General features: G+C 45.1%; 7 protein-coding genes, 6 non-coding genes and 1 pseudogene across 26 annotated transcripts; 4 read left to right on the top strand and 10 right to left on the bottom strand.

Moving 5' to 3' along the window:
* Window positions 1-20929: 20929 nt before the first annotated feature.
* DIS3L (DIS3 like exosome 3'-5' exoribonuclease) lies at window positions 20930-55160 on the top strand. 3 transcript variants are annotated; one of them, XM_078448750.2, is made up of 17 exons: window positions 20930-21256; window positions 22549-22702; window positions 34059-34187; window positions 35970-36105; window positions 39439-39615; window positions 40604-40682; window positions 41827-42006; window positions 44290-44459; window positions 45808-45969; window positions 47659-47906; window positions 48468-48560; window positions 50940-51470; window positions 52979-53133; window positions 53233-53411; window positions 53789-53934; window positions 54309-54483; window positions 54572-55160. In XM_078448750.2, exons 1-17 carry the CDS (start codon window positions 21118-21120, stop codon window positions 54878-54880), a joined length of 3162 nt encoding a protein of 1053 aa, XP_078304876.1. In that variant the 5' UTR covers window positions 20930-21117; the 3' UTR covers window positions 54881-55160. The 3 variants fall into 3 exon arrangements, with proteins under 3 accessions (XP_078304876.1, XP_078304877.1, XP_078304878.1); XM_078448751.2 differs by lacking the exon at window positions 20930-21256 and adding an exon at window positions 21417-21647; XM_078448752.2 differs by lacking the exons at window positions 20930-21256; window positions 22549-22702; window positions 34059-34187; ... (2 more) ...; window positions 40604-40682; window positions 44290-44459 and having other exon boundaries at window positions 41836-42006.
* TIPIN (TIMELESS interacting protein) lies at window positions 53996-75932 on the bottom strand. 3 transcript variants are annotated; one of them, XM_060618224.3, is made up of 8 exons: window positions 75833-75932; window positions 72453-72590; window positions 72250-72328; window positions 71752-71827; window positions 66001-66123; window positions 65703-65766; window positions 58882-59088; window positions 53996-56823 (listed from the first exon to the last, which is right to left on the bottom strand). In XM_060618224.3, exons 2-8 carry the CDS (start codon window positions 72580-72582, stop codon window positions 56633-56635), a joined length of 870 nt encoding a protein of 289 aa, XP_060474207.1. In that variant the 5' UTR covers window positions 72583-72590; window positions 75833-75932; the 3' UTR covers window positions 53996-56632. The 3 variants fall into 3 exon arrangements, with proteins under 3 accessions (XP_060474207.1, XP_060474208.1, XP_060474209.1); XM_060618225.3 differs by lacking the exon at window positions 75833-75932 and adding an exon at window positions 73520-73684; XM_060618226.3 differs by lacking the exon at window positions 75833-75932 and adding an exon at window positions 73191-73377.
* Window positions 64691-64826, bottom strand: LOC132670652 (small Cajal body-specific RNA 14). Its single transcript, XR_009606872.2, has one exon.
* A 27350-nt stretch (window positions 75933-103282) lies between the features above and the next one.
* MAP2K1 (mitogen-activated protein kinase kinase 1) lies at window positions 103283-182269 on the top strand. Of its 4 annotated transcripts, none has more exons than XM_078448754.2 (11): window positions 103283-103824; window positions 141361-141571; window positions 142863-143009; window positions 150744-150821; window positions 151706-151757; window positions 173864-173988; window positions 176014-176215; window positions 177523-177587; window positions 180161-180222; window positions 180572-180617; window positions 181238-182269. In XM_078448754.2, the coding sequence occupies exons 1-11, from the start codon at window positions 103745-103747 to the stop codon at window positions 181349-181351; spliced, it is 1182 nt and encodes a 393-aa protein (XP_078304880.1). In that variant the 5' UTR covers window positions 103283-103744; the 3' UTR covers window positions 181352-182269. The 4 variants fall into 4 exon arrangements, with proteins under 4 accessions (XP_078304880.1, XP_060474193.1, XP_060474194.1 ...); XM_060618210.3 differs by lacking the exon at window positions 103283-103824 and adding an exon at window positions 115171-115199; XM_060618211.3 differs by lacking the exon at window positions 103283-103824 and adding an exon at window positions 122602-122619.
* On the bottom strand, window positions 180602-187166 carry SNAPC5 (small nuclear RNA activating complex polypeptide 5). 2 transcript variants are annotated; one of them, XM_060618213.3, is made up of 4 exons: window positions 187018-187166; window positions 185718-185807; window positions 184357-184491; window positions 180602-181454 (listed from the first exon to the last, which is right to left on the bottom strand). In XM_060618213.3, the coding sequence occupies exons 1-3, from the start codon at window positions 187105-187107 to the stop codon at window positions 184375-184377; spliced, it is 297 nt and encodes a 98-aa protein (XP_060474196.2). In that variant the 5' UTR covers window positions 187108-187166; the 3' UTR covers window positions 180602-181454; window positions 184357-184374. The 2 variants fall into 2 exon arrangements, with proteins under 2 accessions (XP_060474196.2, XP_078304882.1); XM_078448756.2 differs by having other exon boundaries at window positions 184357-184488; window positions 187018-187160.
* Window positions 187167-189130: 1964 nt separating this feature from the next.
* Window positions 189131-193875, bottom strand: RPL4 (ribosomal protein L4). Its single transcript, XM_078448757.2, has 10 exons — window positions 193776-193875; window positions 192259-192430; window positions 191966-192072; window positions 191506-191644; window positions 190946-191070; window positions 190525-190654; window positions 190094-190250; window positions 189756-189839; window positions 189530-189650; window positions 189131-189447 (listed from the first exon to the last, which is right to left on the bottom strand). The coding sequence occupies exons 1-10, from the start codon at window positions 193776-193778 to the stop codon at window positions 189220-189222; spliced, it is 1266 nt and encodes a 421-aa protein (XP_078304883.1). The 5' UTR covers window positions 193779-193875; the 3' UTR covers window positions 189131-189219.
* Window positions 190397-190466, bottom strand: LOC132670543 (small nucleolar RNA SNORD18). Its single transcript, XR_009606774.1, has one exon. It is a non-coding gene; the product is annotated as a small nucleolar RNA SNORD18 (small nucleolar RNA).
* LOC132670542 (small nucleolar RNA SNORD18) lies at window positions 191171-191242 on the bottom strand. The gene has a single exon (XR_009606773.1). It is a non-coding gene; the product is annotated as a small nucleolar RNA SNORD18 (small nucleolar RNA).
* On the bottom strand, window positions 191710-191808 carry LOC132670573 (small nucleolar RNA SNORD16). Its single transcript, XR_009606804.2, has one exon. It is a non-coding gene; the product is annotated as a small nucleolar RNA SNORD16 (small nucleolar RNA).
* Window positions 192146-192216, bottom strand: LOC132670544 (small nucleolar RNA SNORD18). Its single transcript, XR_009606775.1, has one exon. It is a non-coding gene; the product is annotated as a small nucleolar RNA SNORD18 (small nucleolar RNA).
* A 261-nt stretch (window positions 193876-194136) lies between the features above and the next one.
* ZWILCH (zwilch kinetochore protein) lies at window positions 194137-232978 on the top strand. Of its 4 annotated transcripts, none has more exons than XM_060618203.3 (19): window positions 194137-194409; window positions 197171-197222; window positions 201044-201139; window positions 204609-204727; window positions 209302-209501; window positions 210957-211027; window positions 211374-211529; window positions 212809-212880; window positions 216792-216885; window positions 217412-217461; window positions 218262-218367; window positions 218887-218966; window positions 220537-220693; window positions 221209-221237; window positions 223868-224004; window positions 225162-225257; window positions 226467-226579; window positions 229364-229422; window positions 230295-230404. In XM_060618203.3, exons 1-18 carry the CDS (start codon window positions 194357-194359, stop codon window positions 229405-229407), a joined length of 1725 nt encoding a protein of 574 aa, XP_060474186.1. In that variant the 5' UTR covers window positions 194137-194356; the 3' UTR covers window positions 229408-229422; window positions 230295-230404. The 4 variants fall into 4 exon arrangements, with proteins under 4 accessions (XP_060474186.1, XP_060474184.1, XP_060474187.1 ...); XM_060618201.3 differs by lacking the exon at window positions 229364-229422 and adding an exon at window positions 231486-232978 and having other exon boundaries at window positions 194139-194409; window positions 230295-230409; XM_060618204.2 differs by lacking the exons at window positions 201044-201139; window positions 229364-229422 and adding an exon at window positions 231486-232978 and having other exon boundaries at window positions 194139-194409; window positions 230295-230409.
* Window positions 197731-198480, bottom strand: LOC132668973 (peptidyl-prolyl cis-trans isomerase A pseudogene; annotated as a pseudogene).
* Window positions 230003-230143, top strand: LOC132670694 (U4 spliceosomal RNA). Its single transcript, XR_013556502.1, has one exon. It is a non-coding gene; the product is annotated as a U4 spliceosomal RNA (small nuclear RNA).
* Window positions 231637-245885, bottom strand: LCTL (lactase like). Of its 3 annotated transcripts, none has more exons than XM_060618207.2 (14): window positions 245787-245871; window positions 245109-245266; window positions 244315-244478; window positions 243612-243699; window positions 243232-243341; window positions 241704-241832; window positions 241506-241601; window positions 240109-240163; window positions 239636-239797; window positions 235741-236015; window positions 235078-235204; window positions 234695-234894; window positions 233192-233255; window positions 231637-231752 (listed from the first exon to the last, which is right to left on the bottom strand). In XM_060618207.2, the coding sequence occupies exons 2-14, from the start codon at window positions 245224-245226 to the stop codon at window positions 231637-231639; spliced, it is 1704 nt and encodes a 567-aa protein (XP_060474190.2). In that variant the 5' UTR covers window positions 245227-245266; window positions 245787-245871. The 3 variants fall into 3 exon arrangements, with proteins under 3 accessions (XP_060474190.2, XP_060474191.2, XP_060474189.2); XM_060618208.2 differs by having other exon boundaries at window positions 245109-245248; XM_060618206.2 differs by lacking the exon at window positions 245109-245266 and having other exon boundaries at window positions 245787-245885.
* Window positions 245886-283415: the final 37530 nt, after the last annotated feature.

Below are 283415 nucleotides of genomic sequence, written 5' to 3'. Positions count from 1 at the left end.
TCACCTCAATGGCTCAATTCAAATTAAAAATTCAGAATCTTCGAAGGGGTGCCTGGGTGGCTCAGTAGGTTAAGTGCAACTTCAGCTCAGGTCATGACCTCACAGTTCATGAGTTCGAGCCCTGTGTCGGGCTCGATGCTGACAACTCAGAGCCCAAACCCTGCTTCTGAGTCTATGTCTCCCTCTCTGTTCCTCCCCCACCCTCATTCTGTCTCTCTCTCTCTCAAAAGTAAATAAAGATTAATTTTTTTGTTTTAATTCAGAAGCTTTGGGACACTTGGGTGGCTCAGTCAGTTGAGTGACCGACTCTTGGTTTCAGCTCACGTGGTTTGTGAGTTCAAGCCCTGGGTTGGGCTGTGTACTGACAGTGTGGAGCCTGCTTGGGATTCTCTCTCTTCTACTCTCTCTGCCCCTCCCCCGCTCTCACTCTCAAAATAAATAAATAAACTTTAAACACATAAATAAAAGAAAAATTCAGAAGCTTCACTGGAAGCACCTGCCACAAGTCAACGCAGAACCCAGCAAGGAGATTCTGTAGAGGTCCCAGGTTCTAACCCAAAAATAACGAGGCTAGTTTGGGCTCGTGACTTAGTAACCCCCACAGTTGGGGTTGGGACAGGCTCTCGCCAAGTGCAGGGAAAGCACGTCCATGCTCCCACGGATGCACACACGTACACCCCTGTATGCGGACCCAGAAGACATAATCATTCTCTGCAGAATTTTGAAACTTCGTTCCCAAATAGCCCGTGGAATTGAATTTCTGATATCTGAGCGCATATATGGATATGCATTTTCCATTACTTGTTTAGGCAGACTATAAAACATCACAGTAGAGGAGTCGCCAATTTATGAACAGGTTGTGTGCTTCAACTTCATTTGTTGGCTATTTGGAACTTAGAACACGTTTCTCCCTAGAAGCAAGAGGGTGTACCAGCCCACTTAACCCATGATGTACTGCACTACAAAACAGTTTTTATTCCATCCGTCAGGGGTTTGCAAACTCACATGCCTGTAGTGGACCACGGAGACGAAGAGAGTCAGGAAAATATAGAATGATAGAGACTGGGTTGTGCACGTCCCACCTAAAAGGACCGGCCACTCCCCGGCTCCAGCGGGGATGCCTGCCATGGAGGAATACTTACTCCACACAGCAGATAAGGAGAAGCCAAAACCCAAAAGTTTATGTGAACATAGTTGGCCACTAACTTGAAAAAATTGTATACACAGGGCACATGAAACAAGACATTAGTGTGGGGGCGCGTGGGTGGCTCAATCGGTTATACATCTGACTCTCGATTCCTGCTCGGGTCACGATCCCAGGGTCGTGGGATCGAGCCCCGCATTGTACTCTGCGTGGGGTGTGGAGTCTGCTTAAGATTCCCTCTCTCTCTCCCTCTGCCCCTCTCCCCCACTCGCATGCTCTCTCTCTCTCTCTCAAATAGAAGTTACGTATTTAAAAAAACCAAAGACATACCAGTGAGCTGAAACCGGTCCATATGACCTCCACTCAATAACCTTGCTTCTTTGGGAAAAAATATATATTTTTTTATTTGTACAAGCCAACACCGGGAAAGTAGTTCCCCTCTTCTGGCGAGGTGGGTGGTGGCTCCTCGTGGACAGCATTCCCAGGTTAAGTCTCTACCCTGCATGAGAGAAGGCTAATAATGTCTCTGGGGATCTAAGTACCCATGGCTGATGTAGGACCCCTGGCCCTCAATCTAAGCCCCCCAGTGGGCTCCATCACTGAGTTGAAGGATATGACCTTTCTACTCCTCTCTGATGTTACCAGGGTCATTTGTCAACAGGGTCTGTGCAAGTTAGGACCATGTTTTGCTTTTGTTGCAATGGTGGTTGCTAGTATTGCTCTATCATTTTGACTGTTTTTCTTTTTTTCTGACTATACACGTTATAGAAGTTCACTCTAGAAAACTTGGAAGTTTTTCCTTCTAGAAGTAATCACTGCGAATAATGATTTCTTTTTTTTCAATCTTTTCCCTTTAATTTTTTTCACGTTATAAAAGCATAGTGGATTGAAGGATGCTCTCTACCCTCCCCTCCAAAATAAGATGTCTACGTCCTGATCTCTGGAACCAGTGAATGTGACCCTGTTTGGAAACACGATCTTGAGATGAGATCATTCGGGGCAGGTGGCTTCTCAATCTAATGACAAACATCCTTATGAGAGACACACAGAGGAGACACACAGAGGAGGAGGAAGCAATGAGACCGTGGAGGCAAAGACTAGAGCGACGGCAACCACCGGTCAAGGAATGCCAATAGCCATCAGCAGCTGGACGGATTCTCCTGACAGCCTTCAGAGGGAGTATGGTTTTGACAGATTTCGGACTGCTGGCCTCCAAGAGTACGTTTCTGTTTTGCCAAGTGTGTGGTAATTTGTTAAGACAGCCCTAGGAAACTAATACAACAAGTAATACATGAATAAATGGATGTAATTAATGCAGACAATGCAGGATTATGTAAAGCGAAAAGGGTGATGGCCCCCTACACGCCACACAAATCCCTCTGTATTCCCTGTGAATAGTAACTGTTTAGTAACAACCCTTCTAGGCTTTTTTCTATGCACTTAACACACACACACACACACACACACACACACACACACACACACACACTTATGTATTTTGTGTCTTTTAAAATAAATGAGATCATAGTATTCAGCTTCTCGCTCTTTTGTAAATTCGGTATTTCTTAAGGATATTTGCATGTCTGTACAGAAAGATCTGACTTATCCTTCTCATTGACTGCAATATATTCTCTGATCATAGCCTATGTCATTGTTCTCACTGATTCTAAACTTATTGAGGTAACTATATTACAATGATGAATCAAAGCTGACTCTCTTCACTTGGCTACCATAGAAGTTATCCGCCACCCCTCTCCCCAACTTACGACCTCCCTTAAAATGCATCTGCCTGGGGGCACCTGGGTGGCTCAGTCAGTTAAGCGTCCGACTTCAGCTCAGGTCACGATCTCGCAGTCTGTGAGTTCGAGCCCCGCGTTGGGCTCTGGGCTGATGGCTCGGAGCCTGGAGCCTGCTTCCGATTCTGTGTCTCCCTCTCTCTCTGCCCCTCTCCCGTTCATGCTCTGTCTCTCTCTGTCTCAAAAATAAATAAACGTTAAAAAAAAATTTTTTTTTTAATTAAAAAAAAAATGCATCTGCCTGTCTGTCTGTCTGTCTGTCTGTCATGAGCTCCATTCTGGCTCTATATCTCTTGCCATTGGAATTGACCAAGCAACCAAGTGGCTTGCTTTGGCTAGTGATGTGTTAGCAGAAGTCACCTGAATCGTTTTCAACTGGAAGCTTTAAGCGCCAAGCTCTTGCAGAAGCACTACAGGCAGCCTCCTTCAGCCTGGGTCTCCTGGTGAGGACAACACAGAGCAGAGGGTCATATTGGTGTGAACAAAAAATAAACCTCTGTCATTCAAACCGCTGAGATGTGAGGGCTATTTGTCACTGCAGCAGAACCCAGACCATCATAACTGATTACACATAGATGTGATATACACATCGTATGTGGGATGTATTTATCCTACATATTTGTATATATATCCTACGCTAAAATTGAAGAAAACTTAAAACCAGTAGCTTGAAAGAGAGTGTGGTTCATTACAGCCTCCTCAGTAGCAATCAACAATATTGACTAACAATATGCTTCTACTTCCCGTTTAGTTATTTATCCTTTTTCTATTTTCACGAAGATGATGAATTTAATGCCAGTGGAAGTGAAACATCGTGTTTTCAATATCATGAATATCGCACCAGCCATAAATTAACAAATCTGTTTGGTGGATATGTGGGTCCGTGGCCTTGCTTTTAGGTCTATAAATGTCACTATGCCCGGCGTCCACTTAGGAGGCAATGGGCTTCAGGTTATTTTCTATGGTTTCACGGACATTTGAAATAACAGTGCTCTGTGGGCTCAAAGAACAGCCCTTCTCTCTTGCCTCTGGAAAGGGGGATTGGCAGGTGCTGCCTGGCTTCAGGGAGGGAGGAAGTGCTTTTCTCTGATCAACAGTGATGCCTCAAGCTGATTAAAGAACATTGTTTGTAGAACTGGAAGAGGATCAAAACGCCTTCAGTTCTCCAAGCCAGAAAAGATAAGGCCTTGAAGGCTGAAATGGTAAACATAACAAGAGCCTTATAGTTTCACTGAAAGATATTGAAGATCCAAGCCTCTTCTCTCCTGGGCAGAAGAATATTTTTTAATGATATCTCTTAAAACATCAGATTTAACAGAAAAGAAAAAAAGAAAACCCTCTTGCTTTCCCCCACCCAAACACTGCAATCAGAGAAGCTTCCTTAATCATGGTTCTGACCCCATCACAATTCTGTGAGGACGAAGGCAGCAAATACCGGCAGCCCGTCTCCCAGGTTTGATGATGGCAGCGGAGGGCACCCATGATGACGACATATTACATTTAAAATCCAAATCTTCAAAAAATGCCAGAGCATCCTATCACCTGTCACAGTGGGGTTTTAAGAGAGGATCCTAATCTGGGGGAGACAGCATCACTTCTCTTAGGAACCAAGGGGGAAATAAAAGAAGATGGTTCTTACCCACATGAACCCCTCCCCCCCCCCCAGACACACCACCCTCTGCAAACTGGCCCTGTGTTAGCAGAAGGGGCTGGACTCCATGCAGTGATTCCTGAGGGGATTCTGGGCCCATTGTAAATAGGTGCTACTTAAGATTAATAGAATGTGGGTTTGTACTGGTGGAGTTTTCTCCTCCTCAGACTGCATTAACCAAGGCGGCATTGCATTATCCATATCATTCATTAACTTCTATATAGCCTCTGGATTACCATCTTAGTTCTCATATTTCTTTTTTAAGAACATCATCTATGCTGCTCTCAGATACTTAATACCACAGTTTTAAATATAATTTGTTGAGCTCAAGTGTTTATTATAAATCGTTATGATAAAGCTAGGGTCTGAATGTTCGTGTCCTTCCAAAAGGCATATGCTGAAATCCTGATCCCCAAGGGTGACGATACCGGTAGGTGGGGCCTTTGGGAGATGCTTCAACCATGAGGGTGGACCCTTCATGAATGGGATTAATGCCTTATAAAAGAGACTCCAGAGAGTTCCCTAGCCCCTTCTGCCCTATGAGGATACAAGGAGAAGTCTGCAATCCAGAAGAGGGGCCTCACGGGACCATGCTGGCTCCCTGATCTCGGACTTCCAGCCTCCAGAACCGGGAGAAATAAATTCCTATTGCTTATAAGCCATTCAGTCTGTAGTATTTTGCTATATAACAGCCTAAATGGACTAAGACGAGCAGGCAGGATTCCATGATGGCTCCCATGATTCCCGTGCCCTGATGTACTCACACCTTCTCCAGGTTATTCAAATACTAATCTAGATGCTGCTATTAAGGGGTTTTGCAGAGGCCATTAAGTTCCTGAATCAACTGACCTGAAAATAAAAGCCTATCCTCAGGTTGGACCTGACAGAATCAGGTGAGCCCTAAAAGGAACTGGGTTCTTTTGGTGAGAAGGTTCAAAGTGTGAGAGGGCATGTGGAGAGACCACGTGGCAAGGAGCTGCGTGGGCCTCTGGATGCTGACAGCAGTCTCCGCCTAACAGCCAGCAAGAGAGCATGGCCTCAGCCCTCCAATGGCAAGCAACTGAATTCTGCCAACAACTCTGTGAGCTGGAAAGAAGACCCCGGCTCCAGAAAGGAATCAGCCTGGCTGGCACCTTCTTGTCAGTCTGGTGAGACCCTGAGCGGAGAACCTAACTCAGCTGTGCCCAGGCTTCTGACCTGCAGAAACTGTGAGACAAGAAATGAGTGTTTTTTTCAGTTGCTGAGTTTGTGGTAATTTGTTAGGTGGCAATAGAAATCGATTACAAGCAGACAGAGAGAGCTGGCTCTGACCTAAAACGTAAAGGAAATTAAGCATAATAAATGTAACTTTAAATTTTAGCCCTCGTTCTTCTTCCTTTAGAACCAGATGTGAACATGTAGCTTTTTTATTAAGTAATAACGGTTAAATTGAAATACTTAACACTTTATTTATATGTATCCCCAACCTGAAAGGTTTCCTGGAGGTTAGGGTCATTGCTAAGTACTTCTTATTTTCTTCTCCGTGTTTTCACAATGTTTCTATTGAAATGAGAAGGCTTTAGAGGGGTACCTGGGTGGTTCAGTTAAGCGACTGACTCCTGATTTTTGGCTCAGGCCATGACCTCACAGTTGGTGAGTTTGAGCCCTGCAGCAGGCTCCACAATGACAGTGCGGTGCCCGCTTGGGATTCTCTCCCTCCCTCCTTCTCTCAAAATAAATAAATAAACTTAAAAATTAAAAGAAAAAAAAAGGGCTTTAGAATTCATAGCCCATCCTTGTAAGACAGAAAATGGAGTTCACTTTGCCAAACTCAAATATATGCAGTAACAAAATAGTAAAATAAATAGTAAAAGTCCTTGTAATACATTCACCCAGTGAAATAACTATATACCATGACTGGTATTCCACTAGTAATAATAATCTTACAAGATGGAGGAAAATTTAATTTCATCAAGTAACATCAATACAAAACAAAAATAAATGACAAATAGTAATGTTTCTATTTTTGAATTATAAATGGTTATTCATATAACTGAATTTTTTTTTCTAGTCTGCTTCAAGACATAATGGATTTTCTTTTTCTTTTCTGTATTAATCAATGAAGCTTAGTTTGTAATTAATTTTGTAGCATCCAGACTTTTGAGCTCCTTGGATAAAGATATTAATACTCAGGTTTCTTGTTTATGTGTTTTTCTGTCGCAACTAATAGGATGCATTTTAGTGGTTGTATGTAAAAGGCCAAATTTCAATTACTCAGGTACCAGCACAGAAGGGACTTCAGCTGATGCCCCCTCCACCCCCACCCCCCTCAAAAAAAAAAAAAAAAAAAAAAAAAAAATCAATGAAACAGCGCCCCTTAGTGGTAGAAGGACTAAATTGTCAGTAGGTTAACAGTACAGTAAAAATCTTGCTGCAATATAAATTGCTAAGTACAAAATAATTTTCTCTTTAAAAAATTAGAGTTAAAAAAATTAGAGTTAAACAGGGAGCAATCATTGCAAAGTGGATTATGGGGAGTCATAGGGTGTTTTGAAAGCCAAAGGGGAGCCATTGTATCTGCTGGGAAAAGTGAAAATCAAAGATTAACAGCCTTTAACATACAGGGAATTAAATTATCCCGAATACAAGCAGGAATGTTATCCCACCAGCCGTTTGTCCTCCAACGACTCTTCCACTGAGATGGAACACAAATGAAAGTAAGCTGATTCTTCAGATAAATGGGATAATTTTAGACACCTACATGACCCTTTAGAATGGTCGACTCAATAATACCAATACCCAGAAACATCTGTCCTGCTAGCCACATTTTATAGCTGAAGTCACTAAGGTCCAGGGAAGACAGGAAAGCAGCAGGGTCAATATTTGAATGTCCTTGTTTCCAATTTCCTAAACCTAAAATAATTGGGTTCACCCATGCTCCATTATGTAGAATGTACCCCATTCTGTAACTCTCCCCACTTACTAGCTGAAAGGTGGCGTGGCTGAGCCATTACTGCGTGGGTTCCAAATCTGGTTTACCATTCACCCAGTGTGTAGCCTGGGGCAATTACTCATCGCGTCTGTACCTCAGTTTCCTTGCTTATAAAATGTAGTTGGTAACAGTATCACAGTCAAGGCCTTTCCTTTTTTATTTTTTGGGGGGGATTAAATGAGAAGACAGGAAAAGTGGTTTGAGCGTTGCCTGGCACCTAGTAAAACCTTGAGAAACATTAGCTGTAATTAGCTGATACTGCATAGATTGACAAGCTCTTCAAGAAGTTGCAAACTTAGGGTAAAATTTAAAGACTTCAAGGGCTTCCTGGCTGGCTCCATCGGTGGAGCGTGCAATTCTTGATCTCAGGATTCTAAGTTTGAGCCCCACCTTGGGTGTAGAAATTAAAAATAAAATCCTTTTTTTTTTTTTTTTTTAGTGTTTATTTTTAAGACAGAAAGAGTGAGAGAGAGCGCATGTGTGAGTGGGGGAAGGGCAGAGACAGAGGGGGAGACACAGAACCCAAAGCGGGCTCCAGGCGCTGAGCTGTCAGCGCAGAGTCCTATGCAGGGCTCGAACTCACAAACTGCGAGATGACGACCCAAGCCGGAGTTGGACGCCCAACCGACGGAGCCACCAGGCATCCCAAAAATAAAATCTTTAAATCAATAAATATAGACAGACAGACAGACAGACTTCTAAGATGCGTACCAGCTACCACCAATGGCAATTACTTGGGAGGAGTAGACTTGGCGTGCTTTAGTATTGTTGGACTGACGATGTTGCAACAAACGTGTTGTACTATTGTCATTTCAAATAAATCAAGACAGAATATTTCAAAGCCTGCTTCACAGACCGACTGAGCCCTTGGAGTTCACCTTCCAGACTTTTTTTTTTTTTTTACATTTAACCTCCCTATTCCCTTGGCCCTTTGTAAAGATGCCCCATCCTCTCCAGGCTAACCTTTTGATGAGACCTTTTGATTATAATCCAGTGGTTGCTGATGTCTGCACTCCCGGACTGCATCTGCAAAGAGGCTTGCCGATACTGCAAAGCTTCTGCAGTGCAAGCACCCTGGGCTCAGCTCGACGAAGACCGCAGTCATGCGCCAGGGAAACGGAGCCATAAGCCGGGATTTCCATCAGCGACCCGGTGCTGAAAGCTGTCACAGCGTTCTGCTATCTGGGCACCAGGCTGTCCATCAGCACTTGGCCTGACAAGGAAAGGGAAAATGGAAAAAAGAAGCAAGCCGCCAAGCATCCTTCCCGGTGTGGCACTGCTTGGCATCACCATAGCCCACACCCAAACACGGCCCCGAAGACCACTGCTGCTCATGCACCTCCTAGAGGAGTGTGCAATTCAGAACTGCTGTGGAATTCTTGAGCAGCTTCACCAGGACGTTCCATGTCCAGTGAGAGGTGCTGTAACAAATAGGCAGCTCTTCAGCAAACTTCTTAATATCCTTTGTAAAGCTGGAGGGTGTTAGGGTAACGCTAGCCGCTGTAACAAAAGTTTGTTGCTCCCTGACAAGAGTCCCCTGTGGATGCTCCTGGATTGGAGAAGCAGGACTCTGCTCTGTACAGCCCTTATAGGACCCAAGTTGATGGGGGAGGGAGAGGGTCTCCTGTCCTCAGTGATGGCTTCCAAGATCCCCTGGGCTTCGGCATCCAGCTGATGGAACAGGAAGGAGGTGTGTTCATGGAAGGTTTTCCCGGACTAGGCCTGGAAAATGGTGTCATTACATTCTGTGGCCACAGCTATCTATGTGCAAAGGAGGTTGGGAATGTGGCTCATGTGTGTGCCTAGAGGAAAAGAGTATATGGATTCAGTGAACAGAGAGCCAGTCTCTAAGAAATCACTTATTTTGGGGCATGTGGGTGGCTCAGTGGGTTAAGGGTCCGCCTTCTGCCCAGATCATGATCTCATGGGTCGTGAGTTCGAGCCCCACATCAGGCCTCTCTGCTTTCAGCACAGAGCCCACTTTGGATCCTCTGCCCCCCATTCTCTCTGCCTCTCTCTCGCCCTCTCCCTCAAAAATAAATAAGCATTAAAAAAAAAAAAAGTTAAAAAAATCACATATTTAGGTTCAGTCGGTTAAGGGTCCGACCTCGGCTCGTGTCATGATCTCGCAGTTCGTGAGTTGGAGTCCCGTGTCAGGCTCTGTGCTGACAGAGTGAAGTCTGGAGCCTACTTCAAATTCTGTCTCCCTCTCTGCCCCTCCCCCACTCACACTCTGTCTCTCTCGCGGTCTCAAAAAATAAATAAACATTAAAAAAAAATTTTTAAATCACATATTTCCTTTGAGGGGTTGTGATCATGATTAAAGAAGACGTGGGGGTGGGTGCTTGGCTCATTAGCTACTGGGGAAGAGAGTAAGGATATAAAAAGAGGTGAGCAGTAGAATGTCCAAGCAGGGACTAGACAGCGGGCTGAGCACTGAAAAGCTATTAAAGCACTTGCCGGCTAACCCAAAGACTCTATGCTAAGTTGGTCATTAATAATAATAATAATAATAATAATAATAATAATAAATTAATTAATAAAAAGATAAATTGGTCATGGAATGAGTTAGATTGACACTAGGTTACCAGCCAACCTCAAGAAAATCTCTGTGCAGTGAAAATACATTGTAAAACACCACACAATCTCCAAACCTGTGGCATATCCCTCTTAGATACTGGCTTGGTTCTGAGAGACCCAAAAACTTAGCAAGAAGAAGGAGGAGGGGGCAACGGTGGGGAAGGGAGGGGGAGGAGGAGGAGGAAAAGGAGAAGGAGAACTTTAAATTCTAAAAAATTGAACGCACCACCTTCCGGCACACCTGTTGATTTTATGTCTGAGAACTACAGTTCCAGAAGCTGTGGATACCTACAAAAATGGCAAAAAATCTTACTAAAAACAAACTAGAATTACTTAGCCATTATGAGGAATGTTCCAATTAGACAAGACTGCTCATTTAAGAAGTGCACTTGAAAACAAGGGTCCCTGAATTAAATAACGAATGGGATACCGATTTTAAATCTTGAAGTTTCCATTACACCACACACGAAAATAAACTCAAAATGGATGAAACACCTAAACGTAAGACAGGAATCCATCAAAATCCTAGAGCAGAAAGTAGGCAAAAACCTCTCTTTGACCTCAGCGGCAGCAACTTCTCACTCAACATGTCTCCGGAGGCAAGGGAAACAAAAGCAAAAATCAACTATTGGGACCTCATCAAGATAAAAAGCTTCTGCACGGCAAAGGAAACAATCAGCAAAATTAAAAGGCAACCGACAGAATGGGAGAAGATATTTGCAAATGACATATCAGATAAAGGGTTAATATCCAAAATCTATAAAGAACTTCTCAAACTCAACACCCAAAAAACAAATCATCCAGTGAAGAAATGGGCAAAAGACATGAATAGCCACTTTTCCAAAGAAAATATCCAGATGGCCAACCGACACATGAAAAAATCCTCAATATCACTCATCATCAGGGAAATACAAATCAAAACCACAATGAGATACCACCTCAAACCTGTCACAATGGCTAACATTAACAACTCAGGCAACAAGAGATGTTGGTGAGGATGCGGAGAGAGAGGATCTCTTTTGCGTTGCTGGTGGGAATGCAAGCTGGTGCAGCCACTCTGGAAAACGGTATGGAGGTTCCTCAAAAAATTAAAAATAGAACTACCCTACAACCCAGCAACTGCACTACTAGGTATTTATCCAAAGGATACAGTTGTGCTGTTTTGAAGGGGCACACGCACCCCTTTATGTTTATAGCATAAAGGGTTTATAGCAGCACTATCGGCAATAGCTAACGTGTGGAAAGAGCCCAAATGCCCATCGGTGGATGAATGGATAAAGATGTGGCATATATATATAATGGAATATTACTCAGTAATCAAAAAGAATGAAATCTTGCCATTTGCAGCTACGTGGATGGAACTAGAGGGTATTCTGATCAGCGAAATTAGTCAGAGAAACACAAATATCACATGACTTCACTCATATGTGGAATTAAGATACACAACAGATGAACAGAAGGGAAGCAAAAATAATATAAACACAGGGAGGGGTTCAAACCATAAGAGGCTCTTAAATACAGAGAAAAAACATGGTTGCTGGAGGGGTGATGGGTGAGGAGATGGCTAAATGGGCAAGGGGCATTAAGGAGGGCCCTTGTTGGGATGAGCACTGGGTGTTATATGCAGGGGATGAATCCCTGGATTCTACTCCTGAAATCATTATTGCACTATATGCTAACTAACTTGGATGTAAATTAAAATTAATTAATTAATTAAAATCTTGAAGCCTCCAAAGGCTTCAAGATTTCAAAACCACTTCATTAAAAAATTCATCGCAAAAGGATAATGAAAAATTAAAGACACAGAGGTACCTTAAACAAAAGACAATAAGACTGACATGCCTCCTACTGTCCCCTTCCGTTCTCCTTTACCTGAGTACTAATGTTCTACTGATTTTCTATCTGAATTGCCTGTCCACTCTGAAGACAGTATTAACCAGGTCCCTTTAAAGGGCGCCTGGGTGGCTCAGTTGGTTGGGCGTCCCACTTCCGCTCAGGTCATGATCTCCCGGGTCATGAGTTTGAGCCCCACATCGGGCTCTGTGCTGACAGGTCGGAGCCTGGAGCCCGCTTCGGATTCTGGGTCTCCCTCTCTCTCTGCCCCTCCCCCGCTCACGCTCTGTCTCTCTCTCAAAATAAGTCCACATAATAAAAAAAAAAAATCACACAGTTCCCTTTTAAGACAAAGCCACTCAAGATGGCAGCAGGCCTCCTTAGGTATCTCTCACTCCTTGGTCAAAGGCCAAACTAAGGGCCATAGTTAAAGACATTTCCTAACCGCAGGGAGGATCCCCAAAAGGCTTTTGGAAAATCTGGAGTCATCGCTGGGGCCTATGATCCAGGCTGCCAGATCTTTGTGAGCTTCTACACATGTTGGCAGGACCTGGTGAAGGCCCAAAAATAGATGCAGGAAGCAAAATGGCAAAAACCCCTGAGAATGGCATCAGAGATCCCCAATCTTTAGTATGTTCCCCTCATGGACCAGTAAAAGCTTGCAGTGCTTCTGCAATGTAGCAACTGACCTTTTATAAGCCATTCCTTGGGGCACACGGCTGGTTCGGTGGGTGGAGCGTGCGACTCCTGATCTCAGAGTTGTAAGTTTCAGACCCACGTTGGATACAGAGATTACTTAAACGTATTAAAAAATCTGAACGAAAAACCAAAAAGCCATTCCTAGCGTCATCTCGGGCCATTGACTGGTGTGTCATTCAAACAGGCAAACAAAAGAAAGATGAACCTATGGCAGACTTTTTAATTTTATTTATTTATTTTTGAGAGAGAGACAGAGTGCAAATGGGGGAGGGGCAGAGAGAGAGGGAGACGTGGAATCCGAAGCAGGCTCCAGGCTCTGAGCTGTCCGCGCAGAGCCTGATGCGGGGCTCGAACCCACAAACCGCGAGATCGTGACCTGAGCGGAAGTCGGGTGCTTAACCGACCGAGCCACCCAGGCACCCCAGCTACGGCAGACGTTAAAGTCCATGTGGCAGCTCTCTTCCTACAGCTTCCAGCTTCCCAACAATAAACTAGGTCACACAACCCGCTCTAGCTGCCCTATTTACAAATGGATTATCTCTTGAGATCGGTAGATTGATAAAAAACACAGGAAATAGGATGGGAAGCCACCAGTTTGACTGACAGTCATGACCACAGCTGAGCACTTTGAAAGGACTTTGAAGTGAGACCATAAACAAAAGTTCACCAAACCATGGGCCTTACAGCCACAACAGCTCCAAGGGCAGAGACCTAAAACACGGGCCTCCAGCATTACACCCTCCTAGGGGTCCGTTACCAAAACACGGGGCCGGAAATCAATGTCTCAATTGTAACCAACTGGGACTCCAAGGCCTGATACAGATTCTTCCACATCAGCTCAAATGCCCCCATATCTGCCCCCAAAGAAGGCCCCCATATGGTCCCTTCCCAGAGTTGATGGGACTCCAAGGGCCCCTCCGATAAACTGCTCCCAGTAATCCCTTTAAGCAGCCTATGGGAAACTAAAATGAAAACTGATGGGAAGTCTTGCCAAATTCTGGTAGCTACTGGTGCTACACTTTCTATTTTAAACCCCACTCTCCTAGGACAATAAATCCCTCCGAGTGAAAAGAAGGTTTCCATAGTAAGGGTATCTAATAAAATTCAGAGAGAGTTTCTATCTCAAGCAGTACAAATGACTCTGTGACCTTTCGCTGAAAACATCCCTTTTTTCTATGTGATTCAGGCCCAGTTAATCTATGAGGTAGAGATCTCCTTTCTAAATTAAAAGGGATAAGACATTTTGCCTCCATTGGAGACCTCACCTTAGCATTTCCTGACCAACTTGAACCTGATCTTTTATGTTCCCTACAAGGTCCTTGACACTGACGAGGAAGAATTTCAACAAAGTCCCCTGATGTAATCAAGGTGCCCCAAAATCTGCGGGCTGCTTCTAATACTGACATTAGGAGAATAAAAAGTTCAGAGCCTATAAAAATTCAGATATAACTAAACCTCTGCCCCAATTGCCTCAATATCCACTAAAATTTGAGGCCATCCAAGGCCTCACACTCACTTCTTGGACCAACCCCTGTAATGTGCCAATCTTGTCAGTCCAGAAACCTGAGAGGGAAGATGGCAATTTGTCCGGGACTTGAGAAGTATTAGCAAGGTAGTTATTCAGGGCCCCTGGCTGGCTCAATCCGTGGAGCATGCGACTCTTGATCTCAAGGTCGTGAGTTTGAGAACCGCGGTGGGCGTAGACATCACTCAAAAAATAGAATCTTTAAAACAAACAAACAAGACAGTTATTCCCTGTTTCCCAGCGTTCCCAAACCCAAACACCCTTTTGTCGCGAGTTCCAGCTGCCTCAGGGTGGTTCTCTGCTGTAGACTTTTGTTCAGCCCTGCAGACGCTAAGAGCCAATATCTATTGCCTCCTACTCTTACTCTTTACAGTTCTTGGATCTCAGGCCTGGCTGGCTATCGTAGAGTACGGGTGCCTAATTTCCCTCTCTTGGCTTCCCCACACCGGGAACTTACTGAAGTGTCAGTCCCTGAACCCCTGCCTTGGGAGGATAAACACGAGCAGGCCTTGATAGGACTAAAACAAGCACTACGAGAATCATGTGTCTTAGATCTCTGTGTCTATTCAAAACCCTTCACCTTATTTTGTGCCTGAAAGAGAAAACCAAGCCCTGGAAATGCTTATGCGGGAACATGGCAATAAACAGACCCGCTTCCTGGGATAGCAGACAGCTGGACTCCATGGCTCTCCACCCATCCCGACTGCCTTAAGGCTATAGCCTCAGCTACAAAGTTCACAGAAGCCTTAGGACATGCCATTTATTTACATACTTGACAGGCTGCCCTAAATCTTCTTAACTCTGGATTGACTGAACATTGCTGTGCAAGCGGGCTCCTCCTCCGAGAGCCTTCCGCTTTCACGACCTAATTTACATCTTAAATGTTGCAATGTCCTTAATCTACAACCTCTCTGCCTGATGAAGGTGAGCCCCGTGACTGTGAGGTAGGGACATCCCATCTCGTGACACCGCATCCCGCTTCGCAAGACACCACTTTGACTAATCCTGATCTCATTTCGTTTGCTGCTGAGTCATACTATCAAAATGAGAAAGGGATTTTCCAAGCTGGATATGCTGTTACTATCCAATGTGAGCTCCTTGAAAGAGAGAATTTGCCACAAGCTAAATCCATCCAGCAGGGCTCCAGGCCCTTACCGGAGCAAGCCAGTTATCAAAAGGACGAATTGTTAACATTTATACTGATAGCCGGTATGCCTTTGGGGGTCATCCATGACTTGGAGATGTTATGGAAACAAAGGGGTTTTCCTACATCTTCCGGGGGCCCCAGTCAAAAATGTACAAGAAGGAGGGGTGCCTGGGTGGCTCAGTAGGTTAAGTGTCTGACTCTTGGTTTCGGCTCAGGTCATGATCTCACAGTTCACGGGATCAAGTCTCAGGTCAGGTTCTGCACTGACAGCGCACAGCCTGCTTGGGATTCTCTCTCTCCCTTTCTCTTCTCCTCCCCCCGCACACGCTTCCTCCCAAAATAAATAAATATTGTTTTTTAAAAAGTGTACAACAAGTAAATGACTTCTGACTGCTATTCTCTTATCCTCCGAAATCGCTGCCATCAAAACTGAGGCATGAAAAGACGGAACCTGGGCATCTGGAAATGCCCTGGCTGATTTCCATGCGAGGGCAGTAGCAACAGACTCCATAGAGGTTGTGGCATGTGTGTGTAAAATCCATTCTGCTCCCGACCCCTCATTGCCAGACTTCTGCCATCTTGATTTCTTAAGTACAACGTGGCTACCGTCTGCCTCCTGAATCAGAGACCAGAATGGGTAAACAATGGTTGTAGATTAAATGCACCGTTGGGGCTACGGGGCACCCCAAGACAGCCACTTCGTTCTTCCTTGCTCCCTGGCAAATCCCGTTTTTCTGATTTTGCACTCCTTCACCCACCAAGGAGCAACTAAAGGGATTTATATTACAAATTACAAGTAAACATGTGTGGCGAGACTTCTACAAAATTGCAAAAATGGTTCACCACCAATGCCTGATCCTGGAAAAACTATTTTCATTCCCAGAGGCCTCAAAACTCCTTTGTTGAGACCCTTTAAGCATCCACAGCTGGACTTCATTCAACTGCCACCTAGTATAGGTTATCAATGCGTCATTGTTATTGTCTGTGCGTTTTCTGGATGGGTTGAAGCCTTACCCTGCCGCAAGGCAGATCCCCTCACAGTGGCAAAGAAATTAGAAAACATGTTTCCCACTTGGGGTATAACTTCCACAATCTCCAGTGATCAAGGCACCCATTTCGGTGGGCAACACTACAAGCTTTAACAAAAACCTTAGCAACCTCTTGGAATTATCACGGTTCCTATCACGCTCAATCATCAGGCAAGGTCGAGAGAATGAATGGGATCTTCAAACTTAAAAATCTCTAAACTTGCTGAAACTCCTGGATTCTGTTGGCCTCAGTATTGCCTCTGGTCTTGCTGAGTACTTGCAGACCGCCTTTGGGAAACATAAACTCACCGCACATAAGACAGTCACCGGTCAACCAACGTTTATTGGTATACAACCTTCTGCTGATCCCTTACCTCATGCTAGTATGACCAGTTACTGTAAATCTTTCAAGCCTTAGGCTAAAGCCTGTCATCAACAGGTTAAAGAAGCTTTCCAAGATCCCAGTTCAAAGGGTCCTGCTCGTCACAGTCTGGAGCTTGCTGTCTAGGTATTCTGGAAATGTCATTAGAAGACAGTTCTTGAATTCTGAGAAGGGACCTTACCGGGGTGCCTGGGTGGCTCAGTCAGTCAAGCATCCAACACTTGGTTTCGGCTCAGGTCATGATCTCACGGGTGGTGAGTTCAAGCCCATTGAACCCCACATCGAGCCCCACATCAAGCCCTGCATCAGGTTCCACACTGACAGTGCAGAAACTGCTTGGGATTCTCTCTCCCCCTCTCTGCCCTGTGTGCACTCTCTCTCTCAAAAATAAATAAACTTAAAATAAAAAAGAAGGGACCTTACCAAGTGCTCTTGACACTGATGTGAAACCAGAAGGCATTGAGGGTTGGGTGTACATCTCACAGGTAAAGAAGGCTCCATGTGACATCTGATCCTAGGCAGATACTGGAAACTTCCAAATCAAACTGGTGAGAAAGACAAGTAGCTTCCATTGAGTAGACTGCTTTCACCCAAGATGCCAGATAAAGACTTTATTTTATTTTATTTTATTTTTAACGTTTATTTATTTTTGAGACAGAGAGAGACAGAGCATGAACGGGGGAGGGGCAGAGAGAGAGGCAGACACAGAATCTGAAACAGGCTCCAGGCTCTGAGCAGTCAGCACAGAGCCCGACGCGGGGCTCGAACTCACATACCGCGAGATCGTGACCTGAGCCGAAGTTGGACGCTTAACCGACTGAGCCACCCAGGCACCCCAAAGACTTCATATTTTAAATAAACATGAAATCCTTTCTTTTTATTTCCATTACTCTGGCATTGCCTGTGCCATCATCTGTATCTCCCAGACCATTCCTAAGGAGGGTAACCTTTCAAATTGTTGAACTTCTCATCAAAAACTCCAATCTGTCCATGATGCTAGAAACCCCCATGGTCGTTCCTATGACCAATTTCTCTTCTATTCCCAATGTCACTACAACGATAGACGCCACCCCCCACTCCCTGCCTTAGAAGTCTCTTATCAAGTTCCACTCAAATGGCCAGAAATCTAGTGCCTTGTTTTTACTTTTCACCAATGATAACTGTTTTACCCAAGTAGACACAAGTACCTATGTAAATCTCAATACATTTGCACACCCACAGTCCCATGATTACCTAACTCAGATCTGTCCCCAATCACAAAAAGACCTCACCGGCAGCACCCATCTTTGCGAGGTATTTAGAACAACTGCTTTGTGCTAGGAGATTTACTTCCTAAATACACTGAAAACCCAACCGAGTCCTGGCTTGAACAGGCAAATGCAACAATCCCTGTGGGTGAATCCATTGATGGTATCACCTTAACAAGAATGCTTTGTGCCCCAACATGGTTTATCTTTGTCTGTGGTGGTTCTTATCCTCCTTGGGGCTCTGAATTCCTAGATGGCTGACACAGAGTTGGGTAATAGCTCTTAGGGTACCTAACTGTGCCTCTAACCATTTACATTCAAACTAAGTCACCCCACTCCCCTGAATTTACATTGTCAACTTAGAAAGGACCTTTTTTTTTTTTTTTTTTAACGTTTATTTATTTTTGAGACAGAGAGAGACAGAGCATGAACGGGGGAGGGTCTGAGAGAGGGAGACACAGAATCTGAAACAGGCTCCAGGCTCTGAGCTGTCAGCACAGAGCCCGACGTGGGGCTCGAACACACGGACCGTGAAATCATGACCTGAGCCGAAGTTGGCCGCTTAACCGACTGAGCCACCTAGGCGCCCCTAGAAAGGACCTTCTAAGAAACTTTCAAGATTCAGGATTTGCTTCCTTTCACAGGGCCCTACTTCCTTGACTAGGAATAAATGGGAATAAGTATGATCAGGGACCTCTCCTTAACTCTTGAAAATATTGCAGCATGTGCTAAGACAAAAGCTGCCCAACAAAAATCCCTAGACTCTGTGGGCAAGGTTATTTTTGATAATAAGATAGACCTCAGTACTCTTTCAGCTGAGCAAGAAGTCATCTGTGCTGTGGCCACCAGGACCACCTGCTGTACTGGATTAAGGCTTGAGGAGAAGTTGAAACAGTTACATAAGTAACAGTTACATAAATTGGGGCACCTGGGAGGCTCAGTTAAGCCTCTGACTTGCAGCTCAGGTCATGATCTCAGGGTTCCTGAGTTCAAGCCCCACATTGGGCTCTGTGTTGACAGCTCAGAGCCTGGAGCCTGCTTCGAATTCTGTGTCTCCCTCTCTGTCTGCCCACCCCCCACCCCTGCTCATACTCTGTCTCTCTCTCTCTCTCTCTTTCAAAAATAAATAAAACATTAATTTTTTTTTTTTTAAAGATCACTATACATGCCATTTGGCTTTAAAAGGTGCCTGCTTCAATGCGATCGGTTTTTCTTTGACTTACTTGATTTTGACCGGGTTGGGTCTTGGGGACCATGGCTCCAAAGTGCACTCCAAACACTGGGAATTATTCTGCTCATAATAATCACAGTGGTCTCCCTAGTACACTATGTTCCCTCCAAAGCTTTAAACGCAGGTGTAACAGCGACTAACCACCAAGCAAATGATCTCCCTAAGACCAGAACGCCAGAAAAGGAGTGAAGGAAACGACCATCTAGAAAACTGTGAACCTGGAGTCATGACCTGTGACTACCACGGAGATCCAGCAAAAAAAACCATCCCAACCTGTGAAAATCACACAGAGGATCAGCAAAAGCTGTGAGAAGCACAGAGCATGCGCTAATGGCTTCAATTTTGATCACATGTTTCACTTGAGAGGGAAGAGGGGGGGAAAAAAAAGAAAGGAACAATAGGCCCCAAACTGCCCCCAGGACAACAAACCAAGACTTAATTGGTCTCTGCCTCTCCCAGGAATGTGCCCTTAGCCAGTCTTTCTGGAATTATTTGATCCACTCTAGTGAGGTGTTCCGCATGATTGATCCCCCAACTCTTCCTCCAAGGGAAGGTAACCTTGCCGGAGACAATCCACTCTTTGTTCAGAACTTCCTTTTCCACTTCCCTTTGTCCTAAAAACCCTTCCATTTTGTACAGCTCCTCAGAGCTCCTTTTCTGTTTGCTAGATGGGATGCTGTGTGATTCATAAATCCTTAAATACAGCCAATTTGATCTTTACATTTACTTGAATTTTTTTTTAACAATAGGAAGCGCTAATGTTCCCAGCCGGCTGGTTAAACCGCCTTAACTAGAGCTCAAGAAGGAGACTGTAAAGTCCTTAGATACAAGAGCTATATTTTATTCATCTGTGAATAACACAGTAATGAGTTAAGAGCCTGCTTTGGATTCAGCCAGTTCTTGGCTTGAGTATTGATTCTACCACTTAATAACTGGGTAAACTTGGCCACTTAACCTTCCTACTCCTGTCTCATCATCTGTAAAATGGGAGTAATAATGCCTGACTCCGTTGACTTGTGGAAATTACATGGGACGCTTGTATGTCATGCTTTTGGTACAGTTCATAAGTCTTCGCTGAGTGCGTGGAAGAACAGTGGCTTCTACCCAACGAAGAGTGTGCGATCCCAGAACAAACTGTGCATCTCCAAGTTTAAAGGAGAATTCCTTTGCCAGAGGCTGCAAATGCCCTAAAGCTGGGATTGAATAGATAAGTGTTTACCTCAAGGAAATGGATTGGTTTTCATTTTATCTGCATTATTTGAATTTTTATAGGGATTAAAAATACATGAAATTAAAAATACTTTTTAAGGGGGGAAAAATGCTGGGCTGGCAGGGTTGCTGGCTTATTCGCTCAATCTTTTAGCTCTTTTTGGAAAGCAAGACCAACCAAGAGAAAACACTAATAATTACCCCCTCCGCAGCTCCCATTCCTGTATGGCCCCGGGGGTCTGATAACCCTTCAGAGTTGCACCAAATCTTTCTTCACCAGGCTTTAAACTAGCTTCCAGATATTCCACAGATCTTATATCTAAGTGTTTTGGGCGGTTTCCACCTTTCCCAGCCCCCAGGCAACGGTAGGCAGGGGAGAAACTGAGGCGGGGCTGCTGTAGCCTGCCGGGGCTGGAGCACGCCTGCCGCGGGGCTCCTCCAGCTCTCAGCCCCGGACGTGGCCGTTAGGGCGGTTCCTGCGCCCCTCGGGGCGCTCCGGCGGCTACCAAGGGGTGCCCGGGAGCCCGCGTAGACCAGGCCGCCCGGCCGAGGGGGCGGGCCCCGAGCCGCGGCCTCGCTTCCGCCCGCGCCGCGCCTCGCCCGCCGCCTCCCGGCCGCTCGCTCGGGGCGGCCTCGCAGGGCCCGGAGCCGTGCCCCCGCCGAGCACCGCCGGCATGCTGCAGAAGCGGGAGAAGGTGCTGCTCCTGAGGACCTTCCAGGGCCGGACGCTGCGGATCGTGAGAGAGCACTACCTGCGGCCCAGCGTGCCCTGCAACAGCCCGCTCTGCCCGCAGCCCGCCACCTGCCGCAACGGTCAGAGTCCCGGCCGGGCCGCAGCGCGGAGAGCCCCGGGCGGCGGGAGCGAGGGTGGCGGGGCCGTCCGTCCGCCGGGAGGCGCCGGGCCGCGGCAGGAGGCGGAGCGCGAGGCCGCCGGGTCTCCGCCCGCCCAGGCAGCAGCACTCGGGCCCGGCGGGCGGCGGGGCTGCGGGTGCGGAGCGAGAGGCCCGGCGGCCCCGGAGCCGCCCCGACGGCCGCGGCGCGCTGCTTCTGGGGCTCTCCACTTCCGGGCCCAGAGCCCGGCGGCCCGGCGATCGGCGCTTTCCGAGGGGCCCGTGGGCGCCGGAACCGGCCTCTTGTGCGCCCCCAGGATCGCGAGATCGTGAAATGGGGCGAGGGTGCTGAGCTGCGGGGCCCACGGCGCGAGGTGGGGCGCCATCCCGCGGCGCGGGCGCCCAGAGCTCCTGCTGCCGCTCATTTGACACTTTTTACTCCCCACAAATTTTCTGACCTGCCAGCCCAGATGCCTCAGACTTTCGGCCAGTGGAGAGTCCTCTGCACTAGGGTTTGCGAATTGTCTGGGCCCTCGTTGTACAGGAAGGTCACGGGAAAGCTGGATTTGGAGCTGCCGTGCGCTACACCTTCCCCCACTTGTTTTCTCAGCTGCAAGGGTGGCCGATTTAACGAGGGAGATTACTGGTTCTCTTCCCTCTGGTGGGAGGGGGGCGTGAGGGTCCTTCCCAGCGAGTATTTGGAATCCTCAGTTTATGGTTAAGGTGAACATTTCGTTTACACCTTGGCGAACCAGGTCCCTGAGATGCGGGCCGGGTGGAGAGCCTAACCACTGCCCTTGCTGGCACTGAGCATCTTTTCCAGTCGATTCCGGCTTTGTGGCCCCTGGAGGCTTCCGAGCATGTTCACAAGCTTGATTCAGAACCCGCTTGAAATTGCCAGGCATAAACAAGTGGTTTACTTGTATATTTGGAAGGACCCCACTTGAATGCCATTCGAGTATGTCCGTGAGTTAACATAAATAAATATTTAGGTTGTGCTGAGGATTTGCTGGTTTTTAAAAAATTAGTCATCTTCTGCACCCCTGGCAACGCCACACAGCACGCTGAGTCTCATCGCAGCTTCAGAAAAATGAAGATGCTGAATTTACCTGAACTTGGGGCCTCTACCAAAGTAGATTTGTCATATCCTTCAAAAACTTTAGGGTGTAGTTAAGACTGGAAGTTATCTTGCAAACTGGAGCACCGTGACCTTGAAATAGTAATAAGCCAGGCTTGCAAACGTCTAATCGCTTACGTTTTGAATTATGTTTTCAGATGGGAAACTCTTGTCTAGTGATGTGACTCATTACATGATCCCAGATTGGAAAGTTGTTCAAGATTACCTCGAGATCCTTGAGTTTCCGGAGTTGAAGGGAATTATTTTCATGCAAACGGCTTGTCAAACTGTGCAGCATCAAAGGGGCCGGAGGTATCTATGTCACATTATTTATTTATTTATTTATTTTTATATGGCGTATTTTTCTTTTCCCCTTTAGAAAAGGTCCCTTTGTTGGAGGAATTCATTATTTTGTCTGAAGGGACTTTTTGAACTAATTTGGTATTCTCTTTGCTGGTGAGGAAGGCAGTAACGTTATTTTATATTTCGGCTTCAACACCTGGCCAGGAGCTCTGACTGTAGATCAATAAACTGCAGTGTCCCCAGCATATGGGTATTTAAGATTCTTGGCTTTTGGTTTACATTTAATTGCTCAATACAGTGTTTTTCAGAAGCCTACACTTTGGGGGGAAGGGGAAAGAGTACTGCTGTATTTTTAAATTTTAAACTGTTTGTGATACAAATTGCACTTAATGAAACCAGAAGTAACTTGGTTTATATTTACATTACTAGTAAAACTACCAACCATACTAATTGTATTTGCTAAACAAAGGATCTCTGATTGAAATCCGTCCACAAGGCTTGCCTTGTACCTAAATGAAGAAGAATTGTTTGTTCACCTTTTAAACAATTATCTGAAAAATGGTTTTGCTTCGTTTAACATTGGGAAAGGATTTATGATTTCCACGTGAAGACTGGTTAGAACCACCATATTAGAATTATGCATCCAACCTCTTAACACCCCTCGTTATTTAGAAAGCAGACACTGTGTGTTTATCCTTTTTTAAGTGTTGTGGCTTCTTCAGACGTTGATGGTAAAAGATAAAGTGTGTTTATTTGTATATGAAAATGATAGGTTGTCATTATATGCTCTGTTCAAAAAAAAGCGCATTGACTGGATTGCAGATTTTTCAGGTTGAATATTTTTAAATGAGCCTGAACTTGATTTTGTTCAGACACACAGATAGAGACGTTTATACACATCCAGGTTTGAACGCTGCTCCAGGTGTCGTATTTCAATTTCTGCTACTAAAATCAATTTGTGGCTATCATTCAGATTGCGCGCACTCTGCTGAGGCTTTTCAGCTTCTGTTTTCAAAAATATTTTTAATGTTAAGTGTTGTTTTAAAAACCAATTCCTGGGACACGCAAAAGCAAAGCATTGGAATTTAAATGTCTTTTCTCCTGGACATTTCAAAAGTCGTTAAATTGATGAAAAACTATTGTTTTTCCACCATGTCTCTAAATATACTAAATGTGAAAACAAAGGATGAGGAGTTGTGAAATAGGCCCATACGACAACATCTTGGTTTTCCCATTTGGTAAGCACATTTTGAGCTCATAGTTCCAGGCCTTATAGAGTACAAAAAGAAGTACGGTTGACTCTTGAACAACATGGGGATTAGAGGCATGGACCCCTACACAGGCAAAAATCCATATATATATATGTATGTATATATATATATATATATATATATATATATATATATATATATATATATATAATTTCTGATTCCCTCAAAACTTAATAGCCTACTGTGGACCAGAATCCTTACTGGTAACATAAATAGCCGATTAACGTATGTTTGGTATGTTATATTCTATATCGTATACGGTATTCTTTTTCTTTTTTTTTTTTAATTTTTTTTAACGTTTATTTTTGAGACAGAGACAGAGCATGAACAGGGGAGGGGCAGAGAGAGAGGGAGACACAGAATCTGAAACGGGCTCCAGGCTCTGAGCTGTCAGCACAGAGCCCAACGCGGGGCTCGAACCCACAGACCGTGAGATCGTGACCTGAGCCGAAGTCGGACGCTTAACCGACTGAGCCACCCAGGCGCCCCTGTATACGGTATTCTTGCAAATGAAGTAAGCTAGAGAAAAGAAAACATTAAGAAAACTGTAAGGACGGGGTGCCTGGGTGGCTCAGGCAGTTAAGCCTCCAACTCTTGATATCGGCTCAGGTCATGATCTCATGGTTCGTGAGTTCAAGCCCTGCATTGGGCTCTGCACTGACAGCATGGAGCCTGCTTGGGATTCTCTCTCTCCCCCCCACCCCGCCCCTGCCCCTCCCCTGCTCCTGCTTGCTCTCTTTCTCAAAATAAATACCTTTACAGTGCTGTATCATATTTACTGAAAAAATAAAACCTCACATAGAAGTGGACCCCCACAATTCAAACCCAGGTTGTTCAAAGGTCAACTGTATTAGTCCCTCTCTCAACAGACCTGTTGTCTTGTTGGGTTAGATGCAAGAAGGTAATGGTGGCACACCTGAGACCCAGGCAGTATTATTTAATGTAGACTGTACAAAGTGCAGAGGTAAATACAGGGTGTGAGGGTTCAGCCCGAAAGCTCTCCGAAGGAAATAGGTTTGAGCTTGGTCCTAAAGCAAGAGTGCTGGACGTAACTGATGAAGAGAAAGAGGAGGCAGGACAAGGAATCAGCAGGTTTGGGTCTTGGTGCTTTGTGTCCCTGGTAAGCAACCAGCAGGTTGAAACCTCTAAAGGACCAAAATTACCTGAGCCCTAGAGAGTGTCATATATTGAAAGCTAACTTTATAATTGATCCCAACCGTTGACTATGGAAGAGCCAGGGAATTTGCTTTATTAATTTAGACTTCAAAAGCGTTAGGTAGAAGTAATTGGACTTTTTATTTTTTATATTAAAAAAAAGTTTTTTTTAACGTTTATTCATTTTTGAGACAGAGATAGAGCTTGAGTGGGGGAGGAGGAGCAGAGAGAGAGGGAGACACGGAATCCAAAGCAGGGTCCAGGCTTCGAGCTGTCAGCACAGAGCCCGACGTGGGGCTTGAACTCACAGACCACGATTTCATGACCTGAGCCGAAGTCGGACACTTAAACGACTGAGCTACCCAGGTGCCCTGTCCTTGGACTTTTTATATTTAATCGCAAGTGGCCTAGCAGAGGCTCTCTGGTGTTTTGCTTCATTTAATGTTGGAAAATGTTTTGTTCTGTTTTTCAGTTCTTCCTTGGAGATTTTTGAGATGCTAGTAAATAATTCATTCTATTTGATACACTTTTAGGAACATTATTGCTTAGAAAAGCTTTGTCAATTAAAAATACCTGGTTGGTCTAGTGTCTGGTGTAAGGATGCCTTGCTTTCTCTCCTTTGGGCCCCTTCCTGAATTCCTTCATTATAGCTTCAGAGTCTCAACAGTTTCTCAGTATATGACATAAGACTGGAATTACAGGGGTGCCTGGGTGGCTCAGTTGGTTTCAGCTCAGCTGGTGATCTCACAGTTCTGTGAGTTCAAGCCCCACGTCGGGCTCTGTGCTGTCAGCCCTGAACCTGCTTGGGATTCTCTCTCTCTCCTTCTCTCTCTGCCCCTACCTCCTGTGTACCCTCATGCATTCTCTCCCTGCCTCTCTCTTTCTCTCTCTCTCTCTCTCAAAAAATAAACTTAGGGGCGCCTGGGTGGTTCAGTCAGTTAAACGTTCAACTCTTGATTTCAGCTCAGGTCATGATCTCACAGTTTGTGAAATCAAGCCTCACATCGGGCTCTGTGCTTACAGAGTGGAACCTGCTTGTAATTCTCTCTCTCTCTCGACTCCTCCCCTGCTCACACACTCTCAACATAAATAAGTAATTAAACATTAAAAAAAATAAACTTAAAAAATTTTTAAATACTGAAATTATAGAATATTATAATTGGAAAAGATCTAAGAGGTCAAATGATCTAATTCACCATTCAATATAAGTATTACTCAACATGAGTAATGTTACTGAGTTTGTTTCTAAAAGGCTTTTTATAGGCTTTTTTCTCATGGACACCCAGTGTTAATTTATTCGATTGCATTATTACTTAAACGTGTTTAAACATAAATCTAGATGTAAAGTCCTCACGCTTAAGTACTTGCTACAGCCCTAAACCCAAACCAGACCTTCATATTAAATAAACAAATTTACAAAATAAAAAGATTGCAAATGAACTTTAATTTAATGCAACAGATGACATTGTTTTACTGAGATGAAATCACCAGAGTTGAGTGTAACCATAAAAAGACATAGCGTCTTACCTGGTTCTTTAATGTGATCTTGTATTTTGATTTCAGTAATATCAATGCAGAAAATGGCCATTCTCAGAAGCATAATACATAAAGCATTATCAAAAAGTGTTGAGTTTTTGATTGTTGAGGATAATCACATGTTCTACCATCCAGCAATCCTCAAATGCTTATTCAGTGATGGATTTCTCTTTTTTTTTTTAAGCTTATTTATTTATTTTGAGAGAGAGAGAGAGGGAGTGTGTGTGTGTGTGTGTGTGTGTGTGCACACGCGCGTGCATGCGTGCACGCAGGAGGGGCAGAGAGAGAGGGAGGGGGAGAGAGAATCCCAACCTGGCTAGGCACCATGAGCCCGGAGCCTGCCGTGGGGCTCGAACCCACGAACCATGAGATCATGACCCGAGCCAAAATCAAGAGTTGGTTGTTCAATGGACTGAACCACCCAGGCGTCCCAGTGAGGGATCATTTGATGACTCTGTGAGGCTGTCTTGTCCACAGCATTCATCCATCCGTTTATTCAACAAATACTGAGAGACCGTGTGTGCCAGAAACTTGTGCTAGCGCTGAGGATGCAGTGATGAACAAAAGCAGACACAGCCTTGAGGGGGAGACAGGTGCTACTCAGATAATCATGCAGATGGGGGACTACAGCTGTGACAGATGCCCTGAGAGACAGGTGCGTGGTTCCAGGAGAGCCTAAGTTAGGGAGGAGAGGAAAGGCTCCTGAGGGAGATGCCTACCCTGGGCTCTAGGGGATGGGTAGGAGTAAACCAGAGAGAGAAAGGAGAAAAGCTTTCCAGGTGAGGGGGCTGCTGTGCAGGGTGTGGGGAGGGGGGGTTTGGCCCACTCAAGGAACAGAAAAAGGCCCCGGCTTGGATGAGTCTCCGGATGTTGGTGAAGGGTTGTAAGCAGGGTGGGACGATATATATGATCAGATTCCTACTTTGAAAAAGTGACTGGGGGCGCCTGGGTGTCTCAGCATCCGACTCTTGATTTTGGCTCAGGTCACTAGCTTCATGGGTTTGGGCCCCACTTGGGGGGCCTGCTCTGACAGCAGGGATTCCCTCCCTCTCACCCTCTGTCTCTGCCCCCGACCTGCTCATGGGCACGCTCTCTCTCTCTCTCTCTCTCTCTCTCTCTCTCTCTCTGTGTGTGTCTCTCTCTCAAAGATAATTTTTTTTTAAACTTAAAAAAAGGGAAAGAGGGACGCCTGGGTAGCTCAGTCGGTTAAGCAGCCGACTTCGGCTCAGGTCATGATCTCACAGTCCGTGGGTTCGAGCCCCGCGTCGGCTCTGTGCTGACAGCTCAGAGCCTGGAGCTTGTTTCAGATTCTGTGTCTCCCTCTCTCTGACCCTCCCCCGTTCATGCTCTGTCTCTCTCTGTCTCAAAAATAAATAAACGTTAAAAAAAAAAAAGGGAAAGAAACGATGACTGGGCCAGTGGAGAAGCTATTACTTTAGTTCACATGAGAGGTGTTGGTAGCTTAGAGATGGACAGAAATAGAAATATCCAACAGCATCTTAGTAGGTAAAAGTCTGTAGAAGTCTCTAAGTATGTAACCAAGAGAACCGAAACTCTATCCACACAAAATTTGTGCACAAATGTTCATAGCAACTGTGTTCATAACAGCCCCCAAAGTGGAAACAGCTCAAATGTCCATCAACTGATAATGGTTACACAAAGCATGGTTTATCCATATGAGGGCATACTGTTCAGCCATAAAAGGAATGAAGAACCAACACAGGCTACAAGCATCGATGAACCTTGAAAATATTGTACTAAGTAAAAGAAGCCAGCCACATGAAAGGTCATTTTTCTATGATTCCATTTATGTGAAATGCCTGGAATCGGTAAATCCAAGAGACAGAAAATAGACTAGTCGTTGCCAGGGGCAGGGGGATGGGGAATGATTGCTTAATGGCTCTCAGTTTCTTTTTGGGGCGATAAAATGTCTGGACCTCGTGGTGATGGTTGCCTAACTCTGTGACTGTACTAAATTGAATTGTATGTTTTAAAAGGGTTAATTTTAGGGGTGCCTGGGTGGCTCTGTCGGTTGAGCGTCTGACGTCGGCTCAGGTCGTGATCTCACAGCTCGTGGGTTCGAGCCCCGCATCGGGCTCTGTGCTGGCAGCTCGGAGCCTGGAGCCTGCTTCGGATTCTGTGTCTCCCTCTCTCTCTGCCCCTAACCCACTTGCATTCTGTCTCTGTCTCTCTCAAAAATAAATAAACATTAAAAAAAAAAAAAAAGAAAAGGGTTAATTTTATGGTATATGAATTGTATCTCAGGAAAGCTGAAGAAAACCTACAAAACTTAGTGGAGTTGGATATGTGAGGTCAGAGAGAAGATGGTGTTAAGGCCGACACCGAATTTCTGGTTTACATAACTAGATAGAAAGAGGGAGTGCTGGGGGAGGTCCAAAGGGGTGTGACTGGGGCTCATTCCTTTGAGGTTGTCTTTGAGGCTTCCAAATGGCAGTGCGGTTTAGAGGACATCAGATGGTCCAAAATATACTCCGTTGAAAATGTTTTAATACTACCACCTAGGGGCATCTGACTGGCTCAGTCCGTGGAACATGTGACTCTTGATCTCGGGGTTGTGAGTTCAAGCCCCACACTGGGCATAGAGCTTACTTGTAAAAACTCTGGGGCGCCTGGCTGACTCAATCAGAAGAGCATTGATCTCTCTCTCTCTCTCTCTCTCTCTCTCTCTCGATCTTGGGGTTGTGAGTTTGAGCCCCACGTTGGGTATAGAGTTTACTTAAATAAATAAAACTTAAAAAACTCAAGGACCTCTGAAAGTAAGCCTCTGAGACCCTAGCAGGATTCTGCAAAAACTGCTTGAAGAAACACAACATTGTACATCCCTGGACTGGTTGTGGGACGCCCACTCCTAACCCCCAGAGAATATAGTCTGGGGGAGGGGATGTTGCATCTGTACAAAAATCCATCTTAAGAAGGCAAGTGTAGCCATATCCCTAAGAAATTGTTTGAGATGTTTAAATAATAGAGATTTGGGGGAATGTTTAAGCCAGTCTAGGGAAACTAGGGTTCTTCTGTGAGACTGGAATTTTTGAAACTTCAGATCATTTTACTGTACGTGACTCTCTGAAACTGCTGTTCTCCTGTCATTCAGGCTAAACTTGTTCAAGGCGCTGTGATCTGCTGGCTCCGTGCAGGGTCCTCATATATCTAATCCCATCGTATGCACCACCAGCCCTGACTAGCAAAAAAATATGACTATATTGTGTGTATGCACTATTAAATTACAACCATAAGCCCACATGCCTATAAGAAAACTTGACTGTCACACTCAGAGTGATTCACTATTTCCTGCTTTCCCCATTAATATTCTTGGGCCATTTGTTCATTTGTCTTACCCTGCTGATAGGTAGCTGACAAATGGAAGCATGCCCTACAAGTCTAAGGAAAATATATGGGAGTGAAACTTTACATTGAGAAAATTCTTTTTTGCGAAGTTACATATTCTGCTAAACATGGGGAAGGATTGTCATTCCTCTAATTTGTTGGTAAACGACCTGGATCTGGCTTGTGGGACACCAGTTTTTGAGGAGGACAGGGTTGTAGAATCCCCGGGCCTAAGTGCACGTGTCAGGGGCGCCTGGGTGGCTCAGTCAGTTAAGCGTCCAACTCTTGATCTCCGCCCGGGTGACGATCTCACGGTTCGTGAGTTCAAGACCCAAGACCCATGTCGGGGGTGCTGTCAGCACAGAGTCTGCTTGGGATTCTCTCTCTCTCTCTCTCTCTCTCTCTCTCTCTATCCCCCCTCCCTCTTTCCCTCTCTCCGTCTCCCTGCCCCTCCCCTGCACATGTACTCTCTTTCTCAAAATAAATAAACATTTAAAAAATATATATATATACGTATAAAGTGTGATAGCAAATCAGGGGATGTGTGCAGAGCCTAGCAAAACTGTAACTGAGTTCTGAAAATGTCAGGGTTTGTTCTGACACACTGTTGTTTTGTATTTGGACCACTGTTGTCACAAAGAGATGTGAGTTCATTTATGCATTTGGAAAACATTTCTTGGGCATGTGAACCACTGTCTGCTATCCTGAACTTTCTGTCTCCTCTCTCCTCCCTTGGCCCTTTGTCTGGCTAACTCTCACTCACCTTTCTCATCTCAGATGTCATCTCCCCCGTCCCTCCCATGTTCTTGTCACACTCTGCACCTCTCCCCGTCATGGCACTTCTCCCACTGAAATGGGTGGTTCCGATTTTTGTTTTTATTTTGTTTTTCCAGTTAGCCTAGCTGTTTTTTTAAAATTGTGGTAGATGTATTTGGCATAAGATTTACCATTTTAAACACTTTTTTAAAGTTTATTTATTTTGAGAGAGAGAAAATTCCAAGCATCTCCGCATTGTCAGTGTGCAGCCCAATGTGGGACTTGAACCCACAAACTTTGAGATCATGACCTGAGCCACAGTCAGGAGTCAGATGTTTAGCCAACTGAGCCATCCAGTCTCCCACCGCTTTTCAGTGTATAGGTCAGTGGCCTTGAATACATTCACATTTCGTGCAGCTATCACCACCGTCCTCTCCAGAACTTTTTTCCATCTCCCTAAACTGAAACTCTGCACCCATTAAATACTAACTCCCTACCTCCCTCTCCCGCTAGCCCCCTGGCAACAACCATTCTACGTCCTGCATCTATAAACGAGACTAAGTACCTTACCTCATATAAGTGGAATCTTACAGTGTCCGTCCTTTTGCGACCGGCTTATTTCGCTTAGCATCACGTCTTCACGGTTCATCCATGTTGTAGCCTGCGTCAGAACTTCCTTTCTTAAGACTGAAAAATATTCCCGTGCGTGTAACATGCCGCATTTTGTTTACGCATCCATCTGTCGTTGGACCCTTGGGTTGCTTCCTTGGTTCCTTTTGGCTATCGTGAATGATACTGCCACGAACATTGATACAGGAATGTGTCCTTGACACCCTGTCTTCAGTCCTTTGGGGCATACACCCAGCAGTGCAGTTGCTGGGTCATAGGGTAGTTCTTGGTTTAATTTTCTCGAGGAATGGTAATTTTGCCATGGCCACCGCAGGCAAAGGACAGAAAGGAGATGCTTAGATGGTGTCCCCTGAGGGCGCTCAGTGGCACAAAAGGGAAGGAATGCAGCCAATATTTGCTAAATGAAGGACCTTCAATATAGAAGGTAATTGGTAAACGAAAAAGTGCACTAAGTCCAGGTGCTTTATTAGGGGTAGATAAAGGGCGCCAATACTGTGGACGATAAGATCAGGAAAAATAGGCAGTATTTTTTCAGTGTCGTCTCTGAAATAATAAATTACAGTTGTTTATGAAGTCTCCTCTAAAATCCTTAATTGCGTAAGAAATAAGCGCTCCTTTAGAAGAATTCGTGCATTACAGAAAAGGGTCCAGCAGAAAGTAAAAAGTTTTCACCTTCCTACTGTGCAGGGACGGGCACTGGGAACAGGGTGGTGTAGACTCCTCTGTGCATATCCTAAGAGGTTTTAAAAATGACTTCAAATATATCTTTGTGAAGGTGGGAAGACTACCAGGTAGTGACGTTCCAGGCATTTCTGAGATGGGGTGGGGGGCAGCTTTTCTTTGCACAAGTGGGATCCTGTCAAGGACAGCTGCCATTCACAGCGACGACACCGAATCCTTTTGTTGATTATGAAATTGTGTAAGTGCTATTACTTGATGATTCTTTTTAAAATAGCTCAAAATTAGAATTACTAAGAAAATAAAATCACTGTGTCTTGTTTTCTAATTAAGTGTTAAGACGATACAGATATTGGTGATTAGCATTTACTTAAAGAAGAGAAGTTGGAGAGTTTTGCCTTTGCTTAAATATAAAGACTCATTTAAAAAAAATTTTAATGTTCATTATTTATTTTTGAGAGAAGGAGAGAGACAGAGTGTGAGTGGGGGGGAGGGGCAGAGAGAGAGGGAGACACAGAATCCGAAGCAGGCTCCAGGCTCTGAGCTGTCAGCACAGAGCCTGACATCGGGCCCGAACCCACGAACCACGAAATCATGACCTGAGCCGAAGTCGGATGCTTAACCGACTGAGCCACCCAGGCGCCCAAAGACTCATTTTTTTAAAAAAACATGGCAGCGGGCTGTGGGTAGGAATGGGAAAGCATAAATTTTATTATGTTAAAACACATCTTGGGGTGCCTGGGTGGCTCAGTCGGTTAAGCGTCCGACTTCGTCTTCAGGTTATGATCTCGTACCTCGTGAATATGAGCCCCATGTTGGGCCCCATGCTGACAGCTCAGAACCTGGAGCCTGCTATGGATTCTGTGTCTCCCTCTCTGTCTGCACCTCCCCCACTTGCACTCTGTCCCTCCCGAAAATAAACAAACATTTAACATAGAACACATGTTAAATGCCAATCATCTCCCTTGGGTGATTTATATGTTAATTTAACATCTAGTTTAATATCAGTCCATTTTTTTTTTTAAATTTTTTTTTTCAACGTTTTTTTTATTTATTTTTGGGACAGAGAGTGACAGAGCATGAATGGGGGAGGGGCAGAGAGAGAGGGAGACACAGAATCGGAAACAGGCTCCAGGCTCCGAGCCATCAGCCCAGAGCCTGACGCGGGGCTCGAACTCACGGACCGCGAGATCGTGACCTGGCTGAAGTCGGACGCTTAACCGACTGCGCCACCCAGGTGCCCCAGTATCAGTCCATTTTTAAGTAAACAATTGGCTTCCTTTAAGATAACTGTGAACATTTTCTGTATTTCATATCACCTCGACTATTGAAAAGCACCTTCTGAAAAAGAAGAGAAAAACATCATCTTAGATCCTGACCCATATGAGGTGCAGATTTGACGAGAGACTTTGGCTAGCACTATCGGAAGGATCTCCGTTTGGAAGAAACCTGAAAACTTTGTTAGTTGTCTGACAGATGGCAGCTAGCCATCATTCGTGTAAATGAGGTGGCTGCGTAAATAAAATTCACAGATAAATCCCCAGACTTCTTCCCGTTACCTGAACTTTTCTGGGGCTGCCAGCACAAAGTAAAATGTACCAGTGCCTACTGCCGTTTCTAGAACAAAGCGAGGTACCAGAGTAAAGTGACAAACTCTGCTTTGCCTGCTCTCCTCCGCGAGCCTCTGAAGAGGGGGCCGTGCGGGGCAGGGTCTTGTAATCACTGAATAAATGGCCACACGTCTAGAAGGGGAAAGGGCAGAGTGATTGATCCACAGGCTAATTAATGTGATCGAGCACATTCCGGCAGGCAAAATTGAGAAACAACAGCCCCATAGTACTACCCACGCTGAGGCCAATAGAAATAAACGTCTCTTGGGTTTGAAATAATCAATCTTTTGTCCTGAAATGCCTCATCTTCTTTGATCCTTAGCAAGAGCTGGCAGTCGATGAGTACCTGCTGTGTCAGATTTCTCTTTCTCTTCTGTGTCCCAGACAGTATAACAAATTGCGAAACCTCCTGAGGGATGCCCGTCATGATTGCATTCTCTTTGCTAACGAATTCCAACAGTTCTGCTACCTCCCTCGGGAGAGAGGAGAATCCATGGAAAAGTGGCAGACCAGGTATGGCACCCCCCAATGGCTGTGAATGGTCAGGACTGTCTTTAATTTCTTTATCTGGGAGTTGACCTAAATAGCGTGCTAGAATAAACCAGTAGTTATTCTGGAACTGTGATTAATACTGAAATGCTTAACTTGCCACTGTTGTAGATATGTCGTTCGAATACATACATATTTTAGAAATTGTCATTAGGGAGCTGTAGATACTCAGAGTGTGTTTGCCCCAGATCTCAGCAGCTGGTAGGAACCTTCCAGGGATCCAGAAGTCATAACTTGAATGTGGGGGTGTGGAGGGGGGAGGGATCTACTTTTAAGCTAAGATTATCCAATTTTCCCGGTAGAAGTTGCTCTCCTATCCCAACCGGTCTTATTAAACTGGAACTGGTAGGTTAACTCTGGTCAGGCTGTTTTAGCCGTTTAGATCCACCTAAAAGCAGAGCCTAAAGCAAGGGGTTGGGTGTGGGTGGTTGATGCGGGAGGCAGTTCCCTGAAACAGCAGTGAGGAAGTGCGGGGAGTGAGACAGAAGGGAAGGAGGGAGAGCAGTTAAGGATGCGTTACTGCTGTGGGAAACTGAGGCTCAGTCCTACTGGGAGCCTCTGAGAAGCCGCATAGTATTTGCCTCAGAAGTCATCTAGAAGAGCGGAGGCCAGGGTGTCAGGGTGTCGTGTAAAGGAGACTTCCGCCTTTAGCTGAGGGTCATTCTGCAGGGGTGTTAACTCCGCCCAGTGGGTCTGGGGGGGGGGGGGCGGCGGAACTGCCGCCCACCTGCAGCTGAGTCAGAGGTGGGCCTTTTGCACAGGCGCTGGGCACCCACAGCCCCTGCTCTGCTCTTCTGCAGAGGGCCGAGGACCTTATTTGTCTTATCCATACAAAACATTTCAATCGTCTTTTTCCTTGTAATTCTTTATCTGTGTAGCCACTAAATATTTAAATTCTCTAAAGTAAAATAAACACTGATACATACTGAGTCCTTAATTATAGTCCTAAGTTCCCACAGGGCTCAGTACCAGAAAGGAAAGCCAGTCTTTCTCTAGAGCAGGTCACATGTGAGCAGTTAGAAGGATCTTACTTACTAACCACACAGGCTTGCACATAGGAGAGACTCAGTATATGTCCGCTGAATTTTTTTTTTTTTTTTTAATCTAAAACTAAAGGAACCTTAGGTAGCATTGTGATTTCCAGAAAGGGAAACAGATGCCTACGAAACCAACTGTCCCAAGTTTACACACTTCATTGGAAACAAGGTCCAGCCCTGAACACACGTCTCCAGCCCCAGGCTGTGTTTTCCAATTCCGATTCTTTTCAGGAAGATTTCCAGACATTTTGTGTTGACTCCATCGCAGACCTTATTGGATTGTGACCTTGAGCTGGACGCAGCCTAGTTTTTCTCTTAGCCAGACTTGTCTCTCCAGCTTTGAAACCTCACGTAGCCTCGCTTGTCATCCGTGTGGTGCTATGGTAATGGCTTTCCAGCCAAAAGGTGTTAAAAGACGGCAGAGCCTTGTGGTTTCTAGGCCATATCAAGAAATGAAAGAGGTTGCCGTGCTGGTTGGATGTCTTAGGGAAGAAGAGGCTTGTCGGGTGCTCTCTGATTCGTGTTTTATCCCCCAGACTGCCCAACCCAGGGCATATTTATGACCAGTGTTTGGGAAATAACTTGTTGAATGAGTGGGTGGTCGTCCTCATAAACCGAAGGATAGCAGATCAAAAGGCCGGTGTGAAGCTTTGGACCGTAGCTTGTGTTTGTCTGCCTTGGGAGGGCTCATGTGCCCTTGCTTTTCTAGGAGCATATACAATGCAGCCGTTTGGTATTATCACCACTGCCAGGATAGGATGCCAATCGTTATGGTGACAGAAGACGAAGAGGCTATTCAGCAGTATGGAAGCGAAACCGAAGGAGTGTTTGTGATTTCTTTCAAGGTACCTGCATCTGGTGTGTCCGTAAGTGTGTCTGTGTGTGTTCATTTCTTCAGTGGCGCCCACAATGCTCTCGATCCAGAAGAGGGATGCTCCAGCTCCAGCTCTCCAGAAGAGAGAGCCTCCAATGCTCTCGAGGCAGAAGAGGGAAAACAAAGAGTGAAGGAAGACTCCAGCCAACGAGTTCCATGTCTGTGTCTCTCCCCAACCATGGAATCTTGGCTTTAGCAAATTTGGGCAACCCCCCTGTGACTGTAAGACCCGTAGCATCTGAGAGTTCAGCCCAGGAAGCCCCTGTTGACAGTAAACCCATTGCACAGTTACAGCAATAACAATAGTGGTGTTGATGATGGCAAGAATAGGTTGGATGTTATAAAATTGCCAATACTATTATTTTTTTTTTAAATGTTTATTTATTTCTGAGAGAGAGAGTGAGACAAAGCGTGAGTGGGGGAGGGCCAGAGAGAGGGAGACACAGAATTGGAAGCAGGCTCCAGGCTTCGAGCTGTCAGCACAGAGCCTGACGCGGGGCTCGAACTCACGGACCGCGAGATCGTGACCTGAGCCGAAGTCGGACGCCCAACCGACTGAGCCACCCAGGCGCCCCATATTATTTTTGACCTCCAAAATGGCACTTTTATATGGTCCCACCTAATAGTAATAGCCATCATTTATCTATGTCAGGCAGTATTCTAAGTGGATTGTTTCATTGAATTCTTACCCCATGAGGTAGGTGCCATTGTCCATGTTTTGCGGGTGAGGAAACTAAAGCCCAGAGAGACTAAGTAACTCAGCCAAGGTCACACAGGTAGAAAGTGGAGGAACCCTCGGCACTCTGACTCCAAAGCTCTTAACCACCGTGCTCGGCTGCCCCCCACATTGTTTTTCTGCGTGCACACACGACACGGTTTTAATCTTTTTTCGTTTTTAAGTTTACTTCTTTATTTTGAGAGAGAGAGAGTACAAGTCGGGGAGGGCCAGAGAGAGACAGCAAGAGAGAGAATCCCGAGCAGGCTCCATGCTGTCAACACAGAGCCCGTTACAGGGCTCGAACCCACGAACCGCGAGATCGTGACCTGAGCCAAAACCGAGAGTCAGACACTTAACCGACTGAGCCACCCAGGCGCCCCTACGCACACCGCACAGTTTTAAGGGCCAGTCTTGTTTTGGCACTGTGCCTCCCTCTTCCCCACTTGTGAATGTACGTGGGGGTTAGCAGGGATACAGGAAGGGGCGAGATGCGGTATCATTTATGTGAAGGCCGTCCCATCGGCTGAGTGTACAGATCACAGGTGGGAGCAGCGTTATTGGTGGCCGTTTTGGGGGGCTGTGTTGGCAACCCGGTTCTCCTATTTCTGGGGTACCCCTTGGGGAAAGTGGGATGGCTGTTGATCTCTCAACAGATTACTGGGCTCTTCTGTCTGCCCAGCTGGCCAATCAAGTGCCAGTGGTTCATGCCGGGTTTTGATTCAGAACCTCAAATGAGGCCCTCCATTGCCCCTGTCAGTTGACGGAAAGTCAAGTTGGACTTCGAATCGTACATTCTATAAGAGTTCCCAGGTGCACGTATTGCTAAAGATTTGCCAATAGAATTTTCTTGGCCCTACTCTAAAAAAGTGTGCCGGCGTGCCAGAGAGTTCCGGGGGCGCTGGATATTAATGGCGGTGTCACTTGTTTTTTCTGTTGCAATACATCATGTCTTGTTCTCGCAGAGGACAGTTGCCTAAAATTACATTTTTCTGCTTTTTGTTCAAATTACTTTTCTTCACAGTCCGGTACTGTGGTACCGTTCATTGTGTATAGTGTCTCCTAAGCAAACTGTGTGACCGAGGGCTTCATAGAGGCGAATGATAGATAGCGGGAAAAAAAAGAGATACTGCGGAGTTCAGACGAGAAGGCCAGAAGTTTCTGTGGGGACATGAAGTTAGCTGGGAAGAGCGAAGACAGTAAATCCTCATGAAGGGGCGGTTCATAGTGGCAGGAACTGGGTGGTGAGAAGCGATAAGTGACCATAGAATTGGGGTACTGACGTTAGCACAGACAGAACTTCTTGAAGGACTGGGGAAAGAAAGGAGGTGATTCAAACAGGACCCTGAGGTCCATGGGAGAAATATTAGCCTTGACAATAAATATAATGTATTTTCTTTTTTTTTTTTTTTATTTTTAAATGTTTATTTTTGAGAGAGACAGAGACAGAGCACGAGTGGGGGAGGGGCAGAGAGCGAGAAAGAGAGAGAGGGAGACAGACAGACTCTGAAGCAGGCTCCAGGCTCTGAGCCGTCAGCCCAGAGCCCAGTGTGGGGCTTGAACTCACGAACCGTGAGGTATGACCTGAGGCAAAGTCAGACACTCACCCGACTGAGCCACCCAGGCACCCCTGCATTTTCTTTTTTATGCGAGAAAAGCGAATGTGCTAGACTCTACCTTAGACTTAAAGTTGAGTTAAAAACATGTAAATTTGGTTTTATTTAGTGAGAGCCAACCATTCGAGGGAGTGTGCTGAAGACGTAGCACAGCCAGCATCAACACACCGTCCTCTTGCGGGTGGTGTCCTCTCTGATAGACTTACACCAAGAGGTGTGGTAACACTCAGTCTACATGGGGGGGGAGGGACCCTGACCATTTGTGTCAAAGTGAAGTCTCGTACCGAGTCATCACACTAATAGCGATGTCTCTGTGAAGCGTTACAGCATCTCCGGATGGTCACCAAGGAAGACTCCATCGTCTGGGAGCTCATGACGGGGAAGCCCCAGAAGAATAGAAACGTCTCGGCTTTGCCCCCTCTGCTCACTTGGTGTAGCCAGTGGGTTGGGGGAAAAGGGGACGTTTCCGTATGCGCTTTACGCCTTGCCATTTTTACCTGCTTGTTTAAGTTTCTTATAAGTTTCAAATGTTTCAGAATGGGAAAAAGAAAAAAGACAAGAATGCACACATGAGAGTTTTTTTCTCTGCATTTACTGCAGGCCATTGTCTGTGGCAATGAGATATGCGTAAAGATAGGCAGAAGGCCGCGCGCGCGTGTGTTTGCGTGTGTGTGTGTGTGTGTGTGTGTGTGTGTGTGTGTACACTCGCACAGAGAGAGGAGGAGATTCGAAAGTGCAAAGCAAGCATTCCGTGGTAGGAAGGGCCTCCCTAGGGTTCGTTTGGCGAGGCTTCAGGGATTAGTGAGATGGTAGAAAACTAGCCCGTAACGTGAGACTCGGGAAGGTAATGTTCATTCACCACCTCTTCAAAACCACACGCCAGTGGTTCCCGCCCGGGACTGCTTGTAATACTGCCGGAAGGGAGAACCGTTACCTTCTGACCACGTTTCTCTTTTGCCTTTATTGAACGCAGAATTACCTGGACAATTTCTGGCCTGATTTAAAGGCCGCCCGCGAGCTTTGTGACTCCATCCTTCAGTCTCGACGGGAAAGAGAGAATGAGAGTCAGGAGAGCCACGGGAAGGAGTACGCAGAACATCTTCCCCTGGAAGTGTTGGAAGCCGGCATTAAATCGGGACGCTACATCCAGGTGAGGGTGGTCATGCGACGTCGGCGTCGGGACGGGCCAGTCTGTTTTCTTCTCGCCTTTACTGGCCTTGCCACAGGCCTTTAATTTCAAAGGCTATAAATAAAAGGGCATGAGTAAGCCAGGGCTGTCATTGTTGAAGATGGTTTTGGAGTCGTTCTTCCTGGGGACACCTTGCCATCTGGTTTGGTGCTACTCTGTAATCTTCTTAATTGGGTTACGTATTGAGCATCACACAAGTAGCCTTGTAAGTGCCTCCAGTCTCTGGGAAAGAGCATATATTTTGCAATCAAGGTCTGGAAATTGGGAAAAATGGTGAAATTGGTGAAATTTGGCTTCTTCGCCCCTTTGCAGTATTCCTGCCTCTTTCAAGGGCCCTTTTGTGGTCCCCCAGGACCCAGACCCCAGAAGCTGTTAAGCTGTCTTGAGAAGGAATCAGATAAAATTATTATTCAGATTTCAACAGTTTTACGTGTGTGTGTGTGTATGCGGTGTTATGACATGGGTAAATTTGTGTATCTGCCACCACTGTCAAGATACAAAATTGTTCCGTCATGAATTTTACATTTTTAACAAGCAGCTCAGGTTTTATGCAGGCCGAAGTTTGAGAATGCCATGCTGAAGTCCCGCCCTAAAGTTGTGGGTTTCTTTTTTTTTTCCTTTTGAGAGAGTGTGTGTGCTTGAGCAGGGAAGGGGTGGGGGTGGGGGGGGCTGTGGAGAGAGAGAAAGGAGAGAGAGAGAGAGAGAGAGAGAGAGACAGAATGAATCCCAAGCAGACTCCGCACTGTCAGCATGGAGCCCAGTGTGCGGGCTTGAACTCACAAAACGTGAGACCATGACCTGAGCCGAAGCCAAGAGTCGGACACTTAACTAACCGACTGAACCACCCCATATTTTGGGGATATTTTCATATACTTTTTGAAAACTGTACCTTAGGGGGTAAAGCGAGCAGAAAAGAAATTTTTCAGTTGATTTTTTATTGTGATTTTAGGGAATCCTGAATGTCAACAAACACAGGGCCCAGATAGAAGCTTTCGTTCGACTTCAAGGAGCCAGCTGCAAAGATTCAGGTTCGGTACACGCCTTACGTAAACTTCCGCACTCTGCCTCTATTCTGATATTGCGCAACGAAGAAAGTGAGGTTGAAACTGTCGTACCCTACCTGCCATGTTAGATATTCCTGCTCTGGGTGTGTTTTACCTGTCCTCTCGTGTTTTATCTATAGTTTGTGATTTTATTGTAGTCTGTTTTAAAAAATGAGAATAGCTGAGTTTTATTCAGTGCTCAGTCTACATCAGGTACTGTTCTAAGCTCTTAACGGAGACACCTGTTACTGGCAAGGATCCCCAAAGCTGCAAGTGAGGAAACTGTAATACAGAGAAGCAAAGTAACTTGCCCAAGATCACACACCCGGGAAGTGATGGGGCTGAATCTGCTGCTGAGGCAGTTTGACTGGGATGTTAAGACACTGTCCTGTGCTGCCTTATTGGAATCGTTTTATTTTGTTTTTAAAATTATTTATTTATCTTGAGAGAAACAGAATGAGCGGGGGAGGGGCAGAGAGAAAGGGAGAGGGAATCTCAAGCAGGCTCTGCACGGTCAGCGCAGAGCCCGACGTGGGGCTTGAACTCACGAACTGTGACATCATGGCCTGAGCTGAAGTTAAGAGTCGGATGCTCAACCGACTGAGCCACCCAGGCGCCCCTGGAGTAATTTTTTAAAAGTGACGAAAATGAAGAAGGCGTGTAAATACGTTGTATCGTAACAGAGTATAGTTCCTAGGTCTTCAGGGACAGGGTAGAAAGCACCCTGGTAGTCAAGGGAGCGGGGCTGGGTTGAAGAAGAATGAGAAGCAGTGCCTTTCTCTGGCTTAGGCTCGAGAGGTTGACAGTAGCCGTGGTTCCTCGGCCGCCTGACCCCTCCCTGGCTGCGTGGCCCCTGTGGCTGTGTGACAGAGTTCCAGACCAGGCTTATGTAGTCTCATGCAGGGCACCGTCACCCACCTGAAAAGATGGTCAGACCTTAGAAAAGCATGTGACATAAAATGGCACAGTGGCAGTGTTTCTTCATTCCTAACTTGTGGAACAAGGTTTGACTGCACCTTTGAGAGGAGAAAGCTTGGATTTGCAGGGAACGCTTCCTTGTTTGGAAGGCGTCACGGGCGTGGCCTCCCCTGTGGCTTCATGGGGTTTCTGTGTCCCCGCCCAATCACAGGTTTGGCCAGTGACATCCTAATCCACGGCATGAAGGCTCGAAACCGCTCAATTCATGGAGACGTGGTAGTCGTAGAACTGCTCCCTAAAAGTGAATGGAAAGGAAGAACCACGGCCCTGTGTGAGAATGACAGTGATGACAAGGCCTCGGGAGACCCCCCGAGCGAGCCCATGCCCACAGGTGAGCCCACCGGCTGGTCTCCCAATTATCCATTCTTTCTGCGGAACATTTATCGTTCCAGAGATAGTGCAGTTACTATGGTACAATATAGTTTCTTCCCCCCCCCCCCCCCCCCCCCCCCCCAGTACCAGTTTCCCCTCTCTGCAGATTTATTTCTCTTCGGCATCCAAATATGCTGTACTGTCTCTTAGAACAGAACAAAACCAAAAATCCTCTCAAGTCCGGATCCCCTCCAGCTACTGCCCTTTTCTCTGCTTCAGTTTATGGCAAGACTCAGTGAAACCCTTAGTCCTGCGTTCTCTCTGCTTCCTCTTCACCCGTTCTCTCCCGAAGCCGCTACGTTCAGGGGCCCCCACCCCCCAAAAAACCTTGACCTCTGGTCAAGGACACCAGTGACCTCATTGCCAACAGCCCTCGGCACCCGTAACCGTCAGCAGCATTTGGCCAACAGATCACTGCCTCATCCTTGGCTTCTAGGTTCTTCTCCTCTCCTGCTGGCCACTCCTCCTTGGTCCTTTTGCTGGAGCTTTTCCGTCTTACGACCTCTGGGCTCCTCGCTGAATCTCCATCCGCCCCCTCTCCCTGGGGATCTCCTTCACTCCTCTGGCTTTATTTTTCCAGCCTAGAGACCAGACCCCCTTCTCAGCCTCCAGTGTTGTCTGTTTGGCATCTTCCCCTGGTGTCCGATGGGCATCTCACATGTAACGCGCCTAGTAACAGACTCCTGATTTCTGCCCCCAAACCTGCTCCTCCCCGAGTGTTCCAGTCTCCGCAAATGGACGTTTCATTTTACACTTGGTCAACCCAGAGGTCCTGGGATTACCCTCGAGTTTTTCTTTCACACGTCAGCAAGTCCTGGCAGCTCTACTCCCAGACTCCACCTCTTCTCCCCTAACTGGGCTGCCGGAACCGCTTGACGCGATTTTCCCGGCCACCTCCTCACTGGTCTCCCTGCCCCCACCCTGGCGCTCAAATGGCCTTTTCTCCATACGGGAGCCAGCCACAGGGATCCTTTTACATAAATAATTATTTATTATTATTATTTTTTTTAACGTTTAATTTTGAGAGAGCGAGTGAGAGAGAGTACGAGAGGGGAAGGGGCAGAGAGAGAGGGAGACACAGAATCCGAAGCAGGCTCCAGGCTCTGAGCTGTCAGCACAGAGCCCGACGCGGGGTTTGAACCCATGAACCATGAGATCATGAGCTGAAGTCGGATGCTTAAACAACTGAGCCACCCAGGCACCCCCACAAAGATCCTTTTAAAAGTCTTTGGGGCCTGTGTGTCTCTGCTCAAAGCTCTCCAGTGGCCATTTCCTGTTTCACTCAAAATGAAATCCAAAGGCCATACCGTGGCCTACAGGGTCCTGCCAAGCTTGGGCTGCCTTGTGTCACTGTCCCCGTCATCACTCTGTTCCAGCCACATTGACCAGCTTCGTACCACTGGAAATGAGCTTTCCCCAAACCTCCTCAGGCCAACCTCCCTCACTTCAAGTCTCTGCCCAGATGTCACTTTATTTAAAATAGCGGCCACTGCTGACCCTGTATTACTGTTGGTCACCTTACCCTACTTGATATCTTTCTGAGCAAACATCATTCCCTTCCCTGTATTTACTTCTTCTTGTCTGTTTCCCACCCCCACAGACACCCAGACTAGAGTGTCCACTGCAGAAAATCAAGGACTTTGTCTGTTCTGATGCTGCTACATTCCCTGCACCTAGAACAGGGCCTCATACCTGGTAGGGGCTCAATAAATATTTGTGGAAAGATAGCACTTTTGACTATTAAAATTTGTTTTTTTCTTGACCGTAGTCCATGATGATTGAAAGTGCTGTACATCAATCAGGCTTATGATTAGAATACTTTTCTGTATATAAGGTTGGCCCAAATGATGTTGGCTGGTGGGAAAATGCAAGAAAGGGAAAACGCACAGGAGAGGGCGTGAGTTGAAAAAAGTGAAGATTACTGGCTTTTCCCAACATACCTAAACCTGAGGTTGATAAGGGAAGGGCAAAGGAGAAAGTGGGACCAATGGATTCTAAATGTCACATTGGACCCCACAGTAGGGAGGGCATCCTGACAATGTTATAAAAAAAAGTGATCTTTCAAAAAAATTAGCAGGCATCTTAAGGCGAACGTTTAAGCATTTCTCGACTTGTGTGGGTGTGTGCTTGATACGAACGGGTCGTTGTGTTTTCTGTTTTCTTCCTCACTGCCGAGCTAGTCAGCGCCTAGATAGGTGACATCTCACCAGTTAAGGCCTTCTTTTGTTTTGTTTTCCCAAAGGCAGAGTGGTGGGCATCCTTCAGAAGAACTGGCGGGATTACGTGGTGACATTTCCATCCAAAGAAGAGGTCCAATCTCAGGGCAAAAATGCTCAGAAAATCCTAGTTACGCCTTGGGATTACAGAATCCCCAAGATCCGAATTAGCACTCAGCAAGCAGAAACCCTCCAGGTAGCTGACATTGTACTTCTCCTGTTCCCCAGCTTTTGTGTTTGCCAGCTTTTGAGCTATCCCAGGAAACCCTGTTAATTCCTTTGCATAAGAAGGGATAAATTATGGGCGGCGTCTGGCATTTCGAGATCCTGGTGTTTTTTTTTTTTAATTCTAAATATATAGAACCATCTATTAAATAGTCCTTGGTTAATAAATGAAGGCCAGAGAGAAACTGCCCTAGAAAGAGCTGTGTAGGACAGCTACAGAGTGCATACATTATCCAGCTGTCCAACACAGAAACTTTCAATAGATGCGCTTTGCCAACACTAACAAGCTTTCTTCCAGCAAGGGATATAGAAATACGATCACTCTGCCCTGGAGGGATGATATAGTGATACTTCACCGAATCGATTATCCATAAATGAATATAGCACTGGGGAGAAGACATACACGAGACAGTTAGAAATTAACCTGTACTGTGGTGAAGCGTGTAGGCATCGTCCAATTTGATATCTGCAATTTGATATGTGCAGTTTGTAAAATGAGACACCGAAGCAGGACGTCCCCAGCCAGTAACTGGGTCGTCGTGTACCTTTTGCATCTCTTGAAGCCTTCCGCGGGCTCTCTGAGGCCAAGTGTAACCACTGCTTTCCAGACCCGTGGGTTTGCTGAAATTTGAGAGCTTGTGGGGTTCAGCTCACGCTGACACCTCCTTCCCCACCAACAGATGTCTTTAAAAATTAGAGAGTAACTTCAAAGAAAGTAGGATGTATCTCCCATGCTCCCAAAATTGAGATTTTGTTTTGAAATTGAATTTGCACTATGCACACTGAGGTTTTCCTCTGTGTTGTGAATGTTGACTAGAACGTGTTACAGTTGGCTTTCTTTTTTTTTTTTTTTTTAAGTTTATTTATTATATTTTGAGAGAGCCTGCATGAGAGCAGGGGAGGGGCAGAGAGAGAGAATCCCAAGCAGGCTCCTCACTGCCAGTGCAGAGCCCAACGTGGGGCTCGACCCGATGAACTGTGAGATCATGACCTAAGCCAAAACCAAGAGTCAGACTGGTGTCTGAGCCACCCAGGCACCCCACAATTGGCTTTCTTTAACAGAATAAAATTTCCAGCCTACTTATTTGATGGAGAGAGGTATTGCCTCCCTCCAAAGCATCGGGCCAGGCATTTACATAACCATCTGGCAATTTAGTAAAACAGCAAGAACGAAAAACAAAACACAAAACCCACTGTTACATCGGCCACTCTTATTGGAGCTGGGTGCTGTTTATCTCTTGTTTGTTTGGTGCTTCTCATTGACCTACTTAATTCCCGGTGCTGGGCTAGTGGATTTTTTTTCTCTCTCTTTCGTGCAGGACTTCAGGGTAGTTGTGCGCATCGACTCCTGGGAGTCAACATCCGTGTATCCAAATGGACATTTTGTGCGTGTGTTAGGAAGAATCGGGGATCTGGAAGGGGAAATTGCAACCATCTTGGTGGAAAACAGTATTTCGGTGGTCCCTTTCTCCGAAGCTCAGGTCAGGTTTCCCCGAGTCCTTTGGTCTGGTGAAAGACATTCCGTACAGTTTCTTTTTGCATTTGTTCGTTGTTTGGTCATTAAGAAGAAAAATCGCTGTACTGGGTAACCACTCACTAAAGCCACAGATAATAATCTCACTCTTCTGTATTCTGTGTTTGGACCAGACTGAAGTCAGTTTCAGGCGCATAGTTCATTTCCTAGGGCCTCACAGCTCTCAAAGTTTTACATTTTCCAACTGTGCTTAAAAATGGTCTGTCAGTATCATATTGTCAGTACATATCTATCCCCAGCAGTCACGAGGGTCCCCAGTTACAGATCCTACTGGGCTCCACTCCCTGTCCTAATCATTCAACCAGAGCCCTGCACAGAGCTGCGGGAGGCGGCTTCTTGAGTTCTATACATTTCTGACCCGTGGGTCAAAAAAGCATGCTCCTGAAACCGTTTCTGTAACCTTGGCAGAAAACACAAATTCAATAAACATTAAACATTAGCTATTTCCATCACTTTATGATCTCATAAAATCCTCATAAATCTTGTTTATTATTTTTGCATAACTATATTCATAGTGCGTCCATGCTATTTTCTGTTCTGTGTCTTTTGCTTAAAATTATTTCTGTGTATTGCCATAGCTACTTCTTAGTAAAGGTTACGGCACTTGATTGTGTATTGATGTACTCTGGTTTGTTTAAGTCTTCCTCAATTGCTGGGCCTTGGGCTGTTTAATTTTTCAGTAGTATAAAAAAAAAAATCTACTTCAAACAATTTTACAAACGTTGCTCTTTTTTTTTTCTTTTTCATCATTTTTCTTGAGACCTAATCCTTAAAGTAAGATTATCAAGTCAAAGGGCATTAAAAATTTAAGTGACTTTTCTTATGTATCAGTAGATCGTTCTCGAGAAAAATTGGACCAGTTTGCATTGCCATCAAGAGTGGATGGGTGTTCTTATTTTCATTACAGTTTTTGACAGAACAGTAGCTATAATAGTAAAATATCTTGGAATATTTTACATTATTAAATTTTTATGTTTAACATTAGTTTCTTGAAATTATTTGTTGACTTGCTTTGACAGCTCTTAGTGAAAATGTTAGAATAAAATAAAGCATGGGTTAGACTTCATGGGACTAGAATTTTCTCTTCTCATTTAGCCTACTTAACTGCAAATTGATGGCCTGAACAAGTAATAATGGAGAGACAATGCCCTAGATTGGTCCTGCTTAAATTATCTTTAAGGAATAGGCTTTTAGTATTTGGGACACGTTGATTCTTTTTTTTCAGGGCTTGAATTGAATTGAAAGCTCAACTGCATTTAAACAAATGAATCATTTGAAAATGGGTAGAGGTTGTGCTCTTGATAAGCCTCTGTTTATCCTCGATCTGACCTCCATAACTAAAGAAGCTGCCGGAAACAGGCACATTTCCTGACAGACTGTAAGGGTCCGCAGGGGCAGGAGACTGTGTCTTTCTTCTTGGCTCCTGCCCTTTCCAGAGCCTCGCACAGTTCCTGACACACATGAGGCACCTGATAAATAATTCTTGATCCAAAGAGGCGAATGCAGGTTAATTGCAAAAGGTAATGGGGAATGAATGGGACTTCTAGGAGGTGGCAGTGAGACTCTTCGAGAGCCCAGAATCTCCTAGGAAACTCGGAGTGTGTGAACTGCCGAATATCTGACTCTTGTTGGACAGATGTGTGAGATGCCAGTAAACACACCAGGAAATCCCTGGAAGGTGAGTCCTGAAGAGGAACGAGAACGTCAAGACTTGAGGAAAACCCATCTTGTATTCAGCATCGACCCGAAAGGCTGTGAAGATGTGGATGACGCACTCTCCGTCAGAACCTTAGATAACGGCCACTTGGAACTTGGGGTCCACATTGCAGATGTGACACACTTTGTGGCACCAAATTCGTATATTGACATCGAAGCCAGAACAAGGTAATGCTGTTTGAAATGAACACTATGATTATGTGTGTGTGGCTGTAACACATTCGTACCTCTCCACTCCTAGATTTTCAAAACGAACATTGCACAATTCTGTGCAATTCTGCAGATCCCTCCTAGGGGGAGAAAAATTGAGGTCCACTCCCCTTTCCCTTTAGAGAAATAGTACCTTGATCCATTTACCTTTCCTTTTTTTCAACAGAACCTTTCACACACTTTCCTCCTAAATTGCAATGAGCTAAATGTTTCAGGTAGGAATACCCTTTCATACGAATACTGGATCATTACACTCCAATTCTTCCTAGATAAGGAAGATTCATGCCACTTTTTCCTTTTCCTATCAGCGGAAGAACATTCAGCCCGAGGCAGTACCCCTTAGAAAAGTGGGGGCATGGGAATAGTTTTATTACCCAGTCGGCTGCACTTTATGAAAAAGCAACAGCCTTGGGGGATTTGCACTGAGGATTTGACCATTTCCGTCCCCGCGGCCCCTGCAGTCAGCACTTCTGCCTCTCGCTGCTGAAGGTCACGCACCCGCACGTGTGTCGTTCACAGGGCCACCACTTATTATTTAGCAGACCGGCGCTATGACATGCTGCCCTCCACGCTCAGCGCCGATTTGTGCTCTCTTCTGGGAGGCATTGATAGGTGAGTTTGTTCATAGTTTGTTGTGTTTTTTTAATCTCCAGAGTTTGTCCTGGCTCTTCTGTGATGCCCGGTGCTCTTGCTTCTGGCCTTTCTCTTCTTTCTACTGTGCTCCACCCCCTGCTCCCCACCCCTGTTGTCCCCCTGTACCCTCCCGCACCCGCTTAGTTTTAGGCAGATTTATTCTCTAGCCTTCCCTTCCCTTCCTCTCATCTTTTCCGTTTATCTAGCTGTGAGGCGGCTTCTACCTCTGTTGTTGGCTTTTTCAACTCAGCTAAAGTCTGGGAAGAAACGCATACGACTGGGGAACCTGGGTGGCTCAGTCGGTTAAGAGTCCAACTTCGGCTCAGGTCATGATCTCGCAGTTTGTGAGTTTGAACCCCGTGTCGGGCTCTGTGCTGACAGCTCAGAGCCTGGAGCCTGCTTTGGAATCTGTGACTCCCTCTCTCTGTCCCCTCCCCGCTCATGCTCTGTCTCTCAAAAAATAAATGTTAAAAAAAAAAAGAAACGCATACGACTTTGCGCATACCTATTCCCTGGTTGAGGCTATTTTGCATGACGATCATGAACTGTAGGGAGTTGTTTGTCTGTTATAGTTAATGTTTATAGTTAATATAATGTTTTTGAATATGTAATAAAACCAAAATCCGTAGGTTCCAAAAGATATTTAATGAAAGGCTCCCTTCTACCATTTTCCCCCAGCTGCCAATTTCTTCTGTGGTTTTCTAGATATAATGCACATACATGCAAATGTGGACGTGTGGTCTCTCTTCTATGCACAAAGGGTGACATTGTGTGTGTATGTGTGATATATATACACTGTTCAGCACCTTGCTTTTTCTTCTCTTAAAAATGTATCTTGGAGATCATTCCATATTAATAACAGTTGCTTATCTATGGACATTTGGATTGTTTTCAGTCTTGCTATTACAAACTGTACTGAATTACATGAAACATAAGTCATTTCACATTTTTAAAATTACAGTATCTGGAAGATAAATTTCTACAAGTGGAATTTCTGTGTCAAAGGGTATATGCATGTGTGTTTAGAGAGATGTAATCAAATTGCCCTCCATAAAGGTTAAACCAATTATATTCCCACCATGACCGTGTGAGAATGCTTGTTTCCCTAAAGCCTTGCCAACACAATATGTTGTATTTTTTTAATCTTTGCCAATCTTAATAGATGAAAATGGTATCTTAGGGGCGCATGGTGGCTCAGTTGGTTAAGCATCTGACTTCAGGTCATGACCTCATGGTTTGTGAGTTCGAGCCCCGCATTGGACTCTCTGGGCCCACTTTGGATCCTCTGTCCCTTTCTCTCTGCCCCTCCAGTGCTGCTTCTTTCTCTCAAAATAGGTAAATAAACTTTTAAGAAAAAGAAAGAAAATGCTAGGTGGTTTTAATTTGCATTTTTCCTATTATGAGTACAGTTAAACATATTTGTGTATGTTTAACAGTCATTTATGTATTTTTTTCTGTGAACTATTTAATGTTCCTTTCCCATTTTTTTTGAGTTCTTTATCTATTAGTAATTGATTTATAAGAATTCTTCACAGGGGCCCCCAGGTGGCTCAGTCGGTTAAGTGTCCGACTTCAGCTCAGGTCATGATCTCACAGTTCGTGAGTTCAAGCCCCACATTGGGCTCTATGCTGACAGCTCAGAACCTGCTTCAGATTCTGCGTCTCCCTCTCTCTCTGCCCCTACCCCTGTCACACTCTGTCTCTCTCTCTCAAAAATAAACATCAAAAAAAATTAAAAAATTCTTTATATATTAGGAAATTTAGCCTTTTGTTTTTTATATGTTGCATGAGTTTTTTTTTAAGTTTATTTTGAGAGAGACAGCAGGAGTGGGGGAGGGGCAAAGAGAGAAAGACCAAGAATCCCAAGCAGGCTCCACACTGTCAGCACAGACCCCCAAGTGGGGCTTGAACTCAAGAAACCATGAGATTACGACCTAAGTGGAAACCAAGAGTCGGACACTTAACTGATTGAGCCACCCAGGTGCCCCTATTGCATAGGTTTTTAAGTAGTGATTTGGTGGCAAAGCGGTTCTTTACTAAACCTGTCAAGGTACATTTAGAGTCTAGTTCTACTTACCCCAAAAATGGAAGAATTGAGGGTACCTGGGTGGCTCCGTCGGTTAACCCTCTGACTTCCACTCAGATCATGATCTCACAGTTCATAGGTTCGAGCCCCGCGTCTGGCTCTGTGCTGACAGGTCCGAGCCTGGAGCCTGCTTCGGATTACGCGTCTCCCTCCCTCTGCCCCTCCCCCACCCACGCCCTGTCTCTCAAAAAATAAACATTAAACACATTTTTTTATTAAAAAAAAAAAACCGGAAGAATTGAATAATGATGTCAGCATTACTGGTTTTGTAGGTATGCTGTAAGTGTCATGTGGGAATTGGATAAAACCTATGAAATTAAGAAAGTGTGGTATGGCAGAACCATTATCCGATCAGCATACAAACTGTTCTATGAAGCAGCCCAGGAACTGCTGGACGGAAACTTCAACATTGTCCATGATATTCCAGAATTCAGAGACCTGGATGAGAAGACCAGACAAGCCAGGCTAGAGGAGCTAGCGTGGGCCATTGGAAAGTTGACCGACATTGCACGCCACGTCCGAGCTAAACGAGACGGTTGTGGCGCCCTGGAACTGGAAGGGGTAGAGGTTCGTGTTCAGCTGGATGAGAAAAAGAACATTCATGACCTCATCCCCAAGCAGCCCCTGGAGGTCCATGAGACGGTGGCTGAATGCATGATCCTGGCCAACCACTGGGTAGCCAAGAAGATCTGGGAGAGCTTCCCGCATCAGGCCTTGTTACGCCAACACCCTCCTCCACACCAGGAGTTTTTTTCTGAACTGCGAGAATGTGCTAAAGCAAAAGGCTTCTTCATAGATACACGGTAATTCCTCTTTTGAGGGGGCAGAGGGAAGGGAGTACCGTGCACCGGTTTTACTGTCGTTCTTAAAATGCGACAGCCAGCTCTTTGCCCCAAGATAGAAAACTTGTTAGCTTTTTTTCATTTACTATACAACGTAGGTATAGAGATTAAAATTAAAACAAGTTTATTTAGGCATAATGTTGATCCACTACAATTCATGATGCAGAAGTAAGGAGCCTGGTTTAATTTCATCTGCCCCTTAGGCAAATACTACGAAGTAATCCCATGTATTTCAGTACTTTAAAAATGCACCAGATCTTTGAGGCAATATCCTAAAACACCACACCAATGGTAAATTTATATCATCACTTCATAGAATGAGATATTTTTACCGCCCCCCTCCAGGATAAGATTTTCCCTTTTGAAAATGATGTATCGGGGCGCCTGCCAGGCCCAGTCAGTAGAGCATGCAACTCTCGATCTCAAGGTCACGAGTTTAAGCCCGATGCTGGGTTTACTTCAAAACAAAAATAGCTAACGGCTACATTAAAAAAAAAAAAGATGTAAGATGTATAGAGGATTTTTTTTTCAATATTTTGTTTCAAGTAATAGATTAGTGCTAATTAAAATAGCATTTATTTATCAAAATGATTTTTTTTTTTTTTTTGCACCCATGTCTGTGACAGTATCTTCTGTTGGTTTGTTTGGTGGATGGGTGAGCTGTGTGTGGGGGCCAGGCATACTTGGTGTAAGTGCTTTCGGACATCTTGTGTCATTTGTAGTTTACTGATAGGGAATTACAGCTGCTGAGGGTAACTGACTTACCTGTAGATCACCAGTTACTTAAGGAAGAATCTGGCTTTAAATCCACATCTGTCATACTTGAAGGCTCTCACTAGCCTGTACTCTCTTGATGCTCCTGCTTCTCATTTTCCGCCTTTCTTCCCTCCGTTTCTTGGTGGGCTACACTACAGAAGTGAAATTATGTGCTACATTGTGAATTTCATTTTTTAATATAATTCTTTATTTCCTGGGCTTTAAAAATTATTTGGGTAAATAGAGTATTTCCTGTCTCTTTTTCTCTTTGTAAAAAAAGGAAAATAATTTAGGTTTCTTTTACTTGTACACCTCAGGTTTAGTTTAGTTTTGTTTTCTAACTCCCTCTGGCTCCATAATTCTTGATTTTCAAAAAGTCCACCCTTTGATCTGTAAGGGATGTTTAAGGTTAAGGGTCTTAGGAATTCATTTCAAGAAGTATTTGATCACCTCCAATGTGCTGGGCATTAACTTAACCACATAGGTATCAGTACATTACTCTTAAAAAGTGTATTTAAATTGATATACTTGGTGTGTTTAAACCTTAAAAGCAAACTAGATTTCTATAATTTCTATAATTGAAACTAGAGTTGCTTCTAAAACGTATCCAAAATAAACTTAGTTTCTTTTGAGTGACAAGGATGTCCCACAGAGTATTGACTTGGTAAATTATCGCTTCAGACTAAATAAAAGTTTTTCCGTTTTTTTGTCAGGTCCAATAAAACACTGGCTGATTCTCTGGATAACGCGAATGACCCCAACGATCCCATTGTAAACAGGTTGCTGCGATCGATGGCCACGCAGGCGATGTCTAATGCACTGTATTTCTCCACTGGGTCGTGTGCAGAGGAAGAGTTCCATCATTATGGTGAATGATAGCATTTTCTTTTGTGTCGCCATAACCTTGAGCGAGTCATTTAAAAGTATGTCTTTTTGTTGATTTCCATCTTTTGGTTTCCTTTTGAAGGCCTTGCATTGGATAAATATACTCACTTTACTTCTCCAATAAGAAGATACTCAGATATCATAGTACACCGATTGTTGATGGCGGCCATCTCAAAAGATAAGAAAATGGAAATGAAGGACAATTTGTTCAGCAACAAAGATCTTGAGGAATTATGCAGACATATCAACAACAGAAACCGAGTAAGAGAGGATTTTAAGTTCTCTTACCCATCATCTTTTTCACTAAGGGAATATCAGCTTTATTTTGTAGTGGAATGAAGTACCATATATTCTAGCAAGTTAAATGCTAGCATTATTCTAACCAATGAAATAACATGAAAAATCGTAAAGTTTCTTACATAGCTCTCAATACATTTATAAACGAACGCCCTGAAGTAACGATGTGTGTTTAGGAGATTTAATGATAGGTTAGATATTTTCCCCAAATATCTGAAAAATATTTGTATTAATAATTTTCTAGAATATAGCCTTTTTAGAGACATCTTTGCTGTGGGAGTATAAATTCCATGTTTCACCCGGGAATGTCAACATGCTTTGGGTTATGCTTCTTCTTCCAGGCAGCACAGCATTCTCAGAAACAGTCCACTGAGCTCTTCCAGTGCATGTATTTTAAAGACAAAGATCCAGAAAATGAGGAGCGTTGCATATCTGATGGGGTCATATATTCAATTAGAACAAATGGCGTGCTTCTATTTATACCAAGGTATGTTACATCTAACACAATAGTTGTTAAGAAATCATGTAGGACGCAAACAGTCCATCAGTTATGATTAAAATAGCTATATGAACTATTTATAGGTACATGATATAATAGATGTACATGATATAATAGAATAATGCACTACATAAGTATAAAGATTAGAATCTAGTACATCTGTTATTAGTGTGCAGATAGGATTTTACTTTCTTATTGAGCAAAATACTGCTCCACCTGCTCAGTGAAATATTTGGGGGTAAATGAGAGAAAAAGTTGTTTTTAATCTAGAAGAGAAACTAACATTCTAGATTAAGTATGTAAGACTTGTATGCTAAGAATACTTTATCTCTGGATTTTTACTCTGGCCGTGATTCATTCAGGTTTGGGATTAAAGGTGCTGCTTATCTAAAAAATAAAGATGGTTTGGTGATCTCCTGCGGCCCAGATGGCCGTTCCGAGTGGAAACCAGGATCCCTGCAGCGATTCCAAAACAAAATCACCTCTACCACAACAGGAGGGGAATCTGTTACGTTCCATTTGTTTGACCACGTAACAGTAAGTCCGTATCTACATTAAGCCTCGCTTTGAATGTAAAGTATAAAGAATGTGATCTGGTAATAAGCATCTTTCTCCTCTGTGATAGGTGAGAATATCTGTACAGGCCTCCCGCTGCCATTCTGATACAATCAGGCTCGAAATAATAAGCAACAAACCGTACATGTCACCAGATACAGAACTATTTCATCAGAGCTCCCTCTTGCTAAAGAGTGATTTAGTGAAAGAAGTAACCAGATCTGTGGAGGAAGCTCAGCTTGCCCAAGAAGTCAAAGTAAACGTCATCCAGGAAGATTATCAAAAATACTGCCAAACAAAGGGAAGAAGCCTGTACATGCTTCTAGAAGAGATAAGGGACCTAGCTCTTCTGGATGTTTCAAACAGTTATGGAATGTGAGATATTCTTCTTACTTCATTAAAAGAGCTGTTTTGTGAATGTTTTACCTTCTTTTTAACATTAACATCCAAGGTTCTGTGTCACCTAATGGACTAGTCGACTGGAAATGGGTAGATCACAAATGCACAAAACGTTTTCTCATCCTTATTAATTACAGCTTCGTTAAAGTGCAATTAGGTCACTGTGGAAACGGATTTTTCAGAAATGAACACATCGTGAATGGTGGCTCTGTAAGTCCAATTGCCAGTCTCTTTTTAATAAACCCAGCATTGATTTTTGATTAGCTTGTCTCAAATCCATTCTTTAAAAATAAGTTAATTTTCCTAGTAACTGCCACACTGGGCCATTTGGGTCATAGACCCCTCTGACATCTGTCAGGTTAACTTCCCGGTTGCCTTCAGATAAGACCTAGTTTAAATTAATGTTAAAAAAAAAAACATTTAAAAATATAAATACATAAGGGCACCTGGGTGGCTCAGTCGGTTAAGCGTCTGACTTCAGTTTGGGTCATGATCTCAGTTCAGGAGCCGCGTACCGGGCTCTGTGCTGACAGCTCAGAGCCTGGAGCCTGCTTTGAATTCTATGTCTCCCTTTCTCTCTGCCCCTTCCCCGCTTGAACTCTCTCTCTCCCTCAAAAAATAAACATTAAAAAAAATTTTTTTAGGGGTACCTGGGTGGCTCAGTTAGTTAAGTGGCCGACTCTTGGTTTCAGCTCAGGTCATGATCTCAGTTTGTGATACGGAAGAGCCCTGCATGGGGCTCTGCCCTTACAGCATGGGGCCTGCTTGGGATTCTCTCCCACACCTCTCTGTGCCCCTCCCCAGCTCATGCTCTCTCAAAATAAATAAACTTAAAAAAAATAATCATAAACTTGGTTATCAACATGGTACCTTATCTGTAACTTACCCCTCTATCAAGCTGATAAACTCAGGCAGGAAAAACTCCAATTGGGTCTACCTACCATCAGGTCCTAACACTTGTAGCCTCATATTTGCCATGCCTCAGTCTTCCTTATTTTCTAGATTTTCATTTCTGTATCATTATTGGACATGTTCTTCTCAATCCTTGGACTCTCATCCACCAACTCAAAGGTGTCCTGTGAGTCCTCCCTAGGTGCTATGTGTTCCCCATGATACTTTGCAAGTTTCTCTCCCACCAGTTGTTATGGTACCAAGGAGCACTGGAACTTCCCTAGCACCCACGCAGGCCAGACAATATGTCAGCCTTTCATGTGATGCTTTAAGTATTAAAGTGACTCCTCAAAATATACATAAGCACATATAAAACTTTAAACATTTTACCAGAAGTGTACATTGAAGAACTAAACAGCAATGAGAAACTTTCATAAAGCCTTTAGAGACAATTTGTAAGACTTCTATTTCTTTTTTAAAAAGACATTAATATTCATTATATATTTACATCTTAAAAACACCCAATTGTGTGAAAAGGAAACATTCAATGGCACACTAGCAGCAGAAGGTGCTTATTAACTCCTAGTCATTTTCATGTCATATCTATAAAAACACTAAAGGGAATAAATCAACTCAAATAAGAAACGAGTATAATTATAATACCAGATTTTAAACAGGAATCTGTGAAAGTCTTACTACATGAGGATTTTCACACCGAGTAGACAAAATACATAGTAATCTAAAACTTAGAGGATAGCAAGTTAACAGCTTTTCTCTTAGTTGAGGCCTGTCCAACCTCAGTGACATTCCCAGATAAAGCATAAAGTTACCACTATACATTTTAAAAGGATTGGTCCAGTTGTGTTTTCTCTATTTTTAATTCCTCCTCTTCATTTACAGGATTGGCAGCAGCATCATTGTGTGGACTCTCGAGAATGTCTTTGTCAAATCTGTTTGATGACTCCTCCTCTTGATCTTCCCCTGTATTAACCTCTTCAATGGTCTCTGCCCTGGGTATGCTCGCTAATGAGTCTGAAAGAGAAATTACTCCTTCTAAGCACCTGATCCAATCTTACCTGATAAATACAAATCTCTCCACAAACTTACATCAGTGGAAATGAAATCTATGATCATTTTTCTAAAAACAGCCATTTTTATACATGTACAAAGTCCACTCAAAAATGCAAGTCTTGAACTCAAACCTTGAATCACAGCCAAATGCAACTATTTTCATTCAAAAATCATAACTACTAGACAATCGTTTTTAAAAATCAAATGCTCCTTGCAACTCTTGATCTTGGGGTTGAGTTCAAGCCTCAGGCTGGGTGTAGACATTACTTAAAAATAAATAAAAATAAAAACCAAATGCTCTAAACAGCTAAATGTCAAAGTGACCTCTAGCAAAGAAAATTTAGGATCCTTGTATCTATTTGGCCAAATTTTAAAGTCATATATTATAAATAGAAGATAAACCTTAAAATGCTTATTGCCAGGTATCTTTGATAATGACAGCAAGGAACTGCCATCAGTGAGAGTTGTATCTTCATGTAATTTTTCACCTGGTAGTAATAAAATATCCATTTGTAAAGCTGAAGATTAAATTCATTTTAATTGGAAAGAATGATAATGTAGTGACACAAATTTTCACTTGAGAGTTTTATTATCTTAGGTGAAACTTGTTTTATAACATGATGCCTTCAACACTTAACTGTAATTCTTATTTTCCCATTTCAAAAGGAAAACTACATTGGAAACTGAGAAAGATATATGTGATTCTCCTTCGTGCATTCAAAACCAATTTTCATTATTTTTAAATATAGTTTTGACAAACTTGGTTGTCTAAGTTTCCAAACCCACAGTATATTTTAAAAACAGCAAATTTTGGGGCGCTTGGGTGGCTCAGTCAATAAGCGTCCAACTCTTGGTTTTGGCTCAGGTCATGATCTCACATTTCGTGAGTTCAAGCCCCGCATCGGGGTCCACACTGACAGTGCGGAGCCTGCTTGGGATTCTTTCTCTCCCTCTCTGCCCCTCCCCCACTAACTCCGTCTCTCAAAATAAACTTTTTTTTTTTTTTTTTTTTTAACGTTTATTTATTTTTGAGACAGAGAGAGACAGAGCATGAACAGGGGAGGGTCACAGAGAGGGGGACACAGAATCTGAAACAGGCTCCAGGCTCTGAGCTGTCAGCACAGAGCCCGACGCGGGGCTCAAACCCACGGACCGCGAGATCATGACCTGAGCTGAAGTCGGCCGCTCAACCGACTGAGCCACCCAGGCGCCCCATAAACTTTTTTTTTTAAACACTTATTTATTATTGAGAGGCAGAGAGAGACAGAGCAAGAGTATGGGATGGGCAGAGAGAGGGGGAGACACAGAATCTGAAGCAGGCTCCAGGCTCTGAGCTGTCAGCGCAGAGCCGGACGCGGGGCTTGAACCCACAAACCGCAAGATCATGACCTGAGCCAAAGTCAGACGCTTAACCAATTGAGCCACCCAGGCACCCTGAAAAATGAATAAACTTAAAAAAATAAATTAAATAAAAATAAAAAATAACAACAGCAAAATTTAAGACAGTTTTAAAAAAGGGAATGCATCTGATAAGCAAACCGACAGCTAAGTGACAAAATGCAATAAAAAGCAATTAAGGACCTATTTACGTCATAGCAAATGGCTCTGAATCCTCAAAGGGTACAGAAGGCATTTTGTATGTTTAGGAAGGTACCATAATAATTAACGTTCGTAATTATGACCCTACAGATAAAATATGTGTCACATGCCTTAAGGAGTCAGGGAAGAATATATTTTTGAAAGATTCAGAATCAAGTTTAAGTGATTAAAATAATTTTTCAAGAGGTACTCAGCTATCCAGAAAACCATCCTGGACTCCATTTATTCTTTGAAGATTCCAAATAGCTCTCACATACATACACGCATTGCCTCTCTCTCAGATATACATAAACTTAATATACTGTATCAGATTTTTCTATTCCTAGAGGTATTTTATTTTGGAGGTAGTAGAGAAGTCAAAATTTCTAACATGTCCCTGATATATTAATGGTAGCACATAAAACCCAGCATAAAATTTACCATTTCCGAGGGACCGACTATTACTCAGTAGCTTTGCCTGCCTTCTTTCCAAGGCCAGTTGTTTATTTCTCTCAATTCTCTGTTGTTCTTCTTCTGTTAGGCTTCTACTCGACTCAGAAGCAAACTTCTCACTTTCCAATGAGCTTGTCAAAAAGGGATCTGATTCAGTAGCAGTTACATCATGTACATTATTTTCTCTTACTTCATCTAGAGTAGAAATCAAAGTTAGTACATCCATAGTTAGAAAAAGAGCTTATGCAGCTATTAGTTGAAAACCAGTTTAAAGTAACAAGACTCCAGATCTGAAGAAACAAATTTGTTTCTTCAAATTGTTCTGAGGTGTGAGAATGTTACAAATACAGATTACCCTTCAACAATATAGTAGTTAGGGGCGCCAATAGACAGCACAGTCAAAAATCCACATATAACTTTTGCCTTCCCCAAAACTTATCTGCTAATAGCCTACTGTTGAATACCAATAACATAAACAATTAACACATCTTGTCTATGTTATATGTATTACTCAATTTTTAAAGTAAGCTAGAGAAAAGACAATGTTATTAAAGGAAAGCATAAACAAGAGAAAATACATGTACAGTACTGAACCACAAAAAATCTGTAAGAGGAGGGAGCACCCGGGTGGCTCAGTCGTTACATGTCTTCTTGGTTTCGGCTCAGGTCCTGATCTCACGATTCGTGGGTTTGAGCCCCGCATTGGACTCTGCACTGACAATGAGGAGCCTGCTTGGGATTTTCTCTCTCACTGCCCCTCCCCTGCTCGTGCTCAGTCTCCCTCTCTCAACATAAATAAACTTAAAAAAAAAAAAAAAAAAAAAAAAGGAAATATAAATCTTTACAACAAAAGAACAATAAATTTTAAAAAAAGAGACCTTTCAAATCAAATGGTAATACTAGTTTAAAAATATGCAAGAAGACAAAGCAAAAGTTCTTAGTTATGATGAGAAAATATTTTCTGCTTGGGCCAATAAAAGAACTTAAAAGAATCCAAAGGATATTCTTGTTTTACATCCGACAAAAACAATTTAATAGCTTACTATAATGTCTGTATGATACACAGTAGTAATTTTATGTTGGCTAATTTTTTTTAAATATTTATTTATTTTGAGAGTGAGAGAGAGAGAGAGAGCATGTGTGTGAGGGAGGGGCAGATAGAGGGAGAGAGAGAATCCCAAGCAGGCTCCTCACTGTCCATGCAGAGCCCAACCTGGGACTGGATCCCACAAACCATGAAATCATGATCTGAATAGAAGTCAAGAGCCGGGCACTTAACCAACTGAGCCACCCAGGTGCCCTGCCCCTAAGCTAATTTTTAATAGGGTAAATAAAACTCAGACACAAAGTGAAAAGGGAGGGGTGCCTGGCTGGCTTAGTAAGTGGAGTGTGTAACTCTTGATCTCAGGGTTGTGAGTTTGAGACCCACACCGGGTGTAGAGATTACTTAAAAATAAAATCTTTCAGGGGCACCTGGGTGGCTCACTCAGTTGGGCATCTGACTCCGGCTCAGGTCATGATCTCACAGCTCATGGGTTCAAGCCCCATGTCGGGCTCTGTGCTGACAGCTCAGAGCCTGGAGCCTGCTTCGGATTCTGTGTCTCCCCCGCTCTCTCTGCCTCTCCCCTGCTTGCGCTCTGTCCCTCTCTCTCCCTAAAATAAATAAATATTAAAAAAAAAATTTTTTTTAATAAAATAAAATCTTCCAAGGGCGCCTAGGTGACTCAGTCAGTTAAGTGTCTGGCTCTTCATTTCAGCTCAGGTCATGATCTCATGGTTGTGGGACTGAGCCCCACACTGGGCTCAGCATGGAATGTGGAATCTGCTTGGGATTCTTTCTCCCTCTCCCTCTGCCCCTCCCCTACTTGTACTTGTTTGCTTTCTCTCTCTCAAAATAAATAAACTTTGAAAAAAAAATAAAATCTTTAAAAAAAAAAAAATGAAAAGGAATAGAAATTTAGAGATCTATGAACATATTTCCACGTGAATTTAAAAAATAACTCGGGTGCCTGGGTGGCTCAGTCTGTTAAGCACCCGACTAATAATTCAGTGCTCTCTATATTAGTGTCAATAAATTCTTTTTTTTTTTTTTTAAGTTTACCTATTTATTTGGAAAGGGGGAAGGAGGAAGGGAGAGGGGCAGAGAAAGAAAGAGACAGAGGGAGGGATAGAGAGAGAGGGAGGGAGAGAGAGAATCCCAAGCAGGCTCCAAGCTGTCAGTGCAAAGTCTGATGTGGGGCTCAAACTCACAAACTATGAGATCATGACCTGAGCTGAAATCAAGAGTCGGGCACTTAACCAACTGAGCCACCCAGGTGCCCCTAGTCTTAATAAAGCTTTAAAGCCCTGTACACCAATAATCCTCAAAGTAGGATGCCCCTGAAATGATCCACAGTGGGATGGAAAGTAAATATTGTATCTTCCATTTATATTTCATTTAAGAATTAAGAAAAATTGTCGTACTGAATTCAAGACAGGCAGTGACAAATTATCATTTATCCATATGACAAGCAGTTAGTTCCACCTGTAGAAGGGTAGGAGAGCTGGGCCCTTGCTCATGTTTTGAATTTCAGCATATTGTGACACAGAGTTGATTCTGATTGCCCAGTTAAATAAACTGTCTAGTTTTAATACAAAATGCGTAAGTGATAGCTTAAAAATATTTCTGCAAAATAATATGTAGAAGAGAAGGTAGACAGAGATAACAGAGATACAAGCAAGAACTAAGAAAACGGCAAAGCTGACATTTCACCTTCTCCCTACATCATTCACATCACAGGGTTAAAAAAAATAACGTCCTCTGATCTGACAAGTAGACAAAAAAAATTTCCATCAAGAAGACCATTTGAAATATGAATTTACATACATTGTGCCTTGAGGTATTAGCTAATGTAGTAAAAACCATCACAACTAGCACAACATTTTAGGACAAAGATAAACCTGTACAACTATTCCAGTGGTTTAAAATCATATGATATTTAATTTTACAATCCAAATCCCTTTTGAGGTTTCTTCCTTGACAGTGAAAGACAAAAAGCAACACACTTGACCTTCCAGACATGGAAAAAAAAAATGCGGCCAGAAACCAAAATCCATTCCTTTGTCAGGAAATATTGATGGAAGACAGACAGAAAACATTGCTAGAGAAGTTAAGAAACAAGTATTAGAACCAACTATGCAATTTTGGGATATCTAATATGCTTCACCATCCATGGCTTACAGGATTCCAAATTAATGATAATGAAATACATATCGAACTACTGTGTTGTGGGTCATGAAAGGAAAGATCTCTTCAACAGTAAATGGCCTCTTTAATACAATGTTATGTGGAAAAACAATGGGAACAGAATCACTGATGGAGCTTCAACTGATAAAAATGGGAGTAAAAATATTAGACCCCCACATGAAATTCACTCACTGCAACATTCACAGGCAAGCCACTGTGGCAAAGAAGCTAAAGACAAATATTCAATGTGCTACAGGATGCCATCGTTTCGGCACACATCAACTGCCAGATAAGCAAATATGCAACAATTATTAAAGGGAAGTAGTGCTATGGGAAAAAAAGGATAGAGGAATCAGGACTGGGGGTGGGAGTACGATTTTAATAATGTGGCTGCAGAGACTTCACTGAGTTGACATCTGAGCACAGTCTGAAGGAGGTAAGAGAGCCATGCAGACTTGGGGGCAGGAAAGACAGGACGTGTTCAAGGCAGAGTGTAAGAGTGCAAAAGCCTTAAGACAAAAATGCGCCTAGCAGGTTGGAGGAACAGCTAGGAGGCAAGTGTTGTGGAAGCAGTGTGAGTGGGAAACTGTAAATGATACAGTCAGAGAGGCAAAAGAGGCAGGGTAAGGAATAGATACTGTAGGGCCAAGTAGGACATTATAAGGATTTTGGCTTTTGCTTTGGATGAAATAAGGAGCCACTATAGGGCTTTGAGCAGAGGAGTGATAGGACTGTATGTCTCCCAAAAATATAAAAATATAACCCCTGATTTAAAACAAATTTTTTTTTAACTTTTTATTTATTATTGAGAGACAGAGAGAGACAGAGCATGAGCATGGGAGGGGCAGAGAGAGGTGGAGACACAGAATCCGAAGCAGGCTCCAGGCTCTGAGCTGTCAGCACAGAGCCCGACGCGGGGCTCAAACTCAATAAACGTGAGATCATGACCTGGGCCGAAGTTGGTCACCCAACCGACTAAGCCACACAGGCGCCCCAACCCCTGGTTAATTTTTAAGAAAAATGATTGATAAAAGGTAGATGACAATTTACTTGTAAACTTCGACCAAAAATCCTTGCATTAGTGAATGGGATTGGAAAAGGGATACCAAGAGTTGTGAAGTGCGGTGTGTGATACTCTATTTCCGTTTGGATGCATCTTAATAAGGTAAAACCAAGATTGGGTGGGAAAATACTGTATCTACACCCCACCTTCAAATCATCGATCAAGTATCAGCACAAGATTTTTGGAAAAAAAAAAAAAAAAAAAAACAAAACAGTAGAATATTCAATCATATTGTTCTCACTTTAAAACCTCATAATAATGTTTTGGTGAAAATAAAAATGTGCACTATTTACCATATCCATTTAACATGTATTATAAAAACAAATAAAATGCTCAAAACATGTACTGTTACAGTCCCTTATCCAAAAGATTTGGAATCTATCCTCTTAGGATACAAAGAAAACAGATACAACAAGGCTGTGTGATATAGGCCTCTTCTATGTACCCAGGATTTCAGCACTCCTGTAATTCCATGACTAGTCCTGTGTTAATTTATGCCTCTGCATGAGTCCCTCTCTCCAAAATCACCTTTGCCTGGACTCTACTCCGTATCATTCAAAGGACTTGTGATACGTCCTCTGTGAATCTTTCCCCTCCCCTAGGTAAAATCAACTATGCTCTCCTTTGCACCCTACCCTGTGCCCTATTCATATTTCTAATTCTAGCACCTATCAGAACAGAGGTAGTGTTATATCTCACTCGTTCACTAGTCTGTCAGCCCATGAGCCAAGGGGTCTGAACTTATTCATCTTTATCCCTGAAACTTTAGCACACACTACGCAACTCAAAAAGTGCTGAACAATCTAACCCAGTGGTATGTGCTGTGGAATAGACTGTCGTTACTAATTCCTTTTTATTTACCAAATCCCATGCCACTGACACATACCGTATGTTACCAACATATTTACAAAAAATTTTAATAGTTTTTATTTATTTTTGAAGGAGAGAGAGAGCATGAGCAGGGGAGGAGCAGAGAGAGGGAGACATAGAATTTGAAGCAGGCTCCAGGCTCTAAGCTGTCAGCACGGAGCCCGGTGTGGAGCTCAAACTCACCAACTGTGAGATCATGACCTGAGCCGAAATTGGACGCTTAACCGCCTGAGCCACCCAGGCGCCCCGTTTTCCAAAATATTTAAATCTTGGATTATTTAAATCACAATCCTTCACATTTTTAAAAGCAGTTTATAAATAACTTCGCGGGATTCTAAACGCAGCCTGTATTTTCTACATCTATTAAAAGTTTAAAAGACAGGGGCGCCTGGGTGGCTCAGTCGGTTGAGCGCCGACTTCGGCTCAGGTCACGATCTCGCGGTCCGTGAGTTCGAGCCCCGCATCGGGCCCCTGTGCTGACAGCTGAGAGCCCGGAGCCTGTTTCAGATTCTGTGTCTCCCTCTCTCTGACCCTCCCCCATTCATGCTCTGTCTTTCTCTGTCTCAAAAATAAATAAACGTTAAAAAAAAAAAAAAAAAAAAAAAAAAAAAAAAGTTTAAAAGACAAAAATAAACAAACATGTATGGAGCCATCGCACAGAAAATCTGATAACTATACAGACCCTGTCGGCAGGAACCATATGTTTTGATGTGTGTGACTGCCTATGGTTGCATTGGACAACTAACAAATGCAATCGATACCAGGAACAGTCACATAGGTCTTACTAAAATCCTATAGACATCGTCCTTAGCTTACAATGGGGTTACATCCTGATGAGCCCACTGTAAGTTGATAATATTTAAAGTCAAAACGGATTTAATGTACCTACCCTACCTTAAACATGCTCAGAACATGCACACCAGCTTACAGTTAGGCAAAATCGTGTAACACAAAGTCTATTTTATAATAAAGTGCTGAATATATCATGTAATTTATTGAATACTGTACTAAAGTAGAAAACAGAATGCCTGTCAGTGTATCGGTTGTTTACCCTCATGATCATGTGACTGACCGGGCAGTGTGGCCACCGTTGCTCAGCATCACGAGAGAGTGTCCTAGCACACACCCCTAGCCCAGGAAAAAAATCAAAATCTGAAATTCTAAGTACGGCTTCTACTGAATGCCTATCACTTCTGTACCACCATACAGCTGAAAAATCATTTCAATCAAACCATTGTTAAGGACCACCTATGTACAGCATCTGTACTCTTAAGAGAAAAGTAAACTATTTCACCATCAAATTATTCTAATTCCACAAAGCCCCTTCTTAGTTGTGTATATGTATATGAACACTCTATTTTGTCATTTATTCTCATTAACAAGCACCACAAAGGATCGACGGGTCACCACCTGACTTCTCAAAACCTCAAGTTCTGTGGCGAAATATATTTTTACAACATCTCTTAATGGCACTGCAGTCATGTCTTTAAGAAACAAGTATTAAACAACACATACCAAGGCATCTTAATTCATTCCTATTTACTGTAATTATATACACAATATAGACGAAGAACTCAGTGCTTAATCTACCCATACCCCAACTAAATCTATTTCTAAAGCAGTATTATATTAATAAACCTATATTCTTACCATTATTATTAATAAAATCTTCATGTAAAATAGGGAGGTCAAGTCGAATTCGTTTTAAACAAGTCTGAAAATAAAAGATATTTTTATACTTTCACCAGTAACATTTGGGGGAAAATGATAATTTATTCAATTCTTAGTTTCAAAAAGGTTGTTCTTCAAATAAGTACTATTAATTTCCTTTCTCTCTACCAAGAGAGATTTGAAAATGAAAATGCAAACAGCTACTTAGCCTCAACTGAATCCATACTTGGCAGGATTTAGCATTGTGAATGATATTCATAATCATCTCAACACCTACCTGAACTTCCTTTTTACTTCCCAGGTATTCAACTCTGTCAATAAAATCCTCAAATTGCAGTTTAGGGAATAGCCTATGTGCCCAATGCTCCATGTGTCTGATTAGCGTTTTCAAGTCTTCAGCCTGGCACATAAAAATAAAAATGCTAAATAGAAGATCCATTCTCACAACTGACCTTGTCAGCAGATTTTAGAATTGAATAGTAATGCCAAAGTCACTGGTGTCATTTTATATTTATATGGTTAAGAAACTTTTGAAGAAACTTTAAGAGAAATATTTATTGAGCTTAGAGAACTGCAGTCTGAAAGAGCACTAGATACATATTTTTAAAAAAAACCAGTACGAAAACTTAATAAAAGTTAAAAGATAATCATGTGTCTTTTCAGAACTGTAAAGTAACATATGAAAATAAGCTTTAATAAAATATGTCAAGGTATCTTTTAGGAATAACTAAACAAAATGACAGGTCCCTAAATCATATATAGAAAACAAAGTATTGAGAATTCAGCACTGTGAAAATATATTCAGAAATCCCAAGGGCAAAGTACAAAGACTAGCAACAACAGTTTAAATGTTCTCAGAGCACACTACCTGTATATGAAATTTCAATTTAACATTAAAAATTTTAAATGAAAATGAAAAACAAAGTTTAATAAACCGAACTAATGAATGACAAAATTCTAAATTCCTGGTTTTACTATAAAATATTTACTTCTTCTCAACGTATTTTTTTTTTTTTTTTAACATTTATTTATTTTTGAGAGACAGAGAGAGACAGGCAGACAGAATCCGAAGCAGGCTCCAGGCTCTGAGCTGTCAGCACACAGCCCAACGCAGGGCTCGAACTCACAAAACCATGACCCAAGCTGGAGTCAGATGCTTAACCAACTGAGCCACCCAGGTGCCCCAATAATATTTTTTTTTAATTTTTTTTTAACATTTATTTACTATTGAGAGACAGAGAGACACAGAGCATGAGCAGGGAAGGGGCCGAGAGATGGAGAGACAAAGAATCTGAAGTAGGCTCCAGGCTCTGAGCTGTCAGCACAGAGCCCGATGCGGGGCTCGAACTCACAAACCCAGGTGCCCCATCCAACAGTATTTTAAAATAGAGTAGTCAGGGGTGCCCGGGTGGCTCAGTCGGTTAGGCATCTGACTTCAGCTCAGGTCATGATCTCACAGTTCCTGGGTTCGAGCCCCGCATCGGGCTCTGTTTTTTTTTTTTAATGTTTACTTATTTTTATTATATTGTTCATTATGTCTGATTTATTATCATTATGTATACATTTATATAATTATATTATATATTATACATTATATATAATTGCATTATATATTCACATATACTATGTATATATTTCTTATTATTAATATTTATTATAATTTATTTATGATTATATTAATAATTATTATTATTGTAAATAATTTGTTTATATTTATTTTTGAGAGAGAGAGAGACAGAGCATGAACGGGGAAAGCAGCAGAGAGAGAGGGAAGACACAGGATCTGAAGTAGGCTCCAGGCTCTGGGCTGTCAGCACAGAGCCCGACGCGGGGCTTGAACTCACAAACCGTGAGATCATGACCCAAGCTGAAGTCGGTCGCTTAACCAACTGAGCCACCCAGGCGCCCCCCCCACAAAAAATGTTTTTAATAAAAATAAAAAAATAAATAAAAAAAAAAAAAGAGTAGTCAAAACCACAGGCTCCGGGTCAGACTGCATAGATTCAAATCTCAATTCTACCACCCCTAGGTAAAATCAACAATGCTCTCCTCTGCACCCTACCCTGTGTGACTTTAAACAAATCACTTTACCTCTATGCCTTCTTCTTCATGTATAAAATAAGAATAATATTATACACACTTTGTAGGGTTATGAGGAATAAGTGATACAAGTAAAGTGTCTGACAAAGTATGCACTCAGATACTGGCTATTATTGTTGTTATCTGATCTTGTCTAAGAAGCCAGTGGTCAAGCCTACCAATAACTAAACATGTAATACTAAGAGCATGTGTTATCCTTCTCATTCTGATAATAAATATAAAAGGTTTCTTTTAATCCAATCACCTAAGATTATTTTCCAATTGTTGGGTGTAGCTGGTCAGTCACCTCACAATGTCATGTTAGACGGAAGGGTCACAAGAAGAGAAACACCCAAATACAGTAGGATGTCCTAAGTCATACACGGAGAAAAAAGCAGTAAGAACTCAACTTTGTGAGAAAATAAGAATTTCCAATGGCAAAGTACAGAAGACTAAATAGCATAAACTCTCAGAGCCTACCCTCACTCAGTGAAAAAACACAAAATTTTTATCCTTCAGATACTCATTTGTGCTAAAAAAGTACTTATTATGAAAATGATGAAGACTTCATTAAATTCAAAGCACCAATTCATCATTACAACCTAAAAATTTCAACAAGGGCAATGATAGGTATGGTTTTAAGGTTTTGGTGGGATTCTTTTTGGTTTCTTTTAAATTTTTTTAACGTTTTTTTATTTATTTTTGAGACAGAGAGAGACAGAGCATGAACAGGGGAGGAGCAGAGAGAGAGGGAGACACAGAATCGGAAGCAGGTTCCAGGCTCTGAGCCATCAGCCCAGAGCCCGACGCGGGGCTCAAACCCACGGACCGTGAGATCGTGACCTGAGCTGAAGTCGGACGCTTAACCGACTGAGCCACCCAGGCGCCCCTCTTTTTTTTTTAAGTAAACGTGAGACTTTAACTCACAACCCCAAGATCGCGTCCCATGCTTCACTGACTGAGCCAGCCAGGTGTCCTTCTCTTTTTTTTTTTTTGAGATGGGTATGGTTTTATTATTATTTTTTTGAGAGTGCACGCACATTCATGAGGGTGAGGGAGGGGCGGAGAGGGAGGGAGGGAGGGAGGGAGGGAGGGGGTGTGAGAGAGAGACAGAATCCTAAGCAGGCCCCAAGCCCAGCACAGAGCCCTATGCAGGACTCAATACCCCAACCATGAGATTATGACCTGAGCCGAAATCAAGAACTGGAAGCTTAACCAACTGAGACACCCAGGCACCCCCATCCTTTTTTTGAGATGGGTATGTTTTAAAATATCCTGATTTAGGGGCGCCTGGGTGGCTCAGTCGGTTAAGCGGCTGACTTCGGCTCAGGTCATGATCTCGCGGTCCGTGAGTTCGAGCCCCGCGTCGGGCTCTGTGCTGACTGACCGCTCAGAGCCTGGAGCCTGTTTCGGATTCTGTGTCTCCCTCTCTCTGACCCTCCCCCGTTCATGCTCTGTCTCTCTCTGTCTCAAAAATAAATAAACATTAAAAAAAAAAAAAATTAAAAAAAAAAAAAATATCCTGATTTAGGGGAGCCTGGGTGGCTCAGTCAGTTAAGCGTGTGACTTGGGCTCACATCACGACCATACATCTTGTGAGTTAGAGCCCCACACTGGATTCTCCACTGTCGGTGCAGAGCCAGCTCTGGATCCTGTCTCCCTCTCTCTCTGCCCCTCCCTCACTGGCACTCCCTCTCTCAGAAATAAACATTTTAAAAAGATAAAATATCCTGATTTACATTTAGTTTTGTGCCAAAATAGGACACAGACTTCTACTCTCTCTTCCTATCCACTGAAGCTGAGCAAAGATACAATTTTTCAGCCTCCCAGGTTTGAAATCTTGGGATTTTTAATTGACTTTATTTTTCATTGTTTATTTATTTTGAGAGAGAGAGCAAGAGAGTACAAGAGCAGGAGAGGGGGAGAGAGACTCCCAAGCGCGTTCCATGCTGTCAGCGCAGAGCCAGAAGTGGGGCTTGATCTCATGAACAGAGAGATCATGACCCAAGTGGAAATCAAGAGTCGGATACTTGACTGATTGAGACACCCAGGTGCCCTGTTTTTAACTGAATTTAATTTTATTTTTCAAAGTAAGCCCTATGCTCAAGGTGGAATTTGAACTCATGACCCCAAGATCAAAAGTCACACTCTCTACAGTCCGAACCAGTCAGACACCCTTCTTGGGATTTTTTTTAAGTTTTTTTAAATGTTTATTTACTTTGGGGGGGGGGGGGGGAGAGGAGCAGAGAGAGAGGGAGACACAGAATCCAAAGCAGTCTTCAGGCTCTGAGCTGTCAGCACAGAGCCCGACGAGGGCCTCGAACTCATGGACCACGAGATCATGGCCTGAGCTGAAGTCACTTATTCAACCAACTGAGCCACCTAGGCACCCCGAGACTATTTTTGACTCCTTTTTTTTTTTTTTTTTTTATCTCCTTCTATCCAATTGTCTAAGGACCATATGTTGTTTCTCTCTCTACTATTGCCCTATCAGGCTATCTTTACCTTATTCATCATCAACCTGGTAGTGCAACAGCTGCCTCCTTCCAGCCTCTTCCTCTTTCCGATTATCCTGCATACCACACCAAGATGGTGCTCACTGTTGTATTAACATTACTCTAGCTGGGCTATGAAAGGGGAAGTCTAAGCTCTGCCTTTAACTATTGGCAATTGGGGCGCCTGGGTGGCGCAGTCGGTTAAGCGTCCGACTTCAGCCAGGTCACGATCTCGCGGTCCGTGAGTTCGAGCCCCGCGTCAGGCTCTGGGCTGATGGACGGCTCGGAGCCTGGAGCCTGTTTCCGATTCTGTGTCTCCCTCTCTCTGCCCCTCCCCCGTTCATGCTATGTCTCTCTCTGTCCCAAAAATAAATAAAAAAACGTTGAAAAAAAAAAATTAACTATTGGCAATGGACACTAACTCTAATAAAACTCCATTTCCTTAATAACTAGATAATAGAACCAATACCTACCGAACAGGTTGAGAATTAAAGAATATATTTGAAAATACTTCATAAACTACAAAGCTTTACAAAGATATCTGCAAAAAATCGTATCTATACTGTACATGATTCAGAGAGAAGAGACTTTTGGGGCACCTGGGTGGCTCAGTCAGTTAAGCATCCAACTTTGGCTCAGGTCATGATCTCATGGTTTGTGGATTCAAGCCCCACACTGGGCTCTGTGCTGGCAGTGCAGAGCCTGCTTGGGATTCTCTCAAAATAAATAAACTTAAAAAAAAAGATAAGAGACTTTTTTCTAATTTTTTAATATTTTATTTATTTTTGAGAGAGAGGGAGAGCATGCACAAGTGTAAGAGGGACGGCAGGGAGGGGGCGCAGACACAGAATCTGAAGCAGGCCCCAGGCTCTGATCTGTCAGTACAGAGCCCAGTGTGGGGTTTGAATCCACAAACCATGAGATCATGACTTGAGCTAAAGTCAGACCCTTAACCAACCAAGCCACTCAGGCGCCCCAGGAGACTTTTTAAACATACATTTGGACAGTGATCGACAGTTCTTAAATGTCTTCATTTTTCAACAACTTAACTGATGCCTACTATGAATCAGACACATATGACAAGATAAGTATCATATCTTAGGGACACGTAAGTGATTGATACAGGTAAAGTCCTTGCTCTCCTGAAACCTAAAATTGCTCTTTAATGTAGACTAAGTAAATTATATTCCTAGAAATTATAAAGTATAAAATCAGAGCTTACAGACTTAGAGCTGATTTTCCTAAAGCCATACAAGGGCACAAATTAGACTGTAAGACAGGTTTCTGATTCTTTAAGCAGTGCCCTTTCCACTACATCTTAGTTTCCCAAGAGATACAATGAATGATAGTATCTGTGGCACATTCTAAGACTCCTCAGAACATGGTAACAGGCCCACAGTTTTACCAATATTTGAAAAAACAAAGGTCTAAAACAAAAATCAGACATTTCTTACCTCATAGCCTTTACCTTTGAATTTTGCCTTATCAAACACATGCCGTAATGCCGGAAGCCCTCTCTCTGAAATTAATCTGTAGAGAGAAATAGGTTTTGAATTTCCAGTTTGCTAGAGCCATCAAGGAGAAAGCAAAACCGTAAGAAGAAAAAATATTATCTGCTGAACTGAAAAAATAGGTCTTTAGAAAGAACTGATCCCCCCATCAGCCCAACTAAAAGTTGGTGCTTTTTTCCAAATGTTTATTTGTTTTTGAGAGAGAGCGTGAGCCAGGGAGGGGCAGAGAGAGAGGGGGACAGAGGATCAGAAGCAGGCTCTGGGCTGACAGCAGCGAGCCTGATGTAGGGCTTGAACCCATAAACTGTGAGATCACGACCTGAGCCGAAGTCAGACGGTCAACTGACTGAGCCACCCAGGTGCCCCCTAAAAGTTTTTAATATAAGGAAAAAAAAAAATGTAAAGAAAAAGTACAAATGTTTAAGGAAATAGTAAATGTACCTCTGAGCATCCAGCCTGGGTATATTCCGTTTAACTGTTCTCTTTGGAGGTACAGGAACAGGTGCTCCTCTCTCTAACTCTGGTGAAATATATTAAGATTTAATACTACTTAAATAATTTAAGTCTCATTTACAAAATGTCTCATTTCTATGCTGATAGATGGATAACAGAACATGGGCACTCTTTTGGAACTCCATACAGACCTTCATCAGGTTCAGCTCCCTCACCATCTTCTCTCTGTGGAGACGCTGGAGGTGGGAAAGGAGGAAAAGTTTCATCGTCCACATGCTCATCATCTGGTAGGTCAATCACGCCATTCTGTGGTTCCAGCATCTTTTCTTCTACAAGAAAAAATAAACATGTTTATTCATCCAAGTAATCTATTATACAGTTAAGTCCTACCTGCAGCAAAATGCACGTGTTTCAGTCATTTAAACCACATTTCAAACTCGTATCATGAAAAGAGTAGAAAGTGGTTATAGGAAAAATAGAACTGGGTTAGAAATCAAAACCGGGGCACCTGGGTGGCTCAGTCGGTTAAATGTCTGACTTCCACTCAGGTCATGATCTCATGGTTCATGAGTTCAAGCCCCACATCGAGCTCTGTGCTGAGGACCCAGAGCCTAGAGCCTGCTTCAGATTCTGTCTCCCTCTCTCTGTGCCCCTCCCCCACTCCATCTCTCTCTGTCTCTCAAAAATGAATAAACATTAAAAAATAAATAAATAAAAACTAAGGTTTAAAAAAAAATTATTTTTAACGTTCATTTTTGAAAGAGACAGAGTACAAGCCTGATGCGGGACTCAAACTCACGAACTGCGAGATCATGACCTGAGCCAAAGTCGGACGCTTAACCAACTGAGGCACCCAGGAGCCCCAAAACTGAGTTCTAATGTAGACCCTGCCGCTCAATAAGTGCATGGTTTCCAGCAAATCATTTTACCTCAACTGTTGAGTCTCCCTTATCATAAAAAGATGATTTTGACTTTTCAGAGGGTTTCAAACTGTGGTCCAAATGGATGTGAAATCGGCAGGGTTCAGATACCTCACCCCCACTTCAACCAGAGCAGCTTTTTAAAAAACCTGTTTACATACTGGTCTTCTAGGTAAGGTTTCCTTTGAAAGAAGAGAAATAAATAATCCTCAGGTTGGTAACTTGAAAGAATGTTTTTCAGTACCATCTAACTTGACCCCTCAGCAACATCTCACACTTTTGATCAGTTCCTTTTTCTGGAAAAGTGTTTTCATTGACTTCTGAAACACAGTACTCACCTGGTTTTCCTCCCTCTCTGGACAGTCCTCCTGGATCTTCTGTGCAGATTCATCTTCCCCTAACCTGGTCAGTAAGCATTCAAGGCTCCATCCAAGCCTCTTCACTCATTTATGCACATTGCTTTAATAATCATTTGTAGATGGCTAATTTTTCTTTAATTTTTTTTAACATTTATTTTTGAGAGAGAGAGGATGAGCGAGCACGAGTGGGGGGGGGGGGGGGGGAGAGGGAGACACAGAATCTGAAGCAGGCTCCAGGCTCTGAGCTGTCAGCATAGAGCCCGACGCGGGGCTTGAACTCAAGGACTGAGAGATCATGACCTGAGCTGAAGTCCGACGCTTAACCAACTGAGCCACCCAGGGGCCCTAGATGGCTAATTTCTTATCTCTCTACCCTAGGCATCAAATCTGAGCTCCAGATCCCTATTTCTCATTTTACAGCTCTTAAATTTCTCAAAAGCACCTACAACTTACCATGTACAAACCAAACTTCTAAATTTTCCCAGTTCAGTGAATGACATCTATTCAGGTATGCAAATAAGAAACTTGTAAGTCACCTTTGATACTTCCTTCCCCCATCCTACATATCCTGTCCATTTTTCTTCCTAAACATCCGTTCAGTCTTCCCATTTCTCCCTACCTCCACAACTGCTTCCCACATTTCTTGCTTGGGTTATTCGATTACTCATAACCGCTTTGGCCTTTTTCTTTTTTTCTTTTATTTTTTGTAATTTTTTTTATTTATTTATTTTTTTTTAATGTTTATTTACTTTTGAGACAGAGAGAGACAGAGGATGAACGGGGGAGGGTCAGAGAGAGGGAGACACAGAATCTGAAACAGGCTCCAGGCTCTGAGCTGTCAGCACAGAGCCCGACGCGGGGCTCGAACTCACGGACCGTGAGATCATGACCTGAGCCGAAGTCGGTTGCTCAACCGACTGAGCCACCCAGGCGCCCCCGCTTTGGCCTTTTTCAAACCATTCTCCCTATTACACCTAGGTTGAAGCTCTGAAAACGTAAACCCAGTCACATGATCGCTTGGCTTAAATACTTAAATAGCTTCCTGCTGCGCTGAAGCTAATGATAAAACTCCAAGCCCCTGGGTTGGCACCTTCCTACGTCTCCAGCCTCACTTCATACCGCTCTGCATGCTCTTTTCTTTCAGTCCCCTGAAAGAGCCATATCCCTCAGGTCACAAGTCCTTTCCTAAAGCTGCTTCCTATCCAGAAGGCTCTTCCCAGACTCCTTATCTCTTTCAGATCTCAATTATCACCTCCTCAGATAAATCTACCCCAATTTCCCGGAATTAAATCCTCCTATAATAAGCATTCAAAATGTCACATGCCACGTGCTGCACCATTGTATCCCCAAAGCTGGTATACAGCAGGTGCTCCATATTTACTGAATGAAGGAATAAAGTTTCCAAAGCTTCCCTCAAACCGTAAAACCAGTGGAGCTACAGGATCCCTAAAGTCTCTCCAATTCTAAATTTCAATGACCACAAACACATAAACACAAAACAACGTATAAGGTTCAATAACCACAGATTTTCAAAACTGGAAAGGCAGTTAGAGGTCATGTAATCTAAAGTAGCTTCCTACCTACAATAAATATATTCAAGTTAAGTTCAATTCTAGTTAATTTTCTCTAGGAAGAAATGGGGTTCACACCTTGGAGATCAACAGGGAAGTCTGAGTTTGATGGCAGGGCACAAACTATATTAAGTGTAGCAAGAAGCAATGTTAATTGCTTGTTCATTAATATCCAAACTACAATCGTTCCCAGGCCCTTAGGGCTCCAATGTCTAACTTCATCCAAGTTATCAAAACAGTAGAACGTGACGAAAAGGGAGTCCCACCAGACTGACTCAATGTCCTCCTTTGCTAACCACCCTAAAAACACTAAACTTTCCATCCCACCCCTCTTCTCCATCCTTCCCATCCCCGCTCCGCTAGTCTCACTTCAGTTTCATTCATGCATTCATTGCGCATTCATTCCACATTTCACAGGACGCATCCTACGTTTAGAAACCCCTGGACAGCAAGTAGCTGGCGGCGTAAAGATCGATCTGATGCACGTTCCCTCCCGCCAGAAAACGGGGTTTAACCACAAGCCGACCCGAAACGGAAACAAGTAAATGCGCCCGCCCTCCTCACCACCAGGTCGTGGGCTCTCAGTCCCGCTCAGCCCAGGTCCGTATCACAGCCTCCACACTCCCTCCCCGCGACCCCCCAAGCACCCCAGCTCCTCCACCTGCCTCGCTAGGCCGCCGCTTCCCCCAAACCCTTCCCACGCCTTTAAGCCCGCTCTCACCTCAAACGCACGGCTGTGGCTACGGCGCGGTACTTAGCACAGCTGCCAAACCGCGTTGATCGCGAGACTCTGAAGATTTTTTTTTTTTTTTTTTTTCCCCCCGCGAGAAGAGGCCTTGGCGTTTGGCGCCAAATCTGCGCAGGGTTCGGGCGGAGCCTAAGGGACCCACCTCCTCCAGGCCCCGCCCACCCATGTCCGTCCCCGCCTTTCCTGGGTCCCGCCCTTCCACCGCTTCCGCCCCTCCTTAATTCCTCACGGGAAATGAAATTTATTTGCATAAAGCTCATTGTGTTATGCTCTAAGCACTTTAGACTTTGGAGAAAGGCCTCAGTTTTCTAGAAAACTGGCTTGTGGATGGAGTAGAAAAAAATAGAGGCAAAAGAATTTAATGAAAAACTTCTGATTGTTCAGAGTTAGTAACAATTGCTTGAACACTGAGTTTTACTGTTTATTGAATAATGAGCTGAGAAAAGAGGTGATAGAGTGTTAGAGTCATGTAGGCACAAAAATGTCAAAAATATGTCACTTTATATATGTAATTTTTTTTTTTTTTTAAGACAGTTCAGGGATGTCTGGCTGGCTCAGTGGATAGAACTGGCGACGTCTTGATCTCAGGGTTGTGAGTTCCAGCCACACTTGGGTGTAGAGATTACTTAGGAAAAAAAAAAAAGTGAATCCAAATGTCTTCAAATTTGCTTATAATACTTGTGGGGATGGTAACTGGGAATATAGGAGGAAGTGGGATGGGGACTCACCTCTATACCTTTTTTTTTTTTAAGAAAGTTTTACCCCATGGCGGGGTTTGAACTCATGACTCTCAGAATCAGAGTCACTTGCTCTACCAACTGAGCCCGCTGGGTAACCCTATACCTTTTTATTTTTTTTATTTTTTTTAGTTTATTTATTTTTGAGAGAGAGAGAAAGAGGGAGACATTGTGTGAGCTGAGAAGGGACAGAGAGAGAGAGAGACAGACAGAGAGAGACAGAGAGAGAGACACAGAATCCGAAGCAGGCTCCAGGCCAGAGCTGTCAGCACAGAACCCCTTCTGGGGCTCCAGCCAACCAACCGTTGAGATCATGACCTGAGCCGAAGTCCGGTGCTCAACCGCGCTCTGCCCCATACCATTTTTCAACATATAAATACATTAACTACGCAAAAAAAAAAAAAAAAAAAAAAAACAAAAAACCCTAAAAGAAGTTATCTGTGGCAAATATGGCATTAAGATTTGACAAACCACAAAGATGGGTAGCATTTGCAACATTATTCTACTTTGCTATAACTTGAAATATTTTGTTAAAATTATAAAAGGATAGAGACGCCTGGCTGGCTCAGTTGGTGGAACATACAACTCTTGATCTCCGAGCTGTAAGTTTGAGCCCCACGTTGGGTGTAGAGATTACTTAAAAATAAACTCTTTTTAAAAAATTATACAAGAGGGGCGCCTGGGTGGCTCAGTCGGTTGAGCGTCGGACTTCAGCTCAGGTCACGATCTCACGGACCGTGAGTTCGAGCCCCGCGTCAGGCTCTGGGCTGATGGCTCAGAGCCTGGAGCCTGCTTCCAGTTCTGTGTCTCCCTCTCTCTCTGCCCCTCTCCCGTTCATGCTCTGTCTCTCTCTGTCTCAAAAATAAATAAACGTTAAAAAAAAAAAATTATACAAGAATAAATCAAGTGTGTGAGAATAAGATAAACTAAATTGCAAGCAAGCTGTATTATCTAAAATTGTGTATGCAAATATGTATATGTACCATTTTCCTTGATTTTATGATTTTATTTCTATACATAAATATTTTACATAAAAAATATGTATAAAATACATTTATCTATAGCTATACATGCAAGATAACATTTATTAATATTAAGCAATTGAGAAAATTAATGTTAGGGCCCCTAGCTGGCTCAGTGAGTAGAGCATGTGACTCTTGATCTCAGGGGTTGTAAGTTTGAGCCCCATGTTGGGAGTAGAAATTACTTAAAAATAAAACCTTTAGGTGTGCCTATATGGCTCAGTCAGTTAAATGTCTGAGTTCGACTTAGGTCATGATCTCACGGTTTATGAGTTCAAGCCCCACATCCAGCTTGCACTGACAGTGGAGAGCCTGATTGGGATTCTCTCTCTCTCTCTCTCTCTCTCTCTCTCTCTCGGTCTCGCTCTTGCTCTCTCTGCTCTTCCCTGACTTGTGTGAGTGCATGCACTCTTTCTCTCTCTCAAACTAAATGAATAAACTTTAAAAAATAAAATAAAACCTTTTTGAAAAGAAAGAAAATTAACATTAATTTGAATGGGAAATATGTCGACTTCAATAGTCTGAAAAACTGAGGCAAGGAGCATTCTTCCAATTATCCAGGTAACAGCCTATATTCTCCACTAATAAAGTAAATGTAAAAGCACTTTGAGAAATTGAAAAGTCATACTGCTCCCCTCACCCACACCCACACAGAAAAACCCAGCCCAGAGGCTCTGAGGGTTTGAATCTCAGTTCCATTATTTACTACTTGGTGACCTTTTGTGCTTCAGTTTTCTCATTATTAATAACAGTACCTCCTGGATAGGGTTATGGGGAGCATTAAATTATAGTACTTAATGTTACCTGTTATTATCCATATAATTTTTAGAATGTTTGACCTTTTGAGAAAATGTAAAGACTTTGGTAAGTAATTGTGGGCCCATGTGAATATAACTACCACAGTTATAAAGCACTGGCATACTATTATCAAAGGTAATCGTCTCTTTTGTTCATATGTGAGGAATAGTAGAAATATATTTTTCAGGGGCGCCTGGGTGGCTCAGTAGGTTAAACGTCTGATGTCAGCTCAGGTCACGATGTCACCGTTCGTGGGTTTGAGCCCCAGGTCAGGCTCTGTGCTGACAGCTCAGAGCCTGGAGCCTGCTTCAGATTCTGTGTCTCCCTCTCTCTCTGCCCCTCCCCTCCTTGCACTCTCTCTCTCTGTCTCTCTCTCTCTCTTAAAAATAAATAAACATTAGAAATATTTTTTCCATAGCAGTTTCACCAGGGATATAAAGATAGCTTTCCCATGCACTATGTCAATAACCCTCTCTTAAAACAATTTAATTGTTTTTAGAAGTGAATAGTATTAAAGAAAAAATAGACTGTGAAAGGCCAGAGATTGAGTATAGAGTGTAAAAGTTTTTTTGGCAAGCAGAGAACACACTCAGCCCAGAGATGAGGTTTGGAAAAAAGAGAAATGGAGTATATCTTTTACAACCAAAAGACCATGAACTATTTTTTTCTCACAGTAAAAAAAAAAAAAAAAAAAAAAAAATGAAGTCTCTGATTCTTGTTGATTGGTTGGTGTTATTTGGGCTTATCAGTTAGGTGAGTGGTGGGCTGGCTGCTGTGGTCTGCTGTGTATTTGAGGACTACATCTCAAGACTGTGGCATCTATTTGACTCTGTCTTGTACATGACATGTCCGAGTTGGGATCCTATCACCCAACCAGGTCTATAACAGCATTAGCAATCGAGGTGGCCAGGCCAGGAATAATACATTCAGATCTGATTCAGCTACAAATAACAGGAAAAAATCCTAAAATACACTAAAATACCAATAAACAAAATAGAAAGCTTGTTTGTTTCTCATGTATAAGAAATCTTGAAGTGATGAGTCCACAGTTGGTATGGTGCACCTTGGTGTTAAGAATCCAGACTCCTGGGGCGCCTGGGTGGCTCAGTCGGTTAAACGTCTGACTTCGGCTCAGGTCACGATCTCGCGGTCCACGAGTTCGAGCCCCGCATCGGGCTCTGGGCTGATGGCTCAGAGCCTGGAGCCTGCTCGGATTCTGTGTCTCCCTCTCTCTCTGCCCCTCCCCCGTTCATGCTCTGTCTCTCTCTGTCTCAAAAATAAATAAAAACGTTAAAAAAAAAATTAAAAAAAAAAAAAAAAAAAAAAAGAATCCAGACTCCTGTCTTCTTGCTTTACCATGGAACCGTCTCATTCTCAAGTTCACCTCATTGTCCAAGATGGCTTTTAGAGCTCCAACTGCATTTCGATCAGCAGGAAAGAGGGAAAAACAGCCCATTTTTAGAAAAATTCCCAGAAGTTGCATACAATTCTGGTTACATTCCATTAGGCAGAGTGCACTCACATGGCCACACACAGCTGCAAAGAAGACTGGGAATAAAGTCTTTATTCTTGGTGGTCATGGCTCAGTAAAAACATCAGGGTTTCTATTACTGTGGGAGAAGGGGTGAAAAGATGTCGGGGGACATAGCAGACTGCTTCAAATAACCAAAGAGAAATAAGAAACCAATAATTAATTTTTCACATCTACAATTATGGAGTGTTCTGCAAAATATTCAGAGTGTGAATAACTTGTACTTTCACAATAATGCACGCAAGCAGCTTTTAGCACAAGAAGAATATTACATCACTGTACATTGTGTTATGCCTTTTTGGGATCTTTCCTAGACTACACTCTGAAACCACATTATCAGCTCTACTAAGAACCCAAAGCCTAACATAATCAAATCGCTTCATTGCACAGTTGCCCTTTTGTGATACAAAAGGCAGGGATTAGATGATCCCCGAAGTACTATTTTAACGGAGGATCCTGAATAGTAATAAATCAACAGGTACCTATTGAATGCTCTGTGTTTTAGGTAATAAATCAAACTAGTTAATATAAGAAAATCGGGGACTCCCATTGTTTTATGAGTTTATCCCTAAGATAAAAGTTGAAAATTCACCTGCAAGGCTCTGTACACTAGGTATACACTGGCTGCCCCATTTTTCCAAATGAGTGAGATTTTGGGTCAGAAGAGGGTGAAAATAGAGGAACTGCTTGCAACCTATTCTGTCCCCCCACCATAATGATAATAACTAGCTTCCAAGGGAAGCAGGGCAAAGGTGCTGGTGGTCGTGTTCAGCATCCAGCATCAGTGGTGAGAGTGGAAGTCCGTTTTTGCCCAGTGGTAGAGGCACTTGTGTCCAACTTTGAATTTTCTACTTCCAGACTTTCAGGGTCTCCAATGGAGGAGCAAAACAACAAAATTTTAGCATTCGTACTGTATAGCTCCCAAGACTTACTTTCTGCCCACTCAGATTCTGGGAGCCATGTGTATTCTTTCATACATTTCTTTCTGTTTAAACTAGTAATGAGATGGGGTGCCTAGGTGGCTCAGTTGGTTAAGCATCCAACTTAGGCTCAGGTCATGATCTCATGGTCGTATGTTCGAGCCCCACATCAGGCTCTGTGCTGACACCTCAGAGCCTGGAGCCTGCTTCTGTCTCTGTCTCTTTCTCTCTGCCTCTCCCCCCCCCCCCCCGCCTCAAAAATATATAAACATTAAAAAATTTTTAATAAAAAGAAAGGATGAAGGCAATATACAGTTAAATGCTCATTTACTTGGAACCCGAAAGTTGATAAGTGCTAGAAGAAAGTTGAACAAGAGCTGGAGTAGTCAGGAAGGACTTCTGGAAAGATTTAGAGCTTGAGGAAAATCTTGGAATTAAGTAGGATTTGAATAGATGTATGGGAAGTTTCCTTGAGATAAGGGAAATAATAGAAGCATAAAAAATGGTTAACCTTTTTTAACCATTTTTGGTTAAATGGCTCAGTCTGTAGACCATGCAACTCTTGATCTCAGGGTCTTGAGTTCTAGTCTAGCCCCATTTGGGTGTGAAGCCAACTTAAAAAAAAAAAAATGATTAAGTTTCAGTAAAGAAACTGATCTACTTGACTCAGATTGTGTTGTTGGAAAGAATGAGAAACAAGTTAGGATAGCTGTTTTGAACAGAGGGGTCTCATTATAGATTCTTTTTTTTCATAGCCCCTAAAAGTTTTAAATATTATTTTATATATTTTTGATACCTACAAAATAAAATATATGTATAACATTTATGTATGTTACAAAGCATAACAGAATGCACACACCTGTGAACACAAGGTCCAATCTAAGAACTAGCCAATATCTTACACCTAGCTATGCGTTATCCTTCTCCCATCCCACTGAGATCACCACTATCCTGAATTTTTTATTTATCATTCCTTTAAAAAATAGTTTCAGTGTGTATTTGTAGGTCTAAAAATATAAGCAATATGTTTCATATTGCTTGTGTCTGAGCTTTATACAAATGGTGCTGGGACGCCTGGGTGGCTCAGTCAGTTGAGCGTCCACCTTGGGCTCACGTCACGATCTCACGCTGTCAGCACAGAGCCTGCTTCAGTTTCCCTGTCCCCCTCTCTCCCTGTACCTCCCCCACTTGCGTGCTCTCTCTCAAAAATAAATAAAACATTTAAAAGTATATAAAATAAAATAAAAGCAAATGGTGTCAAAACTTAAGTTGTCTGCGTAGGCTTGCTTTTCTCACTCCATATTTTATTCTGTGATTTTTCCATGTTATTTCATACAGTTGTAGTTGAGAAATTTTTCACTGCTATATATTATTCTAGTATCGGATGCATCATACTTTAACCATTCTCTTGTCGATAAACATTTGGAATGGTTTAAGAGTTTTCCAACTACGAACAGTGCTGCTATTGACATTCTTATATTGTGTTTTACATATACATTCTTAGATGTGTGTTGTTACACATGTGTTGATTGTTATGCATATACTGATTAATACGTATATAAGTCAAAGGAGCAAAGGCCTTGAGAAGACAGAAGGAACTGGATCCAGACTACGGAGGGAAGAGATAGCCTTTGATGGGGGACACAGCACTTCTCTCCGTTCTAAGATGAAGGATGAAAAGTTTCGATGTAGGTGTGTTATGGGGTTTATGGTAGGAAGTAAGGATCAGAGAAGATGACTGGATCACTCTGTGGTTGTAGTTTTCCCAGGTAAGGTAAGTGCAATGGAAAGAGAAAGGGACAAGGGACTTGAAGTATTTGCAGGAAGTGATGGACCTTAGAATCTGCCCTGAATGGAATAATGACAGGAGGGGGCTGAGTGAGGATGGGGACTCAAAGGAAGTTGAGCTCTGGCTGGTGCCTCAGGTTTGTTTCCAGGAGAGCTCTTGAGCAAGTCAGCCTATTGTGGTCACAAGATAGCATGTGATCTTGATTGATCTAAATTTGTCATCTTGAAGGTTGTATCATGCAGACGCCCAGAATATCAACTGGGGTATCCCTACTCCTCCAAGGTTAAGTACAACTGACTCTACTCCCTATTACCTCTGCTGCCTTTGGAAGTTGAAGGCCCTCCCAAGATTTTTGGGAACACCTACTGAGACTTAGGTCCTCAGGATCATCTCGGCCTCTGCATTCCTGAATCTCACATATTATTTCTATTCAAAACCACTTCAACCTAGCCCTTTCTCCAGTTTCAACAATAAAAGTCACTCATTTAGTAGATGTAGAGAGGTTGACAGTCAACCTAGCAAAACCCTCATCTCTATGCCACCTTCCCCCCTTTTCTCTCTCCTTCCCGTCTCCTCTGTTGTAGATGCCATCTGTGTTCTGTCTTTTCCAGCTTGAGACCAATTGACACCTTCAGGGTAAGTGTGGGAGGCGGTATATGTGGGTGTTCACAAGTTCAAGCACTTATTAAAATACAGGATTTCCCACTGGACAGCAACATGCAAAAGAATGAAACTGAACCACTTTCTTACACCATATAAAAAAATAAATTCAAAATGGATGAAAGACCTAAGTGTGAAACAGGAAACCATTGAAACCTTAGAAGAGAACACAGGCAGTAACCTCTTTGACATCAGATGTAGCAACTTCTTACTACATATGTCTCCTGAGACAAGGGAAACAGAAGTATAGAAACGATTGGAACTTCATCCAAATAAAACCTTCTGCACAGCGAAGGCAATAATCACCAAAACTAAGAGGCGACATATCGAATGGGAGAAGATATTTGCAATGATATATCTGATAAAAGGTTAGTAATCCAAAACATATAAAGTAGTTGTAAAACTCAATACCTCAAAAACAAATAGTCCAGTTAAAAAGTGGGCAGAAGTGGGGCATCTGGGTGGCTTAGTTGATTAAGCATTTGACTCTTGATTTCGGCTCAGGTCATGATCTCAAGGCTCATGAGTTCGAGCCCCACACTGGGCTCTGTGCTGATGGCGCGGAGCCTGCCTGGGATTCTCTCTCTCCTTCTCTCTCTGCTCCTCCCTCACCTGTGCTCTCTGTCCTTCAAAATAAACACATAAAAATTAAAGATATATATATATTTAAAAATAAATAAAAATAAAAAATGGGAAGAAGACACGAATAGACATTTTTTTCAAAGAAGACATACAGATGGCCAACAGGTACATGAAAAGATGTTCAACGGGGGTGCCTGGGTGGCTCAGTCAGTTAAGCGTCTATTTCTTTTTCTTTTTTTTTTGCAGTGTTTATTTATTTTTGGGAAAGAGAGACAGAGCACGAGCAGGGGAGGAGCAGAGGAGGGGCAGAGAGAGAGAGAGAGGCAGACACAGAATCTGAAGCAGGCTCTAGGTCCTGAGCTGTCAGCACAGAACCTGATATGGGGCTCGAACCCACAAACCACAAGATCATGACCTGAGCTGAAGCTGGAACCTCAAGCAACTGAGCCACCCAGGCTCCCCTAAGGGTCTGACTCTTGATTTCAGCTCAGGTCATGATCTCACAGTTCATGGGATCGAGCCCCATGTCAGGCTCTGCGCTGACAGCACAGGGGCCTGCCTGGGACTCTCTTTCTCCCTCTCTCTGTGCCCGTACCTAGCTTGTGCCTGTGTGCACACATGTTCTCTCTCTCTCTCTCTCTCTCTCTCTCAAAATAAATAAATAGACCTAAAAAAATAAAATTCAAGTTAAAAAAAGAAAAGATGCTCAACATCACTCATCATCAGGCAAATGCAGATCAAAACCACAATGAGCTATCGCTTCACACCTGTCAGAATGGCTAAAAATAACATCACGGGAAACAACAGGTGTTGGTGAGGATGCAGAGAAAAGGGAACCCTCTTACACCACTGGTGGGAATGCAGACTGGTGCAGCCACCCTGGAAAACAGTATAAAGGTTCCTCAAAAAGTTCAAAATACCCTAAAATCCAGCAATGGCACTACTAGGTATTTACTCAAAGGATGCAAAAATACTGATGCGAAGGGATATATGCATTATCAACAATAACCAAATTATGGAAAGAGCCTAAATGCCTATCTACTGATAAATGGATAAAGACGATGTGTATATATGTTTCTCAGCCATTGAAAAGAAAGAAATCTTGCCGTTTGCAATGACATGGATGGAGCTAGAGAGTATTATGATAAGTGAAATAAGTCAGAGAAAGAGAAATACCATACGAATTCATTCATATGTGGAATATAAGAAATAGACCAAATGGCCACAGGGAGAGAGAGAGGCAAACCAAGAAACAGACTCTTTTTTAAGAAGTGTTTATTTTATTTTTGAGAGAGAGAGAGAAAGAGAGAGAGAGAGAGAGAAAAAGCGTGCGACCTGGAGAGGGGCAGAGAGAGAAGGAGACACAGAATCTGAGGCAGGATCCAGGCTCTGAGTTGTCAGCCCAGAGCCCGATGCGGGGCTTGAACTCATGACCTGTGAGATTCCCCAAGATCAGACACTTAGCCAGCTGAGCCACCCTGGCGCCCCAGAGACGGGCTCAACTATAGTGAACAAACCGATGGTTACCAGAGGAGAGGTGGGGGTGGGTAGGTTAACTAGGTGATGGGGCTTAAGGCGTGCACTTGTGATGAGCACCAGGTGTTGTATATAAATGTCGAATCACTAAATTGACACCTGAAACTATCATTACACTGGATGTTAAATAACTGGAATTCAAATTAGAACTTCGAGGAAAAAAGTACAGGATTTCCCAGCAAGAAGACTTCTCTCCCTAGGAGGTCATTAGCACTATCCATTAAGGCAGTAAAATGTTCTTCGCCTCCATCCAAAAGAAGAGTGATGAGAAAGTATTCCCAAGGCGGGGTAGAGTGGAAGCAAGCACGTAGCCACCTGACATACTGAGACCAGCCCTGTTTGAACTTTCATGTCTCATGTTTTCTAATTATTTCTTCTGTGTTGCCAATAGTAAGGTATGTTACAATTCTGAAAAATATTTGAAAAAAGAAAAACACTTAGGTTATTTTTGACCCCTTCATAATTTAAAAATGTTTGACGTTCAAACGCTCTACAGGAGCACTTTCACCAGGTGAGGGAGCCGGGGAGCTGCTCCTTATGTGTTTTCATGAGCGAGGAGCATATTTTAAAGATTCCAGGTTGAAGAGGTGTTATTCAAAACATGGAAGAAAATTTCCCTGAGTGCATTCAAATAGCAAAGGTGTCTTAGATAGAACACAATGCGAACTACAAAAAGAAAGATCAATAAACCTGACTTCATCAAAGTTGAAAACGTTTGCTCTTTAAAGAAAATGAAAACACAAACCACAGGCAGGGGGAAATTAGCTGCAAATCATATATTTGACAAAGGACTTGTATACCGTATAGTGTATATAAAGAACTCTTACAAGTCAGTAATAAGACACACAATGCAATCAAAACGTGCAAAAGATTTAAACATCCACTTCTCCAAAGAAGATACATGGAGATTAAATAAGCACGTAATTAAGATGCTGGGTAGCACTAGTCAGTAAGGAAACGCAATTAAAACCACAATGGGGGGCGCCTGGGGGGCTCTGTCGGTTGAGCATCCAACTTCTGCTCAGGTCATGATCTCTCGGTCCGTGAGCTTGAGCCCTGCATTGGGCTGTGTGCTGACAGCTCAGAGCCTGGAGCCTGTTTCAAATTCTGTGTCTCCCTCTCTCTCTGACCCTCCCCCGTTCATGCTCTGTCTCTCTCTGTCTCAAAAATAAATAAACGTTAAAAAAAATTTTTTTTAAACCACAATGGGATGAGACAATGCATCCACTAGAATGGCTCAAACTTGAAAAGACTGATCATATAGTATGTATGTGTTCTACACATACAAAGGTGTAGAACAAATGGAACTCTCCTCCACTGTTGATGAGAAGGGAAAAGAGTTTAAATACTTTGGAAAATAGTTGGACATTTTTTAAAAAGTTAAACATACACCTACTGCATGACCTAGCCATTTTGCTCTTGGGTATCTACCCAAGAGAAATTATAACATATCTTCGTAAAGACTTGCACACAGATGTTCCTAGCAGCTTTACTTGTAAGAGCTAAAAAACTTGAAACAACACAAATGTCCATCAAAAAGTGAGTAGAGGGGCTCCTGGCTGGCTCAGTCTCTGGAGCATGTGACTCTTGATCTCTGGCTAGATCCACATTGGGTGCAAAGATTACTTTAAAAAAAAAAGGTGAATAGAAAAACAAATTGTGGGGGCACCTGGTTGGCTCATTTGGAAGAGTATGCAAGTCTCAGTGTGGTGAGTTCGAGCCCACATAGGTAGAGATTTCTAAAAAAAAAATTAACTTTAAAGAAAAAAAAACAAATTGTGGTGTACCCATAAAATGGCACACTACTGAGCAGTCAATGAACTATTGACACACACGAGAACATGAGTGAAACTCAGCAATCATGCTGTATGAAAGAAGGCAGACATACAATTCTATTTACATAAAATTCTAGAAAATGCAGGGGTGCCTGGGTGGCTCAGTCGCTTGAGCCTCTGACTTCGGCTCAGGTCACGATCTCATGGCTCGTGAGTTTGAATTCCCGGGCTGGGCTCTGTGCTGACAGCTCAGCAGCCTGGAGTCTGCTTTGGATTCTGTGTCTCCCTCTCTCTCTCTGCCCTCCTCCAACTCATACTCTGTCTCTCTCTCTCTCTCTCTCAAAATATAAATAAACATTAAAAAAATATATAGAAAATGCAAACTATACTGTGGCAATGGGCAGATGAGGGAAGGATTCTACAGGGGCACAAAGCAAGTATTGGGGGACGATGGATGTGTTCACTATCTTGATTGTGTTGATGGTTTCTCCACATATGTCAAAACTGTTCAAATTTTATACTTTCAACGTGTGCTATCTATCTTACATGATCATGGGTCTGTAAAAAAGAAAAAAGATTTAAAGTATAAGAGATATTTTTAAAACACAGAAGAGGGGCGCCTGGGTGGCTCAGTCAGTTGAGCATCCGACTTCGGCTCAGGTCATGATCTCGCGGTCCGTGGGTTCAAGCCCCACGTCGGGCTCTGTGCTGACAGCTCAGAGCCTGGAGCCTGTTTCAGATCCTGCATCTCTCTCTTTCTCTGACCCTCCCCTGTTTGTGCTCTCTCTCTCTCTGTCTCAAAAATAAATAAATGTTAAAAAAAATTTTTTTAAATAAAAAAAAATTTAAAAAAACACAGAAGAAAATACCCTCAATAGTATTTAAACTAATTTGATTTTATTTACTGAGTTCCCAGTTTTCAAGAGTATATGGCACTGAATTCATCCTACCTTACAGGAATTGAATGAGTGATTGCTTTTTTCTCATTATTATTTTTAATTTGTTTGTATTGAAAAACAAACAAGGGGTGCCTAGCTGGGTTAGTCCATAGAGCATATGACTCTTTATCTCGGGGTCGAAGTTCCAAGCCCCACATCGAGTGGAGAGATTACTTAAAAATTTAAAAATTTAAAAATCTGCCTGGGTGGCTCAGTCAGTTAAGCGTCCAACTTCGGCTCAGGTCATGATCTCCTGGTTCACAAGTTCAACACCATGTTGGACTCTGTGCTGACAGCTCAGAGCCTGGAGCCGGCTTCGTGAAATACGTCTCTCTGTCTCTCTGTCCCTCCTCTGCTGGTACTGTCTCTCTCTCTCTCTCTCTCTCAAAAATAAATAAAGACATTAAAAAATTTTTTTAATTTAAAAATCTGAAGAAATTCCCCCCAAAAAACAAATTAAACAGAATAGGAACACATGGGTGACTCAATAGGCGAGGCATCTGACTCTTGGTCTCTGCTCAGGTCATGGCCTCATGGTGAGATCGAGCCCTGTATTGGGCTCTGTGCTGACAGCTTAGAGTCTGCTTGGGATTCCCTCTCTCCCTCTCTCTGCCCCTCCCTGCCTCAAAATAAAAAAATAAACGTTAAAAAAAAAACAAAAACAAATAGAAGAGGTACCACAATTGTTAGGAGAGGAATGAAAAAAAGCCACGTGATTTAGCTGATTATTTCATTTTATAATTGTTCTCTCCTGTCGTCTTAACCCTTGAACGTGAGAACGCTTCTTTTCATGTTTACGCTGCAAGCTGGTTAAGTGGCTTGAAATAAAACAAAATACTCCCATGTGAAAAGAAACCATACAGTTTTCATTGCTGATAAGGGCAGAAAAGTTATGACAAAAAGTTTTGAGTAAAAGTCTACGAATATTTCTTTTTTTTGTTTTTTAATAAAAGGGCACTGCAGCACATCACAGTTGGGTTTTTTAGAAGCTTGCTAAGAATTTTTTCTTCACTTGGAACGCCTGGGTGGCTCAGTCGGTTGAGCGTCCGACTTCGGCTCAGGTCATGATCTCACAGCTCGTGGGTTCGAGCCCCGCGTCGGGCTCTGTGCTGACAGCTCGGAGCCTGGAGCCTGCTTCCGATTCTGTGTCTCCCTCTCTCTCTGCCCCTCCCCCGCTCATGCTCTGTCTCTGTCTCTCTCAAAAATAAATAAACATTTAAAAAAAAGAATTTTTTCTTCACTAGAATAGTACGACTCAGTTATTTTCACAAAGACTATACAAAGACACATGGAGAGGATAGATTCTTCAGTTTCAGTGAGCTCTCGGGTAGGTAACTCATTGCTATGGAAAGAGCCTGGGGTTATTGAGAAGGTAGAGCTGGACCCTGACTAATTTTTGCTACTGATTTACAGTGTAACCCAAACTTTCCTGGCTACCAGTCTCTTTTATAAAACAGAGATCACATTGGGTCGTATACTTCATTGATGCGCTTCAAGGTATCGTTTACAGGATCTGGTCAGCAAGAGAAGGGAGAGATTTATTCATTCAACACACATTTAGTGATTGGCTGTATGCCAGGTATGGTTCTCGGAGCCAGTGATGAAATGGTGAACAAGACAGAGGAGTCCCTCTCTTCCAGCAGGGAACCAGAAAATAGTGGAGTGCCTGGGTGGCTCAGTCAGTTAAGCGTCCGACTCTTGGCTTCTGCTCAGGTCACGATCTCATGGCTTCGTGGGTTTGAGCCCCACATTGGTCTCTGCGCTGGCATTGTGGAGCCTGCTTGGGATTCTCTCTTCATGTCTCTGCCCCTCCCCACTTGTGCTGTCTCTCCCTCTCTCTCTCTCTCTCTCTCTCAAAAAAACCCCAGAAAACACAAAACTAGAAGATAAGTAAAAAACAAGGAAGATAACAAAGAAGAAAACAGAAAGGTAATGTGATCGGGAGCGACTGGAGAGAGGGTGTAGTAAGAATTAGGAAGTGACATTTGCCAGAGTCGTATGGCAGGAAGTACAGGAAGTCCAAAGGCCCCAAGGTAGCAACCAGCAGGTGTGTTCAGAAGGAGGAAAGGTCACAGTGGCCAGAGTTTGGTGACTAAGGGGAAAGTAGGAGGAGGTGAGGCGTGGAGGTGGCAGGCCTGGAACGTTCTGACAAACATTTTGGAGATGGATCCACTGGGGGGCCTTAAGCAGAAAACACATTTTTGTTTGTTTGTTTTTTAAGCTCCTCGAACTGCTCTACGAAGAATGGACCATCAGGAGGTCAGAGGAGGGCCAGTTAGGAATCTCATATGTACGGGAGCTAGAACTTCTAGGCAGCCCCACTCCTGATGTTTGCAAAGCCCAGGGCCAGGGACTAAGTGGAGGCCCGACACCAAATGCTTACAGAGGTAAAAGTTACAAATTGCAGGCAGGCCATTAAATAAAATGTGTTCTATCCTCCTATCTTGAAAAATATTCAGAACAAGGTAGAAGGCCAAGTTGGAATTTAGCGATCTCACATTCCTTGGAATGGCATGATGAACTATGGGGAGAGCTGGCTGCTGGACTTCCTTCCTCTGTCTCCTCCCCCTTCTCTTCCCACCTCCAGTTGCACCCCCACACTTCAAAGACCTTCACCCATAGGTACGTGAATGAACATCGATCCCACCAACCTAGCTCTGTCTACTCCTTCTTTTTTTTTTTTTTTAATTTTTTTTTTTTAACGTTTATTTTATTTTTGAGACAGAGAGAGGCAGAGCATGAACAGGGGAGGGGCCGAGAGAGAGGGAGACAGAATCTGAAACAGGCTCCAGGCTCCGAGCTGTCAGCACAGAGCCCGACGTGGGGCTCGAACTCACGGACTGTGAGATCATGACCTGAGCCGAAGTCGGACGCTTAACCGACCGAGCCACCCAGGCGCCCCTGTCTACTCCTTCTTTAAATAGGTTGTTGGCCACCCCTCGGGCCTAGGGGAGTCTACACCTGGATGCGGTGCATCTGGGAGCAAGCTCTGCACTATTTGGACATGGAATTCGGGAGTCTTGGCTGACCAGAGAATGGTCTAGAAGGTGGTGGGGCACAGGCGTGTGCCATGCACAGGCATGACCCCTTGGCCCTGTGGTCTCCTCACAATGAGAGAAAGGGTATGGCCAGACAAGGGGCCAGAGTGGAGCCTCTGAAGCTCAGGGCCAGAGCAGGACTTAGTTCTTGTGACATTTTGGATGTGGGTGGTGCTGGAAAGGGAGGAGTCAAGATGGTTACAGTGGAGGGAGGGAGTGGCATCAAGTGCTTCAGTTTAGATGCTTTCAGTTTGAGATGCACCTTGATACATCCACCTAGAAATCCCAAGGAGGCAGTTGGCTCTGTCTGAAAGGCAGGAGGAGAAGTCTGGTCTAGCAGTAAGAAAATTGGGGCTCATCGGGGCACCTGGGTGGCTCAGTCGGTTGGGCGGCCGACTTCGGCTCAGGTCATGATCTCGCGGCCAGTGAGTTTGAGCCCCGCGTCGGGCTCTGTGCTGACAGCTCAGAGCCTGGAGCCTGTTTCAGATTGTGTGTCTCCCTCTCGCTGACCCTCCCCTGTTCATGCTCTGTCTCTCTCTGTCTCAAAAATAAATTAAAAAAACGTTAAAAAAAAATTAAAAAAAAAAAAAGAAAATTGGGGCTCATCAACATATAGATGGTAGAGGTTACATACAAAAAAGAGACTGCATCTGGGGCGCTATCAACTAATAGATGCTCACCAACAAGATCTGGAAATACCGAAAAAGATAAAATAACAAATAAAATAATACAACCATACGTTTACCTCCTAAAAATAAACACCGTGAACATGTTAAGATACTTCCTTTATCTTTGCTCTCTCAATCTCTCTTTGTGTCATACGTGATCATACTATGTTTTATTTTATCTCTAAGTTGATTGATTTTTGAGGAAGAGAGCCTCGGTGTGTGCATGTGAGCAGGGGAGGGGCAGAGAGAAGAGGAGAGAAAGAATCCCAAGCAGCCTCCACGCTGTCAGCATGGAGCCTGACTTGGGGCTGTACCTCAGGAACCATGAGATCATTACCTGAGCTGAAATCAACAGGTGGATGCTTAACTGACTGAGCCATCCAGGCACCCTGATAGTGTATTTTAATAATAAACTGGTGATAGGGCGCCCGAGTGGCTCAGTCTGTTAGGTCCGACGTTGGCTCCGGTCATGATCTCACAAGTTCTCGAGTTAGAGCCCTCCGTTGCGCACTGTGCTGACAGAGTAGAGTCCCCTTGAGATGCTCTGTCCCCCTCTCTCTGTCCCTCCCCTGCACTTTCTCTCCCTCTCTCTCAAAAACGAATTTTACTTATTTATTTACTTACTTATGTTTTTAAAGTTTTTTTAAGCTTATATTTTTGTTTATTTGTTTGTTTATTTATTTATTTATTTATTTATTTATGTTTTTTGAGAGAGAGAGCGAGAGAGAAAGAGAGAGAGAGAGAGAGAGAGAGAGAGAGAGAGAGAATCTCTCTGCACTGATCGTACAGAGCCTGATGTGAGACTTAATCTTAACAACCGCGAGATCAGGACCTGAGCTGAAGTCAGACACTTAACCTACTAAGCCACCTAGGTGCCCCATGAATAAGCACTTTAAAAAAAAAATAAGTAAACTAATGTAATGAATTTCATCATGCAGATACATCATAAAATTCCCTAGTTTTGGAGGTTAATTTTAAAGATAATACAATTTAATACTTTTTAACACAGGGAAATCCAAAGAAGGATACCAAAAATTGTCCATAAGCTTCCCCTCTGGGAAATACCTGTGGATGTTTTTGAAGAAAAGAAAGTAGTATATTTACATGGACAGACAAATCAAACAATACAAAAAAGGTACAAAATAAAAGGGAAAGTTTTTCTTCCCATTCAGCAAATCTTTGGGGTTTTTTTGTTTTTTAATTTTTTTGTTTTTTTTTAACGTTTATTTATTTTTGAGACAGGGAGAGACAGAGCATGAACAGGGGAGGGTCAGAGAGAGGGAGACACAGAATATGAAGCAGGCTCCAGGCTCTGAGCTCTCAGCACAGAGCCCGACGCAGGGCTCGAACTCACGGACCGCAAGATCATGACCTGAGCCAAAGTTGGCCGCCCAACCGACTGAGCCACCCAGGCGCCCCTGCAAGTCTTTGTTTTTAAAGGTAATTCCTATTGAAGTACCTGGCTGGCTCAGCTGGTAGAGCCTGTGACTCTTGATCTCAAGGTTGTGAGGTTAAGCCCCATGTTGGGGGTAGAGATTACTTAAAAATAAAATCTTAAAAAAATAATAAAGGTAATTACTCTTAAAATTTTTTTATAGTTTTGGGGAGCCTGGGTGGCTCAGTTGGTTGAGTGTCTGACTTTGGCTCAGGTCGTGAATTGAGCATCTGACTTTGGCTCAAGTCATAATCTCACGGTTCACAAGTTCAAGCCCTGCATGGGGCTCGCTGCTGTCAGCGCAGAGACCACTACAGATCTTCTGTTCATCCCCCTGCTTGCGTTCTCTCTCTCAAAAATAAATATGTTTTTTTCCAAGAAAAAAAATTGAATTCAATAAAAGAGAGCAAACGAGTTGAGTATAAAAGAATAATTAATTTCTGTCTACATTCTGTTATTATAAGTAATGGTGAAACAAACATCCCTTTGAATATAAATCTTTGTGCACATCTCTGCTAACTTCCATCAAATAAATTCCTAAATTTGCACTGTATGCATTATGGACTTTATGTGAAATTGCTTCTTCTTCTTCTTTTTTTTTTTTTAACTGTTATAGGAGTGCCTGGGTGACTCAGTCAGTTGATTGTCGACTCTTTTTTTTTTTTAATTTTTAAAAAAAAATTTTTTTTTTTAACGTTTATTTATTTTTGAGACAGAGAGAGACAGAGCATGAACGGGCGAGGGGCAGAGAGAGAGGGAGACACCGAATCGGAAGCAGGCTCCAGGCTCTGAGCCATCAGCCCAGAGCCCGACGCGGGGCTCAAACTCACGGACCATGAGATCGTGACCTGAGCCGAAGTCGGACTCTTAACCGACTGAGCCACCCAGGTGCCCCTGTCGACTCTTGATTTTGGCTCAGGTCATGGTCCCAGGGTCAGGGGGTTGAGCCCCATGTGGGGCAACTCAGTCTGCTTAAGATTCTCCTCTCTTCTGCTCTGCCTGTCTCCCCTGCTCTCATGTTCTTTCTCTCTACAAAAAAAAAAAAAAAAAAAAAAAGGTTTGAAAATGGGGTGCCCAGGTGGCTCAGTTGGTTAAGCATCCGACTCTTGATTTTGGCTCAGGTCATGGTCCCAGGGTTGTGGGATCAAGCCCTACATTGAGCCATGCTGAGTGTGGGGCCTGCTTGAGATTCTCTCTCTCTGTCTTTCTCTCCCTCTGCTCCTCTCCCCCACTCTTGCATGCTCTCTCTCTCTCTCTCTCAAATTAAAAAAAGAAAACAGTTATAAACTAAGTTTAAATGATATCCAGATTTGTCAGTTTCTAAGTTTGGCCCCAAATTCACAGAACTTAGAAAAAGTGTAGTTCTATCCAAATATACTGAACTTATGCCAAATATGATTTGGCATCACTTAAAACTGAAGATAAATATCAAAATTAGAGAAAAAAGTAGAGAAATGAAAAATAATCGCAAGTTATTGTTTATGGCACCACCAAGATCTTTAATGCCATTTTCACTGGAGATGCTTGCAAATATCACAGCCAGGAGCACCTGGCTGGCTCAGTCTGCAAAGCATGTGACACTCTTGATCTTGGGGTCATGGTTTCAAGCCTCATGTTGGGTGTGGAGCCTACATTAAAGAAAGAAAGAAAGAAAGAAAGAAAGAAAGAAAGAAAGAAAGAAAGAAAAGAAAATACCACAGCTAAACAAACTTACCTGATGACTTTTTTTAAGGCTTTTATTTATAAGTGATCTCTACACCCAACGTGGGGCTCGAACTCACAACCCCGAGATCAAGAGTTACACACTCCATTGACTGAGCTAGTCAAGCACCCCATCCTCATTACTGTTTTTTTTTTTTTAACGTTTTATTTACTTTTGAGAGTGAGAGAGCGAGGGTGGGAGGGAGAGAGAGAGGGGAACAGAAGATCTGAAGCAGGCTCTGCACTGACAGAGGAGCAGAGAGAGAGTGAGGGACAGGACTCGAATTCACAAACTCTGAGATCATGACCTGAGCTGATGTCTGACGTTCAACTGACCGAGCTACCCAGGCGCTCCCCCATCCTGATTAAACCAAGCTAATTTGGGGGTGTCTGGTTGGCTCAGTGGGTAGAGCATACATTCTGGATCTCAGGATCTTGAGTTCAAGCCCCATAGTGGGCTTAGAGCTTACTTAAAAACAAAAACAAAAGAAAAAACTAATTTTACTTGTCTGCTATTTGGGAAGATATCAAGACAGACTGATTGACCAACTGATTGACTGTCTGACTGACTGACTGACTGATTTGTGTATGTATGTATGTATGTATGTATGTAATCTCTATACCCAAACTGGGGCTCTAACTCAGGATCTTGAGATCAAGGGTCACATGCTCCTCTGACTGAACAGCCAGGCACTCAAGATACCGACTCTTTAAAAGATCATTGACCTGGGAATCAGGAGGTATGTCCCTGTTCTACCACTAACGAGGTATGCGGTGTTGTAGGATGCCACTGAACATTTTGAGGCTGCGTTCCCATTTATAGTATGGGGTGATTGAACACCTTGACTATTATAGTGCAGCCCTAAAATTCTAAAATAACTCCGTATCCCATTCTCTATATGCAGAATCCCCATATCACAGGCCAATCTGGGATCCCATGCTGCACCAATAGATAAAGGCCTATCTGTTCAGAGGAAGCCCACAAAGGAGCAAGGATAAACAGCCATTTGGTTTAGTGGTAATTATGATGACACTACAATGCTATCATTATAACGACAATACTTTATATTTTATGAGACTGTACAATTAAAACAATCTGGCACATTGCAGAGATTCCTTGCTCCTTGGGAATACACAAAACTGCAGAACACGTTGATGTATCAATAATTATAGCTTACAATATCGTAAAATATACATAAACCCAGGACTATGTGTCATGCACAGTTCGTTGTTGGAGATGAAACTCTTTCCAGGCAAATTCTCAGCTCTCTATAAGCTGACCTGGCCTTCGAGAAAGAGTGTGAATTATAAAAAGATTGCCAGTCAGCTGTTAGGGTGGGTCGGCCTGTGGAGGCCCTATATGCTCTTGTCATAGCTCTCAGATCACTGTAGATCAAATGGTTACTCTCATTTTAAATTTCCTGCTTCTAATCTTTGCAAAGCACTTGGCGGGAACAGGGTGATACAGGGGTTTTCAGCTGAGTAGAAGAAAGCATGAAAAAAAAGGAAAAAAAAAAAGATCAACGATGACAAGCATTCTTTTTTTTTTTTTTTTAGAATTTTATTTTATTATTATTTTTTTTAATATATGAAATTTATTGTCAAATTGGTTTCCATACAACACCCAGTGCTCATCCCAAAAGGTGCCCTCCTCAATACCCATCACCCACCCTCTCCTCCCTCCCACCCCCCATCAACCCTCAGTAACGATGACAAGCATTCAAATGAATGTCCTAGGGGAGAGATTTGTTTACTCTCAGACCAGATTTGAGAACAAGAATATCCGGGATCCTGGATTGTGATTCTAAAGGAAGTCAAGACTTCCTTTTCCACAGCTGCACTGTAGGAAGCTGGTGTGTCCCAAGTATATCTTCTTTCACTATGCTACCCAAAGGTGAAAAGCCAAGTACCCCGTCTCTCTCAGATGCCAAGCTGGGGTGAGGTCCCTACCCCCACCCCCCTCCAAAAAAAAGGTGCCAGATCTGACATCCTGTCTGGCTGAAGTCACATCCTTAGAGAGCAATTGCATTACATCATTCCTCACCTTGTTGAGGCCTCTTTTCCTTTAAAATGAAGGGCAAGTGACCATTAAAAGTGGTTCCCAAAATAACCCAGTGGTTTCATTGCATTTGGAATGTTTGACAACCAGCATTGAGGAAGCGGATGTACCTCCTCTGAAGGGGGTGGGGAGGGTAGTGTTACCCTTCACACTGTGACCCTTCCCTCAGTTACTCGTTGGGAACAGCTGCCAAACTCACAGGAGCTTAAAAATCTAGACAATGGATTATATTTCTTAGCTATTTAAACCACTTAAAAATTAGCCCCACCTTAGACAAGTGAATTACAGGCCAACAAAGTTAATGCTAGTGAAAGCATTTAATAAAGAACCAGAGTTCTCTTGACTAGAGAGTAGGAAACTGTAGCATTAAAAAGAGAAAATAAAATAAAATAAAATAAAATAAAATAAAATAAAATAAGTAAGAAAAAAAGTGTAGCCTGGAGTTTGTTCATATAGAATAACTTCTATGTGCAATACCTTGGCATTTTTTTATTTTGAATCTCCCAACTGACTTTTTCCTATAAGAGAATAAAAAATCTTAATTTGTGAGAAGCAAATATGGACTTGCCTCTAAAATATAGCTCATAAATTGATAAAGTTCATTGATCCTATAATATCAACCTAATGTGAGTATGGCTAAGATAAATACAAGCCCCCATAATGTAAACAGAAGCTATCATTGGGTAGTGTATCATCAATGGTTTTTAATTTCCTTTTTATACTTTCTTAGCTTTTTTCCCCACATACTGAACTGTAATTAGTTATATAGTTTTTTATTTAAAAATTTTTTTTAGTTGTACCTTTTTAAACCCACACAATTTGAGGGGCACCTGGGTGGCTCAGTCAGTTAAGTGTCTGGCTCTTGTCTTCAGCTGAGGTCATGATCTCACCGTTTGTGAGTTCAAGCCCCGCATTGGGCTCTATGCTGATGGTGCAGAGCCTGCTTGGGATTCTCTGTCTCCCTTGCTCCCCGTCCCTCCCCAGCCTGCTCTACCGCTCTTTCAAAAGAAATAAAAATAAACTAAAAGAAATTAAAATGAAAAAATAAAAACCCACACAATTTGAAACAAAAAACAAAATGCTCAGGAGACATAGTATTTTATTGTGAGAAAGCCCTTATTACTCTTTCAATCTAAAAAGCAAAACAGAACAAATAAAAACACATTTTGGTCAGTCTGACCTATTTTCTAAGAAAAAATGTTTTCTTTTTTCAATCCCAGCTTTATTGATATATAATTGACACGGAATATTGTATAATTTAAGGTGTACAACTGTCGAGTTGATACATTTATATATTGCAAAATGATTACCACCATAACATTATATAACACCTTCATTCTGTCACATAATTACCATTTCTTTTCTGTTAGAGAATATTTAAGATTTACTGTCTTAGCAACATTCAAGTATATAATACAGTATTATTAGCTATAATCACCATGCTCTACATTATATCCCCAGAACTCGTTATTCTTTTTTTTTTTTTTTAACGTTTATTTATTTTTGAGACAGAGAGAGACAGAGCATGAATAGGGGAGGGGCAGAGAGAGAGGGAGACACAGAATCTGAAACGGGCTCCAGGCTCTGAGCTGTCAGCACAGAGCCCGACACGGGGCTCAAACTCACGGACCGTGAGATCATGACCTGAGCCGAAGTCGGACGCTTAACCGACCAAGCCACCCAGGCGCCCCCAGAACTTGTTATTCTTATAACTGGTAGTTTATACCTTTCACCAGTATGTCCCCATTTCACCCCCACCCCCACCCCAGTCTCTAGTAACCACCTTTTCACTCTCTTTTTCCCTGAGTTTGGCTTTTTTAAGATTCCACTTAAGAGGTATCATCTCTCACTTAGCATAATGCCCTCACAGTCCTTCCATGTTGTTGTAAAAATCAGGATTTCTTTCTTCTTGTAGCTGAATAATATTCTGTGTAAAAATACCACATCTTCTTTATCCATTCATCCATTGACAAACACTTAGGTTATTTCCATATCTTGGCTATTGTGAATAATACTGCAGTGAACATGGGAGTGCAGATATCTCCTTGAGATCCTGATCTCAATTCCTTTGGATAAATACCCAGAAGTGAGATTGCTGGACTGTATGGTAATGTTATTTTTATGTATGTACGTATGTATGTATGTATGTATCTATTTTTTTTTCAACGTTTTTTATTTATTTTTGGGACAGAGAGAGACAGAGCATGAACGGTGGAGGGGCAGAGAGAGAGGGAGACACAGAATTGGAAACAGGCTCCAGGCTCCGAGCCATCAGCCCAGAGCCTGACGCGGGGCTCGAACTCACGGACCGCGAGATCGTGACCTGGCTGAAGTCAGACGCTCAACCGACTGCGCCACCCAGGCGCCCCTGTATGTATCTATTTTTTAGGAACCTTCATACTGTTTTCCATTCTGGCTATATCAATTTGCATTCCCACCAACAGTGAACAAGGGTTCCTTTTTCTCCACACCCTGCCAACACTTGTTATCACTTTTCTTTTTGATGATAGCCTTCTAACAATATCGCATTGTAGTTTTGATTTGCATTTCCCAGATGATTCATAATGTTGAGGGAATTTCTTTAAAAAAAAATTTTTTTTTTAATGTTTATTTATTTTTGAGACAGAGAGAGACAGAGCATGAACAGGGGAGGGTCAGAGAGAGAGGGAGACACAGAATCTGAAGCAGGCTCCAGGCTCTGAGCCGTCAGCACAGAGCCCGACGCGGGGCTCAAACTCACAGACTGTGAGATCATGACCTGAGCCAAAGTTGGAGGCTCAACCGACTGAGCCACCCAGGCACTCATGTTGAGTGAATTTCTTTTTCTTTTCTCTTGTAATTGTTTTATTGAAGGGTAACATACATCCAGAAAAGTACATAAATCATAAATGGAATACACCTGTACAACCTATACCTGGATCAAGAAAGCAAACATTACTAGCACCTAAAAAGCCCCCTTTAACTTACCAGCATATTATTCCACTCCTCAGGGATAATCACTGTCTCAGCTTCTAACACCATAGATTAGGTTTGCCCGTATATATATGTATTAGTATTACATTTTATGTCTAGCTTCTTCTACTCAACAGGGTATTTTTGAGATCATTCATATTGTTGCAAGTAATTGTAGTCAATTTTCACCAAACTATAGAACATTTCATTGTAGGAATTTACCACAATTTATTTATTTATGGCTGATGAACATTTGGGTTGTTCCGTGATAACTGTTACAAATAGTGTTGTTATGAACATTCCTGTAAATACTTTCTTTTTTTTTTAAGCTAATTTATTTGTCTTGAGAGAGAGAGAGAGAGAGAGAGAACAGGGGAGGGGCAAAGAGAGAGGGAGAGAGAGAATCCCAAGCAGTCCCCATGCTGTTAGCACAGAGTCCGACGAGGAAGTGAATTCCACAAACTGTGAGATCATGACCTGAGCCAAAATCAGGAGTCAGACCCTTAACTGACTGAGCCACCCAGGTGCCCCAAATTTGTGTTGCATTGTACATAGGCAGTATAATTGTCTTTTCTCTTTTAATCCTTCTTGAAGGCCAAAAGTAATTCACTCTAACAGAGTCCAATTTATCATATTTTCCCTTTATGATTGTTTTTTTTGTGCCTTATTTAAGAAATCTTTGCCTAGGAGCACCTGGCTGGCTCAGTTGGTAGAATATGTGACTCTTGATCTCAGGGTCATGAGTTCAAGCCCCACATTGGGCTCCATGAGCATGGAGGCTACTTAAAAGCAAGGAAACAAACAAACAAAAACAAAATTAAAGTGTACAACTCAGGGGGCACCAGGGTGGTTCAGTCAGTTGAGCTTCTGACTCTTGATTTCCTCTCACGTCATGATCTCAGAATCATGAGATTGAGCCCTGTGTTGGGCTCTGTGCTGAATGTGGAGCCTGCTTAAAATTCTCTCTCTCTATCTGTCTCTCTCTCTCTCTCCTTCTGTCCCTCTCCCCCAACTCTAAAATTAAAAAAGTGTACAATTCAATGGTTTAAATAAAGTCACAGAGATGCGTAACCATCACCACTGTCAGTTTTAGGACATTGTCATCACCTCAGAAAGAAGCCTTACGTCTTTATCATTCTGCAGTCCCCAGTTCACCTGCCCCACCAAGCCCTAAACAAACACTAATCTACTTATTGTCTCTATAGATTTACCTATTCTGGACATTTCATATAAATGGGATCATACAATATGTAGTCTTTCATGACTGACTTCTTTCACTTAGCATAGTGTTTTCGAAGTCATTCACGCTGTAGCATGGATCGGCACTTCATTCTTCTTCATGGCTGAGTACGATTCCATTGTATGGGTATGTCACATTTTGTTTATCCATTCATGAGTTCACGGACATCTGGGTTGCTTCCGCTCTTCGGCTGTTATGAGTAATGCTTCCATAAGCATCTGTGTGTATGCTTTTGCACGGATATACATTTTTCATTTCTCTTGAGTATATAGTTAGGGGTGGAATTTCTGGGTCATATGGTAATTGTATTGAAGTGTTTGAGGGAACTGCCAGACTATTTCCCAAAGTGTCTGCACTAGTTTACGTTCTCATTTTAATGTTAAAAAATTTTAAATGTTCGGGGTGCCTGGGTGGCTCAGTCAGTTGAGCGTTGGATTTTGGCTCAGGTCATGGTCTCACAGTTCATGGGTTCGAGCCCCGCGTTGGGCTCTGTGCTGACAGCTCAGAGCCTGGAGCCTGCTTCGGATTCTGTCTCTCTCTGTCTCTCTCTCTCCTCTGCTCACTGTCTCTGTCTCTCTCTCAAAAATAAAAACATTAAAAAATAAAAAAAAATTTAAATATTCTTAATTAAGTTATAGCCATAATAAAAACTCAAACACTATCAAGGGCTACAAAATGAAAGGAAACCTTACTGCAGACAGCTGGGTGGCTGACACGCTTCTCTTGGAGCACTGGGTGCGGACGTTTACTTTGTTCTGCACACCAAATTCCTTTAGGGTGGAATAGGAAGGGTGAAGGGGGAAGAGAAGGACTGAATTTACATTTTGATTATTTATTTATTTTTATTTTTTCCCCACTCTCTGCCTCCCTGAATCCACATTTTTAAGAATAGGTATTTTGCCTCCTAAAAAAAAAAAAAAAAGGTATTGTGCCTCCTTTATTAAGTTTCATAGAACTGGTTTACAGGATTTAATTGATTTAAAGGATTAAAATTTTTTTTAATGTTTATTTTTGAGACAGAGAGAGAAAGAGAGAGGGAGAGTGTGCAAGCGATGGAGGGACAGAGAGAGAGAGAGAGAGAGGGAGACACAGAGTATGAAGCAGGCTCCAGGCTCTGAGCTGCCAGCACAGATTCCTAGGCAGGACTGGAACTGACAGACGGGGAGATCATGACCTGGGCTGAAGTCAGATGCTTAACCGACTGAGCCACCCAGGTGCCCCTAAAGGATTTTTTTTTTAATTTTTTTTTTTTTTTTTTTACGTTTATTTTTGAGACAGAGAGAGACAGAGCATGAACGGGGGAGGGGCAGAGAGAGAGGGAGACACAGAATCGGAAGCAGGCTCCAGGCTCTGAGCCATCAGCCCAGAGCCTGACGCAGGGCTCGAACTCATGGTCTGTGAGATCATGACCTGAGCTGAAGTCAGACGCTTAACCAACCGAGCCACCCAGGCGCCCCAAGGATTTTTTTTAAAGGGAGGGGCGTTCAAGACTTCAAAAAACTACCAATCTGCTCCAAAAACCGTTGCCCCTATTACAATCTCATCAGTATTGAGTACCCACCTCTCTGCACCCTCATAAGTAGTTGAGTAGTGCGTATTACAATTTTATATAAATCTATGTATCTGTCAGTTTGTTTGACGCAAGGAGTCTCCTGGCAAGTTTTCTATTCCCCCACGCTTTCTCTCCTGTAGAAATGAGAAGATATCTTTTTCCATATTCATGTTATTATTTCAACTCCTTCAATGTGACCCGGCCCCAGGGGGGCGCTCCAGTCGAGGAGACCGCCTCGAACAGGGCCTGGTGAAGCCCATCTGGCTGTTCGCTGCAGGAGCCGGGACCCACGACCTCCTTTCCCGGTGGTTCTACCTAAGTGCCGCGGGGCAGCAGAGGGCGCTGTGGAGCCAGAGCCGGACTCCGCCCCCAGGGCAGCGTGCCGCGCCCCCGTGACGTATTTCCGCGTCATCTGCCGCCGAGGCGTGCTTCCATTGGCTGTCGGCGCGGCAATAGGGGCGGAGCCGAGTGGGTGTGTGGGAAACGCAGCAGTTCGGGTGGAGGGGCGAGGCTTCCCCCTTCCCCGCCCCTCCTCCGCCCTCCATTCCCTCCCTGGGACGGCTGCGCGGAGCGGCGGGGAGGGCGCCGGCGGCGGCTGTACTTTCCAGGCTGAAGCTGGAGCAGGGCTTTGGCGGTGTCTATCGAACCCGAGGGACCGGTTGACTGAGGAAAAGAGGGAGGGAATCCCGCGCTGCCGAGCTGCGCCGCCTGGGAAGTCCTTCGATTCCTTGCGCGCCAAGCCGAGCCCCGGGCGAGTGGGGCGGGGGTCCCCAGAGACCGCCAGCGGCCCCTCGGCGCTGAAGGGACCACGCGGGGCGCGCCCCCCGAAGGCTGCCCCCGGGCCCGTGGCCCCGACTTGGCCCTGCGCGGCGGGCGTGGGGCAGCTCAGAGGGAGGAAGCAAGAGAGGGGCCGTCCTCCCCTCGGAGTTAGAAGCGCCTTCCCGGGTCCAGAATGCCCAAGAAGAAGCCGACGCCCATCCAGCTGAACCCGGCCCCCGACGGCTCCGCGGTTAACGGGACCAGCTCGGCGGAGTAAGTCTGGGGTGGGCGGCGAGCGCCGGGCCTGGCTGCGGAGGCCCCTGCTGGGGTATAGGAGCCGAGTCGGGTGTGCGCGGCGCGCGGGGCTCAGCTCGGGTTCGTCACGTACGTCTCGGGCTGGCAGGGGCGCGGAACTCCTGGCTGCCGAGGTATCGGTGACTAAGCAGAGATTGTGCTCCTGACTCAGACCAGTCGGTGGACCCAAGGTGTCCCGATTTTCCTCCTCTGTCGAGCCTTGCAGTCATCCTTGATCCCTGGCCATTCACTTTCTCCCCCCCCCCCCCCAAGATGAAAACTGCCTGCTCTCCCGCCCCTCCCCGGCTGTTTTCCCCAGATCCTAGTCTGTACAGGGGAGAAGGGAGTAGATGTCCTGGAAAGAATTAAGATCGCTTCTGTGTCTTTGAGGCCGGCTTAGGGTATGAAGTGTGGAGTTGGGACTGGTGAGCAGTGTCCTCACCTTTGTGCGTGACACCTGTGGGCCTGGAGTGCCTCGTTGCGGCTGCTCGCTGGCTAGCAGGGGCGTGGGTACACCAATATCCCCGTGGCTTTCCCCTGGCCGACTTCAGGGGCTGAGGGTCCTTGGCTTTCTTCCTGGAAACTATTTTGTCTCCAAGGGTGCTGCTTTCTTCTTCTTCAACTGCTTCATTCATTCATTCATTCATTCATTCATTCAGAAATGCTCCCCACTAGTGTCTCTTCTAGCTTTCCATACTTTACCATGAGCCCTAAACTCCTGACCTGAGACAGGAACTCAAAGCCAGGAAAACCATACACAAGGTGCTCCATCCTGCGGGTTCCAGTATGTTCGCAAGCCAGCGCTTTATCTCATTAAACAATGATGAGGTTGTGCCATTGGGTGTTTCTGAATTGCCACAACTCGTGTTGCGTCCTGAGTGAGGGACAAGACTGAGGGAGAGAGATCGGACTAGCTGGAGAATTAACCGGAAAATATTTGGTTCTTAATCTTTTATTTGCACACTGGAGATGCATGGAAGCTAGCTGATGAAATGGTGGAGTAGGCCTGAGCCTTCTGCCCTTTGGTGATTTCTATAACCTTCCTTTCTCTCTTTAGATTTTAATAGCCTGGGGACCTTCTGGGTTCGTGGCTCTGTCCATCTCTTTCATGATCACAAGGCCAGTGGTGGACCTGTCATGTGAACTGAGCCAGGTTCCTCAGACCTGCTCCCAGCAGACCCCCTTCAGTACATTACTGTAATGTTGGGGCGCCTGGGTGGCTTAGTCGGTTAAGCATCCTACTCTTGATTTTAGCTCAGGTCATGATCCCAGGGTCATGGGATGGAGCCCCGCCCTGGGCTCCACACTGAGCATGGAGCCTGCTTAAGATATTCTGTTTCCCTCTCTCTCTCCCTGCACCCCCCCCCCCCCCCCCGCCTCCACGTATGCCCCTCCCCCACTGGTGCTTTCTCAAAAAAAAAAAAAAAAACCAAAAAACCTGAAGTGTCTCTTTTGCATAATATTGACTTGTAGAGGTCAGATTCTTTGTAGGCATTTATTCAGACTTCCTGCACAGGATTTTATCCCCTTAAAACAAACTAAAAGTGCCCCAGCACAGGGCAGGGCAAGTTTTGACCACAGTGGCTGGTTGAATGTTGTGGCCTGACCATCCTGCTCCTATTTGATTTGGAGGTGGGTACTGAGTGGAAGTACCTGTTGTCATTCTGTTGTTAATTGTGACACCACAACTGTATTTTTGCCAAGCGGAGGAATCTCATTAAAAGAAAATACAAGGAGGAAAAGAATAAACTACCCTGGAGTTGGTGGCAGAAAAATTTGGTGGGACTGGGAGATTCTCAGCAGCGGTTAAGAGGTTGGACTCTGGGGTCAGGCTAAGGTTGAAGCCTTGGCCCTGTTATTCTGTGGTTTTGTGACCTGGGGCTGGTCTCTCAGTCTCCCGAAGGCTTAGTTTTAGTTTTCTCACCTGCAGAAAATGGAGCTAATTGATAGAACCCACCTATGGTCTTTGTGAAGATCCAGGGAGCTAATAATACATAGTAAACCTTCCATAAATGTTAGCTGCTGCTGGTGTCTTCCTTACTGGGTAATGTTGAGAAAGCTGAAGGAAACTAGAAGGTAATTTCCGTTTGTGGTGGTGGGTATGTATGTTAAGGTGCCTTTGCTTCTGGATAAAGGGCTCTCCCAGCGATCGCTTAGGTTTTTGTATCATCTGCATGTACCTCCATGACTCATTGCTGTGTTACAATAGGAGGCATCTCTGTGTAGGCTGCCTGAGACAAACAGGGACTGTTGCCCTACACTTCCTGGCACGAATGGGAGGAAAGCTGTACGCACCTTCAGCTTTCACCTTTAAGAGTATTTCTCAAGCAAGGCTGCTGTTCTCGTGATTTCTGTGATTAGACCGGGGCACAGTTCGGAACGCGGTCCCGTCCAGTGACATTAAGGATCTCTTGGTAACTGGCAAGGTTGCTTCTCCTCTGTGGTTGCTTGGCACTTTGGGCTTTACCTCTAACTTAGCACTTAAAGCATTCAGACAGAGCTGGGTTACATGGGACCTGAAGTTTATGCAAGTTGTGGGGGTCCTTGAAGAAAAAGAGGGCACAAATACCTCTTTTGCGAGTTTTGCAGAAATGTCTGAGCATATTGCAAGGGAGCTAAGTGTTAGCATGAAATGAATTGGAAATAAGATCATATTATTCCCGTTTAAAATGGTTTCCTGGTTCCATTGCAGTTAGAATGAAATCCAGACTCCTATCAGGCTGTGAGACCAAGTGATTTGCCCACTGGGGCCCCCCACCCCCATCTCTTCGACCACATTTCCTGCCGCTCCTTTCTTCCATTCTGCTAGTCTTCTTTCACTTCCTCCTTGGGATGGTCTGTGTTCCCTCCAGGCCCTTGCACATGCTGCTCCCTTTGCCTAGAATGAATCATCGCTTCCTCTGCCCATGCTAGGAAGGAAGCAATCATCATCTCTGCCTCAGTGTCATTTCCTCAGAGGTGTTCACAGACCACCTAATCTCTAAAGGAGGTCACTTTCCCATGTTCGCCAGATTTTTTTTTTTTAAGACAGGGCACTTAAAAGAGTGCCTGTCTTTTTTTTCTTTTCTTTTCTTTTCTTTTCTTTTCTTTTCTTTTCTTTTCTTTCTCCTCCTCCTCCTCCTCCTCCTTCTCCTTCTCCTTCTCCTTCTCCTTCTCCTTCTCCTTCTCCTTCTTTTTTTTTTTTTTAAGTAGCCTCCATGCCCAGTGTGGGCCTCGAACTCACGCCGGACCTCGAGAATAAGAGTTGCATGCTCCACTGACTGAGCCCGCTAGTGCCCATCACCTGATTTTTTTTTTTTCTTTAAATGACATTTGTTCACTGTCTCTAACTTTTTTTTACTAGGATGTTTGAAAGATCCCTCTCTTCTGTACACCATAAACTATAAGGTTAGGGCAGCCTTTTCCTGATTCATTGCTCTGTAAGTAGTACATGGAATACGGTAGCTGGCACATATGAAGTGCCAAAATGTTTGAGTAAATCAGTGGGTGACTTAAATTTCTAATATTTGTACAATGTATTTAGCAAACCTTTTTATACTTTTCCGTTTTTTCTTTTGTTTTCCCCTTTGCAGTCATTTCCCCCTCTCCATTTCCTTTTCTTTCACAGGCACCCACTCACCCACTCTACGGTATTGAATGCATGGTCTTATAGTTCCATGTTTTGTTGGGTATGTGTACCTTTGGGAGGTAGATGGCGTTGTTTTGTGTGTTTCTGTGCGTAGAGTGCTGAATGTGACTGTGTTGTTATTCAGCCTTAAAAAAAGGAGATCCTACAATTTGTGACAACGTGGATGTACCTGGAAGATGTTATATTAAATGAAGTAAGCCGGGGCACCTGGGTGGCTCAGTCGGCTGGGCATCCGACTTCAGCTCAGGTCATGATCTCACGGTTTGTGAGTTCGAGCCCCGCGTCTGGCTCTGTACTGACAGCTCGGAGCCTGGAGCCTGCTTCGGATTCTGTGTCTCTCTCTCTCTGCCCCTCCCCAACTTGTGCTCTGTCTCTCTGTGTCTCTCAAAAAATAAATAAATGTAAAAAAAAAAAAAAATTTAAATGAAATAAGCCGGACACAGAAAAAAAAATTACTGCATGATCTCACTTACGTGTGGGATCTAAAAAAAAATAGAAGCAGAGCAGAGAGATCAGGGATGGGGAGGTGGGGGTGTTGGTCAGAGGGTACGACGTTGCAGTTAAGGGGCGCCTGGGTGGCTGTCAGTTGAGCATCCGACTTGACGCTTGATTTGGGCTGGGGTCATGAGCCCAGGGTCTTGGGATGGAGCCTCAAGTTAGAGATTGTCTCTGTCTTTCCTTGGCTCGTGTACTCACACTCTTTCTCTCTCTCTCTCAAAAAAAAAAAAAAAAAAAAAAAAAGGGGAAAAAGTTGCAGTTAACGTAGTATGAATAAGTCTAAAGATCTAGTGTACAGCATGGTGACTATAGTTAATAATACTGTATTGAATACCGGAAATTTGCTAGGATAGTAGATTTCAAGTGCTGTCCTGCGCACAAAAAATGGTAACTGTATAAGGAATATATTTGTTAATTAGCTTGACTGTAATCATCATTTGTCTATGTGTATCAAATCATCATGTTGTTTACTCTAAGTATATTCAGATTTTATAAAAATTACTATTGTGCTGTAAATGTGCCTCAGTTGGGATAGATTAGGTTACGCCGAGCTAACACACAACCAAAAAATCTTACAGTTTAACACACTTGCAGGTCAGTGGGAGTCTCTGTTCACTGGCTTCCATTAGGGATCCAGGCTTATGGAGGCACCGTCTCTGAAATACGTTCACATGAGAAGGGCATTTTGTAAACCACGTTGTCTCCTAAAGTTTTTGTCCAGAAGTGACACATGTCACTTCTTCCATTTCCTTGGCCAAAGCAAGTCACATGGCCACGCTGGCCTTCAAAGGAAGGGGGGCTTCTGGGAAGGAGGAGAACCAGGAATATTTGAACAGAGTGACCACCCCCAACTTTTGTTCCGGTTTGTCTTTACTTTTTTTTAACCAGATACCGTGTTTCTGACCTCTATTCATGATGCTACGTGATACTATTAACCGTTCCTGTGCACATACCACATTTTACTTCCCCTCCTCTGTTGATTCCTCTAGATTTAGACAACTTTGTTTTCAACCTCCGGCTGCATCAAACAGCGCGGTCACGACCATCCTTGTGCACGTCTCCTTTTGGACTCTCGTGAGAGTTTCCTGTGGAATGTACTCAGAAATGGCATTGCTCGGGGTACGTTGGGTCTCCTTCCATGATGAGGCACATCCTTAATCTCTTTCTTTGTTTCTTAAAGAACACTTTTCATTCATGACGAGAACACTGAGCCCCGAGAAGAAATCGCGGCACAGGGCATTTCCCCCAAACCTCACATTTTCACACAAACCTTGATTTCACATGAGTCCTTTGTACTTCCCGACTTTTTTTTATTTTTTATTTTTTAATTTTTTTAAATTTACATCCAAATTAGTTAGAATATAGTGCAACAGTGATTTCAGGAGTAGATTCCTTAGTGCCCCTCATTTATCCCATCCCCCCTCCCACAACCCTTCCCGTAACCCTCGGTTTATTCTCCATATTTATGAGTCTCTTCTGTTTTGTCCCCCTCCCTGTTTTTATATTATTGTTTGCCTTCCCTTATGTTCATCTGTTTTGTCTCTCAAAGTCCTCATATGAGTGAAGTCATATGATTTTTGTCCCTCTCTGACTAACTTCATTTAGCATAATACCCTCCAGTTCCATCCACGTAGTTGCAAATGGCAAGATTTCATTCTTTTTGATTGCCGAGTAATACTCCGTTGTGTATATATACCACATCTTCTTTATCCATTCATCCATCGATGGACATTTGGGCTCTTTCCATACTTTGGCTATTGTGGATAGTGCTGCTATAAACATGGGGTGCATGTGTCCCTTCAAAACAGCACACCTGTATTCCTTGGATAAATAATAGTGCAATTCTTGGGTCATAGGGTAGTTCTATTTTAATTTTTTGAGGAACCTCCATAGTGTTTTCCAGAGTGGCTGCACCAGCTTGCATTCCCAGTGACTTTTTTTTTTTAAGTCTATTTATTTATTTTGAGAGAGAGAGAGAGCGCGTGCGAGCATGTGTAGGGGAGGGGCAGAGAGAGGAGAGAATCCCAAGCAGGCTTGGCACAGAGCCAGATGAGGGACTCAAACTCACGAACCGAACTGTGGGATCATGACCTGAGCCGAAATCAAGAGATGACTCTTAACTGACCAAGTCACCCCGGTGCTCCTGTACTCCCTGACTTTTAGTTTCCTTACCTGTCCAGTGGAGATGATAATGGCTTACAGAATCTTTACCTTAATGGCCTACAAAGGCCCCACCCAGTCAGGTCCTTGGTTTTCTTCCAGTGCCCCCTCTACTCGTGCGCTCCAGCCCACTGTTCTCTGTGCTGTCCCACAGCGGGTTGGGCATAGTCTCAGGTCAGAGCTTTTACATTTGCCATTCCATCTAACCTGGGATGCTCCTCTCCCCAAAATGTGCACTGGACGCTTCTTCTCATTTCCTTCAGATCTCTGTACAAATGTCTCTTCACAGAGGTCATCCGTGATCGCTCTGTCTAGAATACAGCACTCCCTTTCCTTCTCTACCCCGTTATGTTGCCTGGTTTTTCTTCAGAGCACTTCCGACTAATATCACCCTGTGTGTCAAGTGTTTTTGCGCTCCCCTGCCTCGCTAATACGTAAGCTTCACGAAGGTGGGGGCTTGGCTGTGTTCCTTGCCCAGTGAGGAGAGCGTCGTCCGGTGTTCAGTAGCGACCTGGTGATGACACAGAGCATGCCTACCTCCCTTGAGGGAGTGTCGTGAAGATTACACAAGGTCGCACGGGTAATAGTGCTCTGAAGGCCATGAGGTGCTGAGCAAACAGGAGGCTGCATTGCTTGGCCTTGGTGGCATCCACAGATTTTGGCCTTTGAACTCTTTCACCGTAACTCTAAAACACTCAGACGTACTTAATTATTACTTATTGTTGCATTCAGGGCATAACTCATGGCATCAGCACTTCTGCCAGGTTTGTAAGGGACACACGTCCGTTAGAATGTGAAGGCCCTTGAGGGTGGGGCGAAGACAGGCTGATGTGCTTTTCGGGGGTCTCTTAGGGCCTTTTCTGGGACTCATTTTGTAGTTGTGAACTTGGATGTGTCTACCGCTCTTAGGCCTCAATAACTGATAACTGGTGCTGTCGTTTGAGAACTTCAGGTGAAGGGTAAGGCCAGCCAAAGCCTGTGTTCTTGGGAAGAACGCCCTCTGCTGTTGTTGCAGCAGATACAGAAAGGGCAAAAAGGTTCATAAAGATGACTTCACCCATGGCCAGGAGATATGTGGGGCCCTTGTTTGGTCATGAACATTTAGAATATTCTCCTTTCGGGGCACCTGGGTGGCTCAGTCAGTTAGACGTCTGACTTCGGCTCAGGTCGTGATCTCATGGTCTGCGGGTTCGAGCTCCGCGTCGGTTTCTGTGCCGACAGCTCGGAGCTTGGAGCCTGCTGCTTCAGATTCATGTCTCCCTCTCTCTCTATCCCTCCCCTGCTTGTACTCTGTCTCTCTCTCAAAAATAAGTAAACATTAAAAAAATCTATTAAAAAAAAGAATATCCTTACTTTCACTTCTGCATCTTTGCAAGAAAGGCAGAGGATACTTTAGTAGAGTAGCTGTTGGCCTTGCCTTACCCATCTGGTTTGATTTTTCTCTTTCCCAGTTGCACCTGTTGTGATCCACACTGACCCCTTTACTGGCCTCCCTTTGCTCCAGCATACTGCTTCCTACCTCTGTCTGTTCTTCCTCGCATGGTTTCCTTTGTCTGGAATGCCTTCCTCCGCTTTCCTACATGATTTTATTTTATTTTTTTTTTCTCTGTGTCACCACGCTTTAGCTTCTGTGAGGGCAGGGACCGTGACTTTCTTGTGTACCGCTGTTTCCCTGGCATATAGCAGACTGTCTGGAATGAATGAATCCTGCCCATCTTTCAAGACCTGGCATAAATCTCATCTCCCACATAGTGTTTTCTGAGTAACTCCATGCTACTTTAGGACTTGGCTTCGAGACTTAGTTATATCACTTCTTAATTGTTGATCTCGGCCATGTCATTTAACTTCCCTGAGCTTCCGTTTTCCTTATGAGTAAAGCGAGGATGATAATATAACAAACCTGTGAGGGAAGGAGAGCAGGTGAGCATCATTTGAAATAACGCATGTGAAAGCACTTCGCATGCTGTTCAAAGGGGAAGTGTTGTTAATGATGCCACTTTGATTTCTTCCTCCTCAAAAAGCTGTTCTCTTTTGCTCTTAATACCAGATTACAAATGTTGATAAATCATGTTGATTTGGACATTTTATATGCTGCCTGTCTTAAAATCTAAGCCAAACCACAGGGCGCCTGGGTGGCCCAGTCGGTTGAATGTCCAACTTTGCCTCAGGTCATGATCTCTCAGTTTGTGGGTTCGAGTCCTGCATCGAGCCCTGTGCTGATGGCTCAGAGCCTAGAGCCTGCTCCGGATTCTGTGTCTCCCTCGCTCGCTGCCCCTCCCCCATTTGTGCTCTGTCTCTGTCTCTCAAAAATAAACATTAAAAAAATTTTTTTTAAATCTGAGCCAAACCTGTATCTAATCAAGCCTGAAACCCAACTTCCTGTTTACAGTAAATGCAGGGACAGAGGAACAAGTTAAATGACACCAGGAGGAAACAATCAGACAAATCCAGGATGTGGAACATTCTCTATGACAACTGACCCAGTTTCTTTAGAAAGTCAGTGTCACAGGCAAAAGTCAGGGGGGGGGGGAGTGGTGTGGTTTTAGAATAACGGACTTAAGGGGACATGCTAACCAAATGTAATGCATGAACCTTGGGTGGATACTGCTTCAAAAATGAAATAGCTATAAAATGTATTCTTGGGACAATCTGGGAAATTTGAATAGAGAATTATTAATTTTTTAGATGTATTATGATTATGTAGGAGAAAGTTGTTATTCATAGGTGATGCATGAAACTTACTTGAAATGATTCAGGAAAGGGGTGCCTGAGTGGATCAGTCGGTTAAGAGTCTGATGTCAGCTCAGGTCATGATCTCACGATTCGTGGGTTTGAGCCTTGCGTAGGGCTCTGGGTTGACAGCTCAGAGCCTGGAGCCTGCTTTGGATTCTGTATCTCTTTCTCTCTCTCTCTCTCTTTTTCTGCCCCTCCCTCACTTGTGCTCTCTGTCTCTCTCAAAAATAAATAAATAAACATTTAAAAAAAAGGGTTCAGGAAAAAAGATACACATGCACACATAGTAGATGAGGCAAATGAGGCAAAATGTTCTCAGTTGGTTAGTTGGTTAGTTTATGAGTTTCCCTTTTATTCTTTCCATCTTTCTGTATGTTTCGAAAAATTCCTAATACATAATTTAAAAGTACCCAAAGAGCAAAATTCATCCTGAGTCTTAATGCCCTTTTTAATGTTAATTCACATTTTCTCTTTCCTCTTTTGTACTTCTGGTCTATATTGTGTAATAAACATCGCGTTAAATGCAATATCATTTTAAAACCATAATGTTTTCTTATTCACTAACTTTTTTCTATGTCTCTTTTCCTTCAACTTGATTAGGGACCATACCTTTTTAGACCCCTGGGTCTGTAACACTGTTGATACAGCAAATCATTGGTAGATTGGACAAAACCAAAATAATGTTTAAACAAAGAAATCAACAACAACAAAAAACCATCTTGCTAGCTTTCCTTTGTATGTATGAGTTGGTAGTATTTCCACAGCCTCCCCAGGAAGCACAGGTTAAGCCGTGGTGAATGTTTCTGACATGTTGAGAAAACAAACCCAGAGAACCCACAGGCTGGGCAGAAAGGAAGGTTGAGCCTGAAAAGAAAGCTGAAGGTCCCAATTTTGTCTATGTTGTTTCCTTCCAGAAGCTGCTGGTTTTGGAACATCATGTTATTGTCTTACTGCCTCTTGTGTCTTCACTTCATGTCCTGTGCCCTGGTTCTGTTACCTGAAATCCCATGCGAGCCATTCGTTTGGAGGCTCCTGTACCTGTTTGCTAAGTTAACTCCTCCGAGGATGAATGGTGTTTTGTTTTGAAATAGCAGGTGTTCGTTCTCTGGATCCTGGTGCAGGGCAGACTGTGGAAAATGTTGATCCTGCCTCGAATTTCTCATTGTAGCTCCCAGGGGCATCCTGCTTTGATGTCAGCAGGGGAGTCAGGTTAAGAAGAGGTTACACAGGGGTTAAGAAAAAGTGGACAAGGGTGGTGTGGCCTCTTCCCCCCAAACCCTCCTTTTTTTTGAATATTTGCCTGTTTTAGTAGAACTTTAAAAAAATTTTTGAATGTAAGAACACCTTTTGAAAAAGGGAACTACAGACACTAAGTTTTCTAGTGTAGCTTTTTGGTGATTCGATTATTTACATGGTTGTGATCAGTGGATGTGTCCTCTCCACCCCCCTCGGTTTTACACATAGACATAATTCTCCTGCTTGTCATTTTTTGGCCGAAGGGTAGAATTTGATTGGGTCTGGCTTTATAAATGATACTTTCATTGATTATTTAGGTGGCTTCCAGATTTTTATTAGGTACTGATGGTCTTGTGTTTTGAACCAATTTATTCTGCTTTTAGATTAATTTTCACACCAAATCAGAGGCGACGAACCATGTTACTGCTGTTACGTGTTTAGAGAATATGTTCCAAAAAAAGATGCAACCAATTATATTTCAACTTTCTTAAACCTCAGGAAGGTTTTTTTTGTTGCTGTTGTTGTTTTGTAAAATTTAGTGATTTTTGATAGTTTAATAGGCACTAAAGGGCTCCTTTGAAGGTCAGTCTGCTTTATCTTAGAAGCTAGGGGGGCTGTATTTTTGAAATGGGATTATTTTCTGTATTTCATCAATTCCATTTAAGCTGTCTTTATTGAATGCTTAATGTAACTCACTGTCCTCGAAGCTGTAGGTAGTTGAGTAAGATTGCCTTTGCCTCCAGGGATTCGAAAATCTCCTAGGAGGAGAGGGAGAGGTAGCAGGGGCCCAAGAGGAAGGACACAAATGGTTGCAGAGTAAGAAAAGTGCCCTGATGTGCAAAGAAAGTACTGTCAGAGCTCACTGAGAAGAGGAAGATGGCACATCCAGTGGGGGAGATTAGGAGAGCCTTCACGGAAGAGATGACATTTGAGCTGGGTCTTGAAGGATGGCTAGGATTTCCATGGGAATGGGGGGGCAGGGCATGGCAGGAAGAGCCGCTCCACATAAGTGGGAAAGCCTGGGATGCCTGGAGGAGCCGGCAAGGAGTTGAGCGTGCTGGGTGCATAGGCGCGGGTCGTGGGAGATGAAGCTGGAGAGGTAGGGGGGCCGCTTTGGTGGCACCAGCTAGACATTTTGAAAGGCTGCATGCAAACTTTTCTTCTCTGGTGATTTCTTGATAGATTCATCTAAATAGTTATTATGTTGCTTTGTATTTTATTTGTTCATTCATGTCTTCCATTAACCTCTGCACAGTTACTTGTCTTGTGGTTTGTTGGGGTCAGTGTGCTTTTTGTATTTTAAAGTTTTATCAGTTATGTGGCTACTACATTGTCCCACTGGGATGTTTTCCTTTTATGTTGCGTTCAGAAAACATTTTTGGTTTTTTTTGGTCTTTGGAAACATGTCTTTTGTATGGGATAGCCTACTTTCTTTTAGTATTTGGACATATCTCGTCACAACTTCGCAGGAACGTGTGGCTTCTTTTTCTTACAGCCTTTTTTCTCTTTTATATGGCTAATTCCGTCCCGTCTGGGATTTATTAATGTGTTTGATTGGAGGAATGGGCCTAATTGTTGAGTTCCAGTATCTTACTAGAGTTTGTTAAGTTTATCTACCTATCTGTTGTATTTTCCGGTTTACTTTTATTTGGTCTTTATGGTATTTTGGTGTATTTCTAAAATTTCCTGGTAACTCTTATGTAGTTTTGATAGTCTTTTTTTTTTTTTTTTTTTAAATTTTGTAGGGTTAATGGAAACTTAAGATTTTTTTAAAAGATTTTTAAGTAATCTCTATGCCCAGTGTGTGGCTTGAACTCACAACCTTGAGATCAAGAGGCACATGCTCTACTGACTGAGCTAGCCAGGCATCCTTAATGAAAACTTGAGAAACTTTCATGGTGTACCTCTCCATTTATTAATGTCTCCTCTTTCTTCTGTTGTGGTGTTAGTTCCTTCTGAATAATTCTGTTGTGTCCTGAGTTAATATTTCAAAGAGTTAACATTTTGTTGCCGTTATGGTTGAACATTTTTAAATTTGTATTTGCTATCTTGACCATGGTTTGAGTTGTATGAATTGTTTATATCCTGCGGCTTTGTTAAATTCAATTATATCTAGTAACTTAAAAAAATTTTTTTTTTACTGTTCATTCATTTTTTTGAGAGAGTGTGTGCAAGCAAGCAGAGGAGGGGCATAGAGAGCGGGAGACATAGAATCTGAGACAGGCTCCAGGCTCTGAGCTGTCAGCACAGAGCCCAATACGGGACTTGAACTCACAGACTGTGAAATCATGACCTGAGCTGAAGTCGGCTGCTTAAGCGACTGAGCCACCTAGGTGCCCCCTATATCTAGTGACTTTTGGATTGAATATAAATGCATTTCTGGATTTACTAGTGTCATCTTCAAAACATAACTTATTTTTTCCTCTGAACACCGCTGTATTTTATATCCATCTTTCATCGCTCTCAAAAGCAGTTTTTATGTCCCAGGGGAATACCATTAACTATAATGACGCTTCCCAAGGACCTTCTGGGCAAGGAACATTTCTGCTCTTTCCAAGGAGCCATGAAAATAGGAAGCAGCTGCCTAGCTTTATAGAAGCAGAGCCTGTTTGGGGTGGATGGGACCTTGCATATCCTCTAGCCTCCTCCCTGCATTTGGGAGATGAAACCAGACCCAGAGGGGAGAAGGAACTTGCTGGGAGTTCACACAGCTGGAGTGGAGGAGGTGGTTTTCAGGCTTAGATTTTCTTATGGTGTATATATTACATGTTTTCATTTGGGATACTTGGTTGGAAAATTTTCTAGGTTTATCCAGCACCAGATTTTGGTAACTTTATCCAGTATCCTAAATAAATTTTTTTAAACTAATAATCTGCATTTTTTTCAAGTAATCTGAAGTTCTTGAACAGGCGGCCCTCTATATCACCACTCTCTTAGGTGTTTGAGTGAAAAGGGAATAAGGAAATGAGGAGAGGAAAGGGTATTTTAGTCCAGGATCCTTAGTAGGAGGGCCTATTTTTAAGCTTCATAATGTCAGTTTTAAAAGCAGTGGTTTTCAAAATAACCACAGACAAAAGTCCCCTTGAAATGAATGCCTTTCTGGAATTGACCTATTTTGAGTTTAACTGTTACCACGAAAGGTTCAGTGTCTTGAATGCTCTTAAATGCATTTACTTTTCAGACAAAGTCGAACAGTGAGTTGAGTGAACGATCTACATGGGTTCCAGATTCAGGTTAAGTATAGAAGTATGGGAAGGAGGAAGAAGACTGGACTAGCTGGTTATAATGTACTTATAGGTTTGTCTGGATCCAGGTTAATTGTATTCCTTCATTGAGTTTTAACTTCCATTTCCAGGTTAGTTTTAAAAAACTAGACCTTCACCACATTTGAGAGTCCAAAGTCATTTGCCCCATTTGATTTCAGACTGTCCTTGAGTAAACAGTCCTTCAAGACTGTTGGGCCTGTCGGGGCAGGGGTGGGGTTGGGGGGAGGCGCTCAGAAGTTAGCAGGAATTCCAAGCTAACTGGAAACCTTTTGTCTAATGGCTTACTCAAATCCAGAGTGAAATCCTACCAGAATGTCAGTCTGTATTTCAGCTTCTTCCCCCCCCCCCCCCCAGCCCCCAACAGGAAGAAGACAGCAGCTTAACATTCCAGTAATTATTATTAATAGAAAATTTAGGGCCCCCTGGGTGGCTCAGTTGATTAAGCACCTGATTCTCGATTTTGGCTCAGGTCATGATCTCGCGATTTAAGAGTTCTAACCCTGTGTTGGGCTCTGTGCTGAGTGCGGAGCCTGCTTGGGATTCTCTCTCGCCCTCTCGCTCTGTGCATCTTCCGCTTGTGCTCGCTCACTCTCTCTCAAAATAAATAAAGTTAAAAGAAGAAGAAAAGTTATCCTACTTCTCTTAGCCATTCATTTACGTCCACTTTAAGACTTGGTCACTGGAGCTGTGGACAGGTTCCATTTACCAGAGGATGGACCAGTGGAACACTTGGAACAGGCTTTTAACACATTGTATTAATTTTTAGAGACTGGGTGCCTGGCTGGCTCAGTCGGTAGAGCATGTGACTCTCGATCTTGAGGTTGTAGGCTCGAGTCCCACTTTGGGTGTAGAAATTACTTAAAATCTTAAATCTAGATAGGGACTGCAACAGTTTTTATTGTTTTATTGGAACATTCCTTCTAAAACATAGTCTCTTTTGCCTTGTTTTATTTTGGTAACTAAACTAATGCTGGGTTAGCCATAAGTGTAGCTTGTTGCATTTCTATTTCTGCATATTCTGAATCACTGAGCAATTACAAAATGAAAGGTTATCTGCAAGCATTTCCAAATAAAGAAGCCATAAAATATTAGGGGAAGTCAAGGGGAGAATTCAGGAGGGAAGTACCAGAAACCACCAACAGGTGTTCGGGTGGCACTGGACAGAGTGTCAGCTTGGTATGCGATCATGGGGACGAGTTTTGTGAATTCCTGAATGCTCGTGTGAGGTGGAGGGGACACAGGGTAAGAGGAAGTCAGCAGTTCCGGAGGCACAGAGGACTTGGCTTCCTGGCTCGCCCACAGCTGAGGACCCGAATCAATTCCGGAGCAGGTTGCATTCTCGACAGACAGGGGCTGCATCTGTAGGAGCACGGCTGTTGATGCGTGGGGTAATAATTAAGTCCCGGCCCTTGATCAGGACGGGACAGGTGAAGTCAGAAGACCTGTGAAATTGTATCCCTGAAGGACACGATAACTGGGAAAATAACTACCGTTTGTTGAGAGCCTCTCTGTTCTATTTACGTGCATTATCTTGAATTTGCACTAAAATTCTGCAAGAAAGGTCCTAATATTCTGTTGTCCAAATAAGGAGAATGAAGTTCAGGGAAATGAAGTAATTTGCAGAAGGTTGCACAGCTAGCAAGTGGTGGGATTAAGTGTAGAACCCAGGTCTGGCCTCCTCTGACATCCATGTTTTTCCCCACACAGCTGTTCAAAGATTATGTAAAATGCTAGAGGTCTATGAAAAAAATTTTTCTAAAGTAAATTCTCTGCCCAACGTGGGGCTTGAACTCAAAACTCTGAGATCGAGTTGCATGCTCTACTGACTGAGCCAGCCAGGCGCCCATCTAGGGGCCTTTTTAGAGTTTCACTCTGCAGAACTGTAGCCACTAGCCACATATAACTATTTAAATTTCAATTTACCAAAATTCAGTAAAGTTTAAAAATAAAAATTAGCTCGTAAGCTGCACAAGCCACACTTCAAGGGCCTGAGGCTGCATGTGACTAATGGCTGCTGTATCGGAGAGCACAGATGAAAACATTTCCATCATTGCAGAAAATTCTCTTAGTGCCTAGAGGTCATCCAATTTTACCCTTGTATTAATTTATTTTTGCCCCTTACTTTGTGAAGGAGAAAATGAGGGACAAAGGAAGGAAGTAACCTGTTCAGTGTCCTAGGTCTGGTTAATCCAGTCCTTTGGACTGGTTGCCTGGTGGCTTTCCCCTGGTCCACACTCTTCTTTGAAAACAATTAACAGGGGTGCCTGGCTGGCTCAGTGGGTTGAGCATCAGACTTTGGCTCAGGTCGTAGTCTCGGGGTTCATGAGTTCGAGCCCTGCCTCTGGCCTGCCGCTGTCAGCGTGGAGCTGGCTTCAGATCCTCTGTCCCCCTCCCTTCCTCTCTCCTGCTCATGTTCTCTTTCTCAAAAATAAACGAACATGAAAAAAAACCGAACAATTAACAGACTGGAAATGGGTGCCTGTTCTACTCTCCTAGCCTTGCCTGGCCTTGTAAACTAGATTCTTCTCCCAGAGTGCAGCCCTGTGTCGTCCCAAGTTCAAAGGGCATGTTCGGATTGGTTGCCCGTAAGAAAACGAGAGACCTTTGTTGGAAAGGAATTCCATGCTTGATGTATGAAACAGCACTTTGATTCCCCCTGGTTGGTTGTCTGCCTTCCTACCACTTTGTAATTGAACTTGCAGCTGCTAGCCATTTGTCTTCCAATCAAGGCCAACTTCAAAACAGTTCAAATGACAGAGGTATGTATACTTTGAATAGAAGCAGCTGCTTGTTATTTGCTGTTGATTCGAATGGCTTTTGTGTTAGGGTCAGATAGTTTAGATTATGACTCAAATTACAATAGGTTTCAAACTTGGGTGTTAAGATTCAAATGTGTTAACGTTCATTTAACTGATATATATTATATACCTAATATATAGCAGCACTGAGCTGAGGGATGGATGAAATGGACTTGTGCTAAAAATTGACAAAGATGCCAACATTATGGGTGAATCTAATACATTTTAAATTCTTGTCTGAATTTTATTATTGGCACTTGCCGCCCATGTATTAACCTATTTGGTCCTGCACTTCACTAAAAGCTCCAGTTTGGATCATTGCTTTGAAGTAAAGTGAAGAATCATGTGCAAATGTCCTTTTAGTGGATGTTATTAAAGACATTTAAATTATACACTCCAGTGTCTAAATGACAGTCTAAAGTGCATGTGTGTGTGTTTGGAGGGTGGGCACGTGGGAGCAAAAAGGAGGCATTGTACCAGGGTAATATTTTTAGGAAGCCTAAATGCGATATTTGATTTCAGTATGACATAGTCATTGGTTTAGAAAGTTATCTTTTGGAAACAAATAAGTTTGGTTTTTTTTTCCCCTAAAGAAATGGAAAAGTCACATGCATGAGTATGGTCAGAGATTAAAAACAGAAGTTGAAATGATGGCAGCGTACCCAGAAAAGTGCCTGTCTTTTCTGAGAGGGCAAAGGCAAAGGTAGTCAGGACATTGAAGATGGTGGAGACAGCTGGAAGGGGTCCCCGGGAGCCCTGATCTCTGGTCTTTCTTTAACTGCCTGAGGTGGTGTGGTGGTGGTGGTGTTGGGGGAGGGTGTGGGCAGAGCACCCAGTCGACTCCTTGTATTGTTTTATTGAGTTGGGTCTAATTTCCAAAAGATTGGGGATGGGTTTATATGAGGGTTTTGGAGTCAACAGGCCCAGAGGCAGGGTGGTCTGAGGAGGACCTACTGTTTCACCCTGGGAGTTTTGGATTCTAACAGCACAGCGAAGAGCCCAGCTTCCCAATCAGGTTTTAAGTAATTGTTTCTGCCTCTACAAGTGTTTCATTTGAATCCAGAAATTAACCCATCTTCCAGAGGGGTCTGAAAGGCTGCAGGCTTCAGAATCCTCAGGCTGCAGTGCTTTTGAATAACTGCCTTGTGTAGAGGGAAAGTGTGAGATCTCAGCTCCTTCCCTGGTACAGCTGTTAACTCACCATGTGACCACCCTGTGCCTGCTTCTCTGCAAAGCGGGGTGATGGTATTGCCTTCCTACCTTTCAGGGTTTATATAATGAGCTCCGTATAATCGTATAGGTTACCACTTGGGCACACTTGCAAACTCACGGTAGGTATTAAGTAGATGCCATTTTATTATTGAAAGGAATTTGTTGCAATCTCCCTTTTGGCAGATAAAGAATCCAGGACTGCAAAGAAGGGTTAAAAGGTTGTCACACAGTAGGTTCTGCTATGAATGTGACTTAAAAAAAATTTTTTTTCATGTTTATTTTATAATTTTTTTTTTTAACGTTTATTTATTTTTGAGACAGAGACAGAGCATGAACGGGGGAGGGTCAGAGAGAGAGGGAGACACAGAATCCGAAACAGGCTCCAGGCTCTGAGCGGTCAGCACAGAGCCCGACGTGGGGCTCGAAGTCATGGACCGTGAGATCATGACCTGAGCCGAAGTCAGATGCTTAACCGACTGAGCCACCCAGGCGCCCCTCATGTTTATTTTAGAGAGAAAGAGAGAGACAGAGACAGTGTGTGAGTGGGGGAGGGGCAGAGACAGAGGGAGACACAGAATCCCAAATAGGCTCCAGGCTCTGAGCTATCAGCACCGAGCCCGACAAAGGGCTCGAACTCACGAACTGCGAGTTCATGACCTGGGCCGAAGTTGGACACTTAATTGACTGAGTCACCCATGAGCCCCAAATGTGACTTTTGAGTAAGCATGGCCTGGAGAACATGTGATACGGGGGAAAGGTTTTGTTGGAGCCGACATATGTGGATTTGAATCTTGACCCCGCCTGTTACTCCTTTGAATGATCTTGTGCAACTTCTTTCACATTCTTGAGTCTGTTTGCACATCTGTAAAATGGGCATAGTAACACCCACCCAGCAGAAAGGATTCATAGACACTTTGTGTGTAAACTGCTTTTTATGATTAACAAGACTCCTGATAAGGGCTAGGGCTAGATTCCCTGCCAGGGTGCCTTATTCTCTATCAGGTGAGAAGGAGAGAAAGTTCTCACCTCCCGAAACACTTCCCATAATGGGATTCTTCAGCTATTCTTTATCTAGGCAGATAGAATAGAGGCAATGCTGGCATATTTGCAATTTGGGGGATGTGCAGGAAGTATTTTCAGTGAAACAGGAAGCTGCAAAAGGTGCGTAGGAAGCAACTGCCACTCAGTACATCCCAGTGCAGACTCCTCCCAGCTTCTCCAAGGACCACCATCTATATGACAGGTACCACCCTGGAAGTTGGCTTTCTTCTCCCAAGAGTTTAAAGAGGATTTCCTGGGCCGAATGTGCTCGTGTGTGTGTGTGTGTGTGTGTGTGTGTGTAGTAATAGGGAGGGGTAGGCCCTGACCTAAAGGGAAGGTAACACTTTGTTCTTCAAGCCAGATGTTTGCAGGGGGGGTTCTGCTCTAGGTGACGTTTGGGTTTCACTTTTTCATGGTTCATCCAGATGTCTTCCCCAATGGGTCCTGGCCTTTGCTCACTCAGACTGTCTTCTGGGGATTCCCTTCTCTACCTTTCAATCCATGTTGGAATCCTAATCTTGTGTTAAAGCTCAATTTGCAGGTTGCCTTTTGTGTAAATCTATCACAGACCTGGCCTCCACCCCACTCTAAGCAGTGGTCGTCTTTCCACCTTCCAGGGCCCTCTGCCTGGCCCATCATGCTTTGGTTGTTTGTGTACTCCTGTCCAGTTGGACTGAAATTGGGGAAACCTGGGACTGGGTCTTTTCATCTTTATCTCCAGCGTATAGCGTATTTCTTAGCATCTGGTTTGGTGAAATTTTGCTGAATGACTAAGCCCTGACATGGCAGTAAAGGAAGAGGGCAGAAGATACACCTCTCCAAAGGTCAAGGCTCCGCTAATCCCTGCAGAGTCCGACTTTGACTTATTTTGATTATTTTCAGTTTAATATTTTGACACAAGAGGGTCACAGTGTTGGTGGTAATCATAGCATTTGTTCTGTGAGGCTTTGTATACTCTTCATTGGTGGTTTTTTTTTTTTTTTTTTTTTTTAAAGTAATCTCTGTGTCCAGCGTGGGGCTTAATTCACGACCCCAGGATCAAGAGTCGTATGCTCTACTGAGCCAGCCAGGTGCCCCTACTCCTCATTGTTTTTAGATCTGTTTGTTTCCTTATTCAACCACATGAGGCATGTGGGTTGTGTGTTATCTTTACTCAAGAGATAGGAAACTGATCTTGGTTAAGGGTCTTGTCTATGTCACACCAGCACCTAAGAGTGCTTATAGTCCTCTGTACTGCCTTTTTAGCCAATGTCCGTCCGCTTCCTTGCTCAGAGGAGAAACATTTGGGAAGCATATGCTGTTGGTGACATCTTTCCTAATGCTTTATTATTTTTTTTAAGTTTATTATTTTTGAGAGAGAGAGGGAGGAAGACAGAGAATCCCAAGTAGGTTCCACACTTTCAGCACAGAGCCTGATGGTGGGGCTCGAACTCAAACCGTGAGATTATGACCTGAGCCAAAATCAAGAATCAGAGGCTTAACTGACTGAGCCACCCAGACACCCCAACGTCTACCCTGTTCTGTGATGTTCCTTCAGCCCCATGCCTGGTGTAGAGAAGGGCTCAGGGAATGTTTGGGGCTGGATGGATCCGTGAGCCTCCCTTGCTGGCGGAGCTGAACACTTATCCCCAACAAATGTTGGGCTCCTTGATGGACACATGACATTGGTGGCTGAATATACATGCACCTGTGGCTTTTCACACTCTCCCCCCACGCCTCTCCAGGGACTGGGATAGGACAGATGGTCGTAGACACAGGCTTCTCAGCTCTGCATCCTCTCTGCAAATCACATTTGGGGAAAAGTTAAGTTTGTGCAGTAATACAATTTCGGTAACACAGTTTCATACTGCCGGTGAGTTGTTTAACACTCCCTGGATAAATCACACTTCAGCAGAACTCATTTGGGAGCAGAAACAGAGTTTAATTTCACTGTAGGTGGCTGTGATTCCAGCCCACCAGGCCCTCCCACCCCCCTAATAAATCTAGGCTGATAAGGTGAATGCAGCACTAAGCCAGGCTATTTCTGAACCCGGATAGCCTTACTCTATATTAATCGTCCTTTTCATCCCCAACACCTTGCATTCTTTGTCCCCTGAGGATAGACACCCACTTGTCTATCCTTAAATGTTAGAGATGGAAAAGACCTTTATAGTTCAGCCTCACGGATGATGATGATGAAGGGATTGGGGTCCAGAGAGGCCAGGTGGCTTATGGCTAGTGAGTGACAGCCTGAATCCAGATCCAGGACCCTCGATTTGTCTCTAGTGCAGGGCTCTTGTTTTCTGCCCACCCCAGTGCACAACCTTTGATTCTGTTTTATAGCCAGGGGAGAGTCTATATGTTCAGTTTAAATTGAATACAGGTGACCACTTTACTGTTAAATGCCCTCAGCATAGAGTGAATTCATTTCCTGTTAACCCTCACAGCCTCTCTTGCCATATCTTTGGCAAGGGCCATTAAAGTCTTGGCAGATTTCTGTATAGTTAACTGCAGCCTAGGGGTAACCCTGTGTGGGTTTGACTGATAGGATTTAACTTTTAGGAAGAAAATGAAAAGCACGGGTGATAAGAGTATGTAGAGAGAGAGAGGAAAAACGATATTGTTAAATTCTCTCTTAACAGTATACCTTTTGGCCCTTTGGCTCCAAAAATCACCATATTTTGGTTTCCAAAATGGCAGATAAGACATAGAATCCCAAAACTGCTGAAGATTATTAAAATGTATTAAAGATGCAAGCCTGGAGCTTGAAAAAACACTTGTCATTTGTCATGGAAGCTTCAGTGTTCTACGTTCTCCTGCTGATGGACTTGGGGAGTCTCGGGAGCTCAGCAGCTGGTGTGCCATGGACTGTTCTGTGGTCCCCCCCTGTCTGGGGTGTGCATACTCTTGTCTATGGGGGCACTTTTAGGAGAGACACATAGGCTGGCCAGCCAGCGGGGTCCGTTCAGCCTGTACTAGGGTGATGTATGTAGCAGGAAGCCAGTTGTAGCACAGCAGGAGATAATTTTTCTCTGTACAGGGTCTTCATGTAGTAGGTCATTAGCGTTGATTTCTTGGCTTAAAAAACTGTGTATCTTCCTCTTCTTTCTTGACTGTAAAGGGCAAGGGGAAAAGAGGAGCTCATTATGCCCTTTTCTCTTCTTCTATGACCAGCTTCCCCACAGTTACGAATTCTGTTCTGGCCCTTACTGGGCAGTCTTGCTCTGTGTTGGAGGAGTGATCCCTAGAGGCAGACCGCTGAGGTTGGAGTCCTTCACCCCTAAACACTTAACATCAGTTGGGATTCGTAACGTCTGTTATCCCTGGCTTCCTCATTAGTAAGTTAAGTATGGGGGTGATAATACTACCTAACTTGTAGGGTTGTTGTGAGAGTTAAATGTAAGGTGGTAGGATAACACCTAACTCAGTAGGCAGTCAGTAAAATGTTACGCATGGCTTTGTACGTTTCCTTTGGGGTTTCTCTGTCAAGTTTATTGCCAGCATTTGGGAGTTCACCCTCTCCTTTAAGGCTGAAGTCCGATATTGTCTTGTCCTTGAAATTTTGCCTGGTCTCCCTCAGGAAAGTTTTGGCAAGGCTGTCCATGAACTGTTTGGGAGGCAAAGCACTTTGTGTGTGTGTGTGCGTGCGTGTGATCTTCATATATTTTCTGTGGTTTCATGATCTACACTATGAGCTTCTGGAGATTTAATAGTTCTGTCTCCATGCTCCATTTCTAGCCAGGCCTGGCATGCAGTCAGCGGTCTGTAAATGTGGAATGAATGAATGTTGGTGTTAGCTTACAGAGCCCGTGTGGGACAGGAGATTTGCTTCATTGGGTTTTCACTGATATCAAGGGCAATATTATGTGCACGGAGTTTCTTGATCGCTCGTCTTGAATCATTTCTTCTTTTTGTCCTTTTTGGGTGATGAAGCAAAGCTGGACTAGTTGGAGCCCCCAAGTGGGACCAAGAGATGTGGCTCTTACTGGACTCCATTATAGGTCAAATGCTAACTTAATGCAGTGCATGGCACGAAGGATGCCGGTGTATTATATGATTAAATGGATTCTAGTTACTAGACTGGAAATGACTGTGGTGGGTGGGGAGGTCATAAATATACTAGTGGTTTGGGGGCCTGAAGGAGTTAAAGCTCCTCTCAGAATAGCCAGAGCAGCTCCTAGGAAGTAGCTTCCGAGGCAGGATGTGGCAAGCCGGTGGGTAAATGAGCGCGTTCTCCTTTGGAAGAAAAGGAAGTGGGTGGGGAGAAGTGAAGAGGAAGAGCTTGGTGGACGTATCTTTTTATCTTCTGCTGTAAGAACATGCTTCTCTTTGAATGCCAGACAGAGCCTGCAGAGTTTTTAACCCAAAGTGACCAGGGTCCAAAGAATGCTTAATGATACTGGTTTTGCAGTTTTCTTGTTTTTTTTTTTTTTTTTGCCCCACAGTATCTCAAATTTAGTATGCACTGGAGTGTTGTCCTAGTAGGTTTTATTTTCTAATAGTGATCTTTGGTGTATTATTGAATGCTCTTTGAGGATTCACAATTAGTGTAAAGTGTCAACCACAATCACACTCTTCTGACCAAGAATTAACTAAGTAGTTAATTCTTTGTTTTTGTTTTTACTTTTAAATAAGCTACACCCACTGTGGGGCTCAAACTTACAACCCTGTGATCAAGAGTCGTATGTTCCACCATCTGAGACAGCCAGGTGCCCCTAACCAAGAATAATTTAGAAAAAAGTTTTTTGTTTTAGAAAAGCCTCTTTGATGTGTTTACTTATTTATCTGTTTCAGAACACATTCTTACCCATTGTTTGTCCAGGTGCTCATAACAGCTTCTTGTGATACAGGACAAGAGTGTGCTTCCATTTCGAGGTTCAAAGTTACATGGCCCGTTACCGGCAGGGTTGACAGAGGGCTCCAAATTTTCTGACTTCCAAGTTCAGGGTTGTTTCCATACTCTTTGGTGCCTTCTGTTAGAAGCATGGTTTATACATTGGAGGCAAATTATTGATGATGCAATTTTGCAAATAAAAAGAGCCCTCTGGGATTCGGTAATTGAAATAGGTGAGCCTCAAGCATCGCTGGAAAAGCAGCCATCACTTCTGTATGTAAATAGGTAGCAATAATGCAAATGAGTGTTGGGCTTGGGAATTGAATCCAGGACTGTGTGTTGGTGTGTGAGAAATACTGTCAAAGCCCTTTTTGAGCCAGTCTTTGGACCAGGGTAATGAGAGTTTAATTATCTGGAAGAGAAGTCCCCTGTGGGCTTCCAAGGATTTGGAAAGCTGAGCTCAGCAGCTTTTAGACTTCAGATTTTTATATCTTCTTTGTCTCAAGGAAGCTAGTATATCTCCTGAGGTGTGTAGCTCGTGATTCCATTTCTGTGAAGGTTCCAAACTAGAATTTTTGCACTTATTCATATATCTATTTTGCATATGCACATTTTGGGTGATTTGATCCCAGAACCACATACTTAAATTGTGATTATTTTGCATGTATTTTAGATATTTAAATATAAGAAAGCATTCTTATGGCATTTTTAATTTATTTTTTAAATTAAAAAATTAAAATCTTGTGACATTGTTTGGAAACTAAGATGTCAGATGGCTCTTTGCTGAACCCTAAACGTCCTGAGGCGTTCCAGACTGGTGTGATGGGACCATCTTTTTTTTTTTTTTTTTTTAACTTAAGATTTAAAATTTTTCTCTTGAGGTATAATTGACGTATAAGTGTGCTGATTTGATACGTTTATGTATTGCACTATGATTACCACCATAGCTTTAGCTAACATCTCTAGGGTGTCACCTAATTATCATTTCTTTTTTGTGGTGGGAACATTTAAGATCTAATCTCTTAGCAGCTTTGTCGTATATGATACAGTATTGTTGACTCTAATCTCCGTACTGTGCATTAGGTCTCCAGGCTATTCATCTTCTACTGCAAGTTTGTACCCTGTGACCAACATTTCCCTAATAGTCCTTCCTCAAACCTAATTCTTTAGCATGGTGTGCTGTGTCCTTCATGGTCTAGCTCCAGCTTACCTTCCGGCCTCTGTGCGCTCTCCTGGATGCACCTACCTTCTGGCCCCTTGGAACTGCTTGTAACTTTCAGTGCCTTTTTATTCATGCTGATGCCCAAGCCTGGGGTGCTCTTTCCCCTGCTGCAAATTGAGTTATCCTTCAGGACTGAACCTGGGCATTATGTTTTCTTTCCTTTCCTAATCTTGGAATTGGAAGTTTTATCTCTGTTCTCATAGCCCCCTGTGCCCACCTCAGCGTTACCATCTCCCTTACCTTACTCACTGCTCTGCTTGTTAGTATCCTTCCCTGTGTTTGGCTTGCACTGTGATACCTGTCTCTTTCTTTCTTTCATCTCTACATTTTTGTCTCCTTGTCTCTTTCTTACACACACACATACACACACACACACACACACACACACACACACACGAAGCCTGGTGAGGGCAGGGACCCAGTCTTCCTCATCTGCACCTTCTTAGCCTTTAGCACAGATTGTGCCTGTCACACAGTGGGTGCTCTATGAATAATCTGCATTGCATTTTCACAGCTGTGGGCTGTGAAATGGGTATCAGCCAGATGTCTACCCAACTTCCCCGTCCCCTGCCCTCCTCTAGATTGAAGTGGTCCTGCAGGTTTCCATTCTCATGGTCACTTGTGCTTCTGTAGGACCCATGTTTCCCTTTCTGTGTTTTTTTTTTTTTTTTCTCTTTTTCTTGCTCTGTGTTGAATCAGCTTGGAATTCGGCCCCTTTTTTCCTGATTTTCACCAAACAACAAGAATGAAACATACAAAAAGCTATTTTCGTGCAATGCAGATTGGATTGAAGGTCTGGGGTAGGGAGGGTGTGTTACATTATAGCAATAAAGACAGCTTAAAATCTTATGGCGTTAGATATCTTTGGTTTTAAATGATCTTTGCCCCAGTGCCTTCTTTCCTCCTTTGCTACTTTACAGACACTCTTCAAACAGGCTTCTCCCAGCTTATTCTGCAGCCTAAATCATTTCTCCAGCTCCACCCCTATGTGCTGTTCAGATCTGCTCCTGCCTATGCCATGGCTGAGGATCAGGCCCTTTTAAACTGTCGGCAAGCCTTCTGGTCCTCTGGTAGCCCTTGCTGTGAAGGGGGTTTGTTAACACAAACACTTAACCAACCCCCCGCCCCCGTCCCTCCTTTCAGAAGACAGAAACAAGCACTGTGGGTTTTGGTTTTAATTAAGTTTTCCCTCTGGTCTGTGATTTTACTTCTGCCAGGTACATTTTGACCCTACCAGGCCAACTGCTATTAATTTGAGGACCTAACTAGTAGTTTTCTACAAGGTGAGCACTTGTATGGACTTCTAGTCATGGTCCTGCAGGGTTCCCTGAGCATTGCCAGATGGTGATGTGGGGAGTATGATTTTTCTCGGAGATGATGTATGCCAAGAGGTGAGGTTTGCTGACCCCTCTAGTGTGTACTTGGATCAAAGAGAGGGGCCAAGCTGTAATAGACATGTTGTTCATGTGCTTAAGGAAAGAACAGGTTTGGAGAATTGATGATTTCTCCATGTGGACTAGAATTGGAGATGCATTTTGAATGCTGTTTCTTCTGAATTTATCTTCCTGCCTTAGCTGTGCTTCTGAGCATTGGCTCTCTTCCTTTTTTGCCTTGGGGACTCGAGTTTCCTCATGGCTCTGGGTTATGAGGTCTAGGATGATGGCCGCATCGGGTCCTGTACCTTTTCTCTCGTTCAAGAACAACTCACACTGCTGATTCCCAGAGCAGCATTGGCCATTACTACACAGGCAGTTTCTGAAAGGTCTTTCTCTATATCAGCGTCTCAAAATCTGGGGTCAGATACATCGTCTTTACAAGGTCACGATCAACCAACTTGTCCTTTCAGGAACACACCCATTGTGTGGCCACCACCAGGCCCAGGGCTCCCTTTGATTTTTCTGAGGGTGACCACACACTTATTGGATGTTCTGCTTGGGTTGTCTATGGTATTTTCTCGCTTTCAGTACTCTCTGCTGCCTCCTCTCCACCCTGCCTCCCTCAGTAGGCCCCTGGGTCTCTTATGGCCACCCAAATTTTTACTGCCTCTACCAGTGTGCTTCACCTGGGCCGTGTCCTTTCTCTTCCCTTCCTGTCCCATTCAAAATATATCGGCCTTGGATGGTCCCTCTGAAAGGAATTCCTCGTTGGGTAGATTTGTTGTCTTTCCCGGGACCTTTTAGTACAGCACAGTTCTTTGCTTCAAAGGAATCGGTCACTAAAGGGTACACACCTGTGTTAGGGTTGATCGGGTGGGCGATTTGTTGGAAGGACATGTGATCTTTGGCTTGTGGTATGGAGAGAAGGTAAGTTTTGGAGTTCCAGCCCTAGTCTTAATTGCTGCTGGCCTCCGTCTCCATTTCTGTAACATGGGAACAAAATACCTAGTTTTTAATGTTGTTGTGAGGACTAAGTTAGTGGGTATAACATGGCCAGCATTTAAGAAGCTCATCTCAACTACATTTACATTTCATTCTTTATCAGACAGTTCTTACGTACCTCTTTCCCCCTCAGGTAAAGGTGATACTCCTTTCTGTCCTTCATTTTCTCTTTTTTCTTTCCCATCTGCCTCCAGATTTCATCACTTTCTCTCTCTCTATTTTTTTTTTTTAATTTTTTTGGTACTTCTCTGGAAGACTGATCCTTTAGGAATTAATTCATATATGGCTAATATGAAACAAATTTTGTCCACTGGAGCAGAAGAAAGCATAGTCTGTCAGTTGTTTCAAGCAACAATATGACACCCCCTCTCCGATCCAGGATGTTGTTCAATATTTAAGAAGAGTCTGCCTGAGTGGGTGGTCCTGCCACTCCAGAGGTTCCTCTGTGTGGGTGTGTGCCTGCGTGTGTTTTTCAGCGTGACTCTCTACAGAAACATGCCAGGGGAAGGCAGTTTGTATAATTTCGGAAGCCTGTTTGATTCCAGGGGCAGGGGGGTATTGCCTGTTGTTGTTGTTATTATTATTTTGCTTATGTTTTTGTTTTTTAAGGATAGGAATATGTGATTTTTTTTTTTAAGTATGATTCCTATCCGTTTTGGGGCCCGAACTTATGCCACGATCAAGAGTCACATGATCTATTGACTGAGCCAGCCAGGCTCCCATATTTATCTTTTTTTAAAAATTATTTAAACCTGTTTTCTTGACTTTGAGAAACATTTGTTGATTGGCCTGGAAGCCACTTGATTTAAGGTGACGTTGAAGAGAAACACTTGTCCTGACTCTCGTTTTAAGTTCTATTCCTCTAACATTGTTTGCTTATAATATTTTTAATCCCTATTCTATATCATTTTCTACAGAGTAGACCATGTTAGAATGCCCTTTCTCCTTTTTTTGCTATCTAAATCTTACGTATCATTCTAGCCCATCTCTGGTCTCCCGCCCCTACAAAACTCAGTGTGGTTAGGCCGGCATCTCCTGAACTACGGAGCTGTCAGTGTCTGAGAAAATCAGGGGAACTGCAAGACAGTTTTTGCCCCACAGTCTTTGTTGGGAGTGGCCGCGAAACCAGTGAAAGGCCACAAAGGCGGTATTTAACTACATTGTACATTTTTGCCAGGCTATTGATTTATTGCATGAAAACATACGGATACAGGAGTTTCATCAGAATGGGGCTGGCAGTGGTGATCACATCATGGTGTTGTTAGGAGACCAAAGGGGCTCCTCTACATTGCTCAGAATGCCTGTCATACTACGGGTCCTTAGTAAATCAGTAGTGAGCACTATCAAATCAAATGTTACCCTTGCTAACCAGTAATTAGCTGCCGACAGCATAACAGTATTAACTACTTGTTAAGCCCTTCAGATGATTCCAACATTTTTTTGCATTACACGCTTATGTAATCTCCACTACAACCTTTTTTTTTTTTTATAATTTTTTTAATGTTTATTTTTGAGAGAGAGGGAGGTAGGGGGGAGTGAGGGAGGGGCAGAGAGAGAGGGAGACACAGAATCCGAAGCAGCCTTCAGGCTCTGAGCTGTCAGCACAGAGCCCGACATGGGGCTCCAACCCATGAATCATGAGATTGTGACCTGAGCTGAAGTCGGACGGTTAACCGGCTGAGCCACCCAGAAACCCCATTTTTTATTTTTATTTTTTTGTAAGTAAGCTCTACACTCACTGTGGTGCTTGAACTCACAACCCTGAGATCAGGAGTTGCCTGCTCTTTTGACTGAACCAGTTAGGCACCCCATCCACAACAGCCTTTTATTTAGCATCACATAATTGGCTTAAAGAGCCCTTAGCTGTCTGTATGCCTCTTGCTGCCACACTTAGGGCCTTCTGGTGTCAAAATGCATGTATTCTCAGAAAAGGCCTGGGAAGATAGAGCAGTATAGTCTCAAAGGAGAAAGCAGTGATGGGACGACTGGGTGGCTCAGTTGGTTAAGTGTCCGACTCTTGATTTCAGCTCAGGTTATGATCTCATGGTTCGTGAGATGGAGCCCCATGTGGATTCAGCGCCTATGGCACAGAGCCTGCTTGGGATTCTGTCTCTCCCCCTCTGGCATGTGCTCTCTTTCTTTCTCTTTCTCTCTCAAAATAAATAAATAAACTTAAAAAAAAGGCAGTGAGGGACACCTGGGTGGCTCAGTTGGTTAAGCCTTCAACTTCGGCTCAGGTCATGATCTCACGGTTCATGAGTTTGAGTCCCACATCAGGCTCTGTGCTGACAGCTCACAGGCTGGGGCCTGCTTCAGATTATCTGTCTCCCTCTCTCTGCAACCCCCCTCCCCACAGACTCAACTCACTCTCTCTCTCTCTCTCTCTCTCTCTCTCAAAAATAAAGAAACGTTAAAAAAAATTTTAAAAAGCAGAATGGGAAAATGGCCAGTGTTTGTGGAGATGCCTGGCCCTGGGACTTAGCTGCAGAGTTCAGTCCTTGGAATACTACAGGACGAATCTGATGTTAGGATTAGAGACTTCTAGCATTGAAAAGGACTTTAAAGACCGCGTAGTTTAACTTGCCTATTTTACCTATGAGAAAAATTGAGGGGAAGTGAGTGAATAGTTCACAGACCAAGTAACTTTCAGAGTTGAACCCATGTCTGACTCCCAAAGCCCTCGCGCTTATTAAGCATGGAGTATATTATATGGCAGCCACATGCGTGGTTTGTTTGTCTGTTTGTTTTTCTTTCTGGTAGTTTTATGTCCCTTTATGAAAGACCAGCCTTGTGCTGACCCAGAAGCCGCTGATTTCCTGCCTGTGTCACTGGCCCTGGGTCTGGGGGCTGCTTTCAAGAGCAACGGCTGTGAGGCTTTGCTCACCTATACATCTGTCAGCAAGCAGAGAAGAGTAGGTGGCCAAGAATTGATTTACATTAGCAGCCAGCCTCAAGGAAAAGGGAAAAAAATACTTGTGCTAAATTCAGTGAAGCACATTACGAACCGGGCGAGAGAATGGCTGTACTGAAGCGCGTCTTCCCACAGCTGCCTAAGAATCTAAGCCCAAAGCTGGGTTCAACACCAACATGAAGCAGAGGTCTAAGCCGGAGGAGGAATAGGAAACTTTCCCCTGCCCAAGAACTGCCACAGATGCAAGGCAGAGTTTTGGTTGCCATGGAGAGGAGGGGAAGTCCACGTTCACAGGGCCTGTTCAAGACCAGGACAAGAGAGAACCTTCCTATGGCTACCACAGGCACAGTGTCTGGCTTGTGCCATGTACAGTTTGAGGCCCTGGTCGTTACTTCGCGTCGTTACTTCGTGTCCAGCAGTACGTGTGGACTGCTTTTTCCTTTAAGACTATACTGACTGTTTTATCTTCCCAGGCCTTCTCTGGGGATGCATGCATTTTGACACCTAGAAGGCCCTTAGGAAAGCAGCAGGAGGAATACACAGTTAAGGGTACCTTCAGCCAGTGATGTGATGGTAAATCAAAGGTGGTCATAGAGATCCCATGAGACTATTATGTACGAGTGATAGCAGTCCACCCCTAGGGGAGGAGCAAGAGCATGGAGAAGGACCCCACTCTGTGGCCAGGCATCATGGGACGGTTCAAAGCTGAGGGAGGCGTGGGAACACTGAAGGGGAAAAAAAAAAAACCTCTGCAGCTCAGGCTCCACTCTCAGCACAAGACAAAACCCATTGCTCGAGAAACTTGCAGCCTGTGGTGCACTGAAATTACCAGCATTCACAAGAAAACCCAAACCTAGCTCCATTCCTGACTAACACAGCATGACCGAAGAATGCACCCATTTCTAAGCATAAAGACCATTTCCCTCAGTCCTTAGTCTTCTATTATGATGCACCACTCAATGCAATATTAAAATGCACAAACAATCACGAGAGAAAAAACAACCTGCAAGAGATAAGGCCGATAACAGAACTAGACTCCGGTGAATCGGAGCTTTAAAATAACCATCATTTATGGACGACCTGCAAGAACAAATGAGGAGTTTCAGAAGAGATGGAAACTAAAAATGGAATCGAGTGGAAATGCTAGAAAAATTTAAAAACACGGTATCAAAGGTCAACAGGTGTATCAGCAGACCAGAGGGAACTGAGGAAAGAATCAGTGACCCTGAAGATAGGTTGAAAGAAATTATCCACACTGGAAAAAAAAAGAAAGAAAGAAATTTAAACTGAGATGCAAGGAGGAAAAGGATAAAAAGAAATCTGATCACAGTATCTAAGATACACGTATATAGACAGAGGAAGAGATGGGCATTGAGAGAGAGAGGAGCCAGACAGACACTGACCTGACCGGAACTTGTAAAGGGATTGGCTTATGTGATTGTGGAAGCCTAGGCTGGAGGTCCGTGGAAGACTTGAAGTTGGGAGTCCAGAGGCAGCCTGCTGACAGAATTCCTTCTCTGGGGAGGTCAGTCTTTGTTCTTAAGGCCTTAAACTGACTGAGTGAGGCCCATTCACATTATGGAGAGTAATCTGCTGCTTTACTCAAAGTTCACCAGTTTACTCAAAGTTCACCAATTTCCAACTCCCCCCGCCCCCAAAACCCCACTTTAGTAGAAACATTCCAAATCAAGTTTGACCACATACCTTAGCACTGTGGCCCTGCCACCTAAAATTAGTCATCACGTGTCTCTTAGTTACTGCTCCCCACTCCAAAGGGTGTTCACTTTTCTACTTTATAACTGCATAGACGAGTTTTGCCCCATTTTTTTGTTTCTGTTTTTGTTTTTGTTTTTGTTTTACCTAGATGCAGAACAACACATTTTTTTTAATGACCTAGAGTTTTATTGCCTAGTTAGTTGAGCAGCCCTTCCCAGCATGGCCTGCAGGGTTGAGGTGTAAGGGTATAGAGCCTCTTCTCCACCTTGTTGTTTGGGGCTGGCCTAAACTGCACTCCCTACCACAGATGGGCTGGCCGAGGCTGGAGTCTGGAAAGTGGTTAGCTGTGCCTTTGGCCCCTCTGCCTTCCTCTGTCAGGCCCATTCTTCTTTCTTCCTCTCTTCCGCTCTTTGTAACCCCCACATCCCCGCTGTCCAGGGTTTGACTGTATAGAGAACCTAAGACCAGTTCTCTTTTTTCCCTCCCATCTCCCTTCTTTTGAAGATCCTCAGCTTTTCAACCTGAACGCACCCTCAGTCTTTGTACTTCCTCAGCTGGCTGTCACGTGCCCAGGCTTGGATCTCAGAGATAACCAGACAACCACACTGCCCCCCCCCCCCTTTTTTTTAATGGGTGTGGAAACTGAGGACCAGAAGGGTGGTAGCTTGCCCAAGACCTCATAGATGGGAGTGATATAGGGTGAGAATTGAGGGATTGCAGTGTTTGTCTCTTGGTGCTGTTCCCCCTCAGCTTAGGTCTCCTGTCTTCCCTATTCTTTCCCTGCCCCGGTAGTGTTCCTATCTGCCAGATGCCACAGGGGACAGAGAACTTCCCAACGCCCTGGGCTCTCTGAGGACACCCGCCTGCTGGTACCGGGACCCTTTCTTTCCTCCAGCTCAGTGATTGATGGTCACCCTCTGCTCTTCTCTCCGTGCTCCTTCCTGGCCAAGGCAGGGCCTGCCACCCAGGGCTAGAGCAAGGCTCAGGTTGGTGACAGGCCAGCATTTGTGTGCTACTTGGCTCATTTCTGTTTGGTGTGTGGCCATTTGAAGACCCCATTCCTTTGTCTAGACGTCACCTCCTCCCCCCTTCCCATTTCAGTGACCATCAGGGTCGGGGAAGGCAGTGTGAGGTCTTGAACGAAGCTCTGTTCTAGGAGCTGAGAGACCTGGGCCTCCGTTTACTCACCTTTGAAATGGGTTGGATCAGGAGGTCTTTACCTTTCCCTCCTTGTGCTACATTGTCCTGCTACCTGATTTAAACCACTGAGCCACAAATGCAAGATTACAGTTGTGGCGGTGCAGTTAGGCGCAGCAGATGGGTGGGATGAGAGAGAAGGCGATGTTCCGGCCCATAGGATCATCCCTCTCCACCCACTGCATTGTGCCTCCCTGGAGTTTTCAGAGCACAAATGACAGCCCTTGTTTTTTTCCACATTCCTTGCTCTTCTCTGCATTCCCATTTCAAACCTATAATCTTGTATCTCGACAGACTTGTGTTTACTGTAAGACAGCCGTGGTGTGGAATGCACGTGACCGTGTGTCATTTTCTCTCTGCTGTGGTCAACAGGGTGATGGGGGTCAGATGTCACTGCTGGTCCCGTGTGTGTCAGATAGTTCTTGTTCTGGGCTCCAGGTTCCTTTCTCAATCTGTAGCTCTCAATTTGCTGATTTCAGTTAAAACCAAAGATTGTGAAGGAGACAGGTCTTGCCCTCTGAGATTTGGAGATTTGTGGCCCCTCTCTTCCTATTTCCTTTGCTTGAAACATTTTGCCTTGGGGTGGGGCGGGGCAGAAATGAGCCTTGTTGAACACCATTGAGTCCCTGTGCAGGAGGAAGCAATACTAAAGAATGTTACATTATTGATGGATTTCTTTTTAATGAGTACTGAAAGCCATTTTGATGCCAGGATTTTCCTTTCACCTTCAGATAAAATCCTTGGTCTTTCATCCTCGGCAACAGTTCTTTTTTTTTTTTTTTTTTTTTTTTTTTTTTAATTTTTTTTAACGTTTTATATATTTTTGAGACAGAGAGAGACAGAGCATGAACGGGGCAGGGGCAGAGAGAGAGGGAGACACAGAATCGGAAGCAGGCTCCACGCTCTGAGCCATCAGCCCAGAGCCCGACGCGGGGCTCGAACTCACGGACCGCGAGATCATGCCCTGAGCTGAAGTCAGAGGCTCAACCGATTGAGCCACCCAGGCGCCCCATAATTTTTTTTTTTTTTTAACGTTTATTTATTTTTGAGACAGAGAGACAGAGCATGAATGGGGCAGGGGCAGAGAGAGAGGGAGACACAGAATCTGAAACAGGCTCCAGGCTCTGAGCTGTCAACACAGAGCCCGACGCAGGGCTCGAACTCACGGACCGTGAGATCATGACCTGAGCCGAAGTCGGCCGCTTAACCGACTGAGCCACCCAGGCGCCCCTCGGCAACAGTTCTTTAAAAAAACTTTTCAAGGGATTTAAGAGTTGTTAAAGGAAAGGCAGTCATTTCTGGATTCCACGGTGGCTGCCTTGGCGGTGGCTCCTCATCTTCCAGCCTACCGGCACTTGCCTAACATTAGTTTACAAGTGTGTGAAAATTCCATTGTTCCTTCCCATTCGTTTTCTGTTTCGATTCTCCCCTGGTTAAGGAAGCATGGAGTTGTTACTCCATTTTACAGACGAGAAAACTTGAGATGTGTCAAAGTTAAATGACGGGTCCATGGTCACACAGCTAGTTGTTGACTACTAGGGGATAAGAGTCCGGGATTGCTGATTACTAATGGCTTGGTAGCTTGGCAACACCATTCCCTACCCCCCCCCCCCCCCCCCCCAAGTCATCAGGAAAGTCTTGCCACCACAGCGCACAGCCTTTGGTGTGGCATAGCCTTCTGAAAGCATGAATCAGGAGCCAGTTCCTTAGCTGGTAGGGTAGGTGGTTAGGCAGGAGAGCATAGAAGGTCGAAGAAGGAGGAAGCCAAGATTTAGTTTTTCTTCCTGAAGGTGGGAGAATTACTTAATTCTACAGAGAGTCAGGAAAATGAGCAGAGTCAACATTTCCTCTTTTTCTTTGCCAGATGGATGGGGTTTCTTGTGGCCACTGTTACTTGCAAGGCAGTGTTCAGCTTGATGTGCGGGGAGGATTGCATCTGGCGTGAAGGACTCTTTGCATAGGTATACTGTCTTCATGTATGAGCGAGCGCTGGTATGGCACATGTCCCACACTGGGACCCTACCCACGTCTGCAAGTGCCCTCCCTTGCAGGTGTTGAACTTTTTGAAGAGGTAGTGCAGCATAAGATTAGAGATTCTCTCTGCCCAGGTTTCAGTCCTTGCTCACTAGCTGTGTGACCTTGGACAAATCACTTCACCTGCCTGTGCTTGAGTTTGCTATCTGTTGTAATTGTAGGGTTGTGGCTGAAATGTATTAGCAAGTGCAAAACAGAGTACGGGCAGTGTTGTGACGAGAGTGGTTTCCTTCCATTCGGTCCTTCCCTCTTCCTCATCCTGCTCAGCGTTCCTGCCTCACAGAAGCCTTTGGAGGCTGCATTTCCAGCCTGACTCCTGAGCCCTACAGGCAGCTGTAACCTCATCGAAGTTTTAGCTGTGACGGTCTGTCTGTGTTTGACATGTGTCTCTAAATGTTGTCTTTGATGGGTTCCTCTGTGGACAGACCTCAGAGAAAGGAAACCTGAAGGTGGCACTGTGCCCTTGCAGCCATGCTTGTTCTGGGTCCCTACCCCGACAGACAGGGCAGCTTAGTTGAGCCTTTAAGCAGGATGAGAAAATTGCCAGCTGTTTTAGTCTGTTTGGGCTGCATAACAAAATGTCATAGACTGGTTGGCTTAAACAACAGAAATTTATTTTTTCATGGTTCTGGAGGCTGGAAGACCAAGGTGAGGGTGCCAGCACGGTCGGGCTCTGGCGAGGTCCCTCTTCCGGACTTGCGGACAGCCATCTTCTCTTGGTGTCCTCACACGGCCTTTCCTTGGCGTGTGCACGGAGGCAAGGAGGTCACCTCTCTTCTTCTGGTCACCAGTCCTATCTGATTAGGGCTCCACCCATATGACCTTACTTAACCTTAATTACCTCCTAAATGTCCTGTCTCTAAACATGATTACATTGGGGGTTAGTGCTTCAGCAGGAATTTTAGGGAGATGCAGTTCAGTCCATGGCACCATCCATTCTTCCCTGAGAGCTGCCCAGGGAGGAAACTTGGTGAAATCAGCCTTGTGTGCTCTGTGGCCCCATGTACAGTTACTTGTAAGGCAGTATTGGATCTTTCCATAGACTGGGGAGGCAGTAGGTCTCAACCTCCCTGCCTTCTTGAGAGTTGGAACAGAGGGTGAGCGAAGAGTAGAAGATGATGCTTACTCCTGCCCTTGAAGCTCAGAAACAGTGTGTATGTTGGGGGTTGGGCACCAACCTTCTGATGTGTAATGATGCCCTATCTTGTCGCCATGTTGTTTGTTTAGACTGGGACTAATCAAATGAACCACCGTGGACGCTCTCTTTACCACCCTGTTTTTATAAACCCCCCCAGGAATAATGAATGTTTTTTCATTCTCTGTAAAACAACCCATACTGCCCACCAGCCTGCTGAATGCACAGCTAAGCAGGCTGCTCTCTGCCTTGCCCACTCGCCTCGGCACCCACTGGCTGAATTATGTGCTTACCCAGAACCAGAGTGTTCCCAGCATCTGTTCCCAGCATCGTTTGTTTGGTTGTGGCTGGCATTGCAATTAAGTAACATACTTCAGTATCAGATAAACTGGTGAAATATGACTGCAAATGAAGTGGAACCCCCCCCCCCCCCCTTGCTTTGAACACTAATTACAAGCCATGGAAAGACTAAATAAGTCCAACTCACTAAAACACATTACTGTCAAATTAGATGAGCATTAAAATTGAGGGAAATCATAAAACTCTTACAATTTTATTTTGATATTACTAAGTGGCTACATTTTTACTCTGAGGACTCAGGAATTGGAAGTGATCGACGATGTATTGTTTGCTGGTTCATGTGAGGAAGATGCCACCGGGCTCTTACTAGCGGACTCTTACTCAAAGAGAGGGCCTTGCCCCGCCTACATTAGAAGATGGGTGAATAAATGCACCTTTATATGTATATTATATGCAAAAATAAAAATTTTAGGTAGGTATTTTTATGATTCTTTGCTTTGTTTTGATTAACCTGGTTCCGGACCTGATCACATTAGAGAGGAGGGTTTTTGCTGTTACCATATAGAGTCTGTTGTGATAGTTTGGTTTGATTTCAGTTTAGTGCTTTTAGGAAATAGATTTTATTTTGTTTGTGGTGCTAACTTAATAATCCAACCCTAGTGGGGCTTTGGGAATTGGGGTTTTCATTTTTTTTTTTTTTTTTTTAATATTTATTTATTTTTGAGAGGCCGAGCACGAGCATGGGATGGGTAGAGAGAGAGGGAGACAGAATCCAAAGCAGGCTCTGGGCTCTCAGCTGTCAGCACAGAACCCGAGGCAGGGCTCGAACCCACCAAATGTGAGATCATGACCTGAGCCAAAGTCAGACGCTCAATCAGCTGAGCCTCCCAGGCGCCCCGGAACTGGGATTTTAAAGCAAATGAAGGTGGCTCGTTTTGGATATTAGCAGATTCTTCGGTTCCTTCTGTAGACTTGCAGCATAGTGAGCGAGGCCTCGTTTTACAAATGAGGAAACAGAGGCCTTGAGAGGTGAAAGGTGTCGGTGAGGAGTAGTGACAGGGAGTGGTGGCTGGTGGCATAGTGAAGGGAGCGGGGCCGCAGCACCTGGAACCCTCCCGTGGAGTCCCTCCATTCGTTCTCCAGTCCGGCCCCAGAGCTAGTGCTCGCCATAGCACAGGTGCTCCTCTGGGGGGCCTCTCTGATGCCGGTTCTGACTCATGTTCCCTCTTTGGGACAGGACCAACCTGGAGGCCTTGCAGAAGAAGCTGGAGGAGCTGGAGCTCGATGAGCAGCAACGGAAGCGCCTGGAGGCCTTTCTTACCCAGAAGCAGAAGGTCGGGGAATTGAAGGATGACGACTTCGAGAAGATCAGCGAGCTGGGCGCCGGCAACGGTGGTGTGGTGTTCAAGGTCTCCCATAAGCCGTCTGGCCTGGTCATGGCCAGAAAGGTGAGGCCACTCAAAAAATAAAAAGAAAGAAAAAAGTACTGAATCAGGTTGGTGATTAGGTGAATTCACTTGGTGAATAGGTGATTGCATTCTCTCTTGGAAGATCGGGGGTCTGGGGACAAGGGTGGAAGGAAGATGGATTTTTCACTCAGTACCTTGTTGTGCTGTTTGAATTTTGAGCTCCTGTCATCTATCAGATTATAGGATAAACACACTGATGGTGTGTTAGGGTATTTATCCCCATCCCCAGACTGGAAAATAACAGCAAGTGACCTTTGCGAGCTTTCTGCGTGCTTTGGAAAGAATGCAAGGGTGCCTGTTTGCCATTATCTGGTGCAGCAGAAGCTGCTTGCATTTAGGCAGCCCCGGCGATGCACCAGACCCTGCTTTCAAGTTGTTTGCCTGGCCCCGGCCCTACCGCTGCTTCCCCCTCACCGTCCTGCAGGGAGCATCTCTGCTCCCCTCCGTGGCAGGCAGTGTCCGAGCTGGACTCCCCTTTCTGCACACAGCCCCTGCTCCAGCGAGGCCCGGCCCTTCTGTGTTCTCCGGCACACCACGCTTACTTCCGTCCACGTATTTTTGCTCAGGCTGCTCCTTCCATCTTTTCAAACAGCGCCCGTCTTCATGGCCCGCCTCTTGTCTAGCTTTCACCGGTCACTCCAGCCCATGCTGATAACCCCTGGTTTCCATGTCCTCTGACACTCACTCCTTGTCGGCGGCCCTTTCTGGAAGCTTCATCTCATTCAGCAACCATTTCCTATGTTTGTTGTGTCTGTCCCCTGTCTGCCCGGAGGAAACAAGGGGCAACATGAGAGGGACATGGGTGGCACCTGAGGCCCTGGCCAAATCTCAACCACATCAGGCTCCTGAAGTCAAGGGAAGCTCCCCGGGCAGCTTGGGTCCGCACTCTCAGTCCTTCCTACCCCTCCACTTCTACAGCCCCCGAGTGCCAGCCGGCTCCTCAGGCTGCTTTGTCTTCCTCTCTCGGCTTCCCGGCTCCTTTTAGAGGAAATGCTCCTTTCAGCTTTGTGCTTGGGAGGGGTGAGCCCCCCCTTCCTCACTCTTGGCTCCTAGGAGCGGAGGCACAGCCGTCTTCCCCTCATTATGGCTCCTCCCGTACCATTACCTGCCATGGCAGGTTGGCACTGAGTGCTTTGGTCGGGCAGAGACTTGTTAAAACGTGCCTGTGTCCTCTCCTCCCACCTGTAAGAGCTTAAGCATTTAAGAAGGCTTTCATTCATCCATCCGTATGTTTTTAAAACATCTCTTCCTCCCACTTTTCTTTCCCCAGCTAATTCACCTGGAGATCAAACCTGCAATCCGGAACCAGATCATACGGGAGCTGCAGGTTCTACATGAGTGCAACTCCCCATACATCGTGGGCTTCTATGGCGCGTTCTACAGCGACGGCGAGATCAGTATCTGTATGGAGCACATGGTATGTGGTAACCCATCAGCCTCTGGAGCAACAGCCTAGGAGCTGGATGGCTGAATGGCTCTGGTCTTGTCTTTGGTTTGGGACCAGCTGCCTCCCTTTTCCTCCCTGGATCCACATCACCGTCTTGGGCATCTGGGCTTTGAAGCTGAAACATCCCTGTCCTCAGAGTCTATAATCTGCTTTAAGGACAGTCTGGAGGGGTTCTTTGGGTGTGCAGAGAAGTAATGTCACTTGATGCACATCAGAGAAGGCAAGTGAGAGGGAATTTAGGGGCTAATTGTGTGGATGTGAGCTGCCAATCTTGGTACCATTAGCTGCCTGGAGTCCCTTCTCTTTCTGGTGACTGACTAATAACAGCATCTACAACAATAATCTAGCAATACTCATACTAGTAAACTAATATTTATCGGGTTTTATAGCCTGGACTACCCTACGCATATTAATATTTTATTGCATTTTTGCAACAGCCTTATTGGATGGGTAGATCATCTGCATTTTACAAATGAGGAAACTGAGGCTCAGAGAAGTTAATAACTTGACCGAGGTCATGCAGCTAGTAAGTGGAATTGGCAGAATTTAAACCAAGGCTGTTGGGCCCCAGTGCCTGTACTTTGTTGAATCCACTGGATAGTGATTGGGGCTCTGTTTCCATTCTTGATGCCCAGAATTTCAGAGAGACAGGCTGGCTTCGTGATGGCTATTTTTTCCTGTCCCCATTAGGCACCAGGGGACTTTGGAATCTGAGATGTTTATTCATATCTCCCTTCTCCACAAAAATCCGAGTAGACACTGTCTTGTTTGCCACTGTGTCTCCAAAGCCCAGAATAGCCCTGGCACCCAGCAGGCGCTCAATAATGATTTGTTTACAGATGTCACCTTCTCGTCAGGACCTTGGGCAGGTTTCTTTATCTTTCTCATTCTCCCTTTCCTCATTTGCAAAATGGCCATTACCATACGGACCTCGGACCTCGTTGCGGTGAGGATTGGTGAAAATAGCAGAGTAAGCCTTCCGGCACACCGACCCCAAGCTTGTCTCGTGCGAATGGTAGACGTTGCCTTATTCTCACTGTCGCTGACACCTCAGGGATGAGGGCTGACATGACTGAGTCGGCGAGCTTAGGGCTGCTGAACTTTGAGCCCTCGGTCTGGCAGAGTGTCCCTCAGCTTCTCCACTTCCTTCCAGACCCTGGCTCTGCTCTGACCTCTGGAGAGAGCCCCCAGGCATGGTCTTCATGAACTCCAGGAGAACCCTCCCCAGGAGGTTTGTCCGTTGCTGGCGCCCCATTATGTTGAACTTCTGTTCATGTTAATCGTCAGGAAGTGCCATACGTATGGTGGCCGGCGTCTGCCCAACTTTTGTGGTGCCATATGGAACATAGAACCTGGAACGTCTCCTGCGCTCCTGAAGGTTCCCAAGAAAGCTCTCGTTCCTCTTGCTTGAATGGGAGGGAAGCAGCCTCTGTGCGAAGCACATGAACATTTCTGGTTTGGTCCTCACCCAGACCTGGGGTACTGATATTTTCCCTTTGGGTCTTAGCCTCCCTTTGGTGGGGTGCAGGCCAAGGGAGGGGAGGGTGTTCCTTAAGCTTTGGGTTTCTTGGGCTTTTTGTGCTGATGATGGTTGGTTTTCTAGCTCTAGCCCAGAGTTTTGGATGAAGATGTGTAATTGGCAATGGAGGTTCCTTGAAAACCAGAAGAGGGTGGAGGGTGGAGGGTGGAGGCAATGGTGATAAACCAGTGACCGGAAAGGCCTTTTTTCTCTTAGGTGTTGCCAAAATAATGGGAGGTGAGTGCAGCATGGGTAGACATGGTAGTAACTAGCTTTCCCATTTTCTACCGCTTGGTGAGTCCTTGCCATGTTATGTAAGTTATTAATCACATCAGCCCTGTCATGTGATGCAATGTTGACCACCCTCCTTGAGGTGGGCGAGGGAACAAGGCCTCTAGAGGCTTAGTAATTAGCTTAGGTTATATAACCAGTAAGTGTCAGAGCTAAATTCTGACCATCTCCCCCCCCACCCCCCGACAACCCCTCCAGCAACCCTCAGTTTGTTCTCCATATTAATGAGTCTCTTACGTTTTGTCCCCCTCCCTGTTTTTATACTATTTTTGTTTCCCTTCCCTTATGTTCATCTGTTTTGTCTCTTAAAGTCCTCATAGGAGTGAAGCCATATGATTTTTGTCTTTCTCTGACAGACTAATTTCACTTAGCATAATACCCTCCAGTTCCATCTGCGTAGTTGCAAATGGCAAGATTTCATTCTTTTTGATTGCCGAGTAATACTCCATCATATATATATATATATATATATACCACATCTTCTTTATCCATTCATCCATCGATGGACATTTGGGCTCTTTCCATACTTTGGCTATTGTTGATAGTACTGCTATAAACATGGGGGTGCACGTGTCCCTTTGAAACAGCACACCTGTATCCCATGGAGAAATGCCTAGGAGTGCCATTGCTGGGTCGTAGGGTAGTTCTATTTTTAGTTTTTTGAGGAACCTCCATACTGTTTTCCGGAGTGGCTGCACCAGCTTGCATTCCCACAAAGCTAAATTCTAACCAATGTCTCTAACTAGGTCTGTTGTCTTTAAATTTGATACTCTCTCAGGGTTTTCTCTGCAGAGCAGTGTTTGGACCAGATCTTCTCTGGGGACCCCTCCCTACCCTAACATCCTGTGTTTCTGTGGTTTTTGGCACTTGTAGCCAGTCAGGGTTTACGTTAGTTCATCAACATGGGTTCAGCTTCACCAACTCTTACTTTTGTGCCTGTTATGTGCAGGGTGCCACATGAGCGGCTGGGGGAATGGAGACATTGAGAGTAGTCTCTCTGTTCCCCAGAGCTGTTTATATGCTGGATGGCTGTGTTCTTGGGCCTTCGTAAGTGAGTTGTCAGTGTGGATGGAAGGGCTTCTGAGCCCCAAGTGTGTGTCGTCTCACGCCTGCGGTCTTTGGCACAATCAGATTCTTTCCTGAGTTACCTCCAAGTTTCGTGCAACTCGGAATTCTCCCTTTGTTAGAGGAACCAGGGCGCTGTCTGTAGGATGAGCATGATTGAACTCCATGGTGCTTGCTTCAGACGTTAGGATTAGGCCCCAAACATGGATAGGCAGTGGCCTTTTCATTTATTCACAACTTGCTGGAACCTGTTTTATTAGCCTTATTTCACCTCTTGCTATGTGCAGTTCAGTTTTTTTTTTTTTTTTTTAATTTGTCTTAAATTGATCTGTGGTGAGGCTTGCTCATTGTGAAATCCTTCATCCACTTTGGATTCATAGATACTGATCACAACCTTTGTACCTCTTGGTCTGTCCTTGCCACCCAACCCTTCCCTCCAAGAGGACAAGATGACTCAGGACATGACAAGGGTTGGCTTCCCGTTCTCTTGGCCCAGTTTCAGTATCTGCAGGTCAGCGTTCCTCCAGTGGATTTGGCTCTGTGGGTAGGGTAGGATCCTCCCTCATAAGTCTCTGAAGCAGGAGATATCTCTGGAGTTACCCAGGGAGGGGCCTGAGCCTAGAAAACTGGCTTTCAGAAGGTGGGAGGGTCAAAACCTTTTGAAGGCCAAGCACGGTGTTTGGCATCTATTAGGTGATAGGTGTTGAGCGGTCGAATGAAGGAGGCCAGGATGGCGGAGGGCATGGACAGGCCTGGGACCCAGTGGGAGAGAGTTAGGCCTTGGAGTCCACAATAGAGTCTTCTGTTCCTAGATATCCATAGGCCCAGAGAGCAGCTGGAACAGTCTGTTAATTTTAGTGGAGAGGCTCAGAGCTACCAGAGGTGGAACCCTGTAGTGAAGCTGTTGTGGCCTGAAATCCAGGCAGCCATGCTCCAGAGTAGCTCTCTGGTCTAACCCTGGACCCTCTCACCCCTTCTTGGTCCCGGAGTAGGCCTTTCTGCAGGAGAGCTCCCATCCTGGCCTCCTCTGACAGGAAAATTCTGACTGCTGGTGGCTACTTCTCTTTGGGTATTTCTGCTTTGTCTCAGCTTCCACCTCTCAAAGGTGTCACGTAGAGCTCTGTTCATTAACCACATCCCACCTTCAGAGGTTCTTTGTTTCTGTGTATGTCACAGTCCTTGTGTGTTCTAGGTCATTAACATTTCCCCCAGCTTTTTATCATGACAGTTTCAAACACAAAGCAAGGTGAAGGAACTGTATAATGTACACTGTAAACCCCCCACCTAGATTCTGCAATTACTGTTCTGCTATGTTTGCTTTACCACATGTTGCCCATCTATCTGTCCATCGCTCACATCATTTCTTAGACGCATTTTAAAGTGAATTTGTGTCACTGGCATCCATTGGGCCCCATCTTCTAAAGCACTCAGCCAGGGGCTGACTTTTGTAGAAGTAAACTGTGCTTGTGCTGCCCAGTCTGAATTTTTGAGACTCAAGGAGTAAATGGATGGCCCCCGGTCAGAACAGGAATGCTCTTGCCTTTGGGGAGGTAGATTCCTGCTCAGGTGGTAGCTGAGCACCCAGAGAACTGAGGACTCAGGGCTGGTGGTTCTCATGCAGGAGGAAAAGCTTTTGATTCCCCCCCCCCCCCCCCAAAGCATTTGTCTCTTCTATAGAAAACCTTCACAAAAGCGCCATTGACTTAGTTAATAATTACCTTCTAAAAATAAGCACAGTTTCAGCAGCTTTAGTCAGGGAAGGCAAGTTCTTGGCAACAGTGAAGTGGAATTAAAAGGTTGTAAGGTGAGTTGGAGGCAGCCCTGGGTAATTCTGACGGTGGTTCATGCTTCTTGAATCTTGCTAATCCCATTGTTCACACTGTAACTCTGCTTATAGCTCTGAAGGAGGTGAAAGGAAAGAGAGCCGAGTTTTTTTCCTTTTTAACAGGAATATGTACCACAACCCCAGGGAAAAGTGTGAGCTGGGCTGCCCGCTGTCCTAGGCTGTGGAACCTGAGAACCACGGGGTTAGCATTTCTACCTCATTTGAATCAGATTTTGACAGAGTTGCTTTGTTACCTAGTTTTCAGTGCATAGTCCTCCTCCCTGATAATCAGGCAGCCGATCAAACAAAGGATCTGAAACCACATTCAACTGGAAGCAAAAGAGAAATGGCTTGGAAACTTTGTGCGCTGGAGTTCCTCTTCCCATTGGCGAAGGAAACTGAGAGGTGCTATTATGTTTCTGGGAGACTTGGGTGTGGTTACCTGGGCTCTGATGTCCTGACTCGGCCACCAGGGATCTGCAGCATCGTGAAGGCAGCCAGGCTCACAGGGTGACTCACACCTCAGCCTGGGTCACAGCTCGGGCAGGGCTCTTCCAAGGACTCTTGGAAAAATAAATGTGTTCCCAGGGGAGTTCTGTTGGGTTCTAGGTCAGTGATTCCTCCTGTCTGGGTGGAAAGTATGGCACATAGGAAATTTTAGGTTGAAATTTAGGATCTTCCATCGTGCTCCTGGGTCAACTGACCCGCCCACCGTTAATAGAAGACAAACATGTTTGGGGGTATTCAGGTGCACCTGAGAATTCACACCTGACCTGCTTTCTTTTCCCTCAACATCTGTGATCCAGAGTTGACTGTGACAGAAAGTGATTAGTCCAACGCTCCTTTGCGTAAGCTTAGAATCTTTCAGTGGATAATCTATTTTTTTAGCATTATTTTAGTAGACATTTCCTGAGGAGTCTGTACCCCTGAATGAATCTTAGTTTCTCACTGTCTCAAAAGAAAGCAGTGTTGTATCTATCTTACAGTGCCTTTGCACAAAATGGATGCTCAGTAAGTGCTCTGAATCGATTGTAGATTTTAATTCTCCACTCTCTTAAAGGAATTCAGTAATTTAAAAGGGCAAAACATTTGTTCATTGTAGAAAATTTATAAACCCTAGAAAAGCCCGGAGAAGAAACTATCATGCAACCAAAATCCCTGATTGTCTTCCTACATAGACTAGAAATAGCTATTGATGACACTTTGGATGTTCTGGTTTTGTGTGAGTTACACAATTTTTTATGTCTATAAGAGTAGGATTATGTTCTGTCCTTCTTTTTAATCGTGTTGTGCCTTGTTCTGTGACCTTATGCTCCCGGATATGTCATCGCGGCTGGGTGACTTTGGAGGCAGGAAGCTTACAGGGATGTCTTTCTGCTTGGCCATGTCTCGTCCGCTTCTGAGGGGTGGTTTCCGTGTCCCTCCTGTTTCCAGTCCTTCCTTTGCCACTTTGTCTAGGAATTGCTTCCTCCTCCGAGCACCTGTAGTGATGTCTCTTCTCCTCATTCCACTGTTCGGTTCCTGCCTTGTTTCAGAAGAGAATTTAAGGTGCCTTGCCCTGTTGAGTGTTTTGTCTCCCCAGGCAGAGTGTGAGTGTGTGTGTGTGTGTGTGTGTGTGTGTGTGTGTATGTGTTTCTTCCTGTGTCTAGTTTTTTCTATCCCTAGTTTCTCACATATCCCTAAACCTTTCACAGAGGTGGTTAATAAATGATAGATGATACTGGTAACTGCTCAGTGTAGATGAGATACTCTAAAAATCAGTCTGAATTTGCACGAATTGTCTCTACTTCTGAGGATGATTTTAAATTGCGACTGATAATTGGCAGCTGGAAGCCATGGCCTATGAATGTAGCCGTGCCTCCCTACGTCAGGGTTCCTTGAGTGAAGCTTTTCTTCACGATCTCAGGTTACAGTGTAGAATCCACGAATGAGAAGGCCGTGGTGCGTGAGCCCCACAGAGGCTGGCTTCATATCCCACCTGTGTCGTGTGTTGCATTCTCCCTTTCTGCCGTGTACCTCCCCCTTTCCAGGTATAGAAGTCATACTCCTTCTTTGAGTAAGACATAAACTCAAATGCCATCTTTTAAGTGAAGTCAGAATTTCTTCTCTCTTCTGCATGTGTAACGTTTTCTTAAACCTGTATCCTGTTTCATTATATTCAGAGTCTGTATATTCACCCTACTAGTTTGTACATTTAACAAGGACAAGAAGTAGTTCTTTGTTTGTATCTTTATCTTCCATAGAACCTAACACTGTTCACGGCACTTGGTAGGATTTGTGGAAGGAATTGTTGCTTTCTATGACGTTTTTCTTTCGATTAGCTGTGAGTTTTTAGGACAATCTCCAATACAAGTTGTGACATACGCTGATGATCAAATGGCTAACATTTATCGAGCACTTACTGTGGGCTAGATGTTGTTCTGAGACCTTTATATGTACCAGCTTGTTTAATACTTATAATAGCCCTATAATTATTTTAATAGCTTTAAGATATCATCCCCATTTTACAAGTTGTGAGTAACCTGGTCAGAGTTCTCCTGATAGGAAGCAACAGAGTTGGTGAATTTAGACAGTTTGCCTCTAGAGCCTCTGGTCCCAACCATACATTGTTCTGTCAGTTCAGTGCAAACCTTTTTAAGATTTTATTTTTAAGTAATCTCTACACCCAGTATGGGGCTTGAACTCACAACCCTGAGATCAGGAATCACATATTCCACTGACTGAGCCAGCCAAGTGCCCCAGTGCAAGTCTTTTTTTTTTTTTTTTTTTTTTTTTTGATCCCTGAATTAGTCCTTTGTTTGATGATTATTCACGATTTGAGTTTCTAGTTATTTGATAGCTCCCACAATGCTGTACATTTCTGTCTTTGAGGTCTGGAACAAACCAAAGGGTACCCTTCCAGGAGGATTTGCCACATGTGGCATTCACTTTCCTGCCGAAGTTTAACACTTGAAAGAATAGTTAAAAACACTGTCACTAAATGGGTTGGTGTTCTTGTTCTTAGGATGGGGGTTCCTTGGATCAAGTCCTGAAGAAAGCTGGAAGAATTCCTGAACAAATTTTAGGAAAAGTTAGCATTGCTGTGAGTATATTGTATAATTTTTCTTCCAAATTCCCTCATTGATAAGTTAATGAGTTGGCAGGAAATGGACAAGGGAGGAAGATAGTAAGTTAGCTAAGGGAAGTTTGTAAGGAAAGTGGGGTTTTCTCACTAGAATTTTCTCTGTCTAAATCCTAGATACAACATACTCTCTCCCTCTGTCTGTCTCTGTCTCCAGAACTAGAAAAGCGACTTCCTTTATCTTAAAATCTGTATCTGGAGAAATAGATGGGATATCCAAAAGAATTCCCATTTGTGGCAGGAGAAGGCCTCTTTTTATATTTGTAGCTTTAGAAAAAAAACGAATCCAAGCACAAGTTTTCTTTTTTCTTTTTCTTTTCTCTTTTTCTTTCCTCTTTTTCTTTTCCTTTTTCTTCTTTCTTTGTTTCTCTTCCTTCCTTCCTTCCTTCCTTCCTATATAAGTTTATTTACTTTGAGAGTATGCACGTGAGCGAGAGGGACAGGGGCAGAGAGAGAGAGAGAGAGAGAGAGAATCCCAAGCAGTCTGTGTGCACTGTCAGCACAGTCTGACACGGGCTCAATCTCATGAACCGTGAGATCATGACCTGAGCCAAAATCAAGAGTCAGATGCTCAGTCGACTGAACCATCCAGGAGCCCCAAGCACAGGGGTTTGTAAAGTTGTATAAACTTGCAATAATCAACATTGCTTAAAAATAACTATATATCATCTAAAAAGATGCTTTCTTGATATGACAGGCTGGAAATCAAATAAAAAATAAGGGAAGAGGGCAATTTTGCGATGTTAGTTGAAATATTTTCTATATCATTTTAAAATAGAGAGGCCGACTGTATTTTAACCACCCCCACTTCAGTTTCCCATCTTGTTACATTGTCTTTCCTCCAGGTAATAAAAGGTCTGACATACCTGAGGGAGAAGCACAAGATTATGCACAGAGGTAAGAAATTACTTGCTAGTTAGTATGCTTTGAATTTGAGCTGAAATCAAAAGTTGTTGCATCCTCTTTTGTGTTTGTTTTGGTGTAAAAGCCATTGAATAGTATTTTTAATTTTTATTAACAAGTCTTTGACTATTTATTTATTTTTAATTTTTTTTTTTAACGTTTATTTATTTTTGAGACAGAGAGAGACAGAGCATGAACGGGGGAGGGGCAGAGAGAGAGGGAGACACAGAATCCGAAACAGGCTCCAGGCTCTGAGCTGTCAGCACAGAGCCCAATGCGGGGCTCGAACTCACGGACTGCGAGATCATGACCTGAGCCCAAGTCGGTCGCCCAACCGACTGAGCCACCCAGGCGCCCCGACTATTAGATATTTTTGAAGTAATCTTTACATCTAAGGTGGGGCTTGAACTCGTGACCCTGAGATCAAGAGTCCCATACTGTACTAACTGAGCCAGTCAGGCGCACCAGGTCTTTGACTAGTGAGTTTGATGGCTAGGGCAGCAAGTTCCCCCTCTTGTTTTGGCCTGGCCTGTTACAGGTTACACCTGTTAGCTGAGGCTGTGACAGCCATGGTCACCCAGTAAGCCCAGGCCGGAGCCCCAATGGGAGCTTAGTTACCCAATCGCCAGTGTCACCATCCTCCCACTGGACTAGACAGTGCATAGACCCAAAGCCATGACTGACTGGATGTGAGCTTGACTATAAAAGAAACTGATTTTTTTTTTTTAAAGAAAGGTACATACACACTTACTGTATGATAATACACTCTTAGATATGTATCCAAGATAAATGAAACACGTATGTCCATACAGATTCCTGTACACATGTTGAAAGCAGCTGTATACATGGTAGAAAAAACCAAAATGTTCTTCAATCAGCAAAGAGAGAAATTACAGTATATTCCTGTAACAGTATACTATTCACCGGTGAAAAGGAACAGGCTTCTGATGCTAAATCTCAAAATAACATTTATGCTGCATGAAAGAAGCCTGATACACAACAGTACAAACTGTTTCCGTTTATATAAAATTATGGAGAAAACAACAACGGATCTATAGTGACAGAAAGTCCAGGGAGAAATGAACATCAAAAGCATGAGGGTACTTTTGGGGGGTGGTTGGAAACGTTCTATCTTGAGGTGGTAGATGGCTGGATTTATCCAACATCAAACCTTCGGCTACAGTGGCTGTGACCACTTGCACCACTTCGCATATAAATTACATATAAATTATACCTCAATAAAGCTTGTTAGGAAAAAGAAAAAGATGAAGAAGCCAGAGGACAGAAGAATGGAAGGCACAGTGCTGTGGATCGCGTTGCAGTGTGTTAAGGGTGTCAAGTTCAAGGAGGGGGAGGGCTGAGGAGGAGCGGGGTGGGCTGGTGGAATCAGCCCGCCGGCTTAGGAGCAATGGTAGATTAGGTGAAAAATCCTGAGATTGGAATTGCTTTTAAAAAAAAAACTGTAAAATATACGTAACATAAAATTTACTGTCTTAATGATTTTTAAGCATACACTTCCGGCAGTAAATACGTTCATATTGTTACGCAACCACCCCCACTGTCAGGATTGGTAAGGCATCAGTTTTGCTTTAATTGATGTGTAGATAGAAGGCCATCCCATTGAAAATCTCAGTAACCTATTTGTAGAATTGACCAATTGTGTCTGAAATGTGTGTGCAAATGCAAAGGACCTAGAATAGCCAAAACAGCTCTGAAGAACAACAACAAAGTTGGGGCACTTAGACTACCTGATTTCCAGATTTATTATAAAGCTGTGATAATCAATAGTGTTCTGTTGGTGTGAAGCTAAGCAGATCAAATAGAACAGAAGGACGAATTCAGAAATAGACACGTACATGTAGTCAGTTGGGTTTTGACAAAGATTCCAAGGTAGTTCAGTAGTGGAAGGATAATCTTGTCGACAAATGACTCTGGAACAGCTGTATATCCGTTTGCACAAAAATGAACCCCCTCTATTACCTCACACCGTAAACAAAGATGAACTCTCAGTGGATCTTAGATCTAACTGTACGAGTTAAAACTATAAGACTTTCGAAAGAAAACAAACTATCTTAGTGACCTCTGTTTGAACATGAGTTTTTAAGTAGGTCACAAAAGGCACAAACTGTAAAGGAAAAGTCAAGAAATTGAAGTTCATCTAAATGAAAACATTTGCTGTTCAAAAGATACTGACAAAAATGAAAAGTCAAGCCACATGAAGAGAAGATATTGACAAAACCTTTGTCTGTCAAGTGACATTGTCTAAAATACATAAAGACCTCTCACAGTGTGAAAATAAAAACATCACCCGGTTGGAAAAAACGGGTAAACGTTTGAACAGACACTTTACTAATGAAGATAGATGAGTGGCTTATAAGCACATGAAAAGATAATTGAATATCATTAGTCATGAGGGAGATGTAAATTCAGATCACAGTGAGCTCTGCTTCCACACCCACTGGAATGTCTGGAACGTCTGCAGAGTCTGCCCATGTGTTACTGTGGATGCACAGCAACTGGAACTCGCAGACATTGCAGGCCGAAATGTGAAATGGTGCAAAGCATGTTGAAAAGCAGCTTATCCGTTTCCTAAAATATTAAGCATGTGCCTACTCTGCGTGCAGCCATTTCACTCTTAGGATTTTCCCTGAAGAAATGAAGGCATATGTCCGTTCGAGCCCATGAATGTTCAGAGCAGTTTTATTTGTATAAGCCCAAAACTAGAAATAACCCAAACGTCCATCAGTAGTTGAATGGATAAACAAATTGTGGTACATCCAAACGCTAGGATATTACTCAGCAATAAAAAGAAGAAACCATTGATACGTGAAAAAGTAAAACAGACAAAAAAAGAGCACATACTGTGTGATTCCATTTATATAATTCTAGAAATTGCAAACTGATCTGCAGTGATGAAATGCAAATCTGTGGTTGCCTGGGGAGTGAGGGAAGGGGAGGAAGGGAAGAATTACAAAGGAGCACAAGGAGACTTGTGGGGGCGATACATTTATAATCTTAATTGTGGTGACGATCACATATATAGATTCATCAAATGATTCACTTTAAGTGTTGGGGTTTATTATATGAAAATTATATACCAATAACGCTGTAAAAAAAAAAAAAAAACCAAAGCAAACAAAAACAGTGATGTTGCTGAAAACTAGTGATAAAGCAAGTTTCTTAAAAGCAGCCAGGAAAAGGGACAACCACTTTGAAAGAGAGTTTGGTGGTTTCTTTTAAAATTAAACCATACAATCAATCCATCAACCCTACTTCTCCATATTAAGAGAAATGAATACGTTTGTCCACACAAAGACTTGTGAACAAATGTTCATGCCATCTTCATTTACAATAGTCCCATACTAGAAACAGCCAAAATACTCATCACCAGACGATTGAAATAAACACATTTTGATATATTCAAACAACGGAATGCAGCTCAACAATAAAAACGAACAAACGGTTGATAACAGTTTGGATGAATCTCAAAAACACCATGCTGAGTAAAAATAAGCTCTACACAATAGAATATATACTGTATGATTCCATTTATATGAGTATCTACAACAGACGTAATGAGTCCACAGTAACTTTGTATTTAGGTTAGTGGTTGCCTGAGGGTTATGGGGGCTGGAGTGGGGATTGCCTTCAAAGGAATACGAGGGAACTTTCTGGAGTAATCACAATAGTAAATCTTGATTTTGGTGGTGGGTTCACAGGTGTATATGCGTCAAACTCTAATCTTCAAATGGAAAACTGTAGAAAGCCTTCTACTTTCTAACTGCACTAGCTACCATGTCCTTTTTCTAATGGCCATTAAGAAACATATCAATAAGGAGGTGTGGTATGACTTGTGTGGGGAACGCTTTTCCGGCGGTATGTGGACCTTATTCTTTTTTTTTTAAGACCTCTGAGTTCCAGGATAGAATATTTTTGTTTGTATATTAATTTCTAGGAAATAGGAGTAACTGAAAGGAGAGGAGAAACGAACATGTTTTGAGCATGGGGCTGGGTTCGAGGGCTGCGAATGACCTCTCAATCTCACTCGGAGGGGCCATTTGTGTTGTAAAGAGCTCTGGTGGCGTAAAGCCATCGTATCATGTATAAAATTGAATCCTCCTGCCCACTCCTAGGTTATCGTGAGGATTAAGGAAATGACATACGGAAAGCAACTTGCAACAGGGTTTGCGTAAAGAAGGGCCTGACAAAGGCTAATTGCCTCCCTTATGCCTTCGTGTAGTTTGTGAAGAACTTGAGAGCCAGTGACATTTCATTCCTTTTTCGAGCTGTACCTTGTGTGTTCTCACCGTGCTCATATTATTACTTGCCTTTCCTGGGAACCTTACTTCCCTAGCCCGCCCCATCCCTCACACTCCTATCTTTTCTAGACTAAGTCTGCTCAACTTTTTAAGTATAGCACCAAGGCTTGGGGATCTGCCAGTTCAAGTTCAAATCTTAAGTCTTTTACATACAGGATATGTAAACTCTTGAGTTATTTATTCATCTGTAAAATGAGGATCCTTCATGCCAAAGAGCAGTAATTGCAAATTACACACTTATTTCCTATGCTTGTGAGAATTAAAAGGGCTTCGTCAGTAAGCTATTAATAAATAACGTTACTGTTTAGCTTAGTTATATTGTTACCATGGTAATAATGTTACCGTTTAGCTCAGACATGTCTTTCAAGAAGCGTTCCGGGAACCAGCCTCTTCCCAAAGTGGATTAAGTGCTCCTTCTCTGTATTCCTTTGGTGCAGTGTCCATCCCTTTCTCACTATAATAAATAATGAGTTTATTGAGGATCTGTTATGTACCAGGTGCTGTATTATGTGCCTTAGTGACTTTTCTCATTTACTGTTGACAGCAGCCTTGTCTCTTGCCCATTTTTCAGTTGTGGAAACCGCAGCTCAGAGTTTGTTTTTCTCTGTCTAGTCTGAGTTTCCTCAAGTCAGGGGACATGTCTCCCTCATCTCCGTATCCCCAGTCTCTAACGTAACAGCAGAGGATAGCTTGCCCTTGAAGGGTTGTTAAATGGGTGGATGTGTGATTAACCTGTGCCAGAAACACACAGGAATCAACAGGGAAACTGGGCCAAGAACTCGTGTCTTCTACTTTTAACGCAGTCCTTAATCTAGTCCTGTGTTTCTCTCTTCCCACCGCCTTCCATGTACCATGCTCTGGGTCCTTGATGGAGAGTTCTAACTTGATGTCTGTTCCGAAGACAGGAAAGTTTCAGCCCATTCCTGGAATAAGCGACTTGCTTTTCCCCTTCTGCCCAGTACTGCCCCCACTTTCTCAGGAATTTCTTTTCCGGCTCCACCAATTACTGTTCTTTGGCATGAAGAGTGGCTTTGTGAGCCAGACGACTCTCTGGACAGATATCTGTGCTGGAGAGTTCATTACTTGCCCAGCTAAGGAGGGGAAGTCACTAGGACTTCTGCTCCAATGAGCAGTGTGTACAGGCAGCCTGGCCTGACTGCTCTACTCTTCAGACTCCTGCTGTTGGCGTCTTCTCCAGAAGTCCTGTAAGAATTCCCTGTAAGGCCTGGGCTGTGGAATGGTATTCTTACACAACATGATTGCTGGGCGAGAACAGTGAGTGGAGGATTCCTGGAAACCTGAGTGAGGGTGACACTGAGACAGTGAATCTCCCTGCCTCTGTCTTTAGGCTTCCTTGCTGCCAGGAAGTTCTTCCTCTGGTCTAAATATGTTCTTTCCTGATGAAATTTAAAGTCGGTTACTTCTCATTATGTCCTTGAGGGAAAACGGGGAAGAATGAAGAGGCTTTTTCTCTGCTTCGCATTTTTATTTGTTCCTACTTGTTGATAGTGGTTTACTGGTGATAACTTCGAGATTATTTCGGGTAGCTTTCGCTGGGTAATAAACCAGCCCAACACTTAGTAGTTTAAAAACAACAGTTTATTACTTCCTCTGAGTTTGTGAGCTGGTTGGTTGGACCTCTCCTCGTGTTTTCGCTCATCCTCCGAGAGGCTAACGCCCTGGCTTCTTCCTATGATGGTCTTGGGGTTTCAGTGATAAGAGTGGGGTAACCCACAGTGCTCAACACCATTGAAACCTGTGAGTACATCAGGTGTGTTCATGTCCTGTTGGTGAAAGCGAGTCATGTGATCAAGTCAGGACTAAGAAAGTAGAGGGATGGACTCTTACCTCGTCGGAAGGAGCTACAAAGGATTACGGCCAGTTTTTCCACTCGATCACCGTGACAAAACGCAGGGTTTGCATTCTGATGGGGCTACTTAAAATGTGTAACCTTGGGCACGTCATTTAACTTCTCCAAACCTCAGGGAAATGGAGAAAATAGTCTACCTGCAAGCTTGTGAGGACTGAGATAATGCCTACAACAAAGCCTTTAACATTTTTTTTTTTTTTAACGTTTTATTTATTTTTGAGACAGGGAGAGACAGAGCATGAATGGGGGAGGGTCAGAGAGAGAGGGAGACACAGAATCGGAAGCAGGCTCCAGGCTCCGAGCCGTCAGCCCAGAGCCCGACGCGGGGCTCGAACTCACGGACCGCGAGATCGTGACCTGAGCCGAAGTCGGCCGCCCAACCGACTGAGCCACCCAGGCGCCCCCTACAAAGCCTTTAAAATCGTGCTGACCAACATGGTGGGCCATGTGTGCACGCTGCTTAGCCAGCTGGATGAGAAGTTTTTTATGATGGCCAGCAACGGAAAAACCAATCTGCTTTGGTTTAAGCATCTCGAAACTTCCTCATTAGAAGGATCCTGGGAAAGGTCAGAGAACGTTTTGAAAAGTGGAACCCACACACTTGAGTCGGGCAGAGACCAGGGCTCCTCTGGTTGGGAGCCTGGGTGGTGGAAGCAGAAAAGCAGCTGCCCAGAGTCCACAGCGAGCAGCCGCGGGGTTGCGTCTGCCGGGCCAGTTAGGCCTTTTTAGCCTCACGTGTGGGAATGTGTCGGTGATCTAGAGCCAGGCACACCTGTGCTTAGACATTTTTCCGTGCGAGGAAGTGAAGTAATGGTAGTTGGGGAGAGACGGGCTGTTTTCAGGTGCCATTTAGGTACTGTTTTTTCAGCCACTTAGTAGTCCCTTGAAAGTGTTTCATTTATTTCGAGTCGACTGGTGAGTTGAAGGACCTTTGGTCCTAGTGAGATACCCTGCCTTGTGTGTGCATGTGGCCAGCCGAGAGGAATTTCAGTGAGGCCAACACCAGAAAGACCGCAGACTAGCGTCCCTAAGGTGCTGAAAATACTTGCAGGTTTATATAAGGAAACCGGGGGACAAAGGCCGCTGGGTACGGGCAGGTGGGCCGTACAGGTCAGGTCCGTCATTGTCCTGGGGTCTGTCACGCTGGCTTGGGGCAGTCCCTATTGCTTGAGGGGGTGGTTTCGGTTCCCATCACAGGATGCTTTGCCCTCCAGGCCTTTTGCCTGAGTTAGAAGATGCGCTGGAAAGAAGCAACTTAGAGAGACCAGACTGAATCACTGTGCCGTCACAAGAGAGAAGAAGAAAAAAAAGAACGACCAGGGAGTGGGTGTTAGGTCAGTGAGCCCCCTGGGGGTGGAAGTCTTCTCTAGAATCTCTGGGTAACATTCTGGTGGATGGTCATGGGTGGGTACGTGCACATGTTCCTCCATGTTTATTTGCCCTTCTCGCAGTAGCTCCCCCCATCCGAGTAAAGTAATACCTGTATTAATATTCACAGAATACCTACCAAGTGCAGGGTACTGAGTAAATCACTACAGGCATAAAGATGGCTCGGAAATGAATTGTGTTCTCTGGGAGCTTAGAGTCCAACAGGGGAAAAGTGACTAAATACATGGCAGGACACAGCCAGTGTCATTTTTTTTTTAATGCACAAATCGCTGTCCTGCCAGCTTGCAAATAGAATTTGATGTGATCTCATTCATCCAGATTCTTTGGTTGTGTCAGAAATCCAGTGCGAGATTACTTAATCCAAAGAGGGACTGTATTGCCGTGGGTTACCTGTTGGAAAGCTCGGATGAATACGGGGTTGAAATGACAGTGTCAGGAGCCTGCTCCCTCTCGGTTTGGTTTTTCTCGTCCTGGTGTGGGCTTCCTTTCCAGTCTGAGTCTTCTCACTGGGGGCAGCATGGACCTCACTAGCCCCAGTCCTTAGTGCTATCTTCCAGAGAAAGAATTCGGCCCGTTCTCCTCTAGGCTAGAATCACTGATTGGAGTGCCTGCCCACTTCTGGGCCAATCATAGGTTCCAGGATGGTCTGATCGACCCTCCCTGGTGATAAGCCCACCCCCGGGGCAGGATAGATGGGGCTTTCTGGTTGACACCGTCTCAGAAACACTTGCTGTTGGGAGGAGCATATCCCAGATGAAAAGAGGGGTTTTATTACTAGAAGGGGGGGAGGCGGAACACATGCTGAAAGCTAGCAAGTTAGGAAAAAAATGACTTGTCACTACAAATAGGAGTAAGCCCTGGGTCAGCAAGACAAAAGACTGCTAGCAGATCAAAACCATAATTAAACATTAAAGCAGGGTTGGACATACTGGTGGCCCACAGGCTACATATGGTCTCCTGCCTATTTTTGTAGGGCTTGCAAGCTAAGAATCGTTTTTCAGAATTTTGTGACACGTGATAATTGTGTGAAGTTCAGATTTCACTGTCTATAATGAAGTTTTGTTGGAACACGGCTTGCTTATTTAAGTGTTTTCTGTGACTGCTTTTGTGCTATAATGGCAAAGGTGAGTAGTTGCTTGTGAAAGAGACCGTATGGCTTTCAAAGCCTAAAATATTTGTTCTGTAGTCCCTTTGCAGAAAAAGCTTCCTGACTACTGAGTTTTTGTTGTTGTTGTTGTTGTTTGTTTTGTTTTTTTTGTTTTTGTTTAGAGAGTGCAAGCAGGGGAGAGGGGCAGAGGGAGAGAGAGAAAGAGAAAGCCTTACGCAGGTTCCGTGCCGAGCGAGGAGCCCCGGCAGGGCTCAGTCTCACGACCCTGGGATCACGACCTGAGCTGAAATCAAGAGTCGGATGGATGCTCAACTGACTGAGCGAGCCAGGTGCCCCTCCTCCGAGGGAACTTTAGAATTTAAGCACAAGGCCCAGCTCTGACGTTTTCAGCTTTCAGATCTTGATGAAAACGTGGTGGGTGGCACAGGTAGGGGAGGGTTTTTTTTCCCTGATCCTGAAGCTCTGAAAGGAATTAACCACAAAGGTTTTGAGGCGATCTGTGGCAGGGGGTCCTAGGTCTGGTGCGTCCAGAGCTGACCAAGTGGCGGGGTGGGAGGGGGGTCCTAGCAAGCGGCTGTGCTACATGATTATAGCCGGGATTTGCACTCTGCCAGCTCATCCTTCTTCACCCACTGTAGTTATCAAGGGCTGATTTTGATCCAGACCCTGAAGAAACATTATATAAGTTAATGATCAGGAGTTCGTACAACTTGGCCCATCAATTATTTCTGCCTTGGAGTTGCTGGCCGATGAAATCAATAAATGCCAAGAGTAGTTTTAAGTTATGCCTCGGGTCGTTTTTCTCTTCCGTCAGCTGGGGCGGTGTGTAACCTGCCTGATGCTTATGTGTGGTGTTGGACTGGTAGTCCAGGCCTGCAGTGCACCGGAAAGCTGGCCTAGATTTCTGAGGGGCCGCACGGCCGATGGCTATCTTCGGAGCTCGAGTAGCTTGTACGCGGGCCATCCTGCTAGGAGTCTGCTCCAGGGCGGCCTTATTGCCCAGGGAGCCGTTGGTTGGAATGAGAGTTAGGGCTTCTGCCTAGATTCTGGAAGTGTTCTGGGATCTCGGTCCTGGGGGACATCTGGGGGTCTCCATAGCACCTCTGGGGTGTGCTGGCAACAGCCACCACAGGAACTGGGTCCTCAGCCACGGTCAGGGTCTAGGCTCCTGAGGGCTTCCTCTCTTCAGTCTGACTTACTGTTGGCACCGATAGACAAGATTGGAAGTGGCCCAAGTGTGTTTTTGTGTTGTTGTTTTATAAGCTGTTTGTGGCAGACTCAGATGTGATGAGTTTTTTTTTAATTATTATTTTTTAAAACGTCTATTCATTTTTGAAAGAGACAGAGTGTGAGCCGGGATGGAGAGAGAGAGGGAAACAGAATCTGAAACAGGCTCCAGGCTCCAGGCTCTGAGCTGTCAGCACAGAGCCCGATGTGGGGCTTGAACCCGTGAACTGTGAGATCATGACCTGAGCCGAAGTTGGACGCTTAACAGACTGAGCCACCCAGGCACCCCAACTGATGAGTTTCTGAGTGGCTTCTTCTGTGCACTGGCCTACCTGCCATGCCTTTTCTGGTGTCCTGCCAGGCTTCCTTGAGCAGAAAGTCAGGGTGGCCTCTGAGGCTGCACGCAGGGTTCTGTCCTGACTACAGTCCCTGTCTGGGTGGCAAGGGAGTGTCCCCTGTGCTTCCATCTGTGGGCTGCCCACGGTGTCCAGGAGGTGGCCCAGCTGCACCCCTGCTTCCTTTGCCCACCGGTCTCAGCTGCCAACCAATGGTGATCATCTCAAGGGGGCAGTGAATTTACAGGGAAAAACCAATTCCTTTGAACTGTGTCCAGACTGTTCCACCTTACAGATGGAGAGAAACAGAGAGTGGCTAATTAGTAGCTAGAATCCAGTATGCTGATCTCTTGGTGAGAACTGTGAGTCACGTTCTCTCTAGAATTACCTCAGCTGCTAGACCCACGGCGATGGATTATGGTTCCAGATGAGTGTGCCTCTTAGCTCTTCAGGCGAGGCAGATGGGCCACTGGAGGAGGGAGAGTGCTTCCTCAATCCCATCAGGGAAGCATCGTGGAGGAGGTGGTGTTTGCGCTGAGCTGTGCAGCACAGGCAGAAGTTACACAGGTGGCAGCACCAGGAAAGGCGTCTCGGGTAGAGGCGAACACCTGAATCATGGCACAGAGTCGGAAGACACAGGTACGTCCTTCCAGGAAAGAACAAGTCGTTTGGGTGGGCGGTCTGGGTTCCCGATGGCGAGTGGTGGAGTTCGGTAAGGACTGCTTGAGGCCCTGGGTGGGGGGGTCTTCACTGTCCTGCTCAGGGGCTGGATGTTATCACAGGCAGCAGGGAGCAAAGGAGGGCTCCTGTACATGGAAGTAAGGTGAGCTGTCCTTTGAGGACGAGGGCTCTGGCTGCTGTGGTAAGAGGAGCTGGAAGGGGGGAGAGGTCGGTTAGGAGGCTGTTGCCCTGGTCCAGTAAGAGCTGACGGGGGTCCGAGTCAGGATAGTAGCTGAGTTGGGGGAGGGGAGGCAGGTGGGAGAGAGGTGGTCAGGGTTTCTTCTGGTCAGCCCCTGGAGAGCAAAGGGCAGGTGCCGGCCAGATGGGGAGGGGAAGGGAGTCGGAAGGCTTGCGCTGTGACCCTTCCCAAGGCGGCTTGTACAAGTGGTACAAGGGAGTGTGAGGCCCAAGCTTGTGCCTCCAGGCCGTACCGGCTCCCTTTAGGAAAGGCCTGTTAGCCCAGGCTGAGCGGTGATCCTGGGAGATGTGTATCCTGTTCCCTCTCACATCACACAGCCTGCTTGCTTCTTTCTTTTTCTTTTTCTTTCTTTCTTTCTTTCTTTCTTTCTTTCTTTCTTTCTTTCTCTCTCTCTCTCTCTGTCTCTGTCTCTCTTTCTTTCTAAGTTTATTTTTGAGAGAGAGAGAGAGACAGCATGAGCAGGGGAGGGGCAGAGAGAGAGGGGACAGAATTTCCATATCTGGCTCTGCTGCTGACAGCAGAGAGCCTGATGCAGGGCTTATACTCACGAACCACGAGATCATGACCTGAGCTGAAGTCAGACACTTAACCGACTGAGCCTCCCAGGAGCCCGCACAGCTTCATTTCTTTTTTCTTTTTTTTTTTTTTAATTAAAAAAAAATTTTTTTTTTAACGTTTATTTATTTTTGGGACAGAGAGAGACAGAGCATGAACGGGGGAGGGGCAGAGAGAGAGGAAGACACAGAATCGGAAGCAGGCTCCAGGCTCTGAGACATCAGCCCAGAGCCTGACGCAGGGCTCGAACTCACGGACCGCGAGATCATGACCTGAGCCGAAGTCGGACGCTTAACCGACTGAGCCACCCAGGCGCCCCCCTTTTTTTTTTTTTTTTTTTAATTTTTTTTTTTAACGTTTATTTATTTTTGGGACAGAGACAGCTTCATTTCTAAGGGAAACGTGGGGTTGGGACTGCCACTGTCCTCAGTTACTGGTAACTTCCCGAGGAGGACCATGGACCCAGGAGAGCATGTCTGGTGAGCGAGCAAAGAGAAGATGTCATTAACCATCACCTGAGACAGCCCAGCTTTGGATGCGCATCGCCACAGAGTGACAGTGTAATCTAGCGGGTGCATCTCAGTGTGAGGATGGGAAACAGTGTTCAGCTTGGTAGCACCAGATTCATGAGAAACTGATGTGGTGGGGTTTTCTGTTTCCACGTGGAAACCACACATTTCAAAGTTTATAGTTAGAAGTAAGTGTCTCCTGCCTGTGAAGTGTGTGCAGTGCTGTCATTGGGTGGCAGTGCCAGGCGCTCAGTCCCCAGAAAGCTGCCACCCACCGGGTGGCCTCAGAGCCCCCTGCCTCCCTATGTCATCCTGGCTGCCCACAGAACCTTATAGAAAGTTCTGTCCAACTCAGCCATTGGCTCCCTGATTGATCAGCTCCCTGACCGATCCTATCAGAGTCATCGTCTCTGAGCCTCATCTTCCTCCTTCCTTTAGGGGTAATCTCTTCTCCATCTTCTGGAACTGTCCACAGGTTCGGATGAAACTGTAGGGGCATGTGTGTATAACAGCCTCAAGGTCGTGGCATTTAAAGTTTTTTTTTTTTTTTTTTTTTTTTAAGTTTATTTTGAGAGAGATAGAGCAAGAGGGGGAGAGAGAGCACAAGCACTGGAGAGGGACAGAGAGAGGAGGAGAGAGAGAGAGGGTCTCAATTTCACGAACCGGGAGATCATGGCCTGAGCTGAAATCAAGAGTCAGACACTTAACTGACTGAGCCACCCAGGTGCCCTAATGTTGTGGCATTTAAAAGCCCACTGAACATATAATATTCAATAAACTAGAAACTCCTAAGAAGCTTCTAGGCCTGCTTGGAGCTAGCTAGTGAGTAGTAGAGCTAGAATTCAAACCCAGATCTGCCTGACTGCAAAGTTGGGGACGCCATTTCCATACAACACTATATGCCTACTTAAAATGTAATTTTCGATGTCGCTTAATAAAAACCAATGGATATTAGGATTCCTGGCTGTTTGTGCACACTAATTAGCTCAAACAAAGGGACCAAACCCCAGGAAGCTAAGAATGCAGCCGTCCTGAGCATAACGGTGTCCGGGGCCTCAACCGCCATTAGGTGTTAGACTTCACTTAAAATGTACGTATAAAAAGACTCTCTTAGAGTGCTCTCATTTGTTGCTCTTTGTAAATTTTTCTTTTTCTTTCTTTTTTTTTTTTTAATGTTTATTTTTGAGAGAGAGAGCACAAGCGGGGCAGGGGCAGAGAGGAGAGGGAGACACAGAATCTGAAGCAGGCTCCAGGCTCTGAGCTGTCAGCACAGATCCCAACGTGGGGCTCGAACCCACACACCATGAAATCATGACCTGAGCTGAAGTCGGATGCTTAACCAGCTGAGCCACCCGGGCGCACCCCTCATTTGTTTCTCTTTGATCGTGGCGTTATCCTGTCTGGCTGGCCGACTCTGCGTTGTGAAAGCATCGTCTCTGGCTTTAGTCTGATTAGGGAGGGAAGAGCCCCCCACCTTCTGTTATAAAATCCTGGGGAAGGACTGATTGGACTGATATGGATCATGTGCCCAGACCTGCTGGGATCACCGTAATGGGGATAGGGGGCAGTGAGTGGCCTGGCGTGTTAGGGCCCGGGGTCATCGTTCTCTGCGGTGTTCACCCAGAGCGGTGATAGCTCAGAGGGGGGAGCATTTCTCCCAAAGAGGAGTGTGTGGTGTGGGGAGGGCCCTGCTCAGTACACTCCATGAGGACCGTCCGGTCCATCTGGCTCACATTTGTCCTTAGATCGGTAAACACACTCGGCTAAGTGCTTTTGTTTGGAGGCCTGTCCCAAGCTAAGCTAGAAATGACTGATGAGTGGCCTCTTGACCTCCTTTTCCAAACTTCTCTGCTGCGTGATGCAGACTGTGACCCAGGCACAAGCGGTCATGCCTTACTTGCTTTGGTGGAGCTTGGACCACCATAAATTCAGTGGTGTTATTAGAAATTCTCACTTTATGTTTAAAAATGAGCAGATCTCTGGCTATCACTATGTGTCTTTTTTCCATCGTCTTTTTTCCCCAGTCTCCTGTGGAGCAAAATTAGCCTTCAGTGGGCCAAAAGAGTTTTTGTTTTTGTTTTTGTTTTTAGTTAATTGCCCTTTCTTGAATTGTGGCTGAGAAGTATCCAAGTTAGCCAGCATTGTCTTCCTGCCTGCGGGTGGGTGATTGGCTTTGAGATAGATGGCCGATCTGTCCTCTGAATTAGCTGGGAGCCTGCAGGGGGAAATGTGTGCTTTAAGGCAGTTTCTTTTAATGGAAAAGCTACTTTGTGATCTTTGGCAAGGGGCATCTATCTCCTTAAGCCTTGATTTCCACGTCTGTAAAATGGGGCTGCTCTGCCAAATATTAGGGGGTCATTGAAAATGAGAGACCACAACTCCGGGACCCGTGTTTCCCTTGAATACCCCTTTTCCTTGCTCTTTCTTTCTCTCCCTCCCTCCCTCCCTCCCTCGCTCCCTCCCTCTCCCTTTCCCCTCTCTTTTTGGTATAACCTCTATACCTTTTGCCATGGCTTTTGTTAACATCCTGTTTTAAAAATGTTGACCATTTCTTGGAATGGAGTGTACTAATGAAAACCAAATTCTGAAAAAGAAAAGAAAAATGGATTCTGAACGCCTCCAGTATTACCTAGCTTAATTGTCAGCCTTTGTGTGCCTTTTGGGTCAGGAAGGAAGTGGGAAGCAGCCTGTCCTTCCCTCTGTCAGCTCGTCCTGCAAGCGGGACAGGGGGCTGGCTGCAGTTGAGAGGGAAGCATGCATTCACTCCCAGCAGAGAAAGTTTTTCTCTCACAAGCAGACCCAAGTCAGATCCTGTTCCCAGATGAAGCTTGTTATGTCTGTAACGTGGGTGGCCCTCTTCCCTAACCACAACTTATATTTTTATTTTTTATTATTTTAAAAAATATTTAGTTTGAGAGAGAGCGTGTGCTGGGGGTGGGGGCACGGAGAGAGAGGGAGAGAGAAAACTCCCAAGCACGCTCCACACTCAGCACAGAGTCCAACACAGGGCTCAATCCCACAACCCTGGGATCATGACCCGAGCCGAAATGAGGAGCCCCCCCAGCATAACTTTAAAAAAAAACTGAGATAAGATTGACACATCACATTGTGTTAGTTGCAGGTGTACAACGTGCTGATTTGCCAGATGTAGCTATTGGGAAATGATCACCACAGTAAGTTTCGTTAACATCCATCACCACACAACATTTTTTTTCTTGGGATGAGAATTTTTAAGATGTACTCCTAGGGGTGCCTGGCTAGCTTGGTTGGTAGAGCATACGGCTCTTGATCTCCGGGTCGTGAGTTCAAGCACCATGTTGGGTATAGAGATTACTTCAAAAAAAAAAAAAAAAAAAAAAGGAAAGAAATATATATATATATATATGTATATATATTTAAAGTAATCTCTGTATATACATATATATACGTATAAATACATATATACGTATATATATGTATGTATATATGTGTGTGTGTATACACACACACACACTCTTCTAGCAACTTTCAAATGTATGATTCAGTATTGTTAACTGTAGTCACCACATTGTATGTCACATACCGGGAATCTTAAAACTGGAAATTTGTACCTTTTGACCCGCTGTTGCCCGCAACTGAATAACGGCTTTTCTGAAACTTCAGAGTACAGCTCAGCATTTGCCGTGTCATCTAGAGCCCAATTATCTAGGCTCTGGGTAATCTGTTGTAGCATCAAGTAGCCATTAGCTCCCTATGCAGTCTTGCCAGACGTCTCCCTGACTCTCAGCCTCCGTGTCTCCCATCTGTACACAGGAGCGTATAGCTTGCTTCTCATTGGTGCTCTGAGTGTTCGAGAAGACTCGGTATTTAAAAGGCCTGGCATAGTAAGGCCTCGGTGACCCCGAGCTCGTGTGGTGTCTTCCCGGGTCGGCTGGGCTCCCCTGCCCCCCCACCCCAACCTTGTCTTTCAGCTGTGTCCGTTCTCCACAGGTGGGGGCTAGGCAGCTAGGGGAGAAAGCTGTGCTTCTGGGGAAGGTTGGGTGGGAAAAAGAGCTTAGGGTTCATGGCTAATTGAAGTGTTTGGCATTTTCTCTGAATGTTACTATCTTTGCTATTTAATTAGCTCCCTGAGGTCATGGATGAGTTAACCCGGAGGTGGCTCTGTGGAGACTGTTATTTGACCTACCAGGGTCAGCCACCTTTCCCTTCTGACTCTTCACCTTTAAGAAGGGTTATTAAGGATCTACTGGGGTTGCTAAGAAGAGGTCCTTTGAGGCCTGAAGTCACCATTTAAAAATCTCACTTGTCTTTGTCTCTTTAACCTTTAACTCACTATCCAAAGTCATCCCACTTTGGGTTTAGCCTTTGTCACAGATGAGCCAGAGTCTGGTTTGCTTGCTGCTCTGGGGCCCTCATTTCTTTTCTTCTTGTTTCTCTTGTGCCTCTGCTTCCCTCCCCTGCTCCCCTGCCCTTCTGTTCCTTCGTGCCCATTTTCTTCCATCTTGTCCCCCCCCCGCCCCACCCCGTAGTGAATGCAACTTCCTGTAAGATGTTCTGCCAAACAAAATGAGATTATAGTACCCTTTGGGAGGCTGACACCTCGCTTCCTCTGCCTGAGAGGGACCTTGCCCCACTCGTCAGCCTAGCACGGAGCCTGGCCGATTGGAAGAATTCAGAATATCTGTGCACAGTGCCCTGACCATCTCTCTGTCTTTGCCGTTAGCATCATACACATGCACACATGTTCTTGTATTTTATGTTCTGTCTCCCCTAGTGGTGATGGCCTTCAGGACAGGGAGAGGAACTGTGTTCTTTTTACTCATAGCTCAGTTGTAACTGTTCATAGAATAAACAAATGACCCACTGAATTATTTAATCCAAACCTCTTGTTTTAGAGTGGTAGGAAACACTGAGAAATTAAGTTGAAATCATGCACTCTTGGGGGAAAAAAATCAAAAGGCTTTGAACACTGGTTATTTCTGGGGCAGAAAATATGAGAGAAGAAAATATTTCTTCCACTTAGTTTTTGCATAAAATCCCCTTATTTGTTTTTGAAGAAAGAGGGCTTACCCACCCTCACTGTTGCGGGGGGCTGAGCAGAATGGGGGTAACAAACCTTAGCCTCTCATCTGTTTCCTGAAGAAGCTCGTCAGCCTGGGGGTCTCATGGGTGCTGGATGCTTCCTCAAGAAGGCAGCCTGGCCCACCAGGTCCTGGGTCTCCCCGCAGCCTTGCCTTCTTGATATTGGAGGGTGAGAAAGGGAACCCAAGGCCTGGAGAAGGCCGTGAGTAGAGAGGGCCTGGGCCCCTGATTTGAACAGCGGTCGAGGTTGCTGCTAGGAAGGATGTGAGAAGAAGCCCGATGAAATCTCCCCGGTTTCAGCCCTCCCAGGAGCAGGGCGGTTTCCCAAGTGGCAGAGGGGACCCAGAAGAACTTGCGCCTCGAAATCGCTGTGAGGGTGAGTGGGAAAGAAGCATGTTTCACATGCAGAGGCCAGCACAGAGTGGCAGGCCTGAGCCTGGGCAGGGGGACATGGGGCTGTGTCACAGCGCAAAGCTGGGTAGAGGTGAGGCGGGAGCAGTGGCGGGTTTGGAAAGCCAGGCTGAGAGACCTGCACCTGACTGCGAGGCTCGGTGCAGGGGCTGTCCCACCGGAGCAAGCGGTGCTCTGCTCTGCAGGACCAAGTGAGGACGCAGATGCTGGGGGCAGGGGCAGAGGAGGGAGGGCAGCAATCGTGGAGACCAAAGAGGGGGTGCTGCCAGTTGGAGGAAACCGTCTCTCCGGCCTTGTCTGACGCGTACCTCTTTCGCCCCCAGAGGAGAGCCCCATTTGGCCGGGGCTGCCAAGGAGAGGCACGTCCCGGCATGGTGGCTCAGCCACGTGTTTTGGACTTGAGTGATGGAGAGTGATTTGCAGGTCTGCAAGCTGCTTCGTGTCCCACCTCCCGGGTCACCGGGAGGGGCTGTGTGCCGTGCGTGTGGCCCCTCAGGGTTTCCCTCCGCTCCTCTGACTCCATCCCCCATGGTCTCTGCAGCCTCCCAGCCGGTGTTGTTCCCTGGCGTGGGGGAAGCCAGAGCTGACAGCCAGGGATTGGGGAGAGTGGTGTTACATAAGTTCGGAGGAAAAGAGGCTTGCTTGCCATGTGAATGGAAATCAGGTCCAAGTGGTTACAGAGGCCGTGCAGCCACTCCTCAGCAGCCTGGAGAGAAGCAGAGCGAGGGAGGAAGCCAGCAGAGGAAGGAAAACCCGGGTGGCCGGGGGGGGGGCGGGGGGGGGGCGGGGGGCGGGGGCGCTCTCTGTTGGGGAGGGCGGAAGCAGAGCTCTGGTGCCGTAGGCTGCTCATCTTGCAGGGCGGCCTGTGGAAGAATCCTCTGTCCCTGTGGTGTGGCGTGCCGTGTAAATGCCCACACTGCATTAGGTTGGTCCTGGTCGCCACCTGGCAGGGTCACAAGAGCTCTGATTGTCATCACTGCATCGCTGACAGGTGGCCGGTGCTAGAGAAGCAGGGGGATTGGCTCAAGGCTCCTGTTGGAGTGGGCGGCAGGGCGGGGATTTGAACACAGGTCTCTTGAGTCATGGCCGCCCTTTTGCTTGAAAATTGGGCCTAACCTGCCTTGGGCACATTTGGGAGGTGAGGGAGCCCTGGCTTGGTGGCCCAGGTACCGGGGTGAAGGGCTGGGGCATTTAGTGGCAAGTGTGAGGAGAGGCTCCTGTTGGAGGGCCTCCTGCGCGTTCTCCCCATGGCACCCCCAGGAGTGCTATTTCCTCGCGGCCCTCCCCAGCTCTGGCTGGCCGCTCAGCGTCCCTGCTGTACCCCCACACTAACCTCTGGGGTCAGGCATCTGTCCTCTGTTCGAGGAGGGCCACAATCCTGTGTAAGTGAGGACCAGAGGCTCCTTGGCTGGCAGTGTTTGTCGGAGCCTGCCCTAATACTAGGTGTGGGCAAGAAACAGAAGAAAAGTTAGTCCCTGTGCTTGAAGTCGTTCCCCAGGAGGATGTATGACTCCACCTGGGTCATTGCTCAAGGGTCATTCCTGCACAGAGGTGCCCACCCCCCCACCCCCCCGCCAAGGTGTGTGTTCTTACCTGGTTTTATCATTTTTATTCTCTTCATGGCACTTGAGACCACCTGACGTTGTGCATTTGTCGGGTTTTGTCTGTGCTCACACTACAACGTAAGCTTCATGACAGTAGGAGCTCGATCGGTTCTCTCGCCGTTGTCTCCCCGTGTCTGCATGGGCCCTGGCACAGCGTAGGGCTCGGCGAACATAAGTGGGTGGGTGGAACAGAGTTGCGTCATATGGCGGTGGGCTGGGTGGGAAGAGGACAAGCTAGGTGTCAGAGAAGGTCCGAGTTCTGGGTCCAGCTTCACCCAGTTTTTGCAGTGTGACCTTGGACAAGTTCCTAGACCGTTTTGGGCCTTCAGCTGAAGGGGAGGAACCAGACTCCCTCTAAGGCTACTTCTGATGCCTGCATTCTAGAGGTCTGTATGTAGGAGACACAAGGAGCGTGACAAGGAGTTTGGAAAGATCTCGTGTCCTGTGCCATGATGAAGGCTAGGTCTTGGGAAGACACACCAGTGGCTCGGAGTGTTTGCGTATGTACCCGGTGAGTTCAGAGCCGGTCATTCACGAGTATTTAGGAGCACCTACTGTGTGCCAGTTACTGTCCTGGCTTGGGGGTTACGGTGGTGGGGCAGGCAGCCAGCAGCCCTCCCCTGGTGGAGCTGGTGATGGGTACAGAGAAGCTTGAGCTGGCTGAACACAGTTTATGACCTGATCCAGCCTTGGAAATGCGGGGGGGTGGGAGGCAAGGGAAGGACTTACTGGGATGCGAGAGGGTGAGTTTTTTTTTCACTTTACCCTTGGAAAGATACTTACATAGACTGTTCGAGTCTGTTTAAGGATAAATACAGGCATATATCATCTTATTATGCTTTGCAGGTGCTGCATTGTTTACATATTGACAGTTTGTGTCAGTCCTGCGTCAAGCAAGACTATGCCATTTTCCAACAGCATTTGTGCACTTTATATCTCTGGGTCATGTTTGGTAGTTCTTTTTTTTTTTAAATTTTTTTTTAACGTTTATTTTATTTTTGAGACAGAGAGAGACAGAGCATGAACAGGGGAGGGTCAGAGAGAGGGAGACACAGAATCTGAAACAGGCTCCAGGCTCTGAGCTGTCAGCACAGAGCCCGACGTGGGGCTCGAACTCACGGACCGCGAGATCATGACCTGAGCCGAAGTCGGCCGCTTAACCGACTGAGCCACCCAGGCGCCCCCATGTTTGGTAGTTCTTAAATTGCTCAAATTTTCATTATTTGTTATGGTGATCTGTGATTATGACCAGCTAAAATGGTTAGCAGTTTTAAAAAAAAAAAGATGTTTATTTTATTTTGAGAGAGAGGGCATGAGTAGGGGAAAGACAGAGAAAGAGAGGGACTCCCAAGCAGGTTCTGCACTGCAGAGCCTGATGTGGGGCTCGAACTCACAAGCCACGAGATCGTGACCTGAGGCACAATCAAGAGTTGGACACTTAATAACCGACTGAGCCACCCAGGCGCCCACAGTTAGCATTTTTTAGCAATAAAGTATTTTTAAATTCAGGTGTGTACATCATTTTTTTAGACACGATGCTGTATATTTAACAGACTATAGCCTAATGTAAACATAACTTTTGTATGTACCTGGAAAGCAAAACATTCATTCGACTCTCTTCATTGCGATATTCACTTTATTGCAGAGGCAGAGAGCCAAAGCTGCCACATCTCCGAGATGTGCACGTAAATGCATTCATCTGAGGGTACCGAGGGAAAAAATAATAAAGTGGGAATAGTAGTTCTAATAGGTTTGAATTATGGGGACTTGGTTTGTTCCTCTAATTCTCCAGGTGCTCTATATGGTGTCTCTGTTACTTCGTCAGAGATCGATTGCCTGTCCCGGTTTATGTTTTTGCCCCGGGGTATGGACTGCTCTTGATGGGTCTCATTGCTGATGTTGTGCCCACAAAACCCTGGCCTGGGGACTTTTACCAAGTTCCAGCGTCGTTTTCTCACCTGTAAGTGAGAACACTTGACCCCGCTCTGCCCACTCTGTAGGGCAGTTGTTTGAATCAGGGAAGGTGGCGGAAGAAGAACATTGGGAAGTTTACCTCCCTCTGCAAAGGGAAGGGTCAGTGGACTAGTAGTGATGTGGCAGCTGGGTGGGAAGTGGGTAGGGCCCGAGTGCGGGGAAGGGGTTGGGGCTGGTTCCGTGGCACTGCCCTGACTGGACCCCACAGGGCAGCGAGGGACTGTCCTTGACTGACAGCTGGCTGCAGCTGTGGAGGCTGTTTGGGAAATGACGTCACTGAAAATGATTAAGTCAGCTTCCAACCCCTGCCACAGCTGTATGCTTGGTATCTAGGTCAAATAGAGGAATTCCTGTCCCCATCCCACCTCTAGTCTTTGGTCTGAGCCTCAGCAGGCAAATAGGTCTTATTATTTGTTTTTTTTCTTCCTGCCTTATGATCCAACCACAGATACTGTATCTTGCCAAGAAGGGTGATTGAAACAACAAACTTGGAAATCTTGATTATTCCTGATAATGGAGTCTTTCCTGTGGGTCATGTGTTTAGGTCTGGATTCTGAAAGAGTGAAAATCCACTGACTTTCTGTCCTACTTGTACAACAGGTTGTTATTTCCTCTCCTGACAGTCTTTTCTCGAACCCTGAACTAGGGGGAATGAGGGACCTTGGTGTCCAGTGTTTGCGAGCCAAGGGCTGGTTTAGTGATGGCAGCCGTCGTTGGACTCACGGTTGGGGCTGGTCTGTCTATAGAGTGCTGACCCTCCTCCCTCTCCCTGATCTACCTGTGTCAACTCCCTCCTTTTCTTTGTTCCCTCCCCTGCAGATGTCAAGCCTTCCAACATCCTAGTGAACTCCCGTGGGGAGATCAAGCTCTGTGACTTTGGGGTCAGCGGGCAGCTCATCGACTCCATGGCCAACTCCTTCGTGGGCACAAGGTCCTACATGTCGGTATGAGCAGTGGGTTCCATTTCTCACACGTCTTGCATGGTCAGGGATAGGAGCCAAGTGGGTGGCTTCCCCTGTAGAGCCAGAACCTGTCCTGGGTGGTAGAGGTGGGGGAGAAAGAATGAAGGATGAGGCATCATGGTCCCTCCCCAAGGAGGTGGCAGCCATGTTCTCTTCTCTCCCCGATGCCATGAGCTCCGGGAGGACAAGAATAGGGCCATAGGTGTCTCAGTTGTCCCTAGGGTCTGGCTCGGGGCCTGGCATGTGGTAGATGCCCAGGGAGCGCTTGGTGAGTAAATGGCTAGTGTGCTCCAGAGAACGATTCAGAAAGGGGGGAGTGTGACACTGGGTGAGTGCTGGCGTGGGGCAGATAGAGGAGTGTTAGGGTGAGTGGGGATCTGCACGGAGGGGGCAGTGAGTGTAGGCATGGGTTAATCGGAGGGGCAGGCACAGAGGCTGGGGCATCCCGGCACATCGTGTTTTCTGTGTTCTCGTCTGTCTGGTGGCCCTGTGAAAGTGAAGATATCGCTCCCATTTTAGAGATGAGGAAATCCAGATGCAGAGCCTGGACCGAAAGCCAGGTCTCCTCGCCAGTTAGTCCTCACTCAGTCTAAGAACTGAGCAGCTAGCATTCTGGACCACTCAACTGCCAACCGCAAAGTTCGAAATCAGTCAACACACTGCGGGACCTATTGATCCAGGGTTAGTGGTTTGGGTCTTTGTGGTTACATGGTCAGTTCCAAAATAGTCCAGTATTCGAGTTAGTGAAAAAATCCCTTGGGAGACATTAATGATGTCTAAAAAAAAGTATAATTGTCAGAATAAAGATTTTTTGTAGAGTTCTTGAAATATATGTGCTATTTCAATTAACACTGAATAAAAATAATGCTTTGTATAGCACCATATATTTTTTTCCTGACTCTTCCGACTCAACCCATACTTGGGTAGCATTTTGCAGCATCGAACATACATTTTCGTTTGGTTTGACCTTCTTGGTAACCCTAGTAAGGAGAGCAGGTATTTTGTTATGTCGTTATGGATGTTAACACCGGGTTCATCAGCTCCACTTTATAGATGAGGGAACTGAGGCTCAGGATCACACAGTTCACAAGTTGCAGAGTTGGAGCGTGAACTCGAGTCTCCTGACCCCAGATCCTTTGCCTTTTCTCCCGCTCCATGTTGTTTAGGAACAGTCAGTGAGTCAGTGGTGGAGCTGGTCTTAGAGCTCAGCTCTCCTGACTCTCAAGGCTGGTGTTTTGTTTTTGTTTTTGTTTTTTTAATGTTTATTATTTTGAGGGAAAGACAGGATGTGGGTGGGGGAGGGGCAGAGAGCTAGAGGGAGACACAGAAGCCCAAGCAGGCTCCAGGCTCTGAGCTCTTGGCACAGGGCCTGATGCAGGGCTCGAACCCATGAGCCGCGAGATCGTGACCTCAGCTGAAGCTGGATGCTTAACTGACTGAGCCACCCTGGCGCTCCTCAAGGCCGGTGTTCTTTCTACCCTGTGCACACTTCATTCGTGACCCATGTTCCAGAAGCCTCATGTTTCAGATGAAGGTGACAAGATGAACCTCGCAGCTGGGCTTTGGACAAGCTGTGCTGCACATGCAAGACAGTGACCAGACTGGGCAAAGCTGGAGCCCCAGCTGAAGTGGCAGCCAGGGTCCAGCCAGGCCAGGGGCTGTTAGCTGAGGGCAGGTTACGGGGAGATGGCAGTGAGGAGGCGTGGGTCAGAGCCACAGGAACCACCGAGGGTTTGAACGCAGTAGCTGGGGGCGGGTCAGAAACCAAGTGAAAGCAGTTAGTGGAAGTTCCAAAGAAGACAAAACGCATCAGCAGATTTAGGGCCGGGGCCAGGACCGGGACTCGGACCGAGCAGGACAGGCCACTCCCTGTGGTGCAGGCAAGCCTCAGAGGGGCAGGGAGTCTTGAGATCTCCCTGGAGCCTCCGTGGAGACTCGCCTGTCCCTCTTCTGTGTGGGCCTGGATGAGCTCACAGGTGATCATAACTGTGTCCACTTCTCCTGCAGCCAGAAAGACTCCAGGGGACTCATTACTCCGTGCAGTCGGACATCTGGAGCATGGGGCTATCTCTGGTTGAGATGGCAGTCGGGAGGTATCCCATCCCTCCTCCCGATGCCAAGGAGCTGGAGCTGATGTTTGGGTGCCAAGTGGAGGGAGATGCGGCTGAGACGCCACCCAGGCCGAGGACCCCTGGAAGGCCCCTCAGCTGTGAGTGGCCCCAGCTTGGACTGCCCTTGCTGCTGTGGTTTCTGGGGGGCTGATTCTCCGAACACTGTCCCAAGACTGATTGCCTGTCTCTGGATGCCAGGCTGGGGGAAGGGGGGGAGAAGCAGAGCAGGGGTCTCCAGGTGGGTGTTAAATTGTTTCCGTGGACAGCTTGCCACGCTTTGTTGAGTGCCTACTGTGTTCCCGGCACTGCATTTAGTACTTTTATATGCGTTACCTAATTTTTAAAAATCCTGACTGGTTTTTAGGTAGATTTTCTTTGAGATAAAGTTCACATAACATAAAATGCACATTTTAAAGTGGACGGTTCAGTGGTTTTTAGTATATTCTCCCATGTTGTGTAATCATCACCACTGTGTAATTGCAGAATATTTCTGTCACCCCAAAAAGAAACCTCACCTCTGTGAGCAATCACTCCCAACTCCTCCCACCCCCACCCCCTGGCAACCACTCATCTACTTTCTGTCTCCATGGATTTGTCCAGTATTGTCTAATTTTAATAGCAATCATGTGTGAGCACTGTTATACTCTCTTAAATGTGAGGAAACTGAGGCACCAAGTGCCTGACTTGTCGAGACTACATATGTCATTGTCCACGCCTGAGTCCTAGGTGCCGAGTGCTGTGCTGCACCGCTTGCCTCTCTGATCACGAATACTGGGAAGTAAACCTGGTGCTGGGAAGGTGCTGGCCGAGCCACCATCTTCTGATGTAATTCCTGCCGGGACATTGCTTTGTGACCAGGAAGGCCTGTCCCTGAGGCCCTCATGGAAGAGGGTGTATGTGAAGGGAGAAACAGAGGGCAGGGGTCGCTGATGGTGGGTCCCGGGAGGGGCTCGTGGCTGTGGCCCCTGAGGCTGGCTGGGGACTCTGGAGTTTAGTAAAAGGAAGAAACCCAAGTTCAGGGAGAATGAACAGTTAAGTCCTCAAGCTCCTGAGTTATCGCCTCATTTGCTCCTCTCTCAGTACAAGGAAGGGAAGAAGGGCGAACATAGTGACCCATCTCCCCTTCACCAAACTCCAAACTAAGCTCAGCAGCCCATGGATTTGCCTGAGGTTGCAAACCTTGCAGGTGGCAGAGCCCAGACTCCTACCCGGCTGGCCGACTCTGTGGCCTTTGCTGTCCCCTCTGTCCTCGGCCTTATCTGAGGCTCGTGTCTCTGCTTGTTGTCCACCACCCTGTTCTGGTCCCCAGGACCCATGCCCCCGGTCCCTAGCCTCAGACTGGCAAATAACCTCCTGTCTGTTTTTCTGAGAAGCATTTTCTTTTTTCTCGTTATAAAATCTGTAGCATATGGAATGGACAGCCGACCTCCCATGGCAATTTTTGAGTTGTTGGATTACATAGTCAACGAGGTAAGTACCGCGCAGCTTCCTTGACCTCGTATCTGCTTCTATTAAGAAAAGACTCCGTTGATTTGGGAAGCCTGTGCATTGTTCCCACAGTGGGGCTGCTTGTAGGGCATCACGCTCTTGGAACTGAGCGGCTGGTTTAGAGGCCGCGGGTGCCCCTTCCCCAGGGAGCATATTTGGGTAGCTCTGAGTTTCTCGTCCTTTCTCAGATTCAGGAGCCTCCAGTGTGGCCATTACACTCCTTCATTCACCACGTATTTCTTGTGCACTTACTGTGGGCTACGTGTGCACTGTGGGGTCGTGCTACACACGAGGTGGGGGGGCCACAGACGGGAAAACAAAAGTCCCTCGTCGTGAAGACCATTAGGTTATTAATATGGGAGGCAAGGCAAGTCCACACATACCTGCAAATTAGGGTTTCCGATTGTAAGTGCCATTAAAAGCAATAGATGTAAAAAAATGACAATGTAGAAACAGGTATGGAAAATATTCCCTGTAAATTGTGTGGAAAACATTACAAAGTAGTATGTGTACTGTGATCAGTTCTTTAACAAATCTGTATGCACATACGTACATACAAAATCTGAAAAGCAGTAGGAAATGGTGGTTCTCTCTGGATGGTGGAAATTTCTTTTGGCTTATTGCTGCTGGCTGGCTTTAATGCAGAGAACACACATTATTTGTGTAACGCACCTATACCAGTATGTCTAAATGAAAAAAGGATCAAGGAAGGGAGAGACTGCCCAGCATTCATCAAATCCTGGCTTGAGGGGGCAGGGAGCGGTGGCACAGAGGGGCTGGGGGAGGGCTCCCAGAGGAGCGGGGCTTTGCTGCGGCAGGATTTCCAGAGGTAAGGCCAGCACCCCCGGCCTCAGGTGTGGCGTGGGGAGTGGAGGAGGGGCGAGGTCTGTTAGCTTGGGGAGGCAGCTGGAGGCCCCACTCAGCTGGGGAACATGGTAAGAGGCATGGCTCTGTTCTCTTCAAGAGACTAGCGGGGTAACTTTTCATACTTCCTTACTGCTCTCTAAAACCAGACCCCAAAAGGCTCAAAATGGTCCCCGTGTCCATTACGAGCCAAACAGGGAAAATCCTGCTTCACCCCATTAGTTATGAAATCCCTAGGGAGGTTCACTTGCCCGTCCTTGCTGTCTGCACAGCTTTATGCTAAGCAATGAGACATGGGACGAAGTGCAGCATGTGATCTCGGCTGCTTACGGACTGAAGGAAGGCACAGCGCCTTGCATTTGTGGTAGTGCGGAGAGCCATCCTCTGTTGCTGGGACCTGAGCTGGGTGGTGCTGGGTGGGAACCGCAGGGAAGAGAGAGCCTGAGTAAATCAGCAGCCACCGGTCTGGTCTCCTAGTGTGCCCGCTGCCAGCCTCTGGCGGCCCGGCTGGTTTCATCCTCCTCTTCATACAGGTAAGGAAACTCAGGCTCTGAGATGAAAAGTAGCTAAGTTCCTTCCCCCCTAGTGTACTTCCTTACCACCCACTCCTCCCAGCTCCCCTCCCTACCCTCCCAGGAGGCTGGGCCGCTAGGTCAGGTGTGGGCACCTCACAGCCCCTCTTTTGCCCGGCCCCCATCCTACTTGGGACTCTGGAGGCCAGGCAGTCAGTCCCTTCTTTGAATGTTCCCTTCATCCCCCTCAGCAGCAGCGACCATCTGCAGGGTGGGCCTGAGAGCTGGGTTTTTAGTCCCTGGCCCCCAGATCAGTCTCATTTGCCTGGTGTCATGGTAAGTCCTTCAGGGCAAGAGGGTGAGGCAAGGCTTTGTTGGTAGTGTGTTTAATTGTCAGTCTCTGATCACCTGTTGGTCGGGGCTACACATCAAGGCAGTGACATCCGGGCACTGTGGGAGTCCACTCACAGGGAGGCTAACACTCCACCCCGGCACAGGTCACAGGAGGGTGGGTCCCATTTCCTGGGTCTGCGTGGAACACACGAGCCAGGTGCTCCAGGAGCCCTGTCCTGTGTCGCCCTGCGTGACCTCCACTGTGTGCCCTGGGAACACGAGAGCTGTTGCCAGTATCCTAGCATCGATGCCCGCAAACAGCCTCCTTCCTGAAGTGTGCAGGGAACATTCTTCCAGACCCAGCCCTCTCAGCTGATGTTATGTTAATCTTTCTCTGCTGCTTCTTCGGGGTATAGCGGAAAAGGTATATACATTTTACGATTCAGCCTTCCGTGTCTTCCACGGGTGCTGTCTGGGCTGGGTTATGCCTGGTGGTTAGCACCCCCCCCCCCCCCTCCCGCCCCAGCTCCTAGTTCCAGGACACACTGCAGGGTTTACAGTCGGATCAGCTAGAAGGGGTCCCAGAGAGAACGAGGTCCTCCTCACGTCACAGAAGGATAAACTAAGAGAGAGAAACTGATTTGTCACTGGCTCCAATTCCAGCTGTGGCTTGAGACAGTGGTTCCACCTGGGTGGCCCAGCAAGCAGCCACTGGCTTCTAACCCTGGTCTTCCCTTGGTTGGTTAAGGGCAGCACTGTCCTGAGGCCTGGGAGAGGGGGGGTTTGTGGGGAATATGGCTGGAGAAGGAAGCCAGGCATTTCTTAGGTCTTAACCTGTATTTACAGCCTCCTCCAAAGCTGCCCAGTGGAGTATTCAGTCTGGAATTTCAAGATTTTGTGAATAGATGGTAAGTCAGCTCCTCGCTCTCTGGAGATATGCTGGTTTTGTCGGCCTCCCCACCTGGTCTTGGGGAACGGAACTTTGCCCTTTCCCCCACGCCTCCAGAATGCTAGGACTTCAGTCACTGGGCTGACCACAGCACTGGGTAAAAGCTGCCCCTCACCTGCCCTACAGGGATTGGCACATTGCCTTCTGATCTCAGGTTAATTCAGCACTTATGAACCTGCAGGCATGCCACAGTGCTAGAACGGGAAGGTGAATACAGGGTGTGGGGAGGATGGGCATGTAAACGTGAAGTAACTTGAGTTGGAGCCAGTGCCAGGAAATCTCTCCGACATTATCTTTGTTTCTTTCAGCCTCATAAAAAACCCAGCAGAGAGAGCAGATCTGAAACAACTCATGGTAAGTCCATTTATTTCCAATTTGTACACGACCCGCTTATTCGTTTGTTCTCGGTCGGTCATCCGTCCAGTCCTCCTACAGCCCATTCCCCGCTGCCTTGACCAGTATGGTCCCATTGACCCCGGGGCTGCAGGATCCCAAACAAAAGGCTCCCGTGTCCACCCGTGAGCGTAAAGGACGAGCTGAGGGAAGGAGCGGGCCAGCCCACTCCTTCGTGGGGACGGGGCCTTTTCCACCACTGACGGGCTCACCTTGTGTTCAGTATCCTCCGCAGCCCCTTGGAAGAGTGGGGCAGTAATACCGGAGGACATCTGAACTTGCAGAGCCCATGCAGTATCACACACACTCTGAAGTCCACCCGTTCATTATTTTGTTGCTTCACCCTGTGGGGCGCTGAGGGCAGAGCTACTACCCCCAGTTCGCAGTGGAAGAGCGCAGGCCCAGGGAAGTGAGCAGCTGAGGCCTCCTGGCAGAGAGTGGGCTCTTGGGGCGGGGCGGCAGCCGGCCCCCTTCCTGGCCCCCTACTGCCGCCCAATGGCAGGCAGGCTCCGGGATTGCAAGACTGGTCCCAAGTCTAGACTCTTGAACTTTCCTTTTACTCTCTGTTTCCTCGCACACAGGTTCATGCCTTTATCAAGAGATCTGATGGTGAGGAAGTGGATTTTGCAGGTTGGCTCTGCTCCACCATCGGCCTTAACCAGCCCAGTACACCGACCCACGCGGCCGGCGTCTAAGTATCTGGGAAGCAGCAACGAGCGAGTCCCCTGCCCAGTGGTGTGCCATTGTCGCTTTCAGGCCTCTTTGCCATGCCTGTCTCCGTTCAGACGTGCATTTCGCCTACGACAAAGGATGAAGAACACAGCATGTGCCAAAATTCTATTTGTGTCTTTTTTAACATTACTGTCATTTATTCTGTTATTTCCCTAAGTGGATTGGCTTTGTGCTTGGGGCTATTTTTGTGTATGTTGATCCAAACATGCGCAGCGTTCAGTTCCAGTGAAACCTTGGTGACTGTGGGTAGTCATTCTTACTGAAAATTGCACTGCTCTTCCCCCACCGTGACTGGCTAGCTGCCTGTAGTTTTGGGATTCTTTTGACACTTGGTGGTACTGCATTCTTGCCGGGCGCACCTTCCTTCTGTTGGGGTAGGAGCCTTGTAAGATCCTTCACAGGCACTGCATGTGAAGCATGCTTTGCTGCTATGAAAAAGAACATCAGAAAGTATAGATCTTGTTATTTTATTATATTTTTGCTTTTGGTGTAGAATGAAGCAATTTCTGTCAAAATCTAGCCAGAGCCCTTCACTGCCACGATAGCTGGGGCTTCACCAGTCTGTCTACTGTGATGATTTGTAGACTTCTGGTTGTATTTCTATATTTATTTTAAGATATATTATGTGGGATATTTAGTGGTATGTGTCTCTTTAAGTTTGAATTAGTGTTCCTAAAATGATGGTTACTTTGAATGTTACAAATGGATCAAGGCATTAAAATGTATGAGATTTATCTTTCCCCAAATCCAAGTACCGATGCTATCGTAAACAACAGTGTGTATAGTGCCTAAGAATTGTATGAAAATCCTTTTAACCATTTCAACCCAGATGTTTAACAAATCTAATCTCTTATTCTAATAAATATACTATCAAGTTAAAAGGATGAAAAAACAGGTCTACTTTTGTGGTAGGATTTGAGAAATCAAATGGTGTCGTCAAGCCTTCCTGTGAGGGCAAAGGGTAAAGACAAGGAGGAGGCTGCAAGGCAGAAATGCCACACTGGGGACGAGTCCAGTGCTCTGGACCAATGGGCCTTCCTGTAATTCCAAGTTGGACTTTGTCCAAGTCTTCTCAGCCATCAAACACTTAGGTGTGAGCCTTCCAACTACCCTTCCGTGCACCTGGGAGCAACAGATCCCCTCTCTTCCTGCCGTTTCTACCCAGGGAAAAGCAGGCAGGGTGGGGTCAGGGGGTAACCAGCCTGCTCACGGGAGCACGCTGCTCTTGGCCGTGCCCAGCTGGTGTGGGAGCCTCTACCCAGGACACCCAGCCCCGTGCTGTTTGGCTCCACTGAGCAATGGTTTCCTCTCTTCATTCCACTTTCCTGGAGGGGAATGGGCCTGCGCTGCCTTTGTCCTGCCTGTGAGGTAGCAGTGAAGTCACAGAAAACAAACTGACCACCGATGCCTTTTTTTGACCAGTGACTTTCAGAACTTGAGGTTCGTGTGGTGACGCCTGGTCAGCACCTCTTCCCCCGTTTTCTTCCAGAGGGCAGGTTACAGAAAACCAATAAATACGTATTTAAAAACACAAGGCCTATTTTGTTTTCAAACTAAAAACAACGTGGTTCAATCTCCTGAGTAGGTAGTTCCACTCTAGATGGACAGGAGCTTAGAATACAGCCAGGGTTTAAAAAACTGCTTCGTGTTACGTATACTGCCTAGGCCGGTCCAGCATTTTTTCTCGCTGTAAGGCTAACATCTGTTCTGAGTGTCCTAAATTCTCTATTCTATACAAAAGTGTTACATTTTTGGGACTCCAAGGGTTTTTCCCTAGTAGTTTTTACCAGGAATGATCTTGTTTTCAAGAATAGTGTTCCCTGCATCGGTCTTGCTGTTTTGAGTTCCCCATGTCCAATTCCTTCCTTAGACTCCCTCTCGCTGAGACACCAACAGTAGCTAGAGTTTTACATGATGCCTCACGAGCACCCCATAACCCCATGCCAGAGTGCTGGAGCAGGTGCGCACCCTGTCATTTTACACGCGGGAAACCGAGAGCTGCCAAGAGTTAAATAAGGCAAGTGCCCAGTTAGTGGTAGAGCTAGAATTCAGAGCCAACTTTTCTAGCTCTCGAAAACCCACACTCATAAATTAGATTCCCCAAACGTAAAGTTTGGTTGCTTTTGTTGCAAAACAATTTTCACACTGTGTTTTCCAAGAAATACGCTCATTTAAACTTTTGGCTATTTCCTGTAAGAGTAGCTGAAAATCACTGGAATGAAATGTTGATTAATACATACACCCATCCATGTTCTTTGCTGGAGCAGTTACAGCAGAAGTTCTGCTTGAGGAGGTTCTGTATGTTTGGTTTGGCTTTTCTATTGCTTGGGCAGGGTAAGTTACTTTAATAAAATTCAGGACTTAACTGTATTTCACTGAAAAAGGGGCAGTATACAAATTTTAGCAACTGTTATTTTGTAACAGTCATTATTACAAAAGCCTAATCTCCCAAGCATGTTGTCGGCAGCGTGCTGTGATGTCACCCGAGAGGTGGCAGCAGCCTGTGTTCCCAAGTGGCTCTCTGTACTCCTCACTTGTCATCTTTCTCCCCTAGACTGTGGCCTTGCTGCTCACAATGGTTCAATGGCATGCAGATGGCCTTTAATTGGCTTTCTTAAAAGAGGCATTGTTGACTGGAAAGGCTGGCTTGTATTTAAACTCTGCCCTTTTGGCAAATGCCAGACTTTCTCAATAGCACTGGAGAGGAAGCGTTCTGTTTCGAGCATAATTACTGAATCTGACCAGAATACAGACGCAGCACCGCCCACAATGCTCAAGGCTAAGATACCACATCTGTGCTTTTCCAGGTCACTGAAACGTCAGTTATGGATGGAACTGTGTTTAGAACTACACATCATCCTAAAGTTCTTGCTTCCTTTTAAAGCGGGCCAGAGGGCCCACTTTGAAAGAATATTTGTTTGAGGAGACAAAGTTCCTGAGATGTAGGAACTTAATTCATAGGACAAACCTTGGCTCTTTCCCGCCTTCAAGAATCTGATTCCTCCTCCTCCTCCTCCTCCTCCTCCGGCACATGGCTCCTTGTGCTCAACTCCAGTGCAGTTTGGTTGATTGATGCTTCATTGTCTACGTGTACCAACATCTGCTTTAGGCAAGGACATTATGGATTAGTAGGAAAGACATGGTCACCAAACCAGCAAATTCTGAAATGTGTTTTAAAATCAAATCTCGGGGCGCCTGGGTGGCTCAGTCTGGTAAGTGTCTGACTTTGGTACAGGTCATGGTCTCGCGGTTCGTGAGGTCGAGCCCTGTGCTGGACTCTGCTGACAGCTCAGAGCCTGGAGCCTGCTTTGGATGCTGTGTCTCCCTCTCTCTCTGCCCCTCCCCCACTTGTGCTCTTTCTCTAATGTTTAATTTAAACATTACATTTTTTTTAAATTGCAACCGCACATTCATCCCCAATATTTAATCACCAGGAGGTAAGGCCACTTCCTATTCCGATCCTCCTACCCTCTATTGCCACAATGGGAGGGAGTAAACCCCCTAGTATTTGATAGAATGTTACCTGATTTACAAACATGGTTCATGCCTAAAAATTATGCTGGCCTAGATGTGCTGCTCTCATATGGTTTTACATGGTTTGACACGCATCTGGGAGAAAAAAATGCTCAAATATGGTGTATTTAGAAAGAAGAACATTGCACTGTTTTACCTAAGGGCATTGGTAAGAGAAGGATACGATGAGGACTGGAACCCACTTTTTAGCACTATGTTTTTGTTTTTTTTTAACGTTTATTTTTGAGACAGAGAGAGACAGAGCATGAACAGGGGAGGGGCAGAGAGAGAAGGAGACAAAATCGGAAGCAGGCTCCAGGCTCTGGGCCATCAGCCCAGAGCCCGACGCGGGGCTCGAACTCACGGACCGCGAGATTGTGACCTGGGCTGAAGTTGGACGCTCAACCGACTGAGCCACCCAGGCGCCCCTAGCACTATGTTTTGTAGTCAAAGCTACACTCTTGTTCTCACATCCCAGGCTTACTTATAAAGCAGCATAAGTTTTGACATATGCCTGCAAAGATCTCCAATTCTCCCTCGGCTCGCTGGAGTAACTAGAGGGGACGGATAACTAGGATGCTGCAGGCAATATAACGACACATGAATAATAAAGAGTACCTAGCTGCTAGAGAGGCAGGCTGTTCCTTGCCTAACAAGAGTCTTATGTAGTAGCCAGCGTATTAAATCAGAATAACTTAATTCCCTGAGTTCTTTGGGCTTGATCATGTAATTTACAAAAACTTTTGGCCTCCAAGCAGCCTGAGAGCAGGATGGACTTTGCATTCTTTCCCCAGGCCCACACTTGATTAAACTTACATCATGTGGCTGTTCAGATGCAGGCTGAGAAGGGAGCACTTCATCCCCTCTTCTAGAACTAATCATTGATTGGAGGGCTAGTTCTTCAACCTAGAAAAGAGGAGTCGAGGACACTCTGCTTACTATTTCACCGGGCTACTGACCTGGGTAAAATTTACGGATCACTCTGTCAAAGGCTCAAAGGCTGGCGTACTGAGAAGTGAAAACAGTGCAGCTCTGTGCAGCTCTAGAGCAAAAGATGGGGCCCTTAATATTTCCCCATATTTTACCAAAGGAGCCCAAAACCCTCCAGCCCCTTGCCCCCTGGGGTGTACAGGTGTTTTCAGTTGAGCCAAGACTTTCATTCCCCTAGGTACAGCAGATCTGGGTAGAAAACACAAGTGTGCTATTTAAAAAAAAAGCCAGATGTCTTCTGATTCCACAGGGGGCCGATTCGCTAGCCTGTAGCTTTCTACCCAGGATTGAGAAAGGGAAGGCAGGAAGGATGGGAAGTGGAAGTATTTCCTGGAGCATAAAGGAACCTAGGCTTAGAGGTCATCATCCTCATACACAACACCGACCTACTGGATACTTGTATAGGTACTAGTGATAGGAGAACATAAATGAGCACTGGCCAGCAACCGTCCCGAGGAAAAGCGTATTATTGTAATGTCACAGGTGTACAATGCTTTTCAGTTCACAAAAGGCTTTCATAACCCGCATCTCGTCTGGACGTAAAGATCCTGAAGAAGGGTGCAAAGCAGCGCTTATCAGGATCAATCTCACTGGGGCTAACGAGGATGGATTGGTGGGAAATGTGGGAAATGGCCCTGGTGCGCCTAAATCTCGTCCAGGCTGTGGAGTCACTAAGAGCTGCCAGAAGAAAAGCTACTGGGAACTCTGGGACAAGTCTCTTCTCTCCGGGCCTCGCTCTCTTTCTTTGCACAACGGATCCACCCATCTCTTCTAGCTTAACGATACCAGCGCTGTTTAGAGCGTCAACAGAAACTAGTAAATGGTGGCTAGCACAGCTGTAGGGGGTCGGGGGGAAGGGGTCCGGGGGCAGGGAGAACCTAGGCGAGCCTTAGGGAGGTCTCACTTCCTCAGCGCGTGTGCGGTCCACCTGCGTTTACGGGTGCGGCGGTGGTCTTGCCGCACGTACAGATCTCTGGGCCTCAGCGTAGACTCGCAGGACCTAGATTCTAAGAGGAGTGGGCCTGCAACCTCAGTCCCGCCCCCCGGGTACTTGTCAACCAAAGTGGGCGCCGCCCACGCCTGGGGTTCGCGGGGCGGCCCGGCTCGAGGGGCGTCGCGGGGTCACCTTGAGCCGGTTCAGCTGGTCGTGCAGGGCCGCCTTCAACCGGAGCAGCGTCTCCTCCTCCTTGCGCAGCTCCTGGAGCCGGCTCAGCATGGCGCCTCCTCCCGCCGGCCGACAGGCCCGGCGCCCGGTAATGACGTCAGCGACCTCGTTCCCGGAAACCAAACAGCAGGCTGGGCGGGGCTGGCAGCACGCGGGCAGCGACGCTTCCGGCCCGTCTCTGAACTCTCGCTGGCTCCTCGGCGGGAGCGTGCTTTTCCTGGGAGAGACCCCTTTTGTCTTTCCTTTTATTATATATATATATTAATATTTATTTATTCTGAGATAGCGACAGCGAGCAAGCAAGGTAGAGGCAGAGAGAGAAAAGAACCCCAGGCAGGCTCCGTGTGGGGCTGGAACCCACAAACTGAGTTGACGACCGGAGTTGAAACCAAGAGACGCTCAACCGACTTGAGCCACCCAGGCGTCCCCCTGCATCGCACTTTCAATGTGCTGCAGCAAGTGGCTATTTTAGCGCCACAAGACCTGCAGACGCATTTGAGGGCAGAGACCAAAACCACAGTATCTAGCACACAGGTGCACAAGCCCTGTTATTTTTGCAGGCAAGGATTCCTCCTCATGTGAAAGTGGTTCCTAGGAGGGTGTGCAAATTGGAACAGGAAGATAGAGCAGGGCTATCATTCTGTTGGGACGTGGTGCCTTTGTATGCTAAGGGCTAGATTGCCCTGAATCTGCCAAGTGGAAGATCCATCACCTTGATGTGGATTTTTAAGTAGGTTGCCAATGGAAACAAACCTGTTGCAAACAAGATCCCGACAGGAGACAAAAATAGAACAATTTAACTCTTAAGGTGGGAAGTCATGCTGGGACAGAACAGGGTAGGAAAACAACCAACGTTCTTTGGCGCAGACTTCTCTGCGTTTTTTTTTTTTTTTTTTAGAGCAGAGCATGTGAGCAGGAAAGGGGCAGAGTTAAAACGCTAAGCAGGGTGCAAGCTCGGCGTGGAACACAACACAGGGCTTCATTCCGCGACCCTGGGATCATGACCGCAGCTTGAAACAAGCCAGATGCTCTGGGTTTAAGGATGGGACTTTGGGGGCGCCTGGGTGGCTCAGTCGGTTGAGCGCCGACTTCGGCTCAGGTCACGATCTTGCGATCGGTGAGTTCCAGCCCCGCATCGGGCCCCTGTGCTGACAGCTCAGAGCCCGGAGCCTGTTTCGGATTCTTTGTCTCCCTCTCTCTGACCCTCCCCCATTCATGCTCTGTCTCTGTCTCAAAAATAAATAAACGTTAAAAAAATAAAAATAAAAAAAAAAGGATGGGACTTTGGCTCTGGCCATGAACTCATGCTTCAGGAGTTGGGAGCACCAACACAAGGTTCTGCATTGACAGTGCAGAACCTGCGTGTTTGTTTTTTTTACTTATTTTTGATAGAGACCGAGCACAAGTGCAGAGGGGCACAGAGACACAGAATCCGAAGCAGGCTCCAGGTTCCGAGCTGTCAACACAGAGCCCGATGTAGGGCCCGAACCCACAAACCGCAAAACCATAACCTGAGCGCATAACCAACTGAGCCACCCAGGCGCCCCTCTATTAAAGTCAGTTTCAACTAAGCCACCCAGGTGCTCCTCTGTTCATCCCTTAGTAAAACTGCAAGTATCAAGTAGTTCTGAGAAACGCTTTGGACACCTTCATAACATAGGTCAATTTATTGGGGGTAGCATCTCCTGCAATAACTATACTCTAACGCAGCAGGTTCTAACAGGAACCTCTGGAAGAACCATCAATTTCTTAACGCAGTACCCCTAAATGTATATATATTCTGCCCTCTTGTGGTACTGTAAAAGCCAAACCTTTATGGAATTTTACCTATTTTTGAAGGTGTAGTTTTTTTTTTGAGGAAGGATTGCTAAATCCTAATAGCTTCATATCTGAGACCAGTCTTTTAGCTATCTGCTTATGCAGCGTTGTTTCCATTCACCTGCATGGATTTACAATGCAAAGTCCAGTTTTATACCAGACCCAAAAAAAAAAAAAAAAAAAAAGGAAGCAAAAGACAGGAATTATGGGCAACAAAATAAAATTCTAACCAAGATTCACAAACACATCCAACAAGTCAGGTTTCTCACGGTCTTTGATTAGGCCTTTATTCATAATTAGCTGTCCAAAATGATTTAACTTTTATGGAATAAACAAATCTAAGTTTTATGCAGGTTTCTTTTCTTCCGTGGTGGGTTTCTTCTCTGCAGGCTTCTTCTCAGCTACTGGTTTCTTGGTCGCTGCAGGCTTTTTTCCTGCCAAGGGTTTTTTCTGCTTCTTAACACCAACAGCCTTCTTTCCTTTCTTCCCTACCACAGGCTTCTTGCCTGGAACACCCTTCTCCTCGGATTTGGCTTCTAAGGCTGCTGCGGCCTTATCCATCCGGAGTTTGTGCTGCAACAAATTAAGAAGAAAACCTAAGAATCAAACCTTTCTAAAAACTTAACATGTCAGCAAAAACCAAATTATCACTTACATTCTTGGCCTGGCGAAGAATGGTGTTCCGGCGCATTGTCTTTGCATACGGGTTCAGCTTCAACATGATTCTCAGGTTTTTCAGTGGATTCTTCTTGAGGACTCTGCGATGAATCTTCTTGCTGTAGAATAGACGTTACAATATTAAGAACTTCATTCACATTATTCATGTTTCTCAAATAACGAATAGTAAGAGATTGGAATGAGACGAAGTATCACAAGTTTACCGTGGTGCTCGGAGGGCTCTCTGGATCTCAGGGCTCTTCAAGATTCTGCTAAGGTCTGTATTAAGCATCTTATGCATGGGAAGGCTGAGAAAAAAAAAAATGCTGACAATAAGATGCTCAATTCCCAATTCTCACTGACAATCGAAGCTCTCCTGAGTTAATTTCAACTACACTATCAACTTCTCAGAGTATCTCACCATTTTGGCATATCCTATCTGTACATGAGGGCGCATGGCAAAACCACATTCATTATTCACAAAACATGCAAACCAATAGCAAATGTAAGTATGCACAGCATCAACACCTGTGTTTGATACATGAAGGCCAACAATACTCACTTGTAGTTACTCTTGAGGGAGGCAGCCTTACGCCAAGTGCCATACAGATCATCCAACTTGCGGAAAGCACTTTCAGTCCAGATGCAGAAACGTCCCACATGCCCACCAGGAGCAAGTTTCAAAATGTTCAGTTTGCTTACATTAAGCAAAGTAATTCCTTTTAAAGGAAAAAGAAAATTAGGGAGCCTGTATCTCAACACAAAAACACAAATCTCCTGTACTACTTTTGTGCTATGTAAGGTACCTGAGATCTATGTTACTAATCAGGCAGTTCCAACTTTCACTGGCGTACTCATTCAGCTGAGAATCAGAAGTTCCACCAAATCATGTGTTTCAGAAACACGGACCATACAGTGGAATCTCATCATAGCAAAAGCTGAGTAAACTTGCATAGTACGGACAAGCAAAACATGCGTAAGCAGTACAATTACCGGGGATGTTTCTGAAGGCCTTGATGATACCATTGTCCTCATTATAGATGATGCAGGGTCCCCTGCGCTGGATACGACGACGGTTTCTCATTTTGCCCTTGCCAGCTCTCATTCGTTGAGAGGCATAGACCTAAAAAGCGAGAACATTTATTACTCTCATTAAAATATGACCTTAGTAATTCATCTTCAAACGTGATTTCAAGTAATTAGTCTCCACTGTAAAGAAAGGAGCCACGATGAATTGCCCAACATTCACACGCAACCGTAAATGCCAGGCAAGATTCAAACCTAAGTTTTATAAGGTTTTAGAGTCCTCGTTCTCATAGCCCCTCAAGTTACACTGTCCTCCAGTCATCTTTTGAAATTTAAAATCTGATGAAGTTAAGGACCACCAAACGGGAAATTTGTTCATTAAACCTACCTTTTTGATATCATTCCAGGCTTTAAGTTTCTTAAGAAGCAAAACAGCCTCCTTGGTCTTCTTGTAGCCTTCAACTTTATCTTCAACCACCAAAGGAAGTTCCGGAACTTCCTCAATACGATGACCTGACAGAGCCAATTAACAAAAGCCTAGTTACCCCGAACCTTTTGAAAAATTGAGAAACATTTCATATAATCCACAAAAGCAAAATGGAACACAATGTGCCAAGTCAGAATATCCACAAATATCATGTGTTTCAGAAACACGGACCAATTAAGTGGAATCTCATCATTTTGACAGTTAGAGTAGGGAACGTGATGAACTGAGTGGAAAAGTTTGCCAATATATGAAATCCCTGTATTTCTATTAGTTTCCCAGTTACATAGTCTTCACAGATGACTTACTATCGACCTAAGTGGTCAGAACTATTATTTAGAAGAGAGAAATCTAGTCAGGCTCTCTGGGATGAACAGAATTGACACAGATCATTAGCATGATTGAAATGGTTGGGGGGGGGGGAGGGTACTTTGTACCAGTCCTGTAAAACAAAATCTACAAACCTTTAGACATGACCAGTGCTGGTAAGGCTGAGGCAGCCAGGGCAGAGCAGATGGCATATCGCTTCTGTGTTGTGTTCACTCTGCGGTGCCAACGGCGCCAGGTTTTGGTTGGTGCGAACATGCGGCCCCCACGACACATCTATTTTCCCAGTTAAGAATCTCATTTCTCAAAATTTTGGCAATTAAAAAAAAAAGATCATGTCTTGCTCAGTAAGAATTTTCGTCACCCTTCTGAACCAGCTTACTGACAGCAGGCAACTGTCGCCGAGAACAGAGTAAGATGCAAATTACGACATCATTGCAAGCAAAATTTCCTAATGCCAAGCCCCTGTCTGCCTAGAACAATATTTAACCTGGACACTATCAGTATGTTTGAAATATTTTCAACTATGTACAAGCCAGGTTCAATTTGATAAATTCCCGAAGAGCTGACCCATCTACATAGTGGAACAAAGGATACATTTCCAAAAGCACCCTGGCCAGAACGATGAGTTCCACCACCTCGAACTCTGGGAATTCGAGCCACAGCTCTGCCAGTACCCCAAGACTCAGCACTGGTTTGATGACCTGAAATTAGGAAGAAATACAAGTTTTAGCTACCCAATCATACTAATATAGGACTATTATGCATGGTAACAACAGCATCAGAACATCCAGGAAAATCATGTGCTTCAGAAACACGGACCAATGGAGTGTTATTTCATCACTGCTGTTAAGCAGGTCTTAAAACATCAATCCTCGAAAAATCCATACCTGCTAATTCACTGACAGCATATGGCTGTCTATTGTTTTTGCGCAAGTTGGTGTGAACAAAGTTCACGATATCTGGTCGAATGGGAGCCTTGAATACAGCAGGCAGGGTAACATTTTTGCCAGATGACTCCCCCTTTTCGGAGTACACGGATATCAATGGACGAGCACACGCCTGGGAAAAAGGAAAAGATACTCATATTGACAAAGCCAAAGGCACTATGGTCACGCATCAACAATACCATTAAAACCTCAATTACAGGAGACTGGAGTTTGGGGAGGTAGACAACACTCAGAGCTGAAACAGAGGCTATTACCAACACATTACGTTTATTAATTTCAAAACATTCTTACACTGTAACATTTAGAATCTCAAGTTCAAGCACAAAATTGATCATTAACTTTTCAAACCAGGCCTTACACAGCAAAAACGATTCAAGGCATACTGTGAGATTCGAAAATGCTATTTAATACTACCATCTAGATAAACTCTTCAACCCCAAATGTCAGCGTAACTTGTCTCCTACAGTTGTCCTTCCAATTTCTGCCCTTGGCCCCCTTCATCTCAAACACGTTATCACACAACTTACCAGTACAAGCCATGTTTCTTTTTGCTCAACCTTCTCCAAAGGCTTACACCTGAAAGCAAAACTAAATTTCTGAGGATAGCCTACAGAATCTGTTGGATTTCATCTCCCACACTTTTCCAGATGCTACTGTCTGTACCTACACCCAGGGGCATACCCCTTCTCCCTCAGAGGTAAGTCTTCATCTTAAAAACAATCTGCATGCTTCCTCACCCTCCTTCAGATCACCTTCTCTGAAATTTCTCTTATTACTTTAAAGCCCAACTACTGCCTCGTCTTCCATTCCCCATGTCCACAACACTACCATCGAACATTCTAGTGCTATTTTGTCCAAATTATCATCCAAGCATCACAAGTATAGGGTCTTTTTTTTTTCCACTTAACTACACCTGGCTAAAAAATTCACAGATTTAGAGAACACCAAATAGAGCAACTTTTAAGTTAAGGAGATGACGAAGTTTTTGTAGAGGCACGTGTTAAGATGAACACCTAGGAGTATTCAGAAAAATGTGGATATGCGGGTCTTTAATAAAATCTGCCTCGGCAAAAATGAAAATGTTCCTTCCTGAACAACACCTGAAAATACAAAGCCCAAAACTGAGTATGGCCCCGATTCAGTCTTAGGCCCCAAGAGCTTCCCTATTTTCGGTAGAACTCACGCCTTCTACGATGCAAGGAAACTAGAATCCCAAAGATTCCTCCGCACCTGAGAGCGATCGTGTCGCCCATTGCTGGGACGCCCACGTTGCCTCTAAAATGGCTGCCGTAAATTAGCCGCACTACCCAGCTCCAACCCCCAAACAGATAATGCCTCTGATCTCATCCCCTTTATCCTCGCTTTCTCCCCTACAGCTCTTGGGTCCTAAACCCCTAATACATTTCTGCCGGTACCCGAGCGCAAGAAAGAGTTCGCCAGAAAGGACCTCCACTCACCATCGCGGGGAGAGGAGAGGGCCACGCTCCTCTCAACCCGGTGGCTCCTATAGGAAAAGGAAGTGCCTAGCACTTCCGCTCTATTTGTAGCGTTCAACTCGTCCGCCAACCTTCCCCGCCTCGGAACCAATCCAGAAACATAAAATATCTCTCTACCACTCTATAAAAATAACAAATAGCGTATTATTTTTTCACATGCGTCAAATTATGGTATCTACCCACTTTCAAAGCCAACAATATCGCTTAGAAATAAGGGACTCCTTTCCGCGGAATAATCCATAAAGAGGCGTGGCAACTCTCGCGAGACGAAGTGTCTTTTTTTTTTTTTTTTTTTTTTTTTTTTTCCCCTCTCAGCCGCTGCAACTTATTTTAACTTTTTCTTTCAGGAATGGAAAATTGTTGGTAGAGGAAAAACTGCGGTGTGCTCGAAAACAAAAGATTAACTTGGTGGACAAACGGGGCCTGTCGGGAGTGGGTGGGGTGTAAAAGTAGTCCCGGCGATGGGGTCATGACCCAGGACGTCAGCGTCCGGCGCGCAGTTCAGTTTGGCGGTTTCGGATCAGCAGTCGAATTGGGGCGTGATGTGGTCCCGAATGAACCGAGCCGCTGAGGAGTTTTACTCTCGTCTACTGCAGTGAGTTGTAGCCTTTGCTGTTGCCTTGGGTGCGAGGACAGCACTTGTCCCTGGGCGTCATTTTCGACTCCTCCCCAATTCTCTTGCCCCTGCTTTAGGATAAGCGCTCTGTCGCTTCTCAGTGGCGCCTACGTTACAGACTAAGGCAGCTTTCCTGGGATCTTGGAGTTGGGGAATGGCCGGTTGGTTATCTGCTCGAGTGTGGGGTTGACCCTGTGGGGGCTTGCTTGTAGTCTCGTATAGGCGAAAACAAGTGTACGTTATCAATGGAGGTGGAAGGTGACAAGTTTTTCAAGAGGCCCTTTATTCGTTCTAATGCACAGAACTTAGGATATGTTAGAGGCACTTCTCAGAATACGGAAAACTAGATGTTGGCATCCTTCATCGGTTTAAAGCCTTTCTGGTGTGAAATGTATTTGTTCCGGTGCGTTACACGAGCTACAGTTATAATAACGTAATAGTGTGTTTTTGTTACATACCGTTATTTCACTGTGCTCTGAGACTTTATTATAGTGAATTGCTAGTACAAAAGGAGAGTCCATCTAGTTCTGCATCCAACTTTAAAGTCGAATCCGTAGTTCTCAAACTTGAACTTGCTTCAGAATCACCTGGAGATTTGTCAAAACACAGATGGCTGGGCCCCACCTCCAGGGTTTCTGATTTAGTAAATCTGGGTGGCGCCAAAGAATTTTCCTTTCTATCAAATCCCGGGTGAAACATGCTGCTGGCCTGACACCACAACTTGGAGAACCACTGATGTAATCTAACCTCCTATTTTCTAAATGCCATACTTTTTCATTATTCTGTAAAAAAAAATTTTGGCTTTTTAAAAAAAAGTTTATGTATTTATTTATTTTGAGAGTGAGAGAGAACGAGTGAAGGGCAGAGAGAGGAGGAGAGAGAATCCCAAGCAGGCTCTGCACCATCAGCACAGAGCCTGATGCTGGACTGTATCTCACAAACCTTGAGATACGAACTTGACATGACTTGAGCTGAAACCAAGAGTTGGACACCCAGGCGCTCCTCATTATTTATCTTTATCGCTTTTCTTCTTCTTGCAAAAGTAGTAATGCTTGCCAATTTTTTGAACATTATAGAAAGAGCTCTAGGCTTTTTTTTTTTTAACTAATAATGTCTTGAATGGTTTCCAGTATGACACCCTATAGATCTAGCTCATTGTTTTTAACTGCTGTATAATATTTCATTCTGTGCCTGTGTAATGCTTATTTAACCAGTCCCCCATTGATACTGTTTTATTTAGACCCTTTATAGTTCCCAATTATTTCATGGATGTTAGTCTTTTTTTCTACTTGTAAGCACAATATGCCTCTGTATCCAGTTGCCTACTGGAAATTTCCATGAGAACCTCAAACTCCATATTTGCAAAACTGAATTCATCTTTTCCCCACAACCTGACTTTTTTGCTCCTGAATTCTTGAATTCTTGAATTAATTAATTCTTGAATTAAGCCTATGAATTAAGAGCTCCTCAGATCCAAGATCGTCACTTCTCTTTTCCACCACCCTCCACCCCCATCCTGTCTAGTCAGTCACTTGGAGCACTTTGCCCTCTGTCTCTATTGCTTCTGTTCAGGCCATCGTCACTTCTTATTCGCAGCTGTTTTCCTGGCCTCCAAGTTTATACCCTCCATGTCATGGTCAGAAAGGTGTTTCCCATTTAAAATCTTGTAGTGAGTTCCTCTTGGCTTTCAGGATAAAGTTCTAGTGTTAGCAAAATGTCTTCCATTGTGCTACCACAGCACCCTGCATTCACCTCTGTCGGAGCACCCAGCACCCTGTGTTGTAACTGTTGGTTTACTCTTTAGACTTCAGTCAAGAGTATGAACCAGGGACTATGTTTTTTGTTTTTATATCCTGGACGTCTAAGAAGAGTTCTTGCCAAGATATACATGATTGTTGAATAATCAAATAACATCTCTCAGTGATACATAAAAGACAAAATATCTTTAAGAATAAATCAAAATCTCGTCCAAAATGGCAAAAGCCAATCATTCACAGGGCTGGTTCTCCTGTTTTTATTTCAGTAAGAGTAGATCAAATAATAAATGGTATCCTGAAACAATTCCAATGGGTTCTTTTAGGACTCCAAAGATTTATTCTCTTTCAGGGTATAGATCAGACTGATAGACGTTTTGGTATATTTAATGGTTTATAGTTAACATGCTTCGGGATGACTATTTTAAAACTTTCTTGAATGAAACCATAATTATTAAATGATATCTGAGAGTTCTGTGTTTACATTTTTATAGGGAATTGTTTAACATGAAATTTACTAAGTTTTTAGTGACAGCTCATAAAGAGAGGGAGAATAGATGTTTCTGTTTTAGCCATAGAAATCTAGGGCTGGGAACCTTAAGTAACTTTTCTGTGGTTACCCACTGATTCAGTGGCAGATCAGAATCCAGTGATTTTTTTTACTTCTTAAGTCAGGCTGTAAATTACATTTGAATAGTAACTGAGTATGTGTTTCAGAAGATAGGAGAGTAGAGCTGGGTAACCTGATCCTGCTGCCTCTGAGAAGGAGTTGTGAATAGTAGTCTATTAATCTCTACCACATTTCCTTTTTCTGTTCCTAACTTATACTCTTTTTCTGCTTTTTTCCCTCTTCCCAATCATGCATTAAGGCTGGTTTGTGTTTACTTTTCTCACTGGTGTCATGCAGAGATAAAGTGATGACAACTTCTGAATTTAAATGTCAGAATACTGTAGCTCTATTTTTTACATGTGGTTCTGCATTTCAGGGAGTTTGATGAAGAAAAGAAAGGAATCCATAAAGACCCATTTATCTATGAGGTATGAACAATTTATTTCGTCTTTAAACACAACTCATTAATCCTAACATTCTGTTTTCAAAAGTTGGGTTCATTGAAGGGAGGTTAGAGTAAATTCCACCCTCTTAGAGTACAGTTCTATGAGCTTTTACAAATGCATTCAGTCATATGGCCACTGACATAATCAATATCTAGAATATTTCTGTCACCTCCAAAAATCTCATGTCCCTTTGTCGTCATCCCTTTGTCTCTGGCCTTTTCCAGAGTGTCATATAAATAAGATCATACACTATGTAGTCTTTTTTATTTATTTATTTTTTTAGCGTTGTTTAGTTTTTATTTCATGATCATAAACTTTACTCTGCAATCCAGCTAGACTTGGAGGGGAGTAAGGAAAACGTGGAGCCCGTAGAACTGCAAGGAGAGCACAAAGATTATAGGAGATTTCGAGCAGATGGAGGTGAGGGGGTCCTCTCCCAAGCTACAAAAACAATGGTCTGGTAGTTAACATAAAACACAGGTGAGATTCATTAGATTCGTCCACGGTCAGCAGTGGTGGTCTTCTTGCTGGTCTTGCCATTCCTGGACCCAAAGCGCTCTGTGGCTTCCACAATATTCATTCCCTCCTTCGCTTTGCCAAAGACCATGTGCTTGCCATCCAGCTACTCCATCTTGCCAGTGCAGATGAAAAGTTGGAAACCATTTGTGTTGGTCCAACATTTGCCATGGACAAGATGCCAGGACCTGTGAGTTTCAGGATGAAATTCTCATCATCAATTTCTCCCCATAGATGGACTTGCCACTAGTGCCGTCATGGCATGTGAAGTCACCACCCTGGCACGTAAATCCTGGAATAATTCTGTGAAAGCAGGAACCTTTATAACCAAATCCTTTCTCCCCAGTGCTCAGAGCATGAAAGTTTTCTGCCATTTTTGAAACTTTGCAAACAGCTGGAAGGAGATGCGGTCCAAGGACTCGTTGTCCATGGTGATGTCGAAGAAAACGGTGGAGTTGACCGTGGGTGGGCAGTGTGGTCAGCCCCGGGGTGGCAGCCTCTGTAAGGCCTATACACTGTGTAGTCTTCTGGGTCTGGTTTCTGTCAGTGAGTGGATGCATTTGAGATTCATCTTTGTTTTGTGTGTATCAGTAGTTCATTCCTTTTTATTGTTAAATACCACCTCACTGAGTGTGTGACAGTTACCCACTTACCAGTTGATAGACACTTGGATTGTTTCCAGTTTTTGATAGTTATAAATAAAGCTGCTATAAATATTCATGGATTTATTAAGCATCTAACATATGCCAAGTGTTCCTTAGGTAAAGTCCCCATAAAGTTTGATCCATAAAATAATTAGCGAATTAAAATTAATTGTATGCTAAAAGACAAATAAGCTGGAGATAGTCCTATAAGATAAAGGTTATTTACTCATATATATATGAAATACATAAAAAACTCATAAAAATCAACAAGAAAAATGACAATCATGACAGAAGAATAGGCAAAGAACAAAAATAAGTAATTCCAGAAAGAAAAATACAAATAGCGTTGTTTCTTACTGTTTGAATTTTCATTAACCAAACCCAGGAACTAAGTATATCCGGGTAAATGTATTAATCCCACCTATCTGAGTTCTTGCTTGATGTGTGTGGTAGTTTCCTAGGGCTGCTGTAACCACAAATTGGTTTGCTTAAAACAGAAATTTATTCTATCGCAGTTCTGGAGACTACGACTCTGAAGTGGAGGTGTCAGAAGGGCCATGCTCCTACTGAAGGCTCCAGGAAGGGATCCTTTCTTGGCTCCTTCTGGTTTCTGGTGGTTTCCAACAGTCCTTGGAGTTTCTTGGCTTCTAGACACATTACTCTAATTTCTGCCTCTGTTAATACATAGTATTCCTGTGTGTGTCTATGTGTCTAAATCTTTCACGCCTTACAAGTACATCAGTCATTGGATTTAGGGCCCCCTAATCCAAATTAATCCTCAACTTGATTACATTTGCAGAAACTTTTTTTAAAATGTTTATTTATTTTTGAGACACACAGACACACGCACGTGCGGCGTGAGTTGGGGAGGGACAGAAGAGAGGGAGACAGAATCCGAAGCAGGCTGCAGGCTCTGAGCTGTCAGCACAGAGCTCTACATGGGGCTGGAACCCATGAACTGCGAGATCATGACCTGAGCCAAAGTTGCATGCATAACCAACTGAGCTACTCAGGTGCCTCATTAAAGACCCTCTTTCTAAAGAAGGTCACATTCAGGGGCGCCTGGGTGGCGTAGTCGGTTAAGCGTCCGACTTCAGCCAGGTCACGATCTCGCGGTCCGTGAGTTCGAGCCCCGCGTCGGGCTCTGGGCTGATGGCTCAGAGCCTGGAGCCTGTTTCCAATTCTGTGTCTCCCTCTCTCTCTGCCCCTCCCCCGTTCATGCTCTGTCTCTCTCTGTCCCAAAAATAAATTAAAAAAAAAAAAACAAACGTTGAAAAAAAAAAAAAAAATTAAAAAAAAAAAAAAAAAAAAGAAGGTCACATTCAGAGGAACCAAGGGTTAGGACTTCCCCATGTCATTTGGGGTATATTCAATCCACAATGGGACTTGAAACTCAAGAACCTAGTAGATTAGAATAAACACATCATCCTTTGCTCTTTGAACTTGGTATCTAAATGCTTTCAGTATCCAAACTGAGAAATTAAACAGATTCAAATAATGAGACATATTTGTCATTAATAAGCATATGAAAGTTTTTGCTGTGAGATGTGGTAAGCGATTGGAATGCGAGTATGTGGGCATGGCATATTTGCAAGGCAATTTGAAAATATTGGTGTGATTCTGGTTACTTATCCTAAGAGAGGAATTCAAGGATGTTGATTATTAGCTGTTTATTATAGCACATAACTTAAAACTATCCAAATGTTGAAGAAAATGGAATTAGTTATATGATGGTAGAGCCAAAGAACGTTTAGTGGCACGACAAGAAGCTTATGATTTAGTCTGTTGTATTTTTTTAAGCAAAAGCCTATGTAGATATTTAAATACTGAATACATTTCTACTTTAGATTAATTTATGTGTCTGCAAAAAGTTCTGGCAAGATATAGGCCAACCAGGCTAATTACAGTGATGATCGTTTTAGCTAGTAGAATTATATGTGAGTTTTAAAAAATCTGTTAGCTTTTTTCAGATTTTTCTGCAATAAACATGTTTGCAATAGGAATGGAAAAATAAGCAGTTCCTATAAATTGATAAAAGTTCTAAACTCCAGGGGCGCCTGGGTGGCTCAGTCGGTTAAGCGGCCAACTTCAGCTCAGGTCATGATCTTGCGGTCCGTGAGTTCGAGCCCCGTGTTGGGCTCTGTACTGACAGCTCGGAGCCTGGAGCCTACTTGGGATTCTGTGTCTCCCTTTCTCTGACCCTCCCCTGTTCATGCTCTGTCTCTCCCTGTCTCAAAAATAAATAAAACGTTAAAAAAAAAAAAAAGTTCTAAACTCCATAGTACAATCAGAAGAAAAGAGCATATTTAGTAAAGTACTAATTATATGGGACATGATTGTAAATATATTATGAGTGGAGGGAAAGAATGTCCATGTGATCCTAATCAAAAGAAGGCTCGACAAGGCAGGGTGCACTTTAGGTGAGACTTCAAGCATTTGTAGACGTGAACATAAGAGCTAGATTTATCTAAGCATGAAAAAACAACCTGGCAAAGAATAAATGAAATCTTATCTTTAGAACATTATGTTTTGTTCAAATTTTCTTTTTCAGTCACTTGTCTACAACTGGTCTTTACGTGTTTAAATTATTTGTACTAATATATGTGTGTATATATAACATTGCCTGACAACTTTTTTTAACAGACTGACGTTCAAGGGCAGTTGATCGGGAAAGGCCAACCAAACCCTTTGAAAAATATTCTAAATGAAAATGATATGATATTCATTGTAGAGAAATTGGTAAGTAGTGTTTAGGCTTTGTGCTTGTTTAATTCTTTTTTTTATTTTATTTTTAATAAATTTATTTAATAAATTAATTTTATTTTTAATAAGATTAAAAATTCGAGTGGGGCTCAAACTTACAACCCTGAGATCAAGAGTCACATGCTCCATCAACTGAGCCAGCCAGGAGCCCCTGTGCTAGTTGATAACTAACAGCCAAATTCAGTTTATTGGGAATAATCTCAGATGTGCCCATTTTTTTATCAGCATATTAGTGAAAGCAGATTCTAATTCTTTTAGGAATAGAATTTCTAAATTTCTCCTTTAGAAATACAATGAGAATTGCATAGGTAATTTAAAATTTTGTAGTAGCCTGATTTTTAAACAGTGAAATAGGGCCACCTAAGGGGCTCAGTTGCTTAAGTGTCTGACTTTGGCTCACGTCATGATCCCACAGTTTGTGGTTGGAGCCCCGCATCAGTGTGCTGCTAGCACAGAGACGACCTCAGAGCCTCTGTCCCCCTCTCGCTCTGCTCCTTCCCTGCTGGGTCTATCTCAAAATAAATAAACTAAAAAAAAGTGAAATTATCATATATTGTAAAATTGACCTTTTTTCTCTTTTGTCCACTTCTGTAAGTTTTAGCACATGTACAGATAGATTCTGGTAATTACCACCACAATCGGGGCACAAAATAGTTCCATCACCCTAAACAACTCTCACACTAACCCTTTAAAATCCTACTTTTTTCTAACCTCTACCCCCTGGCAACTGCTGATCTCTTTTCCCTTGGTGTAGTTTTGTCTTCTGTCACGAATGGAATCATACAGTTTGTAACATTTTGAGTTTGGCTTCTTTCACTCTGTATGCCTTTGAGATTAATCCAAGTTGTAAGTATATCAGTGGTTCATTTCTTGTAATTGCTGAGTATATTCCGTGGCTGTCCCCCTGTTTATTTACCGAGTCACCTTTGAAGGACGTTTGGGCTGTTTTCAGTCCTCAGTGATCATGGATAGAGCTGCTATAATCATTTTTGTACAGCTTTTTGTGTGAGCATAAGTTTTTTCTTGATGCTAAATACTGAAGTGTGGAATTGTCTGAAATTAAGTTTAATAATGCTTTTTATTTACTCCTGTATATTTAATAATATTTCAATGCCTAGTTAAGATAAAAATCTTTGAGATATTTTGAGTTTTTTTTTTAATGTTTATTTATTTTTGAGAGAGTCGGAGCATGAGCAGGGGAGGGGCAGAGAGAGAGAGAGAGAGACAGAGCACAAACAGGGGAGGGGTAGAGAGAGACGGAGACACAGAATCTGAAGCAGGCTTCATGCTCTGAGCTGTCAGCACAGAGCCCGACTTGGGGCTCGAACCCATGAACTGTGAGATTATGACCTGAGCTGAAGTTGGACGCTTAACCGACTGAGCCACCCAGGCTTCCTGAGTTGTTTGTTTGTTTGTTTGTTTTTTCCATACTGCATCTTCAAAACCTGGTGTGTATTTTACACTTATATCTTCATTTGGTCTGGCCGTGTTGCCATTACTCAATAGCCACATGTGGCTAGTGGCTGTCGTACTGAACAGCACAGTGTATGTAGGTATTACTCACGAAGTTCTACTTTAATTTTTGTTTATTAAATGTAACAGAGAAAACTTCTTATCTTTCGCATCACTTTATAATTCCAACCTTAAACCTTTGTGTTTTAGTTACGGTAATTATTTTGGCAGAGCAGTTATAGTAATTTTTATTAAGTGGTGATAATGTTGTCATGCTACACAGTTGCTTTGGGGCCAGAACCCATTCCTTTGACTACATGGTTTTCTGAAGCGGATTGGAACAGACTCTAATGGGGGAAGGTGGAAGTACTTTTTTTTTTTCTTTTTAAAAATTTTTTTTTAAGTTTAGTTTTTGAGAAAGAGTACGCACAAGCGGGGCAGGGGCAGAGAGAGAGGGAGAGAGGGAATCCCAAGCAGGCTCCACATTGTCAGTGCAGAGCCTGACGTGGGGCTCAAACCCACAAACCGTGAGATCATGACTTGAGCCGAAACCATGAGTCAGACACTTAACTGACTGAGCCACCCAGCTGCCCCAAAAAGTGGATGTACTTTCAGAAGGAACACCTCTGCTCTAGGACCCTCATGTTGTCTGGATGGGCATTATGGCAAATGAACAGGGAGCTTTTTATTTTAATGCATACAAAAACTCCTTTTGAAGAGGGGGGTAACTTATTTGTCTGTTATATTAATAAAATGGTGTCATTACTGCTTATCTATGGTAGACAGATGTTTGGAAAATAATTATAGGTGGATTAAATGGTTGAGTTTAGACTTTTGCTCTGGGGAGAAGGGAAAATGTATATAGAGCAAAAGTGGAATAAACAAAGACGGTCAGATGAAGGTGAGTTACCTAGGAAAAGATAAGGATGAGCCAAGGGGGATGTGGAGATCTGGGTTAGGAGACTAGTGGGGATGCAGCTTGCAGTTGGGAGAAGGTTCCTGGAATTCATTGGGACCCTGGCATTTTTGGATGAGGAACAATTAAAAAGACTATTGTCTCTGCAAAGATCGGTAGTGCTTAAGGCACAAATTTTAAGTAGATGAGTATTAGAAAAAAAAATAATATTTTGGGTACCACCAGTTCTAGGAACTATTTAGAGAGCTGGGCCTGGAAGGGAAAGAGGTCTGCAGTCTGGCAAAAGAAGTTCAAAGTCGAGGAAATACTCAGATCTGATACCTGTTAAGTGGGCAGAGGATTTACTGCCCAAAGAGCTTCAGGGATAAGAACCTGAGTTTTGAAGTCAGACTGCCTAGATTCAAAGGTTGCCTTTGCCACTCACTGGCTGTTATTTTAGGTGAGTTATTTAGCCATTTGCTACCTCAGTTTTCCCATCTAAAAACAGGGTTGTTAATAAGTATCTATTTCAGGGTTTTTATGAAAAGTAAAAGAAAACTGAGAACAGTAGTTGGTATATTGTAATGCTCAGGAAATGTTAACTCTTGTGCTTATTGTTTTTATTGGCAAGGCTGAGCTGTTTACTTAAATGTGTAGATATTAGAAACATAGATTTATTTCAGAACCCTGTAACACAAATGAGAGCTGCTAATCCTAAGAGGAGCAGATTTGAGGAGTAAGGGCTGTGGACCTTTGAGTTTGGGGAGTGTGAAATTGAGTCTCCCATGGGTTTCCCCATGGGGTGCTTTGTCTTTCATTCATCTTTTTATATGTGTCCGAGCACTTCCTTTTCTAATGGCATCAGATGCTTCTGCTGTCAGTAGCAACTTACATCATTATCTTTTTATAGAGCAGTTGAAATGCTTGTAATGGCAAAATTTATTGCTACCAGACTGCTTTGTAGCTATGCTTCTTGGCATAACCCAATCATTTGTGCTTAAGGGTTTAGAAACCAGTACGTTGTGTTCTAGCATAGTAAAGAACTGACTGGTGAGTGTTCTTTTACCTGGCTAAATAATTAAAAAAATATTTCTAAAGCCTTTAGAGAAGGAAGAAACAAGTCATGTTGAAGAACTACAGTCTGAAGAAACTGCTATTTCTGATTTCTCTACTGGGGAGAATGTTGGACCACTTGCTTTACCAGTTGGGAGAGCAAGGTAAGTTTTTCTTAGTGTCAGCTGGGAGGAGGGCTGGAGGCTGGGATTTAAAGTGTTCTTACAAACATTGCAGAAAAAAAAAGTCTATATCTAATCCAGATCCCTCCTCCTCCCTCTCCCTCTCCCTCTCCCTCTCCCTCTCCCTCTCCCTCTCCCTCTCCCTCTCCCTCTCCCTCCCCTCTCCCTCTCCCTCTCCCTCTCCCTCTCCCTCTCCCTCTCCCTCTCCCTCTCCCTCTCCCTCTCCCTCTCCCTCTCCCTCTCCCTCTCCCTCTCCCTCTCCCTCTCCCTCTCCCTCTCCCTCTCCCTCTCCCTCTCCCTCTCCCTCTCCCTCTCCCTCTCCCTCTCCCTCTCCCTCTCCCTCTCCCTCTCCCTCTCCCTCTCCCTCTCCCTCTCCCTCTCCCTCTCCCTCTCCCTCTCCCTCTCCCTCTCCCTCTCCCTCTCCCTCTCCCTCTCCCTCTCCCTCTCCCTCTCCCTCTCCCTCTCCCTCTCCCTCTCCCTCTCCCTCTCCCTCTCCCTCTCCCTCTCCCTCTCCCTCTCCCTCTCCCTCTCCCTCTCCCTCTCCCTCTCCCTCTCCCTCTCCCTCTCCCTCTCCCTCTCCCTCTCCCTCTCCCTCTCCCTCTCCCTCTCCCTCTCCCTCTCCCTCTCCCTCTCCCTCTCCCTCTCCCTCTCCCTCTCCCTCTCCCTCTCCCTCTCCCTCTCCCTCTCCCTCTCCCTCTCCCTCTCCCTCTCCCTCTCCCTCTCCCTCTCCCTCTCCCTCTCCCTCTCCCTCTCCCTCTCCCTCTCCCTCTCCCTCTCCCTCTCCCTCTCCCTCTCCCTCTCCCTCTCCCTCTCCCTCTCCCTCTCCCTCTCCCTCTCCCTCTCCCTCTCCCTCTCCCTCTCCCTCTCCCTCTCCCTCTCCCTCTCCCTCTCCCTCTCCCTCTCCCTCTCCCTCTCCCTCTCCCTCTCCCTCTCCCTCTCCCTCTCCCTCTCCCTCTCCCTCTCCCTCTCCCTCTCCCTCTCCCTCTCCCTCTCCCTCTCCCTCTCCCTCTCCCTCTCCCTCTCCCTCTCCCTCTCCCTCTCCCTCTCCCTCTCCCTCTCCCTCTCCCTCTCCCTCTCCCTCTCCCTCTCCCTCTCCCTCTCCCTCTCCCTCTCCCTCTCCCTCTCCCTCTCCCTCTCCCTCTCCCTCTCCCTCTCCCTCTCCCTCTCCCTCTCCCTCTCCCTCTCCCTCTCCCTCTCCCTCTCCCTCTCCCTCTCCCTCTCCCTCTCCCTCTCCCTCTCCCTCTCCCTCTCCCTCTCCCTCTCCCTCTCGACGTGTGTACCCAACTCTGCATGGATAGCTTTAGTTGAGTATCTCATAGGTATCCCAAGCGTGACCAAGAAGACTGTGTTGTCATCCACTTCTTCACTCCCATATACCGTTTATTGTTGTTGTTTCTCAATTTCTTTGTATTTGGTACCCCTACAGTCTTTTTTCCTTGCTGCTGCCAGAGTGATTTTTTTTTTTAATTCTTTTTGATGTTTATTTTTTTTTGAGAGAGGCAGAGTGTGAGCGGGGCGGGGGGGGGGGGGGGTGGGCAGAGAAAGAGAGGGAGACACAGAATTTGAAACAGGCTCCAGGCTCTGAGCTGTCAGACATGGGTCCTGAACCCACGGACCGTGAGATTGTGACCTGAGCCGAAGCTGGACGCTTAATCGACTGAGCCACCCAGGCGCCCCCAGAGTGATCTCTATAAATCCCTGAAGGCCTGATCATGTTGTTTCCTAGCTTAAAAATCCTTCAGTGGTTCTCCTTGCCTCATGATGAGATCCAGATTTCTTATGAATAGAAGCCTTCATTGTCTAGTCCGGTGGCCCTCTTCCCGGCTGCCATATTCAGTGGGCATTTGGAAATATGCAGGGGCACTTTTTGGTTGTTACAGTGACTAAGGCGAGCAATTGGCCTGGGCAATGTTCAGTAAACGTCCTGCAGTGCATGGGGTTCTCCTGCATAAGGAGGAATCCTCCCACCCAGATGCCAGTAGTACCCCTGCTACCCCTGTCTGCCTTGCCAGCCTCACTTTCTGCCTCCCCACTGTGCAGCTCTCCCTGGCTGGCCTCTCTCACCTCCAGAACCAAAGTGTTTGCCAGGAAGGAGTTCTGGAGGATAGAGTCATGTAAATAATAACATTAGACAGTAAGGACTATAACAATATTCACAAAGTGACTCTTTTTCATGGTGGTTTTTTGTTTTGCTATGTTAAAGCTTTTAACATTTTTATGTGGTTAAATCGATCAGTCCTTTATGGCTTCTGGATTTTAAGTCATATTTGGCCTTTTTTCTCTTCTCCCCCCTACAACTTAAACATTATTTATTTGTATTGTTTTTGTTTATCCGGTGTTTGTTTGGATTTATCCATATGCTTATCATTGCTTTGCTTTGCATTACAGACCTTCCTTTTGGAATTACTGTATTTGCTTTTTGAAGTACAGTCCCTTAGAAATTCCATTGTTGAACATCTGTTGGTAATAAATTAAGCTTTCATCTCTTTGAAAATTTTAAGCCATGTTTTTTGGTACCTTTTAATTTTGATACACTTTCAAATTTAGAGAAATGTTGAAAGAGTAGCGCAGGAGCTTCTCTATACCCTTAACTCCGATTCACCAGTTATTTACACTTTGCTGCATCCGCTTTGTCTTTCTCTCTCTTATCCACCTCCTATTCTTCCCCCACTCTGCCACCTTTACAAGGTACTCATATCACCCACACACATTTTTAAAAACGTTTATTTTGAGAGAGAGAGAGCGTGTGCCTGCATCAGCGGGGGAGGAGCAGAGAGAAGGGGAGAGAGAATCCCGCACTGTCAGCACAGAGCCAGACTTGGACTCGATCTCACGAAACTGTGAGCTCATGACCTGAGCCAGAATCAAAAGTCAGACGCTTGACTGACTGAGCCACCCAGGCACCCCTATCTATAGTGAAGTATTTAGAGGTAAAGGAACACTGTCTCCAACATACTGTCGATATTTCATTAAAAAATGTGTGTGGGGGCGCCTGGGTGGCTCAGTCAGTTAAGTGTCTGTCTCTTGATTTTGGCTCAGATCGTGATCTCATGAGTTGGTGAGATTGAGTCCCGAGTCAGGTTCTATGGGATTCTCTCTCCCTCTCTCTGCCCCTCCCCTGCTTGTGCATGTGTTTCTTCTTTCTCTTTCTCTCTCTCTCAAAATAAACTTTTAAATAAATAAATACTTCACTAGGTATTTGCTAACAACAATTATATTCTCTTATGTAACCACAGAACAATGATCAAAATCTGGAAGTTTAACACTGTTAGGGTGCTGTTACCTAATTCACAGTCTATTCAATTTTCCTTAAGTGTTCAGTGACCAATGATCTCAAGCATCTTTTCATGTGCTGATTGACTCCTAAAGCCCCAGCTTTATTGAGGTGTAATTAACATAGCCTACCTATTTCGTCTATTTCTTTTGTTTAATCTCACAGCCTGCTTTCACTCCTACTGAACCTCTACCCTTACCAAATTGGATTCCCCATTGGTAGAAGTTATGATCCTGTCACATTCTTGTCACTTCCTGCTGTGTGCATCTTGATCTGCCTGGTGTGCCCTTCTCCCACTTTTTCACTGGGTGAATTATGTATTTTGCCACTTAATTTCCGGGTTTTTGTTTCTGGGATACTGGGGTATTGGAATTTATAATCAGAAACATATCTGGTCTTTGTCCACGGTTCCTGGCAAGGAGTCCCTAAAGCCCTTGTAATTTCTTAAGTGGGGAGAAAGAGAGGTGTCTTCTGTGATGTTAATGAGATGGCTTTTGGAAAGTCCCTAAGTAACTGGTTTGGGGGTTGCTAGGGGAACCAACCCAGTGATTTTGAGGGTTAGAACATTTAGCCCCACCCCTACCTTCAGGGAAGGGAGAAAGGCTGGAGGTTGAGTTCAGTCACCAGTGGCTGGTGATTGATTAGTTCATGTCTGTATGATGAAGGCTCCATAAAAACCCAAAAGGAGAGTGTGTGGTGAGCCTCTGGGTTGGTGAACAGGTAGAGATTTGGGGAGAGTGGCTCACTGAGAGAGGGCATGGGCTCTCCACACCTTTCCGCATACCTTGCCCTGTGCCTCTCCCATCTGTCTGCTCCTGAGCTCTATCCTTTTATAATAAACCAGTGATCTAGCAAGTAAAATGTTTTTCTGAGTTCTGTGAGCTGCTCTAGCAAATTAATCGAGCCCAAAGAGGAGGTTGTTAGAACGTCTGGTTCACAGCTGGCCCTTCAGAAGCACAGGTGTCAACCTGGACTTGCATTTGGCATCTAAAAGTAGGGGGTGGAGCCAGTCTTGTAGAACTGAGCCTTAATCTGTGGGATCTGATGCTGTCTCTGGGTAGATAGTGTCAGAATTGAGTTGAATTGTAGGATACCTGGCTGGTGTTAGAATTACTTGGTATGAGGAAAACTCCCACATAATACAGTTGTTGCAGAATCCTGGTGATCAGAAGTAGGATCAGTGTCACAATTGTAGATACCCTTCGTAGTATCTTTGAAAAAGAAAAGTTGACTGGTTGGCAGTCACTATTTATAATTTATTCTTTGTACTCTTGTTTTCAAGGCAGTTAATTGGACTTTACACTATGGCTCACAATCCTAATATGACCCACTTGAAGACTAATCATCCAGTTACTGCCCTTCCTGCCCTGTGGGTGAGGTGTGACAGTTCAGATCCTGAAGGGACCTGTTGGCTGGGAGCTGAGCTTGTCACCACAAATGACAACATTACAGGAATTGTCTTATATACGGTCAGTTGTAAAGGTGAGAGCTCACTCTTCTTACTTTTGTGGAGGTGTGAGTATTTATTTGTGTCCTTATTGTGCTGTGATTTGTACTGAAAACTGAAATTGTTAAGAGGGGAAGTGCACACGATGGAACTTGTCAACCACCATGGACCTACTCTGGTGTGTAACTTGGGGCATACAGGAGATACTCCAGAAACAGATCTCCAAAACTCTGAACAGAAGTTTATGGTTTTGTTTACTAGTTTTATTTGGGTTTCATTTGATTTATATGTGTGTATTTTTGGGAATTTTCATTGGAAGATAAAAAATTGAATGTAATGACAATATAATTCCGATCTCATAGTAGATGTTTAATTATACTTTTGGTAGAAGCATTGTTACTGAACCCTAAAATCAGATTTGTGTGTTCACTCTGCAGTAAACCTAATCCCTGAGTCACTGGGTTTGAGGCTGAGAAAGTTTTATTCTCAGAAGGGCAGCCCATTGAGAGGGCTGGGGAGTAATCCCCAAACTGCCTTCCTGACTGAGATTAGAGCAAGTTTTTTATAATCATAGGAGTTGAGATCGCATACTTACTGAGGAAAAGGATGGGGGAAGCTTGTGACTATGCTTGGGGAAAGATGGAGCGTGCACATTGAGCAAACGTATGTAATGTCTATCCCACGTTCCCTTTGGAGTGGAGATTAACCCCAGAACAAGGCATGATTCAGTCACTGATGCCAGGAGGTTATCTTAGGACAAGGAGAAGAAGCTATGGGTATGCTTCAAGAGCCTGTACAAATTGGATAATGGCGTCTGGGGCTCGTTACCTTGGGTAAGGGGTGCAGAGCCTTGCTTTTTCATTGGCTGGAGCCGTTTCCGTTGACCCCGAGTCCAGGTTTCTAAAGAGACATCTAGTAGATTTATTAGTGGGATCTGAAAAGACACAATAGCTGATTAGAGAGAAACAGGTCTCTGAAAAACAAGCTTTAAATTTTCTGCTGTTTCAACTTCATTTACTGTATGGGGCATGGTTTCAGTATTGGCCTTTACTCCACTTTTCTTCCCCCTCCCTTTTTTTAAATATTTATTTATTTATTTAGAGAGAGAAGATCGTGCGCACAAGTGGGGGACAGGTGGGCAGAGAGAGAGGGAGAGAGAATCCCAAGCAGGCTTCCTGCTGTCAGCATAGAGCCCAACTTGACTCGGGGCTCCATTTCACGAACTGGACCATGAGATCATGACCTGAGCCAAAATCGAGTTGGATGCTTAACCGACAGAGCCACGCAGGCACCCCCCCCCCCCGCCCCCCCCATCGCCGGCAACTTTCCTCCTTCTGTCAACATTTCATCTGAGGATTTATTTAATTTTAACAATTACTAGTGTTAGGTTGTGGTGCCCTTAGAATTTGAGGGATCCTAGTTTTTTTTAGCTCTAACCATAGAATTTTGAATTGTACCTTTAAAATGATGTTTCCTTTTATGTCTTATAGCTGATAAAAATTATTCTGTAAATCTTGAAGACCTAAAAAGTTCACATAAGAAAAGACATCACTTGTCTACTGTAAGTATTTCTCTTCTGCTCACGTTATTTTCTTCAAACTGTTATGGATGTGCCTCCCTTGTTTAATGCTTTTTTCACTCCTAATAGGACTAGATGTGTTTTTTTTTATAGTATCAAAATGTTTGTGTTTATTTTCATATTGGCTAGTGACTAAAAGTAGATGCCTTCTTGCTTTTTAGCCAGTCTCTGTGATGAAAAAGAATGGTTTTATTTTTCCATTTGGGATAAAATTGTAGTGCTTTTTCTTTTGCTGGGAAAAGAACCAAGGTAGTTTTGATAATGGGCCTCTGGCCATGTGAAAGCGTGGCTAACAGTGGGTTGGGTTGGCTGGATATGCTTTTTTCAGGTAACAGCCAGGGGCTTTGCCCAGTATGAGCTGTTTAAGTCCACGGCCTTGGACGACACACTTGCCGCATCACAGACTACGATCACTTTGGATATTTCCTGGAGTCCCGTGGATGAGATTCTTCAAACCCCTCCGCTTTCCTCAACCGCAACCCTGGTAGGAGCAAACTTTATTTTATGTTGAGTTTATTCAGTGTGGATTTACTCTTTGCTTGCTTGTTGCTGGTGCTGCATGCTGCCAGTGCCAGCCCTAGCCCTCGCCGGACATCTCTGAGGCCCAGCTCACCCCTGAGGTCTCACCAGGGCAGTGGGTGGAGGTTTTGCCGGGCGATCTGATCTGTCAGTTGCCCACAGTGCTGCAGTTATGTAACTTAAGAATTTTCTAGTGATTAATAAAGTCTCTTGAGTTGGGACCCAAGTGAAATGATCAAAATGACTTATCTCTCCTGTTCTTAAAAGATTGCAGATACTGGCAATACAGTAACTTGCATTAAATTTTGTATTTTCATAAAAGTGTTTGCTAGTATCATTATTGTTTAGTTTGTGTTCAAAATTTGTTCCAGTTGTTATGTATCCATTAGATACGCTTAGCAATTTGGGCTGTTAGGCCTTTTCGCTTTGTATTTATATTTCCAGGCATCTGACTTAAGAAGTGAATCGGAATTGCTGGCAAAAAATTTATGTACAAAGATAGTTTCATATCGTGATAATAACCGTGTTTCTAAAATATTAAAAACAAACCTGAATGTTCAATAGGGAAATGATTAAAGTAGATTTCCCTAATGAAATATTGTATATTCTTTAAAAATCATGATGTAAAATGTCTTTAATAATAACAGGAAATTCTTATTAAGCAGAAAAAAGGAAGATGTACAAAACAGTGTATACAGTAGGATCTCGACTATGTTTTAAAAAACTGTGTACACGGAAGCCTGGACGGGGTTAATTGTTATTCCCCCAGGGTGGCGGGATTATGGATAATTACGTTCTTAATGCTTTTCTCTTCTGGCTAAGACAGCACACTGTTGGTTTAGTTAGGAATCTACTGAACATATTTATTAGGGGGCCGTTACTTTTGGTACGTGGAAATGAATGCTAAGTTTGTCATTGGGTCTTAAGATGTATTTGTTTACATTTCTCCCATGTGTCTTTTGGAAATTCAGTGGGAAAGGGCAGGAGAGCAGATGTTCCACATAGGTAGGATGGCGGAGTCGAGAGTGGGTGGTGGCATGAGTTTAGGTTACTGTATCGGGATGGACAGGATCTATGGTGTCTCTGGGTATGATACTCTAAGTGCAGTATTACCCTACTTACGTTCATTAGTGCTTTAGGAAATACATGTTTTAATGTGTGGGGAATTTGAAACGCAAGTAACTGTGACCCTTATGCAGAAAAGATGGGATTTCCAGTGAAAACTGACTTTGGGAACTTTTTAGAATATTAAAGTGGAATCGGGAGAGCCCAGAGGTCCTTTGAATCATCTCCAGAGAGAAGTGAAATTTCTCCTTGTGAGTATCCTACTGGAATTCGTAACTTGCATTAAATTTTACATTTTCATAAAAGTATTTGCTAGTATCATTATTATTTAGTTTGTGTTCAAAATTTCTTGCAGTTGTTATGTATTCATTAGATATGCTCGGCAATTTAGGCTGTCTGATTTTACTGTGTGGTAGTTGTCCTTTATCGGTATCCTTTGTTAGTTTATAGCTGCTCTTCTTCAACCTTTTTACGAGAGTATTTGGTTTCTATTCTTACAATGGATTCCCCTCTTTTAGGTGGATCAGCTGCCAATTTATGCCAAATGCGTGTATAATCTGCTTGTTAATAACTGGGATTTTGATTCATGCTAAAGATTAACGAGCATGTGTTTCAAGAACTTGATGTTTTGTTGAGTTTTACTCCATTCTACAAATTGAATCTCAAGAAGGTGTCCTGCCTACTTCTTTTCTTTTTAAGCTTTATTGAGATATAAGTTATATCCCATAAAATCCACTTGTTTTAAGTATACAATTCAGTGGTTTTTAGTATACTTACAGAGTTGTACAACCGTGGCCATATATAATTTTAGAGCATTTTTATTACCCTAAAAAGAAACCCTTTGCTGATTAGCAGTCACCTCCCACCCTCACCAGCCCCTAGCAGCCAGTAATCAACTCCTTTGTAGTACTCTGTTCTTTTCATTGCCAAATAGCATTCTATTATATAGATATACCACATTTTGTTAATCCATTCATCAGCTGATAGGCATTTCGATTGTTGTTACTTTTTGACTATTACGAATACTGCCATGAGCAGTCTAGAGCAAGTTTTATGGGACATATGTTTTCATATCTTCTGAATGGAGTTGCCGGGTCATTGTGGTAACTATGTTTAAGCTTTGGAGGAGCTGTCAAACCACAACCGTTTTCCAAAGTGGCTGTACAGTGTTACATTCCTACCGGCAGCGTCCGTTCCAGTTTTTCCGTATCCTTGCCAATGCTTCGTGTGGTCTTATCATTATCAGAGCCATCCTAGTGGGGATGAAATGGTATCTCATTATGGTTTTGATTTGCATTTCCCTGATGGCTACTGGCTTTGAAGAATCTTTTCCTGTTCTTTTTGGCTCTTTTTTAGTTTAACCTCACACCCTACTTTTCCCACTGACCACCCCCCCCCCCACCCCCCAACCCTGGCCCGTTTACAGTACCTTGGTCCTGTCACTCTGTCACTTTGAGGTGAGCGTGTCTTGACCTGTGTAGTGTGCCCTTCTCCCACCCGTGTGCCGGGTGAGCTGTCTGTGACATCGTCACCAGGATGATCGCACTGCTCCCTCAGAATGGCGTGTGTTGCCTCTGCTTTGTGCTGCCAGAGCACTTCACACACACCGCTTGTCGGGTGTTTATCAACCCCGGTAGTCTGTTTACTTCTCTGTCTCCCCTCCTACACTTGAGTGCCAGGTACTCTGTGTCCTCGACATCTGGCGTGGTACCAAGCATTTCTAATACCTTTACCTCTGATTATTATTTCCCTTTTTGTACAAAACTTGGTACCTTTCTTTCTGGAAAGAATCCTTTCTCAGCATCCTTCCTGTGACCTTCCATCATATTTCTCTCCACATGTCTCTGCCCTCCTCTCCCCACACACTGGCAGAGAGCTCGTCCATTCACTGGTTTGATAATACCTTTATGAGGGAACTCCAGACTCTCTTTTTGTTTTTCAATTATTTTTTTTAACGTTTATTTATTTTTGAGAGGCAAAGAGAGCACAAGCGGGGAAGGAGCAGAGGGAGAGGGAGCCCGAGAATTCGAATCAGGCTGTCAGTACAGAGCCCGACGCAGGGCTCGAACCCATAAGCCGTGAGATCATGACCTGAGCTGAAGTCGGACGCTTAACTGACTGAGCCACCCAGATGCCCCCAGACTCTCTTCTTTAAGCTGATACTGGTCTGCTGCTGTTGCTCTCAAACTCAGTATTTCCAAAAGGAAACTTGAGATCTTCTCCAGACTAGATCTCCCTCAGAGAACCCCCCATTTCTGGCTGTGGTTCTACCATTCCTTCAATTTTCCAGGCTAGAAACCTTATATTTTAGTTTAGTGAGAGCTATTTTTACTGCTACCGCTTAACTACCACAATTAGAAGCTGCCACTGTGTGCCATCCAGGTGGTGCTAGATGGTTCAGTTACTTTGCTTGAGACATCAGTAGTTGGTTTGTGAAAGACCTGATTCAAAGACATGTCTGTCTGTCTGTCTGACTTGCAAGTCCATGTTTTGTTATAACCTCCCTTATAACTTCGCAGGATCTTAGATGTGCACATGACCGCAGTCTCTCCAAGTTCAATGCCTTGTATTTTTGTAAATAGATAGGATTTTTTCTTTTATTTTTTCCTCATCTCCTTCCCTCTCTCCCTCCCTCCCTCTCTAATAAACTGTTCTTTTTTCGCCTTTAAGCTTTTTGTCACTGCCCATCTTAGTTAAGGCCCTTATCACCTCCTTCCTGGACCAGTCTAAAGGTCATTCATTGTTTCTCAACAGGGACACTGGTGGTGTTTTAGGCAGAATCATTCTTCGTGGTTTGGGAACACAAGGATGCTAACAACCTTGGCCCCTACCAGACTAAATGCTCAAAGTGCCCCGGTACCTCCAGTCACTGTGACACCAAAAATTATCTGCAAATTTTTCCAAAGATCCCCTGGGGGTGGAAAATGATATCACTTCGGTTGAGAAACCTTGTACTTCCTTTTTTCTTTAGAATCCATCTTGGGTATTTCTGACATGAATTCTTAACTACTTGGTCATGTCATTTTCCTACCAAACAATCAACAATGGCTGTTGTCTTTCATATGAAATAAATCTTTTTATGTTTTTGTTTCCTTTTTTTAAAGATTTTATTTTTAAGTAATCTCTGTAACCAATGTGGGGCTTGAACTCAAGACCCTGAGATCAAGGGTCACATGTTCTTCTGGCTGAGCCAGACAGGTGCCCCCAAAAATCTTTCCAGGTTTTAAGATCTGTATTTCTGTATAGCCCCTGTTCCTTCTGATCTCATTTCCCACCGTTCCCTGCATGTTTTCTCCACCACAACCGGACTCCACCCCACCCTCTTCATCTTCTTCCGTGCTCCTTCCCTTCTCTACAGCTCACAGTTCCCACATTTGAGTTCAGCTGATGTTTCATATTGTTCCCGTGGTGATTCCAGCCTATGTTGACCCCCTTTCCTTTGGTTTAGATAATGTATGTATAGGCATATACATTTATATTATTTTTATATAAACTTCCATTCAGTTTCACATTTGTTGTTCCCTGATTATTGCACCAGGATTATCGGTCCTTTTTTTTTTTTTTTTTTTTTTTAATGTTTATTTTTGAGACAGAGAGAGAGCAAGCGAGGGAGGGGCAGAGAGAGAGGGAGACCCAGAATCCGAGGCAGGCTCCAGCCCCTGAGCTGTCAGCACAGAGCCTGACGCAGGGCTCAAACTCACGAACCGTGAAATCACGACCTGAACCTAAGTCGGACACTTAACCGACTGAGCCACCCAGGTGCCCTGTTGGTCCTTCTTAATCAAAGTTAAAAGCATCTTCAGGGTAGGCTCATTACTCTGGAATCCTCAGCACCTATGCACGTGGCATCATCGTTAGAACACCGTGTTTGGTATCGGATTACTGGGTGTATGTCCTTGCACTGTCAGTAATGTGTGACCTTGAGCAAGTTACTTCACCTCTGGTCTCAGGAAAAGGGATGATGGTAATATCTGCCTGATGGGATTTTTGTGAGGATTACGTACCATACTACATATAAAACACTTAGAACTATTCCTGGCTTGTGGTTAGTCATTCAAAAAATTTTATGATGACCAATATTATGAAATATATTCCCACTGATTAAATTATGTTTTTTGCTAAAAAATTTTGGGTTTCTTTTTTTTTTTTTAATCTCCCATAGGTCTTGGCTGATGGTTTGAGGACGGGTGTAAGCGAATGGCCTGAGCCTCTGGAAGTAAAGTCTGCTGTTGATCTTGTGCAGGAATTTCTGAATGGTCTTTGTTTTCCTAACTCATGCTCTCTTTATACTGTTTATTTTTCTTAGTTGCGAATTTATACTTTCTAAATTCAAAAATAAGTTGTCTTTTTAGGCGTGGTATTCCTTTTGGTTGGGATATATATGAAGCTGTGAGGTCTGTCATGGTCAGAGGGACAGATTTGTTCTGAATTACTAGTAGTAGAGGTCTAAGTAATTTTAAGAAGTAATATTGAATTGAAATTTTATATATCGCAGCTGTATTCGAGATTGTAGGAAAAGAGGGATGGAAGAGAAACCTTTGAGCACCTACCATATGCCCAGCAATGTGTGTCAGGGGCTTTCACTGTGTCTCAGAACATCCCCACACCCCTACCAGTTGGGTATCTATCATAACCTCCATTAGAGAGTTAAGTAATTTGCTAAAATCCCTGGTTGTATTTCTGCTGTCCTCATTTACCATTTGAAAGTAGGATTAGGATGGAAATAATTTGGAAAGCAGAAAGATAAAATCTAGAGTTAATAAGCTTTTGCTACTTTTCTAGACTTAAATAAGCTGGATGGATTTGGTGATTCTACAAAAAAAGACACAGAGGTAAGCAATCCTTATCAGTTAGCAACATACACTGAAACAGCTTTTACGATTTGGTTGTACTGTTACCCTTCATGTCCTACCATTTCAAATGGATCTGGTACAGCAAAGGCAGTGTTTTGAGGGTAGTTTTTTTCTTGGTCTTTAAAGTCAGCACTGGTGATTGTTTTCCTTAAGAACTAATAAAAGCTTTTGATGAGAACTAATAAGTACATATTATTAGTTGATCAACTGCAGAGAAGCAGAAATGACTCTATGTTAATATGCTATAAGATGGTAATGCCTTTCTTGGTATCATTAAGTTAAATAGGTTGTCATTTGATGAACAGGAAAATGGAGACAAATTCATTTAATTAAGTATTTTTGCATAGAAGGAAAGTTGAATGCTTGCTTTAGGCATCACACTTTTAAAACAATTTAAGGGTCCAGTTTTTCACGGTCAGTTGATTTGTATCTCCTCATTAGTGAATGAAGTTCTAGAAAATTCACTCACATCTGTGGATCCACATTTTCTCAGAGCATGATTTAAAAGGTCGCTGTCCTTAAACTATTTTTCTTTTTGTTTCTTTTTTTTTTTTTTTTTTTTTTTAAGTGTATTTATTTATTTTGAGTTGGGGGATAGAGAGAATTTCAAGCAGGCTCCATGCTGTCAGCACAGGTCCCGACTCGGGCTTTGATCCCACAAACCATGAGATCATGACCTGAGCTGACATCAAGACTTGGACGCTTAACCAACTGAACCACCCAGGCGCCCCTCTTTTCTTTTTTAATAAACTGAGTCTTCTCTAATGCTTCTTTCTCAGACAGTGAAGCATGACAGTGCTGCAGTTGACCGTACCATCGAGTGTCTTTTCACAGTGCGGGGCGATCTCGATTTTGCTGAGCAGCTGTGGTTCAAAATGAGCAGTAGTACGTGTCTACCATGATTGTAAAATAAAACGTTTCCTGTTATTTGTTAGGCTTACTTTTTAAGTCTTTGAAAATCATACAATGTGTACTATTAGTCTTGTGTGGAAGTCTGGTTCCTATTTTATCAGATTCATTTCTAATAATGTATTGGCACATTCTACTCAAGAATTGTACTAAGACAAGGTAATTTATAGAGTCCATTTTTCTCCTGCCTTGAGCATAAGACGTAGGTGGTTTTAATGTTATGTTTATATGAACCAAAACATACACCTTAGTGGAATTATAATTATTAGAAAAAGGAAAAGATGTTCCTTAATGTTTCACTGTGTTATTTTGTGACACTGAGTTTACTTTAGAAATGTGTTAAATCTTCCTGTTATTCTTTATTTTCTTTCCCTTTCCCCCATCCATAAAGTACAGATACTTGTCCTCTACTTACTTGCGTATCCTTAAGATTAATGATATATTTGATCTGCAGAAATACCATGAAAGTAATGTTGGACTGACTTGTTTTCCAAGGTGTGATTTCTTATCAAGACTTGGTGAAATGTTTCACGCTGATCATCCAGAGTCTACAACGTGGTGATATACAACCATGGGTAGGTTTAGTAGTGTGCGTTAGAACCCTTTTTCAGCAGCTGAGCATGAAGGTTAAGGCATAGGCTTGGGAACAGACTGCCTGAGTTTAATTCCAGCCCTGCTGCTTTCTTAGCTGTGTAAACTTGGGCAGGTGTCTTTAGGTCTCTGTGCCCCAGTTTCCTCATCTGTAAAGTAGGAGGAGGAAGAGTATCTACCTCGTGGTGTTGTTTTAGGGTTAAATATTCTCCAAATGTATCATGCACGCCCTTTAAATCATTAATTTTTTTCTTCGGATCCACCCTGAGCTCTACACAGGAATATGTATCAAGATTTTATGTATTAGAATAGTTATCACAACCTCATTTCTGGTAGCAAAAAATTATAAATGACATAAACTTCTCATTAATGGACCATAAGTAAAGAATGATACAGCCACATCTTTGCTAAAAATGGTGCTGACAGATGATCGGTGGAGAAACGCTTACAATCTGCAGACAAAAGAAAGGATTATACACTATTGCATTAAAAAAGTAAATTTTGAAGGGAAAAACCTGGATACAAATAAATCAAAATGTTAACAGCAGTCACCTCTGGTGCTAGGGTTACAAATGAGGTTTTCCAACTGCATTATACATTTCTATACTTTATGGATTTTCCACAATGAACTCGTGCTTTTACAATCAAGAGAAAGCTAAGTAAAAAACTAGAAACATTCCTCATTTTGTAGGAATTCTTTGAAATAGTGTATCTGCCAGTTCACGACTCTAAAACTTAGAAACTTCCATGGGTGGGAACAAAGATCAACTGCAAAGCAAAGGCATGTGAGCTCTGCCCCTAACTGGGCAGTGGTGGCTGTAGGTGTTTTAACCATGGCCATAGAGTTTCTCTCATCCGAGTCTCTGTGTGAGGCGTTTGCAAGTATATCCCTGCCCTGTGCAGTGAGTGCAAACAACACGAAAATCGTTTTTATTAAACAAAGGGAAATGCAAAAGGTGATGATGAAGATTAGAGATAATAGATATTAGTGACAAAATGGCCAATATTTCAGGTATCTCTAAAACAAAGTGCTTAACATTTGGAACATCTGTTAGGTCTGTAAGTTCACACATCTTAATTTGCAAATGATCTAGTTAGGATGTCAGAATCTGTAGCCAGGGAGTTCCTCCTGACCAGTGAATAGACCACCGAGGGAGGGAGTTTTCCCACCGCAGCAGGTTTTCCGTGCAGATGAAGACGTTCAGTTTAGGAAAGACACCCAGGAGCACTTAATCAGCTAGGAGAAAAGAATTGCTGGTTGCAGAGCTTCAGAGAACCAACTCTGTCTTCTCTTTGGTGGAACCGTATCTGGGGGTGATAAGTTGAAACTCTTCATAGTTGCTTTGGACTCAAGCGAATCGTATAGGAATGACCCTTCAGGAGCTGACACGTTTGAAAATCAGGGTTTTTTATTCACACTATTTATAGTATCAGGAGACTAAAAATACAAGCTTATACATTCTTAGCTCGTAGCTCATGCAGTTTGTTTTTCTTTTGTTTATTGATATGTTTATATTTTTATTTATGGTTTTATAAATTTGTTTTGATTTCTAGCTCCATAGTGGGAGTAACAGTTTACTAAGTAAGCTTATTCATCAGTCTTATCACGGAACCATGGATACAATTTCTCTCAGTGGGACTGTTCCAGTTAAGATGCTTTTGGAAATTGGTCTGGACAAACTAAAAAAAGATTATATCAGTTTTTTCATAGGTGAGTCCCTTTCCCTGCTCAAAAAATGAAAAAGCGTGTCACAATCATCAGCCATAAGTATTCTCAGATTTTATCTTTCTACTTGGCCCTAGTCATTTATAGCCCTGGCTTCACCCCTGGTTCTCTGTGAGAACAGCACTTCTCTTCGCTGGGACTTACTTTCCTCCTTGATAAAGAGATTAAATTTAACTCTAGTTTTGGTTTGTGTTTTTAGTTCAAACATTTTGAGATTCTGTGACTTTAGTGTATTAAATAAAAAGAAACCTTTCTGTGAGATGCTGTTTTAATACCCAACACTTGGTTGTTTTTATTAGAGGCAAGCTGTGATCACTTTTAGAATAGTATTAATATATATTCATGGTGTAATGTGCCAGAAAATTTGGCTATTTCTGGGGAACTATTTGGCTGGAGCATCTCTTTTATATAGGAGCTCTGCAAAATTTTACTAAGGTTCCTTAACAAGTAATAGGCGATACCTAAAGCTTATTTGTATTATCTGTGTGTTTTCTTACTAGGTCAGGAACTTGCATCTTTGAATCATTTGGTGAGTTTGTCCTTTTATTCTTTTTTTTTTTAATGTTTATTTTTGAGAGAGAGAGAGAGACCGAGCGCAAGTGGGGAAGAGGCATAGAGAGAGAGGGAGACACAGAATCTAAAACAGGCTCCAGGCTCTGAGCTGTCAGCACAGAGCCTGATGAGGGGCTCAAACTCGGGAATGGCAAGATCATGACCTGAGCCAAAGTCTTAGGTTGAAGCTGAGTAAGGTGGAGGTAACTCAACCAACTGATCCACCCAGGTGCCCCTGTTTTGTTTTGTTGTTTTTTTTTTTTTTAAATGCTTATTTAGTTTTGAGAGAGAGAGAGTGTGTGCAAGCAGGGGAGGGGCATACAGAGGGGGACAGGGATCCGAAGCCAGCTCTGTGCTGACAGCAGCGAACCTGATGTGAGTCTCCAACCCACGAACCACTATATCATGACCTGAGCCGAAGTTGGACACTCGACCGACTGACTGTTGAATGCCCCTGTTCTTTTATTGTAAAGTTGGCTTTTCTTTTAATTCAGTCATCCTACCTGCAGATACTAAATACCTGTTCTGTGCCAGCCCTTGTCCTAGGACCTAGGAAACATAGATAGACAGACAAATATATAACAGAGAAAAGGTATTCTTTATTTTCATGCATTCCCCACCCCCCCACCCCCCACCCCAGTCATTTCATATGCCTGTTTTTTTCTTTTAATATGGTTTGACTCCAGGCTTTTGACACAATAGTCCTTAAATTTGGAGAACCTCCTAGAAGGCTAGTTGAATTGCTAATTCCTGGGCCCCAGTGACTCTGTAGGCCTAAGGCACAGGAAGATGTCTTTTAAAACAAGTCATCTCCTACTTCAAATAATTCAAATGCTTTTCCCTTAGTGTTAGTTTCCTGTTACAACATAACAAATTATAGTAGTTCCCATCTCTGGGGGGTATATTCCAAGACCCCCAGTAGACGCTTGAAAGTATGGTAGTACTGAATCCTGTGTATACTATGTCTTTCCCTATACACACTTACCTATCATAAAGTTATGCACAGAGATTATAAGTTAGGCACAGAGATTAACAGCAGTAACTAAAAATAGAACAATTATAATAAACTATAATAAAAGTTATGTGGATGTGGTCTCTGTCTTAAAATCTTACTGTATTGTACTCACCCTTGTGATATTACAAGATGATAAAATGCCAGTGAGATCAAGTGAGGTGAAAGATGTAAGTGTTGTGACCTAGCGTTTGGCTACTGTTGACCTTCCAAGAGGTCTGAAACCATGGAAGGTGAAACCTTGGATAAAGGGGGGACCACCGTACTACAAACTTAAAAGCCTAAATGAACACAGACTTACTGCCTCACAGTTTCCTGGGTTTGGGAATTGGGCACATTTTAGCTGGGTAGTCTGCTAAGAGTTTCACAAGGCTGAAATCAAGGTGTCTGCCATCTGCTTGACTAGGGAAAGATCTACTTCTAAGTTCCCCCATTTGTTGTTGGCAGAATTCATTTCCTTGTGGCCTTATGACCAAAGTTCCCATTTCCTTGCTAGTTTTTTGGTCCAGGGCCGGTCTCAGATCTTAGGGATTGTTTTTGGGTCCTTGCCATGTGGCCTTCTCCACAGCGCGGGCAGTTTGTTTTTTCAGAGTCAGGAGGAGAGCATCTCTAATGCTTCACCTTATTTTAAAAGGCTCACCTGATTAGGTAGGTCATAGTGACAGTCTCCCTTTTGATCAGTTCAAAGTCAGTCACTTAGTAACCTAATCATGGAAGCACCATCTGTCAAGTTCTGGCCTATGAAGGAGAAGGGATTATTACAAGATGTGTATTTCAGGTGGTGGGAATCTTGGGGGCCATCATAGAATTCTGCCTACCGTTATTTACCATGGATTATTTCCTTTGGATGTTTTGTCAGAAATAGGATGAGGTCTGAGTATTTTATGATGCTTGACATACATTGCCAAATTTCTTTTTTCAAAGGGTGGTACCTATTTACCAGTTTCAGATGTGACTGGAAGCTTATCAATACACTTGATTAATTTCTTGGTACTTGTTACCTGTTTTTAGAGGTGGACACTCCCATCAACCTGGCAAGGGTATTGAAGTTAAGAATTATCTTGTGGATTTGCCAGTCATTCCATCTGGAGAGCTTGGTGGGTAGTATTAGTTACCCACTTGGGCCTCCTTGGTGAGGCAGTTCTCGAATTTGTGTTAACCAGATAATGTAACAGTTTGCTGAGCATGTTCTCAGCGACAATTTTGCTTATAGTTTAGTTTGAGCAGTAGTATTGAAAGGTGGTAAATTCTGTCTGGCTGCCTCCATTTTTTACCCCCCTATTAATTAAGCATAGTTTAGGCTTAGCAAGCATAGCCATATTCTTCCTAAAGATTGCTTTTCTTCTTCTTCTTTTTTTTTTTTTTTAATGTTTATTTATTTTTAAGACAGAGAGTGTGAGCAGGGGAGGGGCAGAGAGGGAGGGAGACAGAATCCCAAGCAGGCTCCGTACTGTCACTGCAGGGCTAGAACCCAGGAGTGTGAGACAATGACCTGAGCCGAAACCAAGAGTTGGACACTTAACTGACTGAGCCACCCAAGTGCCCCAAGATTGCTCGTGCTCTTTAACTCCTTATTTTGCTGTTTTCTGTTCCAGGAATATTTCATAACTCCATCAGTAGATATACAAGAACAGGTGTGTCGTGTTCAAAAACTCCACCATATTCTAGAAATATTAGTCAGTTGCATGCTTTTCATTAAACCCCAACATGAGCTCCTCTTTGCTTTAACACAGTAAGTGTTGCTCTTGTTCCTTCCACATAAAAATGTAGTCTCTTATGAAATAGGCGGGGCCAAAATGTGTGCAGTTTTTATTATCAGTTTGGGTAGAATCTGTACACCCTGTCTTCACAGTAGCAGAATGGTTCTGAGCCCCTGTCAGAGGAAGGAAAGGCTTTGGATACAGAAGGACTCAGGTTTGATACTTGGCTCTAGCATTTTGGGACTTTCTGAGGAAGTTTCCTTTCGCTGCATCTTATTTTCTTATCTGTAAACAGGAACTAATAACTTGAAGTGTTTGTCGTCAGGATGAAATGATGTAATGTGTCTAAAGTACCTGACACCTAATGGGTGCTTCATGAATATTTCCTTCTTCTTTTCTTTATAGCCTTATACATTTGGGCCAAAGTAATCATTGCTAGACCTCCAGTGGTAATTGAACAAAACCAAATATTATTATCCGACTTCTGCCAATAGCACTGCTGTAATTTTAGAGATTCTGCCGATCAGTTTGGCTAGAAACAGTTTGGAATGAGCCTCCTACATGGGTTGCCGGTGTCTTATGTGTATTTGAAGCCTCACGGTCGAAATGAGTGAGCCATCCAGTGGAAGGACTGGGTTTCTTTTTCCCTGTGGAAGGAAATGTACCATTGCCTTTCCCGAATTTAGAATTTGCCTCAGTTGTAAAGGGAAATATTTGAAATTATTATTGTTTACAGAATGTAACATTTATTTTCATTAAAGATGAATAGTGTAAATGAGTTAACTCTTTAATTCCCCAGAATCTGAAAACCATGGAGGCTGTATCTTTGTCTCTCTTTTGATTCTTACTGGTTTTCTTTTTCTGATATCACTTCCCCCCCCACTTAGTTAGGCCTTTACTTTGGCTTAACTTAATAGACCTTCTATTAATTTTTACAAATTGAAAAAAAAATTGAGATATCCTTTCAAAATAAAAAACAACCTAACTTTTTTGTTGGGGGGGGGGAGGAGGCATTGTTTTTTTGTTTACTGTTGTGGCCCTGAAATTATTCTTCTGCTGTTGTTTTGGTTAGTGGTACTGGGTGAAATGTTTCTCTTATGAGCTTTAGATTACCAGAAAGCCTTTATCTCCAAGGGACATTTTTTTTCCCAGAAGAAGTTCTTTTTTTGTTGTTTTCTGTTTGTTTTAGATCCTGCATAAAATACTACAAACAAAATCCTCTTGATGAGCAACACATTTTTCAGCTGCCAGTCAGACCAACTGCTGTAAAAAGCTTATATCAAAGGTCAGCAACTTAATAATTAAATTATACTTTAAGTCTGGCCATAATTCCTGGGCAACTCCTCTGTCCTTTCCCTGGGGGTCTCGTGACCAAGAGCTGTGCTCCACCTCTGAAACCTTAATCATCTCTGTCCTGCTCTTTGACTACCATCTGGTAGAGTTCACCCTCTCTCCTCTCCCAGACCTTTTGTCTTCTCTTTTTCTACCACTGGGCCTCTAGTCTTTCATTTTTCTCTCCACTTGTAATTCCTTCACAGTATAGGGCAGAAAGTGTAGGCAGAAGGGAAATGACAGATTGGGAAGAAAGTGATCGGGGTAATGACGACAAGTCGAGGATATGCCTGTGAGGAATGAGAGGGTTTGGGATTGGGGAGGTATGGGACTATGAGGCTAAGGTGACAGATTGGCCATCCACATGGACTCAGGCTGTGTCAAATGATAGGTTCCTCGGCTCTTCCCTCAACAGGTAATGTGCTTGAAATTTCTCTCATACCGAAGCCACTCTGTTTTTACCCTCCCTCTATTTTGTTCCCTCGTAGCCAAACCCTGTCATTCCTTGAAACTGCTCCGGCCGAGATCACTGGTGGCCTTCTAATTACCAAATCCAGTGGACAACTTGCCAGTAAAAGAGTGTGCTTTAACCCCTGGTGTAATCAGCTGGCCCCCCAATTCTTTCTCCTGATGAGTAGGCACTTAGAAGGCTCTTTGGCATTTAACACTATTCCTTTCTTGGATCTCTGTCCCTTTTCTTCATTTCTGTGACACAGCGTTCTGTGTTAATGTTAATTCCACCTCTCTGGTCCTCCTCCAAGGCCGAGAGGAGTTCTCTCTTCAGGGTCTTCCTCTGCCTGCTTCTTGTGTGGCTTTTCACCAGAACTCCACCTTCTGCCTTCTTTTCTTCTTGCTTTCCGTCTTCCCTGGGTGATTGGACTCACACTCAAAGCCTCAATTCCTCTGGGCTAATGAGAATTCATAACTCCCATCGCTAGCTTCTCCTGAGCTTCAGATTCATGTTTCTAAATTAGGTGTAAATCCCCAACTTCAGTGTCCTGTAGGTAGTTCAGACTCAAACCCCGAAATTTAGAGTTGCGACCTGTTCATCTCTTCTTTCTCAGTGCCTCTCACGTGAGGACTTCGCTAATTATGAGTATAAAAGGAAGGAAGGGAATAACTGGGGCTTTTTTTTTCCCTTTGATGTTTCTTCTTTCCTTAGTGAGAAGCCACAGAAATGGAAAGTGGAAATCAGTGGTGGTCAGAAGAAGGTGAAAACGGTTTGGCAGCTGAGTGACAGTGCACCTGTAGACCATCTGAGTTTCCACAAACCTGGTAAAGATGGTTTGTAATCTATTCAGATAAATTCCAGTAGAAAATAAACTGAATCTTTACTGGCACATTATGGTAGCTCTTGTGCCCAGTTTTAAATAATTTTCCTGAACTCTAGGTGTAAAACGTATTTTTTCTGGGGGAAAAAATCACGGGAGAGTGCTGTTTCTCATCCTGGATAGAGGAACCTTTATTAAAAGAGGTCAAGCAATAGGGATACAAGGAGCAAAAATAGATTAGAAGGTTGAAATGCTAGCTCATACTTCACACTTCTGTGCACTCTTTCAGTGATGATATTTCTACCCTGATGTCTTTTCCGGGAGTGCTGGGAAAAGGTTGAGATTTTTTTGTTTATTTATTTATTTTTGAGAGAGAGCACAAGCAGGGGAGGGGCAGAGAGAGAGAATCCCAAGCAGGCTCTGTGCTGCCAGTGCAGAGCCCCGGCGCGAGGCTCGAACTCGTGAAACCATGAGATCAGATCTCAGTCAAAACCAAGAGTTGAACGTTTAACTGACTGAGCTACCCAGGTGCCCTGAGATTTTTTTTTTTTAATGTGTATTTATTTCTGAGAGGGGGGCAAGCACGTGTGAGCATGGGAGGGGCAGAGACAGAGAGAGAGAGAGAATCTCAAGCAGGCTCCGTGAGGTCAGCGCAGTGCCAGATGCAGGGCTCCATCTCGCGAGCTGTGAGATCATGACCTGTGCCGAAATCCAGAGTCGGATACTTAACTGACTGAGCCACCTAGGTTCCTAGGCGCCCCGAGCTTTCTAATGTTCTGTCACAGATGGTCCACATCAGTCAGAGAATGCGTTTGAGCCCTTGGTGTAATAAGCCAGCTCCAAGTATTCCTCCTTTAGTAAGCACCTGTAAAACTTTTATTTTCAAGTATGTGGATTGCAAGATTCTGTCCTCTCTTTGTGTAGATTTAAAAGGCTTCATTCAGATATTGCAGTGATTATCTAAAATCATATCTAATCGTTTTTTTTGTTTTTTTTTTTTTTTTAATTTTTTAAATGTTTATTTATTTTTGAGACAGAGGTAGAGAATGAGCAGGGGAGGGGCAGAGAGAGAGGGAGACACAGAATCTGAAATAGGCTCCAGGCTCTGAGCTGTCAGCACAGAGCCCGACGCGGGGCTCGAACTCACAGACTGTGAGATCGTGACCTGAGCTGAAGTCGGACGCTTAACCGACTGAGCCACCCAGGCGCTCCTCATAGCTAATAGTTTTAAGACCATCTGAAAAGATTTCAGAAGCCTGTAGTCAACCAGTGCTGGTTATTGAACTACAGAACTCTACAAATAGTTCTAGATTGATACCTTGCAAAATTGTTTGCATGAAAGGTTTATTCTCCCCCAAATATTTTTTGATTCAAGCATGATGGAAACTTCTCTATTCATATGGCTGAATAGTAAAAGCCCTAAAGAAATGGAAAAATTTTCCTGAGAACCATCAGTTAAGATCATCCTGTCTTTTCTAAGTGTGATATGAAACCTGGAGGGTATAAAGCTTGAAAAATCAACCATATAAAATTAGAAAAGTTGCAGCATGACAAAAAAATACCAGAGGCAAAACAAATGATAAACAAGGAAGAGTAATTTGCAGCTCATGTTCGGAAAAGAGGCTACATTGCCTACTACATAAAGAACTTGCAAATCAGTAAGAAAAATATGTTAATAACTCAATAGAAAAATGCAAGTAAGATGAACAGTTTGCCAAAGAGGAAATTCAGATGTCATCTTGAGAATGAAAGCTGCCCAGGCCCACTTATGATAAGAGAAATGCATATTTATATTATAGAGATACCATCTTTTGCCTGTCAGATAAGCAAAGGTCAAAAAATTTGTTATCACGGTACTGGCGAGGATGTGAACAGGCAGGCGGTCAACCTCACACGTTACCGATTGAAGTATAAGTTTGCATAGCTTCTGTGGAGGGCGATATCCACCGATATTTTAAAATACAATTTTTGGCCCAGCAGTTTTTTTAGTAGGGATTTATTCCATACATAAAACCAGACATGTGCAAGAAGACCTATGCACAAGCTTATTAAGTGTGGTATTGTTTACAGTATTAAAAGCCTGGAAAAAATATGGAGACAGAGGCATAAGAAAAGGTCTGGAAGGATACAATAAAATTTTAACCCTGAGGTGTGGCATGGTGAGGGCAGGGGTGGTTCCTAGCTTTAGGTGAACATTAAAATCACTTAAGGAGCTTTTAAAGTCTTAATAACAAGACCAAGTAAGTCAGAATCTTTGGAGCTACCGCCTGGACAGCAGTGACTTGTTAAAAAATTCTCCGGGTGATTCCATTGTGCAACTAGTTTGAGAACCACCAATGGAAGCATTTTGTTTTAACTGCAAATGTTGTTTAAAAAGATCTATATTTTATGATTAAAAAGAAAGTTTTAAAGCTGTGAACATATGTGATACGTTTTGGAAAATGCTGTTTTAAATAAATTTTATTACATAAAGATTAAACGTGTTTTATGAGGAAATTCATGCAAGATTAAACACCTTTTTTCAATGATGCTGGATAAGTGCAGTAGAGTGAACGTATCTTCTAGAGTCTTTCTGATGCAGATTACTTCAAAAAGGAGTGAAAGTTATTTTGAATGTTTGAGTTAAAACAATTTATGAATAAATACTTGGTCCAGTGACTCCTATGAAAATAAAGAATTCTTATGAAATCCTATATTTGCGTGCTTGGAAAACCACTCACATACTCCATTTTGGCTAGAATTTTATAACCTCTTCTACCCATCGTATATTCCTGATGTGTTTGTCTAGAAATTATTCTGTCACCTCCAGCCCAAAGCAAGACCCACTGGTGAAGGACGCCCTCATTTGTAAGTCATGGGCTATTCCTACAAAGCCCCAGTTGTAAATGTTAAAGCTCAGTCATGATTTATTTTTTGCCAAAGATTATATGCATTTAAGAGGTTAGGCTTTCTGCTTCATTGGACTGAACTGAGCACTTAGGTCCAATACTAGCTTTTCAAGATATCTAATATTGTGATACTGTTGTAAAACATTGAGATCAAAATCAGGAAGACCTAAGAGAGAAGAAATGTCGGGAAGAAAATAATGATTTGGGGTGAACGGGAGCGAACAACAGCGTCTGGGAGAGTGCTGCTCGCCCTGTGGGTACTCTGCAGGTGATTGTTGATCATGGTGGGAATATGGAAACCAAAATGTTGACCCACAAGAAAGTGAACATAAGCTCATCTAAATGTTAATTGCATTTGTTTTTGAAATACAGCAGTCTTCAGCAGAGAAAAAAAGTGCATATTTGCCTAGCCCTAAGACTAGAAATCTCAAGTAGAAATTGTTTTCCAAAATATATGTTAAGATTGGAAAAAAGAGTTGAACTATAGTGGATGAGGCACAAAAATAGAGCAGTATGTTCCCCAATTAAAAAGAGAATTAAGCTTTGTGAAGTGGCAGTATCGTAGCCAGTGAGATTTATCTGAGGCGCTATTATTGCTAATTGAAAAATATAGAATTAAAACAAATCTGCTTTGTATTTTCTTTAGTCATGTTTTCAATGCATCAAAGTTTACCATTTAAAAGAATTGTCCACGCTGGTTTTTGTCCCCTAAATTCAAAATAGAAGACACATGCCATTCATATTACCTCTTGACTATTATAAAAGTCAGCAGTGTATGTGGTAGAAAAGCCAGCAGGCTGGTAAGCAATTCTGATCTCTATCTGGTTACAGATGTTTCTGAATTAACGTTAAACGGTAGCCTGGAAGAAAGGATGTTCTATACTAACATGGTCACCTGCAGCCAGGTGCATTTCAAGTGAAGTGTGCCGATGGAGTCCTCTGTAAGGTAGTATGTCCGCTTTTTGTTCTCCAGATACTTTGTAGTGTATTAAGTATCTTATGTTCTAGTGTTTTCTACAACAGAAGTATTGATTTAATACATTTGGAATATGGATAATTTTTCAGTAATCATGTAAAAGGCTTATCAGATGTTATTGAGCAATGCACGTCTTTAATTTCCTTTTTACCTTCTGTAGTCAGTAAGCCAGATTAATCTTGAAGCCAGAGAAACGAAAACATATTTTTGAGTGGTAATGTCTTTGCATTTTAAATCTCTATGTGTAGTAGAGAGTTTGATTTCAAAAACATTGATGTGAGAGAAAAACCCCGAAGGAGCCTATCGATTGATGTTGAAAGCAGAGTTCTATTAAAAACAAATCTACCCCAGCCCAGTTGTAGGACTAAGCCCCAGATGTAAACACCCTTTTAAAATGTTTAAGATAATATTAACCAAGAAAATTAATGCAATAGCAGTTTCTGCTGTCTTACTGTTTTTGTGTTTTAGAAACAATAGAATCAGGTAATGAATAAAATGTCTCTTATTCTTTAAGTCATGTTTTGTCTCCAAATAAATAGATATTGTTTAATTCTATCAATTTAGCATAGTTAAGAGTAAAATGGACCTTTATTAAAAAAAACAAAACAAAACAGAGTATCTAGGCACAGAGAAGATATTAGACATATTTCTTTAAGGTACTTTAATGAAGTTAATTACGTTTAGTGGAAGAAAGTTTATCTCAGAAAAGTGTACGTGCTCATTTACTTGGTACCCACCTAATGCGTTTCCCTGGTTGCTTGATAGAATTTAGAACCTGAAGGGATTGTTATTATGTGCAGATGATTGACTGTCCATCCTGTCCATCCTGTGTAGGACAGTGCTAAGATGGCAGTTATTTCCACATGAAAGTAATATTACTGGACAGATTTTTAAAAGGAAAAAAAGTAACAAAATAATTTGTGCACTGTGATTCCTTTTTTGTAAAGTGAAAGTAGATGCATAATAGCAAAATATTAACATTGACTCTGACAGGTGATTTTTACTTCATTCATGCTTATTTTTATTTTCTAATTTTTAAATCGTAGCACAAGCCAAAACAAACAAAACAACAACAAAAAAAACCCATTATCACAGAGCCTGAAACCAGAAATGTATATAAACCTTCAAGGCAGAAAAAGGAGGAATGTCCAGAGGATTCTTTACGAAAGATGGATCTATAAAATGGGTAACCCGGTCTCAGCTCTGGCTCTGAAGGAGGAGCATCAGGAGAACTGCGGAGATTAGTATGCAAAGCGTGCAGACTGTAGGTACCACGATCTCTGTCACCATCTGCATGTGACTTAGTAACGGCTCTGAAACGGGAGAGAGAACACCACAAATGAGAGTGTCGTCATTTTAGTGAATATAGCTTCATCTGGAAAGATTCCCCTGCATTGGGGAAAACTTGGAAAATGGCATCATCCAGCTTTGTAATTAATCTCACTTGCTATAAAAGAGAACGTGGTTCTCTTAACATTATAAAATGTTATTTAAAAACAATTATGTGAGGGCTTTGTAATATCCTTCAGAAAATATGGAATAAAGATTGCCTATATTTGGTTCTTCCGTAGGTACTGGAATAAAGTCTAAATGCGTGTTATACTTGCACTTACCATAAATTAATGTGAGAATATTGACAGCCATGTTCCCTGGTTTCTGTAATTTTCACTGGGGGGATTTATGAAAGGAAAATCCTTGGCAAACGTCTCCCAACCTTTCAAAGATGTTATTCAAAGATGTATCTTAAGAGGTGGAGGAGTTGCCATATTTTTGTGGGAATTCTTGCATTGTTAAGTAAGTATCTTGAAGAGTTGAATAATAAGTGTATTTCACATACGTAATTATACTAATGAACATGTATGTAATTCCTACTGCAGGTTTTGTGCCAGGCACCCTGGCTACGGAGATAAATAAGGCACAGACCCTGCTCCCACAGATTTCATAGGCTCAGCAGTAAATTCTACATCATATGTCTAGGTGATTAAATAAGTTTATTTTGGTTTAAAGGAATATACATCCTTAATATTACCTGGTTATTCAGATGGGAGCAGGGCACAGTGGTATAAAACAGCTATGAAAATAGCTGAATTGGTAGGATTTGTTTGGTCTAGCACTTTCCACCTCCGATACCACATTAAAGATGGGTTTGTTAAAACAGGAAGTATATTTCTCTGATTGCCCTCATAGAGAAAGACCGAATTCAAAGAAACAAATGATCTGTGCTGGCCTTGTTGATGTGTAGATGCGTCTTTGTTATTCCACATCTCTGAACCTTGGGAACCGTGCCTTCCATGAAGTCAGGGACCTTGTTTTATTTATTGCTGTATTCTAGTTACAACACCCCCTAGCTAGTAGTGAGTGCTTACTAATTACTTGCTGAATGAGTGAATATAAAATCTGGAGTGTTCTTTGACTTTTCGATGTTTATTCTATTTGAATATGGTTCCATTTTTCCCTCCTTCCACAAAGCCCACTATAACAAAAATAAGTTTATAAGTTGACAGTATGATTCAGAAAAATAAAACTAGAGTGGATACAATATTTCTCTTTTCTGGTAGATTTTTAAAATATTTGAAATTATTATAAAATAGAAATTTGACATTGCTTCAAAGTGAAGGAAAAAATTCATTTTTAATTGTGTGTTTTGGAAAGATTGACTTCACGTAGATCCACATTTTGAGGTTTTGGTAACATCATTATATGTATAATTATGTGCCTTAGTTGTCAAAGGGAAGGATTAAAATACACTCACCTGCAGCAAGCATCTGATTGTTGATTGCACAAGTTTCCAAGGCTTTGAGATACCAACTTTCCACCTAATAAAAATCCACTAGATAAGTAATGTCATCTTAGACTAATTTTTTGCAGTTTGAAATCTTGTTTTTGTTTTTGTTTTTTTTTTTTTTTTGAGAGAGAGCCCATGAATGAGGGAGGAGCAGAGGGAGAGGGAGAGAATCTTAAGCAGGCTTCGTGCCCAGCCGAAGATCCCAACGTGGGCTCCATCTCAAGACCATGAGATCTTGACCTGAGCTGAAATTAAGAGTCAGACACTTAACTGACTGGGCCACCCATATGCCCCTGAAATCAGTTTTAAAATAATGTAGGATTAAGACAAATTTAAATCTGCCTGAAGTTTAGTTAATATTTATTGAATACCTATGTGCATCTTTGTGAGGGAGTTTAAAAAAAAGAAGTCTTTATTCTTGAGGAGCTTACAATCTAGTGCTTTTCTAGAAACGCCAGACTAGTGAATGCCTATCAGTCACTGCTTCTTTATGGTGCCAGGGGGCTCACCCTAAAAGTATGTTGGTAAACAAGTGAGATTTCTTTTTAGAAATTTTCTTTATGAAGACATTCTAAATTACAATTTTAATTGCCTGTCATCGATAGCAACTTAGCTGGTAGAAACATTTGTAGGTTACTGAAAATGTTTGGTAGGTTTTAAAGGATTATTAATATTAAGATGAATTATTTTTAATCTCACTTTGGAACTAGTGGGAAAAGAAGTGAAAGTTGTGTGGTCATTATACATTTATTTTACTGTTATTTACTGTAACTGTTTTCACATATGTTGAAGAGTAAATAGGCAGTATTTATTTGCATTAAAATATAACATTTAGAACATTTAACTAGAAGTCTCTACTGACTGTCATAACCTAAAACATTCAGGATTCGTACATAACTAGTTTGCCCTTCACGCTCTGTGAGTTAGGACTGAATTTTAAAAGTTAGGATTTGGGGTGTCTGGGTGGCTCAGTCAGTTGGGTGTCCAACTTCAGCTCAGGTCATGATCTCGTACTCTGTGAGTTCAAGTCCCGCATGGGGCTCAGAACCTGGAGCCTGCTTCGGATTCTGTGTCTCCCTCTCTCTCTCTGCCCCTTCCCCGCTCATGCTCTGTCTCTCTCACAAAAATGAATAAATGTTACAAAAACAAATTTTAAAGTTAGGATTTAATTTTAAGGCAGGTTTACTCCATTCTAAGCAAATGAGCAAAGAGGTGGCACAAGTTAGGGGAAGAGACAAAGGCCCACAAAACCCTGTTCTCCATGGAGAAGGGAGGAGGGAGTCTCACCACCCTCCTCACCCAAGCTGCTTAGCTCTTTCAAAATCTAGAACAAGTGAGGGGCACCTGGCTGGCTCAGTCGGAAGAGCCTCCGACTCATGATCTTGGGGTTGTGAGTTTGAACCCCACCCTGGCTGTAGAGATTATTTAAAAATGCAGTCTAGAACAAGCAACCTCAATAATTTGTCCTACCTCTCTTCGATTGGGAAACCCATTGGCGGTGATAATCTTCTTGTAATATTGAACTGACGCCTTTGGATAGCGTGGCTTATTTCTGTTGTTAAATTCGACATAGTAGAATCCGTATCTGTCTGAATATCCTTTCTCCCATTCAAACTTATCCAACAAAGACCAGGAAGTATACCCTTTGATATTAACACCATCTTTTATAGCTGCAAAGACATTTTGTTCCATTTTTAATATATTTCATTTACTTGGAAACATAATACTGTGAAGATAATTTTAAATGCATTCATTTATGAGATTCAGAAACAAGCTTCAGCCAGTCACGTGTGTTATCAAATTCTGTCCAAGTTAAACAAAATTTGTGAAGACAGTGTTGGTCTATAGCTCACCTTTTAGCATTTCGTTTATGTAGCCTTTAAGGTACTGAATTCTCCACTCGTCACATAATTGAGTACAGTGTAGTTTTTGAGATGCTCCATTTTCTGTCACATAGATGGGAGGGTTGCCGTATTGAGTCTGAAAGTGAGTCATAGTAAGGAATATCTTAAAAATTCCGACCTCCAATTGGGTTTCCGAGTCTGAGGCACATGCGAGCACTGAGTCAAGCCTGCTCTATTCTAATCGAGTGTGTTTAGCATTTAGTGGATGCCAGTTTACACATTTACCTGGAGGTGAGTGTAGACAGGACAAAGTTCATATGAAAGACTACATTTCTCAGTCAATCAGCATCATTGTAGAGAAAATCTACCTCAGGCTGTGTTCTTTCTCACATATTTCAAGTGAGAAGAGCAAAATAAACGTGGGATGAGAATTTGTAGCCACAGGTACATACGTTGAAGCGGTTCCTCATAGCGTTGGCCTGTAAAGCCCGTATCTGGTGGCCTCTGAAGAACAACTAACCGAGCTTGTTTTATTAACTTGAAGATGTAGGCACTCTGACTGATTGGAATTCAAATAAAAACTTAAACTAAAATGTAGGCCCCTGGGCCTAAGCTGTAAGATCATGAATTGGGGTAAAAAGTGCCCGTGAAATAGCCGAATGTGATAATCACCTGAGCGAAGTGGAGAAGCCTCCTAAACCCCCACGGCACAGACACTGGCCACGTCGACCCCAGGTCAGGCCAGTTCGGGTCAACCAGCTCTACTAAGTCACGGTCATTGTGGTAGCTGGGCCCCTGGCGGGAGGGGTAGTTCCTTTCTGTGATGTACCGAGTGGTAAAGTGACCTAATCCCAAGAAATCAGATGTGCCTTTGATGTAGCTCTTCTCCTGGAGCGAGAACACCGGTAGCCTTGACATGTCCAGGCCTTGCTCTGCACTCTTTTTCCCTATTGAGAGAGAAAAATAGAATTTCACCAAGTTTTACTTTCTTACGATTCTTTTGCTGTTCCTACCGTGATCATAGTGGCACGTTGACATAAAAGCTGCCGTCCAGATCCCGGCCTTTGGGATTCGTTTGTATGGAAAATATAACCTTAGCCTTTTAAGCTGGAATTTTAACATTTGAATACTATTCAAAATTTTTAAAGGTTATATTGCGCAAAAGCTATATTTTCAGGGGCGCCTGGGTGGCTCAGTTGGTTAAGCGTCTGACTCTTGATTTTGGCTCATGATCTCAGTTTGTGGGTTAGAGCCCCGCGTCTGCACTGTGTCAGCACAGAGCTCGCTTGGAATTCTCTCCCTCTGCCCCTCCCTCATTCATGGTTTCTCTTTCTCTCTCTCTCAAAATAAATTAAAAAAAATTTAAAGTGATATGTTCCATAGATTACTCAGTAAGTGGTATGCAGGCAACATTGTGGCTATATGGAAAAATGTGGCCTTAGATGCCTATATTCTTAAATACAAAATTGGTAATTTTGCTTGCCTCTGGGAAGAGATGTGGAAGGTCATTGGTGGTGCGGGCCATGGGTGGGGACATACGGTCACATTCACGTACTGTTGTAGTGTAGGCTGGTACGACCTCTGTGTCGGGAAATTTTGTCCTAGCATTTAAAACTGTAAAAGGAGGGGCGCCTGGGTGGCTCAGTCGGTTAAACGTCTGACTTTGGTTCAGGTCATGATCTCGCAGTTCATGAGTTCAAGCCCTGCATTGGGCCTTGTGCTGACAGCTCAGAGCCTGGAGCCTGCTTCGGATTCTCTGTCTCCCTGTCTCTCCGCCTCTCAAAAAATGAATAAGTGTTAAAAAAAATTTTTTTTTTTTAATTGGAGAAAGATAGGTCCTTTCCCTGATCATTTCCATATCTGTTCATCCTACCTTTTACTTGCACGTGTAAAAGGATGTATACAGGGATCTTCATTGTAGATTGAGTAGCAAAAGATTGCAAACAAATGTCTCTCGAGAGACTGTTTAAATAGATCTGTATGTCCGTACAGCTCTGTGAAGTCATCAGAATGATGACTATATACCAGCACTATTGCCAACATGGAAAGAATGCCAGGACACATGTTTTAAGTGGAAGATGCAAAGAATTGCGTTTAACAACTACACACAAGGAGCAGCAGTGTTTTTGCCCACATGGGCACAATCCATCTCTGGAAGTATGCTTCCTCCCAGGGGCTGGAAGCAATGAGGAGAGGGAGGGAGGGAAGCTTGACTTCTCACTTTTTACTCTCTGTCTCTCTCTCTCTTTTTTTTTTTTTTTTTTTAGGTGATAGAAGTTTATCGAATACACTGGAAGGGAGTGGTGGGCAGGACAGCAGAGGAGAGGCTGTCTGCCTGTACTCTCTTGTACTTTAAAAAATTTGAAACCTGCGTGTCTTTGTAGAACGTATGCAAAAAAAAGAAAGAAAGGGGTTTTAAATGAATAAAGAAGACTAACATTGGTATGAGTTGTAAAATAGAAGCATAAAAATGTTTCCAAAGAGGCTATTGGTTTTTAAATGGGTGAAAAGCTTGTATTATCAAATACCTTTATGATCTTAGCGTGTTTTTTTCAGTTACATTCAGTAACTTGAGAAAAACCACCAGGCATTGTCTCTGGACCGTCTAATACAGTAGCCACTGGCTACATGTGGCCATTGGACTATGGCCAGTGTGACTGTATCTCTGGGTCAGTCACACTGAAGGACCACGTTTTTAATTTTTAAAAAACTTAAATTTAAATAGACACAAATGACTCCAGACTCTCATATCAGAAGTCACAGATACAGAACTTCTCTCCATCATCACTGGAAGTTCTGTTGGACAGCACGGGCCTAGAAGTACTTTTGTTCACATATTTATTGTGCTTATAAGATGCCTGGAAGTAATTTGTGTACAAGATTTCTGGCAGAATGCTTTCACTAAAGAAAACATGAACTGCTCAGAGAATCCTTCCGTACACATCATATAAGGAAAAACTCAGCCCGGTTTCCATTAGAGTTACCACAAAATTGGAGTGGACGGAGTCTGGAATTACTGGCCTTAAGCCCAAGAACTGTCCTATGAGCAATAATTCAGCTCCTTTAGTGCCATCCTGCTGTGGCTCCCGCTACGGCCTCCAAGGGTCCCGAAAGTGAATGTGCCGTGTGAATGACGGGCTGTGCCTGCAGAGCGGGGTGCCTGACCCGTCCTGAGGGCTTTTCCTTGTGCACCTTGAGGAAATCCTTCTCGGGATTTTGAACACATGTGCATAGATAGATGTGTCACGGACCTAGTTATTGCCAAGGGATTTTTAGAGATTATTTGTGTAATCCTTCCTTTTCAGATGATAAAAATGACAGCCGAAGAGGTGAGACACCGTGCCCAGAACCGCTCACCGGTTAGCGGCAGAGTCAGAAGATTCCAGGTAAGTCTGATAAGTGGTGCCTTAGAAAGAGACAATTTTGAAATGTCGACAGTTCTTGGTCAAACATCCAAAATAGCCTTGCCGTGTGAGATTGTAACCTATTTACAATCTTAACCTTGTCTCTTTTTTTAGGGGCACGCAGACCGATACCTCTAAATAAACAGAGATAATACTTTTAGATTCGTGTGGCCAGACACGATTGGCTGCCCCCCAAGTCAGTAGCGCCAGGCCTGTCTTCTTTCTTATCCTCTTCCACATCCTCTTCCAAGGGGCCATATCCTTGATGAGAGTCCTGGCTTCCCCAGCCTCTGAGGTCCTGGTGGTCTAAGGCATTTTCTGGGGCATGTGACAGTTCCATCTCTTGAGGACATCCCTTGTAGGGAAGTTGGTTGTGAGTGGAGGTTTTCTGGGGAGATTTTCCTTGTTCTTAAAAAATGGGTATGCTGGAGCTCTTTCCGTTTTTCTGGAAAGATGTGATGTGGGAAGACATGATGCCTGGAGCTTCTGCAGCCATTTTGTGGCTGATAGGAGCGTTGATGGGCTGGCTAAGGTGCCAGAGTCAAAGATGGAATGAGCCTTGGTCCACAAAGACATCCCTGAAGGCTGGATTACCCGGCCCTGGATCACCTCTTCTGGACTCAGTACCTGGGATGATAAATCCCCTACTTTTCAAGCCATTTTAGTTGGCATTTTCTGTTATATGGCACTTAAAAGCACCCAACTTGATTCAGCCTTGGGAGCTCTATGTGTCTTTATTCTCTTCTCGGACACTGTGGAAACCAGAGCTTGGAAAGCATTCCTCAAGTAATAGAACCAACGATAGAACTGACACGCCCGTGACTGCGTCTTTGACCTCTCTCTCTTACTTCACTTAAAATGAGATGGAGTGGAGTGGGGAGAAAGAGGCAGGACGGCAGAACGCAAAAGAAAGCAGTCCAGAAAATTGCTGTGTTTCCCCCTGGGTTCTGAAACTCCCAATCTCCACGTCTGGGGATGTGTCCTTCCTCCCCTCGCCCCAACTCAAAAAACCAGTTCTCAGTTCCTTGGGGGCTGGGCTATCCCTTGAGTGCCTCACCCAAGCCCAGCGTGTTCCTCCACCCCTGTCTCCCGCCTCTCCACCCCTTCACCTGGGCTCAGTACTGTTGCTGTGGTGCCTGGAACTAAAGTGTGACGTGGCTCACCGATCCGGTCCTTCATGACTTGGGGGTAGTCGCCGGCATAGATGGGGTTGGCAAACCAGCCCAGGCAGAACTGTAGGTATCTCTCGGCAGCTTCTATGTCCTTGGGGCTACTGATGTCCATGGGCTCCCCCCAATCACAGTTTAATGAGATCCCCACCAGACCTTAAAAGAAAAGACAGGGGAGGGGCGCCTGGGTGGCTCAGTTTGTTGAGCTTCCGACCCTTCGATTTTGGCTCAGGTCATTGTCCCGGGGTTGTGGGATCGAGCCTCACGTTGTGCTCCGCACTGGGAATATGGAGCCTGTTTAAGACACTCTCTCTCTCTTTCTCTCTCTCTCTCTCTCTCTCCCTATGCCCCTCTCCCTCACTCTCTCGCTCTCTCAAAAAAAAAAAAAAAAAGGGCAGGTGGTGGCAGGGGTGAAGGGTATCAGCCCGCCGGGGGTATGTTCCTAGCATGTGGGTGGTGAGGCTCACCTCGCTGCTTGCCACGCCACGTGCTGTTGTAGGAATGCCAGGCTTGGGCGTGGGCCTGAAAACAGAGGGGTGCATCAGAGGTGCCTGGCTGGCGCACGTCTCCCTCTGTCCTGACCAGGGATCTGATTTGACTGAGAGTCCCAGGTTTTCCCTGGGTCCAGCCTTGATTATCCCAATCCCTTTTCTCCCTTCTTACGACCTCCAGACGCACGTGTTTCCTGTGTTCTGTAGAGAAACTCGGTCTCACTCTGGCACAAACACACAAACCACCTCTTTGTGATATTTCTTGTTTCTAAGATTTTTGCTAAGGCTCCTTGTGTTGTTCCTACTCGTTCTCTAGGTGGTTAACTAGGCAATACCTTTCCCAGAGTTGCTCAGGAAGTTAGGAAAATACCAAGCATCTGGAACAGTCTTAAGACTAGAATTGAAAATGTGCTGACATGCCTTCTCTCCATACTCTCTTGCCGGTGACCCACTGATGCCTTCAGAGCTCTGCCCTTCGAGTATCCACAGTTTAAGGACTCCTATGCCAAGCGTAGAAGGAATGAGAAAGTTCTCTCCCTGACAGGAATTTGAGAGTCTAGTATGTCACTGAGGGGCCCCTTGGCTTCCTGCTTGATCAGATTGTCCCCTTCCACTGAGAGTCCACTGGGACCATCCTGTCATGCCTCACATCCCTGTTCCCTAGGCGACATCGCCTGTACCCTCCTATGTGTCCTGCAGTGTGACCCAGTCCCTCCCCCTTCTAAAGCCTCTCCAGCAGCCTTGTAATACCTGAGTCACCCCAGCATCTCCTCTGTCTCCTTCACTCCCGTGCCCTTACTGAGCTTGGCTGCCCCAAAGAACATCCCCAACACAGCTCTTCCAAGAAGACGCCAGCTTTCCCCTCACACCTCGCATACCTTAGGGTAGTGTCTGCCTTGCTCCTTCCTGCTGCTTCCAAACTATTTCTCCTTCCAAAATCCCAGGTCCTTTGAAGTCCATGCTCTGAGACAAACACTCCTAACTCCTTACCGTTGTCCTTCAACCTCCAGTTACTGCCGCTCATTCATTGAAGACTTTAGCCCCTGGTTCACTGGTGTCCCGCCCCTTCTTCCTGTCACCAGTCCTCACAAGGCTGTTTAGACATGCAGGTGACAAGTTTTCACATGCATGCGATTGTAAGCTCTAGGGAGCAGCCACTCTATTGTCTCGGCAAGTGCCCAGCACTGGATGACCGGGCACTCCCTCCATAAATCCTCGTGGGATGCAAGTGAGTGGTGCGAAAGTGTGGTGGAATATGCTGGAACCGCAGATGACGAAGCTCAGGCTCAGACCCCTGGGGAAGGCTGAGCCGACACTGAGGGTTGTTCCTCTGCCTTGAACCCCACCTTCACTCCCACAGGGACCCACCTCACCTTAATGATATGGTGTGCCGCCTTGTACAGGCCCGTGCCGTGGAGTTGCAAGCCAGGAGCGTGGTGGCCCGTCTCATAGCCTTTTTCTGCCATCGTCTACAGGGGTGGCAAGCGGGGCCCACAGGGCCTGTGAGAAGGAGCAGGAGCGCCGTGGTCCGGGAAGGGGGGGCTTCCCCCCTGGAGAAGGGCCCTGCTTACCCGAGGGTCACTGAAAGTGATCCAGTGCTTCACCCGGTCCCCAAAGGCCTCAAAGCACAGATCGGCATAATCACGGAAGTAGTTGGCCATGCTCACATTCTGCCACCCGCCGTACTTGACCTGGAGCAGCTGGTGGAGAGAGAAGCAGGTGCCCCAAGGATCTGTCTCCGGAAAAGACTTTTGGAGTCGATAGGCCACGCTCGTGGGAGAAACAAGGGTGATAACAACCACAGAGGCTGTTTAGAGCAACGGAGAGCAAAGATGGGGGGCCTTGGATGTGACAACTTGAGGATGGTGGCCAGCAATGAACCATGAGGCAACATCAGTGTGGGGACATGTCACACCTTATACAAACAAGAGGGAAGGGACAGAGAAGCTGTGAGACTCTCCCGCTTGGAAGGAACGTGATAGATTGAATATTTAAGGACACTGGCTGAGGGGGAGAGGTCTGATCCCGGGAAAAGAACCTCGAATACACATTCAGAAGAAATAAGAGATGATGCAGGACATGGAACCTCTGATTAGGATTTTGAGGGCCATGCGGATGTCAGGAACCTCAGAAGCTCTATTGTGAGGGGGGGGCTCTGCCTTCTTCAGTGGAGGACTCTCTTCCAACCAAAGGCATCTGCTTGTGAAGGTGGGATTTTCCCAAGATGCATCATTCCACTGAGATTGCCTGGTGGGTTTGAGGGGATGCTAAAGGGCTAGGTTAGTGAAAGCAGGGGAAGAAGCTGGCATGAGGCTTCCGGTTTGTCTCCCTGAAGTCTGCTCCATGGCCCCAGTCCCAGCATAGAGGTCTCCGGTGGCTCCCCTTCCTGCAGAATGATCCCAGTCGCCTTAGCTCGGCAGTCAAGGCCTCCGGGGCCTGGTCCCAAGCTACGCCTCCAAACCTCCATCCCTCCTCCTCCTGCTTGCTCCCCAAACTCTTAACCCCATCACTTGCCAAGCCCCCTCAAACCAGAGCACCCCTTCCACCCCACGCCCAACACTTTGAAGCAGTGATGGGACCCCTGCCTCTTTCCAACATTCAAGATGTGACCCTGAGGCCACATCTCTGTTCTCTGACCTCCTATGACCTGTGTCACAGAGAGTGACACACACGGCTCCTCTCCCAGGGGGCCTTGTGGAATGAAGGAAAGAATTGCTTGAAGAGTGAGGTCTGGCAGTGAGGTTGAGACTCAACAGAAATGGCTTGGGGGTCTGTACTCCTATGATACCAGCTCAGACAAGTACATTAATTATGCCACATCATCAAATCTTACTCAAAAGAGGTTTCTTTTTAGTTTGGTTTGTTGTTTCTAGGCCAAATGTTTTTGGAAAACATCGAAATCTGCCCTCATCGCCTGTTACAAACATCAGTTAAACCAGCCTGACGTCCTCCATGGGCGGGTCAGACTTCTTCACTCCTTCCCATCTCCCAGTCCAGACCCCAGCCTCTGCCCCCGCCTTGCCAACCCCAGTCCCCAAATCAGGCTCCTCGTGCTGAGCGGAGCCCCCAGGGCCTCCGTCTGGGGTGCATTAGCCTCACCTGCGGGAGATCCCAGTGGTGCAAGGTCACGACGGGGGTGATGTTGCTCTTGAGGAGGGCGTCGATGAAGTCGCTGTAAAACTTGATTCCCCTCTTGTTCACCTTGTCAGCTGAAGGTGAAATAAGGGGGCGTTGGCCTTCTGAAGCACAGTGCTCCTGGGCCCTGTGGCCTTTCTTGGGCCCGAAATCACCCCCAGCCGGCCCGATTCCGGGTCTGATACGACACGGGAGCCCAGCTGCCTGCAGAACCTGTAATGGCTGCTGCCAGAGGAGCCATGTTCCAGGCTGCTCTCCCTCCCCAGCACTCTATAGTGTCCCTTCAAAGCCGACATGGCCAAAAGGACCCGCACTTGGGCTTGGGAGGGGCTGCCCTGTCTCACCTCGGATGCCTGTGGGCAGGAGCCGAGGCCAAGACAGGGAGAATCGATAGTGGTTCACATGCAGCTCCCTCAGCAGAACGACGTCCTCCTGTGCAGACAGGGGTGCCAGGTGGGGAGTGGTCACCTAGGACTCTGGGGTGGGGCTCACGCTGTCCCCCTCCCCCCCATGCTCACTCCTCCTCATTCATACAATGGGTGTGAAAGCACCTGCCCCCTTTCTCCTGGGGATATGCCAAGAGTCAACTAAATGCAGGATATGGGGATGCTGTGAGATGTCAATTGGGGTGTTCCTAATAAACTTGGGTGATGAGTCACCCAAGAAGTCGGCCCAGAGAGGAAAAGTGGGTCCTGAGCAGAGGGACCCCCTCCACGGGGCCAATTCACAAGCAGAGACCAAGGGCTCAGGCTACTGTGGCCTGTAGACCCCAGGGTCATGGCATCAGCCTTTCAGCTGTCCATCACTTGGACTAAGGCCCTGGCTCAGGTGGGGCCCTGCTATCCTTTCCTCCAACATCTACCCTCCCACCTCTTGCACATCCCCTGCCCCCCAATCCCCAGCCACCAACAGCCCCACCTCTTTTTCCTGCAGTGGACTAGGGGGTGTTTAGCAGAACACTAGATTGACATTGTCCTCCGGGCTCCCCAGTGTGTCACTGTCCACCTCTCAGGTGCGTACTCACCTGCACACACACTCATCACTCACCTGCACTTTGTAGTAACCATCACAAGCCACATCTGCTGTCTCATCCCCAAGCACCTTTCCCTTCCCACTGTGAGTGAAGGCATCCCAAATGCTGGGCCCTTTCCCATCCTGGTCCCAGGCTCCCTCTGTCTGGAAGGCAGAACTGCCCGCGCCCCACGAGAAGCCTGCAAGTAGAGACCTCACACTGGGCCCTGGGCCCCTTCCCACTCCCCACCCAGCACCTGGACTCTGGGCTGTTTGTCCTCAGCCACGGGGCAGGCCCCCTCCCCAGCTGCCTGCCCCCGGCTCCCTATGAGTGGGAACCTATGGGTCCGGGTGAGGGTAGACATAATACATTTAAAACACTTGATTTGCACAGTTTTAGCTGTGATTAACGTTAACTGCCTGTATAGTAAGCTTAAAGAAATCTGTTCGGAGATTCATTTATTTTAATTTTTTTTTTTTCAACGTTTTTTATTTATTTTTGGGACAGAGAGAGACAGAGCATGAACGGGGGAGGGTCAGAGAGAGAGGGAGACACAGAATCGGAAACAGGCTCCAGGCTCCGAGCCATCAGCCCAGAGCCTGACGCGGGGCTCGAACTCACGGACCGCGAGATCGTGACCTGGCTGAAGTCGGACGCCTAACCGACTGCGCCACCCAGGTGCCCCGAGATTCATTTATTTTAGAACAGTACGGAGTTACTTTTCCCATCCTACCTGTCTGGAAACGAAAACACCAAACTCTCTGGCAAGCCAGCCCAAGGTGGGCAAGCTGACAGACAGACGGACAGACCAACAGAGGAATGGACATACCAAGTGGGAAGGTTCCATAGTAGAAGGAGGCCTCTTCTGGGGATCCCTTCCTTGTGGCCCCCAGCCTGGACACCAGCAGTAGCACCCACCAAAGTGGGACAGCCCGCACTGGCTTCATGGCACCCGGCCCTCCCCCATTCCTGAAAAAGCAGCCAGGGCTGGGGGGGGGGCAGGTCCCAGCTTGGGGGGGCAAAGGTCAGGAGGGGAGGAAGATGGGACGAGGCGGGGCTGCTCTATCTAGAGAGGTGTTGGCTCTCTCTAGAGAGCTGGGCCCTTGCCCTGCTGGGAGCCACCAGCAGAGGCTGAGGCTGAACACCAGGTCTGATAAAGGAGGAGATGGACACTGGGCTTGGGGGGCTCCGGGTGTGATGCGCAAGGCTCCAAACCACCCCTGCTCCCCGTCTGATGGGGGATACCCAGCCCATACCCTGTGAGAGGCCCTGATTGCATGGGAAGACCACTGCTGCCTTAGGGAAGCTCCACTCGGTGGGGGAGGCGAGACAGCCCCCAGAGCCCCTGCAGCACCCCCACCTATATACCGTGGCGTGTGCAGAGGCACAGACCTCTCCCCAAGCTGGGGATCACGAGCAGGTTGCCGTCCCAGGGCCTCCAGTCCTGAGGATCAGGACGATGCCCACCCACTGGGATCCCCGCTCTGGTGCAGCCCGGCCAGGTTACCTGGGATTGTCGTGGGTGCCAGACACCCCCAGAGTAGCAGCGGCAGCCAGAGTGCTCTCGGACTGAACCCAGGGCCTGTGTTGCCCCTGAGAGCAGAGCCCAGAGCATAGCGAAGGCTCTGGTTGGGGGTGTGGTCAGTGGCCTCACCTCCCTCTACAAAGAGCTTCAATAGCCCCATTCAGTGGGGAGGGCAGGAATGCTGAGCTGGCCAGTGGGGCCTGAGTCAGCAGCAGGGGCAGCTTGGCCCTGGGGCAGCGAGTCAGCCCCCTCTCAGGGCAGAGGGGCAGAGACCCGTGCCCTCTGGCCCCTTCTGGGCCTGATGCGCCACGTTCCACACACCTTTCGCCTGTGAAGCTCCCGGTGGGGGTGACGTGGTGGGAATCAGCATTTGCAGGCATCTGTGTCCACCTCTCCCTGCTGCCAGAGAGAATTCATGGCAGAAGGTGAAGTTGGTTTTTCTACCTCGCCTCCTCTGTCTGGAACCTTCACTCCCTCGCTCACTCAACCAGAACTGTTGCTGGAAAACCCTGGAGGCCCAGCCCCTGTGGCTTCCCATCCCTGCTGCCCAGGTCCCCCAGTGTGATTCCCTTCACCTCATTCACTTCCAGCTCCCCCGACTTTAACTGAGCCTCTGTGGGGCTCTCTCAGCTGGCTGCCTCGTAGCCCTCTGTGGTTGATGAACCTCTTTCTGGCTGAGTGGCACAGGACTTGGCCTGTGCCCTCCACGGGCTCCATGTCTGGGGAGAAAGGCCGAGAAGGAGAGGGAAAGTGAGGTGGTTCTAAATACTGTACTGAGGGCTCAGGGCTCTGATGGAAGGATAGGACACTGTGGAGGCTCACGGAGGTGGGGCTGGCTTCACAGGAGAGGGGACATTGGACATGACACTTGAAGGCTGCAGAGGTGTTGGCTAGGTGGCATGGAACAGGGAAGGCACGGGAACGGACAGAGAGAACAGCCTGAGCGAAGGCCCCGAGGTGTGTTTGGGGAACTGGGAGTTTGATATCTTCTCTTGCATCTGTCGTGCAGTGCCCAGGTAGGGCCATGTCCTCGGGGTGAGCAGGCCGCGTGGACAGCCACCGGAGCGGCCCTCTCTGCTGGGCGTGGATTGCTGTGGTGTCTGAGGTCAGTGCTTTGCTGTTTGCACCAGGGCTGGTGCCTGCCTCAGCAAGCTGGGGGCTCTGGGGACTCTGCTCTCTGGGCTGAGGTAGGTAAGAAACGTGAAACGTTAAGAGCTGATGTCATCTCTGAAAAATGCCCCCTTCCTGCAGAGCCAGGGGCCCAGTGTTTGTGTTGGAGGGGATGGTCAACTTGGCATGGCCAGAGCTGCTTGGGGCCGTCTGTCTCCACTGTCCCATTCCTGTTCTCCTTTCCACGAGCTCCAAGCCTGGCTCTGGCTGGAAGGACCTGGGTCTCATGGCAGGGTGATTGACCTTTCTACTACTTCTCCCCCTCAGTCCAGGGGCTGCTTGGGTCCAGCCTGAGGCCTGCAGCAACGAGGGCAGACCCTTCCTTTGAGGAGGGGGTGGGTCTGAAGTCCCTGGGGGGCCAGGCCTGGCTGAAGAGCAGGTGTGTTGTGAGGGACCGGAGTTTTAGGCCCTTGTAGCTCCTCCTCTCCCCTCCCTGCAAGGGGCCTCAGAGTTGGGGACCCCTCTTCCAGTAGCCCCTGTTGGACCCAGCACATAACCCAAGCCCTGTGACTTTTAGGAAGTGACTTGGTAAAGGCAGAAGTCCGGGGAGCGCTGGTGGGTGCCAGGTATTTGGGTATGGATATGGGAGGGGCTTAGCTCTGCCTGCTCTGTGGCTCAGGACCCTTCAGAGCCACCTGAAGGGCTGGAGTGGGAAAGCCACTTAGGATTCAGGAAAACAGATTCCTGCCTCCATGTAGCCAAGTAGCTGTGGGATCCAGTGACGGTGGCTTTCTCTCTGTGGGACTGAGACTCCCTATCTGTAAAATGAGAGCGGCTCTCTCCGGGTCCCGGGGCCCAGTGATTCTTTAGCCCTAGGCGCTAGTCTCTTTTGCTCCAGGGGGTTCTCTAGGCTCCATCCACCGCTACCCCCAGCCCTGCAACCCAACTCGGCCTTGTCCAGACCTGAGCTAAGGGGACAAGTCCCAGGAGACAAAGTTTAATCTTGGCATGCTGTGTGACATTGGGCTACCCATTGCCCCCCTCTGGGCCTTTGTTTCCTCCTCTGTAAGAAAATAGGAGGCTGGCTACCAGCTGTCTGGTCTTCCTGAGCTCTGGGGTTCCATGAAAGAGGCAATAGGCTGTTTTCAGGTTGTTGTGGTTTTGAGCAGCACTGAAGATGCTGGGGGGAAGGTAGGGGGTTTGCTGGGGTGACAGTGGGGCTGCATCACAGGAGCTGGTCAGGAAGTTGTGGTGTGTGTGTGTGTGTGTGTGTGTGTGTGTGTGTGTGTGTGTCTCCAGGGAGTGTTGGGGAAAGGAGCCCATTCTGGGGTGCAGAGTCGTCCTGGGGAGCAGGAACACAAGGACAGGAGTGGGTTGCTTGGTTTATAAGGAGCACTCTGGGCCCAAGTTAGACTTCCTTCCTTCCTTCCTTCCTTGCTTCCTTCCTTCCTTCCTTCCTTTCAGTTAATTTATTTAATTTGAAAGAGAGGGAGCAAGCAAGCGGGCGGGGGAGGGGCAGAGAGAGAGGGAGAGAGAGAATCCCACGCAGGCTCTGCACTGTCATCACAGAGCCCAACGTGGGGCCCGATCTCACAAACCATGAGATCATGACCTGAGCCGAAATCAAGAGTCGGGCGCTCAACCGATTGAGCCACCCAGGTGCCCCCTGAGTCAGACTTTCTTCTGACGATGGAGCAGAGACAAGTTGTCTGTGACAGGCCTTTGGGAGAGGGGGTGGGGGTGGGGTGGAAGGGATGGGGTGGGTGGCAGGTGGAGCAGGAAGGGGCAGTGGTTAGGATCGAAGGGTCTGGAGTCAAATATAACTTTGCATCCCAGCTCAGCATCTGCCAGCTGAGTGTTACATCCAAGTTCCTGAACTTCTCTGAACCGTTTCTCATGCATAAATGGGGCTGACAAGAGGCACCTGGGTGGCTCGGTCGGTTCAGCATCCGACTTCGGCTCAGGTCATGATTTCGCGGTTTGTGAGTTCGAGCCCCATGTCGGGCTCTGTGCTGACAGCTCAGAGCCTGGAGCCTGTTTCAGATTCTGTGTCTCCCTCTCTCTCTGCCCCTCTCCTGCTTGTGCTCTCTCTCTCTCTCTCTCTCAAAAATAAATAAACATTAAAAGTTTTTTAATAAATGGGGCTGACAATCATATACCCACTCCCTGGGGTCATGTAAACATTAAATGACACGATAGGTATAAACGCTTACTGCAGTGCCCGGCAGAGAGAAAGTCCCCAGTAAATGATCCCTGTCATCAATGCCATCATATTGTCACGGCTGAAACCCACTTCTCGGGGTGCTCTGGGTGAGGCACAGGGCCTGCGAGGGTAGGTGCTCCCTCATGGTCTGATGAAGGGTTTCCATGATCTGAGAGCTTTGTTTGGGGGATACCCAAATCCCGCCACGCTGTGGGCTCTGCCCCCAGGAGCCAGGCCTCTCTGTCCCTGCTGAAGCAGAGCTCTGCGTCCTAGAACCCCTGTCACTGCCTGTGGGCAAGGCGCCCAGGGGTTCAGTGGATTTGGAGGGCTGCTGCCGGCTCTGGCCGTGTGCACAAACGTAGGGTCTTAGCCTTCCGGGTGTGGATGGTAACTTCCATAGTCCGCTTGGTTTCTGAGTGCCCCACCTCTTCTTATAAAAATAGTCAGGGCACCTGGGTGGCTCAGTTGGTTAAGTGTCTGGCTTCTGGTTTGGGCTCAGGTCATGATCTTGCGGCTGGTGACTTTGAGCCCCGCACCGGGCTCTGTGCTAACGGTTCGGAGCCTGCCTGGGATTCTCTGTCTCCCTCTCTCCCTGCCCCTCCCCCACTCGCCCTCTCTCTCCAAATAAACAAATAAACTCTCCAATAAAACTCTCTCCAAATAAACTCTCGTATCTCTCTCCAAATAAACAAATAAACTTTAAAAAATGAAACAAGAAAATAAAAAGAATCATCAAACACACAGGAAAGTTGAAAGAGTCGCATAGTCCGGACCATGTGTCCACCGTATGTCCGCTGAGACTGTATTTTCCTGGACCTGCTTTATCACGCATCAATGACCCTCCTCTCGCCAGCCAGCTGTTCATCTTTTTCCATGCGTTTCATGCCAGTGCCGGTCCCCTGCACCCCTAAACACTTCGCAGGCGTATCAGTAACTAGATCTGTTGACGGTTCTTTTCTTTTCAAGGTGAGATTGGCTGACAGCGAAATGCACACATCTCAAGTGCCCTCTTCTGCGAGATTTGACAAAAGAAGTCACGTAGAAGCAAACCAGCACATAGATATAGAATATGAGCTTGTTCTTTCCTGACTCTGGGTCACACTGCATCCTTCTGAGAGCTTTGGGGGCAAATTCCTGCAGGTCTGAAGAGCAGGAATCCATGTCTCGTTTCTGGGGGGGCTCTGACCGCTTGGAAATGGTGGCTCCATCTGTGGCCCCTGTCCAGCGTGTGCCCAGGACTTGACTTCTCACTCTCCGTCCCCCCTGATTGCCCTGCCTCTTGTTTTCTTTCTTTTACTTTTTCATTTTTTTTTTTTAACTTTTGAGAGAGAGAGAGAGAGAGAGAGCGAGCGAGCACAGGGAGGGGCAGAGGGAGAGGGAGAGAGAGAATCCCAAGCAGGTTCCGAGCTGTCAGCGCAGAGCCCAACACGGGGATCAGTCTCACAAACCATGAGATCGTGACCTGAGCTGAAATCAAGAGTCGGACGCTTAACCAACAGAGTCACCCAGGCGTCCCGACCTGCCTGTTATTTTTCGATCCTGAAGTATATACAGCTCTACAAGCTGGTTCTCAAATCCTTTTTTTGGAACAAGACCAAAGGAGTGCTGCATAAATAATCATGTTGGAGTCTTCAGGATATTTCAATGGTTTGTGGTGTCCAAATATGTGAAATTGGGGCTGTTCCAGTACATCTGGAATGAGTTGACACCTTATCCACAGAGCACAGACCTATGTGTATGGTGTGCATCTGTACACACACACACACACACACACACACACACACACACACACACACAAGAATGCTTTTCTTGGTCCAGACACTGGCACGAGCTGTGAACCCATCAATGCTAAACCCAAAGAGCCCACTCAGCAGTGACCTTGCAGCCCAGGCCCCTTGCCGGACAGAAGTTGGGGAGGGGATGGCCTTGGATGGCTGGTGGCCAGCGCCCACGACCAGCACCGATGATGGCGACTGTCCTGGAATCAGCCTGCCCCGGTGGCCAGCGCTTCCCCACTGGAGCTCTTTGGTCCGAGCTCATCTGCTGGTCACTTCCAGGGTCCTGACTTGCATTTTCTCTTTCATCTCCACTGGTGAGAAGCACTCCCAGGTCAGCCGCTGAAGACCCCAGCCAAGCAGGTTCCAGTTCATGGAGGGTGGGAAAGGCGAGGACCGGGGTGGGGAGAGGCGAAGGCTCTCAGTGAAAATGGGAGAAAAGCCTCCCTAACTTTTCTTTCTTCTGAACGTTGTCTGGGTCTGTCTTCCAGAGCATCCGTGACAGGTCCCATCTCATGTTTACTTAGGAGGCTATTTGATTAGAGTCTCTCTTCACTGGACTCCAATCTCATCTGTTTTTTTTTTTTTTAATTTTTTTTTTTTTTTAATTTTTTTTTATTTTTGGGACAGAGAGAGACAGAGCATGAACGGGGGAGGGGCAGAGAGAGAGGGAGACACAGAATCGGAAACAGGCTCCAGGCTCCGAGCCATCAGCCCAGAGCCTGACGCGGGGCTCGAACTCACGGACCGCGAGATCGTGACCTGGCTGAAGTCGGACGCTTAACCGACTGCGCCACCCAGGCGCCCCAATCTCATCTGTTTTTATTCACGACTGAATACTGTTTGTTTAAGGAGTAAATGCAAGAAGGTTTCGTTTGGTTTTTGCCTTCCTCCCTGCACAGAGGGTGTGAGAACAAGCTCAAGGGATCACCCCTGGGCTGGGGCTAGGCCCGGGGTGGGGGCTGGTGTCCTCGTCAGACCGACCTCAGGGCTGCATAGAGTGCCTCATTACTGGGAAGAGGTGCCACCTTGGAAGAGGGAGCCTGGGTCCTTCTGCAGAGAGGATTTCAAGGAACCATGCTGATGACTCCGTCCTAAGGGGCCATGAGGCCCAATGATGATCTCAGAAAGTCTCAGAAACGATAGCCAGGGATCCAAAATTTTAAAGATAGTGAAAGATTCTAAGTCATATGTGTGTGTGTTTATAGGTGTATATATAGTATAAAAATTGTATGTAAAAAAAAAAATATATGTAAATTTTAAGTTTAAAAAATTACACAGGGGCACCTGAACGGCTCAGTTTAGCGTCCGACTCTTGATCTCTGCTCCTGTCATGATCTCACAGTTCCTGGGTTCAAGCCCCGCATTGAACTCTGTGCTGACAGTGTGGAGCCTGCTTGGGAGTCTCTCTCTCCCTCTCTCTCTGCCCCTGCGCATGCTCTCTCTTTCTCAAAACAAATAAACTTAAAAAAATTACACAGAAAATACATGGATGTATTCCATGTATAATAATATACAACGGTATATAAAGCAACGGTAACCATCCCTGAAGTAAATGAAACAAAAAGGGGTAAGTTCCCTTCTCTTTGTCCCCTTCTCCCACCTTCCCTCCCTGAGGTGACCACTTTGGACAATGACCCACATCCCTCCCTGAATTTCCTCTGTGTTTTCATAAAAATTAGGTACATATAGGTAGTTTTGATTTTTTATGTCAGTGGAGGTAGATAGGTAATATTGTTAGGCAACTTGCTCTTTTTCTTTTTCTAGCATATGTTGGAGATCAATGCACCCAAAGCCACCTCATTTGTTTTAATGCCTTCACAGCGTTCCATTGGATGGATGTTCCATAACTGATCTAACCAGTCCCCTGTGGTTGGGCGTTTTTTCCCACAGTGCTTTGCTCTCACGCAGAACACCGCAGCGAAGATGCCCGTACGTGTAATTTCATCCCTGTATGTGCACATCTGTTCCTAAAAGTGGAGTTGCTGAGTCCGTTGTGATTTTGATGGATGTTACCAAATCATCCTTCGTGAGAGGTAACCTCATTCTTTTTAACCAAAGCATATTCGGTGTCAACATTTAACCATTGCAACTGGAGAGAGATAAGAAAGAGGGAGCCAACGAGGCCTGAGGCTGGAGGCTGGGGAAGGGCTTGGCCCCTGTGGGGAGCTCAGAGGCAAGACAGAGGTGTATTTGCTCTCATCCCTGAAGAAACCATCACTGCTCCAGGGCTTTACGGTTTATAGAGTGTATTTCTGTGTGTGATCAACCTCTCGTAAGCCTATGGAGTGAGGAAGGGCAGTATTACCTATATTCGTACCACTCTGTGGATGAGGAAACTGAGGCTTGAAAGAATCGCACTCAAATGACCAACATGCTCAGGGCCTGAGACTCCAACTTGCAGATATTTTCCCACTGTGTCCAGCTGCTCTCCCCTTTCTCTCTGGGTCACTTTCTGTGTCTCTCTACTCCTCCCCACCCCCTCCACACCAAATCCTCCCCAAATAATCTGCTCTTAGGATGACCCCCCAAGCCAGCTCCTCAGGCCGCAGTAAACCCAGGAATATGTCATGAGATTAGAGGTGGTCAGGATTTGCCTGAAATACCCCCCGCCCTGAGGCTGTCCCAGTGTGGGAATTTATAGATTCTTATTGCTGGGACAGGCTCAAGGACAGATGGTAGAAACAAGACTCCTTCTACCCAGCCCCTTCACCCCCAATGCCAGAAATGTTGTTACTTAAGTTTGAAGAATAAATAATTGGGGTGGGGGGGGGAGGTGCATAAATTAACACATGTGTAGAAAAGCAAAAAACCCAACTTATTTTTAAATAATTTTTCTAAGTTTATTTCTTAATTTTGAGAGAGACTGAGAGAGCTCAAGCAGAGGAGGGGCAGAGAGAGAGAGAGAGAGAGGGAATCCTAAGCAGGCTCTGTAGGGTCAGTGCAGAGCCTGATGTGGGGCTCGAACTCACAAAACTATGAGATCGTGACCTGAGCCAAAACCAAGAGTCGGATGCTTAATAGACTGAGCCACCAGGCGCCTCAAGCAAAAGACCTAATTTATTCATTGAAAAAAAATTTTAAATGTTTATTTACTTGTGAGAAAGAGACAGCGTGAGTGGGGGAGGGGCAAAGATAGAGGGAGAGACAGAATCCAAAGCAGGCTCCAGCCTCTGAGCTGTCAGCACAGAGCCCAATGTGGGACTCGAACCCACGATCTGTGAAATCATGACCTTAGCCAAAGTCCGACGCTTAACCAACTGAGCCACCCAGGTTCTTCATAAGAGACCTAACTTCTAAAGGTACTTTATCAAGCAGACCCCATTTGTTTTTTTTGGTGCATACAGCTGACCCATGAACAGCGTGAGGGTTAGGGACACTGACCCTCCCTCCCCAACAGTTGAATATCCATGTATAACTTTTGACTCAACCAAAACTTAATAGCCTACTGTTGACTGGAAGCCTTACCAATAACATAAATAGTCAATCAACCCGTATCTTGTATGTTACATGTATTATATATACTCCATGCTTACAATAAAATAAGCTAGAGGGAAAAAAGTTATTAGGAAAATCATACGGAAGAGAAAATACATTTAAGCGCTGTACTGTACTTACTGATACTGTAAATTAATGTCATTTGTTTACCAGATGAATCAGTAGCCACATCAACACTGTCTTACATGATACAAAGCACTGTAGATGTTCCACATGTTAATAACACTAGGCGTTAAAAGTGAAAAGATAGGGGCTGAGTGGCTTAGTTGGTGAAGCGTCCGACTTTAGCTCAGGTCACAATCTCAACTTTTGTGAGTTCAAACCCCACGTCGGGCTCTGTGCTGACAGCTCAGAGCCTGGAGCCTGCTTCAGATTCTGTGTCTCCCTCTCTCTCTGCCTTTCTCCTGCTCATGCTCTGTCTCTTTCTCTCAAAAACAAACATTAAAAATTTTTTTTTAATTAAGAAAAAATGTAAAGATAATGTATGATCTATGTTTGTGTGTAAGTTTTAATAAATCTTAACTTCGTAACAGATTTATGTGCATTCTATTGTGGACTAGCACCCACATCTGCTTTATGCATTCAGGACATACCTAATTTTTCTTAATTTTTTTGTTATTTCTAGGCTACCCGGTTCATCTGGGTTTTTCTCAAATTGCCACAAACCTCCGAAAACTTGCCAACATATTTAATTGAAAAAAAAGCTGTGTAAAAGTGCACCCACGCAGTTCAAACCCATGTTGTTCAAGGGTCAGCTGTAAATGTGTTTTTAACAAATTTCTTCCCATCCTTTTTCCCTGTTGTACTCTCACTCAGATGTGTTGGCGTCGTGCATCCGGTTTCGAATTCTGTTGTCTTCATTTCACTTGAGATCATAAACATGTCACATAGGCTCTGTGGTAGGCAGCTTCCAAGATGGCACCCAGTGATCTTGATGGGGTTCTGAACATGATAGCCCAAAATATGGCACCTTGGCATATTGAATATTTTAAGCTGAAAGAGTCTGCGGAAATAGGAGAAGCAGGAAGGTCACTCTGACCTTTCCTCTGCCTTTCTCTCCTGAAACAAGTCATAAACCCTCATGAGAGAGGTACTTTTCCTGTCCTGGCAGAAAGGACTACCAACTATCCCTGAAGAGAGACACCAAGAAGAATCTGAACAAACAGACCTTGCTACGTTTCCCCCCGTTTCCTACACCTACCTCACGTTCTCGGACCTGTCGTATTTTCACACGACTGCCCACTCTTCATCAAACTTAGCATAGAAATACTCAGGTCTGTTTTTCCTGGTTTTCGTTTTCTTGGGAAGGCTCCCGTGTCACGCAAAACTTATATTAAATAAATTTATATGCTTTTCTTCTGTTAATCTTTGCCGGTTTAATATTCAGACCCAGTCAAGGACCCTGAGGGTCGAGGAAAACTTTTCCCTTCCCTACAGTCCCTATCTCCTGGAATTCACATGCCAGTGTAACCTTCTCTCCTTGAAATTAGACTAGACCTAGAGATTCATTCTTTTTTTTTTAAGTTTCTTTGTTTGTTTGTTTGTTTATTTAGAGACGTGGGAGGTGTGGGGAGAGGGAGAATCCCAAGCAGACTCCACACTGTCAGCACAGAGCCTGAAGCGGGACTTGAACCCATGAACTGTGAGATCGTGACCTGAGCTGAAACCAAGAGTTGGACACTTAACCGACTGAGCCGCCCAGGTGCCCTGAGACTCATTTCTAATAAATAGAATACAGCAGAAATGACAGGAGTTCACTTCCAAGATCACGTTACAGAGGACCGTGCCTTCTGGGTCGCTCACTTGCTCTAGGGGAAGCCAGCTGCCATATTGTGAGCTGTCCTACGGAGGGGCTGATGTCTTAAGAGCCAACAAGGACCTGAGTGCCAACAGCCATGTGAGTGACCTTGGAAGTGGATCCTCTTCTAGTCAAGCTTTGAGGTGACTACCTCCTCCTGAGACACCTTGACCCAGAGGCTCCCAGCCAAGCCATGCCTGGATTCTTGAGCCAAAGAAACCCAGAGATAATAAATGTCTGTTAGTTAAGCCACTAAGTTTGAGGGTAATTTGTTACTCAGAAATAGGTAACTGGTACCCATTCTACGGTCTACATTTTCCTATTGCTGGATGTCTGGGCTGTTTAACTTCTCATTAATATAAAATTTATTAATATAAAATTCACTTTAGTGAATATTTTCCCGTCCAACAAGCCTGTTCTGCATGTAAGATTATTTCCAGAGGGCGACTCCATCAGGGAGATGATGAAGGTCCAGATTAAGACATGTAAAATTTTTCATCAACATCCCCAAATTGCTGTCCTCCAAGGAAAGGGGGACCAAGTTGGGTCATCAGGAGCGTCCACGTCGCCATTTCCACATGGCCCTGGCCAGCACCTTTCTTAGTCTTCCTGTTGATCAATGTTTCCAACAGCGATCAGGTAACAATGGTACCTTCCCTGCCTACCTCTCAGGGTTACTGTCCAACATGCACACGGAACCATAGGTCTCTCCCGCAGCCCCTCAGGACCCAGAAAATCCATACATTTCGAGAAAAGCTGGCCCCAAATCCTTCCTCCCTTTACTGACCTGGTTATCGAACAAACCACCCTCATTTGCACCCACTGAGTCCAGTAACTGCCCCTTGTGGCTCTGCCCGGCTCACTTCTCCTGCCTCTCAAGGCAGACTGGCCCCTCAGCTCTAGCCTCCTCCTCTCTCCAGGCCCCTCTCTTAGGCCATGAACCCCAGCCCGGTGTTTCCATCCCCCTCTCGTTGTGGCCAAGAAAACAGGAAGCGTCTGAGTCACCCGTTGTCCCCTGGGCTTTGGTTATCTGGGCCCGAGTTCTGGAGTCAGGGAAGGACAAGGAGGGAAGAAGCTGGCTTCACGGAAGCCTGCTGTCTTGTAGAGCCCACGTTTCCAGCACTGCCTTCCAGCTTGGGGGACCCTAAATAGCAAGTGTGCCTGGATCCTCCCCAGTTCTCTTGGGATAAAGAAACAGCATTACCTCAAGATCTGGAATTTTAGAGTTGGCTCTGCTCCCCACTGGCCCTGGGCCCTTGGGCTTGTCCAGTGGTTCTCAGTCTTGATTATTTATTAAAATCACCTGGAGTGCTTTAAAAACTACCGTCCCCTGGGTTCCACCCCCAGAGATTCGGGTTTAATTTTTAAAAGCTCCCCCGATGATCCCAAAGTGCAGCCAGGCTTGGGAACCGCTCCCTAAGCCTCAGTTTCTCGCCCATCAGGGCTAATGATGCCGACTTTCCACAGCTGCCGAGGAGCAAGATCTCCCGGGTGCGTTCGGGCACATGGAAAATGTAAACACTGGTGTGATAAGTCTTCATGTGTCTGCCTGTGGGAGGGCTTAGGCAGAGGTGGGGTACCCCGAGGGTTCCCTTGGCCTTTAGAACCCAGGTCAAGATGACAGCGTCAGGACATTGACAAGTGTGCTAAAGAACATAAGCAACCCTGTCTCCTGTCCCTCTGTGATCGTGCTCCCAAGTGCCAATCACCTGAGCGGAGGAAATTTAAGGGGAAAACAGCAGGTATCACTCCTGGCCCGGGCCCTAATGAGTTCTTGGTCCAGTGGAGGAGAAAAGCAGGAATGCAATGGCCCAAAATACAAGGCAGAGGGATAAAAGGGTTCCAAGAGAGGAAGGTAAAAGCGGAGAATGAGATGCGTTCTCACTGGAGGGAGTAAGGAAGGCTTCCTGTAGGAGATGCCCTCTACCCCAGGGGGCTCCAGTAGGGTCTGGGAACTCCAGACTGAGTTCCTGAAAAGCAGGAACAAAGGCAGAAAGGTAGGAGGGAAAGTGCATTCAAGACTTCCCATGGCCGCCTGGGGGTCAGAGTGAGCATGGAGGGGACAGGACAGGCAGGAGGCCAGCTCTTCCCCCTTGGGAACATACAAGTATATACTGTGGGACTCCATGTATGAACAAAACATGCACATTTGTTTTACACTGGGATCTCATCACTCCATATATCAAGGATTTGTTTTTGATGTCTTTTGTTTCAGCTGGTCTGTGACTATGTTGTCACCTGTGTGCCTGGTTACCTATCTATCTATCTATCTATCTATCGTTTATTTATAAATTTCCCCAAGTTTTTGTGCCTGGTTATCTTTGATTATAGGTTGAACATTTCTTTAGAACATTACCTTTGGAAATTACTTGATGCCTAAAGTGATGTCATCTGCCTTCAGCTGGGATTCCTTCAGGCATCTGGGGCACTAGCAATCTTGGATCATGGTAGTTAGGTGTTCGGGCTTAAGACTTTGCGGGTTCCCCCGGGGAATTCAAAGCCAGCGTATAGAACTTGCAAGGGCCAGTTTCCTTCTGGGTCGCCTTTAAGAGTGCAATCCAGGGGCGCCTGGGTGGCGCAGTCGGTTAAGCGTCCGACTTCAGCCAGGTCACGATCTCACGGTCTGTGAGTTCGAGCCCCGCGTCAGGCTCTGGGCTGATGGCTCGGAGCCTGGAGCCTGTTTCCAATTCTGTGTGTCTCCCTCTCTCTCTGCCCCTCCCCCGTTCATGCTCTGTCTCTCTCTGTCCCAAAAATAAATAAAAAACGTTGAAAAAAAAAATTAAAAAAAAAAAAAAAAAAGAGTGCAATCCTTTGGATTTCCCAGTCCTACATGGGGTCTAGTTCCCAGTTCTCTGCCCTAAGTTCTGTTCCTTGACCCCCTCCTGGCTCTCAGGGGCTTTACCCCACTTCCTGGCCGCCTCTTCCAGATCGGCAGACTCCACTGTGGCAGAAATGTCTCCCGATGCTGGACTCGCTGGCCAGGCGATTTCTGATAGCTTGCTAGCTCTTTGATGCTTTTACGATTATTTAAACTTAGGGTCGCCTGGGTGGCTTAATCAGTTGAGTGTCTGACTTCAGCCCAGGTCATGATCTCACGGTCTGTGAGTTTGAGCGCTGCATCGGGCTCTCTGCTGTCAGTGCAGAGCCCGCTTCAGATCCTCTGTCTCCCTCTCTCTCCACCTCTCTCCAGTTCATGCATACGCATGCTCTCTCAAAAACAAAGAAATGTTAAAAAAATAAAAATAAAAAAGATTATTTCAACTATTGCAGCCAGTTTTTCTAAGTTGTCTTCAGTAGCAAGGTTGGTCCAGACATCTAAATCTGCCTTTGCTGAAAATAATGGTCCTCTCCAATGTGATTCTACAGTGAGAGGGTTCCTACTTAATTTTTTAATCCTATAATTGTACCTCTTTGTCTTTTAAATCGAGAAGATTGATAGCCAATTAAATATACTTATTTGCTATTTCTCACAATATGAAAACATGTTCAAGGCAATAATACCAATACGAATAAAAACACGCAGTGAGAGATTTGTCTCCGGTCTATGCAGTTCTTTGGGATCTCACTCCAGCTGTTCCTCAGGCTGCTGGGGCCGCCCTAGGCTACATTCTCCCTATCTAGGCTGTTGCTTCCAGGAGAAATAAAACTGGGGATACCCTTCTGGACTTTAAATTCAGCTTGCAAATCCTATTATTCTATTTATGAAAATCAACTTTTAACAATCTCCTTTGAGAAGTCTTTGAATAATGTTTGGCCCAGTTTATAAACTTAGTTAATCAAATATCTGGGGCACCTGGGTCGCTCAGTCGGTTAAGTGTCCGACTTCAGTTCAGGTTATGATGTCACGGTTCACGGGTTCGAGCCCCGCAATGGGCTCCGTGTTGACAGCTCGCAGCCTGGAGCCTGCTTCAGATTCTGTGTCTCCCTCTCTCTCTGCTCCTTCCTTGCTCACACTCTGTCTTTCTCTCTCTCAAAAATAAACATTAAAAAAAAAAAAAAACAAGACAAACGCATGAGAGAAACAAGAGAATAAATTTAAAAAATTATTCAGTTATATACATTCAATTAATAGTTATAAGGCTGTTGCTCTAAAAGACCACATTACCTTACACATTACAAACATTAGAGTAACAAATACACACCGTTGACCTCAACACAAAAATATCAATGCCATGGTCAAGTAGCTCACATCCGTAGAGTCAAACGTTCTACAGACTTCCCAGATCTTCTGGTGCAGTTTCCTCCCAGACCGATTGGATTTTGCATTTGACCCTTAAACTAGGTGTGACAGGCAGAATAAGATCCCTCCTCCCCAAGGTAGCCACAGCCTTATCCCCCAAACCTGCGAATATGGTACCTTACACGGCCCAAAGGACTTCGCAGATGTGATTGTGTTAAGGATCCTGAGATGGGAGATTAGCCTGCATTATCCAGGCAGGCCCAATGTAATCACAAGGGTCCTTAAAAGGGAAGAGGAGGCAGGAGAATCAGACAGACAGGTGATAACCAAAGGAGAGGTTGGAGTGAGGCGATTTCTGGCTGAAAGGGAGCCAGAAGCCAAGAAATGAGAGCCAATTCAAGAAGCTGAATAAAGGTGACGGAGCAGATTCTCTTCTAGAGCCTCTGGCAGGAATACAGTGCTGCCAACACCTGACTTTAGCCCAGGGAGACTTCCGATGTCCAGAGCTGTAAGAGAGTATATATATATTCTCTCTGTCTCTCTCTCAAAAGAAATAAATAATTTATTTATTAATTAATGAATTAAATAAATTATATATTATATTATATATAATATTATAATATAAAATATTATATATAATATTATAATATAAAATATTATATATAATATTATAATATAAAATATTATATATAATATTATAATATAAAATATTATATATAATATTACAATATAAAACATTATATATAATATTACAATATAAAATATTATATATAATATTACAATATAAAACATTATATATAATATTATATATAAAATATTATATATAATATTACAATATAAAATATTATATATAATATTACAATATAAAATATTATATATAATATTACAATATAAAATATTATATATAATATTATAATATAAAATATTATATATAATATTATAATATAAAATATTATATAGTATATTATAATATAAAATATTATATAGTATATTATAATATAAAATATTATATATAATATATTATATAGTATATTATAATAAAATATATTATATATTATTATATAATATATTATAATAAAATATATTATATATTATTATATAATATATTATAATAAAATATTATAGTATTTTATAATAATAAAATATATTAAAATTTATAATAATATTTATTATAAATAGATAATAAATAAATTATTTATTTCTTTTGAGAGAGAGACAGAGTGCACGTGTGCAAGCGGGGCGGGGCCAGAGAGAGAGAGAGAGAGAGAGAGTCCCAAGCAGGCTCCGTGCCATCCGTGCAGAGCCCGACATGGGGCTCAGTCCCATGAACCATGAGGTCATGACCTGAGCTGAAATCAAGAGTCAGACGCTTAACTGACTGAGCCACCCAGGCGCCCCTTGTTTTAAACCACTAAGTTTATGGTAATTTGTTACAGCAGCAATAGGAAAGTAATACACTATATAAGTATAATTTTTCTTTCTTTTTTTTCTTTTTTTTTTAACGTTTTTTTATTTTTTTATTTTTGAGACAGAGAGAGACAGAGCATGAACGGGGGAGGGTCAGAGAGAGGGAGACACAGAATCTGAAACAGGCTCCAGGCACTGAGCAGTCAGCACAGAGCCCGACACAGGGCTCGAACTCACGGACCGCGAGATTGTGACCTGAGCCGAAGTCGGACGCTTAACCGACTGAGACACCCAGGCGCCCCTAAGTATAATTTTTCAAGTAACCCTAAGATGCCTGAATTCAGTATGATCCTAAGATACATAAATATACGTTCTATTGAATTTTAAGGACTTTTAAATGATCGCAGCAATAAAATTACTGGAAAAAATGGAAGCTCAAGGTTTTTTTTTTTTTTACACAATTGTGTTTGCCCAGCACACCCCACTGAAGAGGTGAAGTTCTGCTCCTTAGAACCCGCCCTTACTGAATGTGATTGTTTGGGTTTGTTTCTGATCAGACAGGGTTCACATTCTACAGCGGACCGTCCTCCATTCTTGGAATGTGGTTTCCGCAGCTACTGAGTTTCTCATGCTTTTCAGGCACCCGAGGGCAGTTGTAGAAGTCAGTTCTATCAGCGACTCTAGGAGACAGGTCCCCAAAACACTGGTAGTGGCAGCCACAGAGAGCAATCATGATGTGGTGTGGTAAGTACAGGGACAGCCAGCTGTGTAGAACATCTTTCCATCATAGAGGAGGGAGAGAGAGCGGGAGGGGGCGGTCAGGGCGATCCGGGACACATGGGCCGAGAAGGGGCAGCACACAGACTGAAACCACCCAGCCAGGCTGGGAAATATGAACGAAGGGTTGCCATGCCTGGGGGCCCTTGGTGGGGAAGTGAGGAGACCCAGGCTGGAGCTGGGAGGGATCCCTCTGGAGCCTAGTCCTTCCGTCAGCTTGGTTTTAGTCCCAGCCCTGTCTTGTCCCTCAGTTTCTTCATCTGAACAGTGTTATTCATGCTAGAACCTTCCTCTCCACAGGGAGGCAGGAGGCCACTAGGAGGGCAGGCAGGAAGATAAGTCCAGGAAGCTTCCATCCAAGAAGATAAGTCTGGCTCCAGCCGGTGCAGCCACTGGGAATCTGAGCCCACCTACCTTGGAGGGAATCTCTTGCCTGCTCCCCGCTCCGCCAAGCCATGCCCAGGCCTTCACTTGCACTGATGATAAAATTGGCAACAGACCCAGTAAGGGGTGTGTGAGACTCCAGACTACATCGAATGCACCAGAACCTAGAGGGGGTGTGGGTTGCAGTTCTGGGAATCTGATCACCAGGGGACCCTGGAGTGTCACTCGAATTTAGAACCGCTGGGTCCAGGCTCAGGACTAAAGTCTGGGTCTACACGGACTGCCCCTGACCCACCCCCTTTCACTGACAGGCTCACGCCTCAGGCCTGGCATGCTTATATTATAGTGACATTCTCTAGGTCCACCTTCCCACGGTGTCTTTGGGGTTTGTGCAGAATGCCCAGTTAAATTTTAATTCCAGACGAGCAACTTATACTTTTTTTTGGTAAAAGTATGTTCAAAGATGTGCATGGGACATACTTATACTAAACACATTACTTGTGGTTATTCTGAAGTCTAAATGACCCAGGCATCCTATAGGTCACCTGATAACCCTGCCGTCTAGGCCTGAGGCATCTTCCTAGTTGTTTAGACATACTCATGCCCCCGGTGGACACGCTGATGCTGTAAGCTCTGTGAATTGGGCCTCTCCGCCTCTACCCAGGAGATTTCCCACCTGGGCCCGGCATCGCTGGCTGAAGTATCCAGGGAAGTCTTCCAAGAGGTGACCGCCTTGAGGATCGACTGGTCAAATGAAGCCTGGAAGGTGTCCCCATAAAGGGGACCAGGCTGAGAGAGGTTTGCTTCTAGGCTCTGACTCCCTTTAGGCCCCCAAGGAAGGGGGAGAGGGTACGTTCCACCCCTGCCCCCCCGCCCCCGCCACTTCCCTACCCCTCTACCCAGGTGCCCAGGATGGTGGGAGGGCTCAGAATCAGTGGCGGTGAATCTAGATGGAGTTCTGGAAACAGACGTGGCAAGATAAGGATCCCTTCAGATGGCTCTGTCTTTGACTGGATCATCTAATTCGGGGCTTCCTTTGGGCCTGTTTCCTGGGGAGGGGGGCTGATGGCCTACAGAGGGCACCCGCCCCCACAGGTCCCACAGGTCCCCATCTTCCCCTTGGTGCTGGCGGTGGTGGAGAGTGACGAGAGGAGTTTGGGAGACAGGTCAGACAGATGAGGAGGGAACTCACCCAGGTCAGAGGTTCCTAATCTGTCAGAGCCCCCACTTCCTATATAAAATATTGAGGACGCCCTTTTCACCATCCTGCAATGAAATTCACAGATATTATAGCCAATCCAGAGACACAAATGAACAACAAATGTACAGCTTTGATTGTAATAGAAAGGAGAAATAAAAAGAAAGCAATTGAGAATCAAATAAAATGTATTTCGGTCTGTAAATGTTTAAGCATCACTACACTAGGGAGGACTTCAATGTTTAATTACCTCTGGCTTTTAGCTGTAAACAGAAGCCCTGAATGTGACAGTAAAATGTAGGTACTTACAGGGCAGTTGTTCTGGTGGGTCAAATACCTGCCGTGATTTTCTGAAAAGGGAATATTTCTTTTTTTAAAAAAAGTTTATGTATTTAATTAATTTTTTTATTTGAGAGAGAGAGAGAGAGAGAGCGTGCACGTGCCAGGGAGAGGGGCAGAAAGAAAGAGAGAGAATCCCAAGCAGGCTCCATGCTCAGTGCTGAGCCCAACTTGGGGCTTGAGCCCACGATCCCGGGATCATGACCTGAGCTGAAAACAAGTAGGATGCTCAACCGACTGAGCCACCCTGGTGCCCCTATTTATTTATTTTTAAGTAATCTCTACACCCAACATAGAGCTCAAACTCACAACCCCGAGATCAAGAATTGCATGTTCTGGGGCGCCTGGGTGGCTCAGTCAGTTGAATGTCTGACTTCAGCTCAGGTCATGATCTCGCGGTCCGTGAGTTCGAGCCCCGCGTCGGGCTCTGTGCTGACAGCTCGGAGCCTGGAGCCTGCTTCGGATTCTGTGTTTCCCTTTCTCTCTGCCCCTCCCCCGCTCGTGCTCTGTCTCTGTCTCAAAAAATAAAACATTAAACAAAAAGAGAGAGATTCAGTATGAGGGCCTGGTTCATGCGCTTGTGGAGACCGTACAGTCCCATGGTCTGCTGTCGGCAAGATGGAGGCCCAGGAAAGCCGGTGGCAGAGCTCCAGTCTGCACCCAAGGGCCCGAGAAGCAGGAGCACAGTAGCATCAGCACTGGCCTGAGTCTGAAGGCCCAAGGGCCAGGCGTGCTGACGTCCAAGGACAGGAGCAGATGGATGTCCCAGCTCGAGCAGAGAGCACATTCGCCTTCCCTCTGCCATTTTGTTCTATTCAGACCCTCGGACTGGAGGACGCCCACCCACAGTGGTGAGGGCGATCTTCTTCGCTCCACCTACAGATTCAAATGCCAATCTCTTCTGGAAATGCCCTCATAATCACCCTGAAATACTGTTTCCCCAGCTATCTGGACACCCTTTAGCTCAATCAAGTCCATGCATAAAATTAACCATCTCACCCCTCCTGGAGGAGGTGGGATTTGAGCCGTTTTGAAGGACAGGTAGGACTCTAAGAATCTGAGATTGGGGGGCACCCGGCTGGCTCAGTCGGTTAAGTGTCTGACTTTGGCTCAGGTCATGATCTCATGGGTCATGAGTTTGAGCCCCACCTCGGGCTCTGTACCGACAGTGTGGGGCCTGTTTGAGATTCTCTCTTTCTCTCTCTCTCTCTGCCTTGCCCCTCACTTACACGTCCTCTCTCTCAAAATAAATAAACTTAAAAAAAAAAAAAAGAATCTGAGATTGGAAGACAAGAAGGGCATTTCAGTGGATCACTCTCAACATCATAGCTGATGATGTGGCCCTTGTGGTGGGAACACATTCCACAGAAACAGGGAGGCCTGTGGGGAGGAATGGTGAGGCGTGGGGCACCTCTGAGGCTCTGAGGGGCTCTGATGGGAGAGAAGGCTGGATTGAATGGGAACGTAGGCTTTATCTGGAAGGCAAAGGGTAGCTTCAGAACAGGGAGGGTCGCTGCAGGGTCGGCATTTTCAGAAAGGTCTCTGTGGTACAAACCCACGTTGCATGGAGAGTTTGAGGCTTTTGCTGAGGTCTGAGTGAGATCCCGCGGGTCCTGCCCAGAGCAGTGGCCGTGGGGATGCACGTAGGAGGTGGCTGAGTGAGGGGTGAAGGATGGCCCCCAGGCCGGCCCCAGCCCAGAGCTGAGCATGTGAAGGATGGTCACTGGGCAGATGTGGGTGGCTGCAGGGGACTCTATAGCTTTCCTCAGTCTGGGGAAGAGGTGAGATCTCCCCTGTCCGGGGTCTGCTGGGGACCCATCAGACGTGATGGGTTGGCCTGAGGGGGAGGGCCAGGAGAACAGGGGCTGGTATATCATGGTAACACTAGCTAATGGAACACAGAACACCTGTACTCCCAACACACGCACACGCGTTTCAGTGCCTTAACCCAATACGGTGTTCACCCTCATAACACCCTAATGCAGGTGTTCCTGGTTGGCAGGTGACTCTTCTTCATGGTGACCAAGGCTCTCTACCTTGTGCCTCTATGAGGGCCTTAGTGTGCCCTGTACCGTAGTCAACATCCATGAGAACGTATACAATGGCCCCCGTGCAGAAGAAGATTCCGTCGAGCCAATAGAGAGCAGTGATTCCGTTAGGGATAGTGAAAGTCGTCCTAGACAATAACCCTCCTCTCGTCTCCCTCACACCACCCACGAAGGTTTTCAAAGGCAAGTGCAGATCAATTTGTTTATTTTTTTTTTTGTATTTTGTATTTTCTTTATTATTTTTATTATATTACAATATCATAGTCATTTTTATATGATTATTTTTGGGTTGGGGAACAAATCATCCGAGCTTCCATTATTTTTGATGGGGAAATTCGCTTTGATACACAGTGCTTTGGATTAGAAGCATGTTTCCAGAATGAATTATGCTCGCAAACCGAGGTTTTACTGTATTTTAGTTTTCTGTTGCTGCGCAGCAAACGATCACGCATTTAGCAGCTTAGAGCAACGTGCGTTGATTAACTCCAAGTCCAGGTGGGGATGGTTGGGTTCTTTCCTTAGAGGCCTCAAGGCCCAAATTGAGGTGTGGCTGGGCTGCGCTCGTATCTGGAGGCTCCACGGAGGGTGTGCTCACTGAGGTTGTTGGCAGAATTCAGTTCCTTGCAATTGTAGGACCGAGTGCCTGTTTCCTTGCTGGCCGTCGGCTGGGGGTTGCTCTCAGCTCTAGAAACCACTTCCTGGTCCATGCGTGTGGCCCCTCCACTTGCAAAGCCAGCAACGATGTGTCGAATCAGAGCTCTCCGATGTCCCCTTTTGCCACCAGCTGAAGAAAACTCGGCTTTTAAAGGGCTCATGTGAGTAGACTAAGCCCACCCAGATAATCTCCCCTTTGTCTCATACCACAACCACAGGAGTGAGATTTCACCGGGTTTGTAAGTACCACGCACACTCGAGGGGAGGGGATCCTACAAGGCCAAGGGTCAGTGGGGATCATTCTTAGAATTCTGCCTCCCACAAGGGCTGGGGCTGGGTGACTTTGATCCTAGTTCCCTCCTCTACAAAGTGCAGATCATTTCATCACGTGGGAATTAAAATTATTAATCCATATACATTAGCAAACGTTTGCCAAGCACCTTCTCTGTGCTGGGGGCAGCTCCGGGCACCAGGGCTACAGCTGCAAGCGTGATAGGCCAAGGTGAGGTGCGTGGAGGGTCAGCAGGACCACTGCCACTCAGCCTGTGCTTGGGTGGCGGTCCCAGAGTCGCTGGCTGTGGGCTGACATTTCGGGCCTTCGTCTCCCTTGGTCTCCTGGCCTCCCCCATCCCTCTCCCCCTGCAGCCTGGAACTCCTTGTGCCCTCCCCAGGCCCAGGAACAGACATGTCCCTGTCTCTGGGAGGACAAACCACCTCCCCTGAGCTCAGGCATGTAGAGCGGTGGCCTCGGCAACATCTCTGTCCATCAGCTCCACCCAAGTATCCAGAGAATTCGTCCAAACGTCTCCTGGGACATTTGAGGTGACTAAGATAGGGCGCCTGGGTGGCTCAGTCCGTTGAGTGTCTGACTCTTGATTTTGGCTCAGGTCATGATCTCGCGGTTCGTGGGTTCGAGCCCCACATCGGGCTCTGTGCTGACAGTGCAGAGCCTGCTTGGGATTCTCCCTCTCTGTCCCTCCCCCACTTGTATGCTCTCTCTCTGTCTCAAAATAAATAAATAAACATTAAAAAAAAATAAAACGATTAAGACAAATACCTAATGACTGCTTCCTCCAGGCTGCCCTCCTGGACTGCCCATAGCAGGGCATGTTCCCTCTTGGGCGACCGTAGTCCAGCCTGCTCCTCTCCTGCGGTACTGTGAGCCATTGTCCCACTCCACTGGGGGTCCATATCTTACCTCCATTCCCGGTCTCTGGCTGGAGGGCTGCCAAAGAAAGTTGTCTGAGGAGGCAACTGACTGAAGTCCTGTAAATTCCAGCCTGGGCTTCTGTACCCCCAGCTCTAGAGAAAACAGAGGCCCAAATAGAGGCTCTTGCTTTTGAGTGGCGGCTCTAAAGGCCTAAGCTCTTACCTTCCTCTCCTTACAAGTCCCAGTTAAAGGACTCCTTCCTGTACATCTGCCTCCCTCCCCTCAGGTCTCCTTCTTGCCTGAATCTTCAATTCCAATCCTGTCTCACTGCCGGCTGTCACCCAAACTCGAAGACACTCACCATTTCCCCGGTCCTAAAAAGTCCTCCCTCCACCCTGCCTCACAGATGTTTGATGAGTGAATAATTGATGGTGGCTGATGAGCAGAGTGGGAAGAGGGCCGCCTTCAATCTTGGCTCTTCCTCAGGGATTTGTTGGGGAAGGCTCTGTTCATCATGGTGGGTGCCCCCCGAGTGATCTGGTGCTGTATTGTGGCTCAGACACTCTGGAGTGGAGAGCTGGGTGGGGGGCACCGGGGGTTACTGGCATAGGCATCAGAGTACAGAGAAGGCTCCTGGACAGCAGTCAGGCTGAGCGATGTGGCCTAGGACAAACTTGGCTCTCAGAAAGGGGGGGTCACCTAGGCACAATGGGGTTGTGTTGGGTTGTCCCTGGGGAAGGGGATTTCTTGGTTCTGACCAAGAGGGGCCATGGCGGAAGAACATTTTTTAGAAGGGCGGAAAACTCCTGCTTATTACCTATTCTTTCCTGTGAGATCATGAGCTATGCTTTGGGAGCCTTAAAACGTAGGAGAACTTGGCAGGGGATTTTACAGGTGGTCTTGGCAGGTGGGGACCACAGCCTGGGAAACGCGGCTGGGCTGGTTGTGCACAGATCCGAGCTCTGAATGACATGGCGCAGGCCTCCTTTCCCGAGAGCGGGGGCTGCGTCTAGCCCGTAGAGGACACGCACGGTCATAGATACATAGATGTACATGATGTACGGCAGGTGAGTGCTAGTCGTCTTTCTGGAGGCTCTCTGCCGCTTTTCCTTCAGTCCAGGTAGCAGAGAGCTGGGCTCAGTGGAATGGACCATTGAGAAGGTGCGGGTTCCCTGTGATGGCCCAGAGCGAGAGGCTGCTGACCTCAGGGGGGAGGAATGCAGGCTGTCTGAAGCATGGTGATGATGGACAGAAGGGAGAAGGCTGCATTCTTTCCTAGCAGAGATCTGCCAGGCGTGAGCACACGTGTGTGTGTGTGTGTGTGTGTGTGTGTGTGTGTGTGTAACAGGAACCCCGGAGCATGCCATTTCAACGGCTGAGCTCCAAGCCAGCTCCCAGGAAAATTTCAAATTAAAAGACACTTCTTGGTCTTGCTTCCTGCTGTGTGCCCAGTGCCCTCAGGAATGGCTGGCTGGCTCTCAGGGGCCGACGCTAGGCGGGCAGTGCTGCTGGTGTGCCCAGCCAGGGCTTCCTGTTTGAGGTGTCCCTGCCAGGTGTCCCGTTCTCTGCCCAGAGGTCTCCCGAGGCTCCCCGAGAGCGGGGGCTGCGTCTAGCCCTGTGGTTCTGCCATCTTCAATGCCCAGCTCCATCCCGAGGTCTACACTGAGTGTTTGCCGTGTCCCAGCGGTCAGAAGGGTAGACGGGGGGTGGAAGGTGTGCTCTGATTCAAGGGCAGACAGAAACCGGGCCTGTTACCAGGGCTCGTGCCCAGGAAGCCAGAGCGCAGTCACAGGCCCCCACCTAGCCACAAGCAGGCTGGCGACGGTGTCCGGCTACAATGCTATTAAAGAAAGGGGTTCTGCTATTAAAGGAAGAAGGCGGGGGGGCGGGTGTATTGGAGAACAGTTAGCATTTTGTCCCCAAAGCAAGAGATATGGAGAGTGTGGAGGCAGGGAGACCAGGTAAGAGGCTATCGTAGTAATCTGAGAAGTTATGGTGGCCTGGACTAGCAGGTGGCAGCTGGGGTAAGACACGTGGAAGGGTTCGAGAAATAGGAGGCAGAAGCAACAGCATTTGGTATTAATTAAACATTGAGGGTGAAGGAGTAGCAGGGGTCAGGGACAATTTCTGTATGTCTGGCATGAAACTTGAGCACATGTATTCAGCAAACATTTACGGACTCAATCCCACATGGCAGATACCATGCTTGGAGATGAGTGGCATTATGTCTGTCCTCATGGGGCATTGGAGGAGAGAGAATAACCCCCTGGAAACAGTGGGGGAAGCTGTCAGATGCTTGGAAACCAGTCAGGATGGACAGGGGGTGAACAGGATTTCAGGGGAAGCAGAATTTACCTGAAGGCGTTAGGGGTATTCGGTGGGACTGAGCTCTCCTAGAGAAGAGGCAGGCATTCCAGAGTAAGCAGGAGGACCCAAGACTTGGAAGTAGCCCAGATGATCAGAAAAGAACTTTCTAGTGATGGTAGCAATCACCATGGTGCAGAATTGAGCCCTGGCTTTGGAACCATAATGGACGCGAATTCAAATCCTGCCTCTGTGCTCACGTGTTGCTGGTGGAATGATAAACTGGATTGATCTCTATTGTAGACTGTTTGCCATTATCTATAGAAACTGCGAACACACATATCTCTCAGCCTAGCAATCTACCTCTCCCTCTCTCTCAAAATAAAGAAATAAACTTAAAAAACCATCTGCCAACCCCAAAGTTACTGATTGTGAGGACCTGCTGTAGATCTGGGTCCCGGGTTCTGATCAGACCTGGGTTGGAATCCAGCCCCCCAGGAATTTATCCTCCAGCTAAAACCCAAGCGTGTGTGAAGCAACACATATATACAAAGCTATTTATTGTAGCGTTATTTTTGTGATTGCAGTAAGATTAGAAATAACCCAAATGCCCATCAATATAGGATTGGGTACATAAATTATCTATTTATGCCCTGGAATATTCTGTGAAAAAGAATCAAGTTACTCTCTATGCACTAATAGGGAAAGTTCTCTAAGGTACATCGCGAGTGATAAAAACAAGGGACAGGGGCACCTGGGTGGCTCAGTGGGTTGAACATCTTGATTTTGGCTCTTGATTTTGGCTCAGGTCATGATCTCACAGTTCATGAAATCGAGCCTCACATTGGGCTCCGAGCTGACAGGGCAGAGCCCGCTTGGGATTCTCTCTCTATCTCCCTCTCTCTGCCCCTCCCCTGTTTGTGTGCTCTCTCTCTCTCAAAATAAATAAACACGTTTAAAAAAGCAAGGCACAGATCAGTGTGTATAGTTCACTATCATCTGGGTAAAGAAAAAAGTGGGGAGGGATGTTCGTGTATTTTTTTAATTATTTGCTTGTATATACATGGCATATCTTTGGAAGGGGCACACAAAGTCAGTTGCTTTCTGGACAGAGAACTAAGTGGCTGGGAGGCCCGGTTAGCAGGCAGACTTTTTACTGCACTCTTTTGCATGTTTGGAATTTCAAATTATGTGAATGTGTTATATATATCCCAGCCCTGCCGTTTGATCGCTGTGTGACTTTAGGCAAGTTGCCTGGCTTCTCTGAGCCCTGGTTTTCTCTTCTGTGAAATGTTGATAACACCATCGGCCTTGTAAGGATCATCAGGGTCGCCTGGCAAAAGGGCAATGCCACACACACCCCTCCCTCCTTCATCCTTCACCATCCAGTTGCTAAGCCTTGTTGGCTCAACCTACTGCCAGGTATGAGCCACCCCAGGCCTAGCAGTGTTTGGGAATCAGGGTGAGCTATGGTTGACAACTCTTCCTTTGAATCCCCAATCAACCAAGATGGGGGGCTCAGGAGAAGGAGCAGGTTTGGGGGTGCAAAGCGTGAGTCCAGTTCTGGTCAGGCCGGGGGCGGCATATTCTGGTAGAGCTCGACATCTGGGCTGGCGATAGGGATTTGAGTGTCTTCAAACCCTTCCACTTAAAGGGAATAATAATTATAAGAACAATAATTGCTAACATGTATCGGGCACGTATGAGCACCAGCTCGCTTAAATCTCTTAGTGATGCTTCAAGGTGAATGCTGTTATTATCTCCAAAGTAACACAGTTATGAAATGGGGGGCTGGATTCCAACCCAGGTCCGATCAAAACCTGGGACCCAGATCTATAGCACGTCCTCAAAATCGGTAACTTTGGGGTTAGCAGATTTTTTTTAAGTTTATTTATTTCTTTTGAGAGAGAGAGAGAGAGAGAGCGAGAGCGGGCACACCAGCAGGGGAGGGGCAGAGAGAGAGGGAGAGAGAATCCCAAGCAGGCTCCGCACTGTCTGTGTAGAGCCCAAATATCTGCCCTTCACTGTCTGGATGCTTGTCTCCAGAATAGAGGAGGAAGAGGCAGGGCCTGGGCCCTTCTCTGATCAGTCCTGGCCCTCTGAAGACCTGGTTTGTTTTTGAATGAGAAACAGGCCTTCTGAAGGGCCTGACCTTTCCAAGTCAGTCGGTTGAGCGTCCGACTTCAGCTCAGGTCACGATCTCTCGGTCCGTGAGTTCGAGCCCCGCGTCGGGCTCTGGGCTGATGGCTCAGAGCCTGGAGCCTGCTTCCGATTCTGTGTCTCCCTCTCTCTCTGCCCCTCCCCCATTCATGCTCTGTCTCTCTCTGTCTCAAAAATAAATAAATGTTAAAAAAAAAAAAATCAAAGGAACTTCCTTCAATGATAGCTACTCTTTTCTCCTCTCTGTTCCCAAATTTTGCCTGGTCCCCTCTTCCCAGCCCTCTTCTTCCTCTTCACTCTTGACCCCTCTTTGTTCCCTTCGCCCTGGCCCCTCCCAACATGGCCTGAGGACTGCTGCTGAGCCTGTGGCCAGACAGCTCCTTCCTCCTGGGAGTCCCCCTCTCCCACCGGGAGGTACTTTCCTTTCAGATAGATGTCAGCTGTGCGGCTGGGAACATATCATCCTGGGTGACAGTTGGCCATCCGGGAGCCACAGCCCAGGTTCAATGCTCCCAGTGTTCAGAGGGCAACTCCAGACACCCCCGCTTGACGTGCGAGGCCTTTCATGATTTGTCTCAGGCTTTGCTCCCACCCCCGCTGCCCTTACAGCCTGATAGAAGAGGGAATATACTAACCCATTGCCGTGCAATAGAAATACAATGTGAGCCACAAGTGTAATTTTAATTGTTTTAGTAGTCACATTAAAAGAGTAAAAAGAGGGGTGCCTGGGTGGCTCAGTCCGACTTCGGCTCAGGTCACGATCTCACCGTTCGTGGGTTCGAGTCCTGCATCGGGCTCTGTGCTGACAGCTTAGAGCCTGGAGCCTGCTTTGGATTCTGTGTCTCCTCCTCTCTCTGCTCATCCCCTGCTTTCATTCTGTCTGTTGTCTCTCTCTCAAAAATAAATAAACATTAAAAAAAAAGTAAAAAGAAACGGGTGCAATTAATAATATGTTTTATTTAACCCATCACATCTAAAACGTTATCATTTCGGGGCGCCTGGGCGGCTCAGTTGGTTGAGCATCCGACCTCGGCTCAGGTCATGATCTCGAGGTCTGTGAGTTCGAGCCCCGAGTCGGGCTCTGTGCTGACAGCTCAGAGCCTGGAGCCTGTTTCAGATTCTGTGTCTCCCTCTCTCTCTGCCCTTCCCCTGCTCATGCTCTGTCTCTCTCTCTGTCAAAAAAATAAATAAACATCAAAAAAAATTAAAAAAAATAAAATGTTATCATTTCAACATGTAATCAATATAATAAGTATTGAGATGCTCTATTGTTTTAAATGTTTATTTGAGAGAGAGAGAGAGAGAGAGAGAGAGTATGTGAGCAGGAGAGGGGCAGAGAGCGGGGGAGAGAGAGAATCCCAAGCACGCTCTGTGCAGATCCTGGTGCGGGGCTTGAACCCGCGAACTGTGAGATCATGACCTGAGCTAAAATCAAGAGTTGGATGCTTAATCGACTGAACTACCCAGGTGCCCCAAGATACTTCATATTCTTTTTTGTCTACCGAATCTTTGAGTGTTCGTGCGCACTTTATGCTAACAGTGCCTCCCAGCTCAGACTGGTCACATTTCAGGTTCTCTGTGGCCACATGCGGCAGGTGGTTCCCAGATTGGACAGCTCAGGTCTAACCTAGACTCACCCCCTAAAAACTGCATGAGTAACTACCATGTAAGTACAAGGCCCCGCTGGAGATTACACTTGGAGTTTTCTTTTTGTTTTGACTTCTCAGGAAAAGGTAAGTGGGGCCTTGGCCAAGGGACATCACACCTGTTGGAAACTCCATAGGGGACGTCGGAGTCTGGCCCAGGAAGCGGGAAATGGGCTGCCCCTTTTGTGTGAGTCAAAAAGGAGACGCTGGGGGCGCCTGGGTGGCTCAGTCCGTTGGGCGGCTGATTTCGGCTCAGGTCATGATCTCGCAGTCCGTGAGTTCGAGCCCCGTGTTGGGCTCTGTGCTGACAGCTCGGAGCCTGGAGCCTGTTTCCGATTCTGTGTCTCCCTCTCTCTGACCCTCCCCCGTTCATGCTCTGTCTCTCTCTGTCTCAAAAATAAATAAACATTAAAAAAAAAATTAAAAACAAAACAAAACAAAAAGGAGACGCTGTGATGGGGACAGGAAAGCGGGTGGGTGCCCTGAGGGTGCGGGGCGGTTGCCGTGGGCGTCGATCCTCAGGAGGACAGGGCAGTGGGCTCTGGTCCGAGGCAAGCTTTGAACCAAGGTCTGCAACTGCGCGCAGAGTCCCGGCTGGGGGCAGCCACTTCCTGTTACGGGCAGCAGGGAATGTCGCCAGAGGAGGGCTGTATCTGAGCCCCTCTTCTTTTGGTATCTCGGTCCATCTTTCTCTCTCATGCCCCCTTCCTCTCCCTGCCCTAGAGCTAATGAGCTGAGCGCCCCCACTGAACAGGCCCCCACTGAACAGAAATCTACCGGTTTCTCCCTTGAACGCCCAGGCTCCAGTCGACTCCAGGGGAGCATTCTGGGAGAGGTGGCCAGCAGATGCCGGATCCTGGCCACCTGGAGGCCTGATCACACCAGCAGGCGGCCCCTCCCCCACCTATGCCCGGCCCAGCTGTCTGTGGCTTCAAACACTAGCCCCTTCCGCTCAGACTCCTTCATAAGTTACGTGTGAGTATCCGAAGGAGACTCGGGGCTGAGGGAGGGGTAGGGCTGTCCGGGCGCAGGGTGGGCGGCCAGGGTCTCAGGCACTGGTCTGGTATAAAGGGACATTCATTCCTGACAGGTGTGTGCTGGGCCTAGGCCTGGCCAGGGCCACCCGGAGCTTTCAGCAGGATGTAATCAGGGCTGAGACGAGCCCCTCCCTCCTGAGACCTGGAGTCAGGCTCTGGCAGAAGGTCATTGTTTCATGCCGGAACCCTATGTGGGGAGCGGAAAGCCCGCCTGAGCCAACTGACCGAAGAGCTGGGTCACCTGGGTGACCAGCTGGTGCAGCCTGCTCATGGTACAGATGGACAAACTGAGGTCCCAGGTGCAACGAAGGAATGAATACCGATGCACGCCCATGGGGCTTATATCCCTATTTTACAGATGGAAAAATCAAGGTTCGGAAGCTCTATGAGCCTGGAAGAGGCTCATGGCAGGTAAGTGGCAGAGCACGCGTTCCAGCCCCAGCACAGTGACACAACTGTGCCTTTTGTCGGGGATTCTCTTTCCCTCGGCTTCTCTAGCCTTCCTTTGGGGCTTTGCCTGACTGAGTTTTGGGACAGGGAGGGGGATTTCAGGGAGTGAACTGAGCAGTGTAGCAGGTGTGTCTCAGACCAGCAATTGAGATGAGCAAGAAATAAACATTTATTTTTCTGTTCTCTTTACTGTCCATTTCAAGCCCCCTTTGGGGAGTGGGAGAGCAGAAGGGGGTCGTGGTGTAAACGTAACCTCAGGCAGTATGGGTTCTTCCCCAAGGGGTGGTTTCAACTTGACCAGCAGGCAGCTTGCGTCTGACTTCAGGGCCACCGTCGGGGGCCTGAGAATCATTCTGTGGTTCTGAGGCCTTGCTGGGACCCAGAAGCCTCTGAGAGGTGCTGACAGAACTTTCTGTCTAGACATGCTCCCCTAGAAATTCCCCTTCTTTAAAAAAAATTGTTTTTTAGTTTATTTATTTATTTTGAGGGAGACAGAGAGAGAGCAAGCATGTGCCAGGGGGGCGGGGGGTACAGAGAGGAGGGAGAGAGAGAATCCCAAGCAGGCTCCCCTCTATCAGTGCAGAGCCTGACATGGGGCTTGAGTTCATGAACCGAGAGAGCCAAAATCAAGAGTTGGATGCTTAACCAACAGAGCCACCCAGGCGCCCCCAGGAATTCCTCTTCTAAGGGGGGGCTCCCCTTCATGCCAGGAACCTCAGATGTGGCCCAGGGCTTCCTGGGATAGCTCAGATTTCATCAATGGGTTCCATCATCTCTCTTCCCTGCAGCCCAGGGGCTTGGTGGGCAGTGAGGGATGTGGAGACGTTGTCCTCTGCACTCCTGGGGACTGACCACTAGGGCGTGCTGCTTGGCCGATGGCAGCCAGGTAATGTGTTCTGAAGGTCCCTTAGGGTGGAGGTGGCCTTCCACTCTCTTTCTCGGGAGCGTGTCACATCATTATTCAACCGTGAGTCCCCGGGGCGGTGGGGGCTATCATGGCCCAGCTGGGTTTTGGTTTCCTTGATCAAGCCCAAGGACCAGGGGCGGGCTAGCTTCCCCGAAGGAGAGGGGTGGTCTTGGTTTGCCAAGAATTGGGGAGGGGGTGTCCCCAGGATGAAAGACTTTCAGTTCTAAAACTAGGCTAGTCCCAGGCAAACCAAGATGAGCTGACACCCTGCCTTTTTCCCTCCCTCTCTTGTTCTCCCTCCTTCAGCCAAGTGTGGCTGGACTGGGGAGGGGTGGACTGGATTGGGCAGGGTCCAGGGACCTTCATTTCTGTATTCTATGCTTGGGACAGGTTTCCAGGCAGACGGGCAGGGGGGTGGGTGGGGAATAGGACTCCTTGTTGAGTCTGGCCCCAGCCCTCCCCACTGGCCCCAGTCCCAATAAAGGAGTAAGGTTTGTTTCTGGTGGTCTCTGTCCTCCTGTTGAAGGTGGTCCTAGGGACTTATGGATCCATAGGGCCGGGAAGCAGAGCCCCTGGGCCCATCCTGCCTCACTCTGTGACCTTGGGCAGGTCTCCCTAGCTGTGAAATGGAGGGTTGGATTTAGAAGGTCTGTTGAGCCCCCTGTAGTGTTGTTTTGAGGCCACACAGAGGAGAACCCTGACTCTGCTCCCCCTATTTAACCCTGGAAAAATCTAGCAGGAGGCCAACAGCTTGTGCTGTTAGGCTTTGGGAAGACCAGGCCAAGGACGAAGTCCTGGGGGTCTGGACAAAGGAAGTAAATTAGTCCTGCGCCAAGAGGCCAGTGGTTAGAGCTAGGGCCCCCTAGGACTTTGACTCATCCAGTGAGCCCAGCCCTCCTCCCTGCTGGAAGCAAACTGAGGTCCAGAGAGGGAAACCAAATCGCCCAAAGAAATACAGCAAGCGGGTCATCAAGTAGGTGCTAGATGCCCGGTCTCCTGGCTCCTCCCCAGGGCTGCCTTGGCCCCTTCTCAGGACCGCTAATATTAAGAAGTATGCCCCCCACGGAGCGTCCCCTCCTGCAGGCACACCCATGCCTCAGTCTCCTAAACCTGAGGCACTCAGACCCTCAGCTCTGGCAGGACCCCACGTTCCTGGAACACTTGGCTGGGCTGCCTCCAGGGGGCACTCACGCCCCGTCTGGGCGGCCGGTCTGGCCGGAGATCCTCCCGACGCGTGCAGGCTCCTCGAGTAGAGATTCTCAGGAGGGTCAGGAGATTCTCTGCAGAAGTAGGGCAGCAAACTTTCAGCTCCATGGTATGGCTCCTCTCCTCATTAGGAGGGGCTCCCCCAGAGAGGGGCAATGATGGGCTTCAGGGAATCTGTGGGCAAAATGATGTGAAGGGGACCCGTGGGGTCTTTCTAGGGAGGGAATCTGAGGTTTTCATTTCACGAAAGGCTGATATACCCATGGTGGGGAACTCTGCTCTGTGTCCCAGCAGCCCAGGACAGGGGTGCTAACCATGGCTGGTCACTTTGGCATCACCCCGGCAGGGCAGGCAGTGTTAACTTCTCTAAGCACCCAGAGAAAAAACCGACAGAGCCCCCCCCCCCAACTGTCCTCTCCAAAAGGGGGACCCTTGCAGAAAACTCCCTACCCATCCTGCCCCAGCTTGAGCCGCGCGCCTGAGGGCAGGAGGAAGCCTCGTGGGTTCACCGTCTGGGTCTTAGTTTCCACCCGTGTAAAATGGGGAAATGAATACCTGCTTCGTAGGGTGTTCTCAGAGTCAAAGCTAATTCTCACGGGCTGGGGTCCGTTACCCCTGCAGAGCTGGGTATTGGGGAACTTCTAGACCATTCTTGGCTGATGCTCCTTTTCCAGAGTCCAGGCCCTCTGTCCTGAAGAGCAGAGACATGAGCAGAGCGATTTTTTGCTGGCCAGGCCTTCTCGGTGGCAACAGGAAACACGCGTAGCATGCACCCCTCTTAACAGGCAGATGGTGTCATTAAGCTAGAATGTAAGCTCCCCTAGGTAGCAGTCAGTCTGTTTTGTTCTCTGCTGTGTCCTCTGGGCCTAGAACATTACCCAACACAGAGAGGGGTGCTCAACAAGTATTTGTTGAATAACGGATGGGGCCATGGGGGAGGGGTAGCCAGACCTAGCCAGAAAAGTAGGGGGGGGGGGCGGGGAGGGGCTGTGACATTTTTGTGTCCAAAGGCCCAGGTTTCTGGGTGACCGTGGGCATCCTTCTCCTCTCCGGGCCTGTTTTCCGGTCTATAAAATGAAGGGATTGTCCCAGGGGGTCTCCAGGCTCTATCCAGGCCCTGAGCGTTGGTGGGAAACACAGCCACACTGTCTTGAGAGCATGATTTGATAGAGGGAAGAGGGGAAGGCATGAGAGGTCCAGGTGGTCTGAGGGGACAGGGCAGGTGGGAACACTGTGGTGAGACCCAGACCCCGAACTTGGCAGCTGGGGACTGCGGCAGCTTTCTGCTGCCACCCACAGAAGTGTTCCCTCCCTGGCCCCCCCGCCCTTCACCTGCTCAGCAGAGGGCGCTACCAGGTGCAAGCTCCTGCATTTGCACTTTGCAAATCAAGCAAATGCCAACATCTGTCCCGCTGGAAGCCCCGAGGAAAGGAGGTCCTGTCTCTACCTGGGACCCTGCTCCACCCTCGGACCTGGGTTGAAATGGCCTTCACAGCTCCCCGGACCCCGGGGAGACGGCGTTAACGTGGTAGAAGCTTCCGTTCACTTTGTGCTATTTTTTAAGCCCCGCTGCTCTCCTTTCTCTGTCTTCTTCTGAGTTACTTCTGGGACTGAGCAGACAAACACTTGCATCCTACAATCTGCTATAAAAGCCCACCTGGGAGGGGAGCTTGGGTGGCTCAGTGTGTTAAGCATTCGATTTTGGCTCAGGTCATGATCTCATGGTTCGTGAGTTTGAGCCCTGTGTGGGCTCTGTGCTGACAGTTCGGAGCCTGGAGACTGCTTCAGATTCTCTTCTCTCTCTCTCTCTCTCTCTCGAATATAAATAAACATAAAACATTTTTTTTAAAGCCTATCTGGGAATATAATTAGACCTATTTTGCTGTTTAATTTAAACAATGGATTTCATCAGCAATAGAGCATGTATTTCATAGTACCAGTGACCCACGACTATTGAAATGAAATTTCCATCAGTCCTTCTGAGAAAGTTCTAGCATGTGACCCACTCCCCACCCCAACCAGCACTGTCTCTACCAACCACTGAAATAGTGGTAAATACAACCCAATTGCATTAAAAATTACTTATAGCAAAAGTAGTAGGTGTTTTGGGGTGAACATGGCAGAATTAGATGAGATTTTTTAAAAAATGAAAACTCTCCCTTCCCCTCCATCTAATATGAACAGTTTAGTGTATCATGCCAGAAGTTTCCATGCACATATGAACTATGCACACACTTATGTAATTTTGTACAAACAAAATCGTACGTTACGTGTTCTTCTACAATGTATATACCGTTCAAGTCTGAACATGTGAATCTCCCCTGTTGTTTGCATGACCTCATTAATGGACATTTGGGTTGTTTCCAGCTTTCCGTTATTGCAAAAGGTGCTGATATGACACTTTGTACCTAACCTTCGGGCACTTGTATGAATTTATCTGCAAGACAACTTTCTAGAAGAGGAATTACTGAGTCCAAGAATATATCAATTTCAAATCTTCATAGAGGGGCGCCTAGCTGGCTCAGTCAGTGGACCGTATGCCTCTTGATCTCAGGGTTGTGAGTTTGAGGCCCACGCTGAGTGTGGAGATTACTTAAAAATAAAATCTTAAAAAAAAAAAAAATTCATAGCTCTCACCAAACTGCCAAAATCAAAGTTTTGTTTATTTATATGTGGATAGCGTGCCGTTGTCTTAATTCACCACATCATGACCAGGCCATCTTTCCGATCTTTATCTGATGGGTGAAGGTTATATCCCAGTGTTTTAATTTGCATGTCTTTAACTGAAAGTAAAATGGAACACTTCTTATATTTATAATTTTCCTGATATCTGTTGCCCCACTTTTAAGTGGTCTGTTTCTTATTGATTATAAAAGCACATTACATATGAAGGACATTGTCAAATTAATCTTTGGCTTGTCATAATTACTGGCAAATATTTTTTCTGAATTTGTTTTATTGATTTATGTTTCATTCCCCAGATCTATGTAGTAACGGCTATCAGAATTTTCTTTACGAAGTCCTGGCTTCTTTGCTGAGTTGCATTTTTAATACTACCACCCCCTGTGACTGGGATGGTCCTCAGTCCACACACTGAGATTGAGGGGAGGAAGCGTTTTGCCATTTGCAGCTGAAAAGCGAGCGGTGCAGAGGGCCTGCAGGTATCTGGGGCAGCCAAGAGACGGCATGGTGTGGTGGAGAAAAGTCTAGACCTTAGTGCTCCTCCCGCCTGCCCTGTCCCCCTTTGGTGCTAGTTTTTCCAAATGCAAAGTGACGGGGATAAGAGGATTGAGCTCCAAACTCACTTCCTGTGTTAGCATTCAATGAGTCTGTTCACACAGGGTGTGCCCTCGCACAGGTTGCTTCCCACCTTGGGCACTATTTCTTGTCCTCCATAAAAGGTGGACGTAGAACCGGGTGAAGGTCAGGTCCTTTCCAGCTCTGATATGACTCCACAGCTGAGTTTCCCAGCATTCCTGTCTCAGAGGCAACCGGGGAGCAGTGAAGAATACCAATACCTGGTCTCCGCCCCCCTCCCCCTTCCAGAACAATTAGATTGGAGCCTCTGGAGGTTGGCTCTCAGTAGGTCTTAATGCTCTCAGCTCACTGATGCTCCCCGTGTCTGGGGTGAGCCTGACCAGCAAGCTCCAGGAGACCCTGATGCCGATGCTGCAGGTTCAGGACCGCACTTACAGTAGGAGGTTGGCAACACCAGCATCCCTGGGCAGCTCCTGAGAAACGTCGTCTCACGTCGACCCCCCAGTCTGGCTTCCACCGTGCTTCTGTGCTGCTTGGGTAAACATACTTACCTTCCGATGCAGGGCTTTGGAAATTACACTGTTGTATTTGCTTTCTGACAATCTGTCAAGTCGTGCACTGATGATCTTGCCAGGGAGAAAGGGTCAGGTTACCCTAGACCCCGGAAAGGATGGGGAGTCCTGATTCAAGTGCACTTTGTGGTACAGGCCAGGCACACAGGGGCGGTGTTTGGGAGTCTGGGGGATGATGACGGTGCGTGCTTTTTTGTTCTATCTCTAACACAGAAGGGAGAAGGGAGTGAAGGGATCCAGCTCAGCTACCAAAGAGTTCCCTGGACTTATGCATATTTGAAATGGATCTTGGGTGAGCCTCAGTTTCCTCATCTGTACAGTGGGGCTAGTGATGCCTCCTCCTCTAAGCTATTCAGTTTTGGGTTGAATAACATTCAAGCAAAGCAGCTAACCTAGCACATCGTAGGCGCTCAAATCAGTCCAGTCCAGCCTTCGGTGGGGGCTTACCGTGAAACAGGTTATGGCCGGCTCTTGGTGCTGGGGACACGCGTTGTGCCTGGTGAGGTCAGACAGACCTGGCTTCCCCTCGCCAGCGATCATTTCATCCCCGTGCACCTCAGCCGGCTTGTGTGTTCAACGCGGAGAGTCCAACCACTTTGGCAGCGTTATCATAAGGATTAAATGGGGCCACGTGTGTGAAGTGTGGAGGCCAGCGCCAGGCCCAGAGCCAGCAGCTCTGTCTACCCTGGGGGGAGGCCTGGCTTCAGAGAACAGAGTCCCCTTTGACTCTGCTGGCCACCGCGGTCATTCCTGCACAATCACCGAGCGCTGGAGAGCAAATATCCTCGCCCCACCTTTTCCTTGGCTGCAGCCCCTCCGGCCAGCCAGGTTTGGGTTGGCGGGCAGGGCGAGTGGCTCAGCTTTGATGTGAGCCGTGTTGAAGCTGGGAAGTGGAGGTGCGGGGCTCCCGGCCTGCCTCGGTAGCTCAGGGCCAGCTCCTGCTCTTAACCCCCAGAGCCTGGCACGGCCCCGCTGCCTTGGGCCGGTGGAGGGAGGTGACTTGGCACAGCAGTTCCTCATACCATCCCTAAGACATGGGCATGGTTGTTATTCCCATTTTATAGACGAGGAAACTGGGAGGATTGCTCCCCAGCTCTGGGGACCACCAAGGCGCACAGGAAGGCAAAAGTGCCTCCTGATTTGTCGTGAGTCTGAAAGTCCAAAGCATTCTCTGGAAGGCACTTTGTCTCCGGAAGCCCGTGATTTAAATGGGCACATCAGACCCCAGAAGGGCTAACACATGCCCGCACAGGTGTCCCCGGCAGCTGGCCCTACACCCATGCCAAGGGAGCAGGGAGGATGAATCAGACAAAGCCTCTGCATGGGCATGGGTTCAAATCCCAGCTCTGCCTCTGGCTGGCTACAGGGACAGTTCCTCTGGACCTCAGTTTCCCCATCTGTCAAACGGGATGTAGGGAAAGTTAAATAAAGTATTGTGTGTGAAAGTGATTTTTAAAACTGTACTTGGCTTATGCCAGTGAGGCATTATTAACACTCCCAGCTAAAATCCAAGTCTCTGTCACTGAAGCATTAAAAGCACAGGAGAGAGT

Source organism: Panthera onca, chromosome B3, assembly GCF_046562875.1.
Source record: "Panthera onca isolate mPanOnc1 chromosome B3, mPanOnc1 haplotype 2, whole genome shotgun sequence".
Classification (NCBI taxonomy): Eukaryota; Metazoa; Chordata; class Mammalia; order Carnivora; family Felidae; genus Panthera; species Panthera onca.
This window is presented reverse-complemented; position numbering and strand designations above follow the sequence as displayed.

Coding starts and splice junctions, on each gene's coding strand:
- SNAPC5 (XM_060618213.3), bottom strand. CDS start 187,107: ATGCTGAGCCGGCTCCAGGAGCTGCGCAAGGAGGAGGAGACGCTGCTC. Junction 185,808..187,017: donor ACCAGCTGAACCGGCTCAAG/GTGACCCCGCGA, acceptor CCTCTTTTCTAG/GTTGAAGAACTAGCCCTCCA. Junction 184,492..185,717: donor CATCTGAACAGCCACATGAT/GTAAGTTTAATC, acceptor CCTTGCCTAAAG/CAGATGTTGGTACACGTAGA.
- LCTL (XM_060618207.2), bottom strand. CDS start 245,226: ATGAAGCCAGTGCGGGCTGTCCCACTTTGGTGGGTGCTACTGCTGGTG. Junction 243,700..244,314: donor ATGGTTACTACAAAGTGCAG/GTGAGTGATGAG, acceptor CTGTCTGCACAG/GAGGACGTCGTTCTGCTGAG. Junction 240,164..241,505: donor CGGCACACCATATCATTAAG/GTGAGGTGGGTC, acceptor CTCTGTTTTCAG/GCCCACGCCCAAGCCTGGCA.
- MAP2K1 (XM_078448754.2), top strand. CDS start 103,745: ATGCCCAAGAAGAAGCCGACGCCCATCCAGCTGAACCCGGCCCCCGAC. Junction 141,572..142,862: donor GCCTGGTCATGGCCAGAAAG/GTGAGGCCACTC, acceptor TTCTTTCCCCAG/CTAATTCACCTGGAGATCAA. Junction 173,989..176,013: donor GCACAAGGTCCTACATGTCG/GTATGAGCAGTG, acceptor CTTCTCCTGCAG/CCAGAAAGACTCCAGGGGAC.
- DIS3L (XM_078448750.2), top strand. CDS start 21,118: ATGCTGCAGAAGCGGGAGAAGGTGCTGCTCCTGAGGACCTTCCAGGGC. Junction 40,683..41,826: donor AGCCAGCTGCAAAGATTCAG/GTTCGGTACACG, acceptor GCCCAATCACAG/GTTTGGCCAGTGACATCCTA. Junction 48,561..50,939: donor CTTCTGGGAGGCATTGATAG/GTGAGTTTGTTC, acceptor CTGGTTTTGTAG/GTATGCTGTAAGTGTCATGT.
- RPL4 (XM_078448757.2), bottom strand. Junction 190,251..190,524: donor GGCCTTCAGAAACATCCCCG/GTAATTGTACTG, acceptor TTCCTTTAAAAG/GAATTACTTTGCTTAATGTA. Junction 189,448..189,529: donor TTCTTCGCCAGGCCAAGAAT/GTAAGTGATAAT, acceptor AATTTGTTGCAG/CACAAACTCCGGATGGATAA.
- ZWILCH (XM_060618201.3), top strand. CDS start 194,357: ATGTGGTCCCGAATGAACCGAGCCGCTGAGGAGTTTTACTCTCGTCTA. Junction 201,140..204,608: donor TATTCATTGTAGAGAAATTG/GTAAGTAGTGTT, acceptor ATATTTCTAAAG/CCTTTAGAGAAGGAAGAAAC. Junction 217,462..218,261: donor CTACAAAAAAAGACACAGAG/GTAAGCAATCCT, acceptor CTTCTTTCTCAG/ACAGTGAAGCATGACAGTGC.
- TIPIN (XM_060618224.3), bottom strand. CDS start 72,582: ATGCTGGAACCACAGAATGGCGTGATTGACCTACCAGATGATGAGCAT. Junction 65,767..66,000: donor GAAGTAAAAAGGAAGTTCAG/GTAGGTGTTGAG, acceptor TTTTATTTTCAG/ACTTGTTTAAAACGAATTCG. Junction 59,089..65,702: donor AGATTTTATTAATAATAATG/GTAAGAATATAG, acceptor TTTCTACTCTAG/ATGAAGTAAGAGAAAATAAT.